Genomic DNA, 288,358 nt, shown 5'->3' with positions numbered 1-288,358 from the left:
AAAGAGCTCCACCACCTTCCCATATGAGTTTAATATTAAGAAACAGAAGAGTCACTTGCAATGTGAGTAAGGTATGATTTGAGACCAGGAGAGAGAGAAGGCTGATTTCTGTGACTCCAGCAGGGAAGGTAGCAAACCTTTATGTCCGTGGTTATCCAGATCACGTGCCATTAGCACTACTGCTGGAAGCCCCAAAAGGGCCAAAGGCCCTCTCCACAAGGGAGGTAGAAATGGTGTTGCCCCTTGCTCACTGCTGCTGCCGCGGGTCTGGGCTCCCAGCCCTGGCAAAGCGGAGAGAACTGTTCTGCTCTGGGAGCTCATGTCATGGTTGGGAAGTTAAAAATCCTCTTGTTCCATCTGCCAACCAGCAAAAAACCTCTCCCTGCTGGGCACACTGGCCCTGAAACTCTTCCATGGCTGAAGACCCAATTTTGGCAGAACAAGAGCTGGATGTCAGTGTGACTCCTGTGCAAGGGTTTTCCAACAGTCTTAGCAAACTGAGGGCTTTTAAAAATAATATGAACTGGTAAACTGTAACAGTAAATGACTTACATAACTAATTTTGCCATTAGAGTTATTTTCAAAAATAAAAAAGGGGAGGGGTAGAATGTTGAGTGGAAAACAGTAAAATCGTATATTCATTTCCTGACCCATTCCAGACTGGCTCTGAATAGTTCCAGGTGAGCTGAAGCTGCTGGTCTTGATCCCTAAAGTAAAGTTCTCTAACAACACTAATAAGACGTATTTTATTAAAGAAAATTTATTCATTCATTATTCAGTTATTTCTTTCTTAAAGGAGCTTATTGAGTTTGTATGTGAAAGGTCTCATTTTTTGCCGGTGCTACTTGAAGAGTCTGGCCTATTTAGATGTAGAAAACATGTTAAAGGATGACTACATGTTCTTAAACTTTATTACTAATCTGTCTGTGTTCACACTTCGGTGGCTGAGTATATTCTCAGCTGTCTGCTGATGGTCAGCATTAGTTGCTCAGAGAGAATCATTACCAAGACTGAAACTCACTTTTCCTCACTAGGTTGGAAATACCATTCGTACTCCATTCCCAACTCTATCTGTATAGGAAGGCAATAAACCTTTGAGGTCATGCTCTCAGACCACGATTGCATACGCAGTGGGAATGCAATGGCCTTCTAGCTAGTAAGAGGCAAAAACACACAAATGCAGAAATGACGGTTTCTCTTTTGTAAACATAAGCAGAAGCGAATTAGTCATATCATGGAGGAATACAACGATGCAGTTCAGAGGGCTGCAAGACTTTCAACTGCAAGGGAGAAGTTCCTGACAGGAAAGAAAAATCCAGTGGATGTAGTGACCCAGGAAGATCTGATGATTTACAGCCAGTGGCTGGTGTCTCACTTGCACTCTGTGAAGGGCATTCACCGTTTCCTTCAGGTAAGATGAGCAGTTTGAATGGTGAAGTGTAGTTATGCAACCTTCAGGTCTTGTGGGGGGAAAAACAAGCAAAGGAAGATGTAAAAGTAGTCTAAAAGCTTGAAGGCCCTGAACTAGGGGCATACATGTGCCATTTGATTCTGTTTGCAGGCTGGCTTTGCTAGAAAGGAAATTGCTAGATTCGGCCGTGCCACTGCAGTAAGTGGAGCAATGAATCTCCCGGAAGCAGGGTAGACGGTGCGGGGCTGCTTGGTTTGAGGCGACCTAGAACAAGAAGGAGGAAGCCTGGGGAGACTTTTCTTCCATATTACTACTATGATGATGTTTTCATGTAGCAGGGCCCTGTCAATGGACTGAGTCATCTCAGTGAACAGTCTGCTTGTAGACTTGAGGAGCATTTATTTGCCCAAGAATGTACCACATTCTGAATACAAATCTGAATACTTCCTTATTTTACCTTGTTTCTGTATAGATTTTATTGTATGAGTGCTAGCAGTAACTCACAGTGACCAAACAACGCATTAACTATGTTTTTTTTCTCTTTTGTGTTTTATTTTATTACTAAATTTCCAACTAAATTGTCTGTATGACTTATAAGTAACTTAGAATAATGATGGATATGTTTTTAACTCCAGGTGCTCCAGCATTTGCCCATTTCTCATGGAATGAATGTGTCTAGTGAGGAATGTCCGGATGTGGTTCAGTACAACTGGGACATATTAAGAAATGCTCTTGACAAGAATTCAGGTATTTTTAACATTAATCTCTCTTTCTGCTCCAGAGTTTTAGAAAGAAATGGAAGTGGTGAGAAATGATCAACCTTCTTCAAAAATTGCAAGTCCTACAGATAATGCGTTTATTGATATATATTCTTTGAGAATGGTCAACAATGCAAATTTGGGGAGTGCTGAATGCCATCCTTGGTTTGTATGCTTGAGAAATTTGGCATGTGGTTTTTAAAATCAGTGAGACGCCTGGAAAAGGTGGTGCCCAAATTGCAGAGCATGGAGATCTGAATTGGCAGTGGTGGCTCCTGCGGCCTTAGAAAGGTGCATGTTCGAGTAGTTTGGCTTTGTCGTCTGTGCACAGGGCTGCAGAAAGAGTCAGTTTAGAAGAACATGCGTGGGATCAAGTTGATAGAAATTCCAGGATGTTGTTTTGATTACACCAAACCCTGAAACTCACCCTCCCAAATTTCTGAAAAAAATATTATTTAAAATATTTCTGTGAGTGCCCTGTCTCTAGACAGACACTTTGCATCTTTAAAAATGAATCTCTAGAAAAATCTCTATGTGTTCCCTTTTCTTCTGGAGGAAGGAAGGAAGTGACGTTGCTTACGCAGAGTTACCTACGAGTGGCACTTCATCAAGCAAGGCAGTAGCCTTGTCCCAAAGTGCTGAATTCTAAGATTTAATCTGTGCTTTTTCCACACTGTTCTTACTGTGCCTGAACCGTAGGAGCCCACAGGCTTGTCTCTAGAAGATACGATTCCTGCCTCTCTCCTGGGGACAGGCAGGGTGTCATGCCTCCTCCTTGCAGTCGGAAAGCGGGCTGCCCAGGATGGAGGAATCGGAGGGGATTGTGGCTTGCTCTCCTTGTTCCCTTTCTCTGTTGAAAGCTTCTAGCATGGGGGAGCAGGGCACAACCCTGGCCTGGAGTGGCACTGCCCTGGAGGTGATGATTGACTGGGAACACTGTAGTAGGAGAAGAAATGGAGAGCAGTGATAAAGAAGGCACAGATGTACCACAGACAGATAAAGGGTCTTTAAGCCTTAGCTGATGGTGCCCTCCCTGCATCAGCCCCGGCTCTGCTGACACAGCCCTTCTTCCCACCTCAGGCCCAAAGAAGGTCCCAGATGTGGGCATGGCAGGGAGAAATTGCAGCATTGCCCTGTGCATATAGAGCTACCAGCCCTAAGGCACAGGGTGCCCAAACGAAGCCGCTCGGACAGGCTGCGCCTCTCGTGTGAAGAGTGCAGGAGAGGAAGAGATGACCAGTGCCCCCAGGTACAATGGTCTGATAACGTAAGGAGAAAGGCACAAGACCTGAAGGAAAGGCACGGAAGGTCTGCATTACGTCCCCTCCACGCAACTGGCCCTGCGGAGCCTTTCCCACCAAAGAGGCTGAACGCTCGACCAGGGAGGGCAGCAGCTGGAGCCCGAGCTGTGGCACGTGCTGCATTCACCGGGATCTCAAAAGCCTTATTCCTTCCTGTAGTTCCCTGCATTTGCTCCGTGCTGATACAGGCAAGTTGCTAGCAGGTCAGGAACTCGTCTAGCCCTGCCACAGCACTAAAGACTGACGGACACCTGCTAGGATTGGTCCCTGCCTCTCTGTCTCTGGTGGAGAGACACCAGCCATGTTTCTCCTGGCCACGCTGCCTGTCAGTCCTGCACTGTTGCTGCTCCAAGGGGAGCTGAGCACCATCAGTGGGACATTTCTTGGTAGAAGTTTGTATAATTAAGACTGCCTGTTTGAAGGAGAGGCAAGAGCATGGTGTTGGAGCTGATTTTACAGCTGATTATAGAAAATCAATCACAAGTATTAGAATATATCTTACATATCTTTTACAATACTCTTTTTTTTTCCCCTCTCTCTCTCTCCCTGTGTGGTGTCCTGTGAATTTCAGCACTCTCCTCTGTGTCTACAAGGCCCTTATTTTGTAACCTGCAATGTGTAACAGAGTTCATCTGGGCCATTCTTTTTGCAAGGGAATAGACCCTTACTGGTATTAAAAAGCAACTCAGAAGTGATGTAGCTCGTCTTGATCTTCAGTATGTAGTTATCTAGTAGTTGTGTACAGTATCATATTAACATCATAAGCTTCTCTCATCTGTCTGGATCTGAGCTTTGTAGATGGAACAACAAAATGATTAAGCAAGGCATTAGAAACAATGATGAAGCAAAGCAGCGCAAATGGCCCTTTACTGCTGAAACACTGAGATAATAAATTGGATTACATGTAGCTCCACCAAACTCCACGAGTTTTGCTGAACTTTAGAAAACTGTAATTTACCATTAGGATCTCTGCATGTGTCATCAGTACTGTGAGTGATGAAGAATTAGTTGATATTTGTTTGGACTTTCAAAAATCTTTGGAAAAGATGTAGCAGATAAAGTATTGTTTGTTACAGCTTGGCTTAGAGACAAAAGCAAACGATGAGAATAAAAGTCAACTTTCTGTATAAAAAGATGATGGCACACCATGAATTCTAAGATTCTGTGTTAAAACCAGGATTAAACATACTTATCAAAGAACTTAAAAAGAGGTGACAAGATAACAAAACTTGCAGGAACACAGTAGTTTTGCCTGTGCAAAGATGAAGGAATACCAATATCCTTCATAGGTTTCAAGCGACCCTGAGACAAGGTAAAGAAGGACGAGAAAACATTTTAGTTCTTCTAAAAAAGGGTGCTATGTTGCACACACACTCTTTAGCACGGACACCAGACCAGGTTTGGCCAGCCCTGTATGCCCTTGTTTCAGAAGTTTGCGATAGCAGCGTCATGTCAGTATCAGATACAGGAGAAGTGATAACTCTAAAATAGTAACACACTTGAAATTCTTGCGGTGTGTGAAGATTTGGGAGGTGTGTGTGTCAGACGGATGTTGTACACACCCTGAGTTACAGCTCTTTGCTCAGACGGTAAGGTTTGCTACTTGATGTGCTTTCCATCCCAGAAGACAGGCACTCTTCCAAGAACCATGCAGGTGCACAGACCTGCAGCAGCTGTTACTCTTTTGGGGTCTGGTAGAGCACCCTTTTGTAAAAGAAAATGAAAATAATAAAAGAAAACCCATAGGAATGTGTGGGATTTTCCCCTCCATGTCACATTCCATTCTTTGACGTATCTCTGCTTCAGGACAAAAAAGGAAAATTATGTCATTGTGTGGATGCAAAGCAAAGGGCGCTGATAGTATTGCTTACAGTCGTGTTGCTAAAAATGTTGACATTCTCCAGCTAGTCTGATTACTGCCTCTTGCAGAATCCTGCCTCAAGGACGCTGGATCAACTTTGCCCTGGCACAGCACTGAAACAGAAGAGCTGAAACCTCAGCTCCAGCTTCTGCTTGCTCACTTTGGTATCACCTACAACATTAAGGATCTGAAGAATTCAGCAGATGAGATGGAGCTCTTTTCCCTGGTAACTGAAACGTACTTCTCATGATATATATATACACATATATACATATATATACAAATATATGTATCATATATGTGTGTGTGTATATACACACACATACATACACACATACGTATATTTAAAGACATGAATGGAAGTTCCAGTTATTACAGGTCCGTGTAATAATAATAAGATTCTGGGCATTTTTGGTCATGACTGTGACAGAAAGGGCTGGATTGCTTCCACTAAGCTCTAGCAACTGCTCAGACTTTTAACATCGTTGCTCTGAGTCCACGTCTTTATTCTCCCAGCTCTCGCTCATGCCTTTTGGGTGCGTTTCTCGAGTTTTCCTGCCCTTGTGTCACTGCGTGTCACAAACCTGTGGTATTTCCACTAGAGGTCGGCCTTCCACACACCATTGCCAAGGACCTCGCCAAGCCTCTGCAGTTCAGGGGTTATCAGCAAAACAGCTTATTTTTTCGTCACTTACCCGACTTCAAAGGCAAAACCAATCAAACATCTTCGTCCTGTGTTCGGGGTGCAAAAGAGTTACATAGAAGGCAAACATCAGCAACACAGTGCTTTTGAATATATGCCTTATCTTACAAATCGTGCCTTTTATTTGATTGGGTGGTTGAGCTGCAAAGGACAAAGTTTTTGAGACTTAAGCTGTTCCGTAGGCTTTTCAAAGAACTTGCTCGAGGCGAATGCTATTCTTGTCAAAGCTGGCAGTAATAAATTTCCCCTTCCCAGTGTTTCTGGAAATCCTAGTCATATCTTTGGAGGCTCCAGAGCTAACAGCAGGGAGTTTTATTGTGTCTGCTGGAAAGGCAACATAGGATCAGAATGTGCCCTTTTTCATTTTATGACTTGCCTTTTTTTTTTTTTTTTTTTTTTTCTCTCTCTCCAAACTGGTAATGTGTGTTATTACTTTGTTCTGGGATTTAATGTCCTGCTTGTGAAATTTATAACACTACCTTCTCCTTTTATGCTTTAGGTTGTCCAAAAATTTAGAAGCATCTTCTGCAAACAGCAGACAATGAGGACATTTCCTGTTTATGATACAGAGGTTTCTAGATCAGAAAACTGGGGCATGTTAGATCCAACTAGGGCTTTGAAAAAAACAGCCAACTGGATTCCTTTCTTAAGGGTAAATTGAGGATTTTCCCTTTTTTGGTTGTGTTAGTAAAAAATCGTAACTACTCTTCAGAGTGTACCAACATACGTGTCAGCAATTAAATTCTAAAATGCATCTTTTGAGAAGCACACAGTGATGGTTCTTGTATAGTTCAGGGCTTATCTAACTACTATTGTGTTATATAGTCAAGAGCCATTTTTTTTGTATGTGTTGAAAATAAATAGTGAAAGTGAATATATTCTACTTTCCCTACTAAATGTTGCCTCCCATACAATAAACAGGCAGAGATAATCATAAATTTTTTTATTACTTTTATATCAACCAGATTAAGCCTAAAGCAGATCCCTGGCAGCAAAAACTTTTGATAAAACTGAAACAACAGAAAAAAGTGGATAAGCTGATGGACCTTCACTCAAAATTTGCAGAGGTAATATAACTTCTAATTTAAAAATATTGCTCTTTATTTATTGGACATTTTCAGGGAAATTGAAATGCCTGGAGAAAGGTTGCCTCAGGCTGAGGTATCATATGTATATGCCTGAATTCATTAAAGTCCCTTAGTGAGGTGTTAGAAGGAGTTTTTCCCTCTCTTTCTCAACCCATTTTAGGGCTACAAAACTTCAAAGGTTTTATAAGGCAGCTCAAATACTTGCATACATATTCAAAGACTCTGAGGTTCATCTAAGTCAGATGAGATTCCACCCTGGAGTTTGTCTGTCTTATATTTGGTGTCAAAGGAATTGCTTAGAACGGCTCTTCTTAATGTGACCAGATTCAAATCCGTAGTGAAAAGACAAGATGAGATGCTCCAAAAGTGAGGCACAAGTCCAAAACTCAGGAAGGCACAGTATAAACTGCCTGTGCCTCAGGGAGAGGTAACTGATTGTGTCTGAATTTCCCTCTGGTTTTACAAGTTCTCTTGATTCTGGTGATAGACGGCGTTTGTGGCATGTTCTGCAGTCTAGCCCAGCTCGAGCCGGGCTGTCTGCTGTCCAGTGTCTTTGGACAAATGGAAGCGTGCATTCACCCATCAGGCCTGCTTTGCATCCACGGAGAGTCTGAGGCACTTTTTCCTTGCTCTGCATGGTCAACTGTAAAATGTAGTATTCATATATCCCAATTGCATCGTGTTTTCTGAATGTACCCCGTAGAGCCGACTTGCGTATGCCCAGTAACCTCTGTGCGTTCATACTTGTGACAGATACGTGGATGAACTGCAGGGTGTGATAGCTTGCCGGGGTGTACTGGGGTGCCACCACATTTTTCCTGTGAAATTTTAGCCAGTCTGGCATCCTCGTTTGTAAAACTGGGGTAACAGGAGTTTTTTGCCTCTTGAAGGGTGAGGAGAGTTAATACACTGCAGATGGTGTAGGATTGGGGCCATATAAATATCTCAGCCAGCAAAACTTACCTGTCAATCCAATGGTGAGATTACTCACCCTCATTCTCCTGGTGAGGTCTGAAACACCATGGGTAACAACACCACTTTGTAGGTCAGCTTGCAGCTTTATACAGAACTAGAACAATTGCCCCCACCCCGTCCTCCTGAAGCTGTGAAGGAGTTGTGCCCCTCTACTGTCAGCAATCACATTCCTGGCGAAAGGAGAAGTCCTTGGTGAGGTGGCTGTTCCTTGCCTCAGTATTGAGATGGTCTCAGGTATGCCAGGGCAGCCTAAAGCCTGCTTCCAGCCTCTGTTAATTTTTTTTTTTCTGTTTTAGCCCTGAAATGCCATCTGATTCCTTGGTCTCCTTTCCCCAGGAAAGTCCTTGGTCTCCTTTCCCTAAGGCAGTCCATCCAAATGCCTCTATCCTCAAACTCGAAGAGCCAAGGCATGTAGGAAGGGGGTGGCAGGCTTGTTGTAGAGCCCCTAATAATGCTGTGTACAGGTTTGAGTGGAGGCTAAGGCTTGTTTCGGCACCCTTGCAGGCTGCCATCTTCCCCAGGGCATGCTGGGGTGTCAAAAAAAGCAACCAAAGCAATGTGAGAAAGCTTGGAGACCAGCAGAGCTCTCTCCGTGCTGAAGCCGTGAACTGCCTGCAGCGATGCATCCCTTGCTTAGGACCTCATCAACTGCCTTCCCCCACTTCAGGCACTACTTGCTTTGCCTGCACCTGAAGCAGGCTTTGGTAAAAATCACAAAAGTGAGCATTGGTAAGCAGATACTGCTGGGCTGAAGTCAAGAAGAAAATCAGTTTGTGCTGGAGCAAACTACCCAGGGCCAGGGGAAAGGGAAAATGAAGCCTGCTTGCTTCCCACCTCTGCTCACCTTCTCCAGTCCTCTTTCCACTGCCGGTGGCATTACATCTACCGAAATGACATCTGGTCTTGTGTTTTATTCTCTTAATAGTGTTAAAAATAAGCATGACTCTAAGGAAAAAAAGGGGCGCATTTAGAAATATAGCAGGCGCTTGACAGTAGAGCTTCTCGTGAAAGCAAGTGTTCTAGTACGGCGTTAGTAAGAGGTCAGAACGTGATGACACCTAACAAAAAAGAATGTGAACGAAAGAAAATGCTGCGGAAATGAACGAAAAAAATAATTTAAATGGAGTTTGATGTTTAATTTGCTTTTCTGTTAGAGGCTGGTTACTCCCCAACCCTCCTATTATTTTTTGAATGATTTGTTCTTCCTGTGTCTAATTCACTTTGTTAAGTGAGGCTTGCTTTTTCTTGACCTCTCAGCAGCTTCCTTCAAAACAGATGGTAAAGAACAGGCCTATAAGCTCCCAGTCCTAGGCCCACTAAAATTTCTGTGAATGCTATGATAGGATTTTTATCAAAAGAATATTATTGATGCTAATAATCACTAAAGCATGACTATGCTCTTTAAATCATATTTTAGATACAAGTAACAATTAAAGAAAAGAAAGTGCAAGATTAGGTAGGTTTTTTAAACTACTTTTGTATTGCTATGAATTTTGGTTAGCCTGTTTTTTTGGCAGTGCTCTCTGTATAGTCTCCTTGGTTCCCATTTAAAATCCACTACTTTCTTCCATGGGTCTCTCATGGAGCATTTAAGAGAGATTAAAAAAAAAAAAAAAAGCATAAATCAGATGTGCAGACTTTGCAGCCAAAACTGGCTTTACAGCATTTTAAAGAATTGAATGGATTTCATTTTGATGATGTTCTCTTAAGAAACAAAAAGATTAGGAATTCACTATAGTTTTTCTTTATTTAGGGCTGAAATAAGCTTGCTTTTATGAGCTCAATTTTCAGACCTTTTCCCTATGCCAGTTATTTCACAAAGAAACCATTCTTTCAAATCTTGCCAGAGCACATAATTTTCCTGAAAACCTTAGGCAAAAGCCATCATCACCACTAACAAGAGCACAAATGGCTTTGCAGCTCACTGAGACAGTGAAAAAAAAATCCTCCACTAGGCTTTTTCCATAATGGGTTACTCAGCAAATTTGGTATTTTTGGTTTTGGTCAGGAAATATGTACACCTCTGTAAGGGTGAGGGCTAAGCGGAAAGGAGAGAGGAACTACCTAGTAGTCACAGCCCTCTGTACATCTTAGAAAAAAGTGATGCTTTCGTATCGTGGACCATCTGCTACATAACCTCTGTGATAGTGAAATCCATTGCTACATTTTTGCCTTGGGGAACGGGCAGCAGACAGCTTATCTATGTAAAATAGGAGTAGCAAGCAGTGCTGCCCTCCTTTACTAAATTCTCTAGACTTGACGCTGGCTTGCTGTGAGGTGGGGTAGCGAGCTGACTTGGTCGCCTTATGAATCTTTCCTCTGCATTTGATGTGCTTTGAAACTAGGTCTCAGATGTGGAGAGGGTGATGGAGGTTCTCCAGGAGCATGCGGCAGCGGTGCTTGAACCACATCCTGTGTCATCAAGTTGTGCAACCTCTTCTCATGCCTCAGGACAACACAGCTATGATCATATTTGGAAGAGAATCTATGCCCTTGGCAAGCTCCAGCAGGTACCTGGAGGGGGGGGAAATGACGAGCAATGGCCAACTGACATGTTTAACAAGTATTTTCAGTTCTGATAGAGGGCTCCTTTAACAGATTTCTGTTTGGATTCCAGCGTTCTCCTTTTCCAAAATTCAGTCTCCTCTGTTGCTGCATGTGGGAGCTAACCAGGATCCGCCGAGCTGCAGTGTACAGTTCTGCATCCAAGCTGCCTCACATGATGCCCTCTCCTCCCTGGGGCTCACGAGTCATAGCACAAGCGGAGTGAGCTCGCACCAACCCCCAGAACAACACGCAAACCTTTCTGTAGTAGGACTGGGGTATAGATTTGGCTGCAGGAAATAGAAGTGTAAATACTCTGGTATTTACTGCGGAGTGTGGTGTCGGGGTACTATGTATGGAGCAGAGGGGAGGAGGGATCGCAGCGTGGCTTGGTTACTGGAGGCCACCTAACAGTTCAGCGCCTGTGAATTTGGCAGAAGGTATCTTGCTTTTTACACAGGCACATGTGACAGCAAGTTCCTCTTTTCAAAGGAGGAAGTGGAATTTGTGGGCATGGCTTTGAGAAGATTCAGTAACTGTGAGAGCAGAAGATCTGAGAGGTCTTTAAAGTTCTGAGAGGAGAAGGAAAAAAGCGAATGGCTTAACTAACAGGGTAGTGAATGAGAAGTCAGGGCTGTCTCTCTGGTAGCTGAGGGATTCGCAGAGACTGTGAGATCCCCTCCCTGGCAAATTCAAGCTCTGTGATAAATCTTTTGAATTTGAAGGCACTCTTCTGATGGAGATGGACTTTCATTACCTATTTCTTTATCATCCTTCTAATTCAGAAACTGTTCACAGCTGCTGTTTTAAGGAATAAGAAAGTATTATGCGCAGAACGTTGTAATCCCAGAATGTCCTGTGTCTGGAACTGGATGCTTCGTTTGGCTTATGGAACCAATGTCAGGCTGCCTGAGAGAGGGGGCCCTAATGGCAGGCTAAGAGTGGACTGAATACTTTTTTTTTTTGCTTCCCTGTTGCCTTTTAAAGAGGAAAGGCCTCTGGTAATATGAATAGATGCAGCCAAAATGTTAATAAGAAGGTCCTGTGTCCCTGCCCTTGGCCAGGACCAAGCAGGGCTGCAGTGGTACTAGAGCAGGGAAAAGGGAACAGAGAGAAAAACATCATTTAATCTGTCCTCATCTCTCCTCATTTCCTCTTTCCTGATGATTAATCTACTTCAAGACTGATACCAGCTCAGTATAAACCAATAGAACATTTTCTAGCAGGAAAGGCTCCCACCTGTAAAAATGTGCAATTTTTCTTACCTCAGGCTAACTTTCACCCAGGATACAGGAAATATTTGATTACTTAATGAAAACTTCAGGAAAAAAAAATGGGTCGACTCAAGTAAACTATATAATGATTAATTAAAAAAAAAGATGATGATTGCACTGTACAATCTTTTCTCAAGTGAACTGAGTCCATGACTAGGAATGAGCAGGTATTTGAGGACAACATAGACTACATGACTGATTCCAGCAGAATTAGGGAACTTAAAAATCAAATTTTGAAACCAGTCTCATTGTGATGGTGTAGTAAGACTAGAATTAGATCTTCCACAAGAAAAGCACTATCTAGGTCTCAGTGTTTTTAAAATAAAAAAAAACAGCTGTTATCTAAAAATGTAACATCTCTGTTTTTTCCTCATTTCACTGGCCTTTTTCAGACCGCATTTTCTGTTTCCTTTTTAAGTGGAAATTTAAAGTGGAAATGCTTCATCCCACTTGCAGTCCAAATACCTACTCTGGTATTTAGTAGAGATGTACAGTCAATGCTGCTGGTCCTGTTCGACCCTACGTTGTTTTAAATAAAATTTGGAGGACCTAGTTTTTCCAAAATGTAAAACATTAAACGTTTTTTAGAGTCAATGAGGACAGGGTAAGAAAGGATGATCATGTTGGGAGTAAGGTCAGAATGGGAAAATCAGTTAACAGATCATTTTTTTATCGCAAGGATTATGTAAATAATTCAGTGTCTGACAGTTTTTCAAGATCTGCTTGGCCTGAAAGACTTTTGGAGGGGATTTATTGGGTCGATTTGCAAATTTAAACCAGACAACCAAGTCCCAGTTTTATCTGCCTGTTTTATGTGTACCATTGCAGAGTTGTCTCAGTTTGGACAGGATAAATTTGACAAGCATCAATTTGTGAAGATGTATTAATAGGATTTTCTATAATCATAAAATCCAGTGCCAGAATCAATGCTATAAAACTCTTAACTGAAAAGAACGCCAGCTTATGCTGTCCAAGTTCAAATGAAGTAGTAGAATAAATTGGGATAGAGAAGTGGGTTAAGAGGACAAGTTTTTCTTATATATTTGATTGTTTGCAGAAATTAATTACTTAACTCCTAATGAATTACTATCCTTAACATCCACAGTTGTGTGACTGATGGTGATCTTCTCATTTACACTGGTATTAAAGCCAATTTACTTTCATTGATGTTGGTGGAGTAACTCCTGATTTATGTTAGGAGGCCTTGATGCAGATGAAAGTAGACAAGTATAGCTATTTTCCTGATTGCTACTCTTCTACTCTTTGCACTACATTGCTGAATGTACTGGAAAGGAGTGAGGAAAAAAACATCAAAGTTTAATATGGCACAATGTTAACCATAGACTTTTAAATTTAAAATATATTTGTGTTGAGGGTGAGGGAAGGCATGAGAAATTAAATGTTTCTAATTGCTAGTAGTCTTCTGCAGTATGGAGAAGAAGAGTGGGAAGAAGAGATATTTTAGGATATTTTTCAATATATATTTTTCATTAGATACTTGTAGCTACATAACATTATGTTGGCCTTCCCCTTGGCTGAAGTGGAAAGCTTTGGCTTGAACTTCTTAATTTCAGCTGCACGTTACTGAAATATTAGCTTAATAATCAGAACAATTATTATCTTTACAATTGAGAGGATCACACAAGCACATCTGCTTGTGTAACAGATACGATTTTTTTTTGCTTTTGCATTTCACTCCTTTTTTTGTGACTGGCTTCCTGAAAACGTGAGGATTATTTTCTGAGCTGTCTGTCTGCAAGCTCCCCACAGACAACCTTTAAATTCATTGGTCAATCTTGATTAAATTTGACATCATAGTGTAAGTCATGGTAAAATTAAATAAAACCAATTTTATTAACACATGTTGCTTAGGAAAATGGAAAGACCTTTCAACCCTTATACATTCTGAGCAGCAGAAATTAGTAAGCCAGTCAGCGTATATGTAGTTACATAGCTCCAAAGCTACGAGAAGTAGCAAACTTTTTGTTTAGGCTGAAGATGGAAGAGGAACATGTACATGCATTTTATGACCATATTAATTGCACTCCCTTTCTCTAAATACAAGACCGAAAATCTTATCGTTCTAATCATTGCTGCTCTGATGAGTGCTATTATTTTGTGATAGATCCTTACACGAAGGCGCTCTAAAGGGGAAACGCTTATGAATTAAACCTCATGGTATGTAGGTAGGGAAATGGAGACTGCAGAATCTACATGGCTAAGCTTATGACTTTCTAATGCAGCTGTACACAGAGCTCAGTTCCCATATCCTGCGTGTTTAATAAAAATGCCATCTTGCCTCCAAAGAAACCACAGTAACCCAATTTGTCCAGTAAGCAGCGGAACTGATTAAGCCTGCTTTCTTACAGATTGTGTCTTTTTTTCTGCAGCCTTTCCACTGTCTGAACCCCAAATCCTCTATCTCCCAAATATCTCAAGAAACAGCAGGCAGTGGTCAGCTTGCAGAATCGTTGATAAGTTCTGCCTGCCCTTCCTTTGCCAAAAGCAGTAATTTAGATCTCTCTTCTCTAGCCAGCTGCCTCCTCTTGTGAATTGTATTCGTGTAATAGTTCTGACACCTCAACATTTCTGACAAACTGAAAAATAGAAGAAAATCCTAAGACTGGGAAATTATTAAGGACAATAATGCTGGAAAGGTCATCTATTCCCTCCTATATCTATGTCATTCCTGACAAATGTCTGCCTGACTTCTTCTCATGAACTTCCACATGGCTGACTCCACAGTTAGGAGAACACGGGGAAGTCTGTTCCAGGGCTTCACTGCCCTAACTTGGCCTCTTATCAAGCCTAAATTTCTCCAATTGAAATTTAAGCCCATGTCTGTTATTTCATGTTCACTCCTGTAGACTGGACAACTCTGCTTTTTCAACCTTTCCTCACAGATGAAGCTTTCTAGGCCTTTGATCATTCCTTGTTGCCCTCCTTCAGGCTTTTTTCAAGTGATCTGCAGCTTTCCTGAATACGCCCAGCACTGGCCATAGTGCTGCAACAGAGACCCTAGAGAGTGGGAACCAAGAACTGGTTTGCAAGTCTTGCGTATGATGGTGTATACACATTGCAGTAAGACTTTTCTGCAGCCCAGTCTGATGTTGCTTCTTTTTTGACACCCTTTGACTTTGCCCCATGCTCTGCTTATGACCGGCTGAAGCCTAGAAGTCATATTCTTTTTATCATGGAAAGAGAAAGAAGGATGAACTAATAGGACAATTTTTAACTAACCGTGGTTAAGTTGAGTTTTTGATGAAACAAATTTTCTGTATTTCTTTGTAAAAGTTCTGAAAAAGATCTAATCCTCCCCTTAGTCTTGTCCTTAAATTAGAGGTTGTATTTTCATAAGCCCAGGGACTTTATAAGGATAAAATAATAAGAGTTGGAAAGTAATCGTATATTATGGTGATATATGGCATAATAATTTCACAACTGGCTGAACTATGGATCTGACCAGTATGGCAATTCCTTTCCCTTTTTTTTTTCTTTTGTGTGTGTGTGTGTGTGTGTGTGTTATGATAAAGTTTCCATATAAAGCTGGCAAATAAAAAACATATGCATACTTACCCAATCAATCTTTAAAAATATGTGTTGGAACTAGGAACTAAATACTGAAGATGGTAACACAGCTGTGGCTCACAGTGTGGAGGATGTAGGAAATACTAGCCTCAGTAAGCCTCCAGGATCCTCCAGAAAGAAGAACAAAAGAGGGTAAAAATTTGTTTATATATATTTTATAAAACCTGACAGAAGAATTTCTCTTACCTCTCGCTCGCTCGCTCTCTTTTTTTTTTTTTTTTTTTTATTTTATACTATAGGTTTCTATGACAGTGAATCCTCTAGGCAGTAGCATCCTTTTAGACAACAGACATGGCCAAACTGTTTACTTTAGAAAGGCTTAGAAATCTCCTTGAGGAACAATAATGTAATTATTACATTTTTCCTGTTGGGAAAAAAGGTATAGTTACACAACCGCCTTTCAGCTGCTGGGATTAGAGGCAGGAGCAGAGGCTGTCAACAAGGAGCACGTGCTGAAGAAAGGAGCCTACTTGTCAGTTCTTTACCTCCGTCACTTGAGAATCCGAGAGCTAAAGGTAAAAAATAAAATGAAATAAAATCTGCATAGATCAGGGTTAATATTTTAAGGAGGGAGCTGTCATGCAGCTGCCAGGGCAACTACATGTTTGTTTCAGCGAGTCTGCCTGGGGATCCTGAACTACTTCAGATCCGTGGAGAGAACCCTGACCATCAGTGCCGCGGGCCTGTCCTTCAAAGCGGGAAATTTAATTCCCAGCGCAGAAGATACCTGCTGGGTCAGTGCTGCCAAAGGAGGCGCCGGTGGTTTTGGTGGCCTGAGTTCTCAGCCTTATGTTCATTACACACCGGCTGACTACAAGGTGAGGTGTCCATAGCCTCTAATCTTCCAAAACGTGTGCGTTGGCAGAAGTGAGCGTTACGTTGCTTCCCGCAGCTGCCAGCCTGGTCGCCTCTTCCACACAAACTCCACGCTGATGGACCGCTGAATCATCTCAGAAATTTAGTTCAAGACCACGTGTCTCGTCTTCGTGGACTTGACACCTTTCTCTGCTAGGGGTCTGTAGCAAAACTCCGAGAAACCTAACGCCACCCAGATAAACGTGACTTCAGACTAGAGCCATGCTTATGCTAGCACTTCTGTATGTTTTGGATTATCACCAAGCGTGGGTTTCTAGCCCTAGGAAATCGGAGGCATTTTACAGTGAATAGAAACGCTTGTTTCAGTAACTGTTAATGATTTATAAAATGTATTATTTAGTTTTAGGTACAGTTTAGGCTTTATTGGTTTTTAATCTTGGATGACGATGTGTGGCTGAAGTGGGATAAATAGTCTGCTTAGCTTTACGTGTTGGAAAAATAATTCTAGTTAAATACCTAAGCCTTATCAAACTTTGGTTTCCCTCACTTTTTTTTGTAAAATACACTAAACGGAAGTAATACATTATGCTAGTTTTAGTGTTTTAATGTGGTATAAAGTCTGTTCTTCTGAGCTGCAAAATCTCCTTGCAGATCTGCTACACACCAGTCATACTAAAGTCTTTGTATAAAAATCCTGAAGAAGCACTATAGCATATTAATCATTTTTTTTCAACATTATGAGTTCATGTTTGTTTTTCTTTTACTGAAAACTTGTCTTTTTTACTGTAGAAACACCAAAACCAAGCACATGAACTACTCCATGAGAGGATTATAGCTAGAACTAAAGGGGAAGTAGGCTTCCTGCTCCCGTTTTTTGCTTACATTAAGACTTCAAATCCTGCCTCCCCAACCCGAAAACTTCCTGTCTCTAAACATGAAAAAAGATTAAGATTCTTTAAAAATAAAACATGTGAGGAGGATATGGGATAGATAATATTTTTAAAGTAACCTAGTAGTTTTATTTCTAATCTGGCAATGTTTGTCTTGCACACCAAGCCACTTAAACTTCCTAAATAAAAAGATGCTTGGAACAAGAAAACTGGGATTTTCCACTCAGGAAATGTTGAATTGGATGACTCAACAACATCAAACTTTAAAGTCATAAAAAATAATTTAAATATTATCCTTTCCCATGAGAAGTGTCTCTCATTGGAAAGAGAGAAGACAAACTCTTCTTCTGATTCTGTTGCTTTGTGTAATATATCTTTATTTTAATTCCCTTTTATCTCTTGCAAAGCGGGTGAAATGATGCAAAGATCAATTCTGACCTTCCATCTAAGTACTCTTTGATCTGGAGATTAGCTGTTAAATACTTCAGAGAGCCCCTAGCAATGAGATGTTATTTCACAACGGCCTCGCTTTCCTCCATGCTAATACACGGATCCTGAAGCTTGAGCTTCAACTAAAGCCTAGATAAATATTAACTAATCCTATTAAAGTTTAATTGGCAATGTATTTGGAAGCAGGGACATCAGTATTTCCTTAACAACAGTTTCTAATGTGTTGTGTTTTTTTTTAATACGCTGCCCAGACTGTCTCTCAAGAACTATAACAGTAACAGAGCCATTTTCCTGGCAAGCTAAGTGAGATCTATCTAAGCTCCTCTCTTGATTTGTGCTGTAAACTAGGAGCATATGGCTCTGTTTTAGCACCTAATCTATGTCCAAAACTGGATGATTGTATGTGTTACAAATCTCTCAAAAGTGTAAGCTATGAGCTGGTGTGATAGCTCAGCAATAAATATATATATCCTAGATTATAAGCCAGTTTCCCACCCTCACTAGTGGACTGCTTGGGATGGAGATTGTCAGAGAAGAGTTTCAGTCTCAGGACAGAAGGCACTACAAGCCAAGGAATACTTTTAAATAAATTTTAAACTCTTTTCTATCTCATGCTAATATTTAGCTTGGAAGAAAGTAGATGTTGCTTTAAAATATTGCTTTAAAACCCAAAGGGGATTTGTTAAGCCCCAGTAAACGTAAGCAATCTAGAAGAGGAAAAACAAAACTTGGAGGCAAGTAAAATGGCATGTAGTATCTAGCTGCTTGATTTGTTTGTATAAACACGTAACTGTGGATATTAACATTTTTTGTGGGCATTCATGGTACTTAGAAGATTTGAAGAGTCTCTTTAAAACATGGTTCCCAAAACAAACACTATGGGGAGATAGTTTTCACTTCTTTTTGGCTTTATTTTATAAATCTCCACTTTTGTAATCATTATTATGCTGCTTCTGAAGAATGTAGTAGTCTTTTTTTGAGCTCTCTATGAAAGGGTTAGAGCAGGAATCACTAAAAATTCAAGAGGTTGCAAGTGGAGGCATTTCAATGAATATTTACCATGACAATGATTAAAACTAAAACAGAAGAAAACCTCTTCTGCCTGTTATGATGAAGTCAGCCCAATATTTGCTCACTTATTAAAAAAAATCAAGTTGAATTTGATTCTTCTATGGAAGGCTTTGATTTAACCTTTAGCAAATTTTCCTCCCTGGCACTGAGAGCAGTGAAGTAAATACTCTGTTCGGAAGAAAAAGGAAAGAACACAGAGTGCAGAACCAGGCTGACCGGGCTGATCTAACAGGGCGTTCAAGTAAGACATGTTTTTGCAGGGCTGCCTTATTAACTTTCTGGTAAAGAATGAATTCTGATCCAGCACAGATCTATACAATTTGTGAGCTGTATGACCTAGGATTTCCTTGACTAAAATGAATACTTTTTCCTTTTCTCTATCCCTTCTCTTAATACGGTTTTAAGAGACTGCCAGCTAGTAGGTAAAGTTTGGGTAGCACTTGAGATTTTATAAAGGCAGATGTTAGCAAAGCCAGTGAAAGAATGAAGGAATGATATTGTATATCATTATTTGACACTACAAATGAGAATGGAGGAGCATTGCGTACAAGGAAATAATAAAGACAGTGGGAAAATGAGGAGCTTGTATTTATCTGCTATCATCTTACAGTAATCATTTTTAAAGGCTTGTATTGCTATACCCATCTGCTAAGGATTTGTTTACACTGGGAGATTAACTTCCGTAATTATATACTTTGAGGTAGATGTGTGTAATTCCCTTTATGGCACTCCTAGTCAAAAAACAGAATATCTTGAAAGTTAACACCACTTCTCCTAACAGTAGTACTGACATCATGCCTGGGGTTTTATCAAGTTCTAAGTAGTGATTCAATGCCAAGGTAGATGATTTTCTTTTAAAGGATGTGATGTTTTTTAGAAATACAACATCTATCCTATTGAGCAAGTGTTGACCTTGCAGTAATTTGAGACATCAATCATTGGGTGTTCTTTATACTTGGTGCTAAAGTCTTTGCTTGTGTGCCTTTATCTTCAAATCTTACATGTGTTACTTATCCAAAAGGCTTTAAAAATATGTTGACTGCATAGTTGAGTATCAAAATTAGAACAGTTTAGCTGAATTATACTGAATTTAAAAAGTGGAAAAAAGGTTCTACTTCGGGTCAAGAGCTAGTCCACCAGCTTTGATGCCTCCTGGGTACTTTCGTGTATTTAGAAGCCCAATGGAAAAACTTTCTGTCACAACAGAAAGTCATATAGTTTGTGTCATTTTTTGACAGCATAACTGAAGCCACACTGTAGGTTACCTGTATAACAAAAGGAAGGGGGCTACATTTTATTTTATTGTTCTTTGCTTGTGACAAAGTGCCATGCTCTTAGGCCTGGTCCACTCTTAATTATGTTGATTATGCATAATTGCAATCCTTGTAGAACTGACTGCTTGTCTCTGGGAATTTTTCATGGCATAGGTCCGTAGTGCCCAGTTCATGGAATTTGCAGAGGTGGAAAATCATGATGACTTTTATACCAGTGAAGGTGGATATATTCACACACAGGACCCACGAGGGGTTTATATAATGTATGATGTGGCTTTAAAGGACCTGGAGGAGCTTGAGCAGCAGCTGCTTCTTGTGACCAGCCAGTATATTGAGAAAGATAAAAGTAAGTTATCTGCAGGTCCAAAACACCTGTGATAATTTGATTTGTTGTTTTCGAGATAGGCTGGTACTATGACTTCTTGATTTTTTACTGTACCTCAGAAGGACCAAGTTCTGATTAGATGTTTCAGACTTTTCTTTCTAGTTAGTTGAGTGATGAATGTGGTACTTGAGCATGTGGAATTGTTTGTCACATATTGTTAATGTCATAGTTGTGCACTTATTCAGGGTCATAGACATCAAAGTCATCCTAGAGGGGAAAATAACGCAGAAAGGACATTTACTGATGTAAAGTAGTGCAATGAGCATGCACATCTTCAAGGCATAGAGAGAGTCAGGAAAGAAAAATTCTAATTGTTTCTGAACTTCTTTAATTAATGTATCAACTTGCTTTTTTGCATAATTAAATTTACCTCCCACCCCTCCTAATCTTTTCTCGATTATAAACAGGAAGCTGCAAACTATTTGATGCTGTGGAGTCTTTTCCCTATGAGCTATTTCAATGGTAGGAACTGAGCTGAGGTGGCCTGGGTTAAAAATTTCTTCTAAAAAGAGCAGTTAAACGTTTAGATTAGTGAAGAGAAGGAAGTAACTGTAGAAAGTAAGGGGGAGATGGCCATTAGAGAACATGAATAAATGGCATATACTTGCATGATATTCAGAGAATTATGGAAGATACTTCTTAAGTCACTGGAATTAATTTCTGTATTGTTGGGATAATATTTTTGAAGTTTTAGCATGCATCCTTAAAATTGAATATGTGGAAATACAATGCAGGGCATAGCAAAGCACTAAGATGACTGAAATTTTTTTTCGTTACAAGAATGTGAATGACTAAACACCTGCTAGAATCTTCTGAGTCATGTCATCTTGACTTTTTAGGAGACTGACTGCTGAATGAGATAGTCTGGTATAGCAATTCCTGTGCTTACAGGTCGCTTAGTTATCATGCTCACATAGTACATTTGAGATCTAACAGTGTATGACCTGTCTTAACTCCTTACACTCCTTCCTGTTATAGTTTCTTGCTAATGGTGACCAGGGAAAGACCATGCTGAAGAAGTAGTAAGCTCAGCTGCCATGGACATGAATGCTTTTAATGCTGACTTCTTCAGTAATCATGGATTTCAGATGACTGTCTTGTCCAGCTTCTGAAAGAAAAGATCATACTTTAAGTCTGTAACTGAAGAGTGGCTGCTGAAGCCTCTTCTGTTTACACCAAGGCTGATTTTTAACTCTACAATTCTTAATATTTCAGATTCATTCTACTTGATTTATTATTTGTTGTTGAAGTTAGCTGTGCTTTAGATAGTAGCACCAGTTCCATCCAGAATAGACATAGACAGGTATGAATTATGCAGACTCTTTTATCCAGTTATGTGCATTTGTTAAGAAATGAAAGCACAAACAAGAAATCAAAATCATTATTTAAGAATTACTCATGGACTGCTAGTACAAAAATATTTGTAGTGATCTTCCTTCCTTCCTTCATAGTAATTTTTAGATTACACAGGTTGACTTTTCTAGTAGCAAGCCCTCTGAAAATAAAAACCCTCCTTTGGGACTCTGGTATATCTCTCTGTAGAATTTGTCTTTGAGTAGTCTATACTGTTTTTCTTTAATCTGAGGCTGAAGGTGAGGGGATGAAGATGATCCCAACATGATTTGGTGCTGTGAAAAATTAAGCATCTTTCCTCTGTTAGTTCTTTTGTGCTTTCTCTGGCTTTACCTTTTGATGCAGGTCTTTTTGAACTCAGCCCCTGCCCTTTACCTCAAAGAATATTTGTTAAAAGTTAGATAGATGAGCTATGTTTAAACCAAATGATCAGTGCACTTGTTGTTTGCCTTTTAGTATTCAAACTAGTGGGCATTTTACGCAGATTTTTCTCTGAGAGATACCTACTGCCTATTTACTTTTTGTCCTAGGCCATATAACCTGTGGTCAGTTCAGAGACAGCAACCTCCTCGGCTGGGCACATGCCTCTGTGGATCGATTTGCAGTGCTGCTTGACCTCTGGACCTGTGAAACTGCTCTCTTGGAGAAGAAATCGCAGGTACGGAAGCTTTACTTGCTCTGAAAGCAGCAGTTTCCAATCACAGAACCACAGAATAGGTAAGGTTGGAAGGGACCTCTGGAGATCATCTAGTCCAACCTCCCTGCACAAGCAGGGTCACCTAGGGCATGTTAGACAGGGTTGCATCCAGGCAGGCCTTGAAGATCTCCAGAGAAGGAGACTCCACAACCTCTCTGGGCAACCTGTGCCAGTGCTCCGTCACTCTCACAGGGAAGAAATTCCCCCTCACGCTCAGGCGGAACTTCCTGTGCTTCAATTTCTGCCCATTGCCTCTTGTCCTGTCACACAGGGCAACTGAAAAGAGTTTGTCCCCGTCCCCTTGACACCCTCCCTTCAGGTACTTATACACATTGATAAAATCCCCCTCAGTCTTCTCTCCCCCAGGCTAAAGAGGCCCAGCTCTCGCAGCCGTTCCTCCTAAAATCAGTTATTTCCCAGTTCTTTAAAGACCTTTTTCAGCAGCATTTCCCATTGTGATTGCATACAAATGCCAGAGCCAGCAACTGTGGGAGGTGGTATGGGTTTCAAACACATCGAGTGCTGGTGCTGGGCTGGGCTGGGCAGGGCACAGCAGGGATGGAGCTGCCGGGCGCTGTGGGTCCAAAGGACCCCTCATAATGGTTTTTGTACTGAGGGAGCAGAAGCATTCTTGTTGATGACATCAGCCTCCACAGCTGCTGTGCCAATGGCTGGAAGCACTTCTGCAAGGCCTTAATGAGAATGGCCCATCAGTGCGGAAGATGACTGAGAAGGACAAGGCCATCTCCAGGGAAGAGGGCTCTGTGCATCAGCTTACGTGCTAGTGAATGGAGCAATTGCAGATGAGGAAAAATCAGGTCCAGCTCTGAGAAGGCTGGGCTATCAAGAAGTCTGAGATGCACATTTTTTTCTGTGGTTCTGACTGTCCCTACTTTCTGGAGCTGTTGCAGAGAACTTTTTGTGGCTGTCATTAGGATTATCATCACTGCATCTTTGTGAAGCTGAAGTAGAAGAGACACAATCTGAAGCTAGCTAAGCCCATCATTTGGATTACCCTTTGCCAGAGGGAGCCAGAGAGAATATTTATTAATGTAAACTATGTACAATTAGTTAGTTAGATAGATAGATAGATGCAGATTCTTCTTTGCAAGTTAATCTACATGGCATGACTTATTATGGAGTAGGACAATCACTAAAAATGTGTATGGAGAGCTTTGCCATTCGCTCCTACATAGACTGCAGGCTTTTGCCTTCCTCTTTCTGAATCTAGTGAAAGTATCTGTATTTTGCCAGGGAACATGAATATATGTCGTGTCTCTGCTCAAAGAGTTCAGTCTGAAAGATGAAGATTAGACAAGTCTGAGAAAGAGGATCTTGGATCTTCTATGCATGGCACTTGCCACTGCCTAGGACAGTGCTGTGGGTGTCAGGAAGTGTCAAGAAGCAGATAGTCCACTACAGAAGAGGGGAGAAATGGCACTGATTAAGGCCTTCATACACTTGAAATATTTTGTTCTTGGTCCTGGAGTAGCACAGGGCAGCTCTCACAACAGGAATGCCGGAGGGTGTTAGGGGATCTCCAGCGTACCACTGAGGAGGCTTTAAACAGGAAACCTTTTAAACTAAAATAGTTGTATGTAAGTAAATCTCCTAAGGCCCCCTCTCTGTTTTTCATAGAGGGGCTTTGTGCAACAGAGCTAAATAAAATGCTAATTGCCTAGTTCACTAAGTTTCTGCTGTCATCCCAACAGACTTCCTTTTCCATTACAGTATGATCATGTTACCTCTGCAAATCTACCTTTTATTTTTATCATGAGTAGAGACAGACTTTCTATATAAGAAAATTTACTTTCCTTGTTTGAAGAAAAAATCTCGGTAGAGAAGAATAAATCTTCTATAGCCACAATGCACCAATTCTCTTTCCAAAACATCAGAGTTTATTCTGGAATTATTCACACAATCCAGCTCTCCAGGCAGGATTAAATGTGCAGCTGTACTGTTCCTGGAGGTCTTTTGCTTTTAATTTAAACTAAATGGAAATGGGTCTCTCTAGTTTTGCCATTTAACTTCCAGCGTTTCCATCTGGGACAGGATCCTTTCTGAAGGAGGAAACAATAGTCCTTTGTTTAGCAGCTGAGACAGCTTAGCTTAACTAATACAAAACTGGCTTATGCCCTATTGCTCAAGCACTGTATTAGCTGCAGCCAGAACAGTTTGGGTCAGTCAGATCTGAATCAGAGGATTTGATTTTGTTTCCACTGTAACCTGAACTTGCAGATACTGAGTTACCTCTAAGCCATTCTGCATCTTTCTCTTCCACAGTCTTCTGGTCACAGTGTGGACAGTAACGTGGATGCACCTCTATTTCTGTGTCACTGCAGAGTAGCCAGATGCAGATCATTTCATGTTGACAAGACTAATTTGTCCGGAAGCAATGGCACTGGCAATGCATATCTTCAATTCCACAATTGCCAGCCAAGGAAAAAGTACTACAATATCACCTCCACAGTTCACAGGCTGTCATGTTTGGCATGTTTCTTTTTCTATCCTAAGATGAGGGTGTTTGTAAAGATAATTTTTATTTAAATAAACCTTTCCAGCTATTCTTGGCAGAGGAGTCTGAAGAGAAGATCTGCCTCTGCACATCTCTAATTACACTGCTCTTAATAGCAGTGAGATTTTCTTCCAAAAAATGTAAAGTAACTGTGACAGTCATTGCCATGTAGATAACAGAGTCTGGGATGAGTCTGCAGGTTTCAGGTTAGGGAGAGATGGATTTTTTCCAGAACACAAAGCCATGGTGTGTACTGGAAAATAAATACAGAACAGATTAGAATACTAAAGATGTAGATGGTTTTAAATTAGTAAGGACCCTGCTTTGTTACTTTTTGAAAGGAAAAATCTTCATACTTCAGTAGAAAAAAGCCCATTTGTTAATTATGCAAGATTTGGAAGAATTTTCTCCTGTGGGCATGTTATAATATATTCTGTTCTTGAGCCTTCTCTTGACATATTCAGTAATAAATAAGCTGTGCCAGAAACAAGACACCCTGTCACTTTTGCATACTATTGGTCACTATTGGTTTGATGCAAGTAGCAATCTCCATGTTCAGAAACCTCTCCTCAACAAAGAACTAATATTTGAGTGAATAAACATTTCTAGATACGCTTCTGAATATCTCTTCAGCTTCTAGATGTTTACTTTGAAGCTTACCAACATGCTTTGGACCCAGAAGAAAGATTTACTTTGGCCCAAGCAATGGTTGACGTCATGCATAAACGGCCACGGTTTGATTTCAAGCTTGGATATTTTGTGAACACCTATAGAGATGAATGCATCTGTTTACAGCTTCACTTCCAACTGCTGAGGGACATAGTAAACCAACAAGTAGGTTGAGTTTGTGGTATATCATCTTGACCCAGTGGGAGGTGAAATCCAGAGTGGGAAGTTTTGATTATAGCATGCATTGGTTTACAATTGAAGTTGGGTCAACATTAATTTAACAATAAAGTGTATAAATGCTTTGTAAATTGAAGGCCTAAAAATGAATAGCAGAAAACTATTTCATTAATATCACTACGTGAATGTTGGAAAGATTGCAGAGCTTCATATATTTCTTTAAAACCGCATCTGCTATTGTTTGAGGCCATTAAAAAGAAATAGGACATGAGAGGTGTGGAAGCTTAATAAAATTATAATATAATATAATTTGTTCTGCAATGCAGTGGATAAGGAGCTAGTCTGTCTTCTATAATGACAATATAAACAATGTTTGTACTTTAAAGTGCACTTTAAAAAGCAATATATTTCAGATAGGTGTGAATTCCTGTGCTAATAATTAAAGCGCCACTTTGAAATCAGCAGATTTTTCCAGTGGTTTACAGTCTGCCTCAGCTTTCCTCTGTATTATTGCACAAGTTATTTCCTTTCTCTGAACTTTGATTTTACAGGCTGCAAGTTGAGAAGTTTAACTAGCTAACCTCTGTAACAGGACTTGTAGTCCACAAATGGGAGCTTCAGGTTCAGTTGGAAAAGGCTGCTGTTACGCTGTTGTTACCACCAATGCTACCATATTGTTATCAATAAAAATGGAGCATTATCAGCCTTTGGAGCTCAAATTTTGCTCTGAAGCAATATGAAAAATTTCAACAGAATTTTATCTGGAATAATTTGGCCAAAGTGGGTACATACATAATTGTCTTGAAATTTTATTTATATATACCTATTATATATAAAATTTATGCAGCTTGTATTTAAAGAGCAGTTGTTTTTGGCTTGATTTCTAGCTCTGTTTGAGATATATTGGCTAATGTCACTTATGTTTGTTGCTGATTTTCAGATAGATGACCAGAGGGAATATGTCCACAAGGTTTGGCGGGAAGGTCAGAGAGGTGGCGTCAGTGAATTTGGACTTCCTTATAACGTGATTACTAAACAACTTGTCTCTCTTAATAATAGTTGGTGAGTACATTTACAGATTCGTTTTTCTAGAGAGTAATTTTTTCTGTTCTGTGACTAGTTTCTGTGGCTGACTGTAAAAATTTGGGATCTAACACCTGAAAGTAAGACTTTTTGAAAAAATTACAGTCGGGAGGAGAATCAAGCAATAGATAAATGTCTCCCATCAGATGTGATTTCGTATACCTTTGGATTTGCCAGAGAAACATCCAAGGAAGAAAAATTTTATATATATATATATATATATATATATATATATATATATATATATATATATATGTAGATACACATATATATATTTTTTCCCCTTATCCTTTCTTGACAATGGATTTGGTTAGTTCATCCTGCACTGTATTGGAAAATTAATGTTCCTAGTGAGGGTAGAATATTAAATATTAACCATGAAAGTGGCTAGTTATGTTGATCTAGCTATAGAGCAACTGCATTGGTGTTCTGACATAGCTTTATGGCTTTCACTGCCCTTTGGCCGTAGTCCGTCATTAATTCTAGCATATTACTTCACCTGCTTGGATAGGTATGTTCAGTATTTTCACACATGGAATCCACATACTACCTATAGCACAGATCTACCTCATATTCCCCATCCTGCAACTGAGCAACCTTGTGGGTTGTATGAAGGATTTACATAGTGGGTGATACTTTAGCAGAAGCCAAGAGCCCCTTGCTTCTGATCCTCTCTACCTTCCTCTTTCTTAAAGCCCCTTTGCCCCTATTTCCCCTCCATTCCTCTCTTGATTTTGCGTTGGTTATCTCAGGACTTATTTTCAAGTCTTAGTATTTTTAATGGGTGGACATGATAGACATGAAAATATAGTTAGTAAAACTGGTCAGCTAGCAAATGAGAACTTTAAACATTTCTATTTTCATTAGCAAATGAAAGTACTTAGAAGCTTCCAATATAATTATATTTATTAAGCCTTCAGATCTATTGTCAGATTTGACGATTGATTTCCAATGGCACAGCTAAGGTCACTATAATCTGTTCTTGCAAATTAAGCAATTGCAAGGTTTCCTTACATCTACAATTTATAGAAACCTTATTTGAGAACTATTTTTTTTTTCTTGCTTGCTTGCTTGCTAGTGACTTGTAAAATAGGAGCGTTTTCCTGTGATGGTGATATTAACGAAATTGATGCCTGTCTGTCTTTGTTTGGTTTTGTTACTTTTAAGTCCTACTTTGAAGAACATTTTTTTGCTGGAGTTTCACCCTTCTCTTGGTCTGGTGTGCTTGATCCCGAAAGCTCTTGAGCATATCTACCAGGAGTTCTGCAACATCCGTAGACCAAAAACAGCCAGTGAAGCAAGTAATCTAGAAAAACAAGTACTTCAGCTAGCAGTGGATGAGTGGCTAACCCTGGAAAAAACAGAATACTTTTACAGCTCTCAAATTCAAAAGGATGTAAGTTCTATTTTTTGCTTATGTGACTAATGACTGTTTATAACAGAATGCCCAGAACTATAATCTTACTAGATCAATTATGCTTGTTGGTTAAAATTTTAGCTGTATGATTCTTAACATCAGTTCAATTATTTGCTTAAGACTGATGTAGGTCCATTCTTCCCACATTTAAAACATGATTTTTTTTCTATAAGAGATCACAGAAAGGTAAAATTCTTCTGATCTCACACCTGTGTAAAATGTGAACAGTCAGCTTAATAAGAAGGAGTAAACACACTAAAACCGATGTGAGGACACAGTCTCCAGGTTTTATATTTGCATGTACGTGCTGTTTACAAAACAGAAGACTGGACGTGAAAGCAATGCTGTTAAATGGGGAGCTGTTTATTACTGTAATGTCCACCATTTCCTGATGTAAGCCCGCAAATTTGGTTGGTTATAATTTTGATAAATGTTAATTATTGTGAATGAAATTATCTATGCTAGATGTCTCTATCAGATTGATAATTTTTTTATTAGCCAGTTTAGTTGTTTCTGAGAGCAAGAAATGGACAGTAAATGATTTTACCTCCTTTCTCTACAAGACTGTAATATGCCTTTGGAGTATATTTGGAGTATATAAATGAGAGGCTCATTAGGTAGTGATATCCTATGCTTTCCTTCCTTCCAAATCTGGCCAACCTAAAATAAAATAAAAATTGCAATTGCAACATATTGAGTAGGAAGACATTATCTGAAACTTCTGTCTGAAATTTCTGTCAGACTGATACAGCTATAATGCGAGGCTAATTATGACTTTGCACTGACACTGCAGTAACAGCTCTGGACTGAGCCAGCCACGTATCTGGGTCTGAATATTCAGAGACTGCAAGGAGCTTGTAGCCTGCGCTGTTGCTAGCGTCGCCCTCGCTGGAGACGGCAGAGGAAGCTGTCTAAGCGGAGCGCAGAAGAAATGTTGCAGCTCAGTTACATGTTGGTTTGTAGAACAGGAGCTGGGTATTGAAAACCGAAATGGAGCTGGGCAGGGACTGCAGAGAAAATACAACTGACTTGATAAGCAGGATGACAGCCAGTAAATGAGAATGAAGACGGAGGTAGATCAAAAGCTGGAAGACATAGGCTCGGGCTAAGAACCAGCTAGTTCCTTCCTTTCGGTAGGGAAGGAGATGGGAGAAAAGCACGCTGTGACCTGGGACTGCGGCAGGGAGGCACCCGGCCTGGAGGGGGAGAGGTGCGAGTGGTAAAGGGTTTGGTAAAGAGCCCCAAAACAGTGACAGCAGGACTTGCTAATGAAGGGGGTTGGGATGCAAATGAGAAGTCTGAGGCGTGGAGACTGAACTGGTTAGGTGAAGAGACTGTGAAGCCGGTGACAGATAAGGGACCACAGGCACAAACTAAAGGCAATGGGGCACAGCCACCTTGGACAGCCCCCTCCCTGCCCTAGAGCAAAACCCAGAAGTTACTGATCCAGCATCTCTCTGATGCCAGCAAAACCCACTGGCAGAGTGTCCCACTCCACTCTTGCATGTTGCAGATGACAAATTTGCAACAAATTTGGTCTTTATTTTTAAAGCCTAAAAGTTAGTGACATAGATCTGTGCGTGGCTCTTAAAGCTACCACACTGCTGATGCTGGGGGGAAAAGAAGGTTTTGTTGTGTGTTTACATTTTTCACATTCCTTTTTCCTCCATGAGAAGCTGAGGATATGACAAAAACACACATGCAGACAATGTTAAGCAGGCATTAGCTTGTAAAGTCAGGCATTTGCATTTTAGGAAATTTACCTTTGCCAGTGCAGTTTTAATTTGGCTTCTTTTTGCATATGCACTTTGATGCAAACAAATGACTTAGGGGTGTGGTAAAGATGCTGCCAGCCTAGGAGTAAGTACGTTGCCTATGCAGAAATATAGCAGGCACTATATAAATAGAAAAGCAAGCTCTGAAATTATAAATACCAAATCATCCTTGAGAGGTTGAGAGGATCCTTCCTCTCACCCCAAGGCAGGATCAGCTCTACATGTATTATTCCTATGAGATAAGTATCTGTCCTGTTCTAAAACACATCATGCGATGCAACACATTATGCTCTCCCAAGCAGTCTGTTCTAGTGCTTTACTAGATTTGCTGTTAGAAGTACTCCTTAAAGTCTAGTACAGGTTGGCCTAGCTACAATTTAAGCTTATTACTTCTCTTACCCTCTTTGGAAATAGGGGGCATGCTATTCTCCTTGCTCTGTAAAGAAGTACCTAAAGATGGGTTACGATGTCCCACCTATCCAGAGTCACATAATTACAAAAGTATATTATAAAGTATTGGGGAAGAAGTAGAAAATAAAGTTGTACAATTTCTGACACTTATGTTTGGGGTGTTGTCCTTTCCAACTTTTTTTTTAAGCGTAGCTTTGAAGATGTAGTGAATGGCATGTGTTGAAATCTAGATTTTAATACTAACAGCTGCATGGCTGGGTTCTTGTTTCCTCATGCTCTGTGATTCATTCATTCTAACCAGCAAAGGGTGAAGCCATTCCCTTGTAACAGTGGCCACGTGTGTATCCCGCCGGACACGCGCGGGATGCCGCGGCTCCGCGAGCTCTGACAGCTGCAGCCAAGGAGCGTCTTTGCGGAGCCAGCTAGTAACAAGTATACAGCCCCAGCTAGTAACAAGTATAATCGATTAGCCCCTGTTTTAGAAAGATAAATGCATCCAAAAGCTTTCTGAGTTTTGATTATAATAAAAACAGCAAACGCCCTGTGTTTCAGGAGACAGACTTTGATAAATCCTTTGAATAAAGCCAGTTTTATGAATTCAGTGGCTCTACCTCTGAAGCAAGTGGTAAAACTCTAGAGTATGTCTAGAGATCAGGATAGGTTAGGATGGGCTCACTTCTAACCTTGCGTGGGTTGCAAATCAGGAGCAACTCCAATCGTGATTTACTCTAGAAAAAAGAAAAGGAGAACGGACCCCTAAAATATTTAAAGACCTTTGCCATCTGTATGTAAGTGATGCCTGTATTTTCTTTTTCTCCCTCCCTTGCAGTTATTCGCAGAGGTGCTGATAGAAGACCCTGCGCTGGTGCAAGAGGTTGCTTTGTCGTTACTAGAGCTGGGAGCAGAAGAAGAAAAGAAAGAAAGTAGAGAAAACCATTTCTTTTTTCTGAATTCCTTTTCCATGATCCTGGAACTGGTGACACTTCGCCATCGGTTGATAGAGGTGGCAACAGAGAGTGCACAGTTAGCCAGGTTAGTGGGTTAGTAGTGCAGTTCTAGCTATGGTGGCCTAAGAAAGGTGTGGTTTACAGGAAAAAAAAAGTAACTTCTTTTAAATAGACCCTCTAATATAATTGGAAAAAAAAAAACAGATAAGAAAGCATGCATTTATGTTGTGAGAGATGTATTTGCTTGTTTTATGGAAACAGAGTCTACCCAGGATTTGCAGATGTTCGTCATTTTCCAAAATTGAGAAACAAATCAATTGCCAAGGCACTCTGCAAAGCTTACAGGACTGACCCTTTGCCCAGGGAAAATGGGACTCTTCTGGTCCTGCTCAAATTTAGCCAAGAGCAGGAGGAGCAGGAGGAATTTGCTGATAAAGTCAACATGAAGATTTCTTCTTCCTGGAGTTTTACACAGATAATTGTTTTAACTGCCTTCTTATAAATAATATTACTACATATATATATGTAAGGCACACAAGAAGTGCCATCCGTTGCCTTGTTCGCTACCACAGATAGAAAATTATAAACGCTGTTCTGATTGTGCTGATCCTTGATAACGAAATAATCTAGGTAAGGGAAGTCACTGCGGTGTCACTTTGGAAATTATCACATCAGGATGACAATTTATACAGGAAGCCAAAGAAGATAAAGGCCGGGCTAACGGGGAGCCTACAAAGGACAGCGCTGAGCTAGTGGCTCGGAGGCAGGTTGCTGGTGAAGTTCATCTCGTTCAGCTCCATGCGATTTGATGTTTCTGTTAATGAGCTCAGTAGAAAGCGTGAGAGGGCGTTATTAAAATGAGGACATTGTTGAGCTGGAAGATAAAGGTGGTATGGAAAAGAAACAGAATATTTTGCAGGAAGGACTCATGGTTCTGAGCACGGGGATACCAGCAATGAGATAAGCTTCGGCGGCACAAAGCTCAAGGTTAGGCAGTTACGGTAGGAACCACTGCTGTGACCTTTGTGCGTGTGAACTGGAAGCAGCAGAAGGGGAGAAGGAACCGGGTGTATCATTGGCCGTTGTAAACTGCTCATACAGCGCAACTGCGTGTGTGTTTTTGGGGTGGTGCTGTTATCTTAGCGTGAATCAGGCGATGACTTACGTTTCCAGTAGGGAGGAAGGAGAGCTGATGCCCTTGTGCATGGTTCTGGTGAGGCCTCACCTGGCTTATTGGGTACAGGTTGGAGCTTTTGTTCAGGAAAGAGAAATTCAGATTGGAATGGGAGCAGAAATGACCTAATAGGAGAATGAGGGGAAACCAAGAATGCATTTTGCAAAAGCTAATGAAATATATTAGCTTGTTTACCCTAGCAAAATGAAGGCAGAGAGGAGATACGATTGTTCTCTTATAAATACATCAGGAAGATAAGCACTGGGCACGGAGAGGAGCTATTTAAGCTAAAGGCCAATTTTGGCAGCAGAACAAATGGATCTAAATCACCATGAATAAATTTAAGCTGGAAATTAAAAGGATATTTCTAAGCATCAGACAACACAGTTCTATAAGGGAAAGAGCAGAAACTAACCAAGTTTTAAAATGGAGTTTGATTCATTTATGAAATGGATTTGTGGGGCATGATTGCTTGCAATAGCAGGGTTGAGTGTGTGTGATAGGTAACACTCCGGCTGTGTTTTCCCTTTGTCTTAACCCCTTCCCTAGCTTTCTTCTTGAAAATTGAGACTTCATATCAAAAAGTCAGAAACATTTATGTTTACTAGCTGATGACTTAAACATTCAAGATACATGAGCCCTGACCGTTCAAACTTCGTTAGGTGGAAAACCTAATTTTCTGTCACAACTATTTTTTGTTTTTCATTAAAATAAGTTCTTAAACAGCTCTGATTTGATATCTGGAACTTTCTTGGGCAAACTAACAAAAAAAGTAAATTTACTTAACCCAAGTAATTCCATGAAACAAGATCTGGTTTCTTGGTAATTTTTGTTTCTTGTTTGATTACTCTGTTGTCTAATAAAACACAGATTCTGATTAAACATCTTCCAGCAGTTGAGTTATCTCTGTTTCTTTATTCATACACACACATATATGTGCACACATGTATTTTCTGGCAATTAATAAGGGGTAAGGTTGCACAGCAATTTTTCCTTTAGTTGGAAAATTAATATCCAGTCACCTGTTTTCATAAAACCTGTAGGAACTTAGTATCTTGAAAGCCTTCCTGTTGTGTCAAATTTCATTCAAATTCACCAGCTAGTTTAAAAGTAATCCAAAGGAGGCAGGTGAGCAGACAGTGCTGTCGCGTATTTGCATTTCTTTTGGAAGTAGGGTGAGGAAGGACATAATCATCTGAGATGATGTATATAGAAGTCCATAAGAAGTAGCAATAAACTGTTAGAGCTGATTTTGGCTGTGCTTCGTATGTGTTATTGGTTGGTATGCATGATGTCTTTTGTACGTTATTTTATTTCTTCCCTTTTTCTTTCCCTTACTTTGCAGACAGGAAATGCTACCTGATTTTAGAGAACTAAGACCTGTGACAAAATAACTCACAAAATAGCTTCTCTGTGACCTGATTTCTTGATTGGTAAAGATGTTTTTAGATGTTAGGAGGAAGCAGAGAAGTATCTTATTCCTTTGCACTCTACATGAAATGTCTGTTTTTCTCTTTACCATCTTCTTACACTATATAAGAAGAGCCATTACAGCGCAGATCAGTATTTGTGTCTCGCATCTGGGAGCATGCAGTGATGGATCATTAGGAGGGAATGTAAGAAGGAGGACAGCGTCCCACTTCCGGCACCCAGTGCTTTAGGGAATTCCTGAGCTAATTGTCGTACCTAGACCGTTATGTTTGCTATCTACTGATGGGCTATCCTTGTAATTTGTTATATTGAGGGTTGTACTGAGATTGTGTCATGCCAGGGGCTTTTACAATACAGCTTTCTTAGGTTATGAAATGACTGTTTTAGTAGTAATAAAGTGTCTGAGCTCTCTCTTGACTGTTGAAGCTTCTTCTCTGACAGTCAATCCTCTTCCCAGTTTCCAGTTTAAAATGATACTCTTCATCTCTCTGCCAAATGCAGTCATTTTTTAATAGTGATATTTAGCATGTTTTCCTTGATTTTTTTTTTCCCTTCTGACACTGTAAAATCTCAACTTCTTGTCCTTTGGTTGTAAGTGCTGTTTGTGTCAACTGAATGGTCAATGCTAAGCAAACATCAGCTATCTGGATGCAGTCACTTGCTTGCGTCATAACCATCATACTATTTCAGATGCCAAGAAATGTTTTAATATGAATGTGGTTGTCTTATTGAGATGAATCTGATAGATATCAATTTCTAGGTATGCATTGCTTACAGCATAGATGTTCTCCAGAAAGAAAGTTAATGTTTCATATATATCCATGTGCTTCTGTTTCTAGGTTATATAAAGCTTTTGCAAGGGAAATGGGTTTTGGTGAGTTCCATTTGTATCTGAGGCCATTGCACTTCGAATTTGCATCTTACAAGGAGAAAGCAGACCACATCCCACCAATATTCATTACATCTCTCCTGGAAGATGACAGCTGTGTTGACAGGTAGAAGGAACTTTTTTGTATTTCACACGACATAATCTCTTTAGATTGGACATGACTAAGTCTTCAATCTGCCTGAGCTCAAATGTAGGCCACAAAAACTTCAGTGCATAAAATACATAAAATTATTCAGGCAGAAAAGTTAAAATGCTGCATGATTTCTTTCCTCATCCAGGGTCAAATATTTGTAATACAAAGCTGATGAGTAGTGAAAGTGAGGAGGCACCGGGTTTGTGTGGGACGCTGGCAGCTCTGAAACTTGCACGTGCTCCCTTTTGAAGCGATGGGTGCCTAGCAGAGATGATTGCCCCAAATCTCACGATAGCAAAATAGAACCTCAAAAACCATGATGAATAAACTCGTAATTCTGAACACAAAGGAAGCTCATTCTCCTAGAGTTATACTGCTTTTTATGAAATGATATCTTTGTTTTTTGTTTTTCAACTCAATATTCTGTGCAAGGAAAAGGCTATCTATTATCTTCTTCTTCTTTTTTTTTTTTTTTTTTTTTTTTTTTTTTTTCCCTGGGGAAGGTGTCTAGAACATGTATATTTTACATTTGCATTGATTTACTCTTTTAAGACTTGGTAAATGTGTGTGTATACAAATGTATATATGCATGTGTGTATATTTTAGATCCAGGTTTAGGAAGAAGAAAGAAACAGGCAGCCTGTGAGTTTTCATACTGGATTCACGAAGGGCTTTCTGTCAGTCATTCCTAACCATTAATGCAGGCAACAGGGTTCTCTTCCTGCGTGTATGCATGCCGTTTGCAGTTGTATGCTATTGCTTGCATCCCATTCAGTTGCATATATTCTAGCCTGCTGCAAAAACTGGACTGTTCCAAACTCGCTTAGCAATTGCAAACAACCCGGAGCGAAGCTTCAGCTGTTAATTGAATTGTGGGAAGTGACTGACACCAGAGCATACGAAACAGTTCAGCAGTGCAGGAAGGTTAGGAATCAGTACTTGAAATGAGACATGATTGAACTGGACAAGCAGATTTTTCACTGGTTTAGTCCACGCTCATCTAGGAGGAGCTCATGAGTCATTGAAAGTTTGACCACAAGACATCATGGGGTATTTTCTTTTTCTTACAAAGTTACTTCTGAAAATTAAAGCAACATCTTAAGCTCACTGAATTGAGGAAGTAGAGTAACTGATTCTATTGTGTGATTTAAATTTAAAGCGGAAAGAAACAAAAAGCATATCTGAAGTATTCACTGTTCTCCTTTCATCCCTGGCTTGACTTCTTTCTCTGTCATACTCCTTGTTTTGCTTTTATTGCAGATATATTCCATCTAGCTTACAATTAAGCATCCAAGAAATCGACAGTCATATCGGAAAGTTTAGCTTCCATACAAGAGAAGGTATTATGCAGGTGAATGCTTTATTTCCAGAATAGCAAAAGATGTATGTTATGTTATTATTTATTTGCTGGAGCATGTAAAGGCCTCAGCCAGGCATGTGCTAGGCACTATACACTTTGCCACGGTTTGTCTTTTTTTAGTGATAGTACAATTTAGTCTTCTGTTTTATAACTAACTTCATAAAACTGTACTAAAAATGATTGTTAATATGTACTGATACAGGTATCATTACTGGGACAAAACTCTAAGACAGCAAAGTTTTGTCTGAGGAGCTTGGTTCAATAAAGCAGGATGCATGGTTGTATCTGTATGCTTATACAGTATCAACATTTGGTGTAGCGAGTATTGCAATGAAAGAAAATGACCCTAGTTTTCAATGTTATTTGATGTACTTAGTCTTTCCCTTTTGTAAAAACATATAAAAACAGTATCATGCAGTGCCAGGCCATGCAGGTTTCTTCTTTAAAGCTCTCCTCGAAGTCTGATTCTTGCCATCAACTCAGTCATGGCCTGTACTCTGCAGTAGGATGGTATGTAATGACAGTTTTTAAACTGCCACGGAAAAAACAAATAAAAACAAAGCTACCTCTTATTTTATTTGCTATGAACTCCATTCCCAGTCAGTTTGCTTTTGGCTTCACCAGTCTGGTACTGTCACGCTCTACAGAGTAGAGCTGAGAATATAGCTCAGTAAATACAATGGAATGAAATGATCTCTTGATCTCTAAATTTAGTCTGCATTTAGCCATTGTTTAAATAATAACGTATACAAATGTAATAGAATGCTCTCCCATCCCCCTACTTCATTGAAATAAACAGCTGAAGTGGTACAGGACAACGAATGATATCTGTAAAATAACCTGCCTTTTAAATTACAGAAGAAATGCCTAATAACTCGGTGTTTTCGCTCTCCTTAGCTCTTGTCCCCATCTGGAATAAAGAACATGCAACTGATCCTTGCCTGCCAGGTCATTCAGAAAAATGCACTTTTGGCAGCTGTTCAGCAAGCCTCCTTCTGTTACCTGGTCCAGCCGAGCCGTGCCCTGGACACAAAGGTTAGCAGCATCTATTTCCCCAGACTGCAGTCATGATGGATTTTGTCAGACTTAGTCCTTGAGATGGTTTCTTAATTCTGCTAAATTGATTCCTGCATAACACTTGGAACAGCGTCACTGATGACTGCAGGAACTGTTTATTAGCATATGACATAAAAATAAATGGTGTCACATCAGTGATTTATTTAAAGTCTTTTTGTTGGGGTAAGTGATGAAGCGAAGCTAAAACTGTACCCCAGCGTAGGGCTGGAAAAGACTGGAGATGAAGTTAAAAAGGCACTGAGGAAATCTTACAGCCTGTAGTATATGAAAAGACTTGCAATCACAACCTGGCCTTGAGATACGCATGCTTCTGGGGTGGCAGCACCACCAGCTCCTGCCCCTTTCCTTTGGCCTATTGCCTGAAGACATAAGAGTAGGCAATGCTGTTTCAGATGGGAACTGTACATGCTAGCCTCAAACTATAATGTCAGTTCAAAAGCCACCTGCTAGGGTTACCAAGCCATTATTGTTCCTCCTCTTGTGTTTAGCATTTTTTTTTTCATCCTATGTTAGGCACACGGTGCTCAGGAGCTGTCTTTGCTTCATATGTCCTAAAACATTGCAAGTCTCTGTATTGCATTTTCTTATACAACTGTTATATCTCATTCAGAGACAGCTGCATTACAGTGATGAGCTAAATGGCCTCGTCTGCAATTTTGAATTTATAAGGCAAATAGAGATTCTTTAGGGCTTATCTTAGCTTCCCTGGTCTCGTACTGACAGCTCTTTCTGTACTTCTTAGGATGCCCATCCGCCCAAGCCTACTCTTGCATCCCCGACATTCCCTATATCCCATCCCTCATCCCTGCACAGTATCCTTAGCTCTCTCCTGCGTAGCAGAAGTATCTTTCTTTTTTCTTTTTTTTTTCCTTCCTAACTGGGCAAGAAGTGGTTTGTTCTGTGGCTGGTTTGTAGCCGCACATGCACTGACTGCCTGGCTGTTGAACTGGGAGCCCTGTTAGCCCCTACCTCCTGGGATTTGGGCAAGCCAAACAGAATGGCTAAGGATCAGACTCTCCTTGCCTTTTTCCCTCAGTATCTCCTCTCTAGTTGGATGCTGGCTTTGCAAAACTGTAAGGAACTTCATACCCTTGAGATCTCCGTTCTTTCATCAAATGTGTCTAGAATTAGTCAGTGGATCCAAAAGTTAGTAGAGGCAAACTGGACAGGCTAAGAGAATGAGGCTAAAACATTTCCTGTATGGCACCAGTTTCTTTCTAAACTTAAAAAATGAAAAATCACTTTTTCATGACTCCCAGTGGTCTCATTTTGGGTGGTTCAGAGCTGCAATGTGTGGAGGGGAGGGAAAGATGTCTCAGGCTGCTGTGGTTTGCAAGCTCCTGAGCATGCCGTGCCCTTCCAAGAGCACTGTCTAACACAATTTTCTTTCTTTCCTTACACCAGAGGGGAATGTGAGGGAGGTCCTTGGGCAAACCTTCACCCTCGAGGTTTTAGGTTTGCCAGAACAAACTGGTTTCACCACTATGCAGCTTGTGTCCTCTCCTTACCTAGGCAAGCCACTGATTCTACACCATATGCCTGAGAATGACGGGCCCAAAAAAGCTGGTATCCTGGTGGCTGGTTGGAAAATTGCTATCTCAGTGTCCTTTGGGCAGACCCGTCCCAAAGGAGGCTCGGAGTCCGGGTCTTGGTACGGCGGGGAACCAGCCTGCGCCAGGCTCCCTGTGTCTGCATCTACCGCAGGGGCCATGGTTAGTTTGTCCTGGAGGCTGGGTCCTGTTCCCTTTTTGCTGAGAAATTTGAGGCTTCCTGTCTTAGTTCCTAATTAGATTTTGCAGCACTGAAACCTTCTGTGGAACTGAGCAGCTCCAACCGCAGTGCCTTTCCCAAATGGATGCTCTGCACTGCAGTACAAACTGTTGCTGTTGCGCCTCTTTGCTGATAACTATGAACAGTCCTACTCTGGAAATAGCTTTTCATCCATCATCTGGAAAGGACTGATCTTCCAAACACTTGGAGCTCTCTTACTGTCTAAATGGTTAATAGTTTCTTTTCTGTAGAATGGCAGTGACTGCATATTTCGTTCTCAGATGTCTCCTCTCCTCTATAAATCATTTAATGGCTGCTGTATCTCTTCTGGATCAGTCTTTGCTGATTTACAGGAAGTGAATATTAGCTAGCTAATCAAGCTAACACAGAACAATTAATACAGCCAACAGAGGCAGTGATAAGGACATCATGCATTTGTTATTCCATATCAACATGTAAAATGGAAAAAATCATATATAGCCCTCCTTGCATAGGAGGTGGAGAAGGTTGGATACATAAGCAGGATGCCAGAAGCTATGTTCGAACTGAGGGACCCACCAGTGCATCCCATTTCCTGAGCGTTACGTTTGTTCTGTCCATGTCGCGTCTTGATTTTCAGACAGGCCAAGGCCTGTGGCATCTCCCTGCACCACACAGGATGGAGATCCAGGTGCAGGGAGATAGACTGACCTCAAGTTTTACCATGAATGTTGTATCTTCCCTGTGCTCTGTTAAGCAGATAGAATGGTTTTCTGCGGAGTAAGTTCATTTTCTGTTGCAACAGAGTAAAGGTGTTCTTGGGCAGACCCATTTGCAAGCTGACACTTGCAGCCAAGTCAGGCTAGTACTTAGAGAAGGAACTCAGTAAACGCTCAAACATGACTTCTTTATTCTATTTTGCTCTTCCCCTGTCTCTCTATTGCACAACAAGGCAATAGTTCTCCTTGACTTGCAGGGGAATTAGGGTGCTTTCAAGCCCCCCCACAACTCATACAGAAGACCAAAGAAAACAACTACTTGTTCCTGCTTGAAAGTCAGGACTTTTAAAAAATAAAAGTGAGGAAACTTCTGAGGCTCCTTCATACCTGGATCCACTGAGACTTATGTAACAGATGTGTCAGGGCGCATATGTAGCTTTTTATGTTTGTGGGGAGGTGAACTGGTTTTAAAGCCAAGCAATCTGAATATAAAATTATTTGTATGTGTTGGAAAAATGAATATTTGGGAATATCCATATTTTATTTGTTGCTTGTTGAATGCAGAGAATGTTGTCTGGTTTATAAATTGGGTACTGCCTCTGACCTCTGCTGCCTCTACAGTTTCATTACTCTTGTGCTCAGTGAGAAATGCTTTTTTTCTGTGACTTTCAGTGATCTCAGTGAATTATTACATCATAAAGTTAGGGTAAATGAAAGCATATAGAATTGCAAATCTGAGTTGATTTAGTAGGGACAGCCGCCATCCTTTAGGAGAACAAGCGCAGAATTGATATTTGTGATGTTGTAGGAAGGAAATGTGAGTCTAACAAGCCCGAGGAGTTCAGCAAGTGGAAGAAATTCTATATCCTGGAATGAAATAGAGAATCAGCTGCTTCAAGCAACCCCACCAGCCGCCTTACCTTCTCCAGGGCGTTCTTCAGATTTACGCTGTACTGGTAACAGGTACTTGCTATAGACTGGACAAGCCCTCTTCTGTAGGCAGCAGTCAGTCTGGTGTAAATGCGAATCCTGAGCACCATCTGCTTTACCCTCCTCTGGGCCTTCATAGCGACAAACCATAATGATTCACTCTAGATCTTAAGGGCACGTTCCCAGACGCCCTATTTCTTGGCTTGAGTTGGTAGGCTGAGTGCTCTGGTTGCTTGGACATACTCTGTCAATGGGACTCTGATTTCAAATTAAATCCTATCGAGTTAGTGTCTTATTTAAAGGAAGAATTGCAGACATCTCAGGAGTTTCTGAACATCCGTGACTTTTACACTTGAAAACATTACAACGTTATGGAAAACAATGGGTAGGCCAGAATACATCCATTAAATACGATTTCATGCCTCCTCCAGAAGAGAGCTTGGTCTCAGTGTTCATTTGCCAACGTACTAGTTCCTTAGCCTGGTCTCCTGGCTTTCATATGAGATACTGTGTCCTACCAGGGTACAGGGAAGACCCAGTTAGAACAGATTTTGTATTATTCACTGCTGACCAGTTACAAGTTAAGCACTGAAAATGCTGTGTTAATTGAACAACATGTGGTTTAAAGATACCAGTAAAATAGCGTTCAACATTTGCAGCTTGGCCTAGGCAAGCTCCACTTGTTTCTGTTACTATCACAATGTTATTATGAGGAGATTCTTTTCTTTTTTTAGTTTGCTGCTTTTTCTTTTACCATTTATTTCACTTGCTTTGAAATTAAAGAGGTATACAGAATGGGAGATTGCCTCCAGAGTTCAGCTTATCTCTTGCAGCTGATCTATAAAATCTAGTATATTTACACCTGTTATATATCTATAAGTAATCAATTGCTTGTTGGAGAAGCTGTGCCTAGAGAAGTTATTTGAGTAGCCCAGATGGAGTTATCTGTTTGCCTTTTAAGAGCTGGTTCCTCCCTGCTACTGTACTTTTATTCTCTTGTTAGGCCTCCAGAAGCTTTTGTTTCCATTCAGCTGGAGAAACTGGGGCCCCGAGATGTGATGCTGAACACATTCATCCAGAAGAAAGAAGCCCTGGGCAGCAGAATGCAAAATCCTGTAAGTGTGCCAGGAGATTTATCGTTTTCAAGTGATACTGCTGATATTTGGCACATAGGCAAAATAGTTAGGGTCCTTTTTTGAGTTAGCACTATACTTACTCTGCAGTTACTGTAAGGAGAAAGGTATCGTGTTGGGCACTCTCCTGAGGCTCCAAGTCCAAGTAGGAAAAGTGTGGTTCTGTAACAGAGGAGGAAACAGCAGATTTCATTTCTGGAAGAAATGCGTTGTTATCACTGCAGTAATAGGCAGCTCCAAGTTCAGGGAAGTTTGAAGGCACTCAGCCCTCTTCTGTGGTGCTATTTCCCTGTGCTCTTCCATGGACACAGCTGCAGGTCTCATGACAGAGAGAAAACATGCATGAAAAAGTGCATGAAAAATGACAGGGATCTGCAGGCACATGGCTAGGTTAAGGCTGTGGACACTAAGGGGTATTACTCCTAACCTATTTCCAAACTGGATAAAGAGATAAATTCTGAGTATAGTTACTCTACTAGATGCAGAACTGTTCTGAGCTTTTATGCATATGAAGCACCCAATAGCGGGTCTAGCTAAATATAGACACTAGTTGAGAAAGGCATCCTAAATAAATACTTTTAGCTATTTCATTTTTTTATTTAAAAAAATAGAGGGTCATAAAAATTGTTTATAAAGGTACTATAGTGGGTCTAGATTTTGTTTTTTGGAAAGTTCCTCTTCATCCAGTGTCTAGATAGAAGTGAGAACGTGGATCCTCTATTAAAGTGCTTGTAAGTATGTATCTTTTGATGAATACATTACAGGTTAGGCATGGTCTTTAAGAATTTACCTGGTAGTAAAAAGCAAAAGTCTTCTGCCCAGACCCTTAATAGCTGTTCTGTTTTAAAAAGCATCAGCATAATTATTTAGCTTAACATATTCATAAGGCTCTAGCCAGTTCAGTAAGCTGGATAAGTATGAGGAAATAACTGCTAGTTGTGAACTCTTTTGGGAAATATTACGGAATTTGTGAACAAAACTATATGAACTAGACTTGAATAAAATAATAATTCTGAATTTATTTACAAGATTCCCATAACTGTTTAATGTATCTGGCCTACTGGTTAAAATCTTTCTTGATGGTTATCCTTTTATTACGGTTTTATCACATAGTTGAGATATTTATAATGTTGTATATAATCTCTTTCTCAAAAAATATACTAATATAAAATGTTTCAAGTGCTTTGGCATATTAGTGGTACATGCATGATATTAAGAAGAAAATATTCTCTCTTTATAGGATGAAATTCTGAAACTGAAAAGAGACATTATTGTTGAATATATTTATAAGTAAGTATATCTGATGTGGATGTTTAATATATATTTAATATATGTATTGTATAGACATTTATACTGTGACATTTAGTATAACTAATATAGACATTTTAGACAATGACTAAAACTCATTCTAAGGGCATCTTTTTTACCTGGATAATACAACTTATGAACTTATTTGCAAACTCAGGAAAAGAAGAACATTTTCAATAGTTTAGTAGGATAACATTAGAAGTAGTACAAGTCATCTTACTGGAAGAGAAGGAAATACACCACTTAGCCTACGTATGAGGGGAAAGGATTGATGGGATGGTAAGTAGAGTGTGGAAATGCCAGATAAGCATCCTCAACACAAGAGATAAGTTGCAAAGGAAATAATCTACAGTAAATCACAGAAGAAACGAGTGGTGATGCAATATCCTGTGAATTTAGTCTAGTTGGTAATGTAACTAGGGAGAAACTGGAGTTTCAACTAGAGTTAGATTAGATTATGTTTTTTAAATCCTGCTTTGTGTATCAATATTTAGTATCCTAGTCTTTATTCCCAGCTAAGTTTATGTTTCTATGAGTTTTGTCTTGGACACAATAGCATGAGATTGAATCCTAGAGCATGTGTGCCAGTAAATTAAGGAAAAATAAAAGCAAATGGGCAATTTCTAGTTAACTTTGTCTGCTCCTCAGAAAAAAATAAATTTGACATACTGCACTAGACTAGTTTATACATCATTCTTCTGCTGCATTGCATAGCTTATTATGAAGCCATGTAAGGGTTATATGTTCCAGTTCCTTTCTGTCAAAAGACTGGGTAAGAATCTGCCCTGTGGCCAGCATCCAGGTCTCCTTACGTACCCGGACGTGCAGAGACGCATCTGCGAAGCCTGCGGAAAGAGCATGGCAAATAGCTAGCTGCAAGTAGGGCTGCTGTGTCAGTGAGCCGTGTTTTGCAAATGAGGTAGATTCCTGTCTTCGTAAGTGATGTCAGTTCCATTGCATGGCAAAATAAACTGCAAAAGGAAATTTCTGCAGCTCACCCTTTGGCTTCGCAGGTGAACGTAGACCCAGGTGAATGTTCTTGTTCCCCTTTGCGTAGCTTTGTGTCACAGGGCAGATGCAGACTGCCTTTAGCCCAGCACAGCGTACTGAGTGTGTAGGTAAAGGCAGCCGGGTTAGTCTGGAGACAGCTTGCAGGTTGGAGCGGCGTTTCGTTGGAGTGGAGTTTCAGTGCAGCTGAGTGATTACAAAATGTGACTCAGGGTCACACTGGCAGATTTTAATTCCCGGTTCTGCAGTTAACTCATCATGTCACTTAGTCCCTTCCTGCTTCAGCTTCCCTATTGTAATGTAAGTATCAATAGCTACCACAAACTGGTTGCTGGATTAATTTATGGATATTTCCAAAGTACTGTGAAGACATCCGTCTAATCAGAAGTGTTAAATCTAAAGTTTCCTTTGCCTCATTAATGCCACTTTCATGTCTTCTATTCCTCTTGTTGTCAGTGCAGCAAAATTTTCGTATTTATAGCTTGTAGATTTTGCCATGGAAGACACCGAAGATGTCCATATGGAAAGAGATTAGGCTCAGTAAGAATGGAGCTTATCCAGACAGATGACATGCTGCACAACACTGCATATTTTAATTATACCTTTTCAGGCTGAACCAGCGTGTGTCCCAGCATGCCCTGAGGGGTCAGCTCATTGCGTGCTACAATGGCCTAAGGAACCTGTTAGATGATTTCCCTGTCATCAGAGACAAATACTTTACAATTGGACTATCTCAAGGAAAAAAAGAGGAGCAAGACTTAAAGAAACATCTTGCAGCTGATCCCAGGTTTGTAACATCTTTGAAAATGTGTTCCTGGGGGCCGGAGTCCTCAGGCAGTGGGTATTACCAAGAAAAGGAGAACACGTGTTTGTAAGGGTGATATTCCAAAGTGCCCTGAGCAGCATGTTCTGCCAGTGTTTGAGGAAGTTTCATGGATGGAGGACGTGCACAATCAGAAAAACTGGCATAAAAGAGGGACATTTTTTTAGAAATGTGCTTTCCTCTAATCCCAAGACTGCACGGCAGGAGGTTACAAGTGGAAACTCTCGCTTCCAGGATGTAAATCCTCTAATGGTTAAGTCAATGTAGTAAGGGTTGTCTTACCCTTAAATTTTATTTAGGAGTTAACTAAACCTGTTAGTAAGTTAGATGCAGACATGTGACTTGTCAGAAGCGAGGAACGGAGGTGAAGGGCACACATCAGACTAGCGGATGATCCTGTATCATCTGCTTCTTTCAGAGTGGGTATTTGCATGGCCATATCACAAGGATCTCCTTCCTCAAAACTTGTGGCTAGCAATGCAAGCCCTTATGCTGACTGTCTGGGTGTTTGCAGTATACACTGTGCAATACACGTGTATACACTTGGGCTCCCCAAGCACAGCACCAGCAGGCAGATGTTTATAGATGTAGTTGTCCACTACACTGGTTTTACTCTTGTTCATCTTGTTTCCATGCAATAGAAAGGCTCAACAGCAAGCAATGAAAAAAAAGGATTTATTTGTGTTCAAGCAAGCTTTAGTTCTTGTGACAAAGGCTAGAAGTGTGGTTAAAAAACAAACAGATCATAAAGCATGGTTCAACAAGATACTTGACGGGAAGTTTATTACCCCTGCCTTGTTGTTTAACTGCTTGTCAGCTACCGGTTTGAGGAGATATACTAGCCTTGAGACAGCCCTTCAGGTTTCCAGTTTCCAGGGAGAAACCAGGATGTGGGCCTTTATTCTTCCTTTTATTTACCTACTTCTATTAAGTGTTGTGTAAAGCATTGTATTTTGGACTCCAGGTTCAGAAGTCCTCAGAAGCTTTAAAGCTCTATCTTGTATTTGCATATTAGAACCTATAAAAATGATACATAGGCCATTTGTAACAGGTTTGTTGTTAGCTTTATAGGGAGACTGCTCTGAATGCAGTAACAGAAGAGGTAATAGTAGGCTTAGGAGCGCAGCGTTTTAGTAGACTTACCTCTCAAGGTGGTTCTCCCCCCAGCCCTGGTGCTGACAGCTCAGAGGTTCATAGGTCGGACAGTTTCCATCTCCTTCACTAAGCTCACTTTGGAGTTAGGACCGGGAGTGGTTAATTGTCATGGAAACAGTTTTAGTTGCTAACGTAGTGTATTAGCAAGATTAAGTCAAACATAATTTGTTTGCTGAGAGGCGATTAGTTCGGGTGCAGGACGTAGATGCTTCTGCGGTTCATGCAATGCACTACCTGCTACTCTTAGCTTCATGGGGGCATCTAGCAAAGGACAAAGCCACGGTATGTTCAGAGGCAGTCATCTAGTGACAGGGAAAGGTTTGCAGGGCATTGACTCTGGTGGGATATTAAATATAAATTTCAGCCAAGTCCTAGCATTATTCATCCTGCTCAGATACTGGCTTGTGCCATTTGGACCTGTAACTTCTCACCAGCAAGAAAATATTTCAATGCCCTAGAATACTTTATAGGTTTATATTACACTTCTTCAAAAATATTGTTGGGATGATATAGACTGTTATACATTGTCCTTTTACACTGTAAAATGATATGTCTGAGCTAGACAAAGATAGAAAATAAACACATATACATATATATATATCTGTTTTTAAGATGTCCCTGAATTTTCTGAGGTTCCCTTTTATCCTTTCCCTGTGCTTAGAAGCGCAACTGCTTTTCACCACCAGTTTGTGAGCCTGCCAACAGTCACTTTCAAATCCCTCGCTATCAGCTACCTTTCTGCATTCGGCAGATGAAAGAAGCAGAGAGCAAATTCGTACCTATTGCAGATAGTTAGAAGTGAACGTGTCTGGAAAGCAGCTTGCACGGGCACTGCTGCGACACGCACTTTGCACCTGCCCCTGCATGGGCACAGAAATTACCATTCACAGTAGAAGGTGAACTTGAAGAACTACCAGAAGCTGTAGAAAAGGCTTAATCAAAAACAGCTCCTGTCCTTTCAGCTTTCACCATCTACCCTGTCCATGTTTCTTTCTTTTTTTTTTTTTTTTTTTGGTCTGAATTTATCAATTATTACCAGTTAATGTTTCATTTTCTGTTGTTTAACTGAAGCTTCGAGGCACCTTGTAAACAGCAACTGTCAATTAGTTATGATGAAAGCAGAAATTTAGCTTCCATCTTGCCTGCATTAGGAGGGTTATAGCAGGACATTAATTCAATTGCTTTCTTATCTTCTCAGCTAATCTCGGTGCCTGCATTTGTGGCTGCCAGGCACTTGGAGGGCGAGCAGGTTGTGGGATCCCTGTGCCTCCTGCTGAGAAAGGCCTGCAGCCGAGGGGGAGGAATGGGTCTGCCAGGGAGGTGGCTAGTTACAGTGGTAGGATGGAGACTGGAGGGGAGTAAAGACGGGGAAATAGAACATGTAATGGAGAACGAAAGAAAAAGGAAAGTAGAGGTTCTGGGGGGGAGCAGAAGTAGTGAGTGTGGAAGTAGTTACAATGAAAAGCTTTTTGGAAAAAAATGTATAATCGTCTTAAAACTCGGAAGGAAATGTGTAGGAGGAAGATCATTAACATCAATGGAAAATGTTTCAGAATTGGGTTCTCCCACCCAGCTTCAAGTGGCCGTATCTGACTGGGTTCCCCTGATAATCGGGAGGTGCTTCAGAAGGCCCAGTCGCCTAACCTGTTTCCAAGTCCTGCTTTAGGATAAGACGAGTTGTGTCCTGGAAGTGCCTCTTTCTCTCTCCAGTGACTTGGGGAGCCTCAGGAGGGTTGCTCATACTCTAAACATCTGCATTTGATGGTCTGATGAACCCCCATTTTTCCTGATTTTGCTGTCCTCCGGCATAGATCCAGCTGCCATGGGAGGAGGGGAAGGCTGTGGATAAGTACCCTACGCCTACCTTTGCTAGCTTACCTAGGCGTTAGCGGTATTGCTCAGAAAAAGGCAGAAGCACTCAAGTGCCACAGAAGTGTTAACTCACGTAAGATAGTATATGCTTCCCTCAGCAGCTGCTGTCTTGAAAATAAATATTGGAAGCAGAAAGAAAGAGGAAAATGTAGAGCTATGTTTTTATGCAGTAGAACCATCCTGTCCCTCCCTTCTTTTTTTTTTTTTTTTTTTTTTGTCCCCAGATTTTGCATAGAAAATTAGACCATAGCTCTTATCTATACACATTTCAGATGTACTAGTCACTATGTAAGCAAACATAGCATACTGGTGGGGGAGGTGGGGGGGGGACAGGGAGGGTTGTTGGTTTTTAGGGTTTTTTATGTAATGTAGAAAATCTGCTTTATCCAGGATTAAACTATGTTTTAGCTGTTTCTTGAGAGAGGGTGCCACATCGTAGCAGGGCCACATGGCGTTGGCCCCCTCCGCGAGCATGGCTATGGGGAAGCCACCACTAACACGATGAGATTATGCCCACGTCCTGACGTGAAGAGACACGCCGGCTTTGATGGGCTGACTCAAATTCTCGTTCATTTGAGTCTGTTAAAGATGAAGCACATCTGGACAGCGTGCGTGCTCCTGCCCTTGGAACAGACTGCAGTTGCCCGGCTTGTTCGCTCTCTGCTGGTTCGGTTTATGTGCTCTGATGTGAGACAGAGGAAATGAAAGCAATAGTGTGAATACTAATCTCAGCCTGAAAAATGTCACTTGTGCGGTTTCCTTGGGTACAATTTGTGCTTATCATTCTTGTGCGAAAGTTAGTCAGGAACAGCTGGTTAAACAAACCCTGCCCGAGTATAATTTCCTTGCTTACAACGCGGAGTATTTAACCTTTCATTACTCCATCCCACCCAAACAAAAGATCGACTTTTTGCGATCAACCTTGGGGTTTTTTTCAGGAAAAAGAAGAAAAAAACCCGCAAAACTTAATTCAAAATGTATTGAATTTAATTTCCAAGCTGAATTTATATCTCTACATGTACTAGCTGCATGTTGTCCTTCATCTTCATCTAGCTGGAAACAAGAGATGACACATTGTATATAAAAACAGGAAAATACATTATTCATGTAACAAATGTTGTATTTTAATACCTTCTGGCAAGAAAAGTGGTCTGCCTGCTAGTAATTGCACTGAATATTTTTAAATGACTATATGGATTTTTAATGCGTATCTGCTGCTTGCTCTGCCTGTCTCTCTGGTTCACAAAAATTACAGTTCTCATGTTCTGCATGGTGAAAGCTTGTACTCAGAGGAAAGAAAATCTTAATGCCCAAAGGACATCATCTCATGCCACTGTTCTTTAAATCAGATGCTTTGGTCACCGCTTTGGGACTAGCTTCTTTTTAACATAGCTTGGAAGAGGTGCTCATGAATCAACACTACTTTGGAGAATGACAGAAGTCAGGGAAAAAGTCAGGCCCCACTTCTTCACCTCTCATGTTCGAGAACAAGGGGACAGTTCTTCAAAACTCGTGACAGCTTCCCAGAGATGCTGAAGGCGTCAAGACTGCTGGGACTGGCGAGGATTGGGGCTTCCCAGGGCCTTGGCTGAGGCAGTTATAACTTTGCAGGATGGCCACTGAGCCCTCCTCTTGGATGACTGTCCTCCTAGAGCCTGTTGCTGAGCATCTCTGCATGCCTGGTCCTTTGCATGCTAATTTTTAATAATTGGTACTGGTTTGATAACACCAGGGCCATTAGAGTAAATGACCAAACTGAGCGTGTCTCAAAAGTGACTTTGTGAATCTCCTAGACTGACCTGTCTTAGGACTTGCTTGAAAATCAACCAGATATAGATAGAAAATGTCTCTCAAATTCAGCAAGTTTTGGAGGTCAAATATTTGAGTGTTTGAGGTTGAATTTTACACCTAAAGTAGTACGTGGATGATTTTATGTCTAAAATACACTTGCTGCAAATCTTAGAGGCAAATCCTATGTCCAAGTATGAGTTTTATCAACTCTTTTAAAATGTATTCCTAGAAAGTGACATGGAGAAATAAGTCCCAAAATGATAAAGATCTCTCAATTCTTGCAAAAACTCAGGTCGTTCCATCCTCGACCGCGCTGTTTGCTGTCTCCGGATGGACGCACCTTTCTTAACTTGTGGTTCATCCCTCACCCTTCGGAAGTGCTGACTGTGTTCAAAATGCTTCCAGAGAAGGTCAGTATTTCTAACACAAAGAGATTTTGTCTGGGTGCTGCCCTGCCCGGATTTTTCCATGTGTATTATGATTTTGCTTGTCATTGGAGGTAGGGGAGTAAATGTCAGTGGTTTTAATCTGGATGTAGCTAGAGTGAGCAAGTTGCTGAAACACGCCTGACGGGAAGGAGAGAGTTTCTGTCCTCTTGATTTAGAGAGAGAAGCAGGAGCGAAGGGAAAAGAAGGATCTTTTAATGTAAAGATCAAAAGTAGTTAATAGAAAACTCAGCCAGGCTACGTTGCATTTTCCTATGTATGAAAGTATTCCTCAATCCTTAGCCATCCTGCTGGTTTATCGGTATTCTCCCTGTCTCTGTGTCCACAGAAGTGATAGGTTGTAGACATTCATGTCCTCTGACTTATTTTTACCTCCTCCTTCCAGACGGAGGAGACGGGACAGGAAGAAGAAGGTACTTGGGGTGGCCGTGACAGTGAAGGAGCTGAATCTGAAGGAGAGGGAGAACGTGAGGGGAGGGAAATTGCAAGAGTTTCCCTCGTGCTGATTTCTCCACCTCCTGCAGAGTAAAAGGAAACAGACTGGCCACCATCAGCTATCTAACTAGATGTAAACAGCAAAAAGGGTGCTTATACTGGGATAGCAGTTTCTAACCTGGAAGCTGCAGCACCACATGGTATGGTGACAGCTGCGGGTGGTATTCCGAGCCTGAAAGAAATTCAATGGTGGATGCTAGTATTTGGGGTTGTGAGTCCAAGCGGAGCTTCTGACTGGAACTAGTGCTGCTGCCACAAGCGCAGTCAGCAGGCATCACTGCCCTGGGAGCCCCCGTGCCCTTCTCGGGAGGTCTCATTTTTGTGCCAGAGTGGCCTAGAGCGGTGAACTGGAGCATCTCCTGACAGCAGGTAGCAACTTCTCTTAGCGCTGCAGTTCCTCCCTCAGTGTGAAAGTAGCTTGGGTGTTAAAACATAATTCTTCGGTGACTCTTCTTTGGGTGCGTCCATCACTAGAGACAACCTGAATGTTGAGGCATAGTCTGAACGATGCTGCTGACAGAGAGTGCTTCAAAGAGCACTACGCTTATGATAATTATACAGTGGTAAAGATTTACTACTTCAGTGCATTTTCTTAGGGCCTGTTGTCTGAACGGCATCCTCTGTGCATTTATCTTGTGTGCAGGCTGCTCTCAGAGCTCTCCACCTGAGCCTGGAAATTGTTGGTGCACTTCATGACGTGGTTTCGTATCTCCTGGGTTTCGCTCACTAGGAAATTCCCCAGACTGTTTCTGTGCCTTAAACCCAGAGCCTCTGACCCCTGACTGGGGAGGGACTGAAAGGATTGGTAAGTAACAAATGCTACACATTTAAGGTAATTTTTCGAGGTCCAAATGAGCATGAAATGCTGACATAGAGGCAGGGACAACGAGAGCTCAAGTATGAGGTTGATATTAAGTGAAGTACGAAGTCATGAAAAAAATCCAGTCTTATTTTCCCTCTTCCCTGCTCTATTTTGCTAATGGAAGAATGTCATGTTTCAGGCTGGTGTGCAATGTCACAGAAAGGCAACATACCTACGGGGTTCAGAGCTCCTGCTCCAGAAGGAGGCAGAAAACGTGGCCCCAAAACTGCTCTTCCGCTCTAGAAACTTTCAGTTAAGCCATCTGTTTAGATCATGATGATTTTATCTTTACCAGAAGATTAAAAAAGGCAAGCTTTGTTTCCTTTAGTAAATCTGTCACTTGATTCTTCTTCCAAAGGATAAAACAGCTTAAGTGTATGGTCTGTCCTACATGAACATGTTGTTAATGCAGAAATAGTATCAGTTTACATAATAGATTGGACCTGCTGTTCGTGTTGAATTGTACTGCCAGAGTGAGATTTATCTAGCTTTACTTTTGTGGCCAGTAGTTAGGTATCTAACTAATAACTAGGTATCTCTGGTGTCACTGGACATCTTCACTGGACACTGTCATAAAGACAGCTTCAGAGGAGTGGCTCATCCCAAGCTAAAATGTGTTGAAAATGAGTGAGATGTATCCCTCTGGAGATGCCTATATTCCTCTAGTTAGTATTGCAGAAGCCAAATGAAACTTTATGCCTCATATTTAGGCAACAAAAGTTACGTGAGATAATCATATCTTAAGTGCCAAAATGCTCTTGGCAGTATGAAATGCGTTTCAGCCGTTGGTTTATTCCAGCAGTAGAGTGAGGTAGAGTTAGGAAACGTGGTACGTTACGTATGCCTCCTGCTCCGGTGTCTGTGTCTGCGGTGCGTGGTTGGACTGTTGTCACTCCACCTACAAATGCACACGTTTAGCTGTACATTTGGCACTGCTTAGACACAACTCAGGAGCGGAAACTTCACCTGCACAGCTTCACTCCTGTCCTGGCATATTTTCAAATGAATATTGGGTAAAAATATAAGATTCTTCAAGAATTGGGAAAAAATATGTAAAAGACTGCCTTTAGCATTTGATGTGTCCAAATTTGCCATGTGATCCTTCATGTGTTTTTATTTTTGTAAGATCTGTATTATCTGTTCTGAATTTATCTTCTTGGAATTTCTTTTTTGAAGAGAAGAAAGGACTCAGTGAACCACAAATACCTGTTAGAGCTTTTTATTTTAACATGGTGCTGATGAGTGTCTAATTTTGAAGTGGGCTTATTTTCTCTAACAAAAAGCGCTCCCTGTTCTGCGGCGTGTGCTCGTTGTACCGCTAAGTGTGTATTAGTAACTTCATCTGTGGATGGCTGAGGAAGCTCATGTAAATTAGCGTGTTTAATGAGCTTTGAATCAAAGAAGGAGTCTGAGCTCAGTGATCAATGAGCAACCACACAACCAAACGTAGGAGGAATATTATATGCAGTGTATCTTAATTTCAAACACACCTGGAGCTGTATGCCTAGCTACCCCGCTTTTAAAAGAAGATACGTGCAGTGGAGTCCTGCGTACTCTGCTGCCTCTATAACACATTTTGTACAGACAGTTTAACTCTGTTGTTCCTCACCAGGAGATCTTTTTTTGCAGCTGCTGTTCAGAATTAATTCCCCTCTTCCACAAGTTGGAACATTTAACTTCCTTAAATGACGGCAGTCTCTGCAACCTGACAGGAAGAACATTGCTTTTCTGTAATAGGGGCGCTGAAGTTAAATCACTTTTGTGCTGGATGCGTCTTGGGAGGCAGTCGAGTGCTATACACAAATTTTGTACAAACACCGAAGAAGAACAGGTGTTCTCATGGCGGTATTGATTTATGGACCCCCATTGCTTTAGGAAGTTTCACGCTAGGATTAAAAGAAATAAACAAATTTCAGAGCCTCAGCAGAAAAATATTCACTAACGTGCAGAACCGGGCCCTGACAGTACTGTAGTGAGATCAATTGGAGAATTTGTCCCTCTCCCGGACAAGATATCTCCTACCAGGTAGGAACTAGTTTAGGTCTTTAGAGTTTGTAAAAAGCCATTTCAGGACCTGATTCTGCACCCTTTTGACAAACTTAACTTGATATAATGATCTGTAAGATGGACTCTAGCACTTTCCTTGTTGGCATTTAATAATAATTGACTTTTTTATGGATGAGACTAGCAAAAGAGCCATTCTTCTGCGATACTGGTAACTTTTCATTCCTCTGCCTCTTTCTCCCTGTCCTTACTACAGCTTCATAGTTCTCCAGCTGCTGTAATCTGTTTCCAAAAAGCATGTTTTTGTAGTGTGCTGAAAAAAATGTAAATGCCTCCCAGGGGAAAGAGTAAAAATGGAAAAAGTCATGAAGTCCAGAACAGTTTGAGGGAAAAAGAGGTTCTAGAACTAATATATTTTATGTGCATTTCCTCACAAGTATCTGGTAAACTTACTGTTCTTGGAACTCCAGGGTCTGAACTTCAGGAGATTCAGAAAATGATCGACAGCCTGCAGAATCCGCTGGATCCCTGCAAAGTAGCCCAGCTGCTAGCTGTCCACAGAGAAGTCACGTTTCTCCAGTTTGAGGCAGCAATTCGGCATCGGCTACGGTAGGAGCTACAGCCTGTCAGCGACGGGAGTAGCAACTAGCGTTTTAGCAAATGCTGTTAAGGGGCTTCCTTTGTTGACAAGAAAGGAAAAACATAGGAAAGATTGATTTAAATTTGGTCCGAAATGTACTTCCTGCCAGTTTCCTTTTCACCAGAGTTGGTAAGAGTCCTCACGTGCTCCACTGAGGGATTTCAGCAGAGCACATCTGAGTACAGCTGTTCTTTGAGCGTTGTGTCACCTTTACGTTGCGATACGCAGCGGGCTAACTCAGGGAGGCTGGTAGCTGCTGTGGAGGTGTACTTACGAGTGCATCATTTTGTTTTGCTGCAGGAGCTACATTTGGTTTTACATTTTCTCTCTCAAAGAATACTTAAGAAGCAGGAACAGGACTCCCAGAGTAAAGATTTAGGTTTGCCTGCCTGTAAAATGTTATTTACCCCATTATAGAAACAAAACTAAGATTTACTTTTCAGGGCTCCCTAAAAATTAACTGTCTTCTCTCTCTTCTCACCTCTCTCCTCCCATGTATTCTCTGTTGGTAACGATCACAGAGTAGTTTGAATTACATATGAATTATCTGCAGAGTAGTTTGAATTACATATGAATTATCTGCGGCAGAACGACAACAAGGGCATGATGGTATGCAAAAGCAAAGGAAATTTCACCTCTCCTCCCCTCCCTAGATTAGGCACATGTCACATTGCAGCATGATGCAAGACTGGATTTTTAGATATAATAGAAGTCTGTTCTGTGGCGCAGCCAGGTTGGGGAGTCCACCAGAGGAGAAACAGCTCCTTGACTTGATTCTGAGTAACACACAGGACCTAGTTCAAAATATTATAGTTGAAGAGCTATTCTCTAAGAGCAACCATAATGTGCTTATATAAAACATCCCTGAAGGGACAGTGAAAACCAAATAAATATCACCATAGCTGAGCTCGGCTGCAAAAAACAGAACTACATAAAAATGAGAATACTTGTTGGAAAAAAAACTAAAAGGATTAGCTAGGGGAGTTAAATCTTTGCAGATGGCAAGGATACTCTTTAGGGACGTACTGGAGGCACAAAATAAATACATAGCACATGTGAAGAAAGACTTTAAAAAAGAGTAGGAGGATGCTGGCATGGCTAAACAGCAGGAGTAAGCAGATTATTAACGAAGGAGGCCCTAAAAAGCTGAAGTTTCATTCAAATGAAGAAAATAGAACAGACTATAAACTGTGACAGGCTAAAAGGAAAATGATTCAAGGCAGCCTGGCAAAGATTGTGAGGAACGATTTTGCTAAAGGCCTCAAAACTAACAATAAGTCTTGTTTCAATTATGTCAGGAGCAGGAAATCCACCAGAGAGTCAGCAGGGCCAGCAGGTGATCAGGAGTGGTCCGGCAATAGCACACAGTTATACGGGTGATTTGTTTGTTTCTGTGTTCCTTGTGGAAGAGCTTGAGGATGTTCCCATACTAGAACCTTTCTTTATGGGGATAAATCAGAGGATCTGCCTCAAATGAAAATGTTACTAGGGGAAATTGCGGGATAAATGGACTGAAATGAAGATTAACAAATTACCAATACCCAGACAATATTCTCGCAAGAATTCTGAAAGAACAAAAAGACTGAAAAGAAAAAGGAAAAAAAAAGTAGTACTGAAGTACTAACTGTGGTAGGCAAGTTCTTGATTAAAACTGCCTTGATACCTGAAGACTGGCTAATGTGGTGTCATTTTTTTCAAGGATTGCAACAGTAACCTGGTTAATGACAGGCTGATAAGCCTGATATCAGTACTGCGCAAGTAAGGAGAAGCTGTAAGATAGTGGACGCAAGTATGATGTACTAGGCAAGAGTTAACACATCTTTTGGAAAGTGCAGTCATGCCTTACAAACCTACTGGAGTTCTTTGAAAGAGTTAACTGGCGTGGGTAAGGGTTTGATACAGTTTCTCTGGATTCTCTGAAAGCTTTAATTGCCTCAAAAAGGCCTCTTGAGCCTAAGAGCCATTGGACACATGAGGAGATGGTCCCACTTGTAAATATGTTGAGATTTAGGAAACAGAAGACTGTAAATGAGCAGCTTTTTCAGCGGATATGGGAGGTCACCACTCTCACAAGAGTCTCAGCTACATCATCTGCTGTTCAGATACTCATAGATGACTTTGAAAAGGGACTGAAGCTGAGGTGATACAGAGTGTGCATGACACTGAGATATTCAGGTTACCAGGGGTGAGGGCTTACTGGTGAAGGCCCTTACAAGCCTGAATACCTGCACAATAACATAGCAGATGGAGTTCAGTGTTGGTAAATGTGATGTGATGCACCTGGGGAAAAAAATCTGCTGTAAAAAATGATGGGCTCTGACTTGAACATTACCATATAGTAATGAAATCTCAGAGTTATGACAGATATTTCTGTCAAAATTTCAGCTCGGTAGCAATCAAAAAAAGAAGGTAAATCAATTCCCTTTAGGAAATGTGTAGAGAGCAAAAACAAGAGTATCGCTAAATCATGGAATAAATCTATTTTGATAAGCCAATGCAGTTCTGGCCCCCCACCTCAAGAAGGCCAGAGCAGAACTCAGGAACATTCCCGAAAGGATGAATTATCACAGATATGTTGCACGGAGTGTAGTAAAAAGTAGCTTTATGTGTATGATTGCACAGCACAATGTAGCACCAGCGTTATGAGCTAGCTCAGTCTCAGAAGCAACATATATGTGCTAGAAGAGTGCTCAGCCTGGTTTACTAACTCCTGCTGCTCCTCTGGGCTGTGCAGTGTCTGCATGGCCCTGGTTCTGCTACATATGTGACTTACGTCTCATGAAAATCAGGAGACTAAATCCAGCTCTGGACTCCAACTTTAGGTATCCTGAAATTGAGGTGCCAAAGGTTTATAACCACCATCTCCTGAATATTTAAGTTTTTGCCACTTTGTATAGGAAATTATCTTGACATCAGGAACAGGTAGTAGATCTGGTTTATTACCAATCTGCTAGCTACCCAAGGATCCCTCTCCATTAGCCCAAGTATATATTTTACTTTAAATGTCTACAGTAAAATGTACAAATACATCTGCATCATCATCATTTGTGTCTATTTGTTTTTAATTGCTACATCTGCTGCTATCAGAGAGCTGATACTCTGCTCACTCAGAGTATCTTAGCTGTGACAATCTGTACAATCTGCACGGATTGGCATGGTCATGTCAGTTTATGATGATGAGAAAGTAATTTTGTTCTGGAACATTTGGAGAATTTCAAAGTAATCTTTCTTCTTAATACAATAATTTGATTCCTTTTCAGGGAGACATTTTTGTCCTCTGGGAATGTTTTAGCCTACCAGAGTGTTACAGACAGGATATACCATGCGTTGCCTCCACTGAGTAACTCTGTGATTCAGAGTGCATTTGCTTCACAGCTAAGGCTCCCACAGCTTCTGGATCCTCAGAGCTGCAGGGTGAGTAAAACGCACTCTCAGAGGCAGTTTGCCTCTGTTTGCACTGTGCTCCTTGGAGAAGGAAGTGCACTGAGGTGCTCACTCCTGCCCTTCTGGGGTGCAAAGGACCTAACAGCAAATAGCTAATTAAAAAATTTCCTGTGATCACAGCTAATTAACTTGATTCATCATTTGGGGTCCTAGAAAAAGTTCTGTACATCAGTGAATCATAAAAATTTAAGACAGTGTAATCACACTGATGTCATCAGAATGCAATTATTCTCAATGACATGTGTAGGAAAATTTTGCCTCTCCTGACTCCAGTGTTGATGTTTCTACTAACTTTCAGTAATTATCCTCCTGAGCTCCCTTGTCGCCTGGCAGCAGTTTTGATTGCCCACCAGGTCTGTCATGGATGTACGTAAGGTACTTAGGTACTGGTTTTATAGCTTTAGTGTCACATAGAGCTACATGATGCCAGATTAGATTGTGCTATGTGCTAAAGAGGGACCCTGATGATACTGGCAAAAAAAAGCTAGTCAAATGTAAAGGGAACTAAAGATAAGCCTTGCTAGTGGTACTAGCATGTTTGAAGGTAATAATAGACATTTCTTGATAATCATACTAACTTCATGTTTCCTTTGATGAATAATATTTAGGTTAATTTGGAGACCTTATTCCCATGCCTCTGAGCTATGACAGGCAATAGATTGACAGTAGCCAGTTAGAGACCTGGGAGCTATTCTGTGGAGGCACAAGTAGCACAGATGCAGCACCTCGGTAGGAAATACACTCTGGAGTGCAACTTAATGCTTCTTCCCCAAGGAGTAATAATAGAGGATTCTCTCTTTTCCAATACATGACCTGCTCTCAAAGTGAGGGCAGAGTGTATCACAAATCAAGCAGCAGCTTGGCCTCTGGGTTACCTTTTGTTGATCAAATTAGATGGGACTCTCATAACAGTCTGAATGTTGCTTTTATTTATGAACAGTTGTCTCTGTTCTTTTAGACACTCATGCATTTTCCATGGAGGACATTCCTAATGGATGGAGGATTGTTTCCAGTCACTATCAACAGCACAATTAATATAAACTACCACATGCAGGTACACTGAGACAGCAGCCTTGAGTCGTATCCAAAGACATATAGACAAGATGAACCTAAGATATGTGAGGAAAACAGACTAATGCAATCCTATTTCCTGTCTCCATTTTTTGAAGAACAGGAGTGAACAAAAGTCATCTCCTTTTCTGTCCAAAAGCCCATTTTAATATTTACTTTATGTTTGATCTTTCTGTAAGGCAAGCAGAGCATTTGTACAGATAATGAAGCTGTACTTGTCGTTTTCTGAGTGTGGTAGAACTAGAGAATCAAATACTTCTTATGCATGGGCATATGTTTTTTTGGACTACAGTGCTTCAATCTTGGAATCCGTTTGTGTATATAACACGCAAAAAAACTGTGCTTGCAGTAGCAGAGATTTGCTATTATTTGTTGCGCTCTGAGCAACACAGACCATCTCAGGCTCTCCCTTCCAGCTGTGCCTGTGTGACCTGAGTGATGCAGACCGAAGAGTGGCTCACGGAGAGCTGGCTGCAATGCAGTTTCTCCTGGAGGATGTACTGCAGAACAGCTGTGGCTGTGCTGTGGAGGATCACACTGACTGTCGAGCCTCATTAGCTAAGAGCAAGCAGGTACCTCTGACTGCTTGGTTCATTTGGGCTCGTGCAGCTTCTCTGCAGGACCCATTTTACTTTGTGCAGCCAAAGCTCTGTGAACATAACAGACCTGGTCCTGAGGTATGCTACAATAACCTAAGCTACTGCTGGCCATCTGATTAGAAGCAAAGAAAACAATGCTGTTTTCTGTAAGTTCTGAGTGCTCTTGTGAGAAGCCCTTGTGATAGATAGCCCTTGAGGGCCTGTTGGTATTGTCACATTTCTGGAGAAAACGGAGACTCTCCTGACTTCTCCCCACCCCTGGTAGAAGTTTAGGAGGCAAGAACTCCAGCTTTTTCTTTAACAAGAGCTACTCAGTGCAGAGGAGAAAGCAACAACCTGGCCGCTGTCTAAGAACAAATCTAGTCAAGAAGAGGCAAGGTAACTCCAGGATGTACGTCCCACAATATTTGCACTGTGGATATGTGTGTGAGGAACGGTTGCTGGGGACACCTAGGACCTGCAAGAGAGTACACAAAGATCTGGTTCAAGGAGCAGGTAGAGATTTAAACAATTTGAGATGGAAAGCAGATACAGTCATAAATTTGCAAGGTGGAAGTGGGTGGAGAGGACACATTTAGTTATTTAAAGTTTGTTTCCTTTAAGATCTGAGCTAAAAAGTTTGCTTTCTATAAAGGTACTTTTAGTCAGAGACCAAGCAGAGAGTGTTGCTGTTGAAGCTATTCACCTGAGGAAAGCAGTGATAAAATGAAAGATTTAACTATGTACTTCTGTTCCCATCTTCTCTGCTGTATGTGACTACTCACTGCAATCAGAAAATAGCCTGGGTTTTTCCTGTACAGAAGGACACTGGTGTAAAAGGGCCAACTGCAAGTTCTTATTGTGCAATAGCCGGTAGCATGTCTCATCCCACTACATATTGCATGAGATGCTGTTAAGCAAAAAACAAACAAACAAAAAAGCATATGAAAAGCTTGTCATAGCTTTTTGAAGCAAAGCATTTTCCTGTGAATTTCAGGAGAATTTGGCAGAAATGATGGACTCAAGTTCTAACTGGTTGCAGAGTAGGAAAAAGACCTGCAAAGTTTTGCTGAGGCATCAAGATCCAATCACATCATGTAACTTGCTGAGATCTTTTCTAATTCTGTGGAAGCAACTGGAAATACTAAAGGCAGAATGGGGTCGACTCAAATTGAGGACTGAGGATATCAATACAGTTCCTCTCTACAAAGAGTTTTGTGAGCAATACGGGTAAGTTACCTTTGGAGGCAAGAGTATTCCAGAGTGACTAAAAAGATGAAAAATGAGAAAAATCTCTGCCTTCTCCACACCACTTTCTTCCTCGTGTTCTCTTTTATCTCTTTTACTTGTTTTTTTTTTCTTTTCTTTTCTTTTTCTTTGCCTACCTTTCTTTAGTTTTGGTTATAATTTTCCTGCTACTTTCACTTTTCTCAAAGTCCATTCAAATTGTCTGCTACGATGTTTTCCAAGAGCATTCCCTTCAGTCGTGAGACCTGCCTCAGTATTTCAGGCTTCCTAAACAACGCTAAATAAAGTACTCTAATAGAGGGAAATTTTGGAAGCCTCTTCCATGATTTTTTATCATAGCAGAATTCTTCCTAACTCTCCTATTCGGCTCACCTTTGAGCAACCGAGGATAGAAAATTGGCAGTTTCCGTCAAAGAGGCCCTTCTGGAAGCAGAAAAATGGGACAGCATTTTTAAAAAAGCCCTGCCCCCTGAAAACACACACACAAAAAAGGAAGTGAAAGAGCAAGACGGCGCAGGAAGGATGAAATCCGTGCGTGACAGAGCCGGGCGCGCTGCGCTCACAAGCCCACCGTGTCCCCCTCCGCCCCACCCGGTCCGTCCCCTTTCCCGGGTGGAAGCTTCCTCCTTCCCTCTTCGCACTGCGCTGGCCTTCAAGTCGTGCCGTGAAGGGTTTGGAAGGCAGCAGTAAGACGTGCCTTGCTGAGGGCTCCTCCGCTCCTGCGAGCACAGGGGGCATCGGCCCTGGCACGTAGCAAACAGGGGCCATTAGCAAACCTCCGAGCCGGCGGGAAGCAGAGCCGGGGGAGGAGGTGGAGAAGGTCTGTTTGGTCGACGGTGACAGACAAGTTCTTCCTGGTGGCCAGATTTCCCAGCTTTCTCTTGTTCCTTGCCCTCAGTTTCATTTTTTTTTTGTTGTTCTAAGCTTGAACACGAGATTACTGAGCTATGTCACATCGCAGGATCAGTAAAAAAGAGGCAGCCCTGACCTGCCTGCAGGGTGAGCGCGGAGAGCTGAGTCTTAGCGAACTTTCTTCAGGGGCTGGGAACAGGGGCAGGGGAAGCGAAAGGAAAGCGAAGGTCCCAGGTCAGTAAATGCGAACGGAGCAATTTTGAGAGCGCGCGCGTGAGCTGTCCGTGCCTTGGTGATTCTAGCACTGACGTCCTCTACCCCGCCATGAAGGCCTTGGCCAGGCTGAAGGGCACAGAGGAGGAGCCGGGAGGGCCCGTGACGAGCACTCGGCACACACTGCCGCCCCGAGGAGCGTCAGAAATCGAAATGAAGGGGTACCAGGTAAAGGGGGATTTATCTACGGGGCCTTGCGGAGCGCCAGCCGACATCGTGTTGTTCTGCAAATCCTGGTAAGGGCAGCGCAGCCTGGTGGGGCCTGTGGGGGACCATCACGGAGGGGAGCACGGCCGCCGGGGATGACCCACGAGACTCTCTGAAGGCACCTCTGCTACACGGAGCAAGATGCATGTCCCAGGGCTGCCCAAAGCAACAAGAGACAAAAAAAAAAAAAAAAAAAAAAAAAACCCAACGCCCTAAGGTTTTTGGGGCACAGAGCTAGACACACGGATAACCCCGCAAGGGTATGAACCTTGATACTCTGCCTGGTGTGGCTGTATTTTAGAAAAGAGTGGGAGGAGAAATGCTTTGGCTTAATCTAGTAGGTTTTGATAGTTGGCAACTTGCTTTATAAAAGCGGTTTAGAGATTTAGTATGAACTAAGTCTTGAACTTAATTCTAGCTACGAAAGCTTCTGGAAAGCCTAGAAATCCACATGATCCGTGATGTGCAGAAGAAAATTAACCAGGAGATGACTCTAGTGACAGCTGAAAGAGCCAGGCCAGGGAGCAGTCTCCCTACGGGTAAGGAGAAGTAAAACAGCAAAAGCGGTTTTACAGCACCCCAACCTCAGCCCTTCCTGGAAGATGCAGGAATGCCAGTCGGGCCGTGGGAAGAGCAGCATCGCTACAATACAACATATCCCCCTACCACACACCCATCTGCGTGGACGTGTTTATCCTGCCCATTCAACAGGTTCAGATGACCCCGATCTAAGATTTTGCTTTCTTTTTATGTAGTGTGTATTAGCCACAAAAGACAGTTTTGCAAACAAGGCTGAGCACTAACTGTTCTGGAGTTTGCGGGCAGCCTGAAACAAACTGGCAATTAAAATGCCAGATTTTTTAGTATGTTTTATGTTTACTTCGTACAATTACTGTATGAATTGGGGTGAATTGAGTATTCAGAGGCACAAATACTAAAACAAAAAGTGGAAACAAAAATGGAAGAAAAATGAGGCCCACTGCCAGTGATTAAGGTTGCATGCAGCCATAATTACTGTATGGAAATGTTCAATTTTGCACAAAAGCTATGTTCTTTTCTCAGTATTTACACACAGCTCCTGTGCACAATTGTGGGCCAGGTCCTTATTCATGGAACTGGTATATAATGAAATTGTGTTTGGCTTTGATACCAGAACAAATTTGATACTGCTGCTCAACACAGCTTTTGTAATCTGTTTGCAATGACATTTACTTTTTGTTGTAAATATTTTGGAAAAGCTGAGAAACCCTAAGCCGTAAAGCTTACCCAGTGTCAAACCCCAGGGATTACTGAGGAATCGATATATTTTGAATCTGATACCCTCAGGTATGTGGTTTATTCTGCCTTTTTTTTATTATTATTCCTTTTTTTTTCCTCTCTCTGTTCCTGGAGAGCTTTGGAAACATGGGGTAATGCAAGAAAATTTCTCAGCTGTACGACCACAGATAGTTGAAACATTTGTTCAGAAGCTAATGGAAAACTGCCAGGAATCAGAGGCAGAGGTATGTAGTCTATATTTCTACCTAAACAACAGTTAAATCACGTGTACTGCTTTATTTATTAAAGCTCCTGTCAATCAGTGACCTGAAGGACTAAAACACTTCTTAAGCTTATGAGCTTATGCTCATGTTATTTTGTTATGTGTTTTGTAATAGCAGTATTGCCAGTGAGTGCATGTATCATCCTACTGCCTTGTGACAAGTTCATTTCAGAGCTCAGGGTTGTCGTAATGTGGGGATGAGTTAGGGGTTTGTACGCAGCACAGGATTGCAGGACTTTATGCACGGATTCAGTAGCAGGAACTCTTCTTCCTGAGTCAACGCTAGACCAGGCATCCAGCACACTGTTAGGAAGCGGTTCTTGTTTTTTCAGTGAAACTTGAAAGACAATGTTTTGACCACTTTTCGTTAAAAATCATGACATACGGTTCTTGAGAGGGAATGTTGGTCCCCACATCCTAGGCAGTTTCTGAGCTCATGATGTGAATTGTCTACTGAAAATTCTCCTTTAGCTTCAGATGGAAAAATATATATTGTATACCTGCAGTTAGAAACAGTCAAAAAACTGAAGAATCTGTTTTCCATTAGCTGATTTAACTGAAAAAAGAATATTCTTACAGCAAGACACTTATTCCACTGAAATTGTAATTTCAGCAAAAAAACAATCGCATTGAATAATTTAAATTTTTGCTTCATTTTGGTGCTGCAGAAGCACTGAATTTGCAGTAAGGTGACCATTTGTTGTTTTGACTTTATCATTTTACATAGGCTATATATAGCAACTCCTGGGGTTCGAGCTAGCTGTAAATTGTCTTATTTGGTTTTCCCAGGTCACTTTTACAAAAAGCCACCTCCAGCAGTGTCTCACTGCACTGGGCTGTGACATCATGGCCAGAGAGCGCAGCAACTTTGAAACCTGCTCCATGTTTTATGAAAATATTCTCCAGCAGGAACATCGTCTCCTTTACCAGAAAGAACAAGTATTCTCAGAGCATTGATTTGGCTTTTGGGGATCAGGGGAAGGTGGTTTGAAGCAGGGCTATGCAAGTATCGTCACTGAATGCCTTTGTGCTTTGCTTCAGGAGCTGCACGCAGCGGAGGAAGGTGGCAACCGAAGCGACACGGCTCTGACGCAGGTTGGTGGTGATGATCTGTCTTGTGCATTGAGCAAGACAGAAAACACAACTGAGTCAGGCGCTTAGGCTGTGCTGAAGTGCGTGTGCCAGGTAGGCTACATCGTGGCTGCCTCAACAACGTCTCTTAAGTGCTGAGTACTCAACTTCGCAACTTCAGCTGTATTCTTTAGGAGAGCTGGCATGTGTGGGGAGAATTTTCCAAATAAGCACACCAAGCCAAAAAGTCAGAAATGCCATCTTGTGGTACCATGTGATAGCCATGTAAGCTATTAGCTGGGTTGGAGGTTGGCTCCATCAATACAAACTCACCTGCTAAAGGCAGGATCCAATACCCATGTCAGCTTGTCATCTTCTGTAGAAACCTGTGCTGTGGAGAGGACTGCTTAGTGTCATGGATATTTGGACAGCTGCACTGGGATACTAGTATTTTGGATTTCATTCCTGGGTTCCTTTTCTAATCTGTCCTAATTGCTGGCTCCAATATTTGGGTTCCTCTTCCCTGAGCTTCTTATTGCCTCACTTTCTCATGCTCTTTTCAGGTTTTTGCTCCCATCTCTTCTGAACAGTGTTTTGTCAGCAACTTGTCTTCTTCCCTGATGTCACCGTCCTACCTGCATGTTTGGGGAGGCTGGCATGAGAGAGGAAATGAGAAACATAAGTCAGTGGGGCTTTCCAGGGGGTCTGTGGGCGGTAGTGTCTTTCTTCCCTTCCCCTTTGCTAGCCAATTGCCGCCAAATCCAGTCTCACCAAGCCGTGAGAGAGGCTCAGGCACACTGGTCATAGCAGACCAGCAGATAGTTTAAAACCTAAAAAATCTCTAGGGAGCATATGTGAACTGTGTACACCCCCCCTCGCCCCAAGTCTTAGCATTTTGCCAACTTTTTGTTGATTTCACAAAAAAAGAAGACACCCAAAACAGAAGAATACTACTGCTGCTCTAAATAAAGATCACCAGATCTTTTCAACAGGGCTGAAATATATGTATTTCCCCCAAGCTTCATTTTCAGAAGTCTCTCAGGAATGTTTGCTCTGAGACAAAAAATTGACATGAAAAATTTCAACTCAACAAACAAAACCCCAGTGAAGTTATAAGCATTTATAACTTAGATCTGATGTGTGGAGGTGTCAGGTAACCTATAAAGCAGGCTGTGCCGTCGGCTGTGCCTGTAATGGGCATTTGTGCCTATTTGTTACATTAATAATGTAATTTGTTCAGAATGATTTTTTGCTTTTGCCTATTGTGCTCCTCTGTTTGCAAATGCTGTTTAGTGGTCTGAAAATGAACAAACATTTGTACTTAGCAGTGACCTACCTATGTGAAATTTAAATTCTATCATTTAAATATATTTAAGTTCTATCATGTACCTTCCCATCTGTGTTAACCTGAATGCTCTTTCTGGGAGTATGCTAGTGCTGCGCTGTCAGATATCAACAAATGGAACACACAATTGTTTTTATCATGTATTTAATGGTTTAGATGTACAGGCTTATCAACAGACAGCATATTCGCTCCAATAAATGGCAATCCCATTTTACTGAACACAACCTAGCCACAGTTCTTCTGATGTTGCCTCCAGAAGGCAGGGGAGGATACACTGCAGGAGGCAAGGCTCACCTACGTAGCAGAGACATGCACAGGATCTTCTCCTAAAATCAGACTCCCTAATCCTTCTGCTCCTCTGTCCTCTGTCCACCTTTCCTTCTGTCAGCTCTCATACCCATTAGTGAGGAGATCTTTCTTTCCCGATAACCAGAAATAGACTTTTTGAGATTCTGAATAAAACTCGTGCATTTGACTTCTTCAAATATTGATCTAGAACTGCCACAATTCTTCACACTGTTTCCAAGAAAGAAGAAACATTTCTAAAACCAACAGAGATGTACCGAATGGATTATTCTGTGGCTTAAGTGGATTATTTTCATCTAGCTGCTCAGTTAGGAAGTTATTCCAGCTTTTATACTTAATTCAGTATCACATAACATATTCAGAGCTCTGGATTCTTTACTCCTAGGCTATGGTGTCTGTTCATCCATAGCTTTGCTCATTCACTTTCTCTGCTGTGATAGATTGCTGGGCTGAGTCACGAAATGATTATGGAAATCACTGCTCTCCGAGCCCAACTCACTGACTTAGAAGAAGAAAATCTTCATCTCAAAGAGAAGATAAGACAAGAAGTACGAGAGGAATATGAATCATTAGTGCGGAGCCTATTTGTAACTTGTATCCATCTAAAAGTAGGTACAAAATAAAAGGTGGTGCTGATAAGTCTTTTTTGTGCTGCCATATAACTCAGCCAATGTGTCACACACAAGGAAAAAATTACTGCAGTGTGCCAAGTGGATGAATGGGTGAATCATTTATCTCCTGCTGTGTATTTTAGAAGCATCCTGTAAAAAAAATCTAGTAAAAAAATAGTGTACCTAGCCCAGGGTCTGTGGTCAGGGCAAGAATGACTTGAGCAGTCCTTAGGGTGTTTCTGCTTCTCACTAGAAAGCCTGTTCCTACCATGATGCTGCTACTTCCATTAAATACATATATGCCAAGATTGCCAATAGCTTGTGTACAAATGGTACAATTAAAATTCCACTTCTTGTGATGTCTAGATGCAAAAAGAGTGTTTATCTGTCTTCCTGGTACTTTGATTCTAGGGAAATAAGTATCAAGTAATATCATGCAGTTTTAGCTGGGAGACATCTAAAATCTTCTGAATGTGGCTTTCCCATACGTGCACTTGTCATCCCTTAGGGGTTCTGTTTGTCATTGCAGGGAAGGCTGGATGACTATCGCCTTAGCATTGACCAACAGGTGTTTGAAATCATCAGTGAAGTGAGAAGAGAAGGAGTTGACAATATAATTGATCTGAAGAAAAAGTTTGGTTCCACTAAAAATAATGACAACTTGAAAGAACATTTGTCTAAAGTAAGGAAATATGTATCTGTGTTAGTAAGTGAGCACAAGGCTGATATCATGGCCTACTTTCTGCACAGGTGAATGTCAAAGATATTAAGCTTGGATCTGAAGAACTGTAAATGTGAACTTACACTCAATCAGACTGCGCTGTCATTGTCTCTTTTTGGGGTATGAGGAAGAGAATTGATGTTTCAGTGACCCAGGGAAGTCCACTGATGGGAGTTTTAATCTCCTTATCATGCAAACTGGTCACATAAATGAGTACAGTTTCCTTTTTGCAAATTGGAAGTATGTAGAATCAAAAATATATTCAACTTTATATTTTGAAAAAATGCCCCCCAAAACTGATGTTCTGGGAGTTTTAAACTAAAACCTAGAAAGTCATAATCCCTTTTATAGTCAAAGATATCCCTGCTCAGGAAAGTTCAATTTGTACTAAAATTATAGTACAATTTATTATTATTATATTATTATACAAATTATTGTACCAAAATTGTATCAACACATTTCTGAGGCCCACAGTGGTGAAATTAGGAAGGCTAAAGCCCATCTGCAGATAAAACTGATGAGGGACTTGACAGATAAGAAGGAGGCTTGACACTGAATTGTAGAGCTTCATTTCAGAGACACCTTGAGAAACTTGAGGTTTGGATTTACAAAAGCCATGTGAAGTTCATGAAGCAGGAATACAAACGCAATGCAGTAGCCCCATACGCCTATACAGGCTGGGAGCCAACTGCCTGAGTGGCAGCCCTGCTGAGATGGACCTGGGGTTACAGTAAACCCCAACCCGAGGACAGGCCAACAGTGGGTAAATATGGCAAACTGCGTACAGGGCTATGTTAAGAGTGGCCAGAAGGCCAAGGGATAGTATTATTCCCTCTTCTCAGCACCAATGAGGTGGCTTCTGTAATTGTATCCTGTTGTGGGGCCTGCTGGTACGAGTGTTGAGAAATTGGAGATAATCTAGCAGAGGGCTGCCAGGAAGGTCAGGCATCTGGTCTGGAGCACGTTGCTTACAAGGAGCAGTTGAGGAAGCTGAGCTGGTTTAGTCTGACAGAAAAGAGTTGAAGAGTTGATCTAACAGCAGCCTTCAGCTACAGGAAGGGAAGTCATGAAGACAGAAGAGCCAAACTCTTCTCCGCAGTGGCAGATGGTAAACAAGGGGAAATGACCATTGGTTGTGGTGAGCGACATTCATGCTGGCTCTCAGGAAAACTCTTTCAGTAGGAGGGTGGTGCAGCACGAGGACAGGTTGCATGGGGAGCCCATGGGAGATCCACCTCTGGAGATGTTCAGGACTTGGCTAGACAAGGCCATACTTCACTTGGCTGAGGTCAACAATCCTGCTTGGGGCAGGAGATGACCTCCAGAGGTCCTCTGTAACAATCATTTCTGTGATTTTTGCATAGTGGAACTGTTGTCCTTTGCCATAAGGACAGTTTGCAGGAGCCAGTCTGCTATTTTGGAAAAAGAGGGAAAATAAAACTCCATCACTGTAGTACCTACCATAAATCCACTAATTTTGTTCTTACTAAGGACATTGTAATTAGGGTGAAACAGGCTACTGAATGTGATGTGAATCAGAATCCCCATTTGGCTATATCAGAATGTTTATCACCATGAGCAGTGTTTAATTTCTGATGCGTTTACCTGCTTGGTATCTTGGATTTGATTTCTTTCATTTTTTTTAGTCAGTTCTTGGGCAATGTTCACATTTCCTGTTTCCCTGGAGACACTGTAATGGAAATCTGTTGCCAAAGGCTGAACTGTTTCAAGCTGCGAAACTTGAAGATTTGAAAATTAAAATGAAATACAAACAGTTGCATGCTTTTACAATAGTGTTTAGTTCAAAGCCACATATTCTTCCTGGGGAAAGTAATCTTAGTGGATCTTCTCTTCTTGACATCTTCTTTAGCAGGAACAGCTGCAGTCCTTGCGGGATGAGAATATCAGGCTAGGCAAGCTGGTGTGCAAGCTGAAGGCGCTGAGCTGTTGGAAACAAGCCGCTCAGAAGGCACAACTCTCCGCAAAGCTTAGAGATGCTGAGAAGGTGGTTTTTGTTTGTTATTAGTGCCTTACGTCCTGCAAAACTAATGGTCAGATTGAGCAGACTCACTATGCAGTAAGTCTGTAGGCTCTCATGGTAACTGCAGTTGTGAGGTATGAAATCTAAACATTTTTTTTCCTCTAAATTATTGGTTAAATGATGGTCTTCATATGTAAAAAGAGTGAAACAAATCACTGATGCCTGCCTGCACTGAAGTCTCAGTAGCCTATAGTATTCCTAATTCAATTGTTAACTCAGAAGACTAATGATAACTATTTATCAAAATTAACTGTTTCACAACTGACCAAAACATATGAAAAAGAAAGATGGCCATGAAGGGAAAATGAAATCAACTGCTTGCCTGGGAGGAGGCCGAGTTTTTTTTTTGAAATTGGTATCTGCTTAAAGAAAGCAGAACACAGCGTGAGGTTCATAAATTTAATTAGAGCAATGCAAGATGAAGCACAAAGATGACTAAATCAAACTAACGTGAAGATGGCTGGGAAGAAAAATGCCTTGCTGCTTTCAGTACGGCTCGTTAGAGGGGAACAAACAGGTTATTGATTGTTGTGTGGGTTAATGAGCCGCACGTGTCAAGCCAGGGCAAGGCTGAGTGGATCATGTCTTTTAATTTAAAATGAGTAAAAGCAGAGTGGATTTTGTGGGCTTATTAATTTCAAACCCAAATAAAACTGGATGTGCGTGCACTTAGGTAAGTTATATCAGGGAGATGCTAAATCATTCAAATGTTTTATTAATTCGTATTAAGCATAGATCAGTCAAAGATGGATTGAGTTATTGCAAACATGTGGATTTAAATAAGAAATAATAGCTATTTTTATAGGATTTAAAAGAAAAGTCTGAAACAGAGAAGATAACTGGGAAAAATTGGCTTTTCTAAAATGATAAATGATAGCTCGTCCTGCTGAGACGTAACTGCCTTGTGGCTGACTTTGAAATAAGCCTGAAGATTGAAGAATTTGTATTTCACTGTCCTCCACAGCAAGTGCCGAGGGCACTGGATCTTGCTTTTTCCAGTTGAAATGGTGAGAAAGGAAAGAGCGCTGCTGTGCCTGGCGCAGTAACGTGTATATACATACACACTTATGTTTGGGTTTAAACCAAGCAATAAAACCCTGCGCAGAATAAAAACGAGCAACACGCATTTTTCCTTGAGAGGCGGTGAAAGAAGCAGCAGATTGGTATCTACTAATCTTTCTAATGAATAAGAAAGATCAAGTTTTGCATTGCACTGAACTTGCTTACACACAAGAACTTTTTAACTGTTGAAATGCGTGAGTGAAATGCAATTGCAGCTGTAGAAAAGATTATTGTTATTTTGGAAATATTGGCACCTCCAGCTGCAGTACTTGGGCCTGTAAATCTGGCCTAAGAAAAAAATGGATAAACCTCCCCTCGACATTTCCCTCTCTGACGAATCGCTCTCCTCCCTCCTCTTCTCTACTCTGCATCCAAAAATCAGCCAGGCCTTTATTAGAGAAAAAAATCATAGCGTTTCAGCCCCAGTTTACCGGAAGTCCCCCAGGGATCACTTTTCAAGTAACCTAGCAGGAACTAAAAGAGCAAAAAGCACTGCCCGTGTAACTGTGTGGGCTACGCTCGCCGTGTTTACAGGAAGCCCTCCGAAGCGGGCGAGAGGGGCTGCAGGCGAAGGCGACGGCGCAACGCGAGGTGGCTTTGCTGCAGACCCAGCTGGCGGCCGCGAGGGAAGCGCTGGCAAGGTCCCAAGCAGGCAACGGCAAGCTCAAGAAGCAGCTAGAGGAGCAGGTATCTAAACGAGCTCTGAGCGTCGTTCGTCGGCGTAGCGGTCTCCTCGCCCTCTCACCCGCTTCAATGAGGGTTTTGCCCACTTTTACTCTGGAAGAGCAATGCTTTCGAAACCAAGTGAATATTACGGTTACTGAAACTGGAGGTGTCTTTTTATGGCGTTGAAGCAATGCCTTTGGTTGAGCCTTTTCACCCTTGCAGGTGGAAAGAACCAGGGGAGATCTCAGATGAAGTTTGAATGTTGCACCAAAATGACAGCTACAGGCACTAGCTGTGCAATCAACGGTGCTGGATATGTGTTTTAGTACCGGGGCGGGAGAGGGGGACAAACTTTTATTGCAAACACACACAAAATTTGCAAGTTAGAAACCTTGAGGTTATTAGCGTACCACCCCATCATTAAATTTCAAGGAAGCTTTCACGGACGTTGTCATTAAATGCAGACCAAATTTGTTTCATGATTTTTACCCTCTGAGTGTACCACTGCCATGACAACCTCCCTTTCGCTTCTGCACATGGCTACACTCACTGACACGGCCCATTCCTCCAAGTCAAACCGGAAAGCACACCCTTCACTGGCAAGATAATTAACGCCAGTCAGCTGTACAGATGCTGTACAGGTTATTTATGCCAGTCAACTGGCTGCACAGAAAATAAGTCTTGTCAAACCAACCTCATTTTATTCTGTTGATAAGCTTACAAGGTAGATTGATAAATACAGTGCTGTGCTGTAGGTGTAATACACATTTGGAATGACCTTGTAAAGCTTGAGTTAGCACCATGTAACCTTTTTTGCTTTTAAATTTAGTTATGCAATATCAACAAAAATGTTAAATGGATTAAGAGCTAGTTTTTTGACATATAAAAAGGTATTATTTTTGTGAAATGAAGCTGTTTCTGATGGAATTCTACAGGGGTTGATAAGAGACCTATAGATATTCACCATTTTTGCCAGTGATCTGGAAATAAATATAAAATTGCAGAGTATAAAATTTGCCCAGGACAGATTTGGGGAGGAAGGCCAGGGAATTTGGTAAATAACATTTAGTAAATAACAGTGGGGACAGAGCAGATGTACAGAACCATACAGATCGGTCTCCTTTAAAGTATGTGCACGAGCAGATGAAGAACAAGAAGAAAGCTCACTGAATACTTCTATAGAGCAGCAGGGCAGTGTCCCTGAAAAATCAATGGAGCTATAAGGGATGGGGATCAAAACAGACAAATGATAGACCATGAGGTAGTGGAAAGGGCAGATGTTGCAGCCTTCCAGTTTATAAAAGGGAGAATAGCACAGATGATACAGAATGGGTTTGTGTCTTTACGTGCAATACACTGAAACGCAGCCTTTGGTTCCAGGGTGTACTACTTTAAAAAGATGAATAAAAACTTGAGAGGGTGCAGAAAAGCATTACCAAAAATGGTGTGAGGGCCACAGAAAATGCTTTTTGGCAAGGGGTACCTGAAAAGCTCCATCTATTTAACCTATCTAAAAGAAGAGTGACTTGATTACAGTCTACAAACACTTTTGCGGAGAGGCAAATAGCAGATACTAAAGAATTCTTGGGCAAAGGCATAACAAGAGACAGCGCCTAGAAGCTGAGGCCAGACAAAGTGAAAATGTTAAATTAGAAACAATTTTCAGTATGTGGTTAACCATGGAAATGACAGTATGGCCGACTGCGAGTATCTTCAGGTCAAGACTGGATATGCTTTAGCCAAACCAGCTTGCTCATTCCTGTAATTGAGATTAATATTGTGGCAGTAAAAAGTCAAATGTGATACTTTTAGTTGCTCCATTCTGACCTTATTAGTCCATGAAACTGCAGTCTTAGTAAGGCTCAGCGAGTTCCCAAAGATGAGTGTTTGGGCTCTGACTGCTTTTAACTCTGACTTTTTTGTATTCAGATATTTCACAGGAATGGGGTTGCCTTTGATAAATTGCTTTTCTTAACTGACAAGCTGCCAATCACTTCCAAAAGACTCGCTGCCTCTACCATCCTTTGAGAACTCTTTTCTGCCTCCCAGTTTCTGCCGTGAGCTTCTTGATCCTTCTCTTTTTCCAACTTCTTCCTCTGCGATAGACTGGCAGATGGTGTTTCCAAATAGCAGACCCCATTCCACAACCCTCGACTGTACAGGGGGCACTTGACCTGGTATGCGGGTTTTGTGCTGCCTCGGGATACGAAAATGCGATGCAGCTTCTGAAATGTCGCCATGCTTGCTGGCCTTCTCCGCACTCAGTGCATAAAGAGCAACGTCTGAAAAGAAGGTGTTTACTTTCCCCCTGCCTTGTTTAGTCTTTTAAAAGACGTTCCACATGCAGACCAGAGGCAGGTTGCAGAAGGCAAGTTGCAGTGGCCTGAGGAAATGGGAGCCAGCTGCCCTGTTTATTTGCAGTTGAGCAAGTTCTACACATAAACATTGTTTTGAGGCTCCCTTCTAGAGCTAGCAATGATATAAATACAGCATTCTGCTCCTGCTCCCTCTTACCAACATAGATTTTATTTTGAGTACAGGTCTGAGTCTGTGCCTTTCATAAACTAATCTGGATTTTTTTTTTAACCAATGTTTCATTATCTTTTATGGAAGCTTTATAAATACCAGACTGTGTGGGATGGGCTCTTTTCTCATTCAGCTCAGGTGGGGAAGACACCACCGACTTCAGAGAACTTCTCAGCAGAGTTTCAAAGTAAATGTAAAAGGGTGTATGGGCACTGGGGGAAGGGATCTGAGCCCAAAACATTCTTAATCTCATGTTGCAGAAACAAATGCTGTTGGAAGTAGAACATAGGAAGACACAAGAAGCCAGAAGCAGGCAAATACTCAGTGCGGTGAAAGCTGAAAACATGGAGAAGATGCTTGAAGAGATGGAAGAAAAAGAGCAGAGACTGAAGCACCTGATCAAGGAAACTGAAAAATCTTCTAAAATAGGCCAACTTCAGCAAAAAAGGGTCAAAAAAGAAATGCAGCAGGTAACCTCATGCTGCATGTTAGAAGGACAAAGAGGGCAATGTTTCTTGAAGGACATGTCTTGGGGTTTTTTTCACTGTCTGACCACTTCCAAACATACCCCACCAGGTGTCTTGATTTTCCAGTGCTGTGGCACACCCATCCTCCTCCTCCGCAAGCCCTCCCAGGGCTCTGCAGGAGGCTCCCACAGCATAAACCTTGGCAGTGTGCAGGGGTAGCATGTGCTGGTGGCATGGGGCTTTAGGTGGCAACTTGTGTTTCTGGTATCTCATAGGCCCTGTTGTTAAGCCTGGTTCAGTGTTGTTGACCTGAAAAGTGAGTATGATTCCTCTTATTTAACAAATAAAACTACCTGAGAGTTCATGAAAGGCTGCGATGCAGTGGGAATGGTTAAGGAAACCCTCGCACCTCGAGGGGAGCAGGGCAGTAGCCCCAGCAGTAGGCAGCTCTGTGGCTCGGGTGCTTTGGCCAGTCGTGCATCCCATGCTGGGACTTTCCCTGGCAGCATTTTCGAGGCCTTTGCTGTCACCATGGTCTTTGTCACCAGGCTAAACGGGGAGCTTTGGACCCTTGCTTGGGCTCTGCTTGCCTGCCGGGGCCACATTTGTGGGCCTGCAGCGCCTGACGCTTTCCCGGCTCTCCCCATGACGTTTCCCAGGCAGGGCTTTGCTGCCTGGACACCAGGGCTGCAAAGCTGACAGACTGCTGCCCTTTCAGCTATTCCATATTTGATATAAACCTTCTGCCCTTGCCTCTTTGTTTCACGTACTTTACACCAGTGTTTCCCAGATGCTGGATGACCAAATGAACACATTGGGAAGGGAACAGCTTTAATGTAGCTGTGCCACAGAAACGACATTAGTTTTAACTAAATTGATGCCATCGCACTGAATGGTTGTATTGAGTTTAAATTGGTTACTGCATTGATTTAGTGTAATAATTGATCCACTTCTGAGATTATCTCCTTGTAGAAACAACTGCAGAGATTTTAACTGCTTCAATTTAAAAACTGATTTCGCCAAGTAAATGTACTTTCTTTGTATAGCATAGCTGGTAGAGTGGGCTGTTATTATGAAATTTGTGCAGTGGTTCTTTTGTAGCACAGTATGCAGAACAAAATATTGTTTGGAAAAAAAAACATTTGCTACGACTTCAACTAGGTGAATCCATCTACTAACTAACAACATTTCACTGCCACTGAAATTTCCCATCCCTTTTTTTCATGATCTAGGGAGAAAAAAAAAACTTTGTAAATGTATCTGGCTGCCTCTCCTGTAAACCAACCAAAGTATTTTCTATCTTCAGTCTCCTAACGTATTAAGGTGAAAGCGCTGGCTGTTTGCTTTCCAGAAAGAGTCAGGATGACAAATGCCATTCTGCAGGGAACACTTTCTCAGGCTGCTGGCACATTCTCTGGCCAAAATCATGTGACAGCGAGGAACTTGTACGCAGAGAAAGCGCTTAGTGCAGGCATGTGATGCCACTGATTTCATTGTTTTCTGCCTGTGATACAGCTCTGAGCTGTTTTGGTGCTTTTACAAAATAACCCTTGGAGAGACCGGAGGTGTTAACAGCTGCATTAGCCTTGAAGGGGAGAAAAACAGAAAAGTGGCAACTGCAGTGTGGTGGCTTTTATTGCCACACAACAGTCCCAGCTACAGCTAGCACCTGCGCAAGCATTAACACGAACAAACCATAAATATGGGTTTAGTTTCATGCAAGCAGTATCTTTTGAGGAAACTGACTCAAATGTTGGTTTTCACATCTTTCTGTGTTCAGGCCAACCACGTACAGAATGTGAACAACAGTCTTTGGGAGAGATAAGGGAAAAGATGCTTTTTTTCCACATACCTCCACTCTGAAATCAGAGATAGGGTCTTGTGTGATTACAGTTACACACAGATGACAGTGAGAAAAAAGCCTTCATATTGTTTACACCTTCCTCCTGCAATGCCCCAAATGCACATTTCCATTAAACACTAACAAGAATGTCAATGCGCGCTGCTTGTGTTGTACAGTGGGACTGGGGATATGTTTTGCAAAACCGTACCTATGAATTATTTCAGCCAAGTGAATGGCCTCTCATCCCAAGAATGTACAGGGCATCAACACGGTGTCCTTTAAATCTGGGACCCTGCTTTGAGCCAGAACTGTCTGATGATGATTTTCTGTTGCTGCCATTAATTCTTTTACTCTCTTTTAGATCAGAAGCCAGTTAACCCAAGAACGCAGTTTAAAACTGGAGGCTTTCCAGCGGGTTGATGAACTGCAGCGACAGGTTTATACCCTGGAAGCTGCAGTTTCCCAGAGGAACATGACTGCAGGTAAAGTGAGGAGTAGTTGTAATCTTTTATAGAGAAACAAATGTTGTGATTTCATGTGTCCACCTCTCCAAATCCCTCCTTAACCTTTGCACCAACAGACAATTTCAGCTGAATGTGGAAAAGGAGAAGAAAGCTTCCTATGTCATGAAAGCATCTAGGTAGAGGAGAAAGACCTGAAACAGTCCCAAGGAAAAGTCAGGCAGAATTGAAAGACTGTATGCTGCCTCCGGGAGCAGATGGTCAGGCAGCACAAGAAACACTGACTTTTAAGTTAGTAACTTTAAACCGTAACTCTTTTGCCCTGCTTTGAGATCATGGGAATCATGAGAGGAGCTGCATTTTGAGGAGGGGGCAACTAGGATCTGAAGTAGAAGGAAATCAGGCTTCATTAATGCCCCTGTTCCTGGACTAGCTTACTTATAATCATGTGGGGCAGCTAAAAAAGACCAGTATATGGGTAATTCTACTAAGTATGTGCCTATGATTGCACGTATCCTTAGAGGATCTTAAAATAGCAGTGAGAACCTTCTCCCCTTAACAGAATTAATCAGGAACTTTAAAGCTGTAACAAAAGTCTTTCTTTTCAGCTGTTACAAAACTTTTGTAATGCTTAATTCATGTAGCTTGAACAGCTTGGTTAATGATTTTTATTCCTATCCTTTCTCACGTTGTTGCTTTTCTCTATGATATAAAAAAATCCTTCCAGCTCTTTAGTCAGACAAACTCATCTAGAAAATCAGATGGGCAAGACCTAAATTCCTGGTAACTAAACAAGCAGGCAAAAAAACCCAAACAGTCTTCCAAGGTGCATTTCTATGCCATGATGAAGTACTAAAAATCTAACTGTAGTTTCTTTTTGAAGGGAGATATTAGTTATTCCTGACAGAAGAAACCAAGAAATGCTCATTAGCACACTGCTGTAGTCAACACATGAACCAGTCATGGGGCACTAAAGCACTGGGAGATCTTTAATTAATGCACACATACACCTGATTTCTCTGGCTTTAAAACAATCAAGTTCAGGGGAAAGGTAGGTGCAAAACTTGTCAGTCACATTGACACTACTGAGGAAAGAAGGCAAGACAGAAAGGAGATGAACAATTTTTGCTTGTAGTACGTTACTACCGCTCAATATGATGCAGAGGTGGAAAGACTGTCCTGGGATCTTGGAACTGTGTTCAACAGGAGCTTCATCTAAATATAGGCACCTCATCTGAAGTGTGTTAAACTTCTGCCATATATTCCAGCTACTTTTTTGAAATTATTCTCCTATGTCTGTAAGAGTAGATGTGTTTTTTTTTTTTTCTTTTCAAAAGGCAGAAGGAAGACTGTAGAGCTGCTGTCCCGTAGTACAAGCAGTTTAAGAAGTCCTTTTCCAGGTAATAGATCGATATTAAATAGCTGTTACTTTTGATGCATTAATACTAGTGCACCTCATATAAGCAAGCTGGACTTCCATCATGTCAATATTTGTCATTTTTATAAATCTGAGTAACAGTGTCACTATCGTGGCTCAAGACGTAGCATTTGGTGATTCCTATTTGCACAGAGGTGGCAAGTGATCAATTAATATAGCCCTGTTTTAACTGTAAAGGCAAGGATGTTTTTGTAACAGGCCATGGCAACCCCATGAATTGCCTGTGTCAAATAAGACTTTTCAACTAGTTTGTAAGCAGAATCTGCAGTTGAGCACTGAGAACCATGTCCTCTAGCTTTCTTCACACCTCTTGCTCCATCTTCATTCACGTCTTCCTCCCTTTCCCTCTCACTGTGCTGAGTCTTGCCCTGCCTCCGTAGTGTAGAACAGTGCAGCACCTCTTTCTGCGTTTATGTGATGCTTTGGACTTGGCACAGACACTGAACACAGTCTGACTACACTGGGAAGCGCTGTCTGCTCCTCTAGTGCTTCAGCAGAAGGCCAGTGTCCTTAGAATGTACATACTGAAATTATGTCAGAAACGGCTAACCAACGGAGTCTGAAACATCTTGAAGGGTATCCAAGAACAACACCATTTCAATTAACAAGTTCAGGATTACATCCACACAGCCCCTCCCCCCTCAAAAAATGCTGTGACCTTTTTACCTAAGGCTATTGTCAAGGTTTGCATATAGTTAAGTGGTACAGCAAAACCATACTGTACATAGAAATAAATCACTGTTTGATCACATTATGACCAGTGGCAAGCAGAGTATTTCATTCAGTGGGTTTTTTTTTTAGTAGTTCTATGGCTAGAGTTAAGCGGCTACGTCTGTTTGTTAGAAGGCTATAAAGATGAAGACTGGAATTTACTGGGGAATTTAGTGTCACTGGGAACAGATTATAAAAAAAGGGCAAAACAAAACCACCCTTCTTTGATTGTGGCTTTCAGCAGGACTAGAAATCCAGAGTTGTGGGGAAACTAGCTGCGTGTAATGGGGTAGACCTAGTGCAGCAAGAATTTTCATTTCATTGAGCTGCCTCCTGTTGGAGGAATAAATATAGGTACACTCATTGCTATGAAAGAAAAGGACTTGGGGTGAGATGATAAGTAAAAACACTGCAAGTAGTTTTTGTTCTGCTTTGTGTGAGGATCATACATGAACCACTGTATTTACCAGCTTAAACAATCTGTCAAGTACTACCCCGAGTGCTCACAGCTCTTTGGCTTATTTTTTTTAAAAAACATTCTGTGTACAGATCAGGAACAACAGCTTTGGTATTTATTCAACCCAAGTTCCACTTTTAACTTAATGTTGTTGGTAATACTGTAGGTTTGGCAGCTCAGGTCCAGAGCAGCAGGCATTCAGCAACCACTCACCTCAGGGATAGCCATCAGCATCCTTTGAAACCTCATGCAGGAAACAGGACTGTAACAGGAGGAAGCACACAAAGACCGAAGACAGTAAGCAACGATTCAGCACTGGTAATAGTAGGACAACACGGCTGCAAAATAAACAACTTTTTTGCTATTGCGATTTGTATATAAATCATGCAGGTTTTTTGCCTGGACAAGGAGTCAATTATCCTTAAAGATTTGTCTTTAAGGACAAGGTGACCAGTATGTATGAATAGCTCAAAGGGGAAAAAAAATGTTCTGCTAACTCTTTAAGTGATTGGCTAAAGGAATTTTCTTTGGTTGGTATTTAGCTATTTAGCTAGCAGTGATCCAGGGAAGACACCCCCTCCCCCCCGGACTAGATTGCAATGCTGTGTTTGGTGACTCTTCTTAACGTTACTTACGATTTCAGGTACCCAGCAGGCGGAGGGAGGGGATGGCAGCTATGCTATTACCACATCTGAATGAAAAACCTCTTCCTATCTTCATGCAGCTACAGGAACAAGGTCTGGTCCAAAAGGAAGCCTAAAAGGACTTCTATTCAACACTCAGGATGTGTTCTGAGCATTGCCACTGAACTGGCAGTCTTGGAATAAGAGAAGAAATTTATACAAAAATGAAAGGGATGCAGTAGTCTTCCAGTGATGAGCATATATACATCAACATATTTGGATATAGTGCTCAGTGCCAATTACAGTCAAATAATCTACTAGGATGTCTGTTTTAGTGGGTGATGCAGATCTTTCTTCTGCAGAAGAGTTGCACTGAACATCCTCTCTTCAAAAACAATGCAGCGCAGTACAGAAAGATAGTGCAGCAACAAGGATATCGGTCAAAACTAAAAGCTTCCTTTTATTGTAGTCAGCTTGGAACATGGCAGTGCAAAATGTAGTCGAGTTCTCAGAGCTAAAGCATTGCGTTTGCTTTTTTATCTGTGTGCCTATCGCAAGCCTAAGCCACCACATCCTGCCTGAGGTGGTACTCACAGCTTCTGGAGGTACTGCCCGTGCACTGAACCTTTCTGCCTGCTTTAAGATGAATCATCAGTGCTGCTGGACTCCCTTGTAAGGGAAAGGGCAGCTTAGACAATCCTAAACTAACTCCTAGAATGAAACAGAAAATCAGCTGCATATATTCATGGCTCTGTTATCTGTATTTCTCCCACACTGGAAAAAAAGCTGCTCTTATAACGTTGACAATAAAGAAGTCAAAGTTGTCTTTCAGAGATGTGTTAAGTTTTATTGCAGCTTTTGATGATGAGTTAGAATAGTAACCTCTGTGCCTTGTAGCACTGTCCAGTTCTGACAATGCTGGGGGACACAGGCAATTAGATACCTTAGGTCACTTTTTTTTTGTTTTTTTGTTTTTTTGTTTTTTTTTTTAACTGTAAGACTTAAAATTCAAGCAACCCTTGACAACATTGCATTAGTTAAAACAGATAAAAAGAACTCTACTTCTATAAAAATGCTGGAACTTTTAAAGACAGAGGAATCCTAGAACAAGGCTGATAAATGAAATACCCTTCACCATTACTGAAAGAAGCTTTAAAGCCTCCTGCTACAGTATTACAAGACCGTTTTGATATAATTAGAATGCTGTAAATTCAATCATCAAATAACATGAATTATTTTTAAGCTATGCTTTAAATGGATGAGAACAGTGACTGATAACTATCCAAGGTCAGCTGTCACTAACACAGCCATCAAGTGTGATTCTAGCACATTCCAGCAACCTGACCCTGATTTGGAAGTAGAAGAATATTCTCAGTAAGAAGCACTTATTTCAGTGGAAAAAGGAAAGGGCTGTTGCAGACTAATTGCAGCTTCTTGATAAAATACTTCTTTTGAAGCTCAATTTAATACAGCAACTTCAAAAATAAGAATGAATACTGTACAGAAGACTACACTCCAGAGAAACAGTAACACCAGGCTTGTACTACAGGGATCAGCAATTCTATATAGGCTTTCAATGTTGCCCTGTAACAATAACTGTTATTTCAGTCATTGACTGTATAATGTAATAGGTGTTCTTCTGGAAGGCATCGTAATTTCAAACAGTTCAAACATGAAAAAAATGCTATAGTATCTTGCTCAAAAAATTGCATCTTTGCATTCAAGTTAGCTGATGTGTATTAAGTGGGAACAAAAAAATTAGATAGAAAAGAATCATTCCTGTGGTGTCAGCAATTTTGCTGAAGCTCAAGACAGCTAAAGAAAGATCAATATCCACAGAAGTCCACAAACCGCAAAGTGGTAAAAAGGCAGAAAGTAGTGCAGGTATTTTTGCTATTTTGCTAAAATGGCGATTTAAATAAAGCTTGTTTTAGCGTTACAACACTGAAGTTTTTGCAGATTTCCCATTACGTGGGACAGAGGTACATCAACACTAGCAGGTGACATGCTCATACTTCATTCAGTAGTCACAGAAGTGTCACTAAGGTTACTTCACTCAGTGCCAGTTATTGTTTTAGTCACTGCATGACTAAAAAACTGCACCATCTGTTCTCCTGTTCCACGATACTCTGACAATTAATCCCTAGCAAGTATCAGTCCTTGTTGTCTGTCTTGTACAATCAAGAATGTAAGGAGGCTCAGAGCAGTATCTTTCTTCCTAAGAGTTAAGAATCTTAACATGACCAGTACAACATCAGGGCTGTAACCTGAGCCACAGCTATAGACTGCAGTGTCCCTTCTGTCTTACAGGCTGTTGCAGGTGGCAAGGTAGTATCTTGTTATGCTTTGGCTTTAAGGAGAGAACAGGGCTAAGCTAACATGGAAAACATGATCCAAATGAGAAGTCATTTGGAGACAATTCTAAATCTGAATCAGTGCATTGTTCCATATACCAAATTCAAAGTTAATAGTCTATTTAGAAGAGCTAAATTAATTCTTCAAAACTTTTACTCTCTCATTTTCCAGTGTTTTGATTATCATAGACAACATTCAGGAAGCTGGCAGATAGTCCCTCTGGAATGGCTCACATAAGAGAAAGTTTACAAATAAAAATCCATTTGACAGATTTTATTTATCAATTTGGTTTTGTGATTACAACTGTTTCAGTTTTCTTCCACTGAAGACAAAATACAAACTTTAACAGCAACACTTGCAAAGAACATTCATAAGATAACAGCTTGATACTTGCACAAGTTGGCTTCAAGAAAAAGCCAGATAACTTGAAAAGTCACTACAGTTCAGTGCCTAAAATTGATTTAGGGGCAAATACAACTACAGATCTATGAGCTACCTTCCACTTCAGAACACAAGGTCAAGGAAAACTGCGAGTTCTTATTTCAGGTTATTTGCTGGTACACAGCACAGATTAGCTGATACTGCAATTTTGCAAAGGAGTTACTACTTTTCGTAGTGAGGCAGCCAGGCACACAGTGAAGATGTATAACTCAGCCTGCACCCCCAAACAAATCAAAAGGAAACAATCCTAGCCACAAGTCTGTAAACTGCAGATTATATCTTGTTGGCAAGGCTACTGAGCAAGCTATGTGCAGTGCAGGGCCTCCAGGGCAAGACTAAATTCGGGTACTACAAAGCTTGAGTTTCTCTCAGATTGGCATCTGTACACATCAGAAATCCTGGGTTTCCTAAAGTCTTGGAAAGTAGCAGTTGCTGGCACCAAGAAAAACTTACTAACTAAGGCAAGACACCCCTTATACCTTTTAAACAAATTTGAGGCAAAAGATTAAGCAATTTTAAGGCACTTTAAAAATTATTTTGATTTGCTTCATCAGCATACTTTATGAACTAAATTGGGATCTGCACAGCTCATGAGTAAGCATTTTAGCAACATTTTACAGAGCAACAACTTTACTGTGGCAATGTCTTTCATGCTGTGAAGCATCCTGTAGCATTTTTCTGCAAAATTCTCAGAAGATAGCCCTTTGAGCCCCCTCCCTCCCTACCCCCCAAAAATTACATACTAGAAATACAGTTTGCTTCACTGAGCTGAAGGAGAACTCTGTCACACTTTAGGAGAGTATTTTGCTCATTTGAAAGCACAGAACACAAGCTCATGGATATCTTTATAAATGAATAAATGTAATAAAGTAATTCAGAGACAGGGCAAGGACAGATTAAGTGATTTCATAATAAGGCCAAGGATATACCACCTAAACCATACACTGTTGTTGGGAACTGGCTGCTCACTCTGCTGTTTATTAAACCTGAGCTGATTGTCTTAGTTTTGTTTAGAAAACAAGCTAATTAATTCAAAGATACAGTACTGGTGATTAACCTTTGTATTTTGTAGCAACTTCAGTTTTCTATGCAGCACAATAGACAATGCCATTTAAACTAGAAGAACACAAAAAGCAACACTGCAACTAAAGTGCACTTAGAATTTTCTTTATATTTAAGCTATACTGCCATGACTACTATTTGCATCAATGCTGTCATTTTGTTGTACTGGGTGCCAAATTCAAGTCAAGTCAGAGCTGCAAAGACAGTGCTACAAATTTTCCTGGAATTGAAGATCAAGGGATATCAGTCACATCAAAAGGTAAGTATCAAGCGCTAACCTTACCCCTTCCTTTTATCTTTACTCCAATTTTTCCTATGGGTTTATTTTCACAGGTTCCCAAGTCAATCTACATAGGATATGATGTACCTTTGCTGACACTTGGATAGCATGTCTGAGCCAAACAAGTTAAAAAAAAAAAAAAAAAAAAAAAAAAGTATCTGGCAGTATAGGTTCCTTGAACCAACTCACTTCAGGGTCAAACAAATATGATGCAAGGAAGGGGGCAAAAAAAACCCCAAACAAACCACACCCCCCCTAAACAAACAAAAAGCCCTCCCACAACCCCCCTTCTTTCCCCCTCAAGCTCCTAGCAGTCTCAGGACTATAACAATCCTGATTCAGATCAAATCAGATCAACAGATCCTTTGGACTACACTCTATGGCTCCTTCAGCAAGCAGACATCTAAGAGGGTGAGAGAGTGATGAATACAGAAATTAAATTAACAGATGAATTTAAGAAGCATTTGAAGAATAAAAATCTCGTAATTTCCCTAATGCCAGTATTTCAAGTATATATATATATATATACACACACACAGACACGTTGTTGCCTTTTTATGCAGGGAGTGAACCGTACTGACTCTTGTCACTTGTATTACCTCAGTCTTTGCAGGCCAGAACAAAAGGTCAACAACTTTTATCTCCTGTTCATAGTTGAAGATTACTGTACCACACTCCCTCACCCTCAGAAGTAAGATCAATAAGGAACTGTTATTTAGTGTAGGAAGTTTTGAAACTGGAATGCTTGAAGTCACTCATATTCCATTCTCCTATACAAAGCTAGTACCTAACAGGTTTTGTTTACCTTTGAGATAAGAGGGACACTTTTGTAACCCACTAATTTTTAGTCTTTTAAGGCACTAATCTTCATTTCCCTTTTATGAAGATTACCTACACATCCCCTCTCCACCCTCAACATTAATTGGAAAGGGCACAAGATTTTAGTTTGGAATAAGTATTATATCAAGCAACCTTTATTCTTGTGTTAAAAAAAGAGGTTATTTTATTTCATTAAGACATTATCTACTTCTACAAATTCTGTTCATCTGTCTAGCAGCATGCTATAAGGGCCACAGGCTAGTAAAAATGGTATCTTGCTCCCTGAAGTCAGTCACCAATAATTCACATCTTAATAAAACTGAAGGGATACTGCCTCAAAGGTTGATTAAATTAGCCTTCACAATAAGTCACCATGAGATTGTCTACTCAAGACAGTGTTACCACTGAACATAAAAATCTGTGAATGTCTACATTTGGCATATTGAAAGAGTCCCACAGCAGCAGCCACAAAAGAAAAATTAGACAGCCATTAGAACCCATGCAGCATATTGCAAGTAATCCTGTTGGAGATTCATATCACCTCTTGCCAAGTATAATGTTGCAAAAATATTCTCTTAAAGTCTTCTTTTAGAGATTTAAATGATATTATGAACTGCTGTCTTCCATGAGCAACAGAAGATATTTTGGTTCAGTGAACTACAGGTGTTGGGCTACCAGTCCATTATAAAGTGGCAGGTCCTAAAGAGTGTGATAGTTTCGGTCTTTCGACTTGCAGAATTTGTACAGAAAGAAAATTACAGCCTGCAGACCCAGCACAAGGACAATTCCACCTATGAAACTGGCAGCATCAAATGTAGATTTGCGTGGAGAAGGTGCAGGAGTCACAGTAGCATTTGTACCTGTTAAACACCACATTAAGTTCATGAGAGGACAACACTTAAAATTATTTTATACAAATTTTAGTATTTGCTTCCTTACATTACGTCTACTCAGACAAAAAAAAAAAAAAAGTCAAACATCAAGAAGAAACTAGAAATAATCAAACAATGACATGTCAGGAGCTGCATTTAGATTAGTGATACCAACTCTGAAATTCTGATTAAGCACTGCTTGTACAAAGCTGGAGTTATTTACAGCCAAACTGCTTTGGACCTCAAAACTGAGTGAGTCCCAGCTGGACATATTTGTAGTTCGAAAAGTCAAAGTTTCCCTCCTTTAAGTAGAAGCATATTATTGATACGCTCACAGTCAAAAAGCTTTCATTCTTTGTTACTTAACCCCTCCTTTTTTTTTGCTTAAATTCACATTAAATAATTATCTTTCATCTATAGTATCCTGGCCCAAGAATTATGCTTAAAGAAACTAGATGAAGTCACAACAGATAGGAATCTGGAAGTAACAGACATCTGCTGATGGCTAGTTCTAAAAAGCTTCACTTCATGAGAGCTTTTCATGTAGCAGAATACTTTGGACTGAATCTGAAATAAAATAGGTCAACTCATTCTCACTGCTGTAGCCCGATGTCATTTTTAAGGCATCCCATTATTATGCTGCAAGTCAAAAACAAAGACAAAACAACCCCTCCCAACAAGTAAGAGGTTCTACAGCTGAGTTAACAAGTCAGTTGTAACCATGCTATTAAAAGCAGTCAATTGATTTAGTCTGACCAACATATTTCTGACATTTAACACTTCACAAACTACCCCTGATTCTCAGAAGTTACCTGGTATACTGGTTGTTTTGGTGACTGAAGAACTGGCAGTTGTATGTAGAGGAGTATGTGCAGTTGCATTAGTGATGTTAGCTGTTTGAGAGAAAACTTAAGTTCAGAAAGTATGTTCAAACCATGAGCTTACAAGAGCAAAGTTCACAAACATTTAGGTTCTTATGTAAATGATTCATCTTTTTGTGCTTCAACAAGGATAAGTTTTGACTTCAGACTGCCCCCCCACAATTTAAGTGTTCAGCTGCATGGCATTAAGCCAAGTTTCTGGATTGGATTTCTTTTTTAATTTACTACCTGACCATACCATTGTCATCCAAGTATTTCAAGGCTCTCCACAGATCAGAAAATGATTTTTCACTCAGACAGAAAAAGGAAAAAAAAAAGAAAAAAACCCCACTTTTCCTTCAAACATCAACTGCTGATACTGGTATAAAAATCAATACAGTTGCTCCTGTAGAAGATACCTGAGAATCTGTATCAAGGCAGAGGATTTTTATTAAGTAGCCGTTAGAATCAGTTTATTTTGTACTAAACAAGTACTTAAACACAATATCTCTAAACAGGAGATGAACACCCTGTATACCATAACTTTCTGAAAATTATTAACTGCCACTGATGCTATTGAAATATGAGAACAGTCACACACAGCTAGATTATCTCCTAAAAGTCCTCCAGTTATCAGTACCGAAATCTGGATCTCTGATCTTTTTTTTTTATAGAAGATTAATTTTACTAAAAATTAAGTATCCCACTATACAGCTGTGACAAGCACCAATGTTTGTAACTGTACTCAAAGCTATGTGTCAGCCTGTGTTACAGCGGGCTTCTGGGAGCCAGTCAAGTTCTGCATCTTGCTACGTCCCAGCTCCCTTGAGCTGGGGATGCTTTTATAGAAGGACTTCACTGTTAAGATGACAGCATGCGTAAAAACAAAAATTTTATGACTGGGCAACATACAAATCAAACTCATTAGCCATTTCCACTAGTTATTAATTATCTAATTTAACCAGCTATCTGAGCCACTTTATAGTTATTTGTATCTTAAGGAAAAAAAGTTAACACACAAACCACTTCTTCCAAACCTTGTTCTGTGAAAAGGCTCTTGTCCTTTATTTATTCACCAGTTCCTGGTTCATTACCACTCTATACTGAACGGAGGACAGTCAAAGTAATCCTAGCAACATATATTGCTAGGATTATTACAGCACGATATATCGCATTATACTTCCAAGTTCAAGCAGTTTCTTATGAAGTGATCTTACGCATTCAGTCACCTGGGTCTTTTCATATTACCTATAGTAGTATGAGCCGTAGTAGCGTTGGTAGAGGCTGTAGTAGCATTGGTAGAGGCTGTAGTAGCATTGGTAGAGGCTGAGGCTGTAGTAGCATTGGTAGAGGCTGAGGCTGTAGTAGCATTGGTAGAGGGATCAATTGTTGGAACTATAAAAGAATAAAAGATTATGTTTAAAAATACTAATGACAATACTTAACTCCAAGAAACAGCAGCAGGCTGAATTTTAGAGACCCTTACATATGGCACTGAATTCTAGCATGCTGCTGTTTTGAAATTACAAAACAACTAAATGTTCAATTTGCCACAAGAACTGAAGTGGCATGAGTGAATATATAAAAATACTTGTCACAGACAGAACAATCAAGGCAGTGCTCAACTTTGTAGTACAAATTTGAATAAAACAAACATTCTAGCTTACTAACGCGAAGTAGTTTCCTCAAGGCAAATTGAAGGGAGAGCAGTGCTACTGCATACGTATAGTTTGCTGAAGTTTTACATAATAGGAAACTAGGTATTCAGTACAGCTTCCCAACCTAACTGCAACCAAAAGCAACCTGACCTAGAAACTAGAAACTGAGAGCCGTTGCTGGCATAGGTGCTCTTAGAAGCCTTAGGCTTCAGCAAGTGCTGTAAGAAACTGCTACGTCTTTTAAAATCAATTGTATGAACTGAGTTAATCACACATGGATCACTCATCTAAATTACTGCTTAGTTATACTATGAAGGTTGACAACTCATCAAGCTTCCTGCTGAAATACCATTATGTCAAGAAGCCTCTAGAGCTCTGTGGCACGTAAGTGTGGTTATTTAGATCTTGAAGTAAGTCTGCAAACTGAGCAAACTGACTCTACACAAAGCCAGGTTGGATACATCAGAATCTACACTGTCATGGATGCCACTGGCATCAAGTCAGCTTAGGGCTGACTTTACACTTAAGGATTGACACGGAGAAGTATTGTGCTGAGGCGTGACAGTGTCTCAGTAAAAACTATTGTATATCCATATTAGCAATGGTCATCATTAATTCAATTCTTCCTTAATGCCCTAATGGAACTGAATACTCTTTTGCACAACAGCAGGCATCAATGACAGTCTGCAGGGGCTGCTGGCAAGGAGAGCTGTCATCCTGCCTTCCCCCAATCATCTATACTCCAGCTGATCTGATTTTACTTGGCTCATGGAGAAGCACCAGTTGGCCCAGGTACATCAGCCATCTGCCCCTCCAACCTAACTGGGCTTTTGTGTCCCAGGCCCACCTGAGACAGATCTTGATACAAGACAAGATACTGGACAACTAAATTACCAGATGCCAGTAGCACCACTTTACCCATTTGGAACTGAAATGCTATCGTGGTAAGACTGTTCATAGCTAACTCATCTGGACAAAGCTAAGCCAGATGTTACACAGCATGATACAGGCTATGTCACAAGATAGTCACAACATCCTGAGAGCCTCACTGCCTGTTTAGCAGAAACAGGCTGGAGAAGCTCTATTCTTAGATGTAGAGCAAGGTACTGTGACAGCATGCTAATTTTTTAAAGTACTGAAAAAATTTGAAATTTGCAATTTTACCCTGATTTTGACTCTAGATTAAAAGGTGGTTATTACAATTCTAGAAACACCACAGAAGTCCAAGTGAAGCAGAATTACTTCTGACTTGCTACCACCACAAGATAGCTTATACCAGTGCATAAACTTCATCTCTGTTGGTATAAGCCAGTCTCTTCAAACAGTACTGTTAAACTAAGCAGGGTAAGAACAGTAAGATTCTTCATTTATTATTCTGCATCTTAAAACCAGACAATCCTATTTTAAGACCACCCATTTCTAGGCAGCTTTCAGAAAAAGTAAAATTTGTGGGCTTTCGCATAGTTAAGATTTAATCTAAACTATTTAGCAAATCTGATTTGTACATCCAGCACAAGTTTATGAGAAGAGTAAAGTAGATATGCAACTGAGAATGTGCCTAGCATAAAGGCTTTACTTTATGTTGCTTTATAACCCAGGTCCTGCATTTCACATCTGCATAAACAGTTGTGCTGGTTAACAATTAAAACTGGAAGGTTCATAAGTTTTTATTTTATTACTTCTCAGATGAAGCAGTGGACTTAACATGTGGAGCTCCTTTTGTTGAGTATGAAGCTCCCTATCTTTAAAATACTGGCAAGTTCCTTACCACCTTTAAGGTTCTCTTCAACAGGATACGTTGCCTCTAACTAGTTAAACTTGTAACTAACTGGTAAGTGATTACTGAATGCATAATAAAATTGTATATTTAAATATCACATACCACAGGTTTAAGCTGGAAGGAAAAGGGCTTATCTACATACTTGTATATGCTTATGTAAGTTGAACAAGATATATTAACAGAGGACAAATTAAGACCGAGTTGCAAACAACCGTTTTACTTTAAAAAACTTGGATCTAGAAAACTTCATATACAAATACACATAAAGGAAAATAGAAAGGAAATCAATCTATTCCTACTTTAACTACAGTATGAGCCAGCAACTTAACCAGCCCAGTATGATACTGCTTTTCAGTGTTAATCTCAGTCAAATGTTGCCTTAAAACCACAACGTCAACAAATCCAGTATCTAGGCCAAATAAATTCTCCCAGTCGAATAAGACTTATTCATACAGCCATCACACTAAAAACAAACAAACAAACAAACAAAAACCCCACCCTGCACAAACCACCTGCTCTTTGCAGCATTCACCAGCATATTTCACGTAGCACCCACCTACTCTAAGCAGCAATGGATGACCTTCCATTTTTCTCTACTCTGCTCCCTAGTGAGGGGAAGCAGGCTATTCACAGATCTTTGGCAATCAACATGGTAATTCACATCTTGGGATAATAACTAGAAATGAGTCAACTCTAACTTCAGTATTCTGGCAATCTGAATTAAATGTGAATTCAGCAGCCTCTCTGCTGGATGTGTCTGGTTCAGGCTCATCAGGAAGTAACATCATCTACACATAACCCAAAAATATTAGTGCCCATTTCTCCACTTCCAAGAAACTGAGAAAGATGTAACAAGATCTTTTACCACTTCATATCAGCGAGGTATAACAATAGTCTTGCCCTGCTCCCTTCAGAAAGATGGTACTTAAACCACTTCAACAGTGATATGACAGTTTCTGGACACCAGATCTCAGATACAGTCATTTATTCTTCTGGGTATATATCTGAAAAGTGTTAATAGTCTGTACAACATTCAAAAATGAATGTTCATTTTTCAGAAGTGAAAACTCCTCTTTAGTATACAGACAATTTAGCATAGTACATCTGCGGACAGGACAGTCTAATACCAGTTGGAGCTAATGGCAGTTGCATTAAGATTTTCAGTTCACTTTTTAAACAGTTTTCCCAAACTAGCATGAGGGAGGAACAGATCTGCAAGAGTAAAGGACCAGAACACATTTGTGTCATTGCAAAATATTTTAAGGATGAGCTGTCAACAAATTCAGCTTCGTAATCAGCTGCAGGACATCATACGCTCTTCCAATGCTATCTTAGAATCTTTATATGGGATTACAGCATGCTGCCCAGCTTCAGTAGATGAGATACTCTCTGCTCAAAAATGATTTGGGTACCATGAATGCAGCTCTTGAAGTAGGCAAGCTCACATTCTGCTCCCCAGATAAATGTGTTAAGCTGATAGTTGTTACAGTGTGAACTCAGACACTCCCCTTACTCTTAAAGGGGGAAACGAAAGACTTGAACAGAATCTGTCCTGCTGAACCAACACTGCCCTCTTCTGCTCTAACAGTGAGGTTGTTAACCTCCGATTTTCAGCAGTCCCCAAGTAGTTTGCGGCTCCAATTTGCTGTCTGTATTGGCCTACATCATGTCACCGCCGGTGGGACACAAAAGGAAGTAACCCAGAAGGGCCTTCTGAAGCAGGCATTACTGGACAGCTGCGCACTAAACTACACCCAGCACCGTTATGAAATGCTGCCAAAACCATTGAAATCCTTCTAGAACAACTTCTTCGCTTTGCATTTAGGGCATATGGTGCACTCCGTGTACACATCTCAAAACCAGGAGCACTGGACAAGCCTATATGAGGAACAGTGAGGTGAAGGTCTGGATAAAGAACAACTACGAGCAGCAAGAGAAGAGTGCCCGTTACGTAAGAAACTACCCCGATCTGAACCGTGCTAAGTTCACAGGGGACAAGCACGCTACGGGCATTTTAGCAGACACAAAAGCTACCAGCTAGGAAAACTTCGCTGCACACGAAGCTGCCCAAATTGCGCTAGCCAATTCAACACCGCAACATCTACGTATTTCACAGCTAGCGCGGGGAGGAAGAGAGGAGGGGAAAAAAAAAACAAAAAGGCGAGAAAAGGCGGAGTGAAGGGAGAAGCGGGTAGAGAGCTCGGCGGGCTGCGGCAAGGCGCTGAGCGCGGAAGCGGCTTCAGCGCGGCGCCGGGGCATGGCGGAGAGCGGCCGGAGCGGGCGGGCGGCAGCGCGGGGCCGCGCCGCTGCGGCTCCGCCGGGCCGCGGGCGGGGCTCGCGGCGCAGCGCGGCGCGGCGCGGGGCGGGGGAGGGGAGGGGCTGCCCCGTCAGCAGCCTCCGCGGAGCAGCGCGAGGCACTCACCAACGGTCGAGGGGGGGGCGCTCGCCCAGCCGCTCGGCGCTCGCCCCGTCGCCGCCGCCGTCGCCATCATCGCCGCGGCCGAGCCGCAGAGCGCGGCCAGGCAGAGAGCGGTCACCGGGAGCGCGGGCATCCGGCCCATGGCGGCGGCGCTGGGGCAGGTGTGTGGCGGCTGCCGCTCCGTCGGCGCGTCCCTCCGCTCCGCTCCCGCCGCGCTGCGCGCACCCGCCGCGCTGCCCCGCCCCGCCCCGCCGGCTCACGTGAGCAGCGCCGCCCCGCGGCCGGCTCCGCCCCGCGGCGGGAAAGGGACGGTGACGTGGTGCCGCCTCCCCCTCCCCCAACGTGTGATGGAACAATCCCGACCCTGCGCGGGAGGGGGGCGTTGGAGTGGCGGAAGGCATCGACACACGTGGCCTCCCCACGTGACCCCGCCGCCCGTGGGGAGCCGCTCCCTCCGCGTCACGTGGCCGCGGCGGGTCCGCGTGGCGGCGGCCGCTCATTGGCGCGGGCGGAGGCGGCAGTTGCCAGTCGCTCTCTGTGGAAAGGCGGCGTGTGGGGGAGGCGGTTTCTCATTTAAAATTAACGGCCGGAGACGCTCTACCTCCTTCTGGCGTCCGAGTTTCAACGGACCCCCGCCCTCTGGGCTCTTAAGCAGGAGCCCAGCGCCCGCCTCCCGTGCGTTGGGGCAGTGGGGCATGGGGGTGGCTCGTGTGAGGGCGGGAGCTCCTAAGGCAAAAGCAATTCATGGCAAAAGGGTGCTGCCATCCCTGGGGTGCGCAGGCCTCGCTGCCTCGGCTTGTATGGTGCTCGAGGCTGCTTGCTTGCTGCTTTGCAGCCTAGCTCTTAGTCACAGGTCTGTACCCTTTCATCTAAGTTGTGGTGGTGTTATTCCCATGCTCTTTATACTGCTCTCGTAGCACTTTAGGCACCTGCTCTTGTGCACCTGCAAACTCCAAGACTATTTGTTTTGCTGGATTTCTCCTGCAAAGTGATCCTGTATGGGATCGACTCCCCCCAACCCCCTTTTCTAGACCTTATTTTGTGGCTTTTAGTTCATATTTGAAAAATAAGGCTTAGTGAATAAGACAGTAGATAATAGTCATTTAAATAAATGTTACCCCAAAATAATCATACGTGAAGTTTAACAATCAGCATGCCACACTTGCATGTTGTCTAGCTGTCTTCTGATTGCTGCTAATAGCTTCAGAATGGGAATAACAGGGAGTTTGAGTAGGTCCCTGGTGGAAAGTCTGTTGGACTAGAGGGGAAATATGGCAAAAAGAAAAATCATCTCGTTACTACCATTTCCAGCTACCCTGAAGAGAGCACCCAGAGAAAGATGTGTGTCTGGGGATCCATCTTCTCTTCCCTGTTAGTCGTTGGGGAGAGTTTTCTCTTTCTGTTTGCTTCCCCCCCCACCTTCTCTCTTTCCCTCTTTTGTTTTTCCCCTAAGGTAACTCAAATCAATATATGCCATTGCAGTGGAGCCAGCAAATAAAAGTGTGTGTACGTAAAGCTGCTTCAGTATCCTTTGTTCAGTGTCAGCCTAGGCAAATGTTGACCAAATGAAACAAAACAAAACGCTCACTGATTTGTGCCCTCTTGTAATAAAGAAGCAATACTGACTGGCTTGTGCCCTCTTGTTGTAAAGGAGGGCCGAGTTAGAGCTAGAAAGTAAGTTTTCATGTTTCCGATGTGAGAAAGATAACCATCAGAATGAAAGGATATGTGACTGATAAAAAACAGAATCAGGAAATTTCTTTCCTATATCTCATTACCATGGAGCTAGACTTGGGCAGTGAAGACAAAGAAGCTGCTCAAGATACCTATATACCTATAGCTTAATTTTCTATTTTACTTTCTTGCCTGAAGGTGTTATATTACCAATACGATATCAGAAACTTCAAGGCACGTTATGGTGTGAGCTGATTAACAGTCTACAGGGCTGCTTGATAATACATGATTTGGACATAAAGCTTTCTGTCAAAGTTCTGTAATGTTACATATTCCCAGAAACAAAGAATGGTTGAGGTTGGAAGGGACCTTCAGAGATCATCTAGTTCAACCCCCTGCTCAAGCAGGGTCACCTAGAGCAGGTTGCACAGGACCCTGTCCAGATGACTTTTGTATATCTCCAAAGATGGAGACTTCACAACCTCCCTGGCAACCTGTTGTGATGCTTCTGCTGGTAGGTAGTGTGCAGAATGGCCAAAGCTTAGCCTACCTATGTGGGAGTCTTACAATGAAAATTAAAAAAAAAATGCAAAGAAAAGTGCAGAAAAAGTAAATTTTGTGAGAGACACCTCTTGGAAGTTGTAGTGAAATATTGGCATGAAATAGCATGAAAAGAGTAGCATGAAACTTTGAAATAGTTGCATGTAAAATAAATAGATGAACAGCATAAAAAGATCCTGCAATTTAACCAGAACTGAAGTGGGCATTGTTTTAGAAGTTTCCTGCTGCTTCCACTTACCCTTCCTGGGCATACGCCTGCAGGGATGTTTATGTCCTTCTGGGACAAAAGCCAAGGATTCCTCCCTGCGATCAGAGCTCAATTCGCAGGATCTCCTGTGATGTCACTAGACCTAAGGCATTATTTGAACTCAGCTGTTCCTTTTTGCAGTTCTTGTGGGTTATCATAATAAATATATTGTGAGCATTCTCAGCAATTAATACAATGTTTTATTTTGCAACTGCGAATGTGCCGGATGCAGGCTTAACATGAAGAATTATAGTTGCTGCAATCTAGAAAACTTTAGTTATCCTGCTGCAATATGAAAGTGTTGGCCTTTTTAGAATGAAAATAAATAGGGTATATGGTAAATGCAAATGATAAAAGACGAGAGTCTGAACAGTGTGCATAAGTATGGAAAAACAGGGAGAAAATGAAGTAGACAATACAATGCAAACAGAAATAAGATTACCAGCAAGGCAAGAATTGCAGCTACCGCTTGTCTTCACAAGCGAGTGAAAACATGTCTATCATGTAATCCTGGGGGCAAGTGGGAATCCAAGTGCATGATAAATGTGGTTTGTCTGTTTTTTCTTAAAGTCAGCATCTCAGGACTTTGTTGAGGAATACAGTCAGCAAGATCATGGCAGCTCTGGTTGTTGTTGTTGGATTTAAAACATCAGATTCATCACTGTATTCATTTTTCATTGCACTGTTATATACTTAGTGGTTAGTGAGGCATTTACCTCTGTTTTGAATGTCAGAACATTTCCTATGGGGAATTCCAAGCACTGCATTACTGGAAATTTATGTAAAGTACTTGGCAAATATGGATAAAAGCTAAGGGTCTGCAGATGTCCATTTTAGGGAAGCACTTTTTAAATGTAAATGCCCAGGAGTCTCAATGAATTGATGCTGGGAAAGATGGAATAACTGGGCTTTCGAAGTGTGGGAGGGTGGTAATGAACAAGATTTTTTTTAGTAGATGATCTGAAAAGAACTTATCATTTTGGTTCCATTTATAAACATTTGTATTCCTTTTCAAAATTACGATTTCACCTCTGTGGAAAGAGAAGTAAGTGCCTGTGAAGTGTAAATAGCTGGTGGGTGGCTAACAAGGAAAACATGCTGTCCTAAGTGGTTTCTGGATGTTTCACACCATTACATAATGATACATGATTAGATTCTGGTGTGCAAAATGGTCCTTCCCATTCAGAATCCTTGTAATCTTTCAAAAATAGTGCTGATACATTGATTCCTGTGTTCAGAGCTTTGTAATGTTAGTTAATCCTTGCATTGTGAGACAGGTATAACATCAGATCCCGCTGCAGAGGTATGTCTGATCAGGGCTGGATGCAGCCCCAAGGCATGTGTGGGAGTTTTGCATGCCGTATTGTATGTCATTTATGTATGCATTTAAGGAAGTTCAGTAATATTTTGAGTGCAGCAGAAATTCTGGGTGGGGATATTAGAATCTGCTCTGTACAGCCCACTTGCCCAACATCCAGGATTTGGGATGTCCAGGTGCTTGGTCCAGCCAGGCCGCTGCCTGTCCCAAAATCCTAGGATAATGCACAGCTCCACTGGTTGCTGCTGGGTGCATACAGGCTGCTGCCCCACTTGCACAAGTGGAGCTACACATGTGCACCCCACCCCACCACGAGGCCACACCCGCATCATGATGTGAGCAGCGCTCCCACCCTTGGCTCGCACAAGCCGCTGCGTGTTCCTGTGCTCTGGGAAGGGGGCAGGGGGCATCTGCAGCCCCTTTATCCAGCTCACAGGACGGAAGCTGGACACTTCTGTGCAGTGGAGTAGCATCCGCAAGTGTGGATGTCTGAGTCCCACCAAGTAGCTTGCAAATCATGAATTTACAAATTGTTCATAGCTGTCCATGGAGCCAAATAGTAATATTTATGAGCTTCTGAATGTGATCTGGGAGAAACACTGCAAATGGGCACAGGCACTTTGGTCCAAGAAGGTAGAAAATCACAGGCTCACAATCCAAGGACAAGCTTGAGACTATGCAGAAAGAGGGAATTTTGAATTACTGCCTTAGTTATTAAAAGAGAAGTGCTAGAGGGGAACGTGGAGATTTAAAAGAAGTGTGAAGTGTTGTGACAAAGAGCAGACCAAGATCAACATATCTATAAAACAGTGTCTGTTTTATACATACCATTGTTTAGTGAAAGTGTCGAACTCCTTGGTGCAGGAGGGGGGAGGAAGCCTCAAGCAAACATGACACTATTCTTTAATAGGTTTTTAGATAAAACATCTTTTGACAAACAAACATGGAATTTCTTGGTGAACAAGCTGCTGGGCCAGGTAAGCTGTGGCCTTTTCGTGTAGCTTACACACGCAGCCCCTGCTTCTGGAAAAAGGTACGTCAGTATCAAATAGTGATAGCCGAAAAATATTGAATAGTCAGAGACCAGAACATGATGTCTTGTGTTGGAAAAAAAAAAAAAAAACAGCAGGAAGGTAGTCAGAGATAGAAAATTACAGGGAATTGTCTTACACTGAGCTTCCCCCGTATCCTCCTGTTAGGGTTGGGTGAATTCACCTTGTAATGGAAGAGGAAGCATGAATCACTTTGACACTCTGTGGCTCTGTGATGGTCTCAGTAGACTTGCAGGTGGCCAAGGTGGACATCCTCTGCCCCTAACCTGTAATTCAGTCCCTTGACAGATCTTGACAGGTCAGAGTAGCTCCATGTTGCAGAGACTATCCCACGGGCATGGGGTATTCAGAGGTTTCTGGTCTGAGAGATAACCAACCTCCTAAGAGGATTTACAAGTCCTGGGCAGGTTTCTCCACTGACCTGTTCTATTCTTCTGCACCTTTTCCTGGAAAATAAATAAGCTCTCAGTTGACAGCAGCAGCTACTCAGCAAGATCTGTTTTAAAGTTATTGTGCAGAAGAGTCTTGGTTTAGTTACCAGCCTCCACTTCCAAATCATCTGCGTTTCCAGCGGCATCATGTCCCACAGCCAGAAGTACGGTTGTCAGCTTTGGGCAGACTGCACACATGCCTCTGATGAAAATGCCCACTGGAAAAGAGATCTCAGGCACTTCACCATTTTTTAGGGAGCTTTCAGGCTCAGCAGCCTCTTTGTCTCATGGAAAAGGTACTCCTTCTTTAGCAGCCAGGGAAAACCTGTGCTGTTGGGGAAATTGAGAGAATTGTTATGGGAATCACTGTGTGCCTCATTTTTTATGAAATGGGAAGATAATGTCTTGTTGCAAGCTTTATGTTACAAGGGCTGTTGTTTTATCCAATTTTCACACTGTTAGCAAATTTTTAGAAGGGAAAAATGCTTCAGTTTTCTGTAGTGTCTCAGCCATTGGAAATCTACTTTAACAGGAATTTCTCTTTCACCAAGTCTTTTTTCAGCCTTTCAGGAATGGTTGGGTAGCTCTATGCTTTTAGCCTAAGGCAAGGCAAAAGAGATGTCAAGGAAAGAAAAATGAAAGGCAATACGATAGGCAAGATGTAGCAGAAGGAATAAACTTTTCACCTGCACAGCAAGAACCAACCACAGAACAAGGTCAGACTGATTTAAGTAATAAAAATAAGGTTAATGTTTAGATTGAGTCTTCCTGAAACAGGATGATAAATTAACTACATCCACTTAAGCATATCTATACTGTGCAGCTTCCTCCTGGCGAGTATATAAAACAGAAGTGGGCTCTGGCAGGTGTCAGGGCTGGAGTGCGCTCTCCTGCTCCTAGGAGTTTAGATGTGTGCTCAAGGCCAGCAGCTGATAAAGAGCCCAGAAGCCTTGACCAGCCTGGGAGCGCTTCAGGAAAAGGCTGGACGAGGCCCCAGCAGGGGCTCCCCGCTTTCCCCGGGAGCTGCCTTCCCTTGAGCAGCAGCCAGCCTCGCTGCGCCCTGACACATCTGAAACCTTATCAGAATTACAGTATCATGACTCTATTAAGTTTGTAAAATCATACCACTTCGTATTTTCTTCATGCAACAACTGTATTACATTATTGTGATCCTCTTCATACATTGCGAGTTGAGATCTGTAAAGTTCTTTTAAAATCAGTAGTTCAGAACACTTTTTTTCTCCTAGAATTAGTGCCTGGAACTCTTGTTTCTAACTTATGTCTAGAGGTCAACAGTATTTTAATGAATGTTGCCCAGGCAATAAATATATAAATGATAATAGCAGAGTGCTGTAGCTATGATGGTCTAAGAAGATAAATGAGGCAAGATTTGTAGGAAGATGAAAATACTGTCTGAATCCCACTTGATACAACTAAAATAAACAGAGGTACTGTGGAGGTCACAGGACTTGCCCACATCAGCACAGAGTACCTACATAGCACATGCTAATAATTCCCATTGACCTTGGTAAAGCCCTGATTCAGATTCAGAAACCATCTGATCTCAAGTTGGTAAACTACATTGTAGCTTATGATTTCATGCTCCAGCTTTCATTTCATGGTTACTTGAATTAGTTAAGAGTAGTTGGAGCCTACTGTCCATATTTTGTTAGCACACAGTCCTTGCACTTTTCACACATACTTTCTTCTAAATGAAGAAAATAACTTTATGTGTTATTTTCTGAGGAATTCTTTCATCTTTTTTTAGGCCAGTTTCTAAGAGCATTTAATAGGAGTTTTTTCTGGAGTAAGAAGCTCAGCATAAAATGCTAACAAAGCAATACTCATATCAATTTTTTTCCCACAGCAGTGACACATCACACAAATAAAACACTGTAATCCAGTAAGATAATAGTTTTCTCAGGATGCCTGTTGCTGCCATCTGCTCTTTGCAGAGGGAGTTTTTGTATATGGTTGCAGGGGAAGGGAACTCCTCCAAACCAGCAGCTGGCAATAGACGTGTTCATCTCACCATCTCCAGGCTGACACTGAATTTCTGAGCCCTTTGGAGACCCCTTCGTGTGCCTTGGGACTTGCGAGTCCCCTGGGATTTTTGCACGCTCCACTTCTCAGGACTGGCTCTCTCAGAGGAGACAGTTTGTACCAAGTCACTCAATTAGAGATGCAGGTAACAAAAGAAAATACAGCACACAACCTATTTTTGGATTAAGTGATCGAGATTCTTTCTTTATTGTTTCACTGTTCATCACCTAGAGCTCCTTCAGCATGTTTGACTTGCAGCAACGGGGGAACCAGGGCTGAGACACTCACTCTGCCTCATCACTATGTCTGAAATTCAAATCGTTTCCTGGCTGTCTTCTCCTCTTCTCGTCATTACGTTTCCTGTGTGGTGCAAATCCAGCTGGGTGTCCCATGCCCGGCCACCCTGTTCCGCACCCGGGCACGGGGACACGGGGTGCAGCTGCCCTGCCACGGGCCGCTGAGCCCACAGCTAGTGCTGCTCCTGCCTTCCACCGACAGGCACCGGCATTTCCTGTGTCCCCCTAAAGAGGCAAAAGCTGAGCTCTTGCTGACTATCTCTTTATGTAAGCTTTCGCCGGAGGATGCTCACTGAGGGAACACAGCCTACTAAAAATGCGTATGTATTTTGGTAAGGGAAACATGTCTGCTTACTCTAGGCAGATCATGTTGCAGAAGACAGGTAGGCACAACGTAACAAATTATTTTCCTTTAAATAATAAATCAGTTAATTGCTCTCTTTTAGCATTGTCTCCTTTGATCTGCAGAACTAAAATTTACTTTTCTCTTTAAGCATTTGATCACCATTTAAAACTCCTGTGAAAAGAAAAAAACACTAATCTTCATCCTAGTGCTGCATTCCTAAGCCATATCCTTTCACAGCAAATACATGTCTCTCATTTTTGTGAAGAATAACTTGCCAGGAAATACATTATTTTCTGAAGGAAATACCTCCACATATTTTCATCTTTGCTACCAAACTATGAAGTGAAAATAATTATTCCGTACTGGGATATATAACCCATATGGCTCATTATGGGCTTTTCTATAGGCAATTGTTTTGAAATTCTCCTACAGAAGACTTAGTTCCTATACAGCAGTATATGTATAGATTTCAGAATGCATTAGAAAATAAAACACCCCAGAAATAAAAATATGTTAAAAGCTCCTTAGCTAGTTAGTTACAGACACATTTCAGGTTAAAGAATCTCTTTGTTTTGTATCATAAGAAAGAAGAACCTAAATCCCCTTGAAAATTAAGATGATTTCCATTCTCATTCAAAGCATGTGAGGTTCACTGTATGTCTATGTCCTCTTCAGGCACTAAGTTAAACATTTGCCAAGTAATTTGTTAAATTCATTCCCATTTCAAAAATAAACTTAAGCACATTACTTAGATTTCATGAAATTCATGGGCTTAACCCCAAACCAAATTAGGTCTCAATATTTTGCTATTTCAGTCTTTTCCACGTTATCTTCACCCTGTTTTGTGGATTTTAGTGGCTCATACACTAAGCTCAGCGCAGGAGTAAAGGTCACTCAGGATTGCTCTGGCAAGAGAGGAGAGACTTGTAAACTGATAGTGTCTGCATAGCCCTGACACAGCATGATTTCGTGCTCTGTCTGCATCCAAGCCTGACGAATGCTCCTTCCTTTGAACTTCCAATATGTACTTTGTTACGCCTTCTCTTTCCAGACTGCATTTTCATTCCCACAAGCCTTCCAGTCTATTAATGCTCATCTGTCATCCTCTGCTGGAACGATCGATGCCCGAGCGCTGCACGATGCATTAGAGACAGCATCTATCTCAGAAATCACTTATCTGACACTGGCAATCAGCTGTGTATTATACACTTGCATCTACATTTAACCTTAACATTTCCTGTTTTGGAGTAATTTTATAAACAATATTTTTCTCCATTTTGGTGGAAATAATCACTTTAAATTTTGTTGTTTGATACTGTGTGTCAAAACTAGTTACTCAAAAGTTAGACCTGCTCTGATATTCCCTGGCTTTAGCCTGGGAACCTGATTTCAAACGTGTTACTTCTGGTTTCTCGTGGGCAGTGCAAGACCAGATGTATGACATTCAAGAAGTGTGAGTCCTGCAAACACTTTTTTCCTTTCCTCTGAGAGGTCTGAGCTACCATTATCCAGCCTGCATTTGGTATCTGAGCTGCGCTGAACAGGCCTGGCAGGGCCTTTGCACGCTGAATGACGTGCTGTGCCGTGGAGATTGGGGTAGGAGCAAGATTTTGCGAACACTTAAATTTATCTTTAGAGGTGTGTATCCATCAATCAACCTGTACTTTGCTGTACATGCATTTTGTCATATTTGCTTGTCATAATATACTGTCACTAGGTAATCATGTTATCAGAGTCTTCTGTAAACTGCAAGACTGGCTCTGGGATATACCCACAGGTCCCTTTGGGTACTCATGTGAAGGTGTTTTTAACAAGCTACGAGCATTTTTTTAAGTCAAAGGAATGATTCCAAAAACTTCATGTGTGCAAGAGGTGCTTTTATTTTTGACTTGTTAAGTAAAAGCTTTCAAACTCTGTAAAAAACAAACCAGAAAATAGCAGTCTACCTTTCTGCATGAAGGAAAACTGGCTTGTAATCATGGCTCAAAGACCCCACATTTAATGATCTTACATTCTTCAACAGGCCTTTCGTTATACGTGGACACAGCTTCCAGTTTCTGAAGAGTCTCTGTGCCCTCAATCAGTTGCCTACAGTAGGGGAAAAGTATGACGACAAGGATATAGTCACGATTTGTGGCACTTGCTGCTCACTGTTTCCTGGCGGGGGGGACACTAGCGCGACTCTCGTGGGCCTTCCCCAAGTTTTTGGTCCCGCTCTGGCTTTTCCTGCCCCTCTCACCCCCCCAGGCATAGCTCGAGCCTGCACAGCCGAGGAGCCTGGAGAAGGTGCACCGTGCTACGTTAAAGCTCTGCAAAGGCCGAGTTAAATGTGCGTGATTTAACAACAACAGCAACAGTGTAGGAGGGCTAGAGAATTCAGGCTGAATGCTGGAAGATGGAGAAATGCTTTGATAATTCCTCTGTGAAGCCAGCGACACCATCTGCCTTGGCTGCCTCCACTGTGGCACCTGGCCCAGGAGCCGTGGCTGCAGCCTGTTTCTGATGCTGGGCTACAACAAAACCACGTCGTGGTTTTCCTACCAACAGGCTGCATCCGCTTTGCCCTTTAAAGAATCATTCCTCCCAAGGGAATGGCAAAAGCCATCGGCTCTTCATCAGATAGTCACTAGTTAGCATTTTAGAATAAAGTACTATGGCTTTGTGCAGCCACATTTGTTTAAAGAAATAAGCATTGCATCAGTTCCTCCAACTAGAAACGGTGTGACTTTTGAGGAGGCAGAAGACCAGCCAGAGTGGAGGGTGAGGACATCAGCAGGATGGAGCCTCGCTGTCCTCGTAAGAGGCTCACTGCTCCTCCAGGACTGATCTCCCTATGGCTAAGGTTTATGTGGGCCTGTTGTAAGCTCAATGCTCTCGTTTCCTGTGCCTTTCGGATTACACGGAGCCGGTGTTAAGGCGATACTTGAGGCAAATGTCACTTATTATGAATATATCTAGATAGAATATGCTTTTGGGTTGTTCTCTGTAGGTTAGATAGATAATAATTTTCACTTCCTTTTAAAATGCTGTCTTTCTCCGTAATGTGGTTACATGGAAACTCCACTGCAAATTTCTTTCTATGTGGTAATATGTACATATTTTTATCCCTTTATATCAAGCAACAGCTTGGCCCAAAATCTTCCCTATTATATTCCTAAAAGTCTAAAAACTTGAACAGGGCCAGCTCTATACGTCAAGTTACTGAGAACAAACTGTTAGCACATATTGGCTAAAATAAAATTTTTCAGCTCCTCAAGGCAAATCAGAGGCTGAAGGCGTTTGCTCAACACTCCCCTGTCCTGCAGGGCACACCTTTGTTTGACAGGCAGAAACACGTAGGCTTGGCCCTGGGAGCTGCCATGGCTTTGCCAGAGGATTTCCAGCTCAAGCAGGTCAGGCCAAGGCAGAGAGAGGGAGGAAAGGTGTCACCAGGTACTTTAAATCCATCCTATCCGTGGCCAGAGATGACCACCTTGCAGCTGTCGTAAGGGTTTCACGGACCTCCTGGGTGGCAATGTCCCTGGGTAACACCATTGACAGGCTGAAGCAATGGCAAACTTGTGCATACATACCCAAAAGCCACGTGTTTTTTGTCCAGGTAGGGAGCTGGATGGAGGGTGATGTAGAACTGCGAGCCGTTGCTGTGGCGGCCCTTGTTGGCCATGCCCAGGATCCCTCTTTTGCTGTGACGGATGGAGAAGTTTTCATCTAGGAAAAAGAGTTCATTAATAAGTAAAAGGTAATTGTGTTGCTTCCTTTGCTTGTAGTCACTATTACAGCTCCCTTTCATTTCCTTCCTGCCCTGTCTCACTTTCCATCTCCTTTTCCTGCATCAGTCTCCTATCAACCTGTCCCACACGAGTGAAGTCACTCTTGGGTTTGAATCAACGTCCTTCCCAGAAAGTGTTTCCCACTACTGTGTTGTTCTCAAGCCAAGAAACGAACAGATGAAAATTATTCATGAAAAAAATGCTCTAGGTATTTCTGAACACTGGAACAGCAGCAATGGTCCCTCCCCTCCCGTGTCCTCCTGCAACATCTCTCCTGCAGGAGCTCAGGGCATTTATCAGGATGGTTCCCTGAGGCTACTTAGGATTATCCCTACTTTAGAGATGATCCCCCCATGCTTGTCTCTGGGGGATGACGGCCAGAAGCTGATCCCTTCCCTTGCATGGCTGGAATCCCAGCTACGAGAGAGTGAGCGAGGGACACAGATATGAGGGTGCCAGCAGGGCCAGGGATGCCTCCCTGCACTTCTGGTCCCCAACACAGCGCTCGTCACACACCGAGCCGTCCAGACCCCATACAACTCTCTGCAGGCTTGAAGGAAACTATGGACTTTTTTTCAATTTCATTTTTTCTGATTTTGGGGGGGTTATTTTTGCCCTGTTTGTGTGCCCTTCTCAGAAACCGATTCATAAGGATGATAATTAAATTTTAACTGACAACTCCCCCAACGCTGACTTGTGGATTGCAAAATGACTTCAACTGTCTAATTTTGGAGCAGGGTGCTTTGTACTGTGACATGACACTCCAGGCCAAATGGTTCTCCATAATTACCTCAGTACTGTGAGCTCATTACAGTAAAATGTAGTTGCATCCCATTAATTTCAGCAAGTATTGTGGTGAATGGACACATGCCAAATGTGGAGTTTCACAGAAAACTGCCGTCTGACAGAGGCATCTGTCGCTGTTTTCCGATATTGAAGATATTTGTCCTTTGCCCTCAATGTAAATAGTTTGGTGGGAAGCACTAGGAAAACAATCTAAGTCTTAAATTAAAAAAAACGCATAGCTAAGTGAACACCTTTGTAAAGGATTAAAAGCAACATATAGCTTTTAATTAAAAGGGGTGAGGGGGAAGGATTGGCAGTCTTCTATTTTGACACATCAGCATTTGTATTGTGTGCAATATGGGCAATGAAATCTTTACAGGGACATTTTCAGGGTTGAGGGATTCCAAATTAAACCTATCCTAAAATGACATTGCTTATGTGCTTTTGAAATGTGTCACCTGCCTGCACTTCAGCTCTGACAGCAGTAAAAACCCCCAACCCTTTCAGCATCTTTCCTTGGTGCCGGATGAGTAGCACAAGCTTTGTCTGGAGAAGAAGCTGGGAGCAAGAGTGGCTCTCGAAATTTTAATGTCCGTGCTGTTACTAGCTTTCTGGGTGACCATAAAGCAAATCTGCTCTTGGCCCCGTCTTCGCCTGTGCAGGGGGTAGCCGTGGGAAGTGTCCCTTCATTAATTGCATGTGGAAACATACTGTAACACTCTATCCATCAGCCTGTGGATCGATGCTGCAGTCGAGGGCCACGTGCAGACCCAGGCTGATTTTATATTATTTTCTATTAAATGCAGATGGTTCCACCCCAGGGGTGAGTTGCTGGGAGAAACTGCAAGAAGCACAAGATGATGTGCAGGGGTGCCCACAGTGCAGCCGGAAAAGGGAATTCCCCATTTTAATCTCGTTACTGTTGTCTGCATTGCAAAAAATTTAACAGATAGTCCTAATTTTTCCCCAATAATTGGTAATTTTCTCTGTAAGCATTTTACATCCTGAGAGCCCATCTGTTGCTACTGCAGGAGTTTTGTTGTCAAGGAAGTAACACCTTTTCCCTCCTTCCTACCCTCTTCAGCGTGCAGTACCTATTGCCTGTGGGGACTCAAAAAAAAGCCCGCAGACACTTGTCCCATTTTCCTGCCTGTCAGCACAGCACTTCAGCAGGGCCAGGCCGGGGACAAGGTCCTGTCCAAAAAGTTTTATCAGCCTGGTTGTTATTTGCTTGGTCCCAGGGCCTCAAGGTGAGAGTGGCCTCTCCTCACTCATGTAGGCTCTTAAATGTCTTTGAAAATAAAGTTTTCAGCCACACTTGGCATTTCTGATCTCACTGTTGGCTGCTGCCCAGTCTGCTCAAACGTAACACTGTTTGTGACATTGGCAGGAAGAAAGCTTTTATATACGAGAATATAAATCAGTTTCCAAAGTGCTTTACCTGTCATAAACCGTCTTTATGGGCAGCATTTAATCTAAACAGAATATCCCAAATGTCTGTGCCAATTATAGGAGTTGTTTTTCTTAAATATTGCATTTTATAACATTCTTTTTGCTTTACATTTTATTGCCTTATATCAGTATGGGGGAACATTCAATGTTAAACTTACCTCACGTTTCTCATTTCTTGACTTTCATAGTTTCTTTCTCAGTTTAGTGAAATTTAGAAGCAATTCCACTTAGATCAGCAGAGTCACGTAACTGATGGCAGTGGCCTCTGAGATGGGCCGAAGCCCTAAAGCTGCCTAAGTGCCAGCAAATCTAGAGCTAAAACTGATTTCTTTACTTTAAACATATTTAAACAAGTGCTATCAGATATCTGGAGATCTATAGTTAATCATAGCACTTTGCATTTCTAAAGCCCTTCCACAATCATCAGTATTCACAGTTTTTCATTTGAAGGAAATAGGTGGCTGGCCATGAGCTGTAATTTAGACAAGATAAATGGACACAGATTTGGAGAGTAGAGAGTCAGACACAGTGCATCAGAGGCAAGCCTTCTATTGCTAATAGAAAAGGTTGAAAATTAAAGCATTTCCTTCAAGGAAATAGAAGTCTCAGGTTATCCTGAGAATCACGTCAGATGAATAACCTGGCTTTTGCTGAAATTTGAGATTTTGGACAGTGAGCTAATTCAGGAAACATACCTTCAAAGGTGGGACCATAAATTGATTCTCCTTCGTCTCCCTTTCCAGCTACTATGTCTGTAAAGCAGATAAAAGCAGCAATCAGAATTCAGGTTTCTCATGGGCTTAACCAACACGCTCGGGGGGAAGGATGCCTGTCGGAGGGAACATGCTTAGGGCAAGGAAGGTGCAAATAAGGCTGTGGTATTATGGTGAGTTAAGGCTAATAGCTTATCTGAGGAAGAGGATTTGGTGAAAGAGAAGTTCCTGCTGAAGCAGATTTCCAACGGCTGAGACACTACAGAAAACTGAAGCATCTCTCGGTCTTCTGTTTTTTTTTTGTTGTTGTTTTTGTTTTTTGGGGTTTTTTTTGAGAGGGTTTAAAGAAACCTGTCTTTGTTACTTACACATAGGGGTACACTGGTTAGATTAAGGTTAATCCCCTACAGTAGCAAGCTTATAATTTCAGGTTGCTTTTACAGACTGCATAAACATCTGCATGGTTATTTGCAGAAAGCAGAAAGCGTATCTTCAACGCTGAAACTGAGGATGGACTCGAAGTGCTCACATTTGGAGCGGGCAAGACAAACATGGGCAAGGCACACGGGCAGATAAGACAGATGACAAGCTGGAAAGAAGTACGGAGGAAATCTCTTCCGGCACGCCTAAGCGTCTGCTTCCCTGGGGAGGGCGGACAGGTCGCGTGATTAGTCATTTCCGACGTCTTTCTCCTCAGTACATAGTACCCAGCTCAAGGCGTCGTCCTGATGTTCAGATACCTTCCCGAAACATTCGCAGCGTCTGACGCTTGGCCAAGTGCCTCCGTAAACTAAGCTCTCCATAAAACAAGCAGCATGTTTTTCCTGTGTATATTGTTAGTGTTGTAATGTTTTCAATTAGTTTCCTAATTACTTACCACGGATCTCTTGAAGAAGTCCCAAATAATTAGAAAAAGCAAATTAGCCACACTTTTCCTGTGATTAGAAAACGAGGTGGCTAAAAGAGAAAATGTTTTCCCATATATATATATATATATATATATACACACACACAAATTTAGAGCTTGTCCTGCAGAGATTAGCTACGTCATGGAGTTCAGTTTTGTTTTCTTGGGTGAAGACCGTTACTCGCGCGGATCATCCCACCCCACTTCTGCAGGAGTTCAGACGTACTCAGGACATTTGGAAACGCACCTCCTCCTTGGATCCATCCGTTTTTTACTATTCGATGAAAGACGGAATTTTTGTAAGTGAGCTCGAGTCCGCTGGAAGACGACTTTCCGCCCCCTGTACACAAAACGCGGAAATTCTCACACGTTTTGGGACACGCATCAGAAAAGAGCTGCAAAATGAGGGGGGGGGGAAATACGTGAAGTTCGTAACTGACCTCAGCTGGCCAGTTTTCTGTTCCCCTCTTTTTTTGGGCAATTAAAGCACAGCATTCGGTCTATTTGTTCTTTGCTTTTTGCTCCTCTCTGTGACATACCTCAAATAAAAGCGTACCGACGGGCTCTTCCCGAATGGCGATATCCAAGTACACAAACACATGCTGTTTAAAGCACAAAAACAAATCCAGCGAAATAAAGGCCCGTGCCCAGTTCAACAGCCGCTGTCGTAACTCAAGCCCCAGCCTCGCCGCCCCCAGTGAACGGCCCCGGAAAACGCCCGTGGCGTAGTCAATACCGAACAACGCAGTTTCTACTGTTTTGTTTAACTAAAAGACAGAGAATGTCTCCCTTCGTTTTGGGCAGGGAAATGTGCCGCGGGCGTCTGAGCTGCTCACTGATCACTTCCTGAACGTGGCAACCTTACTAAAACCAACTGATAGTTTATCTTTTTAAAATTAGTTCCTGTCCCAGCCTCTCCCACAAAATCCCCTCATTCTTCTTTGGGAACGAGCATGAAACTTGCTTGAAAGCAGCCTTTCCCCCCCCCTTCTCGCTCCTCCCCTGCAGCTCTCCCACTAGCTGCTGAGAAAAAAAAAAATAGCCTCTTCTTCTGTATTCCTCGGGAAACGAGGAATACAGCCTCCCCCGGCTCGTCTCACCCTTTTCCGCAACTGGAAACCCCGACGGCCGCGCTTGCTCCCGCCGCGCTCGCTCCCTCCCTCCTCGCTGCGGTGGCTTCCCCCCCCTCGCCCCAGCTTGGTGCCCACTTACAAACCTCACCCACCTCTCACAGCGGAAGAGCGTTACCTGCCTGGCTATTTTTCATGTATTTGGTGCAGAAGTCCTCCGTAAGCGCTTGGTACAGCGCCGGGGAGGTAAAGTCGCGGTGGTCCCACTCGCGGGAGGCCCAGCGCAGCAGCCGCCGCTCGTCGCCCAGCAGCCGGCCGCCCGCGAAGCACATCACGGGCGCCTCGTAGGCCCACGTCTCCCCGCGCAGCTCCTGCGGCGAGAGCAGCGCGCCCGGCTCCATCCACGGCGCCAGGAGCTTCGCCGGGGGCAAGGCCGCGGCCGCGCAGCCCGGCCGGTCTGCCCGCGACGGGGGTGGGATTTTTTTGGGGGGGGGAGGGTGGGGGTGAGAATTGAGTAATTGCAACTCGAGGTGCTCTGCAAGCCGGCACCTGCTCTCCATTAGAGAAATGCAGTTTTCTAACCATCCAGGTGGGAAAAGCGCCCGGAGACCCGTGTGCCGCCTACACGGGTCTCTGCGGACAGGCAAACGACCGGCGATGGGAAAGGAGCGCCCCGAAACAGGCCGCAGCGGGGGGCTGCGGCGACGGCGGCGACAGGGGTCCGGGCAAAGGAGCATGTTACCTTCTTCTTCTCCTGTAAATATTCATGCCAGGCAAACTCAAACAGAGGACGTATGACAGGGTCTGCAAACTTGCTTGGAAACTTCATCTTCAGAGCCTAGATTTTCAAGGTAAAGCCAGAAACAAACAAATAAGTAAAAAAATTTGCTTACAAGCATATTGTAAGCGATACAATTCCTCCACCCCATACCCTATCCCGGTTTGTATCCCCCCACCCCCACCCCAGCTAGCTGCGCCCGGAGCCGCGCTGTAACCCAGGCAGCCCGGCCCGGCCGCCTCTACCTCCGCCGTGCCCTTGGCCACGTGGAAAGCCACGTCCCGCAGCAGCCCCACCACCTCCAGGCGCAGCGGCGCCTGGGGGGCCATGGCCCCAGCGGCCCCGACAGCTCCGGCGGCCCCGGCGGCCCCGGCTCGGCGGCAACGCGGTCGCCCCGGCGACGCGGTTGCTTCGGGAAACGCGGTGGGAGCCGCGTCCAGGCGGAGCCGCAGCCGGAGCCGCAGCCGGAGCCGCAGCCGGAGCCGCCGGGCCGGGCTCTGCCTTTGCAAGCTGCAGCGCAGCATCTGCACCCCGCACCAGCCTCCCCCCGCACCCTCCGCTTCCCCCTTAGTGCTTCAGCGCTCCCCGAGCCTCACGTCGGGATTTTTCAACCGTCTGGAAAGCAACGAGAGTCTCTCTTTTTTTCCTCCCAAGGAAAGGCAAACTGGGCTACGCCGGGAGCCGGGAGCGCAGGCCTTTCGGGAGCTGGTCTCCAGCAGGCCGAGCCCAGGCTGCAGGACGCAGCCCGAGCGCGAAGGCTTCGCCTGCGTTTACGGCTAGCCGCGTACGCCGAGCAGAAAGCGTGGGAGGAAGCTAGCACCAGCCCCGCTCCCCTCGCTCGGGGACGCTCCGGCATCTCCGCGTTTGCTTCCCCTTGCTGGATCTTTCCCCTGCAAACGTATTTGCAGCGGGCGCAGCGACCCCGCGGCAGGCTGCTTCCGAAGGTTCCTCGCCGCAGTCACCGTGCGGGCGCGGGCGAGGCCCGAGGGATCCTTAGCGCTGGGTTTCGTTGCACGCTTTGGTCCGGCTGAGGCAATACCCAAACCTGCCCCCGTCGGGCGGTCCAAGAGCTCCCGCAGTCGGAGGGCGGTTTTAGGTCTCCCGCCTCGCGTCTCCCCGGCCCGGGTGTTTGCTTTTTTCACACAGATCTAATCAGGCTGAGACTCCGTGAGCAGTCTGATGCTGTTAGATCAGTTTAGTCAATCTGGTGCGAGTTTTTGTATGCTAAAGGCGTGCCTGCTCGGTGGCGATGACCCGACCCGTCTCTGTGTTTGCTGAATTGCGTCGTGCGGCGAAAGCAGAGGACGTTGCAGGAAGGGCTTCCGAGAGCTTTCTGCCGGCGGGCACTCCTTCTCGTTGGGAAGTTAAACTCGTGTCTGCAAACAGATACAAGAGCCACGGATGAAGTTACTGACTGCCTTTCTCTTTCTTTTCTTTTCTTTTCTTTTTTTACTTCCTTTTAGGTGTGACGAATACAACCCTGGTGTGAAGCCCTGACCTGAAGCTCGGGGAGAGCGTCCTGAGATCCTTCTTGCTGCGATTTCTGCTTTCATCACAGGACGTAGCTTAGCGCAGAGGTACAGCTACGGGAGACAAACCTTGCCTTTAGCAGATCCAAATTGCCCTTTTAGCATCTTGAAATCCTCTTACGGACAAGGCGGCGTTCGTTCAGACACACGCGCGCTGGGTGGCTGAGAACAAGCCTAGGCTTGAGCTACCTCCAAGAAGCCGCCGCGTTGAGCTACAGCTGCTTTTTCTATGCTGTGGTTAAACACCGAAGGAGAAAGCTGGTTTCTTCCCCCTGGGCAGAGCAGCATGACTCTTCAGTGGCCCTAATTTTAGCAGCGAGACCGTATGGCTCCAGCTATGGCCAATGATTTCTATGGCAGCCTTAGGTAAACTCAAAAAGAGAAGCAACAAACCCAGAGTGGAATATGAAAATAAGTAGCACTCCAGAAAATACTCTTTTAGATACCTATTTCTCCTCTATGCCCACATATTTTTAGCTTGAAACAGATTAATACAACTGAAGTTTATTAGGCCTTTTAAAATGCCTCCTTCCTCCCTTTTGCGTTGTAAAGCGTATTAAAACCATAGCAATATCAACTGCATATTTTTTTTCAAAAATGCACTGACGGATATAGTTCCCAGTCTTGCCTGGATTTACACACAAGTTCTGTTCCCAACATTTAATTTATTCTGTACATGCATATATATCAGGCTCCTGTTATTCCATTTTCTTAAATGCATATATAAGTATCTATCAATCTATCTACCTATCTGTCTATATATCTCTATATATCTGTTCTTACTGCTTACAGATAATTTCTAGGTGTGGAAATTCTTACTGCCATGGAGGGACAAGAAAGGGAACTAATGACAAACACGCTGCTTTTTCTCCTCCTCCTTTTAAATTAATAGCAAAAAAAAAAAAAAAAAAAAAAAGTAGTCAAACAAGCATAATATCTCTAGCTGTATAGGACTGTTTTCTAAAATTTTATGATGGACTTTTTTTCTATCCATTCTTTTTTTCTCTTCACTTTTTTCACGTCACTTTGTAATCCAGCTAACATTAAAATCTGTTGCATCAGTTGGCTGGCAGCTGTCAGAAGCATTAAATGCCAAAATACTAGGCTGGGTGGCGGGGCCGGTTCCCGCCCTCTCCGTTAGCTCTCTGAGACAGCGTGATGCTGTTTGCCCGCTCGTCCGCGGGGTTTTGATCGGCGGCGGTGGGTTGCTGGCGGGCAGCGTTTCCCGGGAGGTTTGCTCACGCAGCTCGCGGCTGGCTCGGCGGCGGTGGGGACGCTGCGCGGTGTTAATTTGGGGAAGAGCGAAGATTACAGAAGGCGCAAGGTGATGGGCAGTAAACGCGAAAGCTGCTGCCGAAACCCCTCCGGAGGCAGCGCGGCTGGCTTCCGCGGAGCCGAGCCGTTCTCCGAGGGGCGCGCGCCCGGCGCGGGGCACGAGGCGGTTTGCTCGGAGCGGTTTGCTCTCGCCAAAACTCTCCACCTGGCAGCACCTGCTGCCATGCCATTTCAGTTCGTTTTGGTCCGTAATAGCTTTTTCTCAAAGAAACCGAGAAAGAGAACAGAAAGGCAGATTGGATTAATTAAAAAAGAAAGTGATTAGAGAGCCCCCCCCCTCCACCACCACCCCTCCACGAAGCTGCTCTGGCAGGAGAGCTGCGCGGCGTCACCCAGCGGCGTTACGGTGGGGGCGTTCAGGGCCCCGTTACCAGCTAACGACGGCAGCGTTGTCCTGCTAAAAACTGTGTCAGGAATCGTGCTCCTCGGCGATGCAGACGCTGGACGGCCTCGCAGCACGTACCTGCAGAGGAAGCACTGTGCAGCTCCTCCGCTGAAGCTGCTGAACCGCAACCACGCGTGCTCTGACGACAGGCATCCCGGCCACCACTGCCGTTTTGGCCCAGGTCCTTGGGCGGCCAGAAGCATCTGACGGATACTACGCAGGGAAAATGCAACTGTGGCATCTCCCAGCAGTAGAAGCAAGCAACGTGGGGGACTTCGGAGAAGGTCTTCCTCGCGTCAGGGAACGAGAAAAGATTCAGCTCACAGAACAGGGAACACTTCTCTAAGATGAGCCTTCTGAGTGGAAGGTGGAACTGGCACAACTTTATCAAGAAATGTAAGGAAAACCCAAAGGAAAACCTGATTTTGAAGGTACGTTAATAGGGCAGTCTACAACCACCTGAAATTCCCCCACTGACTGCTGTAGTACCTGCAGTCATGCTACCTTAAAGGTAAGGATAAGGAGGATCGAGAGGGTTTCAGGAGAAGACCCATGAATACATTTGAGAATTGATCCCATTCAGGATTGTACAGACAGTGAGCTACAATTATGAACGTCAGAAAAACTTGTAGGACAGAGACTGGCAATAGCTGCTAATTAAAGTAAAACTCTGCATCCTGCTATTCCAAACATATTTTCAGTAGATAAGATTAAAAAATTAGCCAAAAATGAGCAGTAAGCATACCAAAGTGAGAGGCCGGTTCACCTAGAGCGTGTCTGGATGTTTTCTTACATTAGGAAGAGCCGCTTTGGCCAGAGATGAACAGTCGCCTGACTGATGTGAAAAACCATTCACCATCCACAATCTTTTACGGAAGATCTGAAAAGTGGGAGGGAGCACATGGGACTGCAGGAGTTCATGGGACTGCAGGCCTGGGAGAAGCAGGCGCTTTGATGTCCTAACAGATAGATAAGGGAAGTCCTGGAACCACAGCTGAAGAAAGTACAGAATTACCAGTTCTTTCCCTGCTCTGAAGAAAACCTGGAGAAGCAGAGAAATTAGGGAAAAGCCTACACAGCAGGACATCTGACCACGGGAAGGTAAGAAGAGGCACCGCTGACTAACACCCAGAACGTGTGGGGCACCTTCTTTGCAAACCAGCGCACTTCTAGCTGCTCCCAAGTGAGACCTGGCTTCTCTTGGGGCTGCCCTTACAGGCTCAGTGAGTCACTGTGCTAGAGCAGTGCAAGATGTGGGGTGACGGAAGGTGTACCAGGCTGGTGCGCTCACATGATCACTGCAAATGGGTAGAAACCGCTAGAGACACTTCCCATACTTGCTTTGATATAAGGTGAGGTGAGAGAAGACCAAGAACACCCCCAGTACAATAAGCTGAGTCTCAGGAAATGCCTCTCAGGAACTGGAGATCATGATGGCTAATAAGTTAGACAGGAATAGTAAAATCAAGTGTTTTGCAAATAAAGACATGCAAGCCAATCTCTTTCCCAAACCATTGGCAAGATAGATGCCAGGGTCAACATCCCCTTATTCACCTAAGGATAAAGATATTTAGGGAGTTGCTTTGAAGGATAGTTTTAAAGGCATGCAAGGCATGCTTTTTTTGTTGTTATTAAATAGTTCTTAATGGCACCCAGAATAAAAAACAAAGATGAAGGGGCTTCCTTTCAAATCCAGAACAATCACAAGCTTTAGTTGTAGCCCTAAAAAAAACGCACACAAGCAACAGGGATTTATTTTCATCTTTAATAGAAATTTATTCACTACAAAGAAAGCAATGGTGTCAAAAAAGCAACATTTGCGGTATGAGAAACATGTTTCTCATTTCTCAAGTGCAAGCTAAAATACGTGCTGACAGTTTAAGCAATGCAGAGTGCAAGATTAGTCACTGTTGTGCTATTCACAGAAGTTACTCTCTTCACTGCTTGTTAGGTAATTTGATAGAATAAGAGCATAAGAAAATTTGAAAAACAAAACATCTTTTTTGGCTATGAGAAAGCAGCTAGCAATCACTACATGATTGTGGCTCAAACCTAACTGTAGCATTATATTTATCCTGGAAGGAAAACTTCACAATGTACAAATTAAAGTTCAAAAAAGAGAAAAGTATTTAACAGTTAATTTACTTAGAATTTAACTTTTGATGTAACCAGCTTTTAAGCATTCCAGGATTCACACCTTAAGATTATGGCAGAGAAAGAACTCAGTGTAAGCTCCTGTAAACTCATGGTAAGACAGTATTTACGGTTCCACATTACAGTATTTTTGATGAAATCAAAATTGTTAAGATGTAACAGAATATTTATTGTAATCTTAAATATTTATACAGTTAAGCAGCAGGATTTTTGTGGATGTTATAATGAGTTTCACTGTTTTTCATTTGTTCTTGCAGCATCAAGGCTTCAGGCTTCCAAAATACAACAGCAGAACATGCTGGTTCTCTTTGGTGGCACAGAGTATACAAACAGTATTTCTCCATTCCCAGAAGGGGGAAGGAAAAAAAAGTGAAAAGCCAAACTGCAGTTTTGCTGTGGGAGGTAATTTTTTGTATTAATTTATTCTCACTGTCTACCCTTCATCGTTGATTTACATGAAAACTGATCTAGTACTTTGAAAAAAACCTGACACCCTCAAATTCCAGCAGCACATCTTCAGGCACCAGCTGAACAGTTTGTATTTTGATGTTGATTGGCATCCAGAATTTGGGTTCCCCAGACACTGGGGACAAACACTGATGTACTAGAGTGAGCAGAGCACAAGGCCACCGAGATTACTGCACCAGATTATGTACAAAGAAAACCTGAGAGAGCTGGGTCTGTCTTCAGAGAAGGCTTTGGGAAGATCTTACTGTTGCCTTCATTTAAGGGGAGGCTGTAGAGAAGACAGAGCCAGACACTTCTTGCAGGTGTAATGATAGGATGAGAGGCACTGGATACAGATTGGAACACAGACAATTCCAGTTAGCTACAAGGAAACATTTTTTTCACCTTGAAAATTGTCAAATACTGGCCCAGGTGGTCAAGAGAGGTCGTGTAATGCCATCCTCTGAGCAAAATTCAATTGCACAACAACAGTGATAGACTAGACAACCTCTGAAAGTCTCTTCTTAAATCATTCTATGAACTTTGTGCCAGTGGCACACACTGGTCAGTCATAAGCCTACATACTTTTTTTTTTGTTTTTTAAATTCACCTGCTAATTCCTTAATTTTTAGATTTTCCTTTCGTTAAAACCAGAAATATACCCCAATATCAATGTAAGTCACAAATACGTATTTTTAAACTTAAGTGAGAATTGTGTACATTGCTTTAAGTACCAACGGCATTTTATCTGGATTTTAACACACTAGTACACTAAGTGAGATGTGATCAGTAGCTGAACTTGAAGCTGCAGAGTATATACTCTAATGTAGCATTGTATTAAGGTATCAGCTGTTTTTTTTTTTTTTTTAAGCAGTCAGTTACTGAAAACTGAATTTATACACATCTAATAGAGTCAACCAAAATACCTGTACAACTTCAACATGATATGCCCCATTTTATATAGCTCATTATGCTTTGAAGCGATTCCATTCATTATTAGTCAGAATTAATCTCCACAACAAGTTATGAACTTTTACATATATTAAAAGTAACATTGCATTCTGCTCTCAAAAGTACAAAAAAATAACGCTTTAATTGGGAGCTAGCTCCTAAGCTCAGACTGAGCCTTATCAGGAAAGGTTTTTTGCACTTCCATATACAGTGCCTTCCACATCAAAAGCTCTTCAAAGTGCTCGGCAGAATGCATGAGCATTATCCCCACTTCCTTGGTGAGGAACCTAAGGCACAGAGGTCAAGTGATTTGCCTATAGTCACCCAGTGAGTGGTAGAATTAAAGAATTTGGGTTTTTAAGTTGTCCAGTCTAACCACCGCATCTCTTCACCTCTATACTAAGTGCAATAGTTTAAACATTTCTCTGAGAAATGAAATTCTTACAGCATACAGTAAATAAAAGGGGCAAACCAGAGCCAGTCAAAGGCTGCAACAATTCCAACCAAAAGCATAAACAAATCTGGTATTCAGTAAATCAAAATGCACTTAAGGGAATGGTCACACTGGAAGTTACACATTAACCTGGAGAGAGAAAGCTCATTAAATATAAGACATAATGGTGTCATCTTTGCAAAAAATACTGATTATCTGAGGCCTGACTGCAGTTCAGGTAATGCTGATTCCATCAGAGAAGTTATGCTTCCTCATCAGCAGATATCCTAAACACTTAAATACTTAAAGTGGCAAGGCACACTTCCCTGGAGATGCACACTGAAATGCAGTAGGGGGCCAAATATCTGTTCAGTAGACATAAATTTTATGAGGCACAAAAAAGGTATTAATCACTTGTGAGGTATGGACTAACTAGTGGAGAAATGCCTATCAGGAATAATAAAAGTCTAAAATAAATAATATTAAGAAAACTGAATGCCATTCATCAAAAAAAAAAAAAAACACAGCAAGAAATGCATCTTCACACAGATGATGCTGTACAAAAGGAAGTGTGATACATGTAATCACTGCCTGGATGAGAAGTATGCTATAGCCTAGCCCTCCTGATGGCAAATAAGCATTTCAAAAAGCTTGGTCTTGAATAGGATGCTCATGAGATGACTCATTTACTGACAGCAATTGCTGATGGGAGTCAGAAACGTGTACATTTTGGTTCTGTTCATCACTGATTTGATGTGAAGAAACTGTATCTTGTCTAGAGTGAGATTGTTGACTTGATTCCTGAGTCAGCTGCATGTGCTGAGCTGGTTGCGAAGATCCTGCTAAGTGGATTTCTTCATTTTGTCCTTGATGAGCATGGAGATGTTCCAGTGCTTCCTTGGAAAGAGTGATAACATGCATTTGTTCAGGCTGGGCAGTCTCAATTTGATTTGCCATCATATTGATACTTTGGATTTGTTCAGCGTGATCCTGCTGAGCTGAAAGCAACAAGTTCTGCAACTGCTGTGGTGGCTGAGCAAGCAGTGTGAGATTAGCAGCCTGCTCTGTTGTCATATTTGGAGCATTTTCCGTCGTAACGATACTAATACCTTGATTATGACTAGGCATGAAGTTTATATTATGTACTGCATCTGTAACCAGTAGCTGAATCTCCTGCCCTCCAGAGGTGGAAAGTTGATACTGCTGCAGCTGAAGAATGTTTCTCACCTCTTCTGAATTAGTGTTGCTGCTTGGAACGTTGCTCGCCTCCTGAAACTGCTTCTCCTTGCTGTGAATTTTCAAATGAGACTTCAGATTGTCCAGACGGGCAAACTGCAAACTACATTCTGGGCAGGAGAAAGGCTTTTTGCCTGTATGTAAGATACAGTGTCTTCTTTTAGCACTGGAATCAGAGAAGGACTTTCCGCATATACCACAAGAATATGGCTTTTCTCCTCTGAAAAAGAATAATTTGATCTCATTAAAAGAATCGCTTTGAAAGTACTGCTTTTCTCAACTTACTATACACTGAAAGACTTAAACGTTTATTTTCGGTATCACAAGCACTTAAAATGGACACATTAAAAATGTTTTCTATTTGACTTTCTCAATATTTCTATTTGATATTCAAGAATTGCACAACAATATTTTCATTAGTATGTACTCAAGAGCTACCAAGATAACAGAACTGCCTCCCTGTGGTCATACTGAAGGTACAAATTCTATGCTGCTAGATCTTGGCATGAGAAAATGGACAAAAGCATCCAAAAAGGTGGTAAAGATGCAAAAACTTACTTTATACAACTATAAACACTGATTATTTTAAAAATGTTAAGATTTTAAAATCAGCTAGTATTTTAAAAGAGAAGAAAACTGACATTAAGTCTCTACATCTTAACTTGATGTCTGTCTCTAGAGGACAAGGTATTTTATTGGAACTATTTTCTTTTATGTAAGATTTACAACAGTATTTCTTTGATTTCAGATCTGTTATGACTTTATACAATACATCAGGTTGACATGAGTAAAATTAACTAATGAAGTTAAAGACACGAGAGACTACATGAAAACTCTCCAATAACCTTTTTACACCGTAGCTGATCTGCTGCTGTCAAACAAAAACTTATAGTAAAATTTTCTCTTAAATAATACAGCAGTAAGTATATTGTCATTAATGAATAGATACAATACACAAAAAGGGAAGAACCTTTTAATGTCTTGAATTAAAAGACACACTAATACTTAATGCTACTTAATATATTTTTTTAAGATATGTGAAAGCACCATGAGCATATCATAAGTTTTCCTCATCAAACTCTTTACATTTTTTAATCAGTTCCAAAATACTAAACTAAAATAGATTAAACAAAGATTTAAGTCAATCCATCTATATCAATCCATCAAACCATTCTATAATTGAACAACCACCACATACATACGCCAGAATACAAGTTACATACTCTACCTGTGAATTCTAATGTGAGTCTGAAGAGAACTTTTAGCTGTGAATGATTTGCCACAAATTTCACAAGTAAATGGCTTCTCGCCTGACAAAAAGAAGTTTGTCATCACTTGTTATATAGCATTTTTCATCAATTTATTCAAAAACATTTTACAATGAAATATTATTAGACCTAGAATCATCATCTTTTGAATCTCTTTATTCTATCCATAAAAACACGTTATGCCTCTTATGCTTAAATCTCTGTACACACTATCAAGTGTAAATGCCAGTCAAATCCTCATGCTTCTGTCATGGGTCAATACGAATTTCTGAAATTGAAGGAATTCACTAGTTAAATGAAGGTATAAAATTTTAAAGGCATATTTCTGATGACTGTTCCCTTTGAAGATCAAGAATTAGGTGATCCACGCCCTTGGAGCAATAAAAGACATGCCTGTGACACAGGTGCAGAGGCCTCAAGCTGGCTGCACATGGAACAGACAAGTTTGAAAAGGGCTGACGCTGAACTAGTAGACATTAACACCAGGCCCATGTTCAGCATCACGCAGATGAGTCAGCTCGTATTTCCAAATCTGAAAAGTGAATAAACTATCTTGACAGGCTGACTAGCTTCCTGTAAGGATATCACAGGCCTAGAGTGGAGCCTATGCATGAGGAAACACCAGTGTGGTAAAAATTAACTTATGGTGAGTCATCAGAAGTTGGATAATTGGGTTTTTACTACACTCTTGTGCCTAAGTAGAAGCAGAGTGTCTACATTAAACAACAAAAAGGTACACAAATTAATACACACTAAAAGGTAGCAAACTAAAAAAAAAAAAAACAAAAAAAACCACAATCTAAAAAAAACCACACAAAGCCTAATTCATATCATAACATTTTTCCTGTTGTATTCAGTGTCTTTAAGACACTAAATATGAGAATCCAAATCACCACTGTGGTAATTCACACTGTTCAAGCGCACTGAAACTAACTGAGGATAAGGCAATAGCCAATTTCCAGGGAATTTTCACATTTAGCATAGAATAGAATTGCAATGCTTAGGAGTTTTCGTATGGCTTTGGGGGACAAGGAGGAAGTACGTGAGAATCATAGGCAAATTTGTTGAAAGGCACCTCCAGTCCAGCCTCCTGCTGAAAATAGGGCTAACTTCAAAGCTAGATTGTATTCACATGACACACAAGGTTACAGAACTGTTGCCAAAGCAGGCAATACCATCAATGTCAACATTCCCCCCAACCCAAACTCCTCAGAACTTTATTTCTCAAGGTTTGAGAAGGGACAAATCAAAAGGTATTTCTGCACTGACAATACTGCTACCTGGCCTGTCTTTTCTGGAAGCAAGTAATGTTGCGATTCTGTTTGTGCTAGAACTCATCTTAGTCTATCTGTTTTTGCAACTTACCTTGCTACTATACTTCCTCCTCTCATTTCCCACTACCATACTCGTTTTCCACTATATTTACAGAACTATAGCAGCTTCATATACAGAATTACTGTGCGTGTCAACACACACTATGTCCTCAAGAGAAAATACAATATTCACAATTGTTGAAAGTAAATGCTACCCTGGATACATCAAAAAAAATCTCCAAATCACAAGTCCTAAGCCTACCATATCCTAGGGACTTTAAAGAAAATCATAAAAGCAAATATTGAAAAGTATCATGTTCAGCTATGTTATTTTCTCTAAGAACATGAATAAGATGAACAAGATCATGTTGTGTATACTTTACTACAACTGAGTGCAACGTAATTAAGAATAATTTACTTTGGGGAGCAAACAATTGCCACTGCTTATATCTATTTTAAAAGGAGAAGTTATTTACAAATCCCTTACAAATTTGTCATTCAAAGCAAACTGCTTTAAGATGCCTATACTTAGTTATCATGACAGTGCAGATCTATTTATTTATTCCTGATATCCAGCCATTCAAGTCTCACTTTGCCCTAAGTCTCTTAAAACACCCTTGCATTAAATCATATTTCCCAGACAACCTCCTACCTACATCTGGTTTATTACAGCATAATAAAAATGTAAACCGAAATAGTACTTTTCAATATTGCTTTTGTAAGCACCCATCCCTCACAGACAGGAGTGCCTAAATCATTTAGGACGTATACTTTCTATAACTACTTACATCCCTTCAAGCCAATACATGCTGGATGTGGCTCTCCTGATGAAATTCTCCAGAATTTAATCACACGAGAGCTAATTGGCAGTTTCTGCTGCAGACTTTCTAACAACAGAAAAAAAACCAGCTCTTCTTATAATATACCTTGCTTGTGGGATGTTTTTAATATGAGCTTTTTGTGCTTATTATGTATTCTTGATGTCAAATCTCTTCACTAGAAATACATAAATCTCCATATACAAGTATAGCAGAAGCTCATCCCCCAGATACGAGGTCATGCCCAACATATTGTTTTGTCTGTGTTATTTCAAGGAAAAAAAAAAAAAAAGGAGCAGCCACGATGGACAATATTACCTGTATGTGTTCTTAGATGTTTCTTTAACTGAGCTGCATCCATGAATTTGCGACGACACTGGTTACATTCCGGCAATGAATGGCCTTGTCGCAATAATAAAAAAAGTGTCAGTGCATAAATGATCCCCTGTATCTCTTCAGTGATCTTTGTTATAGCACTTTCCTGTAAAATAACCACTTTAATATAGAAAGAAAACAAAAGGTGATTCATTGTCTTCTCTCTATTTAAACTAGCAGAATTACTCAACCCCATTTCCCTATTTAATCCTATTAAGGGAAGAGAGAGTACTGACTCCTGCCCACCCTAAAACCCACTTGCTTTTGAAGCTTTGTAAATTCTTAGCTTCTCCACCATTTTCTTTGTGTATAATCTAACCTCTATCTTTCTAGCACAGAAGTGAGTAGGACACGTCTCACAGCTTGTTTGCTACTGCTAGTCTAAAACAGTGGAAAATTATGAGGCAATTTGCACAACAGGCAGTGGACATAATTGTTGTATAAAACTCCCAGCTTTTATATAAACTAATGAGCAAGACTAAAATAATCAAGTTGTTTTTCAAATACAATGAAATTCATATCACATCATCAGATATATTTAGAAAGACAGTAAACTGAAGAGGACTTTTTTTTTTTAATACCTGTTCAGTGTTTTCTCCACTACTCCACTACTCATTGTTACACATCAGAGTAACAGAGTCCGAAGCATATCACTGAAGACCATTCACAGCCTTAGTCAACTTTTACAAAGACAAATCAACACGGATAATCAGCCAGCTCTACAATCCAAGCTCATTATACCTGTATGTACTCGATAATGACTCTTGAGCTGTCTCTTTTGGCTGAAGTATTTCCCACACTGATCGCATGTAAAAGCCTTCTGCCCTGTAAAGAAAAATCACTTATTAAAATACAAGCCACATCCAAAGCGAGCATAAAAATCACCACACATGAGAGAGATCATTAACACTGTTTTTCAGAAATGCAAATATCTGGGGGTGAGAGGTTACCACATTTGCCTTGGAATATTTACCTGTATGTAAGCTCATATGCTCCAGGAGAGAATGTTTTGTTGTTAGAGCTTTACTGCAGACTGTGCACGTGTATGGCCGCTCTCCAGTGTGCATCCGTTCATGGACTTGAAGAGAGTGCTTCTGGGAAAAGCCTTTGCCACATTCACTGCACTTAAAAGGGCGCTCCCCTAAAAGCAAAAGATTTACAAATGTAAATATCAATGCATTATTTCCTCACTAGATATTCTAAGCTGATAGTGAGATGCATTGCAATGTGTTACATATTAAAAACTGACCTTTGAGTATTGAAAAGGAGAATTAAAAAACAGACAAGATTCAGGTAGCAGTAAAATAATTATTTAAGGTGTTGTCATATAATTCAATGTTTTAATAGATCAATACTTAACTAAACTGCAATTAGGGTAAGACACAGAAAGTCTAGGAGCCCTGGTAGCAAGAAGAAAATAGTGAGCATGGTCTCAAGAGACCTGCAATACCTAATTTGTCTCCAGCAAGAACTGTCCAAAATAGCACACTGATCCAACAACTCACACTTAAAACAACTGGCTTGCATTTAGCAATAAGTTACTAAATCAAAAGAAGTAGTCTCTTAATGCCTACCTGTATGACTTCTTTGATGAATAGCTAAAAAGTGATTATATTTAAATACTTTGCCACAGTCTTTACAGCGAGCTTCAGAACCTGTACGCTTTTTTTTCCCATCAGTTCTCTTTGCCAGTCCTTTTTCATCCTCATCACCAAGAAGTTTGTAATCTTTTAGCTTGACTGATCTCTTTATTCTGCGTTTGCTGTAACGGCTCTGAGTGCTCTGTATTCCTTGCGATTTGGGATCATAATTCTCATCTTTCTCAGTTGACAGATCCACAGCATCTTCTGAGCTGCACGCACGTTCAATTTCTTCTGCATCTTTCCTCACAGGCACCTGTTCACTGACAACTGTTTCTTCTGCTGCAATATCTTTTTTCAAAAAATTTTGTTTATTTTGCATGGAATTATTCTCTCTCAGCTGCACATCTTCAGCAGAATTTGCTCCTGATTTTTCTTCTTGGGCATTCTTGACTTTCCTAGGTCTCCCTCGCTTTCGCTTTGGTGGATCTCCATTTTTCACATCATTTGCAATAATAGCTACTGAAGCTCCACTGCTAGATGGAGCAGGTAGTGCATTACTTGGGCTATGGCTGGCCTGATAGTCGGAGTAGGCCCATACCAAGTCATTCACTTTTAGAAGCTGTGCAGTAGCTAGAATTTGTTCTGTGCTTTTTTCACTGGCATGGAGATAACCAGTGTAGATAAATTCTAGCAGTGCTCCAAAAGTGTCTGCAACCATTCCCTCCAACATGTAAATTGACTGCCCTATTTCACCCTCATCTACAAACATCATTGAAAAGTATTCACTGCTGGCAGCGAGCAAAGCTTTATGGGCTCTGAACTGAACATTCTCCACTATCAGAGTAATGTCACAAAGAAAATCTTTCTTCCTTTGTTCTTCAAAATTAGCTAGAATGGTATCTTTGTGAGCTCTGGAGTGAATGACGACCAGTTTCTCAGATGCATCAGGAGCAGTTTCAGCCATTTTTATTGCAAATATGAAAGAAGGTACCTACAAGGATAGAATAGCTTTAATAAAGAAATATTTTAGAAGTCTGCATTATAGAACACCAAGTATTATTTCCTTTACAAGCTAATAAGAGTATAATAGTTTCTGAAGCAATTCTGAAGCCTCTGAACTATCTTTAAAAAGTTAACATTAATATTAATATAGATTATCTTCTCCAAGAAGTCTTTTTTACATCTTAAGCTATGGCTGTGGATAGTTTCTTCTCAGATTAGAACTAGTGCCAGCTATTTCATTTTTTTAGCTCTGATGCACTGTGAACTGTTCAGTAGCCAAAATGTCTGCTCTGTCTGAAACCCCTTCTTTTGCAACCAAAACAACTGAACAAAAAGAACTCTTTGTTCATAGCTCCTCTTTTAGGTGGAAATAAATAGAGAAAAATCAATCGCAGCTTCACCATAACAGGATGCCACATTTCAGATTATTCAGGACAAAACCATGAAATCCTGGAATCAATGATTAAAAAAAAAAAATCACTGATTTTGGCGTTGCAGGATTCCATGCCCTGTTTTATCCAGTTCTATCCTTCTGAAAACTTCTCTTTCAGAACACTTACCTACTAATTCCTACCCTATAGATATGGGCAATAAAACCGGAAAAATAGCAGATCTGAGTTCTGTCTAAAATAGAGTTCACTATGCTAGCTATCAACCATCAGTTTGGCTTGTTAAAGTTCTTTTGTTGCAAATTCAGTCAAAAGAATTAACGAAAGAAAGAAACCAGCAATTTCATAACAATCTACCAGATAAAAATACTTTTGGTGTGTCTCCTCCATAGTATCTGTTTTGAGAGAATCAGCTGAGCCAAATCTAACACAGATTAGCTACCTGCCATCCTAAATGATAAAACTCTTATATTAAACATGTAACATAAATACAACAGACAGCAAGTACAATAGTTCTCACTGTGTGAAGGAATGCTGTAAGAAACACCGCACACCGCAAGTAGATGATACCTAAACACTACTGAGGGGGCAACAAGTGATTCTTTAGCCCTTTCCAGCAGCCTAAGAAGTACACGGTGGAGCTTTGGTGCTGGACTAACAGAAGAGCCATGCTGATCTGGGAGCTTTAGCTTTTGGAGGGTGCAGGCCTGCTGCTGCTGGAATGCCCTAAACCAAGGCTGCAAGTGTCTCAGCCTTGAGGGACATAGTAGCTGTCTTTTTGTTTGTTTTTTCACCTGCTTTGTGTCCCCACAAGGAAGCTGTATTCAGTCACACGATGCCATCGTTAACGCCAGGACCACAAAATCCCCAGCGGCGGGCTCACCCGGAAGGTATTCTCAAGTAAGGCTGCGCACGGCGGGGAGGCGCCCGCACGCCCGGGGGACACGCTCCAGCACACCTGGCGGGCTGTGCCGAGCGGCGACCACCAGCGCTTTCCGCCGCTGGCCCGAGCAGCGCAGCGCAGCCCAGCTCCTGACCCGGCCCGACGCGGGGAGAGGGGCGGCGCGGGCAGGGACCCACTTGGCCCTGGCGGGGTTGGGGGGGGGGGGGGGACTCGGCGTTGCTAGGTAACGAGGGGGGGGGGCAAGCGGCGTCACGCGAGGCGGCTCGGCCTGGGCTCCGCGCCACGGCGGGCCCGGCCGCGCTACCGCGCTCTTCCTCCGCCCCCGGGCCCCGCGGCGGCGCCCAAGGAGAGGCCGACGGGACGGAGCCGAGCCGAGCCGAGCCGAGCCGAGCCGAGCCGAGCCGGACCGGACCGGCTGGGCAGCCGGAACTCACCGCGCGAGCCGCGAGCCTCGCTCCGGAGACCGCCCCGGCGGCGCCGTGCTTCCTGCCCCGCGCGGGGCGCATGCGCCGTGACGCAGCACGCAACGCCCCACCCACAGCCGGCCGCGGGGAGCCGCGCAAGCCCCGCCCCTTCTCCCCGACAGGCCCCGCCCCGCGCGTCAGTCCCCGCCCCTGGCGGCAGGCCACGCCCCCTGGCGGCAGGCCACGCCCCCGCGCGGCCGAGCTCTCTTTCGGGGAGGGAGTGGGGGGCGAGGAGGAGGCTCGCACTTGTGCGCGCAATTTCTTCACGTATTTTCCCCAAAATGCGCATTTCCCAAGTGCGTGGATTATTGTATTACACATTAAACGCCACGCAATTTAAGACAGCAAGCTGTGATTTTGTAAGATTGCTCTCTATAACGAACTAGTGACGGAAAGCATCACATTTTGCGTCCGTAACATCATAGCTCCAGGGGTGGCCTTGCACGAGCAGTTGATGATAGCAGATAGTTACGTTCCTTGAGTTCATAAAAATCAGCGTTTGAATAAAAATACACAGTCAACGCAAACTAAACAAAACTTGGGCTTGCATCTTTAAGGGAAAGAAACACCTGTAGTTTGTAATCGAAGTCAATGGGTCTGCTCTGAGGCTCTTTGTATTTGCGGGTCATCTTCCTTCCCAGATAGGGAATGAGTTCACAGTGATCGATGAACTGCTCCAGTTTCCTCTTGTACTTTTTCCGTACATATTCTGAGCTTCTAGGGTTATAAGCTGCAAGAAATTGAGGAATATATTAGTGTCCTATGTTAATTCTGTGGAATTACAATACAGAAATTTTAAAGCACAGATCAAATCTACACCTGCTAGTTTTACTCTTTGTACGGATAAAACCCTTGGCACAGATAGCCCATGTCCATTGTTTCCAAAACGACGACAGAAATTGTCTGCTATTGCAGAAGTTCATAACTCCAGGAGATACAACAATATTCAGAAAGATCAAGGCTTTGGTAAACAAAGAAGTAAATATATTTTCAGCTACCCTCAGCTTCATGTTCTTTGGGTAATGAGGGGCTGGAGATATACTAGACAATGCAAATTTGAAACAATGTGGTTATTAGGGACTGTGGTGCATACATCAAAATGGGTCTGTGTGGAGACAATCCAGGTACGGCCCAGCTGCACAGAGCCGAAGCTCATACATCTGCCTAGACTGGAGGTGGTTCCTGCACTAAACTCCAGGGCCAGGAGGAGATTTTTACTTGGGCACAACAGTGCACCTGAGCTTGTGTCTTGCGTTCATGCTGTGCTGTGTCCAATCCCGTTCGCTCTTTCAGAGAACAGCACGCTGGAGGATTTATTGTGGAGACACTTGAGTAGCTCAGCTCAGCCAATGTCGCTCCTGTTGTTTAATACTACTCACACTGTGCTCCAGTTTGCTTTGCGCTGGGCTATGCAGCTTTCTCGGTGCTGCTTTTCCCTGTGCTCCACAATGAACATGGGATGGAAGGGTGGTGAGCCAGCTGGAGCTCCCTCTGACAGCTGAACTTTTCCTAGACCTGAGCTCACTGAAAGCAGGGTGACCATATTTTTGTACCATGATCTGTAAGCTGATGTGTTGGCCTGGACCCAAACAGGCTCTGCACAGAGCTGTCTTAGGAATTTCTGCATCCTTGGCACAATTAATCTATGAAATCAAGAGCTGACTATATATCCCTGATAGTTCAGAAGAGAACATACATTTCAAGGCCAGGAATTTTACAATGAAAGTTCTGTTGTTTCCTTTCTTCCTTACCTCCCTGCTCTAAGCTATCTTTTGGGGTACATCAGGACACTGAATCACTATAATGAGATACCGTTTCCACTCTTTTCCAGGAGTAATGCTGTGTTTGTGACTGATGGCCTGTACCTACTCTTCTCGGGTATTGAAAACAATCCAGTACTGTTGCTAAGAAAGCTTCAGGAGAAACTACAACCACTATTCCTTCTCCATTATTTAAGTGTGAAATGAAGGGGTGAAGTTGAAGATATCAAAATCTTACTTCAGAAAAAGATAGAATTTAAAAATATTGCAAGACACCACATTATGAAGCACTTTGATCAATTTTTTTGGTCAAGAACTTCATGACTACTCTGAAGAGACACACAATTATAATCAACAATATATTTGCAAGGGACATGTTGGAGTACACTGGAACTCTCAAAGTTAGAAGCAATTCTGTTCAGGTTTAGAATAGGGTAACTTGTATTCTTAGATTCTTATGGTCAAACTGTTTGTTACTGCATTAGAGGAGTTTTGTGTACTTCCACAAATTTAGCCAGCTCTTCATCCAGCACTAATAATGGAATGATACAATACATGAGCAAATTATTCCTGGAGTGGACATATAGGTATGTTAGCAAAGTGGTACTAACAAAAGAATGATACTACTCTTTGTGAATGAAACAAGCTATGGTGGGTAAAAACATAATTTTGCAGGTTTAAGTATAGGGGCATATAGTGTGCCTGCATTATTCAGTGGTGATCCTTAACAAAGCTACGCTAGCGTAAATCTGTAATAGTCCAAGAAAATTCTGAATGGCTCTAGAAACTGCATGGGAAAACACAGAATGTGAAGAACTTTAGAAAAATGATAAAATTTGGCATTATCTAAAAGGATAAGCAAAAGTTTAAATAACAAGAAGCAACACAAAGTTTACCAGCTGAACATGCTGCCTTATAAAAGACAAAATTGATAGTTGAAGAAGTGGCACAGCCGTGCTCCAGAAATCTCCAGCAAAGCCACTCAGCTGCTGAAACTAGGCTGCTGAAATCCTGAAAGCTGACCCTCTTTGGGCTGGTAGAGGTTTTAGCTGCAACTGTTACCTCGGACTGAAATTCTCCCCACCTCCCTTCCGCCCTCCCCCAACAGCTGATACAAACGCAGAAGACAAAGTTTGAACAACTTTCCTCAGTGAAGGAGAAGGCCTAACCTCTGGCAGCTCCATGAGACAGCTTATTATTATTTTGTGGGCTCAGTCCAAGTCACACAATTTTAATGGTGGACTGTTTATCTGTTATACTGAAAAATAAGGTGATCAGACTATAGATTAAATTGAAAAGATAGAGAGTTAAAAATAGTCTGCATACTGATACTCCAAGTCCTATTAATACTGAAATCTTCCCAGATAGTTTCACAAATAAACAGACTGATAAATATATTTTCATTTCACTATGGTAAAAACTGAAAAATCTAAATTACATCTGCATGGGCATCTGTTGTTTCATACTGTGTAATTTAGTATATCAATGCTGAGCTCTTGCAAAAAAACTGATCTTGAAAGTGAAAAGTGTTCAATGTGAAAAGCTGCTTTTCAAAACAATTAGACCTCATTTAAATATTTTGCCCACCTCTTCTGGAAAATGCATATGAACGGAAAGCTGTCCTGAGATTACCTGCAAGGCAAGGTTCGTTAATAAGTTTTATCTGACGAGTTGATACAGTTGGAAAAAGAGAAGCATTCAGCCATTCTTCATATTTATTAAGCATTTCAGCAGTCTTTATTACAGTGATTTCAGTCAATTTTTAAGACAGTTCAGGTTGTCCAAGACTAGTTTAAACTATGGTGCCATCTAGTTTTAAACACAATTTTGCTTTTTGTTTCAAGCTACTGTTATGCATGTTAGAAATGTTTCCAAGGCAGGGAGGTGATTGGTGATAAAATACCATTAAAATCTCATATTTTTATGAGAGATCACAAAATATCTAGCTATCTTGTTAACCTTTTTTTCTTCCTTGGGTCTTACACATTCCCACGAGACTTGGCAATGTGTACTTAAATCAGTATATAGTAGTATTTCTCCAAACTGAACATCAGAAAACTACAGAAATCAGTTATCAGTGTTACAGCAGATGATTTACTGCATTTATTTGATTCGTTATTTTTATAGTGTGTTATTTTTATACTCTACCTTTTAAATGACAGGCCACAAACAGCAGAGCAGTTTTTCTTACACTCAGGAATGGAAACTTTGGCTTTAAGCAGCCTACTTCATTCAGAGCTTTTATTAGAGAAGTTGCTACTCCCTAAAGAAATAAAGCATTTTTAAGGACCATTACAGAGATCTCAATTAAAAGCCTAATCCTGTTGTTATGAAAATCCAACAATATAATGTGCTATCTAAGCCAGTGAACTGTAGATCACAGAAATAATAGAAAATTGGGAGGGAAGAGACCATGAATCATTTTTATTTCCTATTCCTGTCTAAAAGCATACTCAGCTATTCTTAAATCATTCCTGATAGATTTGTGTCTAACGTGTATTAAAAATCAAAGCAAAATATAATCATACTAGATATGATAAAGAGTCACAACTCATCATGCAGTGTTGCAGCTTATAATTCCCCTCTGATGGTCTTACTTGTTTTTTTCTATCGAAGTTACAAGCGTCTATCATTTTAAAGCTTTTTAAAATTTCCTCTCTATATTGCAAGTACTTACCTGAACACTATTTTCAATTAAATATAATCCCATTAGTAAAAATAATACTTATATACACTTAAAAAGCTACTTCCACCTCCTCCACCCCAAACTGGATGTGGTATGTTATACCTTGTAAAATCATGTTTTTTAAAAATTTGATTTAATATAGAGGAGCAAAAACTAGCCTGTTCAAGGTATCCAGCTAAGGGGAGTGCAGTAAGTAGTATTGGCTCCTTTACTGGAGGGAGTTTGCGTGGAAGCTTCAAATTCCAGTACTTCTCTGGTAACCTAACCAAAGAAAAAGTAAGGATTTTCAAGATGTATAAATTATGACATGATTAAAGATTAAAATGTGAATTGATATTCACCTCATAAACTTCTGAAGTTTTTTTTCACTTTCAAAAATATATACCTTATCTTGATATTTTACAGCATACTCGATGTTGCCAGGCACCAAAGCTTCGTACCTGAAGAGATGGAGCAACAAGAAATGTTAGGCATCTTTTGTGCTGTGTATATTCATTAGATACTGGGAGCCTTCTGGTAATCTAGCAAGTATAGAAATTACAAAAAAGGTAGCAATTAAATCATCTGTGCTTCTACCACATGACAGACAGTTACAAGGCTCAAAATTTGAGTGAGTCTCTGCCTCAAAATATGCTTATAAGTGGACTTTTATAGTGCCTCTTTAGAGTTCCTCTGGCTAAAATGCCAACCATGCTTACTCAGGAGATTAAGAAGGGCAGCATAGAAAAATGATTGTTATGGTTGTATCTCAGCAAGAAATTCCTGCACACTGAGGGAATCAGTGGGGCTTTATAGTGGATCTTAATAGATATCTTTAAAAATTGTGATAGCTAGTTTTGTCTCGCTCTAGATATTGTGAGATTTGTTTCAACTTTGAAGGTTTACGATAGAGAAAACTCAAAACTGTATCCAAGCAGACCGCATCACAAAAGACAGTAAGCCAAGAGAGATCCTTGTGATTGGCTTAATGCTAAACTTTGTCCCCTTTAGCCAGCTTTGCGGAAGGGGATTTAGTGTGTTTTATTGACTTATTTGAGAGAAAATCTAAGTAAATTAACATTACCCAAGACAAAAAAGGAGAAAGAATCCCAGATTCAAGAAACTTACGACTTACGTGTCTTTCCTTCTACAAGGGGTGATCATCTGGCCAACCTGATTTCCTACAGTTACTTAGGTCTATCTCTCAGCTCTGTTAAAGAATTTTTGAGAGAAATTCAACCCACTTGTTTCTTTCAATTACAGATGTAGAAGAACTGATGACCTTCAGGATGCTTCAGGTTGTGCCTCAGCCTAGTTATTAGAAATACTCTAGACTATGCTGTAAAGGCAGGGAGGTGTATAGATATATAATAAGGGGTATTTTTCAGCCTCGGAAAAAAGACTAATGAAGCATCTTTTAGAGCTAAAGCAACAATGTTTTTAACACCTGTTTTTACTGCAATAAAACTGGCAGTGAAATGGAGCAGAAGTTTGGAGAAGGCTAGATCAAGTGTGATCTTTGTATTCCAGGGCCCTAGGACATATAGTTTGTAACACAAGTTATGAAAACTGCAGTGGTGTACCTCTGTTTTCCATCTAGGTAAGTGACTGGACAGTATCCCTGCATTTCAGCACTTCTAGGGAATAAGGCTTTCACTTCTGACACTGTCAGTTTCCTTGGTAGCATTTCTGGAGGTGGAAGAGGATGAGGTGCCAGTGGTGCTACATACACCTCTGGTTTGTTCAAGAATTTCTGTAGAAGAAGAAATTAAACTTTTTAATAATGACAGGAGCACTGTAAGACTGTTAGTCAAACTCCGAAGGACTGACTCATGCAATTTAGACAGTTTCTTCTAAAGAATCTTTCGTAGTGTGTTGATGCCGATGCCATGCTAAGTGGGTCATATCTTTTCCAACTCACTCACTACATCACTATCTACTCAGCATCTATCCAGTATCCGTAGCTATTATTAGCTGCTCCCTACCCCAGCTTCCCCAGAAAACTGATGGAGGAGGGAAGAAATGGTTGCTTTGAAAATTAATGTTTCATCTATGACAATTTTTAAGAAGATCTTCAATTTGGACGGACTCTGCTGCATTCTGCCTGACCGGACATTTCATAACAGAAGTATACAGAACAATAGCTAGAACACCAATAACACTAGTCTAGTTCAAATGACATGGTGTTGATGATGTGGCATTGTTTCTGTACAGAATCAAAGACTCAAAGCAACACTGCTCCTTCTCTCCATAATTCTCTCCCCAGATGTTTTCAGACACTTACCTCCAGTTCTTCCTGTGAAGCCATTTTGTAATAGTGTCCTCGAAATTCTGCAGCAAACTGCAGTGATGAGGTTACAGAGCAGTCAACCAATTCATGTTTTTCTGCAAGGCTGACAGGGCAGTACTGTCCAAACTCCCCTAGCCGATACTGCAGCTCTTCAGGGGTGATGCATAAATCAGCAATGCTGGCTGCTTTTCCTGTTAATAGTAGTAATTAATGACAAACGTATGTCAATGAAATATATAGAAAGCATAAAGCATTTTTATGTAGGAATGTTACAGTTTAGAAGATTATTATATCATGTGAAAATGATATGAAATAATGAGAATTCAAATATTAACAATTTTTATAAATTAATATTGAAATAAAGTTCCAACCCATTTTACCAATTAATTTTAGTAACATTTTTCTAGCATGTACTTAAGAAATACAATAAGTATTAATGATGTGGGATGTGCTTAACTTATTAGTCTGTTTTCTCTGGGAAAGGTTTATTAGTGATTTATTGTTTCATTTCTTTGTGCTGCAAAGGAACATTTCCACTATTATATGAATTCTTTGCATTGGTGAAAATGAGTACAAGGTGTGATAAAAGCATATCATTTATTCATTCTTGTCTTGTAAATACTATAGTCTACCTGGATTAAATAAATTCAAGATCTTGCATAAAATGTCAGATAAGAATTATTTTAAAGGGCTGTTTTTCAAGCTTGATGTGAAAATGTTACGTATTTTTAAAAAAATATTTTTTGGCTTATGATTGAGATTTATAAAGTGAGTGCTGGCACAGAGCTGTAAAAGATAAAATCTAAAGGTAGGTTTAAGATGAAGTCTGTCCTTCAGTGGAAGTCTAGTTAAACTGCACAGACATAATGGAGAGGAACATTTAATCTTTTCTATGCTGCCATGCACGAATTCAAGTGGGAGATATACCATTTTAGACTAAGAAGCTTTTGGCCGCTCACTGCAGAAATTAAATTGCATATTTAGCCTTATTTCTGATTTATAATGAATATTCTCCCTTACTTAAGTGAATCTTCAACTCACAATTAATTCTTCCTGTTTACTTTGGTATACCCCCTGTGATTTTTTGCAGTCACTCAAAGTTGAGGAATCTGCCATGGACGGCAAGGCCTCTGACTTCTTTCAGTTCTTTTCTGTTACCCCGTTCTTTGGACAGCAGCCTCAGATTGTTCTTTAGCTGCTTTGCTCTTTGCTGCCTTCAAGAAAGCTCTTCAAGATCTCTCCAGATGTGATCAAAGAATTTGCAAAACTGCATGATATTGGGTCTGGCATTGAAAGGTTTTGGAAAAGTACAGCACTCAATGTCTGTACAACTGGAAAGGATAAGGTCACCTAAAACCTCAAAGTGCATTAATATGCAGGAAAGTTCCAGAAGAAAAATGAGAAAGCTAATCCGATATCCTGTATCTTTCATGAGCTAGGCTGAGAATGGGGAAACCTGAGGAAAATTTACTCTTTCTCACTTTTTGATTTAAACTCCCCGGTCTTGCAGGCAATCTAGTTACAGATCCGTGCAAAAGAACACAGGTTGTATAGTCCAAGAAGCCTCTGAATATTGTGCTGTTGTCTTTGAACTCTGCATATCCTTTGTAACTAAGGCTCAGCTTTTGATCTAATGAGCACTAACTAATGAGCACTCTTTTAAATTTTTTTTTTCTGGATTTGATATAGCTCTTGGAGCCAATGTCTAAGAGTTGAAGACAGATGCTGATGCTAGGATTGGTTTCTATGTTACAATCTGATCTTTGATGGCAGATATCTTCACTCGAAGCCCTCAGTACTGCTCGTGGGCATATAAAATAAAAAAGTTAAAACTGAAGCCGACAAGGATAGTAAGTATGATGCTGCCTTCATCACATACCCATTATTGTTTCAGATGACCTACAAAATACAAAGGACTAGTGCCTAGCTGCTAGTTTTTGATGAAGAGCCTCTGCAAAATAAAGAGCCTACAATCCATCTGGGCACTCTGCATATACCTTCTCAGAAGGTAGGTGCAACAAATGAGTTGTTAGAAAGAAAGTGACCTTCTGTATAGCCCACTATGTACTTAAAATGCAATCCAGTGCTTTACACAAGCATAATGAAGTCAAACTACTTTTTTCAAATAGTTATTATTTTCCTAGCTAGTCTCACATTCAAATTGACATCTAAACTTACCAAACTATAAAGCTACATAGTAAGTGTGAAGACAGTGAACTTAGCTTTAAAGAAAATTTTAAATTCAAAAGATTTGGAGATGATTATATCCATTTGTCTACTATTATAGCTGGAATGAATGATACAAGATTTTATGTGAGAAAAAGGCCTTGCATTTGGACAGAGATAGAATGCCAAGAAGTTATAATGAGCAAATCTGATCTATGGGTGGAAATATGCAGAAGATATATACCAAGGGCACAGTGAAAACAAGGACTGTCATGTTTTTAACTCCAGAATTCACAAATGACACTATGTTTTTTTTTTGTCTATACTAAGCTTTCAGCTGTGTTTTGTGTGGTATCAGGTAATATTTTATTGCTTAACTCATTTTCTGAAATAATGCATTTTGTCACATAGACCAGGTGCTAGATACATTAGCCTTGAATGAGGCAAATGCTGCGTGTTTTGTCTTTTCATTGTTATTTTCTTACATTTTTTTGTAATGTCTAGTAAGTGAAATGTGTTATGAACCTTAATTCCAGCTGCACTTGATATGTATGTGCCCAAGAATTAGCTTAATTCAGACCAAGTTAAAACTGAGTTTAAATATACTTATTACATTACAATTTCTTAAAGAACTTTGTCTTTCTTTTACCTTCTCTTATTCTTTCCAGATATATCTGGATTTCTTTAACAACCACTTGAACTTCCTGGAGTACTTTGTTCCAAATCCACCATTTGCTGTGAAAGGCATCAATCACACACCAGTTCTGATGCTCCTTCTTATAGTAAATCCTAATTGCATCAATGTGTTGTTTATAACAGGAATTTCGAATAGCTAAAATCTGTGAGCTGTCATGAACAGGGTAGGGAGGTCTGAGGACAACAAAAAGCAGCACTGATTTAATACATAGTCTGAAGGTCAGATCATTTGGCTGAATGTCACATAAATTTTAGAGTTCATTTTTACAAAATTTGGCTTATTTGAAATTGTAGAGCTTATTTGAGAAATACAACTTTCTTATTAAGAATATTACCTCTGATCAGACAATTCTGTACAGCCAGGTGGGATGTTCAGAAACAAAGAACATAACTTTTGCTATTTATTTTGCAAATGCAACTCAATAATTTTGTAAAGGATTTTTAATGTATCAGCACATATTTACTGATACACCATTAAATGCTACAATAGACAGCTTACAGTACTTTTAAAGTGAAAATCATTGCTCATTGGACAATGGGCTTCATTTTGTATTATACTGTTGTTTGAATTCAAGAAGTAGCCACAATCCTTGGATGCAGCTGTCATATTTACATATAAGTTAGTGAAAATAATTCATCTGATCTCTAAAAAAATTGTGCAAGACCAGAAGAGGTATTTTTACTAGAACAGAGAAGTATTGACTATTCTGGTTCTTGATTTAAATGATACCAAAGAAAGAAAAACTTCTGTTTTAATAGGATTCATTTTGCTATAAGTTGTATTTTTAGGAATTGCTAATATTGCCGATTTTAATTGATTTGTATTTAAGCCTATAAAATGTAATTAGTTTTGTGTTTAAATGAATTTTTAAAGTAAATATTTTTTAAAAGAGTTTTTTTTTTTTTTTTTTTTTTTTTTTTTTTTGCAATGCAAATAGTCTTTAGGCTTTCAGAAAGCAATTAAGCACTGTACTGATTATTTGATAAAATGAAAGAGACAAAATGAAAGAGACATGCAATAACACTCTAAGCTATCTGGAACTTCTTAGAAACGTTTCCTTTAATGAGAACCAGGTTCTTATACAAATTAATTTTAAGGTGAATGTTCTGTTCTTTTTAATCTCTGTCCCTTTATAAACTACTGACAGCTATACCGCAAAAACACCAACAGCTTTTTAAACAGAATATTTATCTCCTTAGAGAAACAAAGAAGAAAGATATCTGAATAGTTTAGATGAGTAATTCATAAACTGTGTATATGTTGTTAAAATATACATTGCTCCTATCTTTTAAAAAGGACTACAATTAAGACTTAAAGAAAAAAAGCTTATGAGGTAAAGTATAAATTTCCTTTATAATGAAAATAATTAAGCTGAATAATAAATAAACTTTAGCAGCAGAGTGAACTGGTAACATTTCCTGATAGGCAGTCTCAGTAAAACTGCAATTAAACAACGTAGTGGGTGCACACCATTGTGCATCTGTTTCCTCAGTCCTCCAACTTGGGGATCTGGCCAGAGCTTGCTGCAGCTTCTTCCGGCCAGTATATCTCAGTTTCCAGCCTATAGAAATCAAAGCATTAAATTGTGGAGAGACTGGCACCCACATCATTTCATTGGTGGAGCTGGGAGGCCCATGGGGTATGCACCTGTGTCCAAGAGTATGGAAGCCCTCCTAGATCCACCAACTTAGATATAACAGCTTTTCAGGGTACAGCACTGAGGTATAGCACTACATAGGGAGAGAGATTACAATCTTGTGTTGGTAAAAATACTGCTTTCAGGGAGCATTACTACCTATTTGTGTTTTCCTTATCCTGTAGTGCTCTTCTGAACACTTCCTTTGCATCCATTTCCAATTCAAAGATTTTCACTGGAATTATCCTAACTGATTCCAAGAGGTTTACTTGTTTTCTTGTTAGAGGATATCCGTCAATAACAATTCTGCATACAAACAAAAACAGAAAGACAGCTTTTCTAACAGGTTTGTTCTTAATTCATCATTCACAAATGATTAATTGTGATACAAATATTCACAATATTCTCAATAGACACAAAAGTCTATGTCCATGCCATCAAGTTCAATGCTGCCCTGACTTATTAGACACAGTCTTCACTCCGAAGAATTTACGAACAAATTAAAACTTAAAAATTGTAAGTAGATGGAATAAGAAATGGTAAAGAGCAAAGGAAATACAAAACAGGGTAAAAGTTATAGTAACATAAGTGGACAGCTCTGGCTTACCACAATTGTGTAGTTTTCAGTTCTGACACATCAGTTATGCAGAAGTTTAGTTTTAACAATGGGGAATTCCCATATGAATTAGGAGAAGTAGTTTTCAAAGTGAAAAATAAAATAATTTATAGTTAATTTAGAAAAAAAAATCACAGTGGAAAAAGCATTTTTCACATATTATGCAATACTGAGGCAAAATATTCTGAAACACAATTCCAATAATTAACATGGAAGAAAAGTTCAAAGAATTCTGATCTCAAGCTCAGATAATTTTCAGAGATTGCCCTGGAATTGTCTTTTTGTGTTTAAATTCTCCTTTTTTTTTTTTTTTAGGAGAGGAGTTGAGGTTCATTAAATTGATAATGAAACAAAATGCTTTTTCAAGTTAGCCCAGTTTGACAGGTGCTGGGGACAGAGCCTAAGAAATCTCTATCCTCTAAGAAATAAGGTAGTAGTTCTGCTACTTCTTAATAATTTCACCTGTTAACAAAACCAGAGAAAAGCTGGAGTACTGAACTACCAATGTTCATTAGCAGAGAGAATCAGATCAGTTTGAGCTGGTACAAGAGTGGCTGAGAAAGAGAAAATGGCTTTTCTCAATGGATAATGAAATACTGGCTTCTGGCTGAAAAAAGGTTAACTTTCATAAAACATATTATTTGAATTTACTGGAACATATTTATCTGAAAATTGCAGAAAATTATGTTTCAGATAGCTTTTCCAGAGTAATGTGGAGACCCTATTTTACATTTCATTTTGGACAGACAGATTATTTTCTTAATGAATAATCCACTGATGTGTTTTACTGAAACAGTTTGTTTTACAGTGATAACATGAGAATCACTGCCTATGAAAGGACAGGCATACCTTGAAAAAAAGCCCTCAAAACCCCAGCAAAACTCTTACCCAGTAGTAGTACACATGTGATTCATCAGAGTCACATCAAGAGCCTGGACAGCCAGTTCGTCAGGTACAGTCAGTCCTTTATGAAGATGCCATTTTATCATAAGTGCCAATTCACTTTCTGGCTGGTCATTTAACACTAGCCGTATGGCGTCTCCCACAGTTAGGCGCAGTAATCCATACACACTTGCAAATTTCTTGGCAACTGTAAAACATTTAGACTTCAACACTCAACTTTCACATAAGCAACATCACAACCTAGTAGTCTGCTGAAGTAAGTCCTCAGTCTTAGAAACTAAGTGTTCAGCTCATACCCTGGCTCATTTCCAGTGCAGAATCTTGGTGAGTGGGTACCTAAATCTGCTTAAGGGTCTAAAGGGCACAATCCTTTAGCTTTGTGCAGCACACGTCTAATGCACTAATAGCATTCAATTCAGCAGCCATTATCAATTTTATTTGAAAATATGTTAGAAAATATGCTACCACTGCCCACAGAAGAGCTTAGCTGTTAGATCACTTACAGGTAGTAGAAAGTATGGTTATAATTTCCTCTTTAATATGAAATGACTTAAACACATCTTTTCCATTTTTAACAGCCTATCCTAACTATTAAGTTCTGGTATAAGCTGTATCTTCTCCTCTGGTTGAAGGCAGAGACTGAGGATTGAGAGAGTCATGGAGAGAGATAGAGAGAAGGAGTGGGGAGAGAGGGAAAATCCTGTTTCACAACCTAGAAATTAGGAAACAAGCTGGAGAACACAGTGTTTTTGGTTCTGGTCCTTGATCCTAGGAATATTTCTTCATTTTATGTTGCATCATATTGGTTAAAGGAAATGAGAAACAATTAGAAATTAATCAGAAATAAGCAAGAGTTATAAATAATACTAGTTCAGATTTTCTAAGTGCCATCTTCTGTCTTATAGATAACACTGGCTCCTACCTGTAGTCTTCCCAGATTTTGGAGGTCCAACAATTGCAATCTTAATTGGCATGGCTGGTTTAGGTTTTGGCTGACGGATATATTTGATGGGATTTTTCATAAATGTTTCTTTATTTTCTTTACTTGAAAAGAAATAAATATATTGTCGATGGATTACAGGATAGACTGGGTTTTCATGGCTTTGAGGCGATTTGATTATTTCTCCTTCACTTAGCTGTAGCATATACAAAATAGGAAACAGCTAATTAGGTTTGACATAGCCTCCTCTTCTTCCATCCTGCAAAAGTGGCTTCATGGGCAGGTAGATGACTATCAAATACTAGAAGCAAAGCATCAAAGAATTCTGAAATACCACCCCTCAGACATAATATCCTGTTGAGTCTGAGGAACTTGCATACATATGTAATTCTTGTACAAAAATATAAGGTAAAGCATAAAGAGAGAAAGAATATTCACTGTTTCCAGTAGGTGGTACCGTAACACTTTCTGTCCTTGAAGAGACCACAGAGAGATGCATTTTTTGTTTTTTGAATTTTTAGAGCATAACGCCATTTCTATAGAGGATAAAGAATTTTTTTTTATTCTTCTGTGCATTAAGAAACACTTATCTAGCTGACAGAAGAAGATATACTAGGAATATTGTATTCAGTAGAAGTCAAGTCAAAAAGAAGAAAGCAGAAAAGAATACCAATACTTACATTGTGGTGAAATGTAAAACTACAATAAGACAAGCCAAAAAAGCTTTGTTAAAATATAAATGCTATTGATGGAATCTTTTCAAACACATCAAGAAGCCTGCTAGAAAGCCTGTAGTGCCAAGGAATAACTGAGATGTAGGAAGAGCACTAAAGACAGAAACAATCATTGCAGAAATGCTAAATGAATTCCTTGCACCATTGTCTGCTAAGAAAGAACTTAGGGATGTCCCTGTTGCAGCCATTCTTGAAGGAACTGCCTTAAAGGGTCAACAGAAGATGTCTTAGAACAAACCAGTGAGATCTGTAGAAAAAAATTGCCGAGACCAGATGATGTTCATCTTACAGTTCTAAAGGGATTTAAAAATGAAACTGTTGAATTACTTGCTAACTGATGTGTAGTCTAGTGCTTACATTGACCTTCCTTCCACAAAACAGAAAGAGCAACCAGTTTTTAAAAAGGTCTCCAGGATGGATCCTATTAACCACAGTCCAATAATGTATACACATAAAATAATGAGTAAAAGCTAATTTTTGAACTTTTGCAGTGGGAAATCATGTCTCCTAAGTCTATTAGTGTTCTTTGAAGGAGTCAGCAAGCATACAGATAACATTATCAGGTTGTTACAGTATATAAGAGTAGGTTCTGCTGTACTGTATTATCTTGCCAGGCCCTTCTCTAATCCTTAAATTTCTATTCTTGTATCAAGCCATTTCTGACTGCTTGCCCTCAATTTATAAACTATCAAGACTCTGTTTTACGCTATATTTGGTGCTCACATTTCTCTCAGCTCATCATTATTATTCTTTGTTTATCTAATTTGTTCCATAACTACTTATATTTTTTCCTAAATTTAATCTAAAATAATTGGCATATACTTTACCTGCCCTTCTACAAAGACCCTCTGGTCTTTAATTAATTTCATCATTTCTATTATATCCTAAATACAGTCAAAATGACACTATTTCCCATTCATTATTATCATCACTTTATAATTCTCACTGTCAACACACCACTGATTTCATCTTGTGGCTTTTTAGGGCTTTCTTCTTTCATTTAACTGATTTTTTTTCTTATTTGGTAAGAGTATACATATAGCATAAATGAATGAACTGGAGATATGGAATAACAAAAATGTAGTGAAATTTAATAAGAAGAAGTGCAAGGTCTAATTCATAGGGACAAATAAAAATTTCTCTTATAAGCTGGTTCCGTAATTGGAAATGACAGAATAGAAGAAATACCTACTTGTACTAATAAATTATTAGATTATTAGATGCCAATTTGATGCAACCATTGAAAAGGCAACTGTGATCCTAAAATATTTTAAGCAGAATTTTGATTATATAAAGCCCTAACAGGATCTGATCTGTGTACTGTTCTGATTGCTAAGGTTCAAGAAAGATGAACATGATCTAGAACAGGTGAAGACACAGATCAACATGATGATTATATAAAAAGGGTTAGAAATGACTTGATTGTTTAGCATAGTAGAGTGAAAGCTGAAACACGCTTCCTTCTGGAATTTTCTTATTTTCTGTTTCCTGCTCACTGGGCTTTTTTTTTTTTTTTTTTTTTTTTTTTTTTTTTTTTTAATATGCGTGTTTCTGATTAATTCACAGTCCAACCTGCTTTTATTTCTATTATTACAAACAGAAACAAATGACATGAGCCCACTTTCTGGAATAGATATGAGTACTTTCTGACATGAACTTTCCAGATATCTAGTAAAATACTATGGAATTAGATTTATGCTCTTCAAAACCTGTAAATATTAACAACAAACAATTACTGCAATGAATTACATACATTTAACATTTGTTAATTAACTTTTTGACATTGACAGGGTTGGTGGCCACTTACTCCGCCTCTCCTTAAGTTCATTCAACTTACAAATTCAAATCCCAAATCCTTTCAGCTTATTCTCACTGCTTCTGAAAGGCTTTAAGAATTTCTGTGTTATTGTCCTATGCTTACTGGGCTGTAAGAATTAGGCATTTTTTTGTGGCTCAGTGCCACCTTTAATTATGTTGCTAATGCTGTAGCAAATTTTATTAAATGCCACTCAGTCTCTGTTTAGCTGCAACATTGAAAAGACTAACATCTGTTATTGCCAATGCTTGCCCTATTTTATATGTATTCAATGATATTGCTTTGTTTCAGTAATGTAGTTTTCATTAACTTTTACTGGCATTATTTTAAACAGTTTCATAATATTTTCTTGTTTTATGTGAAATATATTACTTAAAAGTATTACTTCTGAAACATTCTTTAGCTATTAAAAAAAAAAATTACCTTGACTGGATCCCACTGGCCAAAAGAACTTTGATATTTATATGAGAAAATTAGCATCTTATGTGCAAGTGGCAAACTTATTGGATAACATTTCTCAAAAATGCTTGCACGATTTTCCACTAGAGGATTCAGCTTCTTATATATTTGGTAGCGTACAATGTGAGGCTTTCGTCCTCCACTGATCTCGATTTGAGGTATTAACATTTTTTCAAGTTCCTCCTAGTTAATGAAAACACAATGAAATATTAGAATCATAAACATGATCAGATTTGTAACGATGAGTGACAGCAATATTTTCTATGCACTATCAAGGATTTCTTGAGTGCATTCTCAGTCATTGTAAATCAGTGAAATTTGATTTAATATGAGCTGAGACTTGGCCTTTTTGCACTTTTATGTTTAAGTTACAGTTAAGGTATATTTGACTTCAAGGAATCTGCTATGAGAAAACTAAAGATTAAGAGGTATCTCTTATAAGAAACAATCAAATATTCTTTCCCCACTCTTCACAATTTACAATGGCTTATTTAGCTACTGTCTAAAACTATTGCTGCTGTCTACTGACTTATTATTTCTCAGATGATTGAATTAAAATATAAAAATATCCTATTTTCTACTAGCTTTTTTTTTAGGTACCTAAGACTTTTACAAGAGCTACAAAATGTTAGTGTCATAATTTATTCTTTTATAAAAGACCAAGGTTCCACAACACCAAAGAGGACCAAGAATTAAAGAAACAGATAAAAATAAACAAGCCTTGAATAATGAATCAGAAGCACTAAGTTATTTGAAGATATAAAAGCAAAAATGTTCTTGAAATCAAAAAAATAAGGTAAAAATATTGAGTAAACTGTAACTGGAGGTACTAGTAACATGTAGAACTAATATGAAATTCTTTTATCTGTTACTATTCGTGTGTAATTCCTCAAGTTACATAAAATATCCATGTAGCCCCACAGTCTTGGATCTTTCCACTAGCACTCATAAGCAGAATTCAATATAATAATTTCTAAAACACTAGTCACCTCTGTTGTCATTGAGGATTATATACTTTTCGAGAGAAACAAAAATTGCCATTTTAAATGTTTGTTCCTTCTCTGGTCCAATTTTTCATGAGTTTACTAATGTAATACACTATAGACTCTCAAATGTCAGAGTGAAAAATGGAAAATGTTTGAAGAGCTATAGTATTCTATTAGCTTTAAGCTAAGACATTGTATTGCTTATTTAAAGGGTTAGAATTTTTCCTATGTCAAGGCTGTTTTCTGTTGTTTTGCCTTATCCTCAATTCTTTCTAATTCCAGTTTTCAAATCCAGGCTATACTCAGAAACTGAAATTAGCCACAGGCCTCATTCCAAACCCATAAAAATAATAAAAAAAATTAAAAATATTTGGATATATGATTATATGTATCATTCATAAAAACGTTCAGTAAAGATACAACATTTTTACTGTCACTTTTCAAAGTTGAATGTACTTTCAAGTCACCTTCCGCCAAAATTAATGGAAAGAGTAAATCTCTGGACACAAAACATTAGTTTTTTCCACATAGCTTATGCACTTTCCTCGAAGTGCAAAGAAAATTCTTGATTCACCTGACATTTAATCCACTAACTAGTAAAATAAAGTGAACCTTGACTCAATTACACTTATGGTGGAGGTGATATTCATTTTCCAAATCTTACATCTACCTCTTGCTATCTATTTCTGTAAACTTTCTTTCTAGTCATTGAAGAAAAGTTCTAAATCACATTCATTTCCTCCTAAAGTAAGATGCCTGGAGTAAGGTAAATGAATGGCACCTGTCTACTTACATAGACAGGCATTTACACTGCAGATATTTAGAGTTAGATGAGATTATCTTACAGTATATGTCACTGGGTTCAGCAACACAGATCTGGAAGTATAGCTGTACTTAAATATTTGCTCTATATTAAATGGCTTTTATTTTCTAATCTGATTTTTATACTCTGGGCTGTTTCAATTTTCTGTGCAAAATCTCACATCTGGCTGAATCCACATTCACATTTGAAATACATTAAATCCTGGTTTCTTTCACTATTTAAACACATAAAATATCCACTGATTGCAATAAGATGATGTTAATAACAGTATAAAAATTTAGGGTTGTCTAATAAAGAGTAGTGACTTAAAAATGACATATGCAAATTTGTTTATATATTTACAATCCTTAAGTTTCATTGTCAACATCAACTGGCATATTGAAAAGGAAATAAAGACCCCTGAGACTGGGTGGGTCCACCCGAATTTTTATTCATTTTTTTCCTAACAATATTGCTTGGTCTTATGAACTATATATTTTGTAAAATATATATACCTTCTCACTATAGTCTTCATCTTACATATTCATATGACTTCAGCAATAGTATCACTCAAACACTGTAACTTTGAAATATGACCACTAAAAGAAACCAAAAACTCTTCTTGCCTCATACTATAATATAAGTAATAAAATAAGGTACCTGTACACCTTGTAAATTATCTCTTTGTGAATCAAACTTTTCTGTAATTTCATTTCGTATACGTTCGAGAGCATCAGTCTCCTCCTCCTCCTCCTCTTCCTCCTCCTCTTCTTCTTCTTCTAAAAACTCTTCTTCAAGTATAGCTTCAACATCCTCATTTTCATCTGCATTTTCATCCTCATTTTCGCTGATTTCATCATATTCCTTATTTGTTAAAGTATATAAATGTAAAATATTCAGTTGTTTCATGTCTATGATACAGATTTTTTGAAGGAACACATAGTATTTCTGTCTTTCTTTTATTTAGAAAAATCATAATTCAGCAAAAATTCCTTTTTCTGGTAGCTTATCTAAAGCAAAAATCTAGTAATGTCTAGAACAGTATTTCTGAAGAAAACACAAAGATATTACATAATCCATACAGTGAAACACTGTGCCAATTCCAACAGCACTTGAAAAACTGCAATGCTACATTGCATTTTTGTTGAGAGAAGTATTTTTTACATATTTTGTATTGTAGTTTGGTGGGACTTGGTTACAAATAAGTTTGTTGGCTGAAAGCATACTTGACAACATTTCATAAACAGTCAAGTAGTCCAGCAATGCATATATAACTATGTTTTGTAATTGAGTTTGGGCAGAAATCCTGGTACAGTCCTATACAGGTTAATAATGGATTTGACAAAGTACTTAAAAGGCATACCTGACTACAATGACTAATGCTTATAGATCAGATATGCTAAACACATTTATAAGTATTTTTCTGAACTGGGGATCATATGAAGAATTCTTTTAAAATTGCTTTTAGTGTTGATGAGTCATCAGTCTCTAAAACAATGTAAACACCTCGAATTATTTTGAAAAGTAGAGGTTTCTGGCAATCTATTATATTTTTGCTATTCTAAATTGCCCTTAAAACTCTGTGACTAAAAACTCTAGAAATTCTAAAGATATAAATACAAACATTTCTATAGTAAATATTTTTAATTAACTCGTTTTCTTACCTTCTGCTTCTTTTTATTTTGTTCTGCTAAAAGTTCTGCCCTTCTTCTAGCAATCTTCAAATCCTGTTAGTGAAAAAAAAAATCTAAGAAAATAATAGTATTGCTTCTAAAAGTTCTCCTCTGAGAATTCTGAAGTGGAACTCACCTTTACTTAGTACGTAAGTTTTATCCTTTATTAGGATGAATGTATAATTCAAGCAGTAGTATGATAGAAAAGGTTTTAAAACTTTTAGATTTATTCTTCTGTACTTACAATAGGTCAAATTGGTAATTTCACTTAAAAATGGTGTTACTTCCTCTTTATAATTCTGTTCCAGTTGCTTTTAATGTTACAAAAATATTACCTGTGCAACTGAAAATTTTGCAGAGCAGATATGCCTCTGTGTACTAGGTGAATACAGGTGTAAATTTCAGCAAAACTAGGCAATTTCTGAGAATGAGATTGGGGGCAAAAAAACATGGTGATCACAGTGAAAATATTATAATCTCTGTTAGTAAGCTACAGTTTCCTATAGTTGCTGCTTGACACAGTGATCAATGAGCCTAGTATTAAATGTATGCTGTTTCCTAAGTCTTTTTAAAACTGCTCAGTTTTGACCAAATTTTAAGTATTTGTAACACATTCTTCCATACATACTCAGTAAATACATGGCAAATACACAGTGGCTAAATTCTAACCCAGAAGTAATACACAGAAGCATTCCATTGCATTCAAGGCCACTGGAGGCTGACGAGGATTCAACTGTAATTGCTGTTCTTGCACACTGTGATGCTGGTCACTTGAACTGAGATCAGAGAAGTTGAATGTGTCAACACTGCAGACAACAGTGCAATGTTAGAAACACATGTTAGTTGTAAACAAAATGTCCTGGATACCAGAGAACTTCAGGCAGAGCAGCAAGAAGCTCTGCGCAGGCTAATTTTCTTTACCCCGTGACTGATTAAACTCAGGTCTGAATGATACTGTAGCTCAGACTTACTCATTGCTTGTGTGTCCTATTGCTGGCTTCTTTCACTGGGGAAGGAGAGTCTAGAGCAGTATCCAACTGCTTTGCCTGCATTTTCCAAACCCTCCAATTTCAGTAACAAATGATACAAAGGTAACAGCACCTTCTGACTTGTTCACTGACTGACCAAAAGGATGCTATGGAAAAATATTAAATGTGTAACTAAAAACTGTTTTGCAATACTCATAAACAAAAAGATCAAATTACTGTTAGTCAGCAAATCCTGATTCTAGCTTTTCCTTACTTCTAAGTAGTGGTCTTTATGCCTTGATCAATTTATATAGCTGTTTCTTTATATTTGCTTTAAACAACAGCCTATTGTTTTTCTTTGTCATGAGGAGCCATATTTATGCCTACACCTCAGGATTCATACCATGGGTAATTGCCACCTGAGCTGTCAGAGTAACTCCTTACAGGGTTAGCTTAGTACAGCAATACAAGCTGGTCACTAGAATATACCTTTTCCATTGGGGTATCCAACTTGCATCAAGAAATATGAAATCAAAGAAATACTCATATGCTTCAAATGCATTTCCAGAGACAATCTCTGTCACATTTAGTTCATATAATTTATTGATATCATATGGGCCTTGTCCCAAACTCCCTCCTACTAACTTACTGTGCATCAGCTGCTCTATAGTAACTTATGTTCAAGCCTTTTCTGATAGTACATGTGAAGTACTTTATCTCACTTCTATAGAAAATTAGGAACTTTAACTATGTTGCATGTGCCAACTGCAAATATCCGCATAGAAGTTTCAAATTATTTCAAGGCAGCTGTTATGTGGTAACCTGTTCAGTAATAAACACGTCTTTGTTCAGCTGGGAGACTGCACAGCTGCAACACTGAGAGTGTGGCTTACTGCTCTTACACTTCTGTGCAGGGTGTCATACATAGTTGGAAACACAGGCACATACACTAAACAGTGCCTGTGAAATAAGCCTTTGGGAGATACAGATCAACTGAGCAGCACACGCTCAGGGAATCCAGGGTGAAACAGCAGTACTGTGCTCAAGCTGTGAGTCTGATGTTTTATGGCCATGTTCAGACTCTCCATCTAGTTTTCTTTTGTCTGGGACATTCCAGATGTCTGGCATTCTGCCAGACTGCCTCATGCCTGACAGCACAGATGGTTTGCTTGGGGTCCTGGGCATCTAAAAATGGTGCACAAATTAACTGCATTGGGCAGTGTTAATGTGGAAGAGGCAGAGCAGGAGAAGATCCTTAAAGTCTCTTCAGTTCCTTGGTAAATCTGGGAATGCTGGGAATGTGTGAGGCTGTGGCTCCTGGCTTCCATGACTTTCTCTGTGTGCTCCTTCCTGCACTGGAAGTTTTAGAATCTGCCTTAGTACCTGTGTTTCTGAACTAGACAGTGCAGAAAACCTACCCTTATTTTTACTTTCAGGTCTTTCATTTTCTTTTTATTTTCCTTTTTTTTATATTGTCTTTCTCTCCATTTTTTCAGACGTGGAGGAAAAAGACGGTCCAAAATGTCACTTTCTTCTACTTGAATATAAACTGCAACATCAGGGCAGAGTCCTCGCTCTGACAAATATTGGGCTTCGTCTAAAGTACGAGGGAAACCATCCAGTATAAATCCTGTGGACCTGATTCAAAAAGAAGATATTTAGCATTATACAATGTAGTTTAAAGTGCAACACAGTGAAAATGGAGTGAATTTGCAAAAATAATTTTAAATTCCCTTATTAAAATATATTTTAATAGTAAATAAAAAATATTTTCATGTGTTATCACTCTTGAGAATGCAAAAGTGATATTTCACTGTGTATTTAAATTATTGTACTAACATATATATTTATCTCTTCTGAGCTTTTAATGTGCTGAGATTAATTATTTAAAGAACTTTTTAAATCAAAATAAGTTGCATCTTCAATATTGTTTGTGTGACCATAAACATTATACTTCTCAGCCACTGCTCTCAGACCATGAGAAGATATCCCAAACATTATTTTGGAAAAGTCCATCGCAGCAAGTTTTTTGCTTGACAATTTATCTTTCAGAAATTCCTGACAATTTCTTCTCCAATACAGGATGAGAACCTTGCCACTCAGCATCATATATATCTCCTTTCCTGCAAATATTAAAAACAGGTCAGATATGTCTGTAAAGCTCTATGGCTTGCTGGCTCTTTCACTCTCACATTAGATGAATAATGTGTTAATGAGAAATTAATAATTCTATTTATTAATTTAGAACTTAGTACAAGACATTATGAAACTGTAGAAAACCAAAGGAAATCCAAGCAGTGGGAGGGGATGGAAGAACAGGTGATCCTGGATGCTATGGGAAAAAGTGGAAGGGAGGATACATATCATGAAATATATCATGATGAAGGTTGTCCTTTACTATACAGATCTTGAGGAAACAGATTTTATATAATCATTTAATATCATAACATTATGTGTAATGTTGGGTATCTTTTGTCCTCATGCATTCTTTTCCTCTAAAAATGATCTTCCTATTTTTATACAGTTAAGAGAATGTTGTCTTCCTATCTGTGGGCTGACAGGACAAAAGTTTATTGGAGGAGCTCATTTATTACTTTCAAGGCATTTCTCATATTGCTAAGGATTGCAACCTAATGGTCAAGTTTCTAGCATCTATGATCTCTATGGAAGTGAAAGGAATAGATACGACATGGAAAAAGGAATTTTACCTGCTGAAAGTATGTCTTGAAAAGCCTGAAAACAGTCTACCCTCTAAAAGTAATTCATCTGTTTTATTTATGCAAAAATATGGAATATTTTCTCAGGGCATAACAGATGTACTTTCTAATCTGAAAGGATGTCAACTGTGGTTACATAACTGGAGTAGAAATTGTGATGAATGCACAAAAGATAACTGATTCTGTATCATTTTGGAGACCATGGATATTTTGTCTTTGCTTTCCACCTAACACTTATAATATGTGGAAATCATATACTTACTGCTGGTTTCCAGTTCCCTATGTTTATTAGCTACATGAAAATATATAAAAAAAAATGTATTGACATATCTATTCCATCAGCCTACCAGAACTATATGGCTATTGCAGTAGAAGATAGGGAGGACCAACTATTCAAAGGATTTAATCTAGTTCAAGTCCACTAAGTACTCTTGTCCAACACTGTGTAGAGCATAAAAAACATTATTTTGCTTTCAGAATTTCAATCAAAACAGCATACCAAAAACTAAGAATGACAGGTAGGTCATGTTTCATAAGTACAACAGCATCTGAAATAGTGTCTGCAACAATTATTTATAACTGTGGACACAACGGATGAAATGTTTCTTAAGATTAGTTAAAGAAAGAGAGAATCTAATTGTAATTACCGGAATGGCTCTTTCCTCCACCAGTCAAGAACAATATTATCAAGTACTTCTGGAGGCAGTGCCTCATTATCCACTAGATTTGCTTTAATCACTTCTTCCTCATCAGTTAACTCTGATTCCTTGATAAAAAGAAAATCCACAAAAATGAAAAGCAGAAAGAAAGATTTGCATGACATATCTATTACTTTTTTGACTAAAGAAGGTTAAATGAAGCTATCCAGGTACCAGTTACTGTCTTAGGGTTTAATCCAGCAGAAACAAAGTAAACTCATTTGCTACATTTCACTGTACTATATTACACATAAAATAGCTGGTTGGCCTACTTTGCGGATATTTTCCCCTGCTCATGGTTGGGTAATTCCCTAGAGTTAAGATAACTTTTTATCAAGCTGAAAGGGACAAACTAGAGGCTGGCAATACGAGGAGTCACCCTCTCCACAATCAAGGATAGCCTCTCCCCTTAACTGGTATTAGTTCATCTTTTGCAAGCAATGGATGTGAAAGTGAGGCCTCAAAAGCTCAGAAAACATATTGTAGTTTCTGTAACTGCACATAAAAATATATTAAAATAAAAATATAAAGATATAAAGACTAAAAAAAATTTAACACAGCATTGCATAACAATTTAACTTTACAAAGCACAGCTTCATTGGCTATGCTTACATTACTCTTTTAAGAACAATCTCCAAAGTGTGCATGGGTACATTAGGCTCTGCTGCCTGCTCACCTTTGATTTCTATAATTACCCAAACAGCTGCCTCAAATGGACTGAAGGGTGCCTGCAGATGGATTGGTACTTGCTTTTAAAGATGGTCCTGCAGGTGCATGTAGGTGTAGCAACTAAGTTTAACTGTGATTGTGAATATTAAGAATTTCTGTAAATGGCCTCAAGTTGCATTAAAGCATCTATGTTTTTGCGTTCAGAGTGCAGGGAGTACTGCTGGTGAACATTTCTAAACTCCTGTGTAATTGCTGTACATGCACCAGATTGAACCCCTGTATTATAAATACTTGAAGAAAATCAAGCCTTTTCATTACTACTCTGAACTTCATTTTTTTCTAATATCCTCTTCTTCTGTCTTGTTTAGCAACTACATCTACTAGTTTGAAAAAATATATACATAATTCTAGGAAATGTTTGGAGAACGTTTATAGCACTTACAAGAAAACATTGTCAGTAAGTACATTGTTTTACTGGAAATAACAGTTATTCACAAATTTTCAAGTTAATAGTTTAACATAAGCAATTTTTATCAAGCCAGGTTTTTATTGGAAATTGCTATTCTGGCCTAAAAAAGATTGTTTTGTGTATGGACACAAAAAAAGGTCAATTATTACCTGTTGGCTTTTCTTTCCAAATTCACGTTGATGTTCAGGTTCAATTTTAGTTTCAGTCATGGTCGGAGAGAAGTCTTCCAGTTCCCGTGAAAGAGTTGCTATTTTGCTGTCATCTTCTTCAGGTTCTTCATCAAAATCAGGCCCAACTTTCTTTTTAGTTTTACGTACTATTATTTCCTGTAGATATTCTTCAAACTGAATATGAAAAATGCCTATTTTGTCTGCTACCCATCGTGCACAAGTAGTTTTACCTGCTCCATGAGTCCCCAGTAAGCACACCCTTAAGGGAGGAGCCTGTAGGAAAAAAATGAAATATAACAATTTGGACTCCACAGTGCATCTTCTACTGTTTTTCGCTTCAAGAATGTCATTATAAAAATGACCTCAAGAATAGTCATTTTGTATTTTAAATCTTCCAGGTCCTCTACTACTGTTCCAAATAGACTAATTGCTCTCTGGAAATATTGAACTGTTGCCAGTAGGTAAAAATGAAAGCCTATTATACAATCCTGGTAAATCTGCACATCTCTTACTCTGCCTTCACTTATAAAAAAGTGTTAAAAATAGTAAAAATAACAATATTTGTGATTTGTTAATCACTTCTCATGATTATTGTAAACCTTTATCATCTTCCTTCTTTTCTGCTTCATATGCATGCTTCATTCAATATGTTAATTTAAAAGTACACTGTAAAGTCACTAGGGAAGAAACATGCTTTATTTTTTTCAGGGGCTTGCCTGGTATACCTGTCTTTACATACGACAAATCAGAAATAATAAACTATTAAAGAGCAATGGAACGTAGTGACTTTAATTTGTTATTATCAGTCATCAGTTTTAAAGATTCTCACTTGTATTGGTTCCTTGTGAGCCACATATTCCTCAGGGTTCTCCAAAAACTTATCTCTGTTCTCAGAAGTTGAAAAATAGTAAATCTTTTCTTGATATTTAGCTGCATGTTCAGAGAGTCCTGGGTAAAGGACAAAGTTCTCTTTCAGACTGACTGGACAGAAGTGTTTTGTGTCTCCCATTTGCCTTTTCTTCTCATTCTGTTTTTCTTCTTCCTGGAAAGTTTTTGAAAAATTTCAAGAACTAGTTGAATTAAGTAGAAAAACATAATATCAAATATGCTAATTGAGCTTTGAATCAGAAAGGCATCCTCAAAACTATTTATATTTTAAATGTCTTTGATTATTTCTCACATTATTTCTTTCTGTTACACATAGGTCTAAAAATGGATGATTTCTGCATTAGAATATAAACTACATTTCTAAATCATGAAATTAAAAAACTTCATCTCTTTGTTGTAAGATGTAATTCTACCTAACTGCTTAAGTAGCGTACTTAAACACACATAGTGTTGTCAAATAAATAGTCAGATTATCCATAGGATGTACATAGCGCTTACAGATCTACAAATAAGGATATAAAACAACTACATCAAAAAAGATCAAGCAAATTTTATATCAGGATCATCCATATGGACTTTCTCTCTCAGTAAGGATGAATCTATTATTGCTTTTCCATTCATTACAAGAAATAGAGACTTTTCTTTATTATGTTTCTCCATGCATCCAGGTGCTGAAGGTGAAGTTTTCAGTGTAGTATGACCCAACAGTCAATAATAAAATCTGATACCTAAGAATTCATCTGATGCCAATTTACAGTTACACATATGGTTTGCAATGTTCTGAAAAATAACTGTTTTGCTTTCTCAAAGTCCTGTTTGATATGAATAACTTCTATAGTGCAAACTGGTGTTACTGTTTAAAATATGGTCAAAAAGTAGAAAATGCAAATAAATGTGTTTATATTTGAACTTTCTAATAAGATTTTCTTTTAACTAAGTACCAAATTCCTGACAAAAGGTTGAGAGAACTAGATCTATTCAATCCTAAGACGAGAAGACTAAAGGGGATCTAATTACTATTTTTAGCTAACAAATGGGGGCTGTAGAGAAGACAGAGCCAGACTCTTCTCAGAAGGGCACAGGAAAAGGATGAGGGGCAACAGACAGAAGATGCAACAAGGGAAATTCCAGTTAGATGGTAAGAAAAGTTTTTTCATGAGGGTGATCAAATGCTGCAACAGGTTGCCCAGTGAGCATGTGGAATCTCCACCACTGGAAATATTCAAAATTAACCAGACATTGCTCTGAATAACTTTCAAACTGGATCTAACTTTGAGGTTAGGCTTAGAGAGGGGGTTGAACTAGATGCATCTGGGAGGTCCCTTCGAACCTAAATTATTCTGTGACTCCATGATTCTAAATAAGCACATGGTATGCTATGCCACTATAGACGGGGAACAAGTACTAGTACCTTTACAAACATTCTCACTGCTGATGGGAGGCTGGAAGACAGTAACTTACAACAGGTTGGGTTAACAAATAATCTCAAAATCTTTCATAAACTGAATATAAGTCCATAAAAATATGAACTTTTCAGTTTGAGTGATAAATTAATCTGCCCTATCTAATGAGGCAACTACTGAAGAAGGAATAACCACTTCAAATGTAAAGTGATAATACCATGGTTAGCTGTTCAAGACCAAAATTAAGGTTGAAGTATCTATAATAAAAACTTTTCCTACTGTGTTCTTAAAATTTACTTTTTCTAATTCAAAAATTGGAGAAGAAAGTAGACCTCTTCGTAAAAGGCAATGAGAATTGGTATTATAATACTAGATTGTACGTCTAATAAAATTCATTTTTAAATATCTATTTGATACTATTCCAGTACAGTGTATGTATATTCCATGCTCATAAATTTTGGGATGGGCATCTTCCAGCACAGGATGAAAATAAAAGAATGCTGAAGCTAGATCTTCATTTTCATTTAACTGGGTGTTTGGAAATTATCAGTAGATGAGATGAAACAAAGGATTGCACATTAAGACTTCTACTCTGCATCTTTTGATGTTTACATGATGGCTTACAGAACCATTGTTGGTTGAAGGAAAGCAAGGTTCACTTTTGCCTTTCTTATGTTTTATTGAATTTATTCTGTGTTGTATGATTCACTAGAAGAAGAAGTGTAGTTTACCGTATTTTAATATAGGGAATAATTTGTCTCTCTTCTTACTGAAAAAGAGCACAGTTCACAAGTGGCATACCTATATTTCCTAGTAGTCTGAACTTGTTTTTAGGATTCCAAAGATTGAAGACACAGAGTATCATGCAACTACTGTGGTTTCAATAGATTATCAGATATTTGTTATATTTAATGTTTATTACTAAAAATAATTGCCTAACAATTTGTCTTCATCTGTCATTGCTAAAAATGATTTCCTATGATCTTAAGAAGTTTTTCCAATCTATTATAATGAATAAAAATGAAAATAGATTGAAATATAAAACTGTAAACTCCCTGATGTTTAACTCTTCAATTAAAAAGTTCCAATCATGCAGTTTACTGTTTTCCTAATGACATTCTTTATTCCTTTACTGACCACTGTCATGATACGAAAACTGTGAAGGAGATAAATGTTAATATTTATATTCACTCGAGGAAATATTAATATCTATATTCACTCGAGGATGAATATAATTCTTTTTCTGTGTCTATTTGGAACCACAGCAACTCCTTTCAGATTCTAAAAATGTTTTATTTATAGAATGGGTGAACTTTGTTAAATACGGAATTATAAAATATTTCTAACAATTTATAAGTAGTATTGTATGTCCTTTTTAAAAAAAGTCATAGTGAACCATAACCTCTGAGGTGTAAAGGAAAGGTAAAACTCACAAATAAGTATATCAGGGCATATAGTCTAGTAGTAATCTGAAATGTGAAATGTACCAATGGGCCTGCTCTCCTAATAATACTTATTTTGAGAGAAGTTAAGTTAGATCTAGTTGCATATCTTATTGATAATAATCCACCCTCCTCCCTCTTTGCTATCTCACCAAACTAATTACATTCATCATCCCTACCAGCATAGGATAGTTAATCTTTCTGCTGGAATAAAACTATGATCAGCCAGAACATAAAAATACAACATAAAATAGTTCTTGAAGCATATGCTGGATCATGCAAAATCATCTGCAAAATTTGCTTTCTCTGAGGTTCTATTCAAACTGAAAATAAATGAGTTAAATTAAAATGATAAATGAACACAGCCCATAGGCTTACTTCATCTTCATTTTCTTCTTCTTCTTCAATTTCATTTTCTTCTTCAACTTCCCCTTCAGCAGCAACGTCTTCTGCTTCCTCATCTAAGTCTTCAGCAGATAGTACCCAACCATGATATTTAAAAGGTTCTGAAAAGGTTAATTCAATTTCAATGTTTTTCATTTAGCTATGTAAAAGTAGCTAAATGTAAAATAAAAAATAAAATAAAAGTAAGTACATATGTAGAAGCAAATTGTGCCAAGTGTACATTGCATTTTCCCTACTCCAGGTTGTACAAAATAAATACATATTAATACAGTGATTCCCCCCAAAACTGAGTATCTAGTGGTTTGTTTTATGACTAGAGTAAATTGATATTTTCAATAGGCACTCCTAGTATAAAAGGATTATACAGACACATAAAGATAGTGGCATTACTGCTTGCAACAGTTTTTTTCATGTTATTCATTGGAGAAAATCTTTTAAACAAATTATCAGTCAAATTTTATTTGATTATAAACCCAACATAATTATTATTTTGTTAATAAAATACTTGCATCAGCGTAATTGTAGCAAAATGTATTATTAATATTATTTACCTGATACTCAGAAGTGCTAGAGACTTGGATCAAACAGGCAAATATTTGCTGAAAAATATTAATACTCTAAAGACCCACTCTTAATCATAATCTGTGCAAGTGGGTGGATCATTACACATCCTGAAAGTCTCACTGACTTAAATAAATATTGAATGAATTTTCATCTTTTATTTGTTCATTTCTCATTCTAGTATCCTAACACAAATAGATAGAATAAGTAACGGGGCAAATGTGCTATCAAAAAGTTTAGGGAGCTATCGTGTACATATTTTTACAGTTAATATTTTTAATATATATATATATGCTTAACTCACTATATATTTATATAATATTTAACTAGGCTGCTAGAGTCTTTTTCAGCTCACCCGCAGAACACTATATGTTCTGTTCTCACTTCATATGAGTGATTTAGAGCTCAGTGTAACACCTCCTCCCAATATATTCCTAAGACAAACTCTCCAAAATCCCTGAGTAAGTTAATGCAAATCACAAACAGAACTACTTACTTTCCATGACCAGGACAATTTGATTAAGTAGACTTTCTGGACTTTGTTCAGCAATCTCTAAAACAACAACCTGAATCAGTGAATCACTGATTCCTGACTCCACTGTTTGCCAGTCATGCATGAAAAGGCCAACTTTCCTTTTAATTATTTCCATTTCTGGTACATCTGGAAAACCATCCTCTGGAAACTCAGGTAGTGTGATTTCTGAAAATGAAATTGTATTTAGAAGACAATGCTACTCTAAAACATTTTGCATTTAAAATTATCGTTATACTTTATTTTCATTTTTTCTAAAATGTAGTGGGACATTTTTTCTCATATTAGGCTTCTTTTTTCCCCTTGTAGCTATTCAATTATATTTTACTGTAAGATTTTTCAAATGTCAAATTCATTATATTTATATAGTTTATAATAATGTTTCTCCAGGAAAACAGACAAGGTCCGATTACTTAACTAAACTAAACTAAACAGCTGAACAAATAATACTTTAAAAGTCTATTTGTAGTTCTTCAATTTTAAAAGTTGTTTTAAAATACTAATAATTTCCAGTCAAACTAAGTTATCTGTTGATACATTTTCGTTTTTCACAGCCAAATGAAGCAGCATAGTGAAATCACCGTGAAATTCAATGTCCTGGAAGAAACAGATATTGCCCCTATTTACCCTATTGAATGCATGGAGAGCTTGCAGCTGCTGAATGGGAAGTTATCTCCCATAAAATAGGGGAGTTGCATCATATTTGAAAGTCACTGTGATACTCATAGGCTTCTCTTACACTACTGGCAAAGCCTTCCAAATAGCAACAGCCTTGGAGCACGACTTTGTGTGAGGTTCCCTCTGCACTTTCTCAGGCTTATGCTTATGGCGCCAGCACACACACTTTTGCAGACAAAGGCATGTTGAGAAATGACCTATATTTATACCAGTCACCTACAGAGCCCACATACTGGTGCTATGAAGTGCTACAGATACAGGTGTGTGGAGTAATTCTAAGAAGTACTAAAAATGAGAGGCAAAAGCATAAACCATTTCTTCGGACACTAGAAATCATTCATAGACATAGAAAGAAAAAGATTTAGGATCTAATCTCCCAACCAATATATTCCAGGACAAAGAATAATTGTTTTTCTCAGTGGCATAATAATATAAGTATGAAATAATAATAATGGAATGAATAAATGGAAATAAAGTAAAATAAAAAATGTATATCATGGCTTCCCACTGTCAATACTTGGATTGAGAAACTCACAAAAATGTTAGCCTGAATGAAGCCATTGCTGCATAACCATAACTTGTTTAATGAATAAGGGAAAGAAGAGACAGTCTCGTAAGATATGTCATGCAAAAATATAAATTTTCAATTGTTTAAGATCAGAGAAATTCAAGCCTGTTTCATAACATTGTCTCATGAAAGTAAACAAAAGTTAGAGGCTGAAAGAATGCGGTCATCTAAATAAGAAGTTCACAGACACTATTCATGGTAAGCATGAGAAAACTGGTTATGTACTACCGTGCAAAAGTGTTGGTATACTTGGTGAACAAAAAACAAGGGGATAGCTGCTTCTACCACCATTCATTTTGCTGAAAAAGCCAAAGGGAATTAAAAAATCAACTTGATGCTGACAGCAGGACACAACAACAGAAAATGAGAAAGTTACTCATCAGTTCTTATGGCTCCATTTAAGATCCATTTAGATATTATTAGGCCCTTAAAGTCCTAATACAGAGATCTGTCTCAGGTAGAAGAAAATGCAGAAGTGCTTCGATGATATCACCATCTCCTTGTCCTTACTAAATCATGAACAGTTTCCAGCAGGGTGAAATGTATGTGGTTGCTGCTATACCCATTTCCTGCCAACGTATCATTTTCAACCTCGTTTTTCTTCTTTTTCCTATCATTACTCTTTTGTGTTCTGTTTAATAAGTCTGACATCATTGCTTTCAAATTACAGCCAGAAAAGCAGCTGAGAGCAATGACTTAAATGGACAATATTAGTGTAAGTCTGGTGGGGCTTAGAGCATATGCTGCGCTTGTCTTTTGCTAGAAATGAAGATGCAAGATTGAACTTGCACAAGGGACAGAGCAATTTTCTACTTTGCTATAATTTTATCTTCCTCTTTTTATCTCTCTTGTTTTCACTTTGAAAGAACAGGAACAGACTTTGACATAAGCAACAACAGGTTTATCATATGCAATGAACTTTCAATGATTTTTCTAAAAAAAGGACCATAAATACCATTTTTCCTTACATCCTACACCTAAAAAGGAGAAGTAATACTGAAAATGAAAGCCTTAATGCCTTATCTGGTAATACCTTTGACCCTTTTCTTAAAAATATAGAAAAGAGAAAAGTTAAAAACTGTTTTTTATGGTTACTCTCTGCCATTAAGCAGGCCAATTCTCTCTAGGTAAAATTGCAGTATTGCAAATTATGTTTTTTTGTTTGCTTCAACATGAAAAATTCCAATGATATGTATTTTCAATGCATGAAGCACTAAACTGCCATGTTATAATTCTTTTCTTTAAAAAAAGTATGTGTTTCCCTACCAGAATTGAATGCTTTTCATACAATTAAATGGACTATTGAAGGAATTCAGAAATGTCATGTTTAATTTTCCAAAATAGAGGTCCACAAAAAAAAGCTATTATAAAGTACAACATAGATGGATGTCTTAGATTAGATATGCCTGTTTCTGCAAGAAATGGCACTAAACATAATGAGATTGGTCAAAGTAGCAATGTTGCCTAACTTTTGTCTAACACCCTACCAACTAAAACGTCGTCCAGAAGTGGCAACAGCAGCTAGGATCCATGGTGATAAGAGCCTGCCAGCTAAGGAACACATTTAACTGATTTCTCCTGCTTGGACAGCTTCCATGCATGAAGCCAGGCACTTAAAATTAGTGTGGCAGTTTTGGGTACTGTAATGCCTACATCTCCTTATGGCTGTAGACCTTTAGGAAGTTTATAAATACTTAGATACTTTCAAGAATTTTATTCTTCCTTCATTTCTGGGGCTGAAACTTTTATTCACTCAATATTCTCATTCACCTCTGCTATATATCTGATAAACTGAAATTTCTCATAAATAGTATACTCTAGGGCAATATCTTAGCCAGGTTAGGGTCCTGGGGCATTAATAGGCCTAAGTAGCCCTAATCAGCCTCATTGTGGGCACCTATCTTCTGGGCCCAGGCCTCCACTTCAGTTCATCAGTGAATGTTCAGTCCCTGCCAGAGCTGTGTTGTGGTGTCTGCAGTACCATCAGAGCCATGCCCATGCCTGTCGTGGACCTTGACTGACCTGGACCCCGACCCATGGACTGCCTTCCTTGTCACTATGGACCTGTCTGACAATCACCGGACTGTGTCTGACCCTGGTTACCCTCAGCAGGCCTGATCTTGACTTGACTTCCTAGCTTGATGTTGGACCTGCCTCATCACCATGGACTTACTTGAGGATCTGGATTCTTTGTTGCACCTGCCTGCCATCTCTGGGTCGGCCCTGCTTGCCTTTCTCGAGGGTGGTGGGATGGAGCCCTGGCTGGTATTGGTCCCAGCCCTGCGTGTTACATTACAACAGTTGGCTCCTGCTTTGCTGGAAGCAGCCAGCCCTTCCTGTGTCCTGACACGTTGCTCCCAAGATGAACTACAGAACTTTGAGCGATTTTAAAATAATAGATTAACATATAAGTATTTCAGCAAGTATTTTTGTGATCTTTTATAACAAAAAATACTTAACGTATTCCCCCTCTTTTACAGGTTTGCACAACACGTAACTATTAAACTGACACCTCAGTGGCTAACCTTCACTCTAGTTGAACGATTATTAATCCAAACATAAACCACAAGTGCAAATAGGCATATCATTAAACAGAAACACTCTGCAGATTTCAAATACCCTGATCTTGAATTAGAAATTAATCTTTTTCTTAAAAAGCGTTTATAAACATTTGCCTTTTACTAAGTTAAACAATCATTCTGTGCATATTTCATTTCATTAGCTATTCTCTGCAATTATGTTGCTGTCTCATTCTGAGGTTCTAAATAGGAATTAGCTACCTGGTCATGTACATTCAAGTGTATTGTGTAAATGCAAAAAATAATTATATTGTATTCTGCAGCGATGTATTCCAAATGAAACAGAAATACAGCTAGCTAAAATCTGCATAAATTTGAGTAGCACTTACGTATTGTGTAATGATGATTCCATTATGAACACAGATTTTAAGAAAATAAGCAAAGAATATATTAACTAGCTTGCACTAACTGCTTTCTGTACGTTATCTTTGGCATATTCACACTGTAGAAACCACATGCCCTGCCCTGAGAACCACAGACATTTTCGGAGTAGTAATATACTGAAGATGGAAATGCGTGCTGTCTGGATCTAGCATTTTGCAGATCATCATTTATGGTCCTGCCCTTTAAAAACCTCTCAGTTCTGAGTAGGTCATCAGGCTTTGGAAATATACAGGCAGAATAATAGATTTAAATCAATATCTGACATCAGTTGAGACAAAATATTGAACATAATAACAAATCCATCGAAAAAGTATGAAAAGAGGGTATCCATATGACACGTAATCTTAAAAAAATCTCACAATTAATGTTACACCTTTTTGATAAGCTGTGTTTAAGAAATGATGGACAAGCATATGTTCCAGCCTTGTTTCTCTACTCTAGGCACATAATTCAGTTAGATTACTTCTACCAGAGAGTTTTCTTGCATAAGGAAACTTTTTCAGCAGCCATTATTGCATACTGATATAAGGGTTTTTTTTAATAGATTACATAGGCCTAAGCAAACTGGAGAAACATTTGAAAGAATGGAAAGACAACAAAAGAAAGAATTACATTCCTTATGTAAGAAGAGGGAAAGGGGCTCCTAGATGGAGAAAGTAAACAGTATTTTAGTTTGGTTCAGGTACTTGAACCTCATCATGATCAAAAGATTGCCTACATGGTATTTGATTTGTTTCTAGCTAGGTTTCAGGGAAAAACAATATTGAAAATAAAATAAGACAACTATACCTTTGCTATTACATAGAAGTTATGATATTCTGTTTCATAGGTGATATACAGTGATAAAAGATTTTAGAAGAAATAATAAACACAGCCAAGAAAAATATATTGAAAAAGCAGCAATAAAATAAAATAAATGGATTAAAAATCCAAACAAAATCCCTTCAGGGGACCAATTTATTAGTTGTCAGTCTCTCTAGCTATGCTGTTCTTGATAATTTTTTCGTTATCACAAGGGTGGTATGAGACAATCCCACACCTCCCTAAATCTGCAGCTTTCATAAGGAATGCCTCTATGGCAGTCTCTCAAATTACTTTGCTCTGTGTCTTCTTTGCTTTTACTGAGTGTAGTTACCATAGAGACAAACAATTCTCAAAAGCTTTCTGCCCCCACATTATCTGACTGAATTACTGGGGGAGGAAAGGCTTTATTATTATTATTATTATTTTTAAGTGTTCTGCTGATACTAGACAGGACTTGTTCTGTACTCAGCCCATATTCAACAGCAAAAAAGATGAAGTTCTTCCTGCCACTATTATGTTCTGCCAAGGTGGAGACAGAGACACCAGCAGCCAGCATGTCTTCATAGAATCATAGAGTCACAGAATCAGTAAGGTTGGAAGGGACCTCTGGAGATCATCCAGTCCAACCTCCCTGCTCAGCAGGGTCACCTAGAGCAGGTTAGACAGGGTTGCATCCAGGTGGGCCTGGAAGATCTCTACAGAAGGAGACTCCACAACCTCCCTGGGCAACCTGTGCCAGTGCTCCATCTCTCTCACAGGGAAAAAATTCCCCCTCACGCTCAGGCAGAACTGCCTGTGCTTCAATTTCTGCCCATTGCCTCTTGTCCTGTCACAGGGGACAACGGAAAAGAGTTTGTCCCCATCCCCTTGACACCCTCCCTTCAGGTACTTGTACACATTGATCAGATGCCCCCTCAGTCTTCTCTTCCCCAGGCTGAAGAGGCCCAGCTCTCACAGCTGTTCCACATAGGGCAGATGCTCCAGCCCTCTGATCGTCTTCGCAGCCCCATGCTGGACTCTCTCCAGTAGCTCCATGTCTCTCTTGTCCTGGGGAGTCCAGACCTGGACACAGGACTCGAGATGAGGCCTCATGAGGGCTGAGTAGAGGGGCAGGATCACCTCCCTCAACCTGCTGGCAACACTCCTGACAATGCACCCCATTGGCTTTCTTGGCCACAAGGGCACATTGTTGGTTTAATGTCTTCTTTGTTAAGGATTTGACCAAATAAACTGAACAGCAAATGAGAGATTTCATTCCCTGAAACTGATATGTATTTTATTATGAACACATTTTAATTTGTTTGATTGTTTTTTCCCAAAAGATCCTGTGGTTTGTTTAAAACAGACTTTTCATTCCTTACTGATAAATATATGCTGCCAAATAATCTTCAGCTGGTTACAGTGAAATGTACTTGATGGGCAAGCTTATATTGTGAGTACTGATTTATTGAGTTTGGAAATAAAATACAATTAAGTCTACCGATTATATTGATTCTTTCTAATGAAGAAGGATTGAAGAGACACAAAAAGTGTTAAAATATGTACATTTAGCAACTTGCTATTTAAAATTAAATGTTTCTCAATAAAATCATATTCATTTCTCTTCTGGACATTAATGTATTTTAAAAATCCTAATAGATAAAATTTATATGTTAAAAACTAAAATAGTCTATCTTTATAAAAGATTAATTGCCTTCAAAGTGTTTTTTGAGAGAAGGCCATTGTGTGATTTCTCTTCATTATCTCATGGTTCCATGGAGTTCCATGTACTGCAGAATATTACCTCTTACCAGAAAGAAGAAAACATGACTCCACATGAAAACTAGTAAGCTGTTAGCAGGACAATGCATGCAAGAAAAATACAGGTCATATTTTATTCATTCACATCCAAATTTCAAATTAATTCATTTGCATTTTTACCAAGCTCTCTAGCCTCAGGAAGTGGACTAATCATTTCTGATCTTAATTCACCACTGTGTTGCTATAAGCTTAACCCCAAAGTATTATTTTAATAAAGCAAAGCTATTGGAACATTATGTCAAATAACTATTTCTTTATCGATTTTCATTCAGATACTTTTGCTGCTGTATTATGTTTATAAAGAAATACTAAAACAAGTAGTACTTGTCCAGCTAATTTTATCTGTTCTTAAATGGAGTGTAACTATAAACCTCTCTATACATGTGTTTCTTCCTTACCTTATTTTTGGTTCAGAGATCCTAATATTTTTGTGCAATTACTTTCAACTCCTATACTTTGCAGGGTAAGAGAAGACCTACTTTAATGTATTCATATGAATATAATAATAAATTTTAAATGGTCTGTAGCACTAAGATTTGTTAAAATCACCAGCAGGTATCTGTGAATATGGCAGATTTTTTTCCTGATATTTTTTTCATTCCTTCATTTATTTGTCATTCACTTGTTATTTTTGTCACAATCTTTGAGTGATTTTCAAGATATTTTATTTCTTCTGATTCCCCTCACTTATCACTTCATCCTGTAGTAAATGCGCATGCATGACAAGAACATTCACTTTATTTGTTATTTGTATAGATTCCTGTACACATTTATTAATTTGGCATTTAGACTATACCTAGTAGTATTTCCTAGTGAAAATAGGGTTTTGTCCTTTGTTTTTCAAAGTGTAACTACCTAGTAGATTGTTTTTAACATGAAATAAAAACATCCCTTTAATTGTATTTATAAGTGCTTAAATAACTTGACTCTGACTACCCTATTATAAACTTGTTGAGAAGAAAAAAAATAAGTAAGGAATGACATTCACAGCCAATTTTCACATATAGTAAAAACTTCCAGAAAAGGAAGGCATACCATTATTGATACTAGCAAGTAAGATATATAAGTTCCAAGTCTAACCTGTAGGTTTAGATTCTTCTTTATAATCAGTAGAATCACTGGACCGTCTCTCAGATATTTGTTTGGTTTCAGGTAGAGGCTGCTCATCATGGTCTTCAAATTCTGTGAGCACAAGTATAATCATCAATAAATTTAACAGTACCATTGAGGGATGAAGGAGGCCCTACAAAAGTAAAAATATTTTTGGATCATTCTGCAAAACTTACATGTGGCCACCAGCAAACAAGGAGTAACTTTGATGCTCAGGTACTGTACAGGGTCCAAAACATATTTTAAGATCAGCTACCTGATGTGTGGGAAAAGGCAAACCACCTATTAGTTGCTCATGATTGTGAATAAAGGGGAGAGATAGTATGTTTAATTCAGTGCTTTTATGTAAGAATATTTTCATTTATTACAAACTCTGCATTCTGTGTTCAAACTATATTCAAAAAAAAAGCCTCACAAAAAAATACACTTAATGACAGTATAGCTATATTAAACCAATATTCCTTAGCCTTTAATTCACTGAAAGAGACACTAAAAGAATTAGAATCCTTTCTGTTTCATAGTTTGGATTTTCTTTGACTGAAATACTGTGATTATAGATATTAGAATGTAATTATTATATCTGGCTTATGAAGGAGAGCAGGAAGTGGATACAAAGACCATGCAACACTGCTCAAAGGCTGAACAAACTGTTTCTGTGAAGTCAATATCATTTCAAAAGTGCTCTGAAGTTTGTCATACAATCCCCTGCCTGCTGATGAATAAATTCTCCTTGTTCAATCTCAGTTTATACAAAAGCTTCTGGTTAGAGGTAGAGAAACACAGATCAGCATGCAAGCCAGTCAGGAAAAGAAAAAGGAAATACATTTAGAGGCTGTACGATCAGGCACGTATCAGCTGACACGTAAATGCTGTAACTACAATTGATTCTATAAAGCACATTTCTTCAAAGACTTGAGAGAAAACATACTAAAATATAGTATAGGTTTAAGTATTATTACTTTTGTTCTGTCTTTTTGTTGTTTAAAATGTCTCAGTGAACTTAACATGAAGATAAAAATAAAAAAGCAACAACATAAAATAAGAGCTAAAAATACGTGTATTGATTCAATCCTCCACCACGTGCAGTATGAGAAAAACAGGGATCAATATTTAAGAGTTTATAAGAAATACTGATATTAACAGCTCTGAAAGACAAGCACAGGAGAGCACAGCTGGAATTATCAGCTCCATCTACAAGTCTATTCCCTGTCAGAGATTACTACCCAAATAATAATAGTGGCAGGAGTGACACCAGTGGAGATGAGCTTGCACTAATACAGTAGGCTGAGTGGTGGTGACTGAAGCAAAGGTATACATTTACTCCTGTTGAGTCTGTAGTAAAGACGGAGTAATACCTGGCAGAAAAGCAGAGATGATAGATAAAGCACAGAAAATAAAGTTTTAAACTATGACAACTGTTTGGTTCATTGGATCGATTGTATAGGATATTTTAATGCTGAAATGCTGCAGGAAAGAAATATTCCAAATTTTACCTCAAGAAGATTGAAATGAATCCACAGATCTATCTGAAATTATGTAACTCTTCTACAGTGCTGAAATATGTTCTTCTGAGGTCATATAACTGTTTTCTGGCTTAAAGAAATGTATATTCACTCTGTTGAAAATAAATATTTAGAAACATTTGAAAGCTCCTGATGATAATTTGAGCTCAGAATAATTGTTTCAAGGGAAATGGAAAGAAGATGCAGGGCTATAATTTGCAACTGGTCACTACAGGCAAGAGTTACCAGACAAATTTTTTGTGTACTTTCACCAGACATTTTCAGCATTGAGCTTAACTTCCTAACTCACTTAAATTTTTACATATTGTAACTTTCACATTTGAAAAATTTACCCAAAATCTCTTTCTCCCAGTACTTTCAATCTCATTAAGAGATATGAGAATGGGTAAGTATCTTGCTCATTAATAGGATCTTTTTCTTTTAAACACAGATAATATTATGAATTTGAGTATGTTCAATCCTGAAGCAATCACAGTGACTTTAACGTCCCACTGAGATCACAAAAATTGTAATTACTGAAATGCATATTATTTATATGAGACACAAAAAGAGCATGATTAGGGTTCTGGAATAGTTTTTCAAGTTTTCATTTTTATACCATGACTGCTATAAAAAGAAATAACTATGAACATATAATTCATTTATATTTTTTATAAAGATGTATCACATGGGAAAAAAAGCTGCAGTCAATGTGCTGATGGCACTACATGTGAAACAGATATCAGGCTAAGATCAGCATGACAGAAGTGTTTCAGTGAGTCAGTATTTGATTATGGTAGTCAAATGTAGGTGTAGGAAAACATGTATTTTATTGTTATTTTAATATACTCAGATCAATATATGAGTTAAATATTCACAACCAAGATGATCTTTGTTTTTTGACAGAGATAATACCCTAACTTTGTAGAACTCTATATTTAATACTTCAGAACTCAATCATTCTGGAGAAGAACTTGCTAGAAAACTTTTTAGAAAAGCTAAAAAGTTGTTTTGCTAGAAATTTTAAGACTTTTTCTACTTTATATAGAAAATTTTTAAAGTTTCTAATTTAAAGAGCCCTGCAAAGCTGGTTTATTTTTTTCAGATAATAGGTGAATTTTTACCTAATTAAAAATAAAAGCAAATTATCAAATTCAATATATCTGATACTACCACCACCACTATGACTTGGCCCTTTCTATATATGGTTGTAAGAAATACAATAGATGCCAGGCTGCATAAGAGACAGTGTATGTGAGACATACTGGCAATACAAAGCATAAGCTTGGCTATATTCTTATTTGACAGAAACCACTATCTTATGATTGAAACAAAGACATTTCACTGCCAGGAAAAAGAAACAAAGTGGGAATTCTAAAATGCAGTTCAGTTTTGAGTTTCAACTCCAGGTCTTAGATGATATTTCAAGCTACCATGGAGAAATCAGAAGACCCTACAGCAGCAGAAGCAAACCCACTGAAGTCTCCCCAATCTCATTCTTGGGCAGAAACAGACACTTGTGCATGGTACTTCATCCTGACAGCAGATCAAAATCAGACAGTAACATAATATTCTAAGAAACCAGGCAGCGATTAAAGAAGGCAAAAAAAGAAATTTCAATCTTGCAACCTTTTTGGGTGTTGAGGTTCAAGAATGTTGAAACTAACCAGAATTAATTCTAGACCTTGACCCAACTGACAGAACAGTCTGAGGAGGAAAAGAGCCAGTCAATTCTGTGACAGTCACCTGCCCCTCAGAATCTCACTCCTCACGGATTACTCACTCTTGACCAGGACATTTATAGCATCATTGACAGAAACAAAATGTAGCACAATTCTAATATAAAGACATTATACAGGCTGAACAAAACTAATAAGCAGTTCTGCTCAATACAGAAAGAAGCAAAGTAAGAAAGTCCTTACACAAAATATTTTATTAACTTTGTTATAAAAGGGGAAACCTCATATAACACACAATTCCTTTCCTTTTTATTTTATTAGGTTATGCGACTAAAGGCTGATCTCCACAAACCCGAAAGAGGAGAGGAACAGTAACACGTGGGGGAACCCCAGTAACCTAATAAGGACAAAGAGCACCTTGACTCAGCTCCCCTCAGGGCCATAAGAAAAGGATAAGGCATTGTCTGGGTGTGAGTCCTACTGAGCCGCGTGAATGTGAGCAGGAGACATTCTCCCAGGAGAACCTCAGAGTCTGAGGTGGGGGCTCACTACCTAAAGGGGTATAAGATTCATTAAGGCATGCTGGAAAAAACATTTTGTGTGAGACTGCTTGTCAAATGCTTAGAGGAAGGACCAAAGGCAAGGAAAAGGAAGAATCAAAGTGGACTGAGACAGAATAAGCATGGAAAATAGAGGGATGAGGGCATGAAAGGGGAACTGGGAACACATCTTCAGACTCACTGCTGACTTGACCTGGGGCCACTGACCTGCAGCAGCCTTGCCTCTACTGGACTATAGATTCAGCATTTCCTAATACATGTTCCTACTGTATTCAGCAATGCCTAACACGTTAACAGAGCCACTGCTGCAGAAACTTCTGTTCCACTCTAAATGCTTCAGGCTGAAGTTTTGGGAAGCTACTCCTTCAGACAGCTTTGTGGGTTTCTGACTAGCGATTGCCTAAGTTCTAGTAGAGTGTTCTACTGAGAGGGGATAGGTATTTTGATGAGTAGGAAGTTTCAATACAGTTAATAACCCACTTGGAAAAGTTACTAGAGAAGAGAAAGCAACTTCTGCCCTTCAGACTCATCCAAAATCATAACAATGCTAGATGATTTGATATACATCTTTATTTAGTAACAGAACAAAGTCCTAAAAATACTTATTATATGGAACTTAAAAGCTTACATGATAGCCATGAAGTGTTAAAAATGTGTTGATGAATTGATTTACTTGGAATTCTGAGGCTATTTTTCATGCAAATTTCAAATGCAGTCTCAGAGTGACCCTGTCCTCCTGAAAACAATGTATATGAAAGACATGCCCTTAACGTATGAAATTCACTAATCCATAAAACATAAGTAATGGTTACCAAAACTACCATTTTGGTGGTTCTCCATACAATCATATGGATATATAGAGAAACATTATGAAATAGATTCAAGGGATGACACAGGTTATTTTATCTGCAATGACAAAAGCACCATATTCAAGTTCTAGATAGTGAATGGCTCCTTAATCATTGTGAAACAATCGACCAAAATAATGTGGTGTGAGGAAAGAATCAAATTACTTTCCACAGTATATCTGCTGAAATAACAACACAATAGATCTTGACAAAGCTAATTAATAGTTTCATGTATTTCAGGGTCAACAGTCAATAAATAATTCAGTACAGCTGGAACACAAGAGTCCATGGATAAACATGAGTTGGTGATCTACAGTGAAAGATTTCTAAGGACTAGGCAGAGAAAAAGATTAACAATCTAATATGAATGACACAGAGAAATGGGTGAATTAATCAGTCAAGGGATCAAAGGCAGCAATACAAAGTCATTTTTCCAGATCCTGAATATAAGAAGGAATTCAAAACTAAAACCTGCTTAAAAATCAAATTGCTAAACAAATTGAAACATATAATTAGATAAAATATAAGTCAAATGATACTTGCTTTCACCTTTCTCCTCAGCAGCCTCTAGACGTTGCCGCTCTTCCTCTAGCTTCAGTATCTCTTGCATTTCTCTTCTGTAATCAAAAGATTACTCATCTTAAGATTTGTATAAATACTACTGAAGCAAGCTGCAAACATATTAAATGAAAGTAAACATATGGAAAAATACTGTTGAAAATTGAAATACAATTTGGTTTGTACCAAACAGAAGTTGAAAATATTTTATCCTCCAAAATGTTATTGTATAATAAAAAAAAAAAAACCTGGGGCTGATGGAAACACATTAGCTAGAAAATCTTCTATCACCACAAGCACTGTTCTAAATGAGTTGTTTCTCAAATTAACATACATTGGATTATTTCAAATACATCAGAATCAGTCTTAATGTACTTTTTTAGTACACTTGTATTGCTTGATAAATGCACTGATATCCTTAACACAAAGTAAGACTGGAATTTTTTGTGATCATTTAAAACAATCAGCTATTTAGTATATTTTACCTTTCTTCTTCTTCTTCTTCTTTCTCTTTTAATGCTTCATCTGTTAGTCTTTTCAAAATCTTAGCATCAATTTCATCCTTATTTGCTAAGTACAGTCTGTGTAGTAAACAGATTCCTGCAATAGTTATACAACAGCACTAGATTTTATAAAACTGCATAAAATTAAAACTCTTTGAGATAGGCAAATGATTTAATAAATGATAGACAACTTAGCTACTTCTTTTTAGAGCCCCTAAAGGCATATATACCACTGAAATGCCATTATAATGCTGCTTTTTAAAGTTTTAGAGCTTTGTTTTCAATTTCAGGAGTCTAACTGAGTCCCGAATATAGAAAGGTTATGATGGAGGCTATAGGGGAGACAGCATTTAAAAGATTTCTCTTACATTTCCTTTACATTGTCTGTTACTCTGGCATTTATTTGGTGTGTATGTGTATAAAGAAAACTATGAAGGAACAAACAAAATTCTAATTAAAGTGTAAGACTCTACATATCTATAGTGCTGCAGCAGGTTGACAGAAATAAAGAATATGCTGTTTCTATGGGGAACTCTGTGGATTTATTTACTTTGGCAAATAGATTTATAATATATGGCTGATTGGCCAAACTCTGTTTATATCAGTGGTGTTATGTTAATTTAGGCTAGCTCAGGGAGCGGAGTACAAAGTAATGATTAAAAGTGCTGTGAAAATGTAAATTCCAGAACATCATCATTATTTAAGAGATAAAAGTATGAAGAAAGAAAGAAAGAATTAACAAAATTGCTGAAAGGAAAATAAGGAAGAAGAAAAGACAAAATAGCTAAGTTCAAGGAAACACAGCCATAAGCAAAAAGCTAGACCTTTAGCCACTCCCTAAAGCAGACATTATGCTCTTGTCTCTTCCACCTTATCTTACTCATCCTCGTTCCTCCCACGCTTCATGTGTTCACTATAGTCAACTCACATAAAATATTTTTATCTGTATTTGAGCTATGATAAACAAGTTACTTAACTGCTAGAAAAATTGAGCTGCTGTTGATTTGAGGCAGAGGATAATTTTGTGTGAATAGCACAGATTTTTTGATTCTTTTGATTAAGCATATTTTTGAAGATGAAAGCTGAATGAAGGGATTTTTTTAAATATTGTTTTTAAATTGGTTGTTTTTATATATGTTTTGAGATAATTCTTCCTAGATATTCTTATGCAAAAGAGTTATGAGAAAGGACAAGGCACAGTGTCCCAGAAACTAGGTTCTTGGACATTTTGAAGTTCTTATGTTTTCTGGAAAGGGAAGATTGGGCATGGAAATTCAATCTAAATGAGTCCTGAAGTTTTCTGGAGCATCTGAGACAGGACCTTCTTGAATGACAGGAACAACCAATGTGATTTTCTGATAAACACTGGATCTAGAACTTTTATAGAAAGGTCCAGTCTGAACTGAGTCTGTACACAAGCTCTGGCCGTATTTGGAAGGCTCTGAGCTGAAGATGTTTAAGATGTTACAAAATTTCACAAAACTATGTGACCAACTAGTGTTGGGTACTGTAGCTTAGTTGAGGATAATTTTGTAAGGATGATACCAGATTTTCAAAATCTTTTTTTTTTTTTTCCTGAGGAATACTGTGCAAAGAACACTTTGTAAGCTTGATTTGCCCACGTTGATTTTTATATTCAGGGACAAGGGCTTGAAAAGCTGTCTGGACTGATTCTAATATCAGGTAGTTACTGAGTTTTCTTGAACTGTCTGGGTAAGAATAGACATATTCTTTTCTTGAAGGGGAATTTCTAATACTAAAATGCATTTTGATAATGAACTTGGGTTGAACAGGTAATGATTACACATTGCCCAAGGCAATGAAATCTGCTGTGTGGTGTGAATCAAGTAGGCATAATCCATTAAGACACGATTTGACAGGCAAAACTTTTAACAATGTTTGAATATGTTTAGTTTTTCATACTTAGTACCAATCTTCCTTCTTGCTTGAAATGCTGAAGCAAAAATCCCTTCCCCTGAATTCATGGGTACTAAGTTATTGTATCCAGCTGGATAGGAAGTTCATCAAGTTTTTTTTGTTAGTTTTTTTTTCCCAACTATAAGCAGAGAAATTTGATTACAAGCCAACTTGCAAGCCTAGTGGCCAGCCATATACAGAATATGAGAGTCCAGAAATACAAGACTCCAGTGATCTTTACTAACACTGATAATTATAAATAGGAGTATGTAGAAATTTCTCTACTGCTTTTATAAAACATTCCTGTTTTCATTCTATTAACTCCCTTCATCTGAATTGTAAGAAATGGAGGGTACCTTCACTGATTCAGTGTATCCTTCTGTTCACTTTTCGTAGATGCTTGTAACTTCATAAATGGGACATAAAAAATGAATTTTCTTGCAAGTATACTTTATACACAGATATCAAAATAGAAAGGAAAAAGGGTTATAAGTTTCATTAGTTTGCATTTACTAACCATTGTTTTCTGTATCCTGCAGACAGACAACAGTGTCAGGTAAAAGTCCTTTTTCTGATAAAGCTGACCAGTGATCTACTGACAGAGGATAGTTATCCACTACCCATCCTCCTTTTTCTGGAGCACCAGGAAACCTGTCTTTGTTCTTCTTAGTGAGCTGTTATAAGAAGTTGGAGACAGTAATATAAAAGAAAAATACAGCCTGTGAGCTATTTACAAAGACTGTACAGTACAAAATGATTTTCTAAACTTTATAAGTCTTTCTCTATTGTTGTTTCATGTTAATAAAATATAAGACATTTATAATTTTACATGTCTTAATGAAATAAAAACATTTTAAAAAGAGATGAACATACTAGAATTTTTTTAAGGTTGTCTGCAAATGATTTGGATTTCAGTTTTGAGATTTACAAACCAGTGAACAAATTTAAAACAATCCAAGATTCTTGGATTAGCCTTCAAATACAATTCTTTCCACAAACACTTGTATCTAGTGGTGAGCTCTATGACCAAACTGATGAAATACACTAACACTCTTTTAATGAAGAAATAATTCCATAGTTCTCATTATGTGATATATTATGTGACAACAAGATTCCCAAGTTCAAGCTAGACAAATTTAAATAATAAATTAGATACTTTTCAAAATAAGCGAGAAGGTGATGAATGTATTGTATAAGAACAGTTTCACAAAGGTAGAGCAAAGATTCATATAGCGTGGTAATTTATCTTTAAAAGTGACTAAGAGTGTAAGAATAGGGCAAGAGTACAGTGATACTTCTCTCAGATAATTCTCCCAGCCTTTAATAGCTTGTAGCTCAGAAACTTTGTGAGACAGAAATGGTTTGTAGGCATATAGAGTCCGTCAATAGATTTTTGTCTTTCATGATCTTGTTCCATCTCTCCTCAGTCCTATGTAAAGTTTTTAGATTATGTGACACACACCAGACTGATCAAACCGAAGAATTAACAATATGTATTGATAATAAACAAACAGTTACATGGAGCTCTTAGAAAGAAAGTGCTTTGTTATGTAGTACTTGTACTTTTACCTCTGCAATAGCTCTCTCCAATACTTCAGCGTATACTTCAGGTGATAGCACTATTTCAGATTCTGACACATTTATTACAGCTTCTTCTACCATTGCTTGAACTTCTGGGTGGTCAGAAGTTATCTCTGGCATTCTTAACAATGATTCTTTTGCTGCAGCTGCATAAAAAAAAATTATTACATACCATGCTTTTAATATAAATTTATTTTAAGCACTTCACAAATTTCTTAAGTATTCAAAATATCCTCTCCTCAGGAATAACTTCTTGGCCACTAAATGTAGCCACCACAGAGTAGAATGTAGTAGACATTTTAAGGCAAAGCAATCTTACAAAATAATATTGAGAACGAATCAAAGAACAGTCCCTCTAAATGAAGTTCAGGAGAGTATTTCGTAATGGTTTTGTTAGATTTTTTTGTCTCTGCTGTCTCATTCCAAAAAAAACCTTTAAACTGTAACAGTATTTTTTTTATCACTAAATGAAATATTGTTTCAATATTGTTTCACTTGCAGCACCTGAGAATTTGTCACGGAAGTCTAACTCAAAAGCCTGACCAAATTAATTTAAAAATTAATACAAATCATAGTTCAAGATAGCATATCATCTAGGGTCAAGAAACTTACATTCCCTAAAATGCACAAATCACTCGTACTGGATTGATATTTGATTATTAATTGCTGATACAATGTAATGTAATTGTTCAAAAATTTTTTGAGGGAATATTAGAGTTAGTTCACTATTTACATACCAATCTGATAAAATGAGAGCATAATTCAGTGAAGAACTGATTATAGCAAATGCAGTAATTATTATGTGAAGAATATAATTTGGAAAAAATGGCATGCTTTTTGTAATTATACCAATATTTTACACTGATTTTGTTGATATTTTCTAACATGCATAAATTTACACATTGTCAGGTTATTTTCACCAAGTAACTTCAAGTTCGCAAGTAACTCCCTAGGAAAAAGTCAATTATCTTGTTAAGTGTTTACATACAGTAAAAAAAAAAAAAAAAAAAAAAAATCAGATTTTACAGTTTTCATAGCTAAAGAGCCTATATTCTACCTCTCCTCTCCAGCTTGAGAAATAGATATTTCGTCAGTGGTGTCTCTTAATAGTTTTTGCTGGTATACAATTTCATAATATTAAAGAAAAAATGTGATTGAAGCACCATTAGTTTTTTTTTCAAAAAGACAAAGAAATGCATCTAGGCAACTCTATAATATTTTTGCAGAGATTTCTCTGCTTAATTACAAATGAACAGAGCAATATAATCTTACACTATTTCAAGAAAAATAGTGAAACTGATAAGCACAATAAGTTTATATATTGCTATAATTTGTCATTCTATAATTGGTAGTTCTTGAGTAATATAATATATTTTTACATTGTTAAAACTGAGGTAGTGCTCAAGTAATTATAGAACTTTCAATGACATTTCTATTCTACACAGTACTTGTTAATATTATGGATAAGTTATTATGCATCATGTGGAAAGATAATTCTAAATTTGATAGCTGAGCCTCTAGTATCTACAGCATTCTGGTGATATTCTGTGGCAAATTGAGAAAAAGAATTACATTTGAGAAGTATATTGAATTAAACAGAAGAACTGGAGAGGCCTTTATTTTTGTATTTAACATTGCTTCCATGTTCTCAATTTTTAGCACGCAAACAATCTTTACATTAGAACTTTAGAGCCTATTAAAATGTGCAACACTTTTCACATCTTTGGGAGCTATTGTTTCAGTCTGTTCACAACAGGAATCATCATATGAATGACAAACACTCACACTTTCAAGTTTTCTTCATGTCTATGAAAGCTATTAATAAGGTATTTTTTTAGGGATAACTGCACATTGGAGGCTGGAAGATACTGCCTAAGACATCTGTGCATGCAAACTATTCACAGAAATAACAGCTAGCAAATGTTCTTCTAATGGTCTATGTCAACCTGAAAACTATGTTTCAGTATGCATATTATTAGGCTACTACAGTGATAAATCATTTGCTTGTGCTATACAAAATTACTATAAATTAAGAGAAAAGAGAATTTGATAATAAATGAGTTATGTCAAAACAATGAAACATTTTAACTGAGAAATGAAGCATAGAAGAAACAGGAAAACAACTCTTTGGTACCAACAGAACACTGACTATCACATGTACTTGAAGCCAATTAACTTTCATAGAATCATAGAATCAGTAAGGTTGAAAGAGACCGTCTAGTCCAACCTCCCTGCTCAGCAGGGTCACATAGAGCATGGTAGACAGGGTTGCATCCAGGCGGGCATTGAAGATCTCCAGAGAAGGAGACTCCACAACCTCTCTGGGCAACCTGGGCCAGTGCTCCGTCACTCTCACAGGGAAGAAATTCCCCCTCACGCTCAGGCAGAACTTCCTGTGCTTCAGTTTCTGCCCATTGCCTCTTGTCCTGTCACATGGGACAACTGAAAAGAGTTTGTCCCCATCCCCTTGACACCCTCCCTTCAGGAACTTGTACACATTGATAAGATCCCCCCCCCCTCCAGTCTTCTCTTCCCCAGGCTGCAGAGGCCCAGCTCTCACAGCCGTTCCTCATAGGGCAGATGCTCCAGCCCTCTGATCATCTTTGTAGCCCTACGCTGGACTCTCTCCAGTAGCTCCATGTCTCTCTTGTAGTGGGGAACCCACAACTGGATGCAGTACTTGAGATGAGGCCTCTCCAGGGCTGAGTAGAGGGGCAGAATCGACCTGCTGACAACACTCTTCCTAATGCACCCCAGGATACCATTGGCCTTCTTGGCCACAAGGGCACATTGCTGGCTCATGGTCAACTTGTCATCCACCAGCACTCTCAGGTCTTTCTCTGCAGAGCTGCTCTCCAGAAGGTCAGCTCCTAGCTTGTACTGCTTCCGAGGGTTGTTTTTCCCTACGTGCAGGACACTGCACTTGGCCTTGTTGAACCCATCAGCCTCAACTTCACTGCCATCAGCCGAGCCCTTCAAATTATGTGAGTAGCAGCTGGACTGTTGATGCATCCTATGCATTTTTTGCATGAAAATAGATGAACTCAAGAGGCATTCTTCATGTCATACTCATATTTGATTCCATACTTGCTTTGGATAGAACAGTGGTTTTCTTCAAGCTAAACTTCACTCATTTGCTGTGCTCTTGCATGCAGTACATTAGAACACTAGTTAAGAATATAGTTATTTTAAATTTTTTTTAAATTCCCCACCTCAAACTTTATTTTTTTAAAACATTAATTCCTTGTCCCAGATAATTTAAATTTAGCATACTTTTAAGTTCCTCATACTCAAGTGGCAAGAGCTCTTATTTCTGAATTCAGATCCTCTTTTCATTTTGTCTTTTGTTTGTGAACTAACACCATTTCTCCTTATTTGTTAAGAACTGCTGAAAAAATCTGATGCTATAAAAAGATATATACATGAAAATACCAAAATTTTCATCAGAATACCTGCTCAGCTCCTACAAAAATTAGTGGGACTTTTTCTCCCTGTATAGAGTCATAGTATTAATGCGTTAACTAACCCAGGTTATCTTTTAATGACAGAATTCACCATTTCATTTTATGTTTCTCAGAATAACAATACTATTAACAAGGAAACATTTTTTAATCTGTAAGGCACTCTGAAAGCATGGAATGACAAGCTTTAAAATAGCTAAGGTTTACTTTTTACCTTCTTGGGTGATGTCAGATTTTACCTCAGTAGTCTGCTCTTCCAAGTTCATTCCTTCTCTGGATTTAGTGGTTTCTTCAGAACCATCTGCTTCTTTGTCACTACTAAGTTCTTGGAAATCTGCCATAGTTATGAAATCGTATTAAATTCATAGAAAACTAGATTGGTAAAAAATCTTTTTTTATACAAGTACTTCACCACAAAATCCATCTGACTAAAACAGTTACATCTCAGCCTTCTCTTCATCCCCAGTCTCCCAGTCTATGGAATCCCACAATACACCTCCTGGGCACTATTCCATCCCTTGCAACAGGCAAGACTAATACCCATCAGCCTGTGAGATACAAATGGTTCTAGCAGTATCAGTATTTATATGCCCCTTTTTCCCTTTAAGAAAAAAAGAGAATAGAAATATGACAAAAGCCAAGCAAGACTTTAAAAAAAATCCCACAAGTCCTGAACACCTTTTGAACTCAACAGATTTTATACCCCCATACACTTTTCCCTCTCACTTTCTAAATTTTGGGTAGAACGCATAGTGGCATTGTAGTCAGTGAGTTTTATACTGAGTATAGTGAAGTTCTGTTTGAGTTGCACGTCATATGAGCGCATTCACAAAATGGGACCTTCTGGGTACATCTACATGACCTTTTTAGTCTGAAAGAGGAGAATATTTTTTAAGTGAATCTCCTGATCATTCCCACTTACCATGCTTTGGTGCACATGGCAAAGCAGACTTGGAACACACAAACTGGATTCCTTCCAGATGAAAATAAACCAGGAGATATGCTCTATAAGCAGATGGATAAACACTAATAGGTGTTCAGCACATAGGATCAGATTACGGCTAGTCTGAAAGCTCCCTATGCAGGATGTGGATGTCAAATCCTTAGCACCAACTGCTTCAGTTTGCTGATCTGCTCTGATCGCACACAACTAATTCCCAAAAATAGTGGTCCCAAAAATAGTCTCACTGTCTACTGCTGAGCTTGACTTAGGAACACTCAGGACAGTCCAGGGATCATTTTACCTAATTAAATAGATACAGGCTTTTGGCACAATTTTTAGTGATTTCATAACCCTACGTAAATGCAGAATTTACTAGGTAATTAACTAAATGATTTTATTGTTAGGAATAGAAAATGCTTTCTATGATAGCTATTCTAGCTCTAAATCCAAATTTCCATAAAATGTTTGATTTCCCCTTCAGAAACTTTCTCATCTTCCTTGTCAATTTACATTCTTCATCTGATTATATTTCCACATGAAGTAAAGAAGAAAACTTTAAGCAAAAGAAAAATTGCTTCCAAATAAAATTGCTTCCAAATAAAATTTCTCCAATTTCTTATTAATCCTAATATAGTTACACATCTCTGTAGTTCACCATTTTTCTTACCGCAATATCAAATTTATTTTTGTATTACAGTCAGCTTCTATGTTTTATAGCACTGGAAGAATATAGTATCTCCTTATTAGATATGTATCTACCCATGAGTAAGTCAAATACAGTGGTTCTTTGCTTAGTTGAATAAGGCAAAATGGCCTTATTGTCCATCTGAACCAAAACAAGAGCTATCTGGAAAAGGCAGTTCGCCTTCAATGGAAAATTCTAATTTCAAAAGAAATAACTAAAAAAAAAAAAAAAAATCCCAAAATTCATCTGAAATAGAAATTCCAAATTTTGTTTAAAAATATTGAAAGAATATTTTATTTTTGCCTTTTCAAAATATTTCTTGAATTCATTAAGCTCTAAAAGGTAAGCAGCTGAAAACCTAGATGATGGGACAGACTTCAGTCTCAGCAAGTATGCTGAGGATACAAAACTGGGAGGAGTGGCTAATACACCAGAGCATTGCCAGTAGGTGGAGGGAGGTGATCCTTCACTTCTACTCAGCCCTGGTGAGGCCACACCTGGAGTGCTGGGTCCAGTTCTGGGCTCCCCAATACAAGAGACATGGCACTACTGGAGAGAGGGCCAGAAAGATGATTAAGGGACAAGAGCATCTCTCCTATAAGGAAGGTTGAGAGAGCTGGGAACTGTTCAGCCTGAAGAAGAGAAGACTGGGGGGGGATCTTATCAATGCATTTAAATATCTGAAGGGAGGGTATAGAGAGGATGGGGCCAGACTCTTTTCAGTGGTGCCCCGCAACAGGACAAGAGGCAACAGGCACAAACTGAAACACAGGAAGTTCCATCTGAATAAGAGGAAGAACTTCTTTACTATGAGGGTGACAGAGCACTGGAACAGGTTGCCCAGATTGGTGGTGGAGTCTCAGTCCTTGGAGATGTTCAAAAGCTGTCTGGATAGGATCCTGTACAACATGCTCTAAGTGACTCTGCTTGAGCAGGGGAGTTGGACAGGATCATCTTCAGAGGCCCCTTCCAACCTCAACCATTCCCTGATTCTGTGATTCCAAATTATTAGCACTTTCAAAAGGCGCTCATAAAGCTTCTCACATGCTTGTGACTCTCAGCTCCAGGATACTTATACATAATAATATCAAAAGCATTGAGTTCTACTCAGCTATTGCTTTCACTTCATGATCTTTCAGTTCATATTTAACACATAATATTTAGAACAGCTTCTATAATATTTTAAAGACGTCTGAAACATTTACAGGTGAGAGGAATCGCTTCAGTTAAATAAATTAAACACATAAGATAGCTTCAAAGACCATAGAACACCTTATTCACCTGGTTCTTTTGACACTTTTTCGAATTCCAATCTAGTTTTCACTGCTTTTAGGGCTGTTTCTATTGTATCCTTTCGCACTTTCTCTAAGATTTTTTCTCTTGACTCTTCCATGTAGGGTTGAATGAGTTTGGCCATGTCAAGAACCTAATGAAGTTATTTGAAAAAATAAAAATATTACAGAAGAGACATAAGGCATCTAATCCAACAGCTATACAGTAACATGAGTTTGAAAAAGCTCTGCAAATTTACATATAGTTCAAGCACAGTTTGTTCTATATAAAGTAATTTCCAATTTGCAGTGTAATTTAATTATCTTAGATACAAAAGATACTTATCATATTCTTATGCTAAGATAAATAACTTTGACACAGATGTTTGTCTGTATCTCACACAGAGGAGAAATGAGAAAATATTTTTGAAAGTTAAATGCTTTTCTATAAGTGAATTTCACTGAATTACTATGTTTCTTTTGTAGTCTGTATGTTTACAATGTATATGTTAATGACCCACCATGAATAAGAGAGTCAACTCATGAATAAGAGTGACAACTGGCTCCCAGGCCAGTTGAGGCTGATCCCCTTGTTACCTAATACATTTACATACCCACCTTTCCGTTATATTTGTTTGCAATCAGGTTACAAATGGTTGTTCTTCCAGATAACGGGGGACCAAATACTAGTACTTTACAAGGAGGAAGTGGCATTGGTGGTAACAGGTAAGGCCGAGGATTCAACATAAATGCTTTCAATGCCTCTGAGGATGACAGTACATACATTTTGCCTAGAAAACTTAAAACAAAACAAAACAAAGTCAACAAATATAGGCAGTTATCTTATGAAATAGAAATAAGAATAAAAAGTGCCAAATGCCACTAACCTGACAGCCAAGTCTGGGATCCCCATTACAACATCACCCTCCTTAAGAGCCACAGGACATACTTGTCCCCACCTGCTTCTCCGCCATCGGTATCTGTTTGCTATTAGTTTGCAGGATGACAGAACCCGGAAAAGTTCATCCTGTTTATTAAAACAGTAATAACAGTATTTATAATTTTTTTCTAAATCTGTATTGTCATGTTCTACATAACTTAGTTTTTTTGGAATATTCTGCCTGAAAACAACAAAAATTTTTTAAAAATTATGCTTTTTAGTATCTTTTTTAAAACCATGTATTTTTTCAGAATTGCAAGACAATCTTAAGGAGAAACTATTTAGCTTTTACATTTTATTTCATAAAAATAGTACCTAATGCATATAACTTAAAGTAGCTCTTGTAGGTTTCATTTATTGTTTTCAGAAGTTTTTTAAAAAAGGAAGAGATACAACTCAATCAATTATTGAAGAAGAGAGAAAAAGGCCAAGATTATTTCTTCTAAAGGGGATGAAGAAAGGACAAAGATCTGGGTAGGGGCAATAGAATGGCCAAAATACCTCTTTTAGGTATGCAGAAGTGTCAATTGATAGGAATATGTTTAATAGAGGTTTTAAAGAAGTTAAATAGTGAGTAAGTCACAGAGTTTATAGTGACATTAAATTATTCGTAGCAGTACAGGGAAGTGCTGGATCTGAAGAACTGAAGAAGGACTGAAGAAGAGACTACGAAATTGGGCATTAAAATAGCAGTTATACACAAACAATGGTGAACTCCGAGTTGACTTTCACTGCTCAGGAATAGATCTTGGAGTTAAAATATGCAGTTCCATGAAAACAGCTGGTCAATGACCAATAGTAATCATAGAAATAGATTGAATGCTAGGAATGTTTAGGAAAAAGAGAATAAAACATAAAGTTTCCTTTTTTATATATAAATTTATGCCTCATCTTTACTGCTGTGGGCATTCTGGTGTCTTCATCTCAAGAGGTATATAGCAGGATCAGGAAAGTTCCACAGAAAGGTAATGTGACTGATCATATTGACCAATATGATTCTAATAAGATTTTCATACAAGAAAAAAGATTAAGTAGTCCGAAACTCTTCAGTACAAAAAAAGATACAGGTACACAGGAATCAGACGGAAGTCTGAAATCATGGATGATATAAGAGGGCAAATGCAGAGAACAAAACTATTCACTGCCTCTTGTGGAACAACAACCAGAGGACAGTGAGTTAGAAGGTGGCAGGTTCAACACAAAAGGAGATAATCCTATGTATACTGTATGATTAAGCTGCAGAACTCCTTGACCATTGGGTGGATACTTTAGATACTACATTTTACATCAGCTCAAGAGAGAAGTTGACAAGTTCATGGATCAAATTAATAGACACATTGACAATTACTAAACATACAAACTAAATACAGACATAATCTGGCACAGAAAATCCTTCACCTGTGAATTTGGTGGGCATGGGGAAAAAAGAATGCTCTGAAAGCATAACCACAATCAGTGGGGTATCTTCAGTTATAGTACCATTTATATATTTGAAGTTTTGGTGAAGAAATGAGAAAGATAACTGCAAGTGGTTATAGGTGAAACCATGTATGCAGGCACTTCTGTTTTTATGTTTTACTTGAAAGGGGCAGAAATTATTATTGCTATGATTCAAGCAAAATACTACACTAATTTGTCTTATTTCTAATAAATTACAGAAAATAAAATGTGTATGTTTTCAGCTATGCAGGATATTGCTCAATTTGTATTAGCATGATATATTTCTCTTTCAGGAAAAGATCTGAGACTGTGAGATAACAGTCAGCTTCAGAGATTATTATCCTTTAGATAAAGTTTCTTTATTTCTCTGGAAGGAATTCATTCTCATTCCATTGTTAAAACAATCATTTTGTTCAAAATTTTATCATAATGATGAAACTTTTTTTTTTTTTTTTTTTTTTTAATTAAAGATAACTTTTTCACAGAGTTTTAGCTGGATTTCAGTTCCAGGGTTGTTTTAAATCCACATTTCTGAAAGATCAAGACTGAAAAATGCACTTACTGCACAATAAAACAAATTTCTTGCTATGAAAGAAATATAAGCTCATATCAGGAAAAAATATATTTCTATAATTATTACATTTTAGGAAAAAAAAAAAAAACACACTTACATTTTCCAGTCCCTCTAATGTTTCTTCTTGCTGACTTTGAAGTCTAGTTATAGGAGCTGCATTTCGAACACCCATAGATTGAAGTTGGGTTATCACTGACTGAAGAGAAAAATAACTCTAGAGTAAGTACTAATCAAAATTACTTTTGTGATCTGAAAGGACCCCAAACATTCTTCTTTATAATTTTAATTTTATTATTTGTATAATGACCACATATACACTAAGGCCCAATTTTTATCTTGGGCCATGTTTGTTATTCAGCTCAGCTCCTACAAGCTATTTGGTGGATAAAGACAGTGCAAAATGCTGAATCAAAGCCTTCATACCTCTTCCTTTGCTGTGAATCCCAACCCTCCAAAGGGTCAGACTGTGAAGGATTCTCTTCCACTAAGCAGTGGAAGTATGCAGATGAGCTCCACTCTGTGCCAATAGGGTTGGAAAAGGAGACAAATATCTTTAGGAGAGCAGATTATTATGCAGACTTGGAAATAATACAACTTCGGGATATTTATTTTTTAAAGTATTTAATCCAGAGGTCTGCCAATGAGAATCAGAAGATATTATATTTAACTGAAATATTTCTTGAATGCAGTCTTGCTTGAACGCAAGTATTCTTGAAATAGAAGAGCAAATTTTGCCTTAACTGGGCTAGTTTCATAATACGTCTTTGCCTTACTCACAGGTAAAATGGTGGAAATTGTTAAACATCTGTACTGTCTTTAGTATAACTCTTCTGTTGTGATGTTGACAAACAGATTATAAATAATGAAATTTTGTCTTTCAACAATTTTGTCTTTTATCTCTATAAAAACAGGTCTTTTTCTCTGTGTGTATGACTACTCTTGATAATAAAGCTAACTGTAAAATCAAATATTTGCAGAATTGTAACAGATTCAATTCCTTTCCAACAAGGGATGGGAAAGTCCAGGGGCAACTCACTTCCTACATCAAAGACAATCTCTTGATTCTCCTTTTTCAATCCTACACTTTACATCCTAATTTAAAACAATTTTTATTTCTGAGATAGAAGGTGAAATTATTTATCTTCAAAATTTATCAATGTAATCTTTAATATGTAGAATAATTTGTTACGTCATGAGCTAAAAATCCATAGAAACAAAGACTTCTGTGAAAAGGGAAAAAGGAACAGATTATCCTCTATTTAACTGTAAAAAAATACCAAAGACCATAAAAATTCCTTTATTAATTAAGGCACCACCACATCAAGCCAATTCTGTAAATATGTTTTACTGAGAATGTATTAGTTTTGCATGTTAATAACGGTATTTGACACTAATACAGGTTATAAAGCATGACAAATACATGGATACAATACAAAATAGTTTGTAGCCTGTCTGTAAATATTCTTGTGTAACATATATGGAAACTTGGGCTGAGTGGTGAACCTTTTGACTTTTTTTAACGTAACAACAAAAGTAGGCATTTCAAAGGTGATGTTTGTGATTATAATTTAATGAGTTTTATGTTCAACTTAGAATGTTGCCAACACTAGAAAAAAATCTACAAAACTGATAATTCTTTTCTAATTGAAGTTATTTAAGCTGGTGCATAGTTTACTTACTGCAAAGAGGTCATTTGATTGCCTATTTCCATCCAATTCAATAAGATATTGAGAATCCTGCTCAGCCATCAAGTCCTGTTTAAGAATACAGACATGTTCATCAGCTAAGAATATACTTAACCAGATAATGACATTCGAGCTCATTCTGTTCCTATAAATATCAAAAGTTGGAATCCTGTGGACTCCAAGTTTTCCTGTGGACAACCAATTTTCACTACTCTGATGACTTATAAAATTGTGTGCCAGGAAACTTCTATTTTAATACTGATCAATAAATACAGAGAGAATTACAAAATTATAGTTACAATGGGTTCAAAAATCAGATTAGACAACCTAGGCCAAAGTCAAAATAGCTACAAATAATCTAGATAAATTAACATTTCATGTATGAATTCAATTTCTAACTGTCTAATTACTGTCAATACTTAATTCTCTGGTGAGAAGTGGTGATAACGTTAAGTAACAGGTATCTTGGAAATACCAGCCATGACATCAAAGTTTTAATTTTGGTCCCAATTCTGAATTTCTGTAAACCTTAAGCAATATATTTGATTTTTCTTATTTTTAATTTTCCTATCAGTAAACAAGACATCATAGACTAAAATGGATCTCCCATGTCAATTGTCATTATCTCTGGAAGGGGATCAATAACACTCCCTCCATTCCTGATAGATATTTGTCTAAACTCATCTATGAAAACGGCTACTGAGGTGACTCTACAAATTTCATAAGTATCCTATTCATTACTCTTATAGCCAGAGTGCATTTCCTAGCACCTAGTCTTAAGCCTCCAATGCTACAATTTAAACATTTTTTTTTCCTATCTTTGGTAGGAATAATAATTGATCACTTCTTTCTAATATTGATCTACACATAAAATTATAATCAGTTTGAGTTCTCTTACATACAATGGTCTTATTAATACATCCATAACGTTTCTTTTGTGCAATAGTACCATATTTATTGACTCAGTTTACAATTAACTAGATTCCCAGATTGCCTGCAGTACTGAGGTCTAGCCGATTATTTCACGTTGTAGTTGCTTATTCAGTTTCCTCCCTAGCTTTAATATTTCACATTTATTTCTACTCATTTTCATCCTAGAAATCAAAGTCTGTCCTCCAAAGGTCTTTCCATCTACCCTAGTCCGGTGTAAAGTTGACAGTTTATAAGTCTTTTAAAAATTTAATCATCTAAACCTCTAACTAGGCCAACAACAGATTCCTATGTTTATTCAATATTTTAGTGAATCACTAACTCCGCCTAAGAAAGACTTTTTAGCTAGTGGTTTCTATCTAAACAACTTTCCTCTAATTAACTAAAGAACAGTCCATACAAGATTATAACGATTCAGGATATCATATATTCTGCTTTTTCCTTCATAGAAGTAACAGGTTTGTTCCTCTAGCAAAGAACAGCATTATACCAGTTTTACACAATTTTACTTATAATTTTATCTAATTCATAGGGTAATTGACATAAACAATAATGGTAGAGTGCACAGCAAACATGAGGCTTTTCCAGTTGTTCGTACCATGAGTAGAAAAAGCAAATAAATTATGGCTTCGTACCCTCTCTTAGTAAATTTACATAGTTAATACAACTTCTCTGAAACCAACAGGGAAAGAAGGAAACAATGTCACTGCTCATAATTTCAAGTGTGTTTTTCTCTCATGCTTCTTCTCAAAATAAATTACCTATTTTTCCCCTTTCTTTCTGTTCCTACCAAACCCAGGCTACTAGTATTGCTCTCACTTTCTCTTTTGCCTTTGGTGCTTGACCCCCAACCAAGAATATCTAAACCCCTGTTTTAAATCACTTCAGGGGAAACCTCTTGGCTTCTGTAACTTATCTTCTGACCAGATATCATCAGGGCCACTGTTTGAAAATGCCCACCCCCATTTCAACTACTGCTAAACAAAGGTAAACACAGGTACTTCCTCATTTAGCTCAACTACAGGGTGACCAGCATGATCATTGCCTTTCACAAGATCTTTGATTGCTTGTTTGCCAAAGACATGTTTACTAAAAATACCAACACTGATCAGAACAACACTAAAACTAGTCAGTCATTCTGATTCCAAAATCAATGCTTTACTCTTTGTGATCTCAGAGGGCTACAATTCCCCTTTGTGAGTGTTTAAATATTCTCGTATCTGTGATCACCATACCAAGTTATTACATTTATCATACAATAAAATGGAGGCTTATGACATCTGTTTTTAAAATGGAAACTGAAAAGCTAATCCAATGAGCCATATCTTCAAACAACTGTTACCTTCTGTGTCTTGTGAGCACTTTTCTTGAAACTTCAACATGTGTAACACTGGAAAGCATGCAAAATTGTAAATAAATAAATAAATAAAATAAAATTCTCTATTTTTGGGGAAGCTGAGTGTAGGCAAACAGTCCACACTTGCCACTATAGGCAAGCAGCTGTTTATTCTGTCCTTCTTTGGAGATATCATAGAATGTCAGCAGTCATCCCTCATCAACAGAGAAAGAAAGAAATGCAAAATGCTCTAGACCATCCTATAAACCCAGTGCAAGTGATTATGAAAAAACAGAGGAACAAAAAAAATCAAGACTTAGGCCTAGACAGAAAAATAACCAAGTAGAAGGCTGTAGAAATCAAACAGAAGATAAAGCAAATGTATGGGCTAGTTACTGGATATATAAAACTGCATGCAATGAAGCAGATGAAGAAGCGAAATCTGTTGGAGTGAAAGGCAATGACTATGGAAAGCAGATGCCTTATAGGATTGCATGCTAAATGGACTCTGTTAATAGTCATGATATGCTTCAAGTATGTCCATGACACATGTCCATCTCCCTAAAATAAATCTCAAACTCAAAAAAAAGCATGGAAATATTGTAAGGTATTTTAAACAATATTCTGTTACGCAGCATCATAGTATTTTGCTTTTTCTTACTTCTAAAGGATGGAGCATTATGTCCTTGTATATCTGAACTCTTTCCTCTGCATTTTCACGAATATCTTCAGGCCTCTGAACTAACTGAGGCAAAATTCTTGACATTGCAAGTGAACCTTCTGCAATCTGAAGAATGAAAATTTAAATATTTCAAGATATAGAAACAAAATAAAGCATTAAACTAAATTTTGTCTATACTCAAAAGTAGATAGATAAAGTAGCTTTCCAGATAAAATACTGCAATGACTATTAGCTAGCTGATGGTGATCCGTGTCCTAATGAAGTGCATTTGCTAGGAATTGAGAGGAATCTGGAATTTGCATTGATAAGTCTTTGGCCAGCTTTATAAACCAGTGCAAACCAACATGAATGCAAAACTAAAATTTTAATGAGAAAACTAGAATCTATTTGTAATATTCTAACACTAAAACAAGACAACATTCCACAAATACTAGTAAAAACATGTTACAATAAATTAAACTAAGAATTCCTGTATTTGTTCATTCCAAAGGTCCCTAAAGCTTAGTATTCTATCCCCAAACTTGACTAATGACAGATGCTTACAGAAGAACAGAGAAACAAGACAACAGAGTCACCTTTCTCCTGATACACTTTCAACTTACAGCAACAGTTTAGTGTCTTCTAAGTCAGAGGTTGAATCCAGGCCAAACTGTATAATAACCACCACCTGCTGCCATTTAAAAACACCATTTAAACATTATCCCAAACCTCTTAAGGTGGAACAGAAATTTAATGAAGATTAGAGTTGAGCAATATTAATTAATAACACAATATGGTGATATTTTAGAATATTGGAATTTGTTCTGCTGTGTCTAGAGTACATTCTAATACTTTGCACTGTTCAGAAATTAGCAGTAGTTACCAGTTCTTCTTCCTGCTCTTCCTCTTCTTCCTCAGTCTCCTCTTTATGCTGATCATTCATTTCCTTATGTTTTTCAGTAATATTAGGATCCCACTGGTTCCTCTGATATATGTGCCCTGAATCAGGGCGCTGTCTTTGTCCAGATATTCTTTGGCATAAGTCATAGTCTGAACACTAGCAAGGAATGATTAAGAGGAAATTGCATGTTTATTGTAGTGCTATAATAATACTAATTTCTTCCTTAAACTGCAGAATATAGGGGGCTGTTTGACAAATATTTGGAATCATAAACAACTTCTCTAATAACTTCCAAGGTAAATAGAAAACTTTCAACAGCAGCAAAGTTACTCAGTGCAAAAATAAAATATTAAAGAAAGACTTAATCACTTGCACAGTCTACCCCATCAGCATTTTATATTCCATATCAGGAGGGTAGCCACTGATTGAGCACATTTTGCCATGCTAGTTATATGCAGGTGTAGTTGATGGATAAAAGTCTTTTACAGATAGGTTTGCGATTGCTCTTGCAATCCATTCCAAAGTGGTTTGGTCTTGAGCAAGCTATCCATTTTACTAGGTGCCTTTCACCTGAGCTGTTCTATCACCCAATAACATAGTACCATAGAGTCAGAAGTTAAAGGTATTCAGCAGTTTGGAGCTCTGCAAGATTAAGCACAGGTCTTTCTATTAAAAAAAAACATGACTGGAGAGGGCACAACAAACAACAAACAATCATTTTCCCCTTCTCAATCTCTAACACCTACCCTCCAGACATAATGTGAGAAACCTAAGATAAAAACAAAACATTATAGTTGTTAAATTCAGATTGTGACAGAAGGGGAAAATCGAATTCTACAGAGGAAAAATAAAGCTATCACATCACTAGCAATGCTTGTGCAGTGATTATAATGCTGTAACTACTATCACAATGCTACACTCACCACCTGAGGTATCTCTTGAAGTATTATTATACTTTGGGATATTTCTGTGTTTCTCCTTAAGGATGAGTCATACAACTGATGTCACTGCTATACGACACAGCACATTTTGAAATAGGGAATGAGAAATTTGATCAGATATGGGGTTTTTTTCAAAGGTGCATCTTTTGTCATTTTCCTTGGAAACACAAGATTTCTATAAATCAGTCTGTTAATAATAGTATTTCATTATTCCCAGAATGATCTACAGTGTCATTTCTTCCTTTATTTTTGATTCATGATTATATATATTATCTTGTCTGCATAGATTCTAGTAAAGTTTTTGTCTGGACCAGCTAATAGTCTCTCTAGTGAACAGTTGTGCATAGTTTGGAGAACAGCACAGGCCCAAGGCCTGTCCCAGTGGGCCATTTGGACATGGCACCCTATTCTGACTGACAAGAGAGTTTAGCTGTATTGCACAAAACCAATCGGCCTCACATCCAAAGAGTGCCCTTGCCTTGTTATATTTACTAGTATAGGCATAGCCAGCAAGTCCAATATATTTTCTCATTTTTAATGTACACTGAGCAAGTCCTCTTAAATCTAAACAAACAATAATTTTGTGTGTCTAGCACAGTCAGTTTTGGAAAGTATCTGATTAGTACCTCCATTACTACTCTTGAGGAAATTGACATTGGTAAACCTGATGAACAAATAAAGACTGTGTAAGAAGTAGTTTCACACTTAGTAAAAGATAAAACAATTTGCTTTCCAGCTCACATATAAGAACAATTTTTCCTGAAATCGTATAAATAGACATGAATGGGAGATTTACATGCATCCAAAATGACATAACGATCATGTTATTCAAAGTTTTCTTTTCATGAAGACCTATCCCTTCTAATTGGTTTTAGAAACTCAACCTAAGAGAGGTCAGAGATTTTCACTCCTCCTGAAGTTATAGGAAATTCTCACTATTTTATATGATCAGTGCTTGTAACTGAATAAACTAGCATAATTCCATCCCACTGTAAAAGAAAAAAAAATATTATTCCTCAATAAATACTATACCCAAATATACAGGAGAAAATATTATCTTTTGAATATGCAGCATATGAATCTACTAATAATTAGGAACGTGACCAGCAAGTTATTAAAGATGACATTACCTTAATATTAATCAGGAAATCTGGTTTTAATTTTAGATTTTTTATTTTCTCAATTTGCTGTGAAACAGTCATGTATTCCTCTGAGAGAGAAGGAAATCCACTGAGAATATAACCTGCCAAATACATTTTGTTAAATACATTTTTTATAAATATACTGACCAGCTATATTCATCTCCTTTATGTAATATATATACATAATGGAACAATTTTAAACCACTTACACAACACACACAACATGAAAAAAACTGTGCACCCATATCTACTCCAGACGAAATACAAACATACAGGTCAACCATTTTCAGCTTAATAACTGTTAACTCAGTTAAGAAACATTCTGAGGATGTAGGTTATTCTATTCCTTGCCACTTGGGGGATCTGTAATATGGAAAATGGCTTGGCTGCAAGAACCAAAATTCAATGAACATGACAGTCACCTTTACAGTCTCTGTGGTCCTCTGTGATACATACATCTCAGGAATTCACCATCTGACTGACTCAGACGGTGGAATTCAGATGACATAGTCATCTCTTCCGGCTTTCACTAAAGTCCTGATCGTACAGAGTAAGAGATTTGCATTTTTGCTGCTACATGTTCCCTCAGACTTTTGTTTTCCTCATCAGCTCTTTTTTCCTTTTTACCCATTTCTCTGTCTTTTGCCTACTATTCTCAAAGTTTGGTTACATCAGGTAAGGATGCATCTTTTGCAAAACTGCTGTGAGTCTGTCACCAGAGAAGGAAGAAAACTCATCATAACCAAAAGTTCATATAAGTTTGCTAGTTCTCAGAGAAGTAGAGACTTGACATCATCCGGCACTATGCTTGTCTCTCTCTAATAATGGAAATTTCAAATAAAAGTTAACACTTGAAAAGGAAACCATATTTTCTTTTACTTTCTTTACATTTAACTATCTGTTTTATCTTCAGGAAAGTAGTTTCAAACATTAGCAGAACTATATGTAGCACTAATCTCAACAGGCTCAACTAATACCATCTTTTCTCAAAAAGAAGCGTTATTACCACCACCAAACTATTCTCACATAACTTGATCTCAGAGACTAAATGGAAAAGGCAATAAATAAAGTTGATAAAAAATATAATTCTTTGCACTTTAAATAACCTGTCTTCCTTCTTTTTTAATATATTTAATATTTAAAATATTTTTGCCAGTAATTTTTTGTTATAGGAGTATTCAAACCCAAATTTCTGTATTTAAAATCCCTAGTCTTTTCTAATCAGTTAATATCAGCAAGTGAGAGTCATAGAAACCCTTCAAGTTTGGGGTAAATTCATTCTTTCAAAATTAACACACATTGGCCTGGCATGACACTTTTTGACCTCCTGTAGTGATAAATTAAGCCCTAAATACACTCTCAGATTACAGATACTCCACGGCCTGAGGAACACAAAAAAAGGGGCTACAGTCTAAGAGAAAATAAATTATATTAGTGCACTAATGTATGCAAAGAGTGGCAATATTAAATTTTAGTGAGCAAATTCTCAGAAGTTTAAGCTATAAATATACTTACCAAAATGAGCAACTTTTGGTGACTCAATCTTTTTCAGAATCATTTTTGTAACTAGTTCTTCAGAAATACTTTGACCTCTAAACAGCAATTCTTGACACTAAAGTGAAATGCAAAGCAGTCTTTTATACTGCATGTTTGTCAAGAATGTGACAAAACTTTCTAGAAGATTAGACTTTTACCTTAAGCCCATATTCTGTTTCTTCACTAATATTCTCTTGAATTACTTCCAAAGCTGAAGAAACACATCAGACAGAATGAAATTAAAGCAATTCATAATTTCACAGATTCAGTAAGGTTGGAAGGGACCTCTGGAGATCATCTAGTCCAACCCCCTTGTTCAAGCAGGGTCACCTAGAGCATGGTAGACAGGGTTGCATCCAGGCGGGCCTTGAAGATCTCCAGAGAAGGAGACTCCACAACCTCTCTTGGGCAACCTGGTCCAGTGCTCCGTCACTCTCACAGGGAAGAAATTCCCCCTCACGGTCAGGCAGAACTTCCTGTGCTTCAATTTCTGCCCATTGCCTCTTGTCCTGTCACAGGGGACAACTGAAAAGAGTTTGTCCCTGTCTCCTTGACACCCTCCCTTCAGGTACTTGTACACATTGATAAGATCCCCCCTCAGTCTTCTCTTCCCCAGGCTAAACAGGCCCAGCTCTTGCAGCCGTTCCTCATAGGGCAGGTGCTCCAGCCCTCTGATCATCCTTGTAGCCCTACGCTGGACTCTCTCCAGTAGCTCCATGTCTCTCTTGTAGTGGGGAGCCCACAACTGGATGCAGTACTTGAGATGAGGCCTCTCCAGGGCTGAGTAGAGGGGCAGGATCACCTCCCTCGACCTGCTGGCAACAGTCTTCCTAATGCACCCCAGGATACCATTGGCCTTCTTGGCCACAAGGGCACATTGCTGGCTCATGGTCCACTTGTCATCCACCAGCACTCCCAGGACCCTCTCTGCAGAGCTGCTCTCTGGAAGGTCAGCCCCCAGCTTGTACTGGTGCCTGGGGTTATTTTTCCCTAGGTGCAGGACCCTGCACTTGGCCTTGTTGAACCTCATCAGCTTCCTCTCCGCCCAGCTCTCCAGCCTGTCCAGGTCTCTCTGAATGGCAGCACAGCCCTCTGGTGTCTCAGCCACTCCTCCCAGCTTGGTATCATCAGCAAACTTGCTGAGGAGGCACTCTGTCCCCTCATCCAGGTCATTGATGAATAAGTTGAACAGGATGGGACCCTGCAGCCCTGGAGAACTCCACTAGCCACAGGCCTCCAACTAGACTCCACTAGTCTCTGCTTGCCCATCTACAATTTGGTGCCTTCTGGAAATGACCAAGTAGATATTCTTCCAAAAAATTAGACCTATATATACTACAGTAGATGCACAACAGCAGCCTTGCAGGATTATTTTAACTACCAATTCATGTCATATTAGCTGTGAAACATGGAGATGAACATCTGGGCTTGAACAATTCCCAAAATTTAAAAGGAAACATTAGAAAGACAACTGTTCGTACACGAAAGATATCTGCCTTGAAAATAGCTCTTAAAAACCCTACTCCTTAGATGGTCTAATTATCTAAAATTAAATTAATACTACATTGAGACCCTCAAATTCAAAAGTCCACCTTCTGCTTCTATGCATGACAGTGATGTCATATCAGAATGATCCTGCAAGTCCTTCACATTTATATACCATTGAAATAAGCAGACACTCACAAAAATTTTTTAAAATGACCCTTATGGCTGCATTTATATTAATAAATAAAACAAGACAGGAAAAGGACCCAAAGACAGATGGTATGGAGTGGCTCGTGTCCATACAGCTAAAATCTTTCTTCCCAAAACACAGTGGCTATATCCAGACTGCTTACTTGTAACGATGGCTGGCATATATACTATCCTCCATACTGTGAATGAGTGTTTGAGAGACTGTTATTTGCCATGGGCCAAAACTGAGCCAGGGAATGTACTAACTAGCAGTAGAGACAACTGACTGACAGTGCTGTGCATGTGTCCTGGCCCTGTTTTATTTATAAGTAGAGATATATTCACTGAATAAATGTATACAAGTTGCTTTATCAAATTAAAAATAATGTAAACTTCTTTCCTATTTAATAGTTCTCTGACCTGTCTATTTTTTATGGGACAAACAGCACATTCATCTTAGGAAATACATTGATACATTGGAGCAAGTCCAGTGGAAGGCATCAAGATTATCAGAAGCATGTGATGTGCTCGGAGAGGCCAAGAGAACTTTGGCTTTGTTCAGCCTGCTGTCTGCATCTACTTAATGGGAAGGTACAAAGAAGATAGAACCATTCTCTTCACAAAAGTGTAGTGATAGGACAAAAAGAAATAGATGCAAGTTGGAACATGAGAAATTCCAATCAGGTAATTAGGAAGCAATTTTTCACCATGAAGATGGTCAACTACAGGAACATGTTGCCCAGAGAGGTAGTGAAGTCTCCACCCTTGGGGACAGTCTAGACTCAACTGGACACAACCCTGCACAACTTGTTGTAGCTGGCTGTGCTTTGAGTGGAAGGTTGGAATCGATGAAGTCTAGTACCTCCCAATCGTAATGATTTGTAATTCTGTACGTTGATATTTTTTTTCTTTTTTTCTTCATTTTCCATTATGGAAAATGAAAAACTTAACCTTTGCACAAAAGTTGAAGGAGTATGTACGGGTGCATGTCTGTGGGTAGTTAAACCAGACAAGATTGAAAGAAACACTGTGTGCAAAAGAAGAAAAATATAATCCGCTCAATCTATAAGACATAAGGTAGCAAGTAATGGGTATAAAATTGTAATAGGTAAAGTTTATATGTTAGTCACGAAAAAAAACTTTCTAATGGCAAAGGCTATTTATTACAGAGATAGACTATCTAAGACTTTTTTAAAAAACAGATTCAATAGACATTTGTCAGGAGAAGTTTTAATAATTTGAACAATGTGAATTGGCATATGTATGTTCCTTGAAATTCCTTCCAATTTTGGTTCAATCTACACTTTGGGCCAGGTATTAACCTTTTGTTAGACAATTCCACAAATTAAATATTCTATATTTACATAAGTCAAAGAAGTCCTTTATTAAAACTGAACTTTACCATATTTTAACTCAAAGTCTTCAAAATAAAATACTTTTTTTGATAGCTAAATCTTTATAGAATCAGCAGCATGACATTTTGAATTACAGGAAACAGAAAGGATATTCTAAAATAAAAGATAGGAAGCCAGTGCAATGTTCTGAATATAGTGTATGATTACCTTCTATGAGAGTACATTTCCATATTTGTGCTAGTTTTCTAGCTAATGTTTTCTTTCCGGAACCCTTAAAAGGAAAAAATACACATTTATTTAAAAGCAAAACACCATGAAGGGAAAAAAAGTATTACACATTAAAAAAAGTACTACTTTGTATTGTAACAACAATTAAAAGCTACCATCAGATTAGGGCCTCTTAGTTATGTGCTAGACAAACACAAATGTTCTTTCTAATACAACCCTCTAGTATATACTTCATAGCATTGCTAATATACTGTTACTCCGTTTTACAGCTGAGTATCTCCAAACTAATTATGCTGACCTCGCTCCTCAGTAACTCCATTTAAAACTCAACTATGACTTGTCTTCATATGAGACACTCTTTAGGACTGACATTTATTGTCCTGAGTTTCAAAGCCAAGTATGATGAAAACCTGTTCAGCCATTTCCGAGTGAGGCATTCTTTACCTAAAATGATAAATATGTAAAAATTGCCCTTCTTACTCTACAGATCTGTTTTAGATACTGGCAATTTTTTTATCTTTTCACATGAAATCAACATATGCCCAGTCTGTTTACCCTAGATAAATTCAGTGATTAAAAAAAAACTACCTTAAAAAAAAAATCACACTTCCAGTTAACACGGCATCAGCAAATGTTCCAGCCCAGTTATAGTCTGAATCTTACAAATGTGATGTAAATTTATTTACTTGGTTTTGTTTTAATTGTTTCCAAAACATTATGTTTCTAGCTTAAAAGAAATAACTTAAAATTAGATGCTTTGCATATCAGTCATATAAATAAAATTAATTATCACAAAAATAAAATATTTCATTTTTTGCCTTCTGGACCAGGACTGTGCTTTTTCAATCCTTCATTAAAATTTGTAAACTTGTATCAAGTATTAATATCAAGCATTTACTGAAGGGCAAGTTTTCAGATGAGAATATCTATTTCTTACATATTTCTTTGCGTTGGCTTTTAGTAAGTATTTCATGCTAATTTAATCTTTAGAAATGTAAAGTTACTTCTTCACATAAAGTTAGAAATCTGAGCTTTGTTTAAAACTAGGCACATCACTCTGCTGTAGTTTTCCACTGAGCTGAATGCACACTTTTAAGTCTCATTCTGACCATAAAACTCACTCATGAGCTATCATCTTATGCTCTCTCATTGTGGTGCTTTTATCTCATCCACTTCCAAAACAACAGCCTGGCTTCTCTCCCAGTCTGGTCAGATGTAACAATTTGCAGTCAAGCATTACTTAGTGGGGGCCAAGGAGTAAGAAAAGATGCAAAACTGCAAAAACTAGGAAGCGGGAGCCTTCTAGCGTGCTGAAAGAAGTCTTTGAAGAAGGGATCTGTTGGCACTGCATCTTAGTACTATGGCCTCCATTATATAATCCGAACCTTCACCTGACTATACCTACTGGCATACCACATCACAGAAGTTGGGTCTACATTAGCTTTCAGTGTGGTGCAAAGAGAGGGGGATTGGAGCTTGATCTGGTGAGTTTATTGGCATTGAAGTTTCCATTGGTTGCCAGTTCTAGGTGCACACCACCTATCTCTACCTGATATGCAGTGCAGAGTGGGTTTCTGTATGCTCATTTCAGACTATGTTGTGGTACCTGACAAAATGACACACATACAGAGAGCAAACTACTGTTGGATCATGCATTCACATAGGAAGTAGGGCACTCTGAAGGCATAGTGGTTAACAACTGCAATATTCAGGAGGAAAACCACTTTTGGGGGTGTATTGAGTGCATACTTGACTCAGTATAGGCACAAGGCAAATTTGCACTTTAAAAGAAACTCCTTTAGCACACTAAGACACTAAAGTAAAACCACCTATAAAGTATCCTACATTTGAGAAGAAAAATTTTGAGAAGTCTCTGCTTAGAAAAACATTAGCTTGTCTTAAGTCAAAAGATTACACTATTTGAGAAAGAGAGAGACTTTGAATCATAATTGCAATATAGTATAAATCTCCTCATCAGGATACCCTGAGGGATTTCAGTTATTCCCAATGAAATGACATATAATTGCATCAAAGCTCATTTAAATATTTAATACCTTATTGCATGTCTACAACTCAGTACATGTACTTCAAGGTTCTTTTATGTCTATTTACTTCTTTAATTTGTCAAATATATTAAAAATTGAAATACTAGTAACATAAGCAAAATAAAAGCAATCCAGCTGCCAATATGAAAACAGCAAACTTCCTGTGACTTTTAATTACAGCAATACCACTTTTAATTGTAATTGGCTGGTCACAAAATTTCTCCTACCAAGGTGGACTCATTAAGATAACTGAATTCCTGACATTATTTATCCTGTAAACAAAGCTTTCCTAATTATCTCTGTTCATTTAAATGAAACAGTAACTGATACACAGAACTGTCATGTCTTCAATTCCTCCATTTTAAACGAGGTCAAAACCCATACAATATTTTGCAGGATTTCTAAAGTGAAAGAGATAAAAAGGAAGTTCCTTAATCTTTTTTTAGTATTACTAAACTAATGTTTTGAAAGGAAAAGTAAAATTATTAGCAGAATATTTGAGAAAAAAAATCCAAACTTTTATCAGACGTCTTACTGGCTTTCCAAGGACAAGGAAGCAAGTAGGTTTGGACAACAGAAAGGCTTTTTCAGCTTCATCTTCATCAAAGATGTCTGCAAAGGACTGAGCTTGTTTTTCCTCTTGTGAAGCCATAAATAATCTGAGAGAAACAAAAGCCTGTCATAAAATACATAGTAGTTCACACATGTGTGAATGACACATACTTACAAACTGAACTGAATAATACAAGAACTACTTAGCAAGAAAAGCGATTCTTAGAAGAAAAAGTATGTATTGAAAATACACAGCATATTCATTATGAAGGGAGGAGTAACTTACGAAAAATAAAGGATATCAGAATTACCCTGATGCCCAGCTGCAACTCTGCTGACAGGTTAATAACGACTTCCTCCTTTCTTCTTCCTGACTCTCAAAGTTGTAGCACTTTCTCAAACAGCATCTATTTGTTTTGTTGCCTTTTTTTTTCTTACGCGATCACCACATCCTTGTAACTTCTCTTTGGTCCCAGAAACAGACCGTAGACCTGCAAAGACATACTAATGGCACTACTTGTTGTATTCAAAGGTAGGTACATGAATAAGACTTTGCAGAATTAAACCGTGGTTCATGATCTGTCCTGTGATCTCCAAGCACTTCCAGGACAGCAAGAGATCCCACCTCCAGAGTTATACAACACAGCAAAATGGAGGTAAGATTCAAGCTGAAACAGAATTTGGATGAGTCTTTCAAATAAATAGAAATAAAATCCCAAAATGTGAAGGCTCAATGAAATCTGAGTCAAACAAGACAAAACAAAAAAACTCCTCCTTTTTTAGTGGGCCACTTAATTCTGAAAAAAATTGCTGCATTCCTCTCCCTCCCCCCCCAAGTCTTTTTTTAGAATAAAAAATTCCACTTCAGGATGAAAAACTGAAAAAGTTGGTTTTGAAACATCACACTGAAACGTTTGAAAACACTTTGAAAACAAAACCTCCTGGACCTTAGGAGCAATAGCTTAATTAAAAATGAACAAAACAAAACAAACCTAAAAAACAGAACCCAAACTCTGCATTTCCTTCACACGAAACGCGTGGGCTGAGCTTTACCTGGCGCGTACGTCGAGTGGCGGGGGAGGGGGCGGGGGGGGACGAAGGGGCAGCGTGAGGGCGCAACGGCCTCCGCGCGCCCGCCCCGCCGGCGCGGAATTGTGTATCAGCGTAACCCCGGCAACCGAAGGGCCCGCCCCCCTCTTCGCCCCGCCCCTCCTCTTCACCCCGCCCCCTCGGCGGGGTCGGGAGGGGGATTTCGGAGCTGTTTCTGGTGCTGACTTTGCGGGTGCGCGGGAGTCTCAGGCACCGCCCAACGGCGGGCGCGCCGCCCACATACGACATGGCCGCCGCCGCTTCGGAGGGCGCCGGGTGCAGGCGCCTTCTTCCGCCCCACCACCACCACCATGGGCGGGGCCGCCCTGCCGAGCGTGCGCCTGCGCAGTGGCGTGCCGGCGCTTCCTGGCCTTGCGCGGCCCGTCGCGTCCGCGCTGCCCCCGCCGGGGCCCGGGGCCGCGCCAGGCCCGGCGCGCCCCTGCGCGGCCGCCATGCCGCCCGCGGCCGCCCCCATGATCAGCTCTGTGCAGAAGCTGGTGCTGTACGAGACCCGGGCTGTAAGTAGCGCCTGCCCCGCCGCCTCCGCTCCGCGCCGGGCGCGGGGTTAGGAGCGGGAAGATCGCCGCTGAAACCTGTCTTGTGGGGGGTTTTTAAATTTATTTATTTTTTTTTTTTTTTTTGGTCATACATCAGAACTATGCAGAAAACTCACCCCCCCAAAAAAAATTAAACCAAATTCTTCTTGTCTTCACTGCGTCATTACTTTGAGACATAAATCAAGAGCTGCTCTCAGCCGAAGAGCCGTCAACATACACAAATCCGTACGTTGAGGTAAACAGTGCTTTAAACCCAGGCTGCCTGGGCTGTGGCGATGCTGCAGCTCAGGGTGTGTTGAGGCTTAGGCTCCGCAATGCTGCTGTGACTGCGTGTGCAGCTTCCAGCTTGTTCTCTCGAGCAGCACTGACTGTTCTTACTCGTGTGCCACAGTGAGTTAAACCAGATAGCTGGAGTTATCCAGAATTAAAGATTTAATGTTTTAATTAAGTATTAAAACAGGATAGCTGAGGGGGTTAACACCTGTCTGTTCACCTTTTCTGAGGGATTGTAATTCTCAGCTGAATGGCTCATGAAGCAGCTCCTGGAGTTTTTACTCCAGCCTGTATAAGTAAGCTCTTTAGGATTTTTAGTTTTCTTTAATATCCTGTTCCAAAAACTGCAGGGATGTGCTGTTCATGGTACCTGTGCTGTGGAGATACCATGGGAAAAGTGGGTTGGAGGGCTAAGAGTGATAATTGCTTTAGCCGTGTGATCAGTATGGCACCGTGTGTGAATCAGAATCCTGTTTTCAGCGTAAATAACCTGAGATCATACCATTAGTTGCCAGTCGAACTACTCTGTGCGGTTTGTGTTGTTTCATACTATATCAACTTTAACTTAAGATAATTTTGGGTAGTGTTAGGTGCCATGGTTTGTCTTTAAATGCAACAATTAGCTCTAATTCTGAAGAAGTTCAGGTGATAGCTGTCGTGATAATAGACAGTTTTATGCTGATTTCAGTGTAACCTCATGAAAACATACCAAAATGGTACATGTAGGCTGAAGGGAATGCAGTCTGGCCCAAGTCCCACTATAAAGAAGAATTTGAGTTCTAGCATCAGTTCTGTCAGAAGTAGATTTGTATGATAGTTTAATTCCACATTAAACAACCTCCAAAATGGAGGAGAAAGATTGAAGCATGTGGGATTATTGGTACTTGTAAGTGGAAGAATTGAGCTTACTCTTAGTTACCAGAATGTTACTTTTTCCTATGCTTAAAGGTATTTTGATGGATACATTAATGTGTCTTTCTCATCATTGGTGGAAAACACCATTTTTTTGTTGCATTCTCAGCTAAATTAATGCTGTATTAGAGAAGGGCAATGGACAATATGATTCCTGATTCAGGTTCTGAATTACTGAATTTCATTTTTTGTGGGTCACAATTCTTGCTGCTTCTCACAGAGTTAAGATTTGGCTTCTTACGACAGGCACAGATAACTGGCTTAGTTGTCTATAAGCTTTGGGCTTAGCAGTTGCTGAGAGACAACATGCTATTCAGAGATGCTGTTGTGCTTTACAGTTCTGTCACTTTGCCACAGTTCTACAGGCATTTCAAATTGATCATGTTAGCTCAGGAGATCAGGAAAGACTGTGGTCTTTCACATTTGTTTAGTGATATCTGGTAGTATCTGCCCAAATGGCAGACTTGTCTACCCTTTGCCAGAATTCAGTATGAGGCAAATCCAATAGTCCTGGCCACTCAAGAGGAGGCAAGATGTTCTTGATCAGCTCTTGGAGGCAGTGGTTTGTGGATCAGCACTTGCTATCTGAAATGGCTCAGCTGAGCAGTGGTGTCTCAAAGCTGTGTCCTCAGTCATTTCTTGTGGGTGGTGTAGATAGATTATTTTTTCCTGAAAGTGGTTGTATGTTCCTGCTTGGAAAAATAAAGACGTGTGCTATACTGCTGTAAACTGCGGTGCTTTCTGTTTTGGAGTGCAAATTATAGTCCTTTTTTCAAAAGAAGAAATACTATAGGAATGGTTTTGGAGTGATGGTTTTGAAAAGGGTTGATGCACTTAGTAAAATCACAGACTCATGTAGGTTGGAAGGGACCCCTGGAGATCATTTAGACCAGCCCTCTTGTCAAAGCAGCTGCCTCTAGAGCACGTTACCTGGGGCCATGTCCAGCTGAGTTTTGAACATCTTCAAGGATGGAGATTCCACAGCCTCTCTGTGTTTTTATTTATATATATATGTGTGTGTGTATATATACATATATATATATGTATATATACACACATATATACACACATATGCATACATACATATGTATGTATGTATTTTTTTTCTTATACTGGGTTGGAATTTTGCACGTCTGAAGTTAAATCTGTTGCATCTTGTCCTTCCATGCCTCAGAAAAGTGACTCTGTCTGATGTACACCTTCTCATTAGATACCTTTACATAGCAGTAGTAGTCCCCCCCGCCCCAAGCTTTCTCTTCTTAAGGCTGAACAACCCTAGCTCTGTCAGTCTCTCCTCCTATGATGTGCTCAGCCCCCCCCCCCCCCCATCACATTTGCAGCCCTCTTCTGGATTCACTCTAGTATGTCAATGTCTTTCTTGCCTGCGGGAGTCCAAAACTGAACTTTAGACTTGATCAGGTTCCAGAGGATCTTAGGGGGAGATTTTCTGTTACAACTGATTCAGTGTCACGTTGGACTGCTGAGAAAACTGCTGAGGACTGGCCCATGCAGCAACTTCTGTATAAAATCTAACAGTCATGCAGTTGCCAGCAGTGACAATTAGTCAGTGCTATGACAAAAATGTGACCCAGAAATAAAAATGAGTAGCTTCCTCTTGGATCAGATTGCTCATCTGATTTGCCCTAAAGCCATGTGGTTGCTAGATATCATGCAAGAGTGGGGGACCAGTTGTTATACCAGTTCCTCGGTAGGATAAGTATATACTGTATTATACCAGTATAGTGGCTATTATAACCAGTAGTTACCAGATATGGGGTGACATGAAACCACTTCTCAGATTGTCTTTGTAGACCTTGAGTAGGCAAGGAAGGGATGACTTGGATTGTCAGCATTATTCCCATTAAAAATCTTTGTGTTAAAGGAATGACAGGCAGAATGGGGGTAAAAGTGAAAAAAGCAGAACTTAGAGAATTTTTTTCCCCCCTGAGGTAAGAGTACAGTAGCGTTATAGAAATCAAACAGGAAAGACTCCTAGAGGTGAGGAGAACTGAATTCACAGGGACAATTGAAGCAACAGAGAGCAAAATTCTATATTTTCTATTGATATTTATATTTAGGGTAGTTGCTGAGACCTGCCCTTTTAGCTGGTGTTTTCGGTCAATAAACACCATGGAGATGTGAATTGTATCTCCTGTTTGTCCTGAGATGTTGAGAGCTTGTTTAGAAGTAGTCAGGAAAATAAACTGAAATAGTTGCATTCAGATCAATGCCAATAACCTTTTATTTTATGCATATATTTTATTTTTGAAATGCACGCCAGAGGGCAGTAAAGATATTACAGCAATCTGAATAATAAGAAACAGAAGTTTTCCTTCTCTTTTCTTCTTCAAGAGAAGATTTAACTTAAATGTATCCCCCAAATGGAGCCAACTTGAAAGCCCTAGTCCAGTTCACTGGAAATACTAATTTCCCTGAGGTGTTGTGACATTGAAAAAATCCATCAATAAAGGGTCATTGCTTACCTATCTTGCAGGATATTATGAGGCTTAATTAATACTATGTTATTCTAATCAGGTTCTTCTACAGTCTTCATCTCCATAGTATCCAGATGACTTCCAGAAGCATATTAAGCAATGTGACTAGCATAATTACATGTAAATTTTTCTGTCTTTTTCCTGGGGGAACACTGTGTGGGTTTTTTATTTCGTTTCTCTTTAAAAAATAATTTAAATATGTTTAACAAAAAGCAGTTTAATAAAAACAAGGTCAAAGAAGGTGGTTAGGTTATTCAATGCTAAGGTTAATCTGTGGCCAAAATGTCGATAAAAGAGACCCTCTTTCAACTGAACACTGTCTCATTACATCTGTAGTGATATTGCAGGAGTAGCAATGATGTTACTGAGCAAGAGGAAGGAGTGGGTGGAAGAGAGAGAGTGGGAGTTGGGTGAAATTTATAAAAACACTGTGTCTGTCTTAAATGTGGGCAATAAAATAGAAAAACTTAATATACTAATACTTTACTAAGTATTTTTAAGTATATTTACTAATATTTTAACATATGAGACCCTTGTGAGGACAACAGATGCTTGTTGGAGTAACAGTAATGAGAACAACACAAGTTCTCAAGGCTTTTCAGGAAGGATTAAAAAAAGTTTAAAAGTGACAGCACAGCAGTTCATGTGGAAGGTGTGCTTTCAAAAGTCTGCCTCAGTTGTTTTGTGGGGAAAAAAATGTTATTTTCTTTTGTCGTGGAATTCCCTGGCTGTCCTAATGTAGTCAGTAGATCAACAGGAGGAGATAGTCTTATAGATTTAGCTTGATAGTGAATGCAGCTTTTGAGGATGGGATAACAATAGGCGAATTGTAGATAATGATCACAAATCCATGTATGTGTATTTAATGAAAGGATGAAGAAAAATAGGTATTTTCTATCATCATTTTTCTTTCATAACTAAGTAAGCACTCGGGCAAATCAGGTGGGCTGAGGACTCAGGAATCATAACTTAATAGACCTGAATAGGTCTATTTTTGAAAAAGTTTTGAATGCCTTTTAGTCTGAGGAGCTAAAATACCGAGGAAACTGATCTACAGTGACTGGAGGTAGGGGGGTGTGAAAGGCCCCAGCATCTCAAGGGAAATTGTAAGTAGAAAGTCTGGAGTTGCTGGCAAAAATCTCATGTGTTTAGAAGTCAAGAAGTCTGGGAGTAAAGAGAGCACTGTTTTTTTGCGGCGACTAAACTAGCCATTGCATGTGAAGATAGCATTGCAAAGGTTGATAGGGCAGTAGCAAAAGTTTCTTCAGCATTTCAGTAAGAACCTGAAAAGAATGGGGCTGCACAGAAAGAGAGGAAATATTAGGTAGTTTGCTATTGCCCTAAAACTAAATGAATATTTTTCTTTTTAAAAAAAATTTATTCACAGTGACAGTACTGAACAAGGGGCAAAGGTAAAATGAGTAATAAGAATGAGGTTATGAAAATGAGAACAGTCAGTTTTGTAATAGAAATCAATCTCAACATATTTAACTCACTCTTATTGGAGGGCAATATAATCTCCATCCTGGAAATCTGAAGGTATAGTCAGGTTAAATTGTGAACCTAATATAAATATTCTTAACAAGTTGTTAAAATGAACGGTGATACTGTGACTGAAGGATGATAAATGGAACACTTAACCAATACTGAAGTCATATACCTATTTTTTTGTAGGAAAGTAATTGGAAAATTGAGGTAAATTACATAAAATGCGATGTAGATTTATAAAAATATTACTAGATTAACCTGATTGTTTTGCATATCTTCATCTAGAAATTAGTCACGTTACAGTAGGTCTTATGTATTTAAACTAATGCTCTACTGAGGTGCAGTGCCATAAGGAAAGTTCTCTGCCTTCACTAGTGGAATGGAATTTAGTAGAGAAATTAATTGTGAAGTGGGCAAGGAATTCACTGACAGGGATGATTTTTTCAAAAATTGGACTTAGGATCTATCTACTTTAGCTTTTTCACTAATGATCTTGGTTCTAAAAGTGGACAAGCTCTGATTAGAGTTTTGAAATATTGCCAGTAATCAAAGTATAAGATAGTAGGGAATGATGATGACCCTGAGGAGTAGAATAAAAGAAATAATATGAAATAGAATAGTATACTGTGAAAGTTCAGGCACCTTAGGATGGATTACACAGCAATAAAAGTTTACTAAGAATTTATTAATTTAGAAGCAATAGAGGAGAAGGAGGATCTGCGTGTGTGGGGGGGTGGTTCTGAGAAAGTGTGGCTGATCTGTTAGTGAAGAGCAACTGTGAAAAAAGGCAGATATGCTCTTGCATGATATGACCATTAATCAGAAACACTAATGTTGTATCTGTATAATGAGGCCTTATCTGGTGTATTGCATACTCTTTTCATCCACATTTAGGAAATAAGAATTCAACCTGAAACAGGTTCAGTGAAAGTCCAGTGAAGTAACAGATAGCAGAAATACCTATCTTAGGTTGTCTTGCTGTCCTTTTGCTTCTCCTTAGTGAATGCTGAAAAGGGATATAATTACACATGCTTCTAAAAACATTCCAGCAGAATAGATGCTAAGGAGAAGAGAAGCTTTCAGTTAAAGAAAAATTTATATATTGGTGATTAATAACTTTCCACTGGCCCCCCCAGTGGAAGTGGCAAGAGCAAAGTCCTGATTGAGATTAAAAAAAATTTTTTTGATTACACTGGGAAAAATGGACATTACATAATGTTATATTTTTAGGATGTAGGAGGTCCGTTCCTGTACTCCTTGAGAATGAGGTTTGACAGGGTATGTTCTTAAATTTTCTCATCTCAAAAGAGCTTGCTTTGAAGGATTTCAGTGGATTCTGAGAAGCATACAACATGCCAACTGAACTTTTGCTGTTTCAAGTACCTCTTTTTGCTCCTTATCTGCTCTTATTTTCTTCATGTCATTCTACCAGTTTGTAGGGGGGCAGAGGAGAGGTGACAGATATTCCTTTAACTCTTGTGGGATCAGTAGAAGGAGAGAATGTAGTTTAGTTTTTGCTATACCTTCCACGTAGGCGTGATTACTTTTCTCCCTATTCTTTGCTCTAGTAAAGTGAGCAGGCTGAAACTGTATTTTCTTAACCCTATTTATTATTTGGTTTATATCTTGAAGGATTGCTGTTGTAGAATCGAGATCAGCAGCTCAGAAATAGGAAGAAGCAGCAGCCCTTTTCCTGCATAACTTTATGCCTGTTGTGAAAGAAGTTTGTTGTGAAGGTTGGATAGCAGGTGATAAATACCATTGCGCTGCTCAGTTAAGCATGTGTTACAGCAGAGAGATCTCAATTATGTGCTGAAACCTATGATCCAAAGTGAGTCATGTTATGAAGATCACTCATTAGGCAACCCAGCATGTTTCTTCAGCTGCTGGTTTAGTTTGACAGAAAGTGTGACTAGCACATAAATATCTTGCTTAGAGCTTGTGTTTTTAGACCCATATTTATGGGCCTCAGCAGATCATTTTTTCCAAGTATTTTGTGAGTTCTTAAATGTTTTTTATATACTATTTGCAGTTTTAAAAATTGACTATATCAGTGGACTGCCATGTGTTTCAAGTAGCTTTTAGCTTTTGTTACTTTTTTTTTCTTTCCTACTGATTAAGCACTATTTTGCTCTTTAATTAGTGAAAGAAATATGAGATTTTAAAATTTAATAGGAATCAGGAGAATTTTCATCTTCTTAGCCTTTCTTCCTGTTGATCTTAAGTGTGTTTTTAATAAATGAATTTACCTGCAATGTTTTTAAAGATGAAATCTGCACATCAGTGGAGACTTGCATAATCATGTTATCTTTACAGTGTTTACATTTCCTTAAAGCTAGTTTGTCTATATGAAGAAGCAAATCTTTGGTTTAAACCAGCAGTTCAAAGAATTAATTTTCTAAAAAACATTTTTGTGGGCAGAGTGTTTGATTTCAGAACTATTATTTTGCCATTATAAACAATAATTTGCAGTAAGAAGCTTTTTATTTTGTTTAAACCTCTTTAAAATAAGCTGTTTTCATTGGTTTGGCTGAATCAAATCAATGATAAAAGGAGGATGTGAAGCCTTGCAATTACATTTCTTTGGTTAAAACTCAGTCCCAGGTGAAGGTGACTAATAACTGTTTCTATCTGTGATTGCTTAGTGATACTTGTGCAATAAATTAAACCTCAGTTCAGATTTCCTAGGCAAGTACCTGCATGGTGCACTGCTGTGGTCAGTAAAGTGCACATGTTAAGAAGTTTCAGCAAAAACCAGGGGCATACTAAAACTAGAAACAGCATGTTTCATCTTAGGTAGTGGTTTTTGAATCACTTCACTAAAATGCAACCAGAAAAGTATCCAACTGAACTTTCTTAGTAATAGCCTTTGCACCTCCGTGTCCATCTTTGTCTGTCTCCCTGTATGACGTGCATGTGCCGTGTTCCAATTTTATGGGTAGTCTTTTGTTCCAACTCCCCTTTGGACACACAGATAGTAAAGTTGTGCTGTTTTATTTGTGTGGAGGGTGATTTGTCAGAAACCATAGATGTCAGATGGTCACTTTCTGGAGAAATTATGCCCATTTAATGAGCTGGACATGGGAAGAGATTAAAATATGTGATAAGTGACCAACAGTAAAGTATTATGGACTATTTATAATTGTTTGGCATTGGTTGATAAATACTTTTCTGCAAACAGATAAGCAGCATTTATTCTTAAAATGGAAGCCAGCTTAACATTTATGTGTGACAAATAAATGATGTTCTCTCTGTCCATTCACTCTCTACTGCAAAAAGAAAATAACAGTGTGACAGTGTGGTCTCGGCAGGTGTCTATCGTGGTGGTTTGGTGTTTCTTGCTGCCACATGATACCAGCAGAGGAGCTTCCTCCTCCATCTTTGTGCCATTCAGCATCAGGCAGTGGGGCTCCAGCCCAGTCCCTATTTTTTTTACCTTCCCCTGGCAGTGCCAATCTTGGCCCCAAGTGATCTTCTGCAGAGGGTACGTCTGGGGGCAGCCCAGGGAGCCTCGGTGGGGCACAGCAGCGTGTTGCTGCTGCCAATAACAGGGAGCGTTTTCCTGTGCCCGCGTGCCGACTCAGTGGCTTTAGCGAGGGAGTGCTGTGACAGCGTATGAACCTGAAGTATCTTCTTCTGTGAGTTTTGGGGTGCACAGTCAACAGCAAAACCTGTCTGCCCAGCTCAGTGCACACCCTAATGTTTGTGTCCAGGGTGGAGCCAGGTGGTGATGGTGTTCTCTTTTTTAACTTATGATGTAATATCATTCATTTTTAAAGACTTCACTGACTCTGTCTAGACTTTGTGTGACATAAAGGGAGCTAAGCAGGGCTTTAGGTTCTTCTTTCATCTTGAGTATTTTTAAAATCTAATTGATATAAATTATGAAATCCGGGTGTTGCTTGAATGTTGTTATTGATTTCCTTTCCCACGTCTTAAGTCCATGTGACTATTAAAGTTTAGAGCTGGCTGTATAGATACACATGAACTTGCCATGCTTTCCTAGTAGGCTGAGCATTATTAATGGCTACATCCTGCTGTGTGGTAGGACCATACTGATTAAATGAATTAATGAAATGAGAGCTGACTACAGCAACTCAGTCCTGTAACCTGTACTTACTGTTAATTCCGCTAAATATAAAAAAATCATTTATAGTTTGTTTCTCTTAAGTGAGAAATAAACACAGCACACAGTTATCTGCTGACCTTCTTTCATATTTTCAATGAGAAATAAAGCCGATATTTAAAAGGTCAAGTTTTTTAATCAGCTGTGCTGGTCAAATTAAGCTTGAATGTTGTGGAAGAATAATTGGTGAAAAGTTTATCATAACAACTGCAAATAAAAAAATGTGGATGATTGCTGCAGTACTGAAGTACTTGACATTTTTTGTTCAGTATGAACTAAGCAAGCTTAGGTGGCAGAATTAGCAATGGACTGCAAAATAGCAATGGTAGTTTTATCTTTTTGGTTTGTATATTGTAGCAAGCATGATAAGGAATTGAATTCATTTTGTTGTCATGGATCACAGAATTACAGAATAATTGAGTTCAGAAGGCACCTCTAGAGATCACCTGGCCCAATCCACCTGCTCAAGCAGGGTCACCTAGAACATGTTGCCCAAGATTGTGTCCAGATGATTTTGGAACATCTCGAAGAATGGAGACTCCACAGCTTCCCTGGGCAACCTGTACCAGTGCTCAGTTGACCTCACAGTAAATTTTTTTCATATGTTCAGAGGGAACTTCCTGTGTTTCAGTTTGTACCTGTTGCCTCTTATCTTGTTGCTGGGCTCCACTGAAAAGTCTGGCCCCATCCTCTTGACACAGTCCATAGTTAGGCTAAGATGATTAGATCATCTTACCAAATTACTAAGAGTCCGGAAATAGGTTGCAGCAGCAATATCTTTCATTAAAAATAAGGCAATAGAAAGATAAATAGGAGGGTTATCAAGGCAACATGTTACACTTGTTCCCTACAGGTTCATGTTTCTTTCTCTGCATTTAATTCTATCTTCAAACTAAGTTGCTCTGCTATAAGCTATACTGTATAAAAGTATGTATCTGTAACTTAAAGTTACTTTGTAGATTTTTGAATCTCAGGAGAAATTAAACACTGCTAATTTCAAATAGACAATGTATCTGATATATACTGAAATTCTGCATAGCCAACAGGAAAGCAGTAACATCTGATAAGTGTTTGAAGAGTGCCTGGTGTAAGTTATTTTTTCATCTTTTTACAAGTTCTCTTCTCCCTTTCTTGTATTTAAAAAATTTTCCTGCCTGTACATTGTGCAACACAGTGAATGAAGTCCTTTAAATTGTAAAGGTGAATTGTATACAAATGTACCTACCTAAGGTTCTGATGTCTAAATCAGTTTATTTACAGTCTGCATGGAACTCATTTGATGTTAATTGAAATCGATCTAGTCTGCAAGCATGTAAGTGTCATTGCTGATGTGTTGTTATAATGTGTTTCAGTTTCTTTATCTTGTATAATATTCTGACTCTCTGACTCTCTCTCTCTCTCTCTCTCTTTTTTTTTTTTTTTTGGTTAATCAGCGATATTTTCTTGTTGGAAGTAATCCTGCAGAAACCAAGTATCGTGTTTTGAAAATAGATCGCACCGAACCAAAGGATTTGGTTATAATTGATGATAAAGTGAGTACCTCTCTATTTGTGAACTTTTTCCTTTATTCCAAATCATTCTGTGTATATAGGGTTGAATTTAAATACTGCATGTTTTATCTCTTCACCAAAGATATATCACAGAGTGACAGAGTCATAGAACATTTGAGGTTGGAAGGGACTTTTGAAGGTTGTCTAGTCCAGCCTCCTGCTCAGAGCAGAGTCAACAAGAGCAGTTGCTTGGGGCTGTGTCTAGTTGGGTTTTGAATATCTCTAGTGATGGAGAATCCACAGCCATTCTGGGCACCCTGTTCTAGTATTTGATCATGCATACAGTGAAAAAGATTTCTCTGATGTTTAAATGGAGTTTCTTGTCTTTCAACTCATGCCTGTTGCCTCTTGTTTTTTCAATGGGTACCACCAAGAAGGCTCCACTTTCTTTTCTCCCTCTCATCAGGTATTTAAACACACAGATGAGATTCCCCCGAACCTTCTCAAGAGTGAACAACCCAGCTCTCTTAGTCACTCCTTGTATGTCAGATGCATGCATTATTACCATGGTAATGACTAATTATTGCATGAGGATGGCCATGAGATCTCCTAACAGCATATGCACTTTAAAGAACATTTTCTCTATTCTTCAGGTTATTGTCTATATGCTCCTAATGATTTTCTTATGTTCAGCTATGTTGTTCAAAATGCAAAATAAACTTAATTACTATTTAGCCAAATATTTAGGTTTCTGATATATAATACCTGAAGCAAAATCAGCAGCAGCAACAAGACTTTTAATGTACAGAACAGAATAAAACTATATTCTCTCCCAAGAAGTTTATGGTTTAAAAACTTGAGAATTAGACATGTTTGACTTCATACACATACATGTCTATTGCAATGACTAAGAACTTTTGTGCATAAAACACAGGAGTGTTGGTAGAACTGAAAGCGGAGATGGAGGATGCAAAGCAGAATTTTAGTTTATTCTATGTTAAATAAATTCTACCATTCCCTCACACGAAATAATACTTACTTACCAAAGCTGTAAACTGAGCAACTTTTTCTTTTTTTTTCTTTTTTTTCTTTCTTTTTTTTTCTTTCTTTTCTTTTTGTTTTTTTTTAAGCATGTGTATACACAACAAGAGGTGAGGGAACTTCTTGGCCGCTTAGATCTGGGGAACAGAACAAAGATCGGGCAGAAGGGTTCTTCTGGGTTATCTCGAGCTGTCTCTGCTTTTGGTGTAGTAGGTAAGTCTCTTGTTTGTTTTTTATCTTTGTTTGTTAAGGAGATGAGGCTTGCTATGTATCTTTGCCTGCCTGTGATTTATTTTATTGAATATGTTGGAGAAATTACAGTCTCAAAGATAATTGTTTTTTTCATATTTTGTGAAAATAGGTGCCAGGGGTGAGAGTTGCACTGTAACCAGTCTATCCTTAGTCTCTAAGGGAGAGATGTCATAAACAGGCCTTGTGAATCCTAGAGCTCACGAAACTCTTGCTTAAAAGAAAAACACAGTCCATGTCCATTGTTAGGCTGTATTTCTTCGTTGCACACTATTTGGAGAGATGATTAATTTTCTTTTTGGTTAACTTTTTGCAGTGGAATATTTAAATATTTCTTTTTCATATTTGAATGAGTATAAGTGACTAGGATATCAATGCTGGTTCGTCCCAGGATGAAGGCACTGATGATCTAAGTTCTGGTTCACTGCATAGTATTTAAAAGTAGAAACTGCTTTTGAATGGAGTGAACCGCACGAAGGGGAAAAGTTGAGTTCCTGATCGAACTTTAGGATGGTAATATTTGGTGAAATTCACGGATAGAGAGTATTCACTTAAGTTCTTTCAGAACCTAGAGGATATAGGAAGAAGTTTGACTGCTATTTAACAGCTGAAATTCAATAACCTAGCTGCTTCAAACAGAAGACTTTGTTTCTTATTGTCAGCATGGTTTCCTCCCTTGTGGAGGTGAGAGAGTTTTTCCAAGGGGGGCTAATAAGGCAGAAGAAGAAAATTGCTGTTCATTCGATCGTACTGCAGCCTTCAGCAGTGACAAGGAGGAAAATGAATATCCTTTACTCTTCCTTCTTATTTATGTTATAATACAAAGCTGAAAGAGCTGAATACAAATGCAAGTTAAAAATGTGAATTGTGATATTTTTCAATTAATATTTGTTGACAGTGTGACTGTATTAGTGATTGAGTTTCAGGCTCATTACCACTAGCAACCCCTCAAAGCAGCTAACTTAAGAGCCTATTTCATGTGATTTATTAGTTGTTAAAACTTGGTGCAGACAATAATAAAGCAGTATTTTATTAAAAACAAATTTGCATTCAGAGGTGGTTAAAAAGATACGATGGCAGCTCATTCTGAATTTTCGATCTCTTAACTCTGCAACCTGATACAAAAAGATGTGCGTAGTGAAGGAAAAAAATAAAAACTATGAACTTGCTTTGTTGATTACCATTTACTGCAGGCAAATTGTAAGAATATGAGATTGTGTATCTGTATCTATATTTCACATATATGCCTACTATAAATAGAAAATTAAGAATTCAAACAAAAAATTCTGTGAAGTCTTGAATAGTTCTGATATTGTCTTCTACAAATAGATATGATCAAATCAAATAAAACGTCCACCTAATGGCATTTTTAATGCTGTTTTTAACAGGTTTTGTCAGGTTTTTAGAAGGCTACTATATTGTGTTAATAACAAAAAGGAGAAAGATGGCAGATATTGGAGGTCATGCAATATATAAAATAGAAGATACAAATATGATCTACATTCCAAATGACTCTGTAAGAGTCACTCATCCTGATGAAGCCAGGTAAATAATGGTGGTGTGTGCTTTTTGAATACTTTCTAAGTAATGGGGAATTGTAACTAGAGATTTTTCATGGATTTCCTGCTGTTGGCCTGTCATTCAAGCCATTTACAATAGTTGATAAATTAGTGTAGCAAAATGGAGGTTTGGGCCACGAGTTATGTGGCCTCTAACCTGGGGGGTAAATACAATTGTTACAGTCTTTCAGAGCTTTTGTCCACCTCTCCACATCACTTATGTGCCAGAGCTGCATCCTAGCACATATGCAACAGGAAGCATCCAACTTAATATATTGTACTTACAAGGGCAATATAATGCAAATACTAGTTTAAACTGTTTGGGATACTGTTTTTTTTTTTTTTCATTCACTCTAGTGTTATGTGACTCTCACATGAGATCTTTTGTGTCCTTCAGGAAGTGCTAAAGAGATGATTTAATTTGGTGATTCTGTGCTATCAGAATCTTGTCAGTGAATGTGGTGGTGTAAGAAGTGATAAAGTAAACATAAAATATGATAGAATTACCGATATGCAGTGGATTTGTTTTGTCAAATTTATTTTTTTTCCCCCGCCTTTCTCTGACTCCTTTCTGAAGAAAGGACTTTGAGCCTTTGATCAGCAGGGAATCTTGCACAAAATGTACAATACAGTCAGACATTGTTTTTATCAGTGGTACATGGCAGATAACAAATCAGGCTAATTCAAGAAGTTTCCACATTAAGGTTTGCCTGATAGAATACCTCAGTCTTTTCTCTTAGAATACAACAGAATATATTACCTAAGCTATTATATAAACATTTATGGTACTAGATACTTTATCTTTCATAATGTTATGGTTTCTTGTGGGAATTTGTAAGTGTATGACAGATTAAAGTAGATATTTTTTGCTATGTGAAAATCTTTAAATGTTGTGTAATACTGTTGGGAGTTTCCTTGTTTAAGAATGTAACCCACGTATGTGGAAAGTAGAACTACAACTGTATATACAGCTGCCTGAAAAAAAAATCACTGATGCACAAGTATCAAACACTGGAGTAAAAAAAAAAGGCTATTTGATTAATTTAATCCAGATGCTGACATTTTAGTGGATTTACCTGACTATCAAAGCATTTAATTAGAGTAAGATAGCCAGAGAGGTTATAACAAGAATCACTATTTTATACATAGTTTACTTCCTGAGGTCTTCTGAATGACTTCTTGGGATCTGTCTGCTTAAGGTAGTAATTTTCTCTTTAAACTGCATTATTTTATTAGGTATCTGAGAATCTTTCAAAATGTGGACCTTTCTAGCAACTTCTATTTTAGGTAAGTATTAATGAGTCCTTTTAAAATGTGTACACTTACACTTCCTGGAAGATTCTGCTTTTGGATTTTGATAGCCAACGTCTTTAGTTTGGTATTCTAAGGAAATAAGATGTATATGATCGCACTACTTGTCCATTCTTTTTTATTTTTTGAACCTGCTTCCTGCATCAACAAATTAATTAGAAATTAAGTCTTCAAGATACAAAGTTAAGCTATAAGAATGTTAGTGACAGGGGAGAGAACAGACACTGAAATTAGTGTTTCCGTTAGTTAAAGCTCAAAAGACAAAGCAGCAAAACATTATACAACCAAGTATCCAGGTTCTCTTCTAGTTTCTGCTAGAAGGTGACAAGTGTATACCTTTTTCTTGGTCATACTTAAAAGAAAGAAGGTTCTATAACATTCTTACACTTATGAGTGTAATTTAAATTACCATGGCTGAAGTCACAGCAGTTTTTTTTTTCTGTATAGTTTTCATAGAAATCCTGACTGGCATTATAAGAAAAATTATAAGAAAACATTTGTTCTAAGGGTAGACTTGAGGAACAGTCTGAACAAATCTTTGTAAACAAGTTTCTTTCAAAAGTTTCTTACAAACGGATAAGTGTATCAGGTGCTTATAATGGAAATATAGTGAATACATGAGCTAGACTTCACTGTCAGCAACCATAAATCTAAATGTCCAATGTTAATGCATATATGTATATGTTTTTAATCGTTAATGAGTATCTAAACTTACTGGAGGATCAGTAATCACTGAGGCTAAATCACTTAGGCTAAAATGAAAATTTATTTGTATTTCTGACTAAGTGTTGTGTACCTTTGATTTCTCCTATAAGAAGTGAATCTTAGTGACCTAGGGAATTTAGCAATTAGCATAGAGTACTGTCAGTACGAGAGACGAGATACAGAGTGTGTTACTGTTACAGAACTAATAAAAAGCTTTTGCTTATTCAGCAGCTGCTATTTTAGGATTTATTTCTGCTGCAATCACAAATCTGAGAACAGATACAATCTCTGGCTGTTTTGAGTTGAGGTAATAGAGAGTAGTGCAGAATTCTCAGAAAAGTAAGATTGTTTATGTATGTGCACATCTCTGCCAGAATAGCTATTTTTTATTTTCAAGACTACTTCTTGGGGCATAGTGAATTAAGCTTGTAGATGATCTTTGTTCAAAAAGTATGTTCAGTCTTCATTTTTAATAGGAATATAAATAAAGTTTCAGCTATTATATTATAGACAGTTTATGAGTTTATAAAGCTTCTTCTGTAAGTCATCTGTATCATTTGCTAGTACAGAATCATCATTTGTGTAATGTCATTTTTCTTTGTGGATAGAAGAGTACTGTCTGTGTTAAGTATAAGTACAAGTGGAGAGTAAGGGCTTGCAGAAAAAGCCTGTGCTTCTACAATTATTAGTAAATGTGAACTTTATATCAGTTACAGCTATGATCTGTCCCACTCCCTTCAGTATAATCTTACTGTTCTGAGAATGCCCCTTGAGATACTAAAAAGTGAAACAACTCAGGCTCGGCAAGAGAGTTTTGATATATTTGAAGATGAGGGACTTCCAACACAGGGTGGAAGCGGTAAGTAGATTATCTAAATTAATGTGGTTGGTTGTGAATACATTTGGAATGTATTTCACTTCAGTTTTCTTTTGAAAAACATTCAGCTATTCTGTATTGATCAGTAACCTTATAGTGGTCATGAGTTAATAAAAGATTACATAAAGCACCAATTACAGATATTTGAATGTGAACAATGCAATTGCTAGAGATGATTAACCATTGTTTTGGTAGTTTACATTGCAACTCAGGGAGATAATTGAGCATGCTGTCATTTTTCAGCAATTACAACTGACAACTTACAACTGACTTGTAAGAATCCCAGTAGGAATTAATTACAAACAAAAGTGGAAGCAATAACTGGATTACTACTACCAATAAATCTTATTTTGTTTCATGCTGGAAAATATTGACAACAAAGGAAATGTATGAAGTTAGCATTAACTTTATGTAGTACGTACTGTCAGGAAGGCTAAGAAAAATTACTGATTTCAGTTGAAAAATACAGCCTCTCACTTTGCATCTCACATACTCAGAAGATTGTAAAGATGACCAAAACTGTTCTCTTTGCCCTTCCAAACTTTTCCCTTCCAAAAAGAAGCTCCCTCCAAAACACTTCAGGTTGTATTCCATGCTGTTGGGGTGGATGTTTTTAGGTTTTACTGCTCTGTGATTTGTACCGAATATCTAAATGTGCTATCAACAAAAATTGCAATGTAATTTTTTGAATGTTTGGTGTTGTTTATGTGATACCAATTTTTCTCATGTTTCATTATATAATATCTGAAATAAGTGTTACCTGTGATTCATACTTAATGAGTACATTGATGTAAAAGTGATCTCAAGCAGCTATGGAGATACAATTAATCTTCTTATGACGGTATAGAACACAGCGTCTTTTAAATCTAAGTTTGAATGTTCATTCACCACCAATGAGACACTTTGTTAGATTATGTCTTGACTTTTCCAAGGACTTCGATGTGAATCTTTGCCAATACACCTAATCTTCATTAATAGGAGACCAGATTTATTAGACTAACCAGAGCCAGGCATGTATTCTTTGCTGCCTTGTGCTCAGCTGCACAAAGAAGTCATTAAATAAGTGCTTATTCTCAATTCTTGCTCATCATTTTAGCGTGACATTACCGGCCTGACTTGTATTTGATTCATACACTAATTCCATTTGACCTATCAGGCAGACTTCTGTCACTGGCTGCAGTACTGATAAGCCACGCTGTAATGCTAGATTTTCCTCTGTAAGAGAAACGGTAGGTAGCTGTCCCTGCCTAGTAGTACGACATTGCCCAGCTCTAGTGGACATGTGAAGAAATGCCACCTTCTGTTATTTCTGCTGAGCTCGTAGCCCTCATTGCAGTGTATTCTGACACCACTGCAGATGAGAAAAAGGAAATGCTCTTCTCTCTACCCCCAAATGCCAGAGGGAAGTTGTAGATGCAGTACAGAGAGCCCAGGATGATTAAGGTCCGTATCAGTACCAGGAAACCTGCTTAGAGGGGCCAATATACTCTTGTTCTCCTCCTCCTCTGCATCTTTCTGGGTTGATACGAAGAGGTTGCTCTGACACTGGTCACCAACTCGCACAAAAAAAATAGTGTTCCATCCTGCATAGCATGTCAGTAAATTTCAATAGTACATTTTCTGTCCTCTCCATTTCTCCAAAAAAATATAGGGTGTGCTTAGAATATTATGTCTGTAGGAATTTCTCTTCATCGTTTTTTCCCCCTCAAAGACAATAAGTGTATGGCAACTTGTGCCAAGAAAGCAAGATCAGGAGTGTTCTTTGTACTACATGTAGAAGGTATTGAAGTATGCAAGATATTCTGCACTTTATAAGGTAATTTATTCTGCAGTCTTCAGCTACTGCTTTCAGTTCCTGCTTCTTCTTTCACTTTCTTCCCTTCCACAAAGAATTCTCTCTGAGCAGATGAATTTTAACTTTTTTAAGGAGATATACATTTTGCCATAGGAAGGAAAGTTTCTTCAGATGTGAGTTATGACGCAGCCAGGTTCTGAAATCAACCATAATCATGAAGTCATCTGTGTAAAACTAGGATGAATTTCTACTCTCTTGTCATAGATTTTCCCTCCTCATCTTCTGTAAACAGATGTTTTCTGTGGGATACAATACTCATTTGTTCATTTACAGTATTGTTACTTACAGTTGTGTTAGTCATCTGTGGCCTCTGCTGGTCAGTGGCAGAGGTTATGAATAACCTTATCTTTGATTATGTCTGTAAAACAGGTCAGATAAATTGCATTCTAGAATTGCCTGTTCCTATTCATTGATTTTTAAGGTAGTGTGGACTCATAGTTTAGATACAGATATTGTAAGCATCCAAAATGAAAGGAAATTATTCCTAGTCTCTGTGTGTCTGAATTATTGTTCCAGGGAATCATGATTTAGTCTCTGCCAGATTGTTCCTTGCTTGATTGGTAACAGTTTCCTATAGTCTTTGCCATTCATGTGCAGGAAATCATCAAAAATTAGATGGGACAAGGCACTCATAACTTTGTGCTAACTGACTGAGATGATTTTCATCCTTAGTCTCCTGAAGATGTGCTAGTATGTGCTGATACAACTTCTTATATCAGGACAAATTTTCCAGAGCAAAGACTTGATGTGACCTGATCACTTCTGCAAGTTTTAGACATACCTTAATAAAGTAGAAAGAGTCCTTACAATGAAAAATGTTTCATATGTGCAGATGAGAATAATATAAGACCTGGGAGGATTTCTTGTACTGAAAATCCTAAATTCTGTTGTGCTTCTGACATAAGAGATTAATACATGACATTAGGGCTCACTGTGGAGAGTAGTTAAACTTTTGTACGGTCATACTTGGTATTTTCTCATTTTGTGTTCCTTGTGGGCTTTTTGGTACTGTAGTTGGAGACTGTTCTTTGCAGTGTCATCCTTCTAAATTCTGTGGATTGAGTACGCTGTATACCTTTGTATTATCAAAAGAGTTGACAAACTTCAGACTCTTTGAGCCTAGGTTGTGAACATCTTGACCATAGGAAGAAAATGGCAATGAAGCCAAATTCTGACCTGAGGTGTTTTAGTATTGCATATTACCCAATTTGTTGCTTTCCTTTTTTCTTCCTGGAGAGGTACGACCATCTTTTAACCAGATCAAGATCCTCTAAGAAGGATAAAGATTCGTGATCAAATCCAGTATAATGGAAAATGAACTCTCATTGCCGAAACTTTAAGGGGATCACAGAGTACTGTTGCTTGTGGAACACATGCCCTTCAAGGCAAGTTCCACTAAAGTTTGGGAGACATGTCCACTTGCTTCAAAACTTTTTGGTCACAGATAGGCAGAACAACAGGATAGAGAACGCCTGTTAATATTTTGTTTAACTGTTGATCATGAACTTGATGTAAAAGCTTAGATGAAATATTTTGATCTGTGCTTGTGTTGGTTAGATAGAGGTTCAACAGACTGTTCATTGCTGCTCTTGTCAGCCACTGTGTAACCTCTGTTACACAGAAAATATAATACACACAGAAATATGATACAGAAGACACACTTGCCCTCCATTAGCTGTGGTTCTTTGAGATATTCAATGTGAATTGCATGACTCACCTTCCATCACTTCTAACAATATGAGTCTTCCAAGGCACTGAGGAAGAGTTACATTGATCATGCCTTCTGTACCTCCAAAGGAGATGCTCTAAGTCTAACACCTAGTTAAAATAAAGAAATACCTAGAGCAACCCCCACCCGAATTTATCCATGATAAACTTGGACATCTAGGATAGACCTACACAGACTGCAGCTCAGAGAATCACAATGAATGTTAGGTAAGTTAACTAGTCACCTTTGGCACTAGAACTTACTACATTACGTAGTTGTATATATCTATCTTACCATCTTTTAAAAACCTCTAAGAAATACTGTGTGTACTATGCCCTGAATCTGATGAAAAAAAATGAAAGGTAGTCAAGTCATATCTTTTCTTTTAAAAGAAAGAAAACAAAAACTCTACCCAAAGCAAAAAGATTTTACTAACATGGTCATATATTATATCAAGAATAGATTGCCAAATACTACAATGCCAGAAATGACTATAAGGAGTGGAGGGGGCAATAATCCTCCCTCTGCAAAGGCTTTCACCTGTGAGATCCTTCAGATCTGTATGATAGCATCTTCTCTTTGGTGTCCTTATGAAGACTTTGGGAGATAAAAATGCCATAGTCTTGACCCATCAGCGGTGTGCTGACAGCGTACACAACTGTGTTACTGGCTGATAGTGGCATCGTATCTGTTCATAGGTAAGAATATGGGCAAAAAATAGCTGTCCATCATTGAAGAACAATCAGATTGAACTTAATGCATTAAAGTAATGCTACTGGAAATGAGAATGAGGACAAATTGCTCATGAAGCTATTGTGGCCAAGTTCCAATGAAAGTATACAGTCTCTCACCGCAGTGGTTACAAAATCTTGATTTTGTCTGGGCTGTTGGTAAGCTTGGATAGCAGCAGTTTGTTCAACAGGTGCATTTTCATCTTCAGTCTTTTAGGAGAATTCATTTTTCGCTCTCAGCAGAACATCTAGTTGCTCTGATTGACATATTTACTGCTATAAAAACTACATGATCTTCAGTAGAATATCTAGTTAAATTCAGAACTGATGTAGAGTTAAAAAGCTTTGTGAAGTCTTCCTTTGAGGGTATTTTTCCCTTAGTTGGGATTCACAACTTGAATTCTTTTCTGTATTATCAAATCTTATTGCTATTCCCATGTAGAGGTCTCTTCAATGCTGGTAGTAGGAGAAACTTCTGCAAAATCTGCTATGACCTTACATTAAAGGTACACAAATACTCCAGTGACTAGCAATTGTAAAAAATTATAAAACTCCGTAAATGCTGATCTGTAGCATGTGCTTGAAGTTACCTGTGTTTGGCAGACTTCAGGGATGTGGGTAAATGATATGCTGAGTTGAAGCCAAAGGAAATCAAAACTAAGGTCAGATGACCGGAGTTTAAGAACAATCCAGTACAGTTCAGAATGTTTTTAAATTGCATTTTTATTGTAACAATTTTTAAAATGCATTTTTATTGTAACAAATTCCTAGGTATATTTGGAATTTGCAGTAAGCCTTATGAAAAGTATGTGTGGAATGCCAAGCTTCTGGAGGTAGTAAGAAATACAGTTCACCGCGATTGGCTGCTGTATATTATTCATGGCTTCTGTGGGCAATCAAGTATCCTTTTACTGTTGTAAAAATTGTAACGAAAATTTTCAGAAATCCTTGCCTTTACGCTTTCTGTTGAAAATGATGGTGAAACTTCATGATTTTCGTGGGAGGAGTGTTAAGAAAATATTAGAACACATGCATTTTTTTTTTCCAAGCATGTGTTACTTAAAATAGGTCTATATACATTGTAGTACTAGGAGAAAAGACCCAAATACATATCTCATTACAAAAAAATGCCATCTGCACATCTTAGTTAATCTCATTTATTACAGAGTCACTGTATTTTAATAGTCAACAATGTCATGTTAATTCAAAGGCCTGTCACCAAAAAAACTGTGGAAGGAAATAAAATTATGAATTTAAGGTTAGGGGTTGGTATTGTTTTAGTTTTATTTTTCCATGATTGCAAAGTTGCTGGGCATTGGTTTGATTCCAGGCAGAAAGTTAAGTCTCGCTTTTTTGTGTATTGCTGTTTGGTGGTAGCTACGAATCTGACCATCAGTGTTATGCTTGCATATGCTTTTTAAAATGACTCTAATAGTCTTTGCATTAGGTTTGTGATGAAAGGATGACTCCTTCCCACTTTCTTATGCCTCCCTTATGCTAAGAAAACTGTACAAAGTGGCAAAGCCACACTAGACAATCTGATTTTATCTTTTTAGTTTTAATAAACAATAAATATCTTGAAAGCACCCACTGCCTCGGTAAGAGTTTGTCTTTCGGTTGTTGTTGCTACTTAAGTAGTTGCAACTCATCTGTGTTTTCCAGACAAATAGTTACAGGATATCTAACATAACTGATCTGCAAATAGAAGTTCCCAAGTTTTAATCACGGTATTTAAAAAAGCAGTATTTTTGGCCTTGGGTGAATCTTGTACCAACTTCAACTCCTTTTCACCCTAAAAAATTGAAATATTTCTCTTCCTTGTGTTGTGAAAAGTGGTTGATACATTGTAATGTAGATTCCATATTCAAAGCTCTTTAGAAATGATTATTGCGCTCTCCTAACTCTAAAAGAAAAGTAAAGTAAGTGAAAGAAAAATTGCATAGGATGTGTAAACCTTAACTTCTTTTTCAAGAACTGTTGATTTATGGTCGCCCAATATATGTCACTTTGATAGCCAGAAGATCAAGCAAATTTGCTGGAACACGTTTTCTGAAACGAGGGGCAAACTGTGAGGTAAACAAGGAGTGATTTCATTGAGGGTATTGTTTCCTTTTGCTTTCTTCAAAGCATATGAAAGCTTGAGCCTGACTGAGCAATGAAGTGAAACGTTTTAGAGGGGTTTTAAGGCTTTAAACTATCATCACATCTATCACTAAACTATCGCATCACAACTATCACTAAAATTTGAAATGGGATAATAAAGCTGTTCTTAAGTTAGTAAGTTAACTGGCAGTTCTTCTGTTGCACTAAGAAATAATGATACAATTTTTTTAAGTAGAGAAGAAAAAAAATGGAGTTAGGGAGAAGTGGAATTTAACCGTCAGTGGTGGTGTCACTTCTGTGGTTTGGTATCTGACAGGTTCGTTGTACCCTGGTTGTTTGTGACAATTAGTTCTGTATAGTGCATGCAGCTCTGCATCATAGATGTATGTCTGACTGTTTCAGGGGGATGTTGCTAATGAAGTAGAAACTGAACAAATACTGTGTGATGCTTCAGTTATGTCATTTTCTGCGGGGAGCTATTCTTCCTATGTTCAAGTTCGAGGATCTGTCCCCTTGTACTGGTCTCAAGATATTTCAACTATGATGCCTAAGCCACCCATAACACGTACGTACAAGTGATTCTTTCTGTACGAATAGCACTGTATTCCAGTGGCAAATCTGAGAGAATAAGTGAAGATTTAACTTGAGAAATTGAAAGAATTGTCTATGTGTTTGTTCTTTGGGAAGCTATAATTTAAGGTAAGCCAGTGTTCTTTATAATAATCATGCTGGCATATAAGCATTTAACTGTACAAACAGCTGCATTTGATGAAATTGAATAGGAAAAAAGTCTCCATATTAGACTTACTAGAAAAAAGTCTTCATATTCAACAATGGAATATGAAAAACTTGTTTGAAAGTGTCTTATTTCTTTGTACATTTGTCTTGAGTAGAGTTACTTTTCTTTGTCTGAATGTGTTGTGAATACAATTTTGAACTTACTGAAACTGGTGGAAAATGGCCCCACTAAATTTAGTGGGACCAGAGTGATCCATGAATTGCGTCCTCAATATTTGAGGCATGTGTATTTGTTACCGATATGTGATTTGTAACAGTTCTGGCTAAATTCCACCCCAGATTAGAATTAAAACAGGAATGATATGATAAAATGAAACAAAACCTTCAACAAAATTAAGCACTGCTAATCCCCAGAATATTTTTTTAAAATTCATCTAAAAATTTAAGTAAGTAAATACATTGTACATGTGGAGCAGAACAATGTTCCTAACATTTGTTTAGGTGCAAGTACATTTTGTTACTAGCAGCTTCACAAAGCAGAAGGATATCTTCTTGCTCTTCTTAATTATTGAAAAGGGAAAGTGTTTTTTCAAGCAGCTTTGTATGAAAAGAAGAGTGTATATAATCATTATTATCAGAGAATTAGTAAATATTTGCGAATAGTACTTTAAAGGACAATGATTTAAGTGATTCTGAGATTCAATTCTCTTAACATATTTTTGAATATTTTAATGCATTTGTTGCAGTGGACCAGGCAGATCCTTTTGCACATGTTGCTGCTCTTCACTTTGACCAAATGCTTCAGCGATTTGGTTCTCCCATTATTATTTTGAATCTTGTGAAGGTATAGTATTTTGAATACATTCTATGTGTTTTCTAATTTTAAATATAATACTCATTTCTGTAGAATCTCTGTATTTTAGATTGTGCTCTGAGCTCACAGGAAGAAAATCTGCCATTTGTAATCTAATAAATCTTATCCTATCCATATATACATAACCTTGTAGCTGCTTCCATGACAGCACTACAGAAAAGAACAGTTGCCAGTTTTTATAGATTTATTACAATAACACTTCACTGTTGTTTTCAGGCTCTTGCTGTTACCGCTCAGATGGGAGAAACTCTAAATAAACTTGCCACTGAATTTAATTTAGCACTAAAACATGCTAAAATAATATGATTCTATGCAAAGAGATGGCTATAGACACAGAAGACTGATTTTGCTCTTTGAAATATTATAGTCAATACTTGCCTTTCCTTTGTTTACTCCATCTGGTACAGTTGTAGATGTATGGGGAAAGAGGAAAATGAAGCTTCTAGAGCTAGGTAGGAGCAGTGCCAGTAGCAGCAGCAGTGCACTAGTTGGGGAACCACTTCATTGCTGCCTCAGTTTTGGGTGGTACTGTACTTGTTGTGTGTTACATTTTGTGCTGGGGATTAGTTTTTCCTTTTTCCTTTTTTTTTCTTTTTCCCCCCTGTTCCAATCCAGTCATTTTATGTGGTAGCGTCTCAGCCAGGCAGGTTTGACCTTGTGATGGCAGAGGGTACTGGGGTACGGGCCAATGCTAATGGGACAGGAAGAAAGGACTCCAGTCCCTTGGAGTCTACCCTGTCTTGGATAAAACCTGTAAAAAAAACAAAAAACAAACAAACAAACAAACAAAAAACCCCTGAATATTGTCATGAGAGAATAACAGGTTAACATGATTTCTGCCTTGTATCATATAAAATGATATTTAAAGAGAAAACAGTTTATGTGGGCTGCTGTAATAGACCAGATGCAAGTTACCTGGTTTCTTTTTCATTCTGAAGTTTCTATTTGTTTTGGTAATTTTTCTGATAGTCGGAAATTATATCTTATTGCAGGGTTTTTTTTTAATGAACTGTTTCGACATTTGAGTTTAATATAATTTGTTTTGCCTTGAATTGTATTTTGTATTTCTTTTTAGTCTTTTAAAAAATATTTATCATTTTGTTTATCATGTTGTAGAGTTGTATTCAGTTGAAAAAAGGACCTTTAATGTGCATGTAGGATCAGTTCCTAGTATAAAAAATAGGGAAAAATAAAAAGGAAGACTTTAAAAACTAATTTTTAATAAATGGCAAATATAACCTATTTTCTATTTCTAGAATCTCTTCTGTTTGGGACTGCTTTTAAGACTGTGCAAGAGTCAGTGGAATCAACTTCAGATAGCATTTGTTGACAAGAAAATGACTTTTTTTCTCTTACTTACAGTCCTAGCTTTCAAAAGCCATTGTTAGTGTGAGTCTAGGCTCACATGAGCTTGACACGTGAATCATTATATGCTTTATTCATAGGTCTTTTTATGCAGTGGCTGAAAATACATCTCTTTCTCTCCCTCTCTATAGATGCTTAATATTAGGATGCTAAAATTAATGTTCCTTTATCACTTCATGTACCACTTCAAAAAAAAAAAAAAAAAAGTGTTTGCATGTTGCTGTTGCTTTTACAAAAATGCTAGGTATTTCTATCTCCAATACTTTTATTATTTGATTTCTTAAAGGCTGGTGAAACACAAATCCATATCCTACTTTACTTTTGTATCCTACAAACTTGGTAACTAGTAACAAACAGATTAGATTTCCTTTTGTTCATTCATGGCTGATTTTATGCAATTTTGAAACAGTTTTTATAATATAGCCTCGGTATAGGTTTTAGTTTGAATCAAGTTGAGAGAAAAGCCATATTAATATATGAAGTACCTCAACATATGGTATATTCATAGAATGGGAGTATAATTCTAATTTTTTTAAAATCCTCACGCTGCTGCTGTTCCCTATTTTCCATTAGTATTGGAGAAAAATTTACTTGGATCTATGTCCCTGTACTGCAAGAGTTAATGGGATGTCATCCTTTCTGCAGGTCTTTCTCTTCTGTCTGTTTCCCCCATCTTGATACTTTCATTTCTTTTTGCTGCTTTTCTTCTTGGAGGGTTCCATTCTTCAACAGATGCTTATGCGCAGTGGGGACAGATGACTTTCATTATTAGAAATCAATTGTTAAACACCTAAAATGTTTAGGTTTTTCTCTTATTTTTGATGTAATTGGACTAGTTTTGCAAAAGTGCTTACAGAAGTGCCTACTGCATTTTAAATTTCTGTTAGCATGGCTAAAACACCAAAATATACATTTGAAATGAAGCAAAACTGCTCATGCTCAGTTTTTGCTCCGTTTTGAAAAAGTAACAGTTTGCTCTAAAATGCTTGAGCCAGAGCTGTGCATAGATTGAGAATACACTAATACACAAAGGGATATAAGTCTGATTTATAGCAGGTATGCCATGCTGCTATGTCATACAACATACATGGTTCATATATTGTTTTTTAATGAAAAGACAAAATCCTTGCTAGATCTTCTCAGGCTTTTCCAATCTAAGGAATTCGAGCCTGGGAAAAGCTTATGAAAGAGCTGTTTGGTTTAGAAGCTCCAAGAATCTTTCAGGCTTTTTTTGGTTTTTTTCATATTTAGTCCTTGTTGTTCTCCCCAAAATATACCTAGGAAAAAAGTGAAGTAATGTTTTAAACACAGTTAAAAAAATGCATAAAATATGCACCCCCGCCTTAAATGTAAAGCGTTTTTGTTCCTGGTATATAGTATCTCTGTGATATTTCTCATTAAACATTTTGCTTAACAAAGTATTATTAATACAAACCTGATAGTACTTCTCAAATTCAACTGCTGAATTTTCAGAATCACAGAATGGTTGAGGTTGGAAGGGACCTCTGGAGATCATCTAGTCCAACCCCCCCCTGCTTCAGAAGGGTCACCTAGAGAATGTCAGGCAGGATTACATCCAGGCGGGCTTTGTGGAGTCTCCTTCTCTGGCGATATTCAACCTCTCTGGGCAGCCTGTGCCAGTGCTTCGTCACTCTCACAGGGAAGAAATTCCCCCTCACCTTCAGGCAGAACTTCATGTGCTTCAATTTCTGCCCATTGCCTCTTGTCCTGTCACATGGGACAACTGAAAAGAATTTATCCCCATCTCCTTGACACCCGCCCTTTAGGTACTTGAACACATTGATAAGATCCCCCCCCAGTCTTCTCTTCCCCAGGCTGCAGAGGCCCAGCTCTCACAGCCGTTCCTCACAGGGCAGATGCTCCAGCCCTCTGATCATCTTTGTAGCCCTACAATGGACTCTCTCCGGTAGCTCCATATGTCTCTTGTAGTGGGGAGCCCACAACTGGATACAGTCCTCCAGATGAGGCCTCCCCAGAGCTGAGTAGAGGGGCAGGATCACCTCCCTCAACCTGCTGGCAACACTCTTCCCAATGCACCCCAGGATACCTGGCCTTGGTTAAGCATGATCTGCCCCGGTGAATCCTTGCTGACTACTCCTGATCACCCTCTTTTCCTCCATATACTTGGAGATGACATCCAGAACGAGTTGTTCCATCACCTTTCCAGGGATGGAGGTGAAGCTGACTGACTGTAATTTCCTGGGTCCTCCTTCTTGCCCTTGTTGAAGACAGGAGTGACACTGGCTTTCTTCCAGTCCTCAGGCACCTCTTCTTTTCTCCAGGACCTTCCAAAGGTCATGGACAGCAGCCTAGCAACAATACCCACTGGCTCCCTCAGTACTCATGGGTGCATCCCTCTGGGGCCTATAGATTGGTGGGTGCCAGTTTTGCTTAAATGCTATCTAACCCAATCCTCTTCAACCAAGGGAAAGTCTTCCTGAATTTTCTGAAGTTTTTGTGCATTGTTTGAACATAAATGGTTAGTTTTGTTTATCCATTGTTTCTACATCATCTGTATGAAACAGAAAACGCTGAAGTCTAGGTTAAAGCGTTTGTGGTAAAGAGTCTGTTTCTATCTATAATATGTACATGCACATATATATGTGTATGTATATATAGAATGCAAGCTACATACACATATTAATAAAAATACTAACATTAATATGCTTTTCTTTTTGTTAAAGGAACGTGAAAAAAGAAAGCATGAAAGGATTCTTAGTGAAGAACTTGTTGCTGCTGTGACATACCTCAACCAGTTTTTACCCCCGGAGCATGCAATTATATATATTCCTTGGGATATGGCCAAATATACAAAAAGGTAGAAAGATCTTCCTTCATTCTAGTGCTCTTAGCCATGGTGTAAGTGACTGAATTCTGCTGAGTGTCTCTCTTCTCAGTTGAATGTAGCCTAGAAGAGATGATTTTATTAAGATCTATGCACAGAGTAAAACTTCAGCTTTCTGGAAGTTTTTTTTATATTTTAGGATTTGGTTTCATTCCAAATTGGAGTAAGGCTTGAAAACTTTGAAATATTCTGCAAAGGAACCAAAAAAAAAAAAAAAAAAAAAAAAAAACCAAAAGAGCCAACAACATTCCCTTTTATTTTGAGTTAGTCAAAACACTACATTTTGAGGTTTTTAGTCTTGAAATTATTTTGTGTTATCAAATTCTGGAAGTCAAGAGTTTTCATATCAATCAGTCTCTTCTGTTACCTCATCCAGCGTGAAATGAAAAGCTAGAAGGCATTTAAATTTTTGGACAGGTATATATGTTAGAAGAGAAAGGGAAATACATATTATTTAGTAACTTTTGCTTCAAAGAGTTTGAACGGTAGAATACTGTAGTAGTATGATATAAAAATGATGATCTTTTCCTAAATGTGGAGGTATTTACAAGGATTAACATTTTAAATCTGTAGTTCTGGATAACTACTCTTAGGGAACCCATAACTCAGTTGTAAAATTCTCTGGCCTGCATATGTCTACTAGATCGTTTAATGCCAAAAATTCAACTGTAAGGTATCTGACACAGTATTAGTCTAAGCAAAATAATTAAAAAAAGTATAATTCAAAGTGCAGGAGCATAATTAATGCTGGTTGATAACATTATATGGAAATGTTTTGCAAAACAGCACTCATTATTTGAGATTACAAGCATGGTTGGTAAAGGCTTGTCATATAGGTGAAAAATACTGTTGTTCTGAAGTTTGACTTGGTTTCACACTTTTTTTTTTTTTCCTAAAAATGACATTGTACACAGTTAAGCATATGTTCAGTTGTTTGTGTTATGGTTAAATAATGAATCTTAGAATAAGACTTTCCTTTCAGAAGGCATACCTAAATACAAGTTACTAGATTCCGTATAGACAGAGGTTGATGAAGCTTAATGATCTGTCATATACAGGAAAAGGTATTAGATGATCAGAAGATGCCCCTTCTTTAATCTTCTATATATTTTTAAATACTTATCTGCCCTAATACTTAATAAGAATACTTAAGAGTACTTCAAACAAGATAAAGTCTTTATGCAAGCCAGAGAGATGTAAGAACAGAAGATAATGTTAATCTATGCTTGAAGAACATGCAGTTACAGGAATAATGAGAACCATCTTGCTTCAACATACAAGTCTGAAATAAGTTTTCTAGAAAATAGTATCTGTGGAAATGTTGCAAAAGATTGCTTCCATCTCAGTATAAGCAATGCTTTAAAATAAAGAAAAAATATTTATGTTACTTGAAATATAAACATTGCATTAAAAATTTGAAAATGAAAGTACTCGTAAACAGAAGTTAATCTCCAACAGTGGATGGATGTTCTGATCTAAACAGGAAATGCAGGACAATGTAAAGGCCACTCTCTGAAGCAAATGCTACTGAAAAAAACAGCGCCTTGCAAATAAAATGAGGGTATATAATTTAACTTAAGCATATATCTCTATCGGTCGTGTTCTTACTTTGCAAAGCAGAAAAAGTTCAGTAGAGGAAAATTAGTAGGGTATCAAAATCAGTGAGTCTTTAGTATTCTGAAGTTGTCTTTTTCTGGTTTATGTGATTTGTTTTATTCATAAATAAAATTGTTCAGAGATTGTCAAGGAGCTTTCTAAGTCTATAAAAAATAAGACTAGAGACGTAATCCCTGTTAGGTAAATAAAGCAGTGATGTGAGTGATTAAATCATATTTTTTATTAAAAGACTTTCTAAGCAGTAGATATTGAGTATTAATGTATATTCAGTGGGTTTTTTTTTCTCTCTTCAGCAAACTTTGTAATGTACTTGACAGACTGAATGTGATTGCAGAAAGTGTAGTAAAGAAAACAGGATTTTTTGTAAATCGACCTGATTCTTACTGCAGTATCTTGCGGCCAGATGAAAAGTATGTATAATTTTATGTATGTATAATGAATAGCATCTCCAGCTTGGAGATTTTCCTGGAGTGTCTAATGTCTATGGCATTATTCCTTATTTTAAGACTTCAGTTAATAGGAAAATATATAATTTTTTACTAAGCTATAGCAGAAAGGATTGCAGTCAGAAGCAAATGGTGGGGAAATGCTAATATATTAAAAAAATTATAGTGCAAGTAATTATGCTACTGTTATTTATAATGAATACTTGTTTATTTAAAACCATCATAACTTGTAATCCTTGTCTTTATATATGTGTATATATATATATATATATATATGTATATCTAAAGGTTTTGAGGAACATCTTTTTTTGAATGAAAGGAGTCTGAAATCTGGGGGTAAATTTTAAAGCAAGAAAAGTTTAAATTTAATAAGTGGCTTCTTTTAAGGCATACTAATAAAATACCTTTCATCTAGTTGTTACTAGGTTCAGTAATTTCCAATAGATTTTATGGTATTTACCTATACAGAATTGAAAACTTTTTTCCTTTGGAAAAATATAAACTATATTTCCTTAGACTGCTGCAGAAGTACAATGATTTAGTAAGCTGAATTATCTGAAGTCTTAAAAATTTCAGAAGTAAAATACCTTCTGAATTAAAAGTTGCAAAAGTGTTTGGTTCCAACTGTCAGCCTAGGCATCCAATCTATCATTACCCAAGTGGCATTCTTATTTGCATTAAGAGTATCCTGTGCCTTTTTAGCCTAACTTTATTTGGAAATAAACAGAAGTAAAACTCACAGAGATTCTCGTAGAGCGCACACAGTGCATGTTGTGCCTCCACCTTCCAGTCATTGGCATTGTACTAGCTTCAATTTTTGTGCCCTCAAGACCCAGTCTGTCAGGGCTTGCATAGCTTTTATCCTGTTTTGTAAAGTGAGAAGAAAATATTTTATGTGGCCTTGCAGAATTGTTTTAGCTTATGCCTCTGTCTGAATATTTGTACTCTAAGGCTAGATTTTTACAATGCAATTTAAGTACATCATCTTACTACTGCACGGAGCTTAGCTTTTTGCTATTTAGGGATATCGGTTTTGCTTTGTGGCAGATTTTTAATTGTCTTCTTTTCACTGAGTGGACCAATATGTGACATGATTTGTGCTTTGCTTTTCTGCTTTTCTTTCTTTCTTTTCTTTTTTTTTAATGATCTGTAAGTCATCCTATTTTGTTTCCATTTCAGGTGGAATGAATTGGGAGGTTATGTTGTTTCCACTGGTCGCTTGCAGGTACTGAAATAATAAATGTTATTAATTCATGGTTGCACTGACACATACCAGCACTCCCAAAGCAACAAAGAACCTTTTTACTCAAATACCTGATTACTGATACAGCAGACAACTCTCAAGTTAATATTTAATTTATTGTGGAATAAACAGCATTATTGTAATCCATCCCAGGAATCCAATTGGGAAATAGAGATTAAAGTTCTTGGATGGTACCAGAAGACCTTAAGCTGCTGGAGCTATATCTTTGCTGGATATAGTCTGAGAAATGCTCATATTTTAAATTTGTTTCCATTTCTACTTAGTCTGTAGTACTTCCAATGTAGTGAAAGTTAAGCAGCAGCATTTTAACTAACTACATAATACATCAGTCTTAGCAGTGTTAGACACAGGAGGTGGAGAATAAACATATTTAATTCTGGTGACATATTCCTACACATGAAAATGTGTGACTATAAGGAATCTCACCTCTGCTGGATAATTTGTGTATTATTGCAATTTCCATCTCTAGAAGAAAATATGACTAGAAACACTGCTTTCTTGAAGGTTGGATAAAGTATATTGTAAAGAGTTTAAACAGGAATGTCCTAATTATATATTCTGAACACAGGGCGTATTCTTGAGACGCATTAATTGCTTTTCAACTTGCCATTCATCATTTTGTTGTTCATGTAAATTGGAGGGCATGTGTCCATTCCTATACTAACTAAGGACCACTGGGATATGTTCTCCATGGGCAAATAAACAATTGAATAAAAGTGATTTTGAAATGTTTTTAAATTAAGAAATACATGAATATTAGCTGGATTTTAATGTTAATCTTATAGGTTAACCTATATTAAGTGTATGCTGTCTTCATCTATCTATAACCCAAATATCTGAGGTAGTCACCACAGGCATACTATGTAAGTGTTTGTGTCGCAGTTCATCTCATCTTGGAACATGTATCTTGTGAGTCATACGCAAAAAGTGCTTCTTTAGTAAAACAGTAAAAGACGTTTAACTGACACCCACAAATTAATGGGCCCTGATGGGATGCACCCATGAGTACTGAGGGAGCCAGTGGGTGTTGTTGCTAGGCTGCTGTCCATGACCTTTGGAAGGTCCTGGAGAAAAGAAGAGGTGCCTGAGGACTGGAAGAAAGCCAGTGTCACTCCTGTCTTCAACAAGGGCAAGAAGGAGGACCCAGGAAATTACAGTCAGTCAGCTTCACCTCCATCCCTGGAAAGGTGATGGAACAACTCGTTCTGGATGTCATCTCCAAGTATACGGAGGAAAAGAGGGTGATCAGGAGTAGTCAGCAAGGATTCACCGGGGCAGATCATGCTTAACCAAGGCCAGGTATCCTGGGGTGCATTGGGAAGAGTGTTGCCAGCAGGTTGAGGGAGGTGATCCTGCCCCTCTACTCAGCTCTGGGGAGGCCTCATCTGGAGGACTGTATCCAGTTGTGTGGGCTCCCCAGGACAAGAGAGACATGGAGCTACTGGAGAGAGTCCAGCATAAGGCTACGAAGATGATCAGAGGGCTGGAGCATCTGCCCTCAAGGAACGGCTGTGAGAGCTGGGCCTGTTTAGCCTGGAGAAGAGAAGACTGAGAGGGGAGGAATGTAGAGAAGAACTTCTTTACTTTGAGAGTGACGGAGCACTGGGAACAGGTTGCCCAGATAGGTTGTGGAGTCTCCTTTTCTGGAGATACTCAAAACCCACCCAGACATGATCCTGTGCAATGCGCTCTAGGTGACTTTGCTTGAGCAGGGGGGTTGGACTAGATGATCTCCAGAGGTCCCTTCCAACCTCAACCATTTTGTGATTCTGTGATTGGCTCCGATGTAGCCATATGTATTTGAGCAGAAGTATCTGCCATGCTGTTATATTAAAATACTTAATCATTTCTTTCCACTGTTCAGATTGTAAAAGAACAGTCTTTCTGTGTGCATTATGGAATTGAAGGATGATGGCAGAAGCAGCATTAAAGAATGTGTGCATAATTGTGATCTTAAACAGAATGTTCAGATATGTTGCTCAAGATATGGAAAAGTTACTCTAAGTGCCATAACAATAGATCTACAGCAATGTGATAGCACACTTGAGTGAGCTGAAGGAGAAATTCAGGAGAAATATGGTGATAAATGCAGGATTATTCAGGAAGTAGGCCTTAAAGCTGTCTAATGTAGATTACTGGAGATGAGAAAACATCTTTGCTCAAGGCTTTGTGAATTGACATAAAATTCAGTATTTATCAGCAAGGCTTGGGAGTCTTGGGATAGTGGGGAAAAATAGTCATGAATGTATTAACTTGTTAATTAAAAAAGATCTTTTCTTTATTTGGATTTCTCTGCCAGACTGGTGTTCTCCGAACCAATTGTGTGGACTGTTTAGATCGCACTAACACAGCCCAATTTATGGTGGGAAAATGTGCTTTGGCATACCAGCTCTATTCACTGGGGTTGATTGATAAACCCAATTTGCAATTTGATACAGATGCTGTTAGGTAAGATATTTTAATAAAATATGACATGGACTTATTTTAATTTTGTGACAGGAGATTTAGGAAGATTTTATATTTATAGAAGAAAGTGCAATTCTTTCTTTTGGAATGTTTTAATATTTTTTCTTCATGTAAATTAAAAAAAATCATCAATATTTGGGATCCTTTTGAGAAAAGTCATCTTGAAAATTTACTATTTGGAAAAAGTATTTTAATCAACTTTCTTTCAAGATAACTGCTTAACTTCATTTTCTTTATATATACCTAAACGTAAACGGAAGAATTTTCCTTTTAAATAAATGAAACAGATATATACTGTGAAAGACTGTTTTTAAAACTTTGAACAAAGTGCAAACCAGAAAATAAACTTGAATACGTGCTTTTATGCAGAATGCCAAATTTGTGTTTGTTTAGAAGTACTTCTTTCTGTGCTATTTCCTGCTTTTCCTTCCAGAAAAAATGCGATGCTTTTTTGTTTGTTGAGGAAATTTTTCAGCACAGCTGTTCTTAAATCTCGTATCAAGGATACTTCTTGGAGCACCCTGACATTATTTTAAAAATCACCTTTAGCTTTTAAGTTAAAATGCCCAGGAGAAAATAAAACCTCTAAGCTATTTTAATTGTAAATATGCCTCAGACTTCAAAGTAAGCGCTTCCAGCACTCGCCTGGTGCTGGGAGCAAGTACGTGCTGCAGGAGTGGTATCACTCACAGCATGCCAGCTCCACGTGAGGCTCTGGAGTGCTACTGGGCCTCCCCTGCCCAGCAGCCGGGGCAGACTTGGGGCTAGCTCGATCCCTCTGGCACTACCAATGCCAGCCTCGCCATGTCCCAGCTGCTAACGCTCATCTGTGCTGCGGGCTTATGTCTGAGAACAAACAAGTGCTGCTGCAAATACCAGTTGCAACCAGGGCTGCTGGGTTCTTGGCTACATCTCTTACACCCATTCTCTGCAGTGTCCTCTACAGCTACCACTTACTTCAATACCTCAGGTTGTATTTCACTGTCTTTACCTAGGCTTCACCACCTCTCCCCTTCCCATCCCTCTGTTAGGACCTCTGTTTCCTCCATTGCTTCCTACTGCAGTAGCCAGGTTTCCCATCCACCTTCTTCTCTCTACCCTATTTCTTCTCTGTTCTCCAGCCCTCCTAAATTTCCATCTCTTACGTAACCATATCTGTTAAGATTACAGTAGTTGCTTTCTCTCTGATTTTCCTGATACTTTATTTCTCATTATCTCTTTGCAATGTAGCTATTAGCCTAGTTTCAAAGGATACTTTTATCTGGCCACATTTGACTTACATTTTTTCTTTTCCATTGCATTAATATATGCCTCTCTGAGGCTTTTTTTGTCATCTGTTAAGACTCATTTCTGAATTACTATGTTCAGGATTATTTTAAAAATCCTGCTTCATATTCTAACAAATTTAGAAGACAGGTATGTGCTATGCTTTACTTCTCCATTGTGCAGTTTTTCACTTCACTTCACTTCACTTCACTTGATCTCTTATTCTCTTATTTCTCTCTCCCATTCTCTTATTTCAAGTATCTGCTTCCTCCATACTCTGCCTCTTCATTGATTCTGCTTTACCTGGCCAAAGAGGGTGAGTTTTAGAAGAGTCATTGTCAATCTAGCAAATGTTTCTGAACAGCCTTTTCATCTTTTTTTTCCCCCATTACATTCTATGACTGTCTTCCATATCAGTTTCGATTTTTCTCACATGGTCTGACTGACTAAAATCCAGAAGTTCTTTTGAACTTGATTTCTGAGGCCAGCACTTCAGTTTTGTTGGCCTTCCTGAAGAATGAAGAAAATGTGCCTCTTAAACAGTGATTTTGTATCTTGTGAGATTGGTCTTCTTACGGACTTTACTGAGCAGGACCATTTCTACAAGCTATATTTCTTTGTGATCCCATTAAAGTGACTGTTGTCCCATCTAGGAAGTTTTGTAGACTAAATCTGCATTTGCTGCTTATCTGATTGTATATAGTTAACTACTTTTCACAGAAGACCAGTCTTTGTTTACCTTGCATCCCTAATAGTTTGAGCCAATGGAAAGTTAATTTATTTCTACAAATCTTTTCCAAGTCAAGTAAATCAACATCCTCTATGAATTTAAAGTTGTCTGCTTGGCTCCATAGCTCAGGGGTTAGAGCACTGGTCTTGTAAACCAGGTATCGTGAGTTCAAATCTCACTGGAGCCTTTGCAAGAGGAATTGTAGGGGTGGCTTTTACCCTGTGAACTGCTAAGATGGTGGTGGCACCTGCCTTCAATGAAGGCCACCAGCAAGAAATGCAGGACTTGGCTGAATGTAGCATTTGCTGCTGGTAGGAGTTGGAGGTGTTTGGTTATTTAGAGGGGGAAAGGGAGTCAGAGGGTTAATGCATCCTTCCCCAAGCTTCCAGGGTAGAGGGATAGTGTAGTGGTTATCACATCTGCTTTACACACTGAGGGTCCTGGGTTCAAGACCCAGGGGAACCAGCACCAGGAAATCTTTGGGAGGTTGGACTAGATGGTCCCTTCCAACCCTACTGATTCTGTAAGCATTCTGTGTGCTTTCTGTGAACCTCTATCGTAAGGTCTATTCATCAGTTCCCTGCAGTTGACTGGGAAGGTTCTGAGACTCATCATCCTGTCTCCTGCCATTTGTTGCCTTGAACCAACTTTTTTATCCCTGAGTTAACCAGAATTTCTATCTTTTCTCCCTTACTTATAAATAAATAAATCAACAGGTTCTGCTACATGATATTATGAGCTCTGAACGATGTGTATGGAGGCAAATGATGTTTTTTAAGTCACTAAGCAGATGCTTCCTCCTAACTGATCATTTTGTGCTTGACGTTGAGCAGATTTGTATTTTGTTTTTTTGAAAATTGAGGTACTGCTCAGATAAATATTCTTCCTCCAGAACCTTTTGAGGAGGACTTCAGTCAAATGGTTGATATGTTGCTTATGCAGTACTGCTCCTTTGTTGAAAACTTTCTTAAGGATTATGCCTTTTTTCCCCCTTTTTTCCCCTTTTTCTCCATTCCTTAAGGATTTCTTTCTTCTCAGATTTTGCACTCTACCATGTGCTGATGCCTGAATTGTTGTCTTGCTATGCTGATGTGACATATTTCTAGTTTTTTCTTCTCTTCAGCCTTTTGACTATACTTTCAGCCACTTCTAGCAAGATGTCATTCTTGTTATCACCTTGCTCAGGCAGGGCCATAGTTTCTGGTTCTGAGAAGCACTTTTTCGAACTGTTATTTTTTAGGTTGGGGCCCATCTCTTTAGGATAAATGTGTTTTCTGAGATTGTTGTCATGTTTTTGCCATTAGTAAGGGTGCTTCTTGAGCATCTTTATTACTTAGACTGCTCTCTCAATATGGAGTCTACGGACAACTTTGTGATGCTAGAGGACAGTATTGCTTTTAGCCAGTTCTCCTTGTTCATCTTAGCAGCTGTCTCTTTATATCTTCTTACCTGATGCTTTTCCAGCTCCAGCAAATTGTATCTGACTGCCCTTACATTTCTCACAAAGTCATGTTCCTTCTGCTTGTAGCTTTGGGTCATCATTGTTGTAACTAGGAAAATTTTGGAAAGTTATGTCAACTTCATTCCCGGTGGACTTGGCATAACACATAGCCTTGAAGTACTGGCATGTTCTGTCCCATTTAGCGTGTTTAAAATATCTTAGTTTGTGAAGGATTACAGTTTGTTTTCTCTCTGCAAGCTAACAAGCCAACAGGATTTGTTAATCTTCTCTCTGAATCTACAGAAATGCATATTCTGTAGTGGGAATATGTACTATAAATTATTGAAAAAATGGAGTCTAATACTTTTTAGTAATAATGATATTTGAATATGATTTCCAGATATGATATTTATCTGAATAAAGAATGCAGACATACCTTTAAATTTCAATGAAGTTAAGCTAATAGTACTTCCTTATGAAATACTTTGTAAACTGGCAAAAGTACTTAGGAGGAGAAAATATATTGCTTGTTTAAGCAGAAAAACAATTCAATGCCTGGGGGTACCTATAGAGTTCTAGTGTGCTTTACCTCTAAATGTTATTTTGTATTTTCTACCTTATTATTTTGTCTCTTAAAAACTCTTTTCAACAGTTTGATACCCATCACATTTTATTTTTCCTTCAGATTATTTGAAGAATTATATGAAGATCATGGAGACACACTTTCTCTGCAATACGGAGGGTCTCAACTTGTCCACAGAGTCAAAACCTATAGAAAGATTGCTCCATGGACCCAGCATTCCAAAGATATTATGCAAACACTCTCAAGATACTATAGTAATGCTTTCTCAGGTGAACTATTTTAAGTACTTTTTAAAAAACTATTATTTAGGAAACAATTTACTTGTGAATAATCAACACTGTGATCTTATCGCAGAGATCGTCTATACTATAATCTTGAAATAATTCAGTAAAATCTTGTAAATGAATATGCTAGTTTGGTCAGGTCTTTATATTATACCCTATTAAAAAGCATGTTGTTTTGTGCAGCCTTGTTTGGTACAGTTAATTAGCTGTATAGGAAGTTTACAGCAAATATTTACAGCATTGAAACTGGCAGTGACATTTGTAGCTCAATAGAAAAGCAAATAAACTGTTACAGGGCTGTTAAATGTATATGACATATGTCATATGTATGTGTAATGCTACGTAGTGAGGGAAGGAAGTGGTAATTTTTCTAGTTGACTGCAACTATTTAGAAACTAACTTAAAAACAGTGGGTCAGACACTGGTTGCAAATAGTTCATTACCCTGTGGCTCAAGTTACTGCTTTTGTTAGTGACAACTTTATGCATGTGGCAAAATGTGGGAGCACAGCATTAGAGTACTCTTTCTGAATGTAATTTATATAATTTGTATGTCATATTTGGAGAAATTAGTGAGATAAGCAGAGAAAAGGATGGTAGATATTGTAGATATTGTAGATGTACAACATCTGTTGTACATGCAGCAGTTAACAAGCTTGTTTTTTTCAGTGCAATGACCTGTTACTGTTTGCAGTGGCCATAAGGCATGCTTTGCTTTCATCAATTCTTATGAGCAAAAGAAAGCATGTTTGCAGTATCACCCGTACTGATAACTGCAAGATGGAACAAATCTCTGAAGCTGCTCATTTTTATGACACCTACTTTAATGGTCAAGAGGAAGCTTTTCAAAATAAACATGAGCAGAGTTCTAGACCATCATTTGAGACTATGTTGTGCTTGCACAGATAGTCAAAATGTGTGGGTGCTTTAGTAATAGAAGAATTTATTATAAAAAAGATGTCAACTCTTATCAGTTACAAAAAGAACAGAGCATACAGAATGAAAAACCCTATCTTGTCACCTGGGCAAACTTACAGTTGAGTACAGGAAAAGATGTTAGTCTTTATTGAAATGAGTAGGAAAAATGAACCTTTCCTGGAAGTTACTACACACTTTCACTAGCTTATAGTTTTGGTATTTGATCCCAGTTGAGCCAAATATTTTTGCTACTTTATATATTCTATGTGTTTGAAGATGGCATTGTTGAAAGGTAGGATTCGATGTTGTGGTTATTGTATCTTTAATATGAAAAATGAATATAAATGAATATTTTGTATTTTAAAATTAATGTTACTATATTAACATTCATAATATATTTTAATATGAGTTATTAATATTTTAATATGAAGAAAATTCAATTTACATGAAATAATTTCCTAGCTTTTATGCTTTTTAGAGAGAAATGTGACATTATAGATTTCAGTGGTAGAATTGCAACATGCATAATAAGCTTCTGGAATCTGGAATGATTTGTTCATCCACAAACAGAACTGCACATAGTGAGCTACCTTTCAGTGGTGTATGAATGTAAACTTAATTAGTATGCCCTTTTAGTCATGGGATGTTATAGTCCCAATTGTGTTGAATCTGTCATGATTTAGTGATTTGTCATGTAGTGCAGTTGCAAATTCAGATTGAGAGCAGTAGATTATTTTAGGCTAATTCAATTAAGTGGCCCCTTCAGTACCTGTTTTTTTCAAATCGTCTTAAAAATGTGCTACTATACTTGTACATTGCAGTATCTTGTGAAAAATCGCTGCAGTCTTCCTATTTGCTGTACACAATTCTAAGGAAGGAGAGCCATATGTCATCAGGAGTTTTCCCTTCTCTTTTCCTTTTCCTGGCACCTTGCCCTTTTACAGCATTTGATTCTCTTCTACAGAAGATCTCACATCCAAATACTGACCTCCTCATATGCACGATCCTATAAAGTTCCATACTTTTCTATAATTCTGTTGTCACCAAATTTCTGCATAACACTTCATTTCTCAGCCACTTGAACGTCTTAACTCATGTAAAAATGTCATATGTAGTACAGAGGGAAGAGATGTTAGAACTTGGTGGGAGAAGAAGGTATTGACTGAAACATCAATAGTAACCAGGAGTCAATTTTGTCCTTACTGTTGTACCACCAGTTTGTGGATTATGCCTGTTGTTTATCTGCCATTTAGTATACTGAGACTTCATAGCATAAGTCTCTTTGCAGTCAGTGGGTTCGCAAAGGGACACTCATCTCTCATGATACCTTTTTATAAAGCATGGAGAAATCTAAAGCAGCAGCACTACGAAACAGAGCTGCTCTTCTGAAGAACTAGTCTTTGAAATATTCCTTGTCTGATGGTTGTTGAAGTACAAATGAGTGGAGGCAAAGCTTTCCATATGCTAATTTCTCAGAGCAGAGATAGAGCTTGATTCTCCTCACATTTCCTGTGTCTAAAGATCCTTTGCCTGTAAGTCTTCCTCTGTCCCTACAACTATGCTTTCAAAGCCTACACCTTGTCTATATTACTGTTCACCATCCCAGAGCCCTCATCTAACTCCAGCTTTTCCTCATACTTGTTGTAGCTCATGCTATCTGCAGCTAGGTCGTGAGAGATTTTAAAGATGTGGATGAACAACATTTCTTGTCATGTTTCATCTAGTGTTAAACATCTGCTGGATTTTAGTGCTTGCCTTATTTAGTTTTGATGAAGCTTAGCGTATATGGCAAGAGAAATTCATCTTTTGATCATTTAAACCAACAGGAAAAAAGTTATCAAAAGGTGTTTATGAAGTTTAATGCATTTTACTGACTATGGTCTGGCTAAAAGACTCCAAGGAAATCATAGTTTGTGCAATGTAGGCGTTTTGTGTGTTGTATGAATGGTGTTTAATTTCTTGAAATCACTCTTCTGTTATGGAATGCTTGGTGTGTGGTAAATTCATCATGATTCCCTGACACATGGATAAATATGTGCACATGCTTCATGCATGCACATATGTGCCATCTCAAATACCCCAAAAGGAGAGAAGTCTTGAACTCTAGTAACTGGATGCTGACTGAACAGTAGCAGCATAAGAAGCTGCACTGGCCTGGCTGTCTGGAGGCTGAAAACGGGGAAGACTGCTAGACAAAAGAGGGTGGTAATATTCAAATTTTGAGAGTCTTGCAGACATTTCTGTGTCTGGGACAATTCCCCAAGTTGTCTAGTCAGTCTTCATTCCTCAAGTCTGGGCCTTCAAATGCAGCAACTGCCTTGGATTCATTGAGCTGACAGAGAAGGAAACCAGTGCTGGGAGAAGAGATGTAAAGTTTTTGTGTTGTTGCCTCCCTCCTCCCCTCCTGCAAAGGACAGTGCATCTTTTGCCATTTCTGGAGCTTCTTGTTTTACTGCAGCCTGTTGCAAAATCTTTACTTTCACTGTCATGTATCCATAAAGAAATGGACTGAAAAGAGAGGGCAGAATAGTGGGAGAGCATCTGTTTTAAATTATTGTGGCAGAGGTGGGGGACTGAACTGCAGAACGGGATTTACTTCTGCCTAGAACGTTCACAGAGCTCCTCCTCGGCGTAAAGTCATCTCCAAATGAAGCCCAGTTGCAGTCGTTGAAGCCCAGAGCTCCCAGCAGAAATCTTAGGACAGACACACTCAGCGTGTGAAGAACAAACCTAGCAAGGGAATGGCTGGTGGGGACTGAGCTGTACCGTGTTCCTGGCAGTGAGTGTACATCTTGTCTAACAGATGCAGACAGGCAAGATTCCATTAATCTGTTCCTGGGAGTATTCAAGCCTACAGAAGGAAAACCGCACCTCTGGGAACTTCCTACCGATTTTTATTTGCACCACAAGAACACTCTCAGGCTGTCACAGACCAGGCGAAGGTATTTTGCTGTTCTTTCTTTTTCTCTTTGCTTTTGCCCTAATAAATTTCAAAAACACATGCAGTTAACCAAACTGGGCAGTCTGTCAAACTGGAACAAAAACTTGTTTGCTATTTCATAAGCTTTTATTAAAAAAAAAATTAAAACTTTTTGAAAGAGATTATAAAAAATGTTGGACATTGGTGTTTTGAAGAATTTCCTTTAGGACTTTTATTTCCTTTGTACAGAATAAAAAAGTTTCTTTCATATGAAGTTCTATCCTGCAGTGTGAAATGATTCACTATTTTACTGAAGGACAGTTTACCAATGTGCCATTAAGCTGCATACAGGGGTGGTTTTATTGGTCAGCTTTTTTAAGTTAATGTTGAATTTGAGGTTAAGATGAGCATTCAATTAATTAGCTTATTTATGTAATGCATTCTGTCTGCAGCAGTGCATATAAAGAAGCCCATACTACTTTTTACCTTCCAGACGTTATCTGGCCTATTTTGAAGGGTTTTTTTGTTGATTTCCATTCAATTGTAGTTGCACAGTGATATACAGAAATAACAGAGCTAAAGCATAGAAGTTTTAAAGTATTTTTTAGCATGATTGCCTCTCAATATGGAATAATTTAGTTAAGAATTGTAAATATTGAGTATAAAAAATGCTTTCTCAATTTTACTAATAAGGGCAGTGCTAGACTTGTACTAGATTATCTGCCTTAGAAATTTTCCTATTTATATTTCTGTTCATTCTGTCAGTTGTAAAGCTCAGTCTCATAAATAGTAGATCAGAATATCTGTATTTAGGCTTTTACCTGGGGAAAATTCAAAGATTTTAAAAAGTGTACATGATCCGTGTTAGCTACTTACTCCATTAACTCATCATGGCAGCTGGCATGTGATGTAACTGTTTCTAAATTGCAGTCCTTCTGTATTTTCTCCTGAGGCTTTTGTTGATGCTAGCTCTTATCAGCCATATAGCTAAGCGCTAGTTCAGCCACATATGAAACATGCAATATTAATTTTATTGCCTGTTGATCATGAACAGTACTGTATGTACAAGTGAATCCAGCTGATATACCACAAATACAAGACTGTTCCTGTCTCACTTTCATCTGTTACTCATTTGTCAAAACCTGTCCTTATTTGTCGTAGATACTGTTCTCAGGTGAAATAGAACATTTAGAAAATGGTAATATTCTTCATTTACTTGTTAATTAGTCTCACCTTTCATTCTGGTTTAAATTTATCTTCTGAACATCTATAATATTCAACCAAGATATTTTTTCATCTGGATATAATGACACTTCCATGTAATAAGTTCATGGGTGAAAAAAACTCCTCCAAGTAATTTTTGTTTGTTTCTACCAAACTATTTTAGAAGCTCTTTGGATAGCTTCTTCCTGTCTCTTTGTGCAGTGCCTCTATTCGATTCCTTGGGCACAGCAGCAAAGGAGATAATAATGAAAACTCGTAATGAAAACAAGGATTATAGGAAGGGAAGGAAGATGATGTTTCCTGTAATTGAAGCTTCTTTTCACTGTCTGTGCCTTTCCTACATTGTATCTGTTTCTTCATCAGAAAGAAGAGATTTCATAATGAGTTTCACTTACTACTTTTACATTGTTTGTGTGATTGACATGAAGGCCCTGTTAAAGATGGGTAGGAAGACTTTCTGTTGTCAACTTACTTCCAATTTTTGTCCAGCAGAAAAGCTGGATGTGTCTGCAAAGTTTCTGAAGGCACTGGAAAAAATGACATGCTAGCATGTCCTGTTTTACCACTTCATCAAGGGGCGGAACTGTCAGGCACAACTCATTTCTTTTTGTTTAGGACATACACAGTTGTTGGAATTGAAGTGTGTTGCCCTACCTGTTTTGCATTATTCTCTGAGTTTCGTGAACAAATCTGTCTCTGGGCATGGGAATACCCCTATTGTTTCTGCTCCAGGTAGCGAGCTGCATTGACATCAGTAGGAGATAATCCCTGTAATATTGTGATTACCATCCTTGCAATATTGTGATTACATATGTATTTGAAATAAAATCAATGAAAATAACTGAATGAATGTTTTTTCAAACCAAGTAATATTATTAGGTAGTAGTAACTGTCAGAATGATTTAAAGAAAATTTTAAAGTGTATTTGAGAAGAGAAAATGGAAGTATGTAAACATGAATGAAAGACAGAACACTTTGTTTTCCGAATATTGCTTGACTTCCTTTGTTTGCTTTTTCAGAAACAGTGCGTAAGCTTCCAGCAGACCTTGTTTTTGCTGTTAGCTTTGCCAACATACAGTTATCAGACTTGGGACAGCTGTCTTATCAAAATGCTTTTCTACATCAAGAAGACAACTGCTTTGACAATGTTCAAATTTCATATAATTGTTTATTAACAGTGAGGTTCATTTCTTCGTACCCCTTTCCCAAATTTACAGATCTAAACAATAAATATTGGGGGTGGAGAGGAGGTTTGAAACCAGAGCAGAACAGATGCATCTGGAGTAAGCTTACTTTACCACTTTGCATTTTCTTCATTTTTTTCTCCAGATACCATATGTAATAGAGCTTAAATTTCAGTACTTTAGGTAAGCATCTGAAATGGTGTTGTGTTTAATGGAGGGAACCCCCCCTCCCCCCCCCGAAACTCAGAGAATAATGCTTTTTTGGAGCTCACATGTTTGAAATACATGTCTTCAGAGCAAAGTTGGGGCCTATTAATATCCTCCATCCAGGGATAATTCTTTATTTTCTTCCACACTTGAATTATAAAGATGATTGTACCAATGTGAAGCTGTATGGTTGTTAAACTAGTATGTGCAAATGTTTAGATTGGATGTGAGATCAAATCTTCTGAGTCAATTGTGTGTGTGTGTGTGTCTTTTCTATACAGCTACACTTACTGGTGGACCACAGATGTGCTGAAGCATTTACCACTTCCTTTTGATGAAGGTAGGAACTATGTTTGCTCATTGACTTAGAGAATGTGTTGAAAGAAAGAGTTTTAGTCCCAAATGCTTTAAGATTCTTGGATCATGTATTTTTAAAAAACACTGTCTTCACAATGATTACAAAATCTTTTTTTTTCCACAAGAAACTATGATTTTTTTTTCAACTGCAAGATGCAAGAAGGATCTAACTCTTCATGTATGGATTTGTGTTTCTTTTTCCCCAGTGACATGTGCTGAAAACAGACGCAAGTTGATAGTGAAGAAGTTCCACAAGTGCGAAGAGGAAATAGATATACACAATGAATTTTTTCGGCCATATGAGTTGAGCAGTTTCGATGAGACCTTCTGTTTGGCGATGACTAATTCTACACGGTACATTAGGGATGTTTTAAGATTGTAAAGCCTGCACTGGAACTTGGTTTGATGTGATTTAAGTGTACATTAGATTTATTTCACTAAGCTTGGGCAACATGGTAGATGCAGGTCTTTTGGGGTTTTTTATTGTTGTTGTTGGTGGTGGTGATTTGGAAGCTTCAAGTTTAGTAAAATTCTAGAAACTGAATGACAGTGCTGAAGTGGCATTGCAGCTCTAAAAATTTCTGTTAAGATACACTAACATTTACAATTACCTTCCGTTATTGAGTGTACAGTGGTTGGACATTCATGAGCTGAGAAATGGACTTCTCTCTGTGGACTTTGCAGTCACAGAGACTACCCCAAACCATTTTTTTCCTAATTGTTCTGTTTTCATTTTACAATTCTTTTCCTCAGTTCATCAGATTCCTGCAGCTGTTTGTTTTTTCTTGGCAGAAATCAGTTGCATATTCTAAGCATAATCTTAATCATACTTTAGCTAAATGTTTTGCATGCAAATTATGTTTCATGTAGCTTTTTGACCCAATTTGAGTGTTGGCAGCATCTTGAAAACAGTGGAGCTGAGTCATAGGGCTTCCTCAGTACAGGAATATGTCACTGCCTCCGCCTCCTTGGCGAGTGGTGATTTTTGCAGCTGCTTTATGGGAGTATATAATACAATCGAAAGCTTCTTAAATACCTAGAGGCTTAATATTTGGGTTATGTTAACTTAAAATAATGAAGTTAGAACTTGATAATAATGATTTTTTTTAATTCAAAGGGGGATATTACAGGTGGTTCTGAGAATTTTGAAAAGTATATTTTGTGTATTAAACTCTGCTCATGGATGAATTTTCCATTTTCTTTTGCCAGAGATTTTATGCCCAAGAATGTGGGCATTGATCCAAGTCCATTTACTGTTCGTAAACCTGATGAAACTGGAAAATCAGTGTTGGGGTAAGTCTGAAACATGAAATTTTGTTATGGTTTAACAATAGAGAAAGTCAAGTTGTGATGCATGAGATTAGAAAGAGGTTTGGACTTTTAGAAGGATACATAAGCCAGACTTGCATACTTCAGTGGGGTTTTTGTTGATGCAGGCCTCAGCTATAAGATGTCAGTATGCAGTGGCTTATAGCCTTATGCATGTAGAGCAAACTTTATGAAGTTGTTTTAAGTGAGAATTAATAGGTGAGAAATAGATCTAAGTCAGTTTTTTCAAGTTCATAGTACTAGTTAAATGAGAAGTATAGGAAAGAATGAATACAAAGTTACTGTAAATTTAAAATAAGTTAAAGTTGTATGTTCCCTGTTACGTGGGAAATGAAAAGCATTCCTGATGATGATTATGAGGACTCTTCCTGAACCACTTCACTCTCTCCTAGGTACTTCATATTAACGAAACCTTTTATCAGTAATGAATAAACTTATGCCATCATAAGTTTTAAATTCTTCCTAAAACTTATTTTAAAAGTTCTGGTTTTGTTCCTCTTAAAAGCTATGAAATTTGACTGTCTCATAAATAAGATCCAGTGTGCCTTGACCCTGAAGGACTTGCTGTCAATGAATGCTGGGAGTAGACTATGCTTATCACTAGCGTAGTCTAGTGCTAAGACTGATTTCATGCTACTGATATTCCCTGTGAACAGACCAAAAGACTATTTTGACACTTATACAAATTTACCTTCGCTAACAAGAACTATGAATATATAGATGCTTTTGAAGAAAAGCTTTATTCTTCTACTTTCTTATATGCATTAGCTCTTCTGTCCAGATATACCATGAAATACTTGACATCTTTACATCTTTCTCAGGCTCTTTAAAGCTCTCCGTTGTGACGTTGAGGAATTGTTATTAAGTAGAGAGTTGGCTGGATCAGTCGTGTTCCAGGGTGCCTTGAGTATTGTTTGTAAGGCTTCCCATGCACTGGCCAATGCTGTAAGGTGAAATGTGGCTTTGATTGTCCAGCTTAGCATAGAGTGATCTAGGCCTTACCAGGAGATTCCTTAGATGAGTGAGACTTTATTGTTGAATGCAACAACAAATACAACAGTAAGTTACTGTTATTAAGGAAGTATCTCTTAGCAAAATTTTGTTCAATGGATCTTTCAAGCAGTTTCCAGGAAAAAAAGCCAAGCCATTTGTCCTATAACACATTTTCCAGGGTATAAACTTCTCCAGCATAATCTATGCAGGCAATTAGATCTTTTGAGAAGGGAATCCTGTCAGTGGCATGAGTTCCTCAGCACTTTCAAAGTAATACATTTTAGGCATAATTCAATTACACCTCCCCCACATACTTTTCTATTACAAAGTTTTTATATTCCCTAATTCATCCTCCATTTAGGAAAATGATAGGAAATTTCTATGTGGCACAACGCTGTTATTCTCAGTAGATGAGTTTTTGGCTTGTAGCTCAGTCTTAACAGTATTGAATTAACTTTGTCACATCCAAATTTTTCTTCTCTCTTCTCCTCACTCTTTTTGACCTTTTTCATCCTCTTCCTTTTCAGGAATCTTTCCAAGAGATCTGTTTCAACAGAAGTAACTGTCTTTACTGGATTTGAGTTCAAAAACCCCTGTTCATTTAAGATCATTTTTTTCCTACAGGACTGTTTCAAAATTAAAAAGAAAAAAAGTGATGACATCACCACTTTTCTTAAGTCACCTATGACTATATGGTGATGTTAATGTTAGTAGTTTTATAACATTTATGAGTGGAATCCTCTGTTTTTTCCTGACCCGCAGGCCACCTACTTCAATGTCCTGATCGAGTCATGATATCAGAATTATATTTGTTTCATGGTGGGTCAGAGTTTTGTAGTACAATGTTTTCCTGTTTGATTCCTCATAGTTTTCATGAGGCCTTTCCATAGGTTCTGGTATTGGTTCTTGTCCACCTCAACAAAAAAGAGAGAGTAATAATTTACCTATTTCTACATGTCTGCTTCATAATTGATTCTCCAGCATCCCTTGTGATCCTCTTGAAGATTGTCTTTGAACCAGAGTTAGGGTACAGAAGTACCTCCTGTCTTTGCATCTAGGAATTGTAACTATAGCCCTGAATTCTTGATGTGCCAGAGAATATAATCCACATGATCTGTTTTGGACATTACTAGAACAAGTGCTAGAAATACTTTGTGATTCCTAATGTGAAATTGCATATGCAGTATGTGCAAGCATCCCTTTGGACTTCGGACTTGCTTCACAGATGCTGAATAGACAATACAGTTGCTGTCCTGCCAGAAGTTTGGGATTGAATTATCCAGTTCCTACTTCAAATAGGAGATCTTGTTCCACTTCTCTCTGCTCTCTGTATTGGTAGTGATAGGTGGCTCTTCTGCACGAGGGAAGTTCACACCAGCAATTTGAAAGGGTGAGCTTGATATCTCCTGCAGAACACAATCTGCATGTCAAAGAAGAAAGGGGTAATTGAGAAACACAATGTTAGACATGCTTCCATGACTATCATATACAAATTACAGTGAGCAATACTGCTGTGCTCTTAATTACGTTGATTAATATTCCATTAGGCATATCCATCTGGCCAAGTAGGCCACATTTTCTACCTACTATGCAAACAAGTTGCTGTCCTCCTTTGTGTCCACTTTGCAGTGTTCTGAATTAAACAGAAATAAATAGAGGTTTATTTTTGTTTTATGAGCCTTGTAGAGGTGGTATCTTTGCCTTGCATATTTTTCAGCATCTTCTGATCTACTAGAAAATTTCTGGAGAATTTGTTAATCTATTTTTGTATTTTTGTCTGTCAGTGTTTTGGTCCCTGGTATTAGTTCCTGGCTTTTTTTTTTTTTTTTTTTGGGGGGGGGGGGGGGGAGAATGTGGGCAGAGGGAAAACGTGGGCCAGTTACCCCTATGAGTGGCTGACTGGCTGCTTACTCTCTTCTTCAGCTGTTAGTGTAGACTGATCTCCTTCTGACTTCCACCTCATTTAGAAAAGGAGGGAAGACTGAGATCTTTATTTGAAGATTACATCCTTAACTTTCTCTTTAAAAAAATGCAGTAAATCTTCTTAGCTTTCTATATATTTCTATCTAAGGAGATAGCAGTTTCTGCTGGGTCAGAAATTTAACTTATCTGTGCTGTTGTTTTCATCTAGGGCATTTATTCCAGGTGTAAGAATTCTTTTGCCATACTGTATATCCCTGGGACTTTTTATGCTCTTAGGTCAAGAACTTCTGAGAGGACTTGCATGTCCATATACTTGACAAAAAGTAAATCAGTTAGTGGATTCAAAAGATGAGCAACAGGTTGCTCCAGGGGATAAAACTCTTGCCTTCAAGTAAGATAGTAACTGAAATTAGGAATTTAAAATACTTTTTTTTTTAAATGTTCCTGTTTTAGTGAATATGCACTGTCTTTCATAATAGGAACAAAAGTAATAGAGAAGAAACTGTGCTGCAGCGCAAAACAGCTGCTAGTGCTCCTCCACCCCCAAGTGAGGAAGCTGTGTCAAGTAGTTCTGAAGATGATTCTGGAACAGACAAAGAGGAGGAAGGTGCTGTTTCTCAACGTTCAACTCCAGTAAAGGTGACTGATACAGGAGAAAATACAAAAATCACAGAGGTAAGAGATTACTGTAGTATATAAAAAGGACAGTCATGATCTTAAAATTCATATTTCGTTAAAAATACGATTTTTAAACAGTAAATGTTACAGAACAATTAGAAGTGGAGCATTAAACAATTAGGAAGGGAAAAAGGTCTCCAGTGTATCTTCTTTGTGCAGATATTAGCAAAACTGGCAATAGAACTTTGCTTTTCCTCCTATTGTGTAAGAGTCTTCATAGCTTACAGTGGAAAAATAACACTTTCAGAAAAATAGAAAATCTTGTTTGAAACTTACAGCATATGAAAGCGACTCAGGTCAGGTGTAGTCCTTAAAATTATGTATAAAATGTATCTATGCTAGTGTGTTGGTTCAGAGCGGGAGTGTACTTCTGATCTTACCCCCTTTACATGCTTTGCCTTGAATCGTTGAATGGCCTTGATGTATACAAAAGGGATTCCTTTTGGATGAAAGTAAACTGGGAGGTGATCTCCAGGAGCGTACATGATACACCTACCTAATGAACATCTAGTCCATGGAAGCTAATCTGAGCACCAACTCTTTCACTTCCAATTCTAATAAATTCAGTACTCAATCAGGTGAATACAACAGTAAGTTAATTTTCACTGTGGCTAAATTTCAACCTGATTTAGCTGCTGAGTTTTAAATTGCTATCTTCTACTTAAGTGTCAGAAAAGATCAAATAAAGTTAACTCCAAAAATTTGCATGACAGTTTTGTTACATTGGAACTCTTTTTGAGTACCACTGAAAACATTAGTGTCTTAGAAGAAGGATATGTTTGTAGAAATCTTACAAATTTGTAAAATACTTATTTTTTTTAAATAACAGCTAATCCTTTAGTTTCCTGTTGAACAAATATCTTGAATATTTCTAGTAAATCTTTTTTATTAAAGAAGATATTCATAAGCTTAGTTTGCGAAGACATCTAAGTTTGTGACCAGCCTGTTTGGTTTTGCCAGCTCTTTATTGTAATTATTTTCAAATTTAGAAATAATTCTGTTCTTTTAAGTAAACTTTAATTTGATGGTTGTTACAGTATCCTCAGTCTGAATCTTTGTTTTTATGTTCCAGAATGTAGTCCAATCCACAAAAGACGTGTATGGAGTTAATCTTTCAGATGTTCCTTCAGAAGAGGATCTCACAATATATACAAGGTGAAGTAAATTCCCAGTGGTAATCCGTAAAAGATAATTGAAACTATTTTAAAAAAGCTTGTTAGAAGTGCTACCTTTGACAAAGACTTATCTAAATTCTATATTTTAGAGATATTTGGAGGACTCTTACTATTAAGGCCGAACTCTTTTCAGGTCTCTTTTAATGCTGAATTCAGTGGAAGTTACACAGATGTCTCCAAATGCAAAATTTGGGACTTAGATGAAATGAAAGATGTTTCAGCAGAAATGTATAACTTAATATATTCCTAGGAATTAATGAGCAAGATCCAAATTAATAGTGATTCCATAGTTCCAAAGTATGCAGTTTGTGATTTTCACATTTGTTCAAATGTTGAATTACACCAACTTAAATCGCTCCTAAGTGATATACCCTCTTCTGTTAAAACACTCTTTAAATAAAACTTTTTCTTAAAGTATTGTCTTATGCATAGAGGTACGCATTAACTGTTACATCTTATTAAAATTTAAATACTTGTGTGACTTTCAATATTCCAGGAAAATTACTTTTCTGATTGATACTCAACCTGTTTCTTGAAATGCCTTGACCTTTTGAAATACAAAATCCTGTGTTTCATAGGGAAATCTGAGACAGTTACTAAATCTGATACAGATTCCAAGTAGAAAAGCTGAGAAAAATGACTGGAGTAAATGAGGAAGTCGCATTGTAGTGACATGGATGTTTATGTGACAGAAATTTATGCTGTGGAAAGGGCAGAAGTCAGTTGGCCTTTGCCATTAGCAGAGCTCCAAGAAATAAGACATGTAGGTGGTGCCTGTATTTACAGATATGTGTGTGTGTGATCTTAGTGTAGGGTGTGTAGTAATGTGCTGTCCCACCATTTCTTTCTTTGGAACAGCAGCATACTGCCACTTGCTTTTAGTAAATGGTTTCAAGAACTCAAACCACACTTCAGTAAGTGAGAATAAGATGTTGCGTTGTGCAAGGCAAAATACAGCTCTTTGGGTGGACCAGCAAGTTACCATTCCGTTTGTGGTACACTGCTACAATGGGAGGCAGCGTGCTGCCCTGCACGTGCAGGCTCTCCTCTGCGGCTGGGGCTGCTGGCTTGTTGTGAGCAAGGAGGGATAAGAGTTGGTGGGCAAACGTCAAGGTATCACCTCCCAGCTCCAGCTAAGTTCTAGCAGACACAAAAATTGCTGCTTTTATGCCAGGGTAACTTGGACTCTTACCCTGTACAAGACAGTCATCACCACTCCTGCAGGAGCCATGAACTGCCATCTCCACAAGAGCAAACAGCAAATCAGTGGTATGTTTCTGCAATGAAAGTTAGTGGCTCCCCTTGTGTTAGAAGCACTTTTTCTGAACTGCTGTAACCCCATATAGAGCATTCACTATATGATGCCATTATTAAAAAAAAGTGTATATTTAAGCTGTTGTTCTGAAGTACTCTCCTAAATATCATAGAATAACCCTAAAGCCAAATTGTTTTGTTTTTCTTTTAACTTAAGCTGGAAATTAATTTGGACTTTTTGAAATTTTATTAAAACTGAATTATAATCAATGCGGTCACAACTGAACTAAAACTAGAACTGATTTGAAAGTTATTCAGCTCCCTAGTGCAGAAGATCCCTTCCTGAGTCAATATTTTTCTTTGGAAACTAGTCAGAATAATGGGAATTCAGTATGGGAGATCAGTCAGAGAAATTTAGATCCAAATTAAAGACCCTCTTACTTTAGAAAGGTCTGCAATGCTGTTGCCAAGAGAGGAATTGCTTATGCAGGACACCTGCAGTGCAAATCAATTATGTTGGCTTAGTAAACCGATGTTACAGACACCTACTTAGACTGTAGAATAATGGAGTAAAAGAAAAGTGTGAAAGAAAACTATACGTCTTCTCAGAAACCACTGTGTATGTATGTTGGAATGAGTATTTGTGACATGATTTCTCATGTGCAATAACAGTAATTTCCTTGTTATATGTGACCTACCATCTTCAATTTGTGAAGGAAGTTTTAACTCACTGTGATCTCTTTTCATGTGACATTATGTGATGCCTTAGTGAATCAATCTTTGTCATGCATTTTAAGAAAAAATAATAGTTTCCTTTTTATTTAAAAGCCTTTTTCTATTAACTTAATTATTTAGGGATAGCTACTTCTCCTGACCTCTTTGAAGTTCTTTGGAATTCCCATTTCTAGCAGTTTCCTACATGCTGAGTCATTTGAAGCTCTTACACTTGAGCAAGATTGAAGAGGCTTTTTCTCATTATCTCTGCTGAAGTTAACTTCACCTATGTTCTTTATTTTTACCACTAGAGACAGTTCAACAATGGATGTCAATTTGACAATTTCTCTTTGGCATATATGATAGTTACTGCTGCTCCAGAAATGGCCCAGTGCTAACTGGTATCGACTACAAGTTACCTGGTGCTGATGAGCAACTTTGCGATAACATCCAGAATTGGAGTTATTTCCCATTTTAGCATTTTTCAGACTAGACTAACATTCAGTATATTACTACAGCAATACTGTAAAGTACATGGGGGCTTTGAAGCTATGTAGTCATATCCTTTTCAAGTCAAAAATCTTGCATTTATTTTGTTTCCTTCAAGCAATATGGATTTTAAAAGATATAATTATTATAAATTGTCATTTCCTTACTTCTTTTAGCTGACAAGACATAGGGCTATTTATGGCTTGATACGCTGATTTGAGTGGAAAGTATAGATTTTACTGAGATCCATTATTACAATGTACACCATTTGAGAATAGCAGCAGTTTATTTCACAGAATGATTACAGTTCTCACTTCAAGTCTTTTTCTATTCCATAAAGGAAATGGAGAGGTAAGATGCATTTTGATTTGATATTCTTTGACATGTTGTATTTTTTTTTATTAGCATCAGGATTTTCTCAATGAGGACTTGCAGGTATAAAGGACCTAAGGTTAATAAGTTGCTCTATGCCAACTGATCTATAGTAACTATATATGCAAGTGAAAAGTAATTTGAATCTGTTCGGCCAATTTTTACTTACAGCTGAAATAATTTGGGTTAGTTCACATCCAAATTGGAATAATTTGAGGATGTATACTGCAGCTGTGTATGGTACTTATTAATGTCTGGTAACTTGTGTTAATTTAAGCCTTATTTGCTTCAGAATGTTGAATAATTTGAAGCAGTTAATGAAAGTACTTAAATTCGACCCAAACATAGCTCACTATTAGTTAGCCTTTATTTGTTTTTTAAGCTTGTTTCAGTAGCAGACTCCAGCACTAGAAGATCTTTAATAGTTTTCTTTATTCTTGCTGATAATTCTCTCATTTAGAAACATTAATATTTATTCTTTCAGCATCTAAAGTAATGTCAGTTATGCTGTCTAGTTAAACTTAGAGCTAATTTGTTTCTGATGCTTTCAGATGTACAATATAAAATGTGAGTGGAGAGGGGAAAAAAACTGCAATAAGTTGTTTATGAATGTATTATTCCACTGTGGTCTGTACGCTCTTGTGTGTAGTTGCTTTTGCACTGTTAATTGTTCCTTATTAAAATTAAGTAAATATTTCAGAAATGGACTAATAGGACTATTCTTAAGCTAAATGGAAGCTGAATATTTAACACAATTTCAACCTAAGAAAATAGAAGAATTAAAATCTCAACTAACACTTAATTACTTTTGTTTTTAATAGCACAGACGCGTTGGAGATTAAAATTAAGTTGAAGTATAAAATATATGTATAAATGAGTGAATAAGACCAGTAATTAACTCTTATTTCCCTCCAATTCATTGCCAAGAGAAAAAAAATACTATTTTCCATCTTTAATGTCTTCTAGCAAACATTTGGAGACAGGGAGAACTCTCCCAAAGGACTGCACTTGTAAATAAGTGAGCTGGACTTGACAGCATTTCGGCTGGATAAAACAGATAAAATTTAGTTGAGAAATGACTTAAATATGAAACATGAGTGACTTTCCATCTATTGTGTTGACTTTTCCCATATTTTGTCTGACTGACTGATTCCTTTGGAAAAGATATAGGAATCCCTTTTCAGGAAGCCAGCTGTAGTATGCTGCCTGTTTTATAGGAGTGGAGGTTTATACCAGTTGTTCTCCCCTGCTGATGGTCCTATTTTGGTCTGGTGAAATGCTATGTTACACCAATTAATAGGCAAATCTTTTTCAAGCTAAAAGAAGCTACGAAGCTCTCACATGCGCCCATCATAAAGTTTTTAGAAACTCTCTTGTTTACCAGAGAGGTAGAGCACAATCAACAGTTTATATATCATGACTTAATGACTCATTTTTTGTGTCATTCTTGCTGAAGTTTTTGCAGATAGTTCTCTTACTTTCTTTAATTTATTCTTCTGTCTGCTGCTATTCACAGGTTTGTCCAGCTGGGACAGAGTCAACATAAACAAGACAAGAGCAGCCAACAATTTTGCTCAAAACACCAATTGGATAGGGTAATAAATCTGTAAGTATTCCCCCTCTCTCCCTTTTATTTATTTATTTATTTATTAACTTTTCTCATTAGACCTGAAAAACCCTTGGGTAAATCTGATGTTAAATTGTTAATGGGAGTCGTATGTCTGTTCTGTTGCTTTTACTTCTGTTGCTTTTATGGCACAAAGAGATTCTATACATAGGATGAAGAGTCAGATTCCTACTTCTCCCTGTGTTGAAACAATTTGTAATTTTAAAAGTGCATTTTTAGAGGTATTTGTTTTTAGTTTTTGTAGTACCAAAATTTTTTGTATTCAAGTAATCATGAAGTTAAATTCACCACAATTCAAAGTATTGAAGCTACTGAATTTAAAAGGCACTTTTTTATTGCTGTGATTGCTTTTGAAAGTGGGAGTTTGAAAGGGATTGATTGACTTAGGTATTCTTCATGAAAGCATTCAAATTTGCAATTCAGTCTTCTATTTAGTGTGAAGTTATCTAAATTTATTTGTCTGAGAAAGCTATGCATGCTTTGCATTTATTTTAATAAATGCTTGAGGAGTCTTGAGAAATCAAATGGAAGATTTTTATTTCTTACTTTTCTGATTGGCCAGATGTTGGAGAGAATAGGGTAAAGGGGGAACAGATTTCTGCTTTGTTTTGTATACTTGATAGACATCTTTGTTACTGGAGTCAGAGGATTTGTGCTACCTTAAACCAGTTGGCAGTGTGCTTTAACTGAAAAAAGAGCATCCTGAATCTTGCATAGACATTATTTCAACAGTTAAAATCCTCTGCATTTTCCTCAAAAGTATTGCCTTTTTTTTTGGCTATCTATTTGGATAATGGTTCTATGCATTTGTCAGTGATGCTTTTGAGCTGGTGAGGCATTTTTTTTCCCTAAACACTGTATTTGTCACAATACACAATTTTTTTTGTCTATTCTTCATGAACTGCTCCAAAGAGGTAAATATGAGATGGTAATTTGCAGGAGAAAATCAAGCTCCAGACAATTCTTGTCTATGAAACACTCCTTGGATATCCCAAAAGATTAATATGGGGGTCGTCTTCAATAAAGCCAGACAATCAGGGTAGGATGGCAGGAGGATTGCTCTCCAGGGATATCTGCCATACAGAGTAACTTAAAAATAGAGTAACTGTGAAAAATAACTCTAATCTTGAAGTTGTAATAGGTACACCAGTTAAAAATCTATACTGAAGTAGGGAATTTAAGTGTTTGTGATAATGATTTGATTATTGCTGTGCAAGAAGGGCCAGATCATTTGAATTGTTGCATTTGATCATTTGAATTTGCGATACTAATATCTAAAAAGGATCATGATATTATCCAAATATCATGGTATTATGAAAGCAGATCATTTGGATGATCAACTCCTAACTTCCTAGTTGACATATCCATATATTGTAGGCAGCTTAGTTTCAGCAGAACTAGTTTTTCTGCTTTTAGCTCTGAGTACAGGGTCTCTTACACAACAGCGGAGCCATTCCTTAGAACCTCAGGCCATCCCTGCAATCCAGTGATTTACAGAAGACTCAGCTTATTGCCAGAACTGCCTCTAGGCTCTCCCCTCTGTGCTGAAGAAGTGGGGATACTATGAAGGTGATGCTCTCACAAGCAGGGTTCAAGATTTGAGGGTGTCTCAGTGGGCCTCAGGGAGCAGGATAACGCAAAATAGATTTAGTATTGTGGTATACTCAATGCTACCCAGATACTCAATGCTACCCAGTATCAGTGCTTCGTTAGTTGGTAGTATGGATGTTTAAAATGATGATGATACCACTGCACGTTGTTCAACGTTAATAAACATGTGCTTTGTAGATGAATATGCCTGTAGTTTTATAATTAAATTTGTCTGATGGGTATTAACATATTAAGTTGGTAAACTGTAAAATTACGTTTTTATACATGAAGGAACAACTCTGCATAATTTCTTATCTTGAAGAGAAGTCATTATTAAGAACTGATTTTATAATAATAGGAACACTTCTGCTATTAACAAAGATAGTTCCTTTTGTGTAATTGCAAAATCTCCTAGCATGTTTTTGACAGTGTCAGAGGTAGGAGTCATTCCTTCCCCCCCCCCCTTAACATAGAGTGAAATATTCTCCATGTCATGCTGTTCATAATGAACATATTAAAGAGAGTCTGTATGTCCTGTTTTGGTGGCTTTTGGGCAGAGTCAAAACATTCTTCTTTCTCCTTTCCCATGTATAATTTCATGTGTTTCTGAACAGCTGAAGTGTAAAAGTCACAGAGCACACAAATCTGTGCCTTTTGTCACTCCTGCGGTTGAAATCGTGCAGATTGTCTTTCTCTGCCAGTCCTAACAAACGTGTTCTTCTGTGTACATCTTGGAGGAAGCAGTGTTTTGTAGTTAGTAGTTTTTTGCCAGTAGTCTTTAAAGTATACCTTTATACAGCTTAAAATTTTTATCCATCTTTTGTTCTGCAGTTTTTAAAAAGCTTTTTAATACTGTTTGGACAGTGACAGACTGTTCTTTTGAGAAAAGTCATAAACGTAGCCATTCTTTAAAGGCATGTTGTTCACTTCTGGAACAAAGAAACTTCCTTTCTTTGTACTGATGCTTGAATTACTGCTTTGAATCAAGAATTTCCTTGGAGAATACTAACCTTTTAAGAGAGAAAATGGCAAAAGCATATTAAACTCAAGATTAGCTTGAGAGAGAGAGGGGGGTTTCAGTTACTGCAGCAGAGATGCATCTCACATATTGTTGGACTATAGATTTTCTTGTTTCTTTAGAATTACCATGGGAAATTGAAGAATTATGGTAACTTGCATTATTTTGATGTTAGCTGTGTTTTAAAGGAACTGTATTTTAAAAAAATCTAGCAAGTTTCATTCTACAACAGAGTTCCTTTTGGATACAAGTGCAATTAAAAACCTGTCCTTTTCATAGCAGAATCTGATATCAACAGTGAGATAGAATTTAGCTTTACATAAAATTCTTATGCACAGTTAATTTTATAATCCAAGTCAATTCCATTGTTATCAAGTAAATCTTTTTTTTTTTTTATGTTCTTTTCAGATCTTAAAAACTCAGGCCGTTCAGCCATGTGACCATTTTTATCAATTACATAAAGCCAATACAAAAAGAAATATTTCTTATTTTAACATCTCACTCAAGGCATCTGTTTTATGTGAATACTGCTAGAGTAGCTAGTATAGATACTGTTACAGGGCCAGTCAGTGCTCATGCGAACACCCTCTGAGCATATTTATGAACTAGAATACTGTTCCACCATGTATTGTAGAAATTCTAAAGAAAGAATATCCTGTTCTTAAGCTTAAAAAGTTAAGTATAGATTAGAAGGAGGAAAAGGAACACTTGAACAGTGTGCAGTGAAACAACAGTCTCATCTGAAAAGCAGTGGAGAATGTGGAAGCGTATTGGAGATGCTTTTTTCGTTCATATAGATTCCATAAAAGGAGGAAAAAGAAAGATAGCATTTTAGTTTAAATAGAACTGTACTACCTTTAGTGCGATTTATTACCATGCATTAGGGACTGTTGATTACTCTAGTGTAATTATTGTTGGCTGACATGATGCACCTATATTTTTTTTCCTAGTACTTGCTGCAGTGTGCTATAAATAATAACGTTGAAAAATATACTTTCAGTCGCTTTCCAACCATACTACTTCTATTAATGCAGCAGTGGTAGAAATGTGACTTTCTGAACAGGGAATGGAATGTTTTGGTTCACCGTAACATTTCTGGAAAAGAATGTAGAACTGCTTTAATGCTCTTGTGATAGAGAGTAGCTGGTTTTATACATTGTGGTACATGTTGTTCTTCAGCGCCTTTGCACTTTGTTACCTATGCAAAACGGCAAGGATAGTTGTGCACTAGCTTTAACTCATCTATCTGTATGTATGCCTACCATCCTCTTCAGTTGTGAAGGGACTGATGAAGCTCAAGCAGGAGGGCGCTTCAGTGATACTTGCAGCATCATCCAGGCCTATCTTGTCCTGAGTCTCTTCCTCAAAATTAAGATCTTCTCAAGTCTTTGAAAAACTTATCCTGCATTCAGATATGTATTATATAGTCTATGTTGTCAAAGTTCCCTTGATGTTAGATGTGTAATTTTTTTAAAAAATGAAAACTACCTGGATTTTGCTTGTCACCCAAGTATTATTGAGCAGACATCACTAAAACTGAAAAGCAGCTAACTGCATATAAGTCCTATATGGATTTTTTTTCTATGTTTGTTTCTGTGTATATACATATCAGATATATTATTTTCTCACCAAGATACAGGAAATGAAGAAAATTTCAGTGAGCAATGAAACACCCTATATTTTACATTTCTGTTAATTTATGAAATGTTTTACTTGAGCACTTCAAATCTGATACTGCCAGTTCAAAACTTAACACTTCCTTTACAGAAGTAAAAATAGAGCAGTGGATTTTGTAATACAGTTAAGTGTTTTACAACCCTAATTACTTCTGAAAGCTTTTGCCTCAGTTTAGTGCAGTCCTTTGGTTCATTCAATAGTTCTGTATGAATTTGTTAGTATCAGGTCTGTTTTTTGCAGGATTAGATAAAAGTTCGCTTTGGTGAGTAAACATGATGTTATCACTTCTTTATAATTGCACTAAAGAGGAGGTTATTATTCAACTTGTCATTTTCCTGTGTATTCAAGTCCTAGGAGTTATTAAGGTGGGGAGGGGAGTTCTTATGTTAAAAGGCAGAATGAATAAATGAATAAAGCATCAGTAGAATGATATGTATGTTTAGTTATTACAACAAATCTGTGCTAAGTACCTACATGGTCTCTTGACACTGCCGTGGAACCAACAAATGGAAGAGTATTCATAAACAGCTGATAAGTGATTTTGGAAACTACAAGTTGTCTTGGAGTCTCAAGCATGCTGATAATTTTGCAATACTTCTTTTGCATGCTCTCAGCCTCAAATATGCACTCCAATATCTTGCTTGCTGACAGAAAAAACATTCTTAGTTTCATAAATTTCAATAAAAAACTTTCACAAAATAAAAAGCTGTTACCAATATTCATGAAAGATGTAGGTGAAAAAACTGTTTATATTCTGTCATCTGTTCATACTAAGCTCAAATCACAAAGATGTCTTTCAAGAACCTTCTTAATAAAAATCCCTTTGTCAGAACAGCACCTGGTCTTGGGGAAGATTTTTGTCCTTAGTCACCCCTTTGAAGTCCCCCCAGAGGAGTGGCAGAGTCTGTTTTTTATCCACAACTCACAATTCTATTTTTTCCTTTTCCAGGAAAAAGGATAGCTATGCTTCTTAATTAAAATTAGCATTGCTTCAGTTCTTTGGAGATGTGAATATCTTTGTTAAATTAGGAATCATCTCTGTAACTTCCTTTCTTAATTAAAAACTCTTTGCCTCTATGAAGGGTGAAATTCTTTCTTGTTTGTTTGTTTGTATTCACTTTACTTCAAAATGTCTTTGCACCGGATCTCATGTTCAATAACAGCTTAAGAATATTAATATTGAGAAACATATTTATCTAAGCCTCTGGATACCTCTATATAAAATAAATATATGTAGCTTACTACTAGTTTTTGACTGAGACTAGAGATGAGGGAACCGCTTTGGGATAACCAAGCCAACATTTTTCTTATAAATGTATTATGACAACTGTAATTGCCATCCAGTTTCCTTTGACTCACATATATCTACTAAACTGACTGTTACTGAGAGTAACTTAATTTTTTATTCTGGAGAAGGAATTTTTAAGCCCTTGCTTTTAAAATTGGCGCTTTTCCTGGAAGCACTGGTTACTTCATGTTGGCCAAAAAAAGACAAAAGTGTATCAGGAATTAAGAGCAATTTAAAAAGTGTAATTTTGTGAGTTGGGGCTTTGTGTTCATTTTTAGTCACACGTCTCAAAAATAATACTGCTAGGAAAGGTCTGGAGAAAAGCAGTAGTATGATCCGAGTTGTAGGACTCTTCAGAAAAGAGCTGACTTGGGAGTGAATGAAATAAGTAGATGTGATGATTTGTAAAAATGCTATTTAATGAAGTTTGACAGATGAAATGGTTTGATCTTATGGTTAAGTCACTGTATGTGGATGGTGGGAGAAGCTGACAAGACAACTGAGCCAGTTCTAACAGCTGGTTGCCACCAAAAGGGGGAGGCCCTGCTCTTTCTCTGCTTCCTTCTCAGGTATTTATCCATTTATTTGTGCAAGCTTTGTCTCATTATACTGCTCCATAAGTCAGTTCAGCTCGTCACTCTTTCACTAACTAGTTCAGCAAAAGGAGCAGATAATTTTCTGCTAAATTGGTGAGATGAGTTAGACTAGTGAAGGTCCCAGTTAGCCTCGTAACCAGTGTAGAAGAGGCAAAGGCAGCAGCACTTCCTGGTGTGGGTGGTAGTAATCTCTTACAACAACTCAGCTGTCTGGTATAACTTCTTATGACAAATCTGGGAGAGGACCATGAGCCTTTCAGGGATCTTAAGTAAATTGTTTAAACTCCCTGTGATTCAGATCCAATTTAAATGAAGGAATAATTATTCTCTACCAATTCATCTGTGCTGTCAATATTGAGCTCTGAGCTCTCTTCTTTAGAGAGCTCATGCACCTAGCATTTGTGGTAGAGCTGTCAGCTGAGATTGCGAATGTTATTTTAATAACAAAACTGTTAGCATTTATCTGCCTTGTACTGATTGTTTAGATTTACAAGAGAGACATGGAGCTACTGGAGAGAGTCCATCGTAGAGCTACAAAGACGATCAGAGGGCTGGAGCACCTGCCCTATGAGGAACGGCTGCGAGAGCTGGGCCTCTTCAGCCTGGGGAAGAGAAGACTGAGGGGGGATCTGATCAATGTGTACAAGCACCTGAAGGGAGGGTGTCAAGGGGACGGGGACAAACTCTTTTCAGTTGTCCCGTGTGACAGGACAAGAGGCAATGGGCAGAAATTGAAGCACAGGAAGTTCTGCCTGAGCGTGAGGGGGAATTTCTTCCCTGTGAGAGTGACGGAGCACTGGCACAGGTTGTCCAGAGAGGTTGTGGAGTCTCCTTCTCTGGAGATCTTCAAGGCCCGCCTGGATGCAACCCTGTGTAACATGCTCTAGATGACCCTGCTGAGCAGGGAGGTTGAACTAGATGATCTCCAGAGGTCCCTTCCAACCTTACTGATTGTATGATTCTGTGATCATCATTTTCATTTATTCATGTCCATTTCAGATTTTAAAAAAGAAGAAATATTGAGTATCACATTTAAATACTTGAATGCTCACATTTGAAATCTGGGTCCTCCATATTTCCTCCATATCCATACTGACTTCTGAATAATAATTGACAATAAAAAATAACAAATCTCTGTTAAATCTGACATTAAATCTAGTTATTTTGCATTCTGTATTAAAGATTGATTGTTTGAGGGATTTTTGTAGTTTTCAGTCTCTAGCAAAACCAGGAAGGTTTTACCATCTTAGCTTCTTGGCTTCTTGGCTTTTTAATGATGAGAATGTTAGATGAAAATTCCTAAGACCCTTCTTGAAACCATCCCTGTTGTCTCTGTGAGACAAATAATTGACATTCATCACCCATTTGTTTGCAGTCTCTGAATATGAGTGTTCAGGTTATTTTCACATAAACTTAGTTTAGGTGAACTGTCTTAGTCAAGAAATCCTGTATGAAGAATCCTACATGAATGTAAGCTCTTCCTTTGTAAAAAGAAACAGAATAGTCTCCTCTCCTTTTTTAGAGTTCTTTTTCATTTTGTTTTGTTTTTCTTGTCTTACTCCGAAGTTCAAAGCCTTTGCGTTCGATCATTAAGTTTGGAATGGCCTGTGGCCAGCATAAATCATCCCTGTTTAGAAGGTTATCTTTCCTCAGAAATCCACTTTTTGTATCAGATGTTCTGGCCTGTTGTCAAGTTCCTTCTCTCCACAGTGTAGAGAAACTGCTTCTAATTTGGATTGTATAATCTTCATTTAGATATGTAGTCTCTTCTTTCTCTAAATTGTGAAATTGTATACGCCGTTGGAGTTTCAAGCGACTGTTCTAAGACCTGGATGCTGGCCAGGTTTTGCTGCTGATCCGTTCTGCAAGAAACAAGTTGCAATAGTATATATTATTTGACAGAAAATTTCCTGTTTTTCAGTCCTCTCCACTCCCATTGAACGTGACAGCAACTCTGTATGTAAGAATTAGTGTCTAAGTAAGGAAAATTCTCTTAAAGGCTTTTTCAAGAGCAGAACAAGCAATTTAAGGGGATACCATTTGTGAAGGAAAATAAATAAATGTAATTTTGTTAGAGTTTTGTAGGACAAATATTTCCTCAGGATTCAAACAAGGATTCAAACAAGACATTTTGTCTGCCTTTTGAGCTATCCTTTGGAGATTTGAGACTTAATGTTGAAACAACTGTGGTGGCTTTCTGGTGATGGCAGTACTTCTCAGAGCTAAACACATCACCATGCACTTTCTCCTTCGAAGTATGGATTATATTTGTTGTAACTGAAGATTATAACTGTATCTTCTTTTCTGGTAGAGACTACGTCTTTCCTGGTTAAACCATGACACCATCAAGCCTCTTCACAAGTGGGATGAAAACAACTGAATTTTGCATGGCAAGGGTGCTGTTCTTCAGAACATGATGTTTGCATTCTTGTCAATGTAGTTTTCATTTAGAGGTTGTAGAGCAACAGATATCCCTGCGATAGAGAGATGTAATAGCAAAGTCAAATAACATGCGATTCTTCAGGATGCTGTTCTAAGATATTAATGTTATTCAATATAGTAGATTTTTACATAAATAGTGTTAGAGAAATGACTTAAAATGACTGGATAATACAAGCACTGTACAAATATTTAGTGCTTAGTACTGAGTTATTAATCAAAATTGGTATGCATGAACATGTTGTTCTTTCAATATATTTTTAGCATATTGAAGCAAGTAGGTTGAAAATTGAGATTTAGTTACTAAATGCTTGAAACAAAATACACTGTGCCATCCAGTTTCCAGCCTGTTTAAGAGAGATGACTGTTGGCTCATTAGCACTTGGGAAATGTCATGTCTTTAGAAACAAATCAATAAGTAGGTAAGACATCAAATTAGTGCAGCGGTTTTGTTTTCCTTTTTTATTATTATTAAATAATTGTTCACTTGTTAGTGGACTAAACAGGCCACTTTGAGTAAGTGACTGCTTTTGGTGTTAGTGACATTGGGTGCATTAGTTCAGTGTGCTAGTGTCAAATACCACTGCTATCATTTCTACTTGAATGTTTTAAACCAGGTAAGTATGTGCAGGAATTGTGGGTGCTTTGAAAAGTAGTCTACTTTTTAGGCATCCAGATACAAATTTAGATGACTGATTTTTGGTATCAGGTCTGAAGAACTGATACCAAAGTATAAAACTTAATGTTTTATAATGAACTAGAAAAACGTGATAATGATAGTGAGAAACTATCTCTATTGGAGGTTTTTGTTTGTTTGTTTGTTTTTTTCTTTTTAAGAAGTTGGTATCTGAAGTTAGGACTGACTTTTTCCCAAGAACAGAAATTCAAGTTTCTAAATGCTTTTGTTATTTTCTGCTAAGGGCTCCTAACTACTTTCTTATTTTTTTTAAAAAGGATAGACAGTTCAAACTTTTACACCGTAACTATGCTGAGAGTGTAAAGCTGGTATGAGAGCAGAAGACTGCTCTCTGGCTCAGCTCGCTGGCTGGTATTTTCTTTGCCCTTTGCATAATAGCAAGGAGATGCAAGAAATTGGGCCACCATTCCCTACTTTTCCCTTTAAAACACGTAACTTCCTGAAAAGCATCCGGACACTGAATCATGGCTATGATTTCTGTGAGATATTGCAATGATGCTAATACAGATGAATCTTTATTGTATTTGCGCTGATCGGTATCTGCTTTGGGGAATAATGAACTTTGACAGGAAGTTGCTGCTGTAATTTCTTAGTTGAAAAGTTTTGAGTCCAAAAACATATGTGTGCACCAATACAATATTTAACAATACTATTCTGACCTTTTTTCAGCCTCTGGCTACTATCTTCATATGCTATTAAATAGTGTTAAGTATTTGGAAAATCTATCTTCAGTAACTAAATAGATGGTGAATGGAAAAAGTAGTAAAAAAAAATATCAGGGTATTAAATGCAAATTTTGTCATTGCATTATTGAAAAGGTTGGAGTAGACCTAGGAAAACTACATAAAAGGGTGACAAGGTTGATCAGAAAATAACAAGCATATGAGGAGAGACTAAAAATACATTTGGGTGTAGGTTAGAGACGGGGAGAAGGCAAACGGAGATGACTATTTGCCATTTCTCCCATTCTAAGAATTATGAGCAACCAAGGCCTATAATAACAAATGAAAGGACTGTCACATGAAACGCAGTTAAGCTGTGGAACTTATTCCCTCAGAGGGTCAGAGTTACTACAAAAATCGATTGGTATCTATGGAAATCACTTTTCACGAAATAGTAGTCCAGTTTCAAATTTTGCCTCAGGTAGTCCCTGAGTCCTGTGTGCTGAAATATAGGAGGATATAGCAGAGAAGGGGTTGTTCAGTACATGCTCTGTTCTAATAATCTTTCCCCAAACACGGCTTCTAGTCACTCTCTGAAATAGGATAGTGGGACATTTTAATTCAGCCTAGAAGAAAGTTCTCATGTAGAAAAGTGTTTAGTGTATGTGGTGGTAGGAAAGTGAGTCTCCAGACTTGAAATCTGTTAAATTGAATGCTTGGGGGGGCTTTGTTTGTATAGAGCTTTTTATTAAGCAACAGTATTTTAATAGATATCTAGAAAGTAAATCAGCTTTTTCAGCTGAAATATGAACTAAAAATATATGAAGCTGATGATTTAGACAATTCTTTAAAACATATGTCTTTTTTTTCATAATCAAGAAATACCTTTCTCCTATTTTTGTAGTAGGATTTCATCTACTGTTCTAGATAACTCATAGCTCTATCAGAGCTTGGAGTTCATTTCAGACTTTGATTTTTCTATAAATCAAGTAGTATTTGCAGAAGGAAAACTTAATGTATTGGTTATCTTTAGATGGCAATGCTTTAAACACTGAATGTCCTGTTGCAGAATCCAAACAAATCTGCTATTGCATAGTTAAAATATCTGCACTATTCAACTCAAAGTATTTTGTGAATTAATTACTAAAGTATTGCTGGGAAATGTACATAGTGTATTTATGGATCCTGCTTTCCTAACAGCTAAGGTGCTTTAAAATGAAAGTGATTTACTGCACAGATACTTTTAGTGATTATTCATTTATTATATATTGAGTATGAATAGTTTTGTTGCTACCTTTCAGTCAATTGTTGAGAACACATTACTGCTGAAGAGTTTGTTTTAGAACCGTAGAGTAATATAAATTGGACGGGATCCCTGGAGGGCCTCTGATCTGTCCTTCTGTCTATTCAGAATGTCCCATGGGGTATTTTGCAGTCCCTTTTGCGACTTGTCTTGTCACTGTGCACCTCCAGGAAGAGCCTTCCCATTAGGCAGCTGTAGGCAGCAGTAAGACTACCCTGAGCTTCTCCTCTCCGGCCTGGACAAACTCAGCTCAGCCTCTCTGCGTCTCTCGTGCTCCAGCACTCTGATCATCCTGAGCCACTGCTCTCATTCACGTATGTTGCTGTCTGGCTTGTTCTGAGGAGCCTACGCATGGGCACGGTTCTCCAGCTGTGGTTTCTCAAGCCCTAAATAAAGGGAAACGATCGCTTCCCTTGCCCTGCTGACTGTGGTCTTGCCCAGTATGCAGTTTTCAGCAGTTAAAGGGACAAATTCTACCTTATAAGCAAGTTTGATTTGCAGTAGTACTTAAAAAAAAAAAAAAAAAAGGTCTGATATAGTCAAGTTCTATGTAAACTTTCAAACTATTTTTATTTCTCATAAGACAAGAGTAGTAGTCAAAGATAGATGTTCATTGTACTAAGCTATTTAACAAATATTTTTATAAAATATCAGCTGTGCTGGGGACAAAGTGTTATTGCTGGTAATAATAGTTGTCATTTTCCTAGTAGTTAGTATCTTATCTGATAAATCCTTTCTGTGTATGGGTTCAGAGTATAATCACTTGTTCATTATAATTGCTACTGACTACATGGATAATTCAATTAAGGCTTCTGGTTATCTGCTATAATGTATGGCACAGATTAGTTTCAGCTTAGGTGCTTACTGACTGTTGCAGATCTGAGAATGAAGAAAATGAGGACAGAGTAAGGAAAGTGCGGAAAGTAGTCTGTAATGTGATTAGTGGCATCTTACCTAACTACCCTACTTGGAAAGCTGAGTCTTACCAGGTCAGCAGTCATGATAATAATCTAGGTAAATGAATTATCGAGTGGCAAGTTACCTTTTCATTGGTTCTCATATATCTTTAAAGGAAAAAAGAAACCTCTTCTTTCCCTCTTGAAAATTTTTACCTAATGATCCAAATATTCAATGTTTTTGTTCTGTTTTCTTTTTTTTGTTTTCCAGAGTACCCATCTCATCCTTTTCCCAAGACAACATTTATGAAGTCCAGCCTCCAAGAGTTGATAGGAAATCGGTTGAGATATTTCATGCTCACATTCAGGCTGGAAGAGGCAACATGCAACCACTGGGAAAAGATGACTTCCTTATGTACAGAGAGTACATTAGAAACAGATACATGTAAATTCCAGCTGGATTGTTCTGCCAAGTGTAATGTACTGGTAGGTTATAAAAATAACTTTAGAAAGGAAATCTAATTTTGTTATTTTGAGATAATAAATCTATTTTCTACCATTTCTTATTTATTATACTTTAAACATATATTTACATTATTATGCTTTACAGGAAAAAGTGTGTCTTAAGAGACTAAGTGAATAATCAGAGCAGCTACCATCACTGGAAAATATGCAGCAACTTAAGGCAAAAGAAATAGAGTGGTTAGGTTTTAATTTCTTATATTGTTTTGTTTGCTAGTTAAGTTGAAATGATGTACATATAAGAATCAGAAGAGAAAACTTTTCTTCTTCTTTATTCCATAGCACCAAACAGTCTTTTTTACAACAGAATATTTTTGGATATTTCTTGAGAATATTTAGCAAAATGAGGCCATGTAATTTTTTAAGCAAAAGTGAAAAATGTGTAGCTGATATCAAGATCAAAATTTACATCTAGATTAACAAACTTAATAACTCTATTTTGCGTCAAAACTCATCTCACTGGTGGTAGTAACACAGCATCTGTGCTACACAGGGTGACAGTCGCTTATGATTAACTACCGTGGGCTTCTTTGGAGGGCTCTGATGTGAACCACTTCCCAGCTGTGCCTACGGTGAGGGAACGCGCTCTGCTTTACTGGGCTTGGAGTCTTAGGTGGCGGGTGCCAGAGCATCTTGTCCTTTTGCTGTGTGATAAGCACTGCTCTTTTTGCAGCTGACTCTTTCCATCCCTGTATTTATGGTCCTATGAGGTGCTTTAGGTTCAAGCCTACAACCTCCCAAGAAATGAGTATCAGTAAGGCAGGTACCGAGACTGAATCAGCTGGAGTGGCAGTGCAAGAGGAAGCAGTACTTGGGAATAGGTAAGACTGAACATGATGTCCAGTGCTGGGTGAGAAGTGGAGAGGCCACAGAAACCTGAAGTCAGCAGTTTAATCTGGGTTTGTGATTAAAATATTTCTCAAATTAAAAAAAAGAAAAACCCTATTAGTTGCAGTTAGAAGCTGCACCTTTTAACTGGATTTTAGCCCTTTGCATTGAAGAATGGTGACAGTATCATCAGCATTCTTGACAATTTATGTTATTCTGCAAGCTTGAACAGACTATTTCAAGATTTTCTGGAATAACTCTGAATAACTGCTTTAGGGATCTTTCAGTCAACTGTGTGTAATGGGTAGGGAGAGCATGTCCCGGTTCATAGAAAATCAACTTGCAGGCAGCAGCTCCATGTACTTGGCTGCGTGGTGCAAACATAATCTGAACTTATGTAGTAAAAGTGGCACTTCTGTTAATCAGTAATTCAATAAAAGAAAATATGCAGCAGATAAAAGAGAGAAGACATAAGGTGCTTATGCAACATGTGTGTTACAGGAAATAAGCGATTGTATGTAGTCAGTGAAAGAACATTGTACTTCAAGCTACTAAAAATGTTGGTGCCCATTCTCTTTTATTAATTGATTAATACTGTTTTGAGAGAAATGAATGTAATTTAGAAGACCCAAGAATGAAATGTTATTTTACATAATACTTAATTGCAACTATGACATTTTTTTCCTCTGGAAAATACCTGGGCTGAACTCTTCTGACCAATGTAAAAAATATTTTGAATAAATAAATGCTTGCTTTGGAAAAAATTGCAGCTGAAGTCTTTATTCCGATGAAGTGAATGCATGCTTTTCTTATTGCACTTAAATTATTTCAGATAATGTTTTGTAGATTATATCATTCCTCATATTCTTGTTGCTCTTAGATGCTGGTATCTCATAAAAGTTGCCCTTCAAAGTATACCACTTAACCATAAATTAGGCAAAATATGATAATCCATTTTCTATTCCAGCAGGTAATGCTGTTGCAAAATATAGGAATTGCAATAATTGTACAGTTCTCGGACAACTTATGATCGGGCTTTAGCTATTCAAACAAAAAACTTTAAGCAAAAAAGAATTAAAGCATTTTTTGGTTTTTACAGTTTTAAAAGATGAATACTATCTGCAGTTCATTATCTTTATTTAATTAAAGACTCTGAATGTGTGCCCTGGCAGTGTCCCCTTGAATCTTTTAGTACGTATAACTGTTTCATGTTTCTCCTTCCAGTTAGAAAGAATAAAAATACTAGCTGTTTATAAGGGGTTAAGTCATGCTCGTTACTTCATATAAGATGCTTGAGTATTACTTTTCAGATGATAGCTTATGTGATCTCCCATCACTGCGTTGCAGCGGTTCGGAGTACTTCAGAGTACAAATGTCAACTATTTACTAGGCTTGCTTAAAAAAAAAAAAAAAAGAAAAGAAAAAAAAAAACTCCCAGTTTAACGCTGTCTAAATGACATACAGATTTTCAGCAGTCTTGATAGACCTTCTTCCTAATGTGTGTAAAGGGCTGATTTATAAGAAAACCTGTTCGGCACCCAGATACCAAGTTCAGTTATAGGAAGGAATCCAGAGCTGCCAGCTCCTGACCTACCTACCTTACTCTGCTCACGCTAAGCACAGAGTATGTGACCGAACCTTAGTTCAATCCCCAGCTGTGTTACAAGCTCTGCATAGATGCACATATTTCCTTTCCAGAATTTGAGAAAATGTGTGCAGCGTAAGTATAAGCACAAAGAGGCTGTATTGGCTCTCATGACTCATATAGTGCTCTTTTTACTCTAAATACTAATGTACTAATACTAACCTGTTCTAAAGTTTAACGGTATGGACAAATAAAATTTCTTTCTGAGAAAAAATGTTTTTCTCCTCCAAACATATTTATTTTTTTTCAGGGAGTTTGAAGGCTATGTTGAAATAAAATACCAAAATACACACCTGGAGGTGATGATTTGGGGTGCTCTTCTGGGTTGATTTATGCTTTATTTCTGGGTGGATATCATGCTGCATTTGCTTTCAAGATGAATGTGATCTTGTGCAAGTTTTAGTAGTGCTTAGGGATGACGTATCACATTTGTTTCAAATTAATTGTCTTGCTATGAGAAAGAAAAATCTATCTTATCCTATTTACCCTAAGTGCTCAGGGAACATGATAGAATTTATTTTCAAATTCTCATCTGCAAAGAGCTTTGTGAAATGTAGAACTTCTGTTATACTACTCTCACCTTATTACCGTATTCAAATCTCATGTTAGATAGAACTACTAATTTTCACATGTGCAGTTTAATAAAGAAAATACAGAAGCTAACTTTTGGAGACTCAACTATTAGTCCAAATAGAAATCCATTTTTTTAACTTCAATTTTTATTATTCCTATTAGTTCCCTGGATAGAATGAAAAAATCTGATATTTTTTCTTATACTTGGAAAGCTCCTCAGGAGATTTTGAAGGATCCTGAGAGAACCTGAAAATGCTAGTGATCTCTAGTTTAATTTTATTCATGTAAAGAACCAGAAAATAACTTGAATTATCCTGAGGGGATTATTAGTAATTTTCTTTATTTTGCAGTTTGAGACACTATGAAAACACAGCCTAAAGGGAAAACTGTTAATAATAAAGATTAGAGACAATCTTGATCCTGCACTTTCTAGAAATGATGAGTTTAATGTGAGTGAAAACTAACAACTATTGTCAGAACATTGAATATGCCATAGAATAATACAAAGATTTCAAGAAAAAAGCTTTTTGTCTTGTATCTAAGTTTCTTAGAAGCAACATTGGTAATATGTAATCATCTTGATTCAGTAATGCAAGTATTTCGGTGAAAGAAGGAATCTAACAATACATTTGTATTTAGATGTTATATGCATTGTTAGATGCATTTTGCATGTGTAAACATATAATAATATTAATACTGCCCATTTCGTGCATTCATATGCGTCAGCTATATATCCAGAATCCAAAACTATGCATTTAAATGGTACTTCTTTCTTCAGTTTGTTTACTTGAAGTTTGTACTCTGAAGATTGTTTAGAACTTTATTAATATTCTTAGTCTGTCTTCATTTAATTTCTGTAACTAGCAGTCCCCCACCTGATTCCTGTAGTATGTGCTGTACTAACACAGTTTTGCTTACTGGCACTGCAGGTTACTAACATGTTACTCATTTCAAATCATCTGCTACAAAATGTTGCTAGTTGCAGAAGAAAGTATTAGAAGAAGTTGGGAAGAAATGGTAAACTGAGAAATGACTCATGAGACGAGTTTTCAAATAGTACATTTTCTTTAACAACAAGATTTTTTTATTCTTTCACCATGGTCCATATTCATGATACTTCCCTATTTATTTTGAGGACAAATGCAAAACAGCATGAAGATGCAAAGAACTTAAGGGTAGCTGTGTTATGACTTTAAAAAAATTAAAATGTATGAAGCTCTTGTAAAACAGCAAATTGCTGGCAGTTGCACTTCCAAAGCTGATTGCTCTAAAAGATTACATCTTTTAGTCACATTTGCTAATAAAAAAAGAAAAAAAAAACACATCCTTTCTTAGCTTATGTCAATACAATTGTAGTATGTCTAGGGTGGAAGACATGTTCATCTCTGAAAAGGAAATTATCGTTTTTAGTTTAAGTATGAAAAATGCATTGGTAAATTTTGCCCAGCTGTAGCAATAGAATTTAGACAAGATGCTAGAATATATACCTCTCATCCTGGCAAACTGTCTTTATCTTTCCATTTTGCTGCATTATTGTTGTATCTTGCCTGATGAGATTTCTGGACTCTTTGGTAGTTGCATTTAATTTCTAAAATTACACATTTTCTGAAATTGCAGATTGTGTTTATGCCAAGTGGTCTAGATCCTTCATTTAAGGAATCTAATCAATTTCTGAATTAATGGATTGTGGCTTCTTCTAAATTTTTCTTTGAGTAAAATAAAAATAGTTAAATGTCTTTTTTATATTTTTCTCTAAAAAGAAGATTTTGAAATTTGAAAATGTATTATTTTTACTGATGTTCTAGTAGTTCCCAATATGCACAAGGTTGGGATAATTGATAATCACAGAATGGGTAAGGTTGGAAGGGGCGTCTGGAGATCATCCAGTCCAACCTCCCTGCTCCAGCAGGGTCACCTAGAGCGTGTCAGACAGCTCTGGCGTAACCCTTACGGTAACTCTTTGTTTTGCCCTTGAGTTTTTCAGATTTGGGGGCCGGACCCTGAGAAGGTTTTGCTGGCTTTCACGAGCTTCGGCCACAACAGTGCTAGTAGAAACTCTAACGCCTGTGACTTGTAAAACACAACTGTTTGGCAGTAAGATGAAATACCAGCTCCACTCTGAACATCATTTCATTCTCCGTATGTACTCCGGAAATAATTACACGCAGAAGCACAGTTCATTGAAGGTAAAACAGTGCATACGCTGTGCTTGAATAGCTGCACGAGTACTGAATTATGTATAAAGTTTGTTCCATTTGCTGGCGTAGCTGCTCTGAATCTGAGTTATCACCTGGAGACTGGTATGGAAAAGGTACAATGTGCTTGGCTCCCAAATGCCTCTGTCTATCTTCTGTATATTAAAAAAATAATAATAATTAAAGTTGTCATTTTTGGTGTTGGTTGAAAAATGACAGGGAGCTAGTACAATATGTTACAAATTATTCAGGAAAAAAATCATACATTAAAATTCCGATTCTTGCAAATACTGATATTCATCAGTTACCTACTAGGAGTTTTAAATCTATGTGATACAAGGAAAACAGTTACAGCTGTGAATCTGTCTGCTGAAATCAAATAAAAGTCTTGACTGAGAAAAGACATGAGAAACAATGTTTAGCATTATTAATTTTTATGGAGGAGCAGCGCAAGGAAAGCGCATTTCTTTTGTATTCTGTGTCAGTTCCGATACTTCTTTTTTAATAAGTGTTCCCTTCTTATTATTCTGTTTTTTCTTTTAATTTCTTATTTTGATTTCCCTGCCCTTTTCTCTACCACCTGTAGTTCAAGTTGCAGTTTTCCCACTATAATCCATCTCCTCCTTTCAGAGCTTTTATTCCTTGAAGTAAAACTCCCGAAATTTTATCATTTTATTGAAAAGCCTTAATGTTTTCTTCATCAATCCATATCCCATATTTTTTAAATGCTGTCAGTGCCATCATCTGCCAGGTCTCATTCCCTGGGCAGTGGCAGAAACGTGCCTTGGCTCTTGTGGGTTCTCTTGGTCTTGGTAACATGTTCCTGAGAGGTGCTGTGCTTGGATCGAGGCTGTTCTTGAAAAAATTGCAGACATCATCTAAAACCTTTTCCTCTGGAGAAAGTCAAGTGCTGCCCTGATTAAGAAACTGGGAGGGCATACAAACCAGTCCCCTTCGAATACCCTTGGTCCTGCTCTACCAGCGTTCTCCATCCCACCACACAGAGGTATCCAAGGGGGGAGGAGGTTCCCCAAGAAGTCCCTGTGGAGGCAGGCTTTCCGGGCGCTCCTTCCCTAGTCTTTGCTGCTGGTTTAGAACCACTTAAGGCGGAAATGGAGACCTGTCCAGTTCTGCCCTGCTATTTTTCACCGGTACTCACAAGAAGGCGGCTCCAGCCCATCTCTTCAAGCCACTATCAGCACATGTCACATTCACTAGCAGCTCCGGGGAAGAGCTTTTGCAGCGACAAACCTGGCTCAGATCCTTCAGGAGCTCTGATTCAGTTCTGATGCCCCTTTTCCCTCCCAGTGCCCCTTCCTCAATATTAATGGTGGGATCAGACACGCTCAAGACTGGGGCCCATGTTGTCGGCTGTGGTGGGAGCGCTCAGGGTTAAAACTGATATTAATCTTGTGGCAGGGTCGTGCTCAAGGATGAGTTGTGCTGCCTCAAGGCCTTCATTTCTCCCAAGTACCACGGACAGTTCCCGTCCGCATGTCCGTCCGCCAGGCCCTTCGCACCTCGGTGAGATGCTCGGGGCAGCGATGCCGGGTAAGGATGCTCTGCGCTCGCATGCGCTCTCAACAGTGCACATCGATGTGCGTGAATAAAAGCTTGCTTAAAATCGGCATGTGATAACCTTCATCCAGCTGCTCTCAGGAAACGTGTTTTCCCTGTCTGTTTCTTAAAGCATGTATAAAACATCCCAAACATCTTGGCTGAATGGGGTTAATAGAAATCTCAGATATAATGTTTCCCCTTATTTGTGTCATCATCCTCATGGACCCTCTGTTATAACCTACTAAAAAGAGACCTGGAGGTAGTGACACGAAGACGGAGAAACATTATGTTTGAATTTCCTATTAACCTAATCAAAATACTAGCTTTTGCGTGTCTCTAGGATATAACCAAAAAAACCACCCAGCTTACAGGCAGTGTTTATTCTTCTTAACACAGGCAACACATTGCTTCAGCACTGCATCCCGAGCCATTTTTCCGTGCTGCAGAGCACGGAACTGGAACTGGAATTCAGTCACCATCCCGCACGCCCCACAGCGCAAACTCACGCCGTTCGGGTGACGCCGGTTTGGGTTCGTGCCGTGTCAGGTTCACAGAGGTGATGCTATCTTACTCCTTACTGCAAATGTTTCCTTCAACATTCAGGCACCTGAAGGTAGTTACTGATGTCATGTGTTGACCTGGTTTTACAGAAGCACTGGTTCAAATATTGTCCAAGCATACAGCCCCTTTATACCTCAAATCTTGAATAACTCAGACTGGGGCTTCTGCTGGGAGATCTTTTGGGCCTGGCAAGAGAAATCAAAATCCAAAATAAATAATAACGTAAGAAAAGGCATCTCCTCATTTTACTACTTTTGTTAATACTGCATTTACTTTGTCCTTCACTTTTCTGTTTTGCCATCTTCATTTTTGATCGTGTAAGCATCACTGCACTCCCCAAGTGAAAACTTGAGCTCACTGCAAACCGCGAGAGGAGCCGCGAACGCAAGGTCGCACGGCAGTTATCCTTTTTCCTTGTGATGACTGACAAACCTGCGAGGAAATCAGCAATTTGGCCAGTGCCTGCAGTGCAAGTCGACTGGCTCAGCCCGAGGGGACACCCTGCCCTGCCCGGCGGAGGTGGGACCAGCCGCGGCACCTCCAGACCTTCGGCAGGAATAAACAGGCTCCCGTGGCACCTTGTGAGACTTCTGCCCTGACCGTCATCTCCCCATCACGCGAGCCAAGGAGCCCAAAGCACGTCCCGGTCAGGAACTGCTCTCCGCAAACTGCCTGGCTCAGGCTGCGCAAGCCGGGGACTAGCCAGGTGGGTGCTCAGCATCATTGCTGCTGTGCTCAGGGAGCCTTTCTGGGTGGCTTATACTGCAGTTTACCCGGGGCTCGTGGAAACTGCCAATATGCAGGTGAACTTATGTTTCTTTGCTAAATCTGTAATCCTGGTTTGCCTTTGGAGCTTTTGTTTGTCCATTACTAACAACACATGCAAAATCAGTACATATATGAATCACTAGTTGCATATTCAAATGTCAGGATTATCTGCCTCAGTAATAGTCAGCTCTGAGAGAGCAAGCTTCCTGAATTGCATCAGCACCATTGGTGGTGCCTGTGCACACCGTGAAGGGCACTGTCGCTGGACCGCATGTGCATAAAGCCAGCCCTTCCCAGCACCATCTACTGTTGGTCACCGTGGTGGTCGCCAGCTCACATTGCTGAATCTCGTAAATCTCAGCAATTTATTTTTTACTGGTTAAAGCATAAGTCAGCATTATTCTAACAGAATGACAAAGGTATTAAGAGAGCAATAGATGCACTTTTTTTTGTCCACTCCATATTTGCAATACTTTGCTCTGCTTGTTTTATTACTAACATGCTCAAAGTTAATCTGAATGAGCCAGTTATTTGTTTCATTTTTATTGTATTGTTTAATTTTCCCCATTTTCCCTGGAAATACAGTGTGGACTGTGTGAGAAGAAGAGGAAAGGAAAAGAGGAAACTAAGGAAAATGGTAAGGTCTATGCTATCGATAAAATTTAAACTGATCTTACCACATGCAAACATTCCCCACAGCCCGGGAATGCTTGCACTTCTCCCGTGATAACAGTAAACATTATCTGCTTCTGTGCCACTCTCCTCCCAGGCTTTTCCCTGAACAAGTCACTGGATGATAGACTCCAAGATGCTCACGAGTCCTGGCTGTGAAGCCCGATGCTGCGCTCGTAGCTCTGCGGGGCCTTCTGCAAGTTTCTGTTTTCCTCCTCCTGAGCTCAGAGAGGCATTTTGTAGGATCCCGCTCAGCAGCAGAGGGACAACTCAGTCAAACATCTCCTGACAGCGGCAGGACTTCAAGGAGGTGTCATGTGGCAGACAATCCTTTTCTCCCTAAAACACCTGTAACCTTTCTGTTCCAGATGATCTAGAAGAACTTTTAGATATTCTCCCTTTTGCCCTCCCTTCTTTCCCCATAAGTAACGGTCCTTTACAGAGCTTTACAGAGCTCGCACGCATCTCAGTGAGGTGGGGGGAAAAGGAAAGAAGGACGATAAGGGAACAGCCAGAGCTGTCCGTATGAAAATAGAGGGTTGGATCCCAGTGAACTGTATTTGAATGAGCAAGTTGAGTGTACGGGAAAGAATATAGTTGCTAGGAACTACAGAAAGGCATCGAGGGACCGGCTGTACATGAGCCTGGACACATGCACATTCTTTGCCTTCACGTTGTCAGGCAAGTGGGTAGGTTCGCATTACAAAGCCTGGAGCGCACCTTGCTCCAGAGCCCCAGCTGAGCGTGTGAGCATGGGTCCAACACGCACAGAAACATGTGGAGCGAAGGGCTTGTGCTCCTGTGGGGCGGCAGTGGGGGAGGCTGGGTCACAGCACGTGTAAAACAAGCAGAAAGCCTGCAGTTGAGACATCCCTATTATCCACATGAGCCCTGGTGGGTGTCACAGCAGTCATCTGGAAGATACACGTGCCAAGCCTCATTTGAATTTCCAAAGGTCGCACTTGTCATTCCCAGTGCACCGGCATTCTCATTAACAAGTGTCTCCAGCTGGTCCTGTGCAATGGCTGTAGGACGAGCTGTTGTAACCAAGCAGTGTGGCACAGGGCCACCCCTGCAGGCTCAGGTTCATGCACTGCGTTCTCTGCTTAAGGGATTTCGCTGAAGAGGAGGCTCTGTACTGGGCACATTACGTAGGTGATCAGATTTGGACCTAGCCAGCATTTCTGGTGAGTGTTGCATGAAACTTGTAGAGTGATCGTCCAGAGCTCTTGGTTGGTCTATAGGACCACCTTATCAAAGTTCATCCTACATGATGATAGCGGCATCAAATCCAGGTAGGCTGCAGATAGAGAGCGAAGCTTCCAGAGACAGTCATACTACCTACAAAACACTTGTCTTAGGGTGAGATGAGTTACTCCTCTGCAGGTACTTATTTCTGCCCGTTGTGCCAGCCTCAAAAGAACCTGTACAACATGGATGATTTAGCTGAGATGCCTGCATTTAAACAACCAGCAATTAGATGAGCCCCTCAGTACCTTCTGTAAAACTTGGCAGAGCCCTGGTATAAATGATCAGAGCTACGACATTGTAGTTGACAATATTTCCCTTATGAAAGAATTTTATGGCTTTAACTTCTGCCTCAACTGTTCCAGTCACAGGTAGACCCGACTCTGGTACCAACTGAGACCCAACTGAGGTGTCGCGTGCCCTTATTTTAGTGAAGTGTTCCTCACTAAAATAAGGGCACGCGACACCTCAGGGCTGCCTCAAGCTGTCAGAGGTGCACGGGACTTGCGATCTACCACCAACTGGTGCAGAGAACAGGTTGCCTGGGACCAGCGGAGCCCGCCAGCGTTCAATGGCTGGGACCATTTGCAAACGAGGACACGTTTGCGTCTGCATCGCTGACTGCTGTTGTCAGTTCTCCACCCACATTAGCAGTCAAGTCCACGAGCCAGCCCTCCCTGACTCCCCTGAGATTAGCAAAGCTTAGCTCTGCTTCTCCCCTGCCTGCTGCCCATGTTCTCCTCCTGCTGGCTTGGCTTTGATTTCTGGTGAACATTATGTTATGAAATAACTTTTCCTGTAACGTTTATACCATTAGAGAATTCACAGACCCATCCACTTCCCACTCACGAAATGTTTTTTCCTCAAAGACTCAGTTTGAATAGTACTTCCTAGGGTTTTTGCTGCAGCCTGCTAAGCAAAAGCCACAAGCTCACATGAGAGTATTACTCTTCCGCTGGCACAGAAAGGCATCCAAGACCTGAAGAGGAGGCTACATTCTTTTTTGATCACAAGTAATTGGGAATCTTCACTTCTCTGCCATACGAATACTGTGTGATCCCTCATCTACCTAATGTATCAGAAGTGCATCCTGCTTTTGGACATTTGATACTGTGTGTGTGTGTCCCGATCACTCAACCTGCTGGTCTGTTTTAAACATCACTGTGCATCTGTGCCATGCTCCCATTTATTAATTGTTGGATATGCAACATATTGGAGATAAATACAATCTATAGCACAAGCCCTGTATTGATTTAGTTGTTCCCTAGATGGGTCCTTTACATTTTTTTCTTACAATTTGTAGAGTTGTCTTTTTTGCCTACTATTATTCTATGTATCTTTGCCTTTGCTCATTCTATAAATCCCTCTACATATCTCCAGGATCATAGGTCTGAGCATGGGGCCACTTGGTTCCTGCTCTGAGCTTACACAAAATTGCCCTTCACCTTTTCAGCCCTGTAGCTGCAAATGTGAAACTGGTGGTTTGGCTCAGATTATCAAAACCAAGGAGGTGTTTCTTGCTAATTTTTCCTCTAGGCACTGGTGTGCTTTTTTGTTGTGTAACGCCTGGACTGCAGATTTGAGTTGACTTGGAACTAGATGTCTGTTTATTTCCCCTAATATTTTCTTTCTGTTTTATTTTTTTCTTTTCTTCAGCACAGGCTCAGTGATTTTGCTTTTAACTGTGTCTAGGAGAAATAGAGGCGGCAGTGTGTAGTTAACACCTTTTCCATGTTCCCAACAGGTTGTGACAGACCCAAATTCCAGCAGGGTCCAAGTGCTCTCAGTACAAACTTGAAATTTCCTTTTAGGGGCTCTTCATCTCATCCTCGTAAGTGAAGAGACTGTTCAAAAAAAGTCTAAAAAGACAAAACTGCAAAGTAACTCTTTTCTTCCTTTAACTAAATCAGAGATTTGGCTCTCACAAGTGTCTAAATGTCTCAGGATAGCTTCTGCTCAGCCTTCTCATACTGCCACCTGAAGCCATCAGCAGATGTTCATCCTCCACGTACAAGAAGAAAGATCCGCTTGTCCGGTGCTACAGAAGATGAAAAATGTTGCCAAATCACAGTTGTCGTCTTAACAGCATGACTGTACTTGAGACTAAGCATTACTGTGCCTCTGCATGAGTGTATTTCAATGCACAGCCAATGGAGAGGGGCATTTTCAATATGACAGTAGCTGTGCTGGCCTGTGTTTTGGTAACAGCAGATGACAGGAGGCATTTTGAAAGAGCAGAGTTTCTTACATAGAATTCCCGGAGTCAAACATTTTTGGTTTTCTATTGGAAGCAAATTTTTCTGGTATAGAATAAAAATATCATTAAAACACCGTCAATACTACAAATTGTTTGGTACGGTATGTGTTTTCTCAAAGGAACCATTTAACCTGAGCTAATGATTAGATCCAAACAAAAATTGTTCCCCTCAAGTGCAAGTGCTATGATTTTGAGAAGGATACATATGTATTCTTCATAAATTAAAGAATGCTACTCAGCTTCTAATTATAGAGCAATTGCAAGCACCCCTATAAAGCAGTTAAAATGATTTAGTTTCCTTTCTTCCTTTCTTTTTGCAGCCTAAACTTGATTCACTAGCTCTCTGCTCGGGGTCATTTTGCACGTTGAGCTGTCAGTAATTCAAAAAACCCGTTGCAGGAAGAGTAAGTAAGAAATCCTCAGTCTCCCTGTATGCCAAGAGCTGGTCCCAGGATTTTGTATGCTTACTCCCACCCCGTTCTGAGGTGCTGTAGGTACATACTGACGAGAGGCTCTCTGTAACATTCATTCTTTTAGTCCTGGCTTGAAGACCATAACCATCCTCCTCCTTGCTGACGATGTACTTTTTGCTGACATGGTTGGTAAACCTTCACTCTCTCTTTCTTTCTCTCACTCTTTTTTTTTTCCTCCCCTACTTTATGACAGCTTTTTCCCATTCGCCATCCAAGCTCCGTGGACTCTGTCACCTATATTCTTGCAATAACCCTCAAGGTTTTTTTGGAGATTTGCTGCTTGCTTTAATGTGGTTAAAGGCTATTGCTCACAGCTCGCTCCCGGCAGAGCATCCTTCGTTTAAACGGACACCGACACGAAGGGAGTTGCTTGTCGTTTCAGCTACGGAAACTGCCGTGGATTTTCATCTTCAGAAATACGACAGCAGAAGGAAAATGTGCAAATCCTTTGCCTTCGGTTCGTAGACAAGAACTCATTTTTAAGGACATTAATACTTAGGGCCAGGTTGAACTTCGTGGGAGTATTGCGTTGAGTTCAGAGGCAGCAGACCCTAAAACGTTAGTGCAAAATCCTTCAAAAACAGGTGGGGTACGTGGGCAGAAATATGCGCTGCTGCGTGGGCTCGGTATTGTCACCACGCTGTCCGGCTGCTCTTAGCAGCAGAGAGGTTACTGTTTAACCGGGGGCACCATCCCAGCGACACGCTGAAACCCCCTGAACTACAGAGGTCTTTTGTCTCTTGTAAAAACATTGATTTCTCAGCACATGTTAGGCAAGATTAACTGAAAGAATACCTTGCAAATTCCATCCCTCGAGAAAACGCAGCCAACAAAAAGTTCCCCTAAGAAAGCTCTTGGTGAGAGAAATGGCCAAATTCCAGCCTGGGTGATTGCTTGCTGCTTGCCTCCGTTTTCCACTCTACTACTCTTCGCTTCCTACCTCAGCCTCTCAAAATGATTGCTCTGGTACCGTCACCTGCGGACAGAGCACAGCAGCTAGTTGACACAGCCGTTATTTCTAGGCGTCGATGTGGAAAGTGAGGAAAACAAGCGTCGGGAACGGAGGAGAGCCGCCGCGGCTGCCCGGGCTCCCAGGGCTCTCTCCGCAGCTGGCTGCACTTCACGGTGCGTTAAACGAAGCCCGCGCTGCTGCTTACGTGTTGGTACAAGTGTTTTAGCATCTTTTAGATGTTGGGCTACTATTTTACTTTAGCACCGGTAGGCAACATGGAGACTCCGACATCAGATTTACTGAGCTGGGATCCTTGACAAGCGCTGTGTGGTCCAGAGGTGGCTCTGGGCTGGAAGCTGAATATCTTGCCCCCGGCTCCCGCTGCTCCTGGCCATCAAGAGACCCCAGCTCAGTGACCACCATGCAGAAGCCTCTGCGACAGGGCATCAGTCCATGTACGGAGGAGGCGTGCAGTGCATGTGGAGTTATATATGGACCAAGTCCCACCTGCTGCTGCTCCTCTTGCAAATACTGCAGCTGCTCTTTTGCGCCTTTGCTCATATGCATTAGGATGATAGAGAGAGATCACAGCTTATGAAAAATGTCCATCCGTACCGACTGGCACCTCTGTGACACTGTACGTAATTATGGGACATGGCGATACACCCGCTTATTAAAAGCTGTCACAGAGAATACGCACAAGGTGCCCAAATTAGAATTTCATATTCAACCTTAATTCTGCCATTTCTTGACTCTCGAGCCAATTTGCTCTCAACTGACTGTGCAATATTGATGTGCTGTTCAGGTGGCCCATGACCAGCACTGTCTGGGCTCCTGGTCCAGGCCTTTACCACTTCTGTCCACACAGCAACCAACAGGACTGCAGGCTGTGACCTTCTGCACAAGAGGGGAGTAAATAAGCATTTCCCTGATACCCCCCCGGCACAAGGGGTGCCAAGACTGGGGGTCCTGGATTTTATTACATTTTCTAGGAGGAATGTGGTGTAGTTTTTCTCCACAGCTGAGCTTCCTCTCAGCAGCTTAGTTTCATTAACCAACTTGCTTTTATTCGCATATTTACACCCTTTACTCTAACATCTCCCTGCTGTTCTCTGAGTCCCAGTCAAGTCTTCTCCCAGCTCCCCATCAGCAATAAGAACAAGTCCTTCATGCTCCTATCGTAGCATCCAGCATCCACAAAGAGCCAAGTGCAGCGGTGGCTCTGCTCAGAGCAGAGGAGGCGTAAAGCATTTTCCTGTCAGCATCTACCGAGCAAATGCAAGCGGCAATTTTCCCAAGACCTATAAATCAGCCAAACTGGGATACATTTCTTTTTCACAAGGAAAGTCCAAAACACATGACAGACTATGGGGTTGCAATTCTGACAAATGCTAAATCCTCCCTGCAACAGAGGGATGGGTCAACAAGTAGCTGTAGGATTCATTCTTTTTCTTTCTTCCGAAGGCGCCGATGAGCGGTGGTGGGGCGGAGCAGTGGGGCACAGTGGCCGGAGCAGGACATGCAGCTGCAGAAGCAGGCAGTGGTGCTGCAGTGCTCTGGGGCTCTACGTTGAGATGGATGGGGACTTCGGGACAGACTTAAGGGAGAAATTGCTGATTTTTTCCTACCTGAGCAGCAGCTGTAACACCGTAGGAACGCTTCGCTTTTGGAGCTGGATGAGTCAAGGTTCAGGCTTCCCAGGCACGAAATAACTCTGTGTTTAGGCAATAAGGAACTTAGCTTTGTCTCAAAGCAGAGAGTTCGGTAAACCATAGCCTGATCTGAGAGGAAAATCATTAACCTCAGAAGCAGAGGGGGGACATTTTGCTGACATGGAATTAGCTCCGTTATCACTGAATGCCAGTCCGCTTAGATACAGTGACTTCTGGTGACTGCGAAATCGCAGTGCGGACAGGGTCCGGCCCGTAATTTAACACATAGTTTCAAGGAGCCCGGGCATTGCCAGCCTAACAAGAACTAGGCAAAGGCTGTGTTGGAAAATGTCAGTAAAACAGTCCAGGTTAAGGATGAATCACTAAGAGTTGATGAAATAACATTTTCTTTTTAAGACTACTCAACAGAAAGGCACAGACTTGCATATGGCTTGCATTTTGAGTGGTTTGGCTTGCCTTTCACTTATTTTGAGTTGAAAACATACCTTATTTAGAGTGTTTATCCTGCTGATTCTGGGCCACTTTACTCATCATACATGGTGCTCACAGGCACAAGTAATTAACAGAGCATTCAAGCTATCACAACCTCTATGAATTAGGCATGTGAACTTCAGCTTGTGGTTGTGTTTCCAGCTTTCCTTCTCAGAGACAGCACAGAGAGCATTGGCCACCATTATAATTTCTGTAAACTTGGTTTTGTAGCTAAACTTTTGTTGATTTTCATTGTTTTGGCTGATTTTTTCCTGGTAGGACAGTAAGAAATTTCCAGCTGTTATTATCATTTACAGGCTGTTCTATCAGTATACATTGGTTCCTGCTATAAAGAAGATATGGCCTACTCTTTAATATGATTATAATGCAAACTAGATATTCTTTTTTTTTTTTTTTTTTTTCTGCATGGCGCCTAGGACAGGACCAGATGGCCGATCTTGCAATAAGACAGTTTGGGGTTTTTATGGGGTCAATTATTTTATCATTGCCGAGGGAAAAATTATTTTAAGATCTCATGCATGTTGTTTGGCCTCGGTTAGGATCTTGAGGGCTTAATGTTGAGCTCTTTACCATGGGATCTGTGTCGGTGACATTAAATACTTAAAAACAAGCTAGCACTTAAGTGCTTTGCTGTTGAAGGGCCGGAGCATTTGGCAGCTTGCAAGACCAAGCCCTCTCCTTCAGTTCGCTACCTCTTCATCCCATGGTGATTTTACTTTTTATTTCTGCCTTGATTTCAGCGAGATGGTGTTTAATTTTTGCCAGTGTAACAGAGTGGGGCACCATCTCCCACGTCTCTACTGGGAGATGCCTTCGGTTTAACCTAGCTCCCTGGAGAGTATGTTTATAACGAAAGGTCTGTATTGCTACTCAGCTTCTTTTGTACTCTTTGTTCCTGGAAATTTTTATTTCATTTTGGTAGAGCAACAGAGGTTAAATCCCTGTGCAAAGATTTCAGACAGTGGTCTTAAAGGAGGCTGTGAAATGAAAATTTAATTTTAAAAAGCGGTAAATAATAGAAACTTAATTTTCAGTTTTTCTGCTGTCCCATAAGATTTCAAGTTCCTCAGCACAGTCCTGAAGAATTAAGAGCAAATATGGGATCTCTAGCTGGGCATTTTGCTGTATCATATACAGCATTAAGCAGGTCGGATATGTTATTCAGAAATAACATTTTTTTTAAAGGAGCAAGAGAGAGAGAGAGAATGAAACAAAATCAGCTGAAAGGCAACGTCAAGGCTGGATTTTATCATCTTCCCGTATCACCTTTACATCCTAGCAATTATATTGATTTCAACAGAGTAAGCTGCTGCTGGGCTATATTTAGCAGATGGTGGCCATGACTAAATACAGTGTATAGACCCATAAATTATTCACGGCATAGGTAAAGACTGATGGCACGAACTGACTGAAAGTAACTTGAGGAAAATTATAGCTAAGTTCAAAATCCCTCTGAATCCCAAACAGTCAGACCATGGGTCTAAGCATCATGTGAGCGGGCTTATCTTTTTGTTTATATTCTGCCCCGAAGTTTGTTGAGGTGGAGGAAGGGACTCTGAAGGATGGTCAGGACAAATGCCAAGGCCACGTGGCAGCTGTGTTTTGCATGTCTCGGCCTCGCACTGAATCATTCTGGGGATGATTTCCCAGACGGAGAGACAGGAGCTCGACCGCGTGCAGACCTCGCAGGTGCGTCACGCAAGGCAGAGTTCACGGCGATCGCTTGAAGCGGCAGCAGCACAGAATTAATTTGGCACGAAAAAAATACCCCTGCGGCCGCTGGGCATATGCAAAAGGACAATGTCACCATACCTTTTTTTTTCCCCCTTCCCTCATAGCGGATCAAGCAACAGATCCAAATTTCATCTGCATTAAGCTGAGAGGTTAGCCCACAGAAGTCTGATTTCTCTGAGCCAGCTACATGCATGTGTAATGAAACCAGCTGCTTAAAGTACCATCCCGGCACCGCAGACCCACGGTGGGCAGAGAAAGGGGTTTGTGCAAACGGGCCATGGCTTGGGCACCCGCCGAGCAAGGTGCTGGCAGCGGCGTCAGAGCGGGCAGTGATCCACGGGCTTGCAGCAAGCTGGGAGAGCAGACCAGCTGCTCAGCAGCAGCATTTAGTAAGTTTATTCAGCATCTTTTGAACACAGCTGCCTTATTGCTGCATTCATTTTTTCCCCCTGCCGCAGACCTAGAAATAAAAACCTTTATTTCAGTGCTTAGAGTCAGTGCAGTCAGAGATCATCTCCGAGCAGGTCCTTTCCTGGCATGGCAACCTCCTCAGGGCAATCGTTTGGAGTTTTTAAGGTGGCCCGTCTGGCCTAACCGCGTCTGCGGCACAGTAATGTGTCTGCTACGCTGATGGTAACACCGTGCGACGGCGAATAGGCAATGCTAACAGCACGCGCTCACGCCGTGAAGGAGCTTGTTATAGCTACAGCTTCGTTTCCCCTTTGAAAGTTGCATGTGCTAACAGGGGGGATGAAGATGTGGAGACAAGTTCCCTAAAACAACAGGGAAACGTATTTTATTGCAGTTTGCTGCTAAAAGTAAATGACTGCATAATTAAAATTAAAGGTGCTGCAGGTAGCCTTGAGGTTAAGCTAGAGAGCATTAAAATGCATCCTTATATTCTTCAGCTTAGGTTTCGGGTGACTCATCCCGTGCTTTTCTCTCTGTGTTTGGATATTTTTGGAGCATGGATAAACTCCAAGTATTAAACCTCAATTTTAGGCAGGACAAAAGAGATAACAGCAGATTGGGGAAGCGGCCAAACTAAAGTCAAATTTGTACTGGCTGCCTTGATGAAGGTAAGGCCCTTTTCGGCCTCAGCAGCGTGACTCCTGCTGCTCGCGGGGCAATTGCGTGGCAGCCGTGGCTGCAACCAGCTGC

At 39.0% G+C, this 288,358-nt stretch overlaps 6 protein-coding genes and 1 non-coding gene across 15 annotated transcripts; 3 read left to right on the top strand and 4 right to left on the bottom strand.

Annotated features, from left to right (window-relative positions):
• Window positions 1–60,537: 60,537 nt before the first annotated feature.
• On the top strand, window positions 60,538–84,239 carry LOC134138878 (coiled-coil domain-containing protein 162-like). The gene is made up of 18 exons (XM_062573076.1): window positions 60,538–60,755; window positions 61,928–62,066; window positions 62,524–62,644; window positions 63,498–63,607; window positions 64,435–64,595; window positions 64,911–65,001; window positions 66,808–66,975; window positions 67,508–67,728; window positions 69,064–69,196; window positions 69,570–69,704; window positions 71,337–71,489; window positions 74,255–74,464; window positions 76,666–76,786; window positions 78,103–78,165; window positions 79,538–79,689; window positions 81,238–81,368; window positions 83,970–84,111; window positions 84,186–84,239. The coding sequence occupies exons 1-18, from the start codon at window positions 60,538–60,540 to the stop codon at window positions 84,237–84,239; spliced, it is 2,523 nt and encodes an 840-aa protein (XP_062429060.1).
• Window positions 84,240–84,425: 186 nt separating this feature from the next.
• On the bottom strand, window positions 84,426–92,779 carry CD164 (CD164 molecule). Its single transcript, XM_062570972.1, has 4 exons — window positions 92,544–92,779; window positions 87,932–88,078; window positions 86,636–86,716; window positions 84,426–85,811 (listed from the first exon to the last, which is right to left on the bottom strand). Exons 1-4 carry the CDS (start codon window positions 92,680–92,682, stop codon window positions 85,651–85,653), a joined length of 528 nt encoding a protein of 175 aa, XP_062426956.1. The 5' UTR covers window positions 92,683–92,779; the 3' UTR covers window positions 84,426–85,650.
• Window positions 92,780–102,377: 9,598 nt separating this feature from the next.
• Window positions 102,378–110,313, bottom strand: PPIL6 (peptidylprolyl isomerase like 6). The gene is made up of 8 exons (XM_062573075.1): window positions 110,230–110,313; window positions 109,949–110,044; window positions 109,389–109,577; window positions 108,676–108,738; window positions 108,384–108,531; window positions 107,212–107,268; window positions 104,081–104,216; window positions 102,378–102,596 (listed from the first exon to the last, which is right to left on the bottom strand). The coding sequence occupies exons 1-8, from the start codon at window positions 110,311–110,313 to the stop codon at window positions 102,485–102,487; spliced, it is 885 nt and encodes a 294-aa protein (XP_062429059.1). The 3' UTR covers window positions 102,378–102,484.
• Window positions 110,314–114,980: 4,667 nt separating this feature from the next.
• ZBTB24 (zinc finger and BTB domain containing 24) lies at window positions 114,981–126,591 on the bottom strand. Of its 6 annotated transcripts, none has more exons than XM_062572657.1 (7): window positions 126,541–126,591; window positions 123,803–124,802; window positions 123,202–123,369; window positions 122,970–123,053; window positions 122,172–122,348; window positions 119,683–119,764; window positions 114,981–118,674 (listed from the first exon to the last, which is right to left on the bottom strand). In XM_062572657.1, exons 2-7 carry the CDS (start codon window positions 124,773–124,775, stop codon window positions 117,861–117,863), a joined length of 2,298 nt encoding a protein of 765 aa, XP_062428641.1. In that variant the 5' UTR covers window positions 124,776–124,802; window positions 126,541–126,591; the 3' UTR covers window positions 114,981–117,860. The 6 variants fall into 6 exon arrangements, with proteins under 6 accessions (XP_062428641.1, XP_062428644.1, XP_062428643.1 ...); XM_062572660.1 differs by having other exon boundaries at window positions 122,172–122,255; XM_062572659.1 differs by lacking the exon at window positions 126,541–126,591 and adding an exon at window positions 125,997–126,057.
• A 506-nt stretch (window positions 126,592–127,097) lies between these two features.
• On the bottom strand, window positions 127,098–199,369 carry AK9 (adenylate kinase 9). The gene is given in 38 exon segments (XM_062570971.1): window positions 127,098–127,300; window positions 130,479–130,593; window positions 131,175–131,277; window positions 131,358–131,456; window positions 132,579–132,748; window positions 133,280–133,476; window positions 136,101–136,321; window positions 137,944–138,090; window positions 139,289–139,490; window positions 140,226–140,439; window positions 143,217–143,435; window positions 145,701–145,904; window positions 146,693–146,767; window positions 149,100–149,319; window positions 151,046–151,164; window positions 152,384–152,677; window positions 153,234–153,446; window positions 156,516–156,643; window positions 157,600–157,803; window positions 165,529–165,630; window positions 170,697–170,764; window positions 171,191–171,305; window positions 173,643–173,799; window positions 174,695–174,840; window positions 178,382–178,492; window positions 181,068–181,221; window positions 181,685–181,865; window positions 181,954–182,093; window positions 184,118–184,216; window positions 185,700–185,774; window positions 188,633–188,758; window positions 189,516–189,689; window positions 191,605–191,717; window positions 193,132–193,228; window positions 193,311–193,363; window positions 196,389–196,452; window positions 198,990–199,113; window positions 199,318–199,369. Coding segments are annotated over 37 exon segments (5,439 nt in total). The 5' UTR covers window positions 199,107–199,113; window positions 199,318–199,369.
• Window positions 199,370–200,513: 1,144 nt separating this feature from the next.
• Window positions 200,514–274,792, top strand: FIG4 (FIG4 phosphoinositide 5-phosphatase). 4 transcript variants are annotated; one of them, XM_062572654.1, is made up of 24 exons: window positions 200,514–200,613; window positions 211,380–211,478; window positions 212,567–212,690; window positions 214,115–214,271; window positions 215,522–215,572; window positions 217,012–217,160; window positions 222,244–222,372; window positions 223,445–223,545; window positions 223,978–224,140; window positions 225,060–225,157; window positions 229,258–229,391; window positions 231,329–231,445; window positions 232,661–232,706; window positions 235,045–235,193; window positions 239,334–239,500; window positions 243,236–243,374; window positions 246,249–246,307; window positions 246,531–246,678; window positions 247,534–247,617; window positions 251,049–251,244; window positions 252,320–252,402; window positions 256,768–256,857; window positions 269,316–269,530; window positions 274,589–274,792. In XM_062572654.1, exons 1-23 carry the CDS (start codon window positions 200,548–200,550, stop codon window positions 269,491–269,493), a joined length of 2,727 nt encoding a protein of 908 aa, XP_062428638.1. In that variant the 5' UTR covers window positions 200,514–200,547; the 3' UTR covers window positions 269,494–269,530; window positions 274,589–274,792. The 4 variants fall into 4 exon arrangements, with proteins under 4 accessions (XP_062428638.1, XP_062428637.1, XP_062428639.1 ...); XM_062572653.1 differs by lacking the exon at window positions 274,589–274,792 and adding an exon at window positions 270,060–271,141; XM_062572655.1 differs by lacking the exon at window positions 274,589–274,792 and having other exon boundaries at window positions 217,018–217,160; window positions 269,316–271,141.
• Window positions 237,322–237,394, top strand: TRNAT-UGU (transfer RNA threonine (anticodon UGU)). Its single transcript has one exon. It is a non-coding gene; the product is annotated as a tRNA-Thr (tRNA).
• Window positions 274,793–288,358: the final 13,566 nt, after the last annotated feature.

The sequence above is a fragment of the Rhea pennata genome, chromosome 3 (assembly GCF_028389875.1).
Source record: "Rhea pennata isolate bPtePen1 chromosome 3, bPtePen1.pri, whole genome shotgun sequence".
In the NCBI taxonomy this organism is placed as follows: Eukaryota; Metazoa; Chordata; class Aves; order Rheiformes; family Rheidae; genus Rhea; species Rhea pennata.
This window is presented reverse-complemented; position numbering and strand designations above follow the sequence as displayed.

Bases quoted from the DNA above. Each gene is read 5' to 3' on its own strand.
- LOC134138878 (XM_062573076.1), top strand. From the start codon at position 60,538: ATGATGGACTCAAGTTCTAACTGGTTGCAGAGTAGGAAAAAGACCTGC. The intron at 62,067-62,523 runs GTAAAGGGGGAT...ACTTAATTCTAG, and splicing joins TCGAAATGAAGGGGTACCAG to CTACGAAAGCTTCTGGAAAG. The intron at 79,690-81,237 runs GTAATAGTAGGA...ATTATTTTTAAG, and splicing joins TAAGCAACGATTCAGCACTG to CTATGCTTTAAATGGATGAG.
- CD164 (XM_062570972.1), bottom strand. From the start codon at position 92,682: ATGGGCCGGATGCCCGCGCTCCCGGTGACCGCTCTCTGCCTGGCCGCG. The intron at 86,717-87,931 runs GTAATATGAAAA...TCTCTCAAACAG, and splicing joins TACGGCTCATACTACTATAG to CTAACATCACTAATGCAACT. The intron at 85,812-86,635 runs GTAACTTCTGAG...GGTGTTTAACAG, and splicing joins CAAAACAACCAGTATACCAG to GTACAAATGCTACTGTGACT.
- PPIL6 (XM_062573075.1), bottom strand. From the start codon at position 110,313: ATGGCCCCCCAGGCGCCGCTGCGCCTGGAGGTGGTGGGGCTGCTGCGG. The intron at 110,045-110,229 runs GTAGAGGCGGCC...TTGAAAATCTAG, and splicing joins TGGCCAAGGGCACGGCGGAG to GCTCTGAAGATGAAGTTTCC. The intron at 104,217-107,211 runs GTATGTTTCCTG...TCTTTTTCCTAG, and splicing joins TTATGGTCCCACCTTTGAAG to ATGAAAACTTCTCCATCCGT.
- ZBTB24 (XM_062572657.1), bottom strand. From the start codon at position 124,775: ATGGCTGAAACTGCTCCTGATGCATCTGAGAAACTGGTCGTCATTCAC. The intron at 123,370-123,802 runs GTAGGCATTAAG...TTTTGCTTTTAG, and splicing joins TCATCAAAGAAGTCATACAG to GGGAGCGCCCTTTTAAGTGC. The intron at 123,054-123,201 runs GTAAATATTCCA...TTTTCTTTACAG, and splicing joins GCATATGAGCTTACATACAG to GGCAGAAGGCTTTTACATGC.
- FIG4 (XM_062572654.1), top strand. From the start codon at position 200,548: ATGCCGCCCGCGGCCGCCCCCATGATCAGCTCTGTGCAGAAGCTGGTG. The intron at 223,546-223,977 runs GTAAACAAGGAG...TGACTGTTTCAG, and splicing joins AACGAGGGGCAAACTGTGAG to GGGGATGTTGCTAATGAAGT. The intron at 235,194-239,333 runs GTAAGATATTTT...TTTTTCCTTCAG, and splicing joins TTTGATACAGATGCTGTTAG to ATTATTTGAAGAATTATATG.